This window comes from Kogia breviceps, chromosome 2 (genome assembly GCF_026419965.1).
Source record: "Kogia breviceps isolate mKogBre1 chromosome 2, mKogBre1 haplotype 1, whole genome shotgun sequence".
NCBI classification, from domain to species: domain Eukaryota; kingdom Metazoa; phylum Chordata; class Mammalia; order Artiodactyla; family Physeteridae; genus Kogia; species Kogia breviceps.
In genome coordinates, this window is record NC_081311.1 from 195,196,315 (window position 1) to 195,402,244 (window position 205,930).

The window sequence follows — 205,930 nt, forward strand, 5'->3', positions numbered from 1 at the left end:
AGAGGCAAAGAGCTGAGCATTCTGACAGGATCTGCATCTGGGTCCCAGTCCAGCCACATCCCTGCTCTCAGCCTGATGCAACACCCCATATCCATATAACCTCCCCTTTCCCTTAAGGAAGCTCGAATTGCACTTCTATTGCTTGCAATCAAAAGCATTCTGATACTCTATCTCATCCTAAAAAACAAAAACAACCCCAAAAAACAGCCAGAACCTTTATACCCTGATACACAGCAGAGGGACATATGGTTATATGGCTGGGTTCTGGCACCAGCCTTCTTCAACTGTATCCGAGTTCTGCCTCTTACGAACTCTGTGACATCAGACAAGCTACTTGACCTCTGCGTGTCAGTTTCCTCATCTGCAAAAGGACATACTGATAGTACCTACGTTGTAGTGTTTTGAGAATTAAATAAGTTAATCCATGTTGAGCAAAGTGCCTGGTGTGCAAAAATCACTCATTTAACATTAGGTATTATTCATAGTAGGAGAGGGCAGTAGTGTCTGGGAGAAATTTTATCATCTCTTTAAAGAGCAAAGAGGCAAACCAAGGGAGATAACTTCCCACAGAGACTCTCTCTCTCTCTCTAGCCATTGTCCCAGCTTGTTAGGTGTGCCATGTTGAATCCTCCAGCCACCATTCTAGACACTTGGCTGTCAATTTATAGAAGGGATAACAAGGACTTTCTCTAAGAAAGTTAAAGTTTACTATAATGCTTGTATTGGGGTACAGGGATAATACCCACGTCAGACAGTCATTTTTAAAATGTGAAATCTAAGTGTCAACATATATATATGGAGTGGGTGATGAGACCTGTGTGGGTTTGACTCCACGTGCACAGTCTTTATAAGGGAAATGTCAGGTGGTATTTATTCATATGTCTGCAAACACAATAACACTAAAGGGAACAAAGAAAAGCCAAGGGGTAAAAATGTCAAGCGCGGGCTTCCCTGGTGGCGCAGTGGTTGGGAGTCCGCCTGCCGATGCAGGGGACACGGGTTCGTGCCCTGGTCCGGGAGGATCCCACGTGCCGCGGAGCGGCTGGGCCATGGCCGCTGCGCCTGCGCGTCCGGAGCCTGTGCTCCGCATCGGGAGAGGCCACAGCAGTGAGAGGCCCGCGTACCGCAAAAAAAAAAAAAAAAGAAAGAAAAAAAAAAAAATTGTCGAGCGCCAGAAACGGTGACGTTTGGAGGGATCATCGGTGTGTCCGAAAATCCACGTCGGTTGGATTCTTGGCTGTCCTTTCATTTACTCCAGCGGTCACTAGGTTTACTAGGTTACAGCAGTTAACACAGGAACATGGTTAGCTTATCTTACTTTCATTTTTAGTGATCTAATTTTGAGAACAGCTGAAAAGGAGTGGAAATAAAGAATAAAGATCGAGCCATATTTTTTTAAAACAGGAAATTATATTTTTTAAAAAGAATAAAAGCAAGAGAAAAAAAATAACAGAAGAGAATTAAAACCCCTGGGCGCTGGCTGGATCTTTTTTACTTTATAATTCCTTAACATTCATAAATAATCACATTCAGATCTCCCTTCCTGAAGAGTGAGCTCCTTGAGGTCAGGATCCAAGTCTGGCCATCTCTGTCTCCAGGCAGTGCTCACCCTGTGCTTGACCTGCACCAGGACCCGGCTGTTTGACCACCTGCTGATTGAAAGATAAAGGAAAGCAGGGGGACCAAAAGGGAAAGGACAGGAGTAAATAGGACAATTCTTGGAAGTTTGCACTTGAGTTCCTCAGAACTGGAGCACCACTTCACATTTATCTTACATCCATTACAGGCAGTCAGAATCCATTTCATAGATATTGCTATCCAGCAAAGCATGCTGCATCCTTTAGACACTCAGTATTTACCAGAACGAATAAAAACGCTTCTTTTAAGATCCATAATTTGTCTCCAGAATATTCAGACAAGCTCATTTCCTCCTCCTTCCTATTTCTCATTACTCATCCTCCCCCAGCCATCCCCTCAGGGTCCCGGGAACACCCCTGAGGCTTCTGAACCACTGACTTTGTTGACTTTGCTCTTCGCAGGGATGCCCTCGCTATTGGCTAATTTAGGAATTGATTTCAAATCATTTCAAGTTATTCTTTGTTTTACGTATTCTAGTTTCGCCAAACTACAATGTCAGCAGAAACAGAAACTGCACAATGGAGTGGGGTAGTTAAGTCACAGACGCTACAGTCAAACTGCCTGTGTTTGAAGCCAGGTCTCGCCAATAAATAGCCAGGTGTGCTCAGGCCAGTGACTTACCCCTGCGGGCCTCAGATTCCTCATTTGTAAGTGAGGATAAAGATGCTAAGAGTAGCTAATAACCACCTTACTGAGTAGGGTTGTTGTGAGGATTAAGAGAGTGATGACACGTGAAATATTCAGAAGAGTTCATGGCCCATAATGTTGTTAGAAGCGTTCCCGCTTATTAGTTAATCTCCCACAGAACCTAGCACTCTGCCGAAGAAATGGTTTTATCAATAAATCTATGTTCATTTCCATAACTTTTTCTTGCATATATAGTACATATATAATGGATAACAATTAGAAAATGCATATAAGATATAGGAAATACATACAACAAAAGAACACCAGCAATGCTACTTCCCAGAGAAAATATTCTCATATATTCCATTCATTAATTAAACAACATTTACTGAGCACCTAATATATGAAAGACTTCACGCCCTTGATGGAGGTAAAATGATGAACAAAGACAGAAACGGTTCTTGCCGTGGAGGTTACAGTCTGTGGCGGGGAGACACGCCTTAAGCAAGAAATGATAAAAAACATGCGAAGCTGCAACTGTGATACACGCTAGAACGGAGAGGTAGGTCCACGTGTCATTGGGTGATCTGACCTAGTTGTGAAGGTCTGTTACTTGAAGGTTGTGAGGAAGTGACTACTGAGCTGAGAATTAACTCATAGGAATTAACTCAGAAAGGTCAGAAGGGAAGGTTTGCCCAACAGAAGTACAGTGAATCCAAAGGCCCTGCACTGGGAGGGAACTTGGAGAGCAGAAGAGAGGAGGAGGGCCCACGGAGGCTGCAGAGCTCACTGGACAAAGCTGGCTGGGTAGGGAGAGGGCAGACCTACAGAACTTAGAATTCTTAGTTTAGAAATTATATTCTCTATTCATTCAACAAACTTTGCCTATGAGGATCCAGGGACATACTAATTTTACATCAATTAGATTTATATCATATACTCCTTTTATTATGAACTTTTTTGAACAATAAATATACAGTAATTTAACTCTCATTGGTGGAAATCAATAGTTTTTTCCCAGCTCTCCATTATTACTAACAATGCTGTGACAGTTTTCTCTGGGCATTTGTCCAAATATTTGTTGACATACATTCCTGTAAGGGGAATTGCTGGTTCTTCAAATTTGTTAACATGTTTTCATCATTATCTTGTCTGGGAAATCAGCATAGTCAACTGTCAAGATTTGATTCTAGGTTCTTTTGCGGTTGGTACCACTGTTACATTTAGAGGCATTCTTCGTGACTTTCAGAACCTGCTTCTTCATTTGCTTCAGTGTGTGAGGAAGTCCCTTCTACTTCCGATCCCCATGGGTCTTTCCCACAAATTCAGATCACTCAGTACTGGCTGCTGAAAATATCTTTACAGCTCTAGAATCCTAACTGTCCTACTCCTGGACTCCACAGGAGAGGAAAGGTCGTCTTCTCTGTCTGTGAAGGATCTTCCTCTGGACTTGAGACACATTGAAAGAGAAGGCAGATTCTGGCATTCTTTTCCTCTCTTCTGCCTCCTATTTTGTCCGGCTCCATTTTCATGCAATAAATTTACTAACTTGTTAAATGCAGATGGAACTCAGATGATTCTACTACAGAACAAGGTTTCCCATTCTACTGAGTTGATAGATGTCATCTTCTCCCGAGTCTGTCTTTCATCTTCCACTTTCATCTACTGGCAAACTGTCCTTTTTCTCTTTCAAAATGCTGTTTGTATCCTAACCCTTAAATGACCTTCTAAGGACCCATCTACCTTTAGGTCGTAGATAATTTCTAGGCTTCTAATGATTTACATAGGTAATCTATTCGCATTTTCTTTAGCGGTTCTTTGCATTCCATTTCTTTATTGCAAAAAAACCTTTTCCCAAGGTCAATGGGTTGCTCTTACTTAAAGCAACCAATCTTTGGTTAGGACTTTGAAGGATACCAAGTGTTTAGGTAAGGTTAGGCTTACTATGTACAGGCACAGTGTGAATTGCATTATATAGGTTATTACTTTTAATCCTCACGACAATCCTGTGGGATAGGTTATCATTCCTTCCCGGTTTAGGGATCTACCCCATTTTACAGATTAGGAAACTGAGGCTTAGGGATGCTGTCCCTCATCTATAGTCACACAGCTACCATGTGCGGAGTTTACTTCTGCTTGTAAACTGACATGAAGAAAAGGGAGGCAGGCTAAGAAAGAAAATATAAAACGGGGAAAAGCAAGCAAAGGAAAACAGCAGGCGGGCGGAAGCCTTCCTTTTAAAAGCCTTTTCCTTCCTCCGCCTCCGACCCCGCAAGGCCGAGCCTCCAACGTGGCCCGCACGCCTCCTAGCGGCCGCATCTCTCCTGCCGGCACTTCCGGCCTCGGGATGCTGTCATCAGCCAGCGCCCTGAGTCGGCGCCGGATACGTGCGTGCGTGTGGCGTAAGACGTCGAATGAGGAGGCGGGCTTTCTGGCTCTGTCCAAAGCCATTTCTGTCAGGAGCCGGAAGTCCGTCCTGGATTGCGTCGGGGGAGGCCTGTTCGTGGACCTGAACCGTGGGGCTGCTGGTCCTGCCGCGCCCGCTGGTTGCCTCATGGTGCGGGCCGCGGCCGCCAGCCCCCGTGCGGATCGGCGGCGCTGAGGCGCCGGGGCAGCGCGCGACATGTCGTCGGGCCTCCGCGCCGCCGTCTTCCCCCGCTGGAAGCGCCACATCTCGGAGGAGTTGAGGCGCCGGGACCGGCTGCAGAGGCAGGCGTTCGAAGAGATCATCCTGCAGTGTGAGCGGCTGGCGGGCCCCAGGAGCGGGCGGGCGGGCCCAGCCGAGGCATGCGGGGCGCCAGCGGGAACCCGAGGCCGAGCCCCCCGCGCCGCCCGCGCGCCTTGAGGCCGCCCAGGGTACCCAGCGCCTTGGACCCCCCCCCCCCAAACGCCTTTTTAGATCTTTTCCTCTTTCACTTTATTCTTGGGTGTGACTGTGGTGGGTTTTCCTCCTCAACTGGGTTTTCTTCACGGGCAGGCACCGTTCACGTCTGTGTTTGTAAATCCCAGCAGCTCACACAATGCTCGTGTTACTTAAATAGGCCGGTTCCAGAAACATCCTGTTTTGGGCATCGTGTTCCTGAAACGGGCACTGACTTTAAGCAGTAACTCGCTCCGTTACCGTAGTCTTCAGAGTGTAGTGAAATGTTTGCCTTTCATTCCTGAAGATCTGTTGTTCTTCCTCCGCCTTGGTGTTCTTTGACTATTACATATTACACATCTCGAGTCTTAACGTACTTTTTAGTTGGGACATCACAATCTTTTACTGTTGTTGAAAACTTCAATGTGAGAGAGGTGGCCCGCACCCACCCCCGCTGCTGCAATTAGAATACAAAAATGTTTGTGTCTTTAGATGCCTTCTAAAGAGCATTTCTTTGCCCCCCGCCCCATTTTACCATAACTGACGACACATTTGGGGGAAGAAACGGGCACTCTTCGGACCTCTGGTTCCGTCTCCCCCTTGAAGTAAGCCTGCAAGTCTCAAATGCAGTTCAGTGATGATGATGCAGTTCAGTGTAATAGTAGGTGCCCTTTATTGAATTCTGATTGTGCTAAATTTATGGTTCCTGAACTTACCTGCACATTAGAATCAGGTGGGGATCTTTTAAAAATTATAAAGCCCAGGCCACATTCCAGACCAACGAAACCCCAGTAATAGAGGTGGGACACAGGTGTCAGTATTTCTTGATGATCCCCAAGTAATTCTAAGGTAGAGACAAGCTTGAGTGCTGTCGTAAATATTTGGCATGTGTCGTTTCACTTTATCTTTCCGAAAGTTCTATGAAGCAGGTCCTGTTGCCCTTTTTACAAATGAGGAGATTGAGACTGGGAGAGATTAGGTCATTTCTCTGGGGGAGGTACAGCAGATTAATGATAGGGCCTGGATTTGGACACAGGCTTGATGGCTCCTGCCTTTTTTGCACTTTTGCCTTTCTCATTGGGTCCCCCAAGAAACGGCCTTCCTTGCTTTCGCTGAGCCCATCCTCTTAACTAAAATGGGGAGAAAAGGGAGATGATTAATGTGCCACTCCTGTGCTCATTCCTTACACTCTAAAGAAGCTGGGAGCCCGGTGCTCTTTTAGAAAGCAAGAAGCACAGGAAACTCCTTGCTGAAACGACTCCTCATGGGTTACATAAATTCACGTCATCGGGTATTTCATCATATGCTTATTCTTTAAAAGCTAATACACACTGAAAGTCAAATTGGGTTGGAGGTCTGACTACACTCCCCTTATAGCCTCACTTACCTGAGTCTGGCTTGCTGCATCTATAAAATAGGGCTGAAGCTCGCCTTGCCTGCTTCATAAACACAGTGCCGTGCATATAAGTGCTTTGAAAGCCATTTACGTAACTGTCTATAAATGGAAGGTGCTTGTAATCACATTGACACAATTGAATGTTTTTCTGCACTTTGAAAATGGACATCTTGAAGGGGTGGAGGATGTTGGAGGAAAGTCAGAAAGACAGGTCAGTCCCGAAGAGGGAACACGTCTTAAAACAGCTATAGTGAGTAATGCATGCCCGGGAGCTAGGAGAGGAGGCTGAGAGGAGGGGCAAGAGGGCAAGACAACCTTGGCCTGTTAAAATCTGCAGTTGAGGCAGAGGATTGACATTTGGGAGATCACTTCTAGTTTGACTGTGGAACAGCCTCACTCTTCATTCCTTGCTTCCCAAAGCAGTCATCCAGAGTTTCCTGTTCAGTCCTGCCTCTGAGCCTGAAGAGAAAGATGAAAAGAGGCTGTGGGGACAGCAGGTGGCCTTTGAGTGAGAGGAACTTTTAAGAAGGATCCCTCTTGGATACCTCATGTCTTTGATATCACAGGGCACCTAGCTGTAACATTTTGCAGATCGTATTAGAGCCCTTTGACACTGGTGAACATTCAAGGTTGGAATCACTTTGCTGTTTTCTTGAGCTAATTCATTAAGTTAATATTGATGAAGTTAGTGTTTCTGTTTCTGCCCAGGATTTCCGTTTTTAGATACCAAGAAGTAGGACTCAACTCTTTAAGAGGAAAGATAAGCTACTCTAACAGGAATAGTCACCAGCATAAACCCTCCCCAGCTTTCGCTGTGAAGCAATGCTAATTCCAGATGTTTGGGATCTGTGAAAGCCCCCATCAGGTGTGGGTTTTCTGTAAGTTTCCCGTGGTCACTTTCTTGTTCTGCTTTGTGCACCCTCTTCCACTTCTGATCTCACCGGCCCCCAGCGTGCATGCCATTTCTTACCCTGACTTTTCTTCTGAATTTCTGCACTGTGTTCCCTGTCACATTTATTAAATTCCAAGGACTCATTTTCTTCCTTGAGCTCTCTGCTCCTCTGTTCTCTGGCATGTTAGGATCTTGCACCCAGTTGGACGAGCAGGGAACCTCAGAATAATCTTTGACTTCTTACTAATTGATATCTTTTCACGTCACTGCCTGCTTTTAAAATCTGTTGTTTCGCTATTGCCAGTAAGAAGAGGTCTGAATTTCTCATCCTGCCCTCTCATGTGTTGGTGCAAACTTTTATTTCTAGCCACTTACTGAACAGCTCTCTAGACCTTCTGCTTGGATTGTCTGTCGTCGTCACCTGTGAAACCATCTGAGAAAATGAGTAAAAGTTCACTCTTCCTCTTTATACTTGACCTCCACCCCACCCCACCCCCGCCCCCATTACACTTTTTTAGTCCTTGAGGTCAGGGACTCTGGTTTGTATTTGTATCCCTAGTGCCCTGATCTTAGATTAAATATTCCAGGGACTCCCTGGCAGTCCAGTGGTTAAGACTTGCTCTTCCAGTGCAGGGGGTGTGGATTCGATCCCTGGTCAGGGAGCTAAGATCCCACGTGCCTCACAGCCAAAAAACCAAAACATAAAGCAGAAGCAATATTGTAACAAATTCAATAAAGACTTTTTAAAAATGATCCACATTTTAAAAATCTTTTTAAAAAAAATTCCAAATATAATAAGGTAAAGCTTTCCTCTGTTACTTAGAGGTGCATAGCACTTCACTTTTCCATTGTGTTGTGGTATGTTTGTTGCCTCTTTCCCAGGTAGAAACAGGTAGCTGTGGGAGTAGAAAGCATGGGCACGGGGGCATTTTGGAGTGATTTTTCATAGGCTCCTTTGTCTGGGCTGCCTGTGCTTGAGCCAGGAAGCGTCTAAGGAGTGCATGTGCCTGGAGTTTGGACGATTGCTGTAATCAGTGGTAAAGTACAGTGCCTAGTACTTTGATACCTCATAAAAGTGAAACGTGCCCAGTCATCTTCTGGTTATTTCTTTGGTCCAAATCTTGATGTTAAGTAGCAATAAAGCATACCTGGGTTGTAATAACTTTTTTTTTCTTTGCTAGATAACAAGTTGCTGGAAAAGTCAGATCTTCATTCAGTGCTGGCCCATAAGCTACAAGCTGAAAAGCATGATATACCAAACAGGCATGAGATAAGGTATTCTGAAACTATCCTGTATTATTTATGTCTCCTTTTTAATTGAAATTTGTCTCAGTTCAGTTGTCACTTCCCTGATTTTGAAGCAAACCAAGTACTATGTTTGTGCTCCACTTTTTGTCAGTTCCTTTCAAATAAAAACTTCTGAAGCCAAATAACTAGCTATTTAACTTTTTTTTTTGAAGGTATGTTTCTACCCACCTAGAAGGCTCATTGTGAGTACGATGTGAGCTTGAGAAATTGCTTAAGGCGAGTAACCAGGCCAGTTCCTCCTGTAGCCTGCCAGGGTTCACTTTTTCTAAATAATCAGACAAGTAAGCATTCTTAAGCAGATTTACATAGATCTTGTCAGTACAGGATTGACTGGCCTGTAAAGATAAGCGCTACAGATCTATGTGATCCTTTTTAGTTCAGTGTTGTTTCCATGAATCTTAGTGTGCGGTCAAACCAGTGAGTTGCAGAAAGCTTTTTTTTTTTTTTTTAAGAAAGATTAGGCAGAAATCTGCATTTTATAGGAAGGGTAAGTATTGCTTCACTAAATATGTGAGTATGTGTTTATGGTGGGGAGTTCAGTATCTTTACTTGGGTCATTCATGTAAACTATCTCTTTTTGAGGGTCATGGTCCAAAAACACCTTAAAGCCATACTTCGTCAGAGCGGCTTAAATGGAATCATTCTAGAGGCTTACCGTCCTCCTTTTCCATTTGTTCATGACGTTTGCATGTTAAATTTTGTGGTTTGTATGGGAACAGTACCCATTGCTGCTCTAAAATCTACGAGCTTTTTTGCATATCAGCTAACATTTAGCAATTGTAAAAACACAGTTGATGGTTATTTAGGATTTTAGGGAAAAAACAAATGCTGGGTGTAGCTTATTTCATTTACTCCTATAGCCATATCTGCTAACTACTTGCCATCCGTGTTTCCTCATCTGGTGAGATGGTCTCCAGGCAGACCGGAGTAGAAAGGAACAGATGGCCCGGCCTAGGTTCCATTTTTGCTTAAGAACAATTCAGGAGATTGTGCCTAGCTGTGGTCCTGGGAGGCCTTCTGCAGGATTTAAAATGTTAGCTGCTGTGTTCTGGTCTTTAGGTGTAGAGAATCCATTTCACCCTTTTTCATCTAAATTCAGTCAACTGAAAACTTGAAACATTTTATTTCTCTCTGGTTAGCCTCTTGGTGACTATATTCCTGCATCCTTTATCTGTCAGCGAAATTCATTTGCTTGGAAAGGTACAGTAAATAAATATACAACATTCTTTTAACTGAGTGTCACTGGGGTGGTAATTTAACTGGAAGTCCGTCCTTCCTGCAAACTTGTGTTCACAGTCAGGCCTCTTCCTGACTGCCTCGTTTCTATTAATGGTATCCTTGTTTTCCACAAGTCAGCTATGATTCCTCTTTCCCTTGGTGTCCTGCCCCTTCCCCTTTGCAGTCACCCGGGCCTGTTGAGTCTTTGCCCACAGTGTCCTGTGCATCTGTCCCTTGGTTTGCATTTGTGTGCCACCAGCTGCGTTGCTTATCTATGCTTCCATTTCTAGGCTATGGCAGGGGGCTCACTCACTGAGTCATTTTGTGACTACCGTGTGGGCCAGGCGTTGGGATACAGAGATGAATAAGCCAAGAGTCCTTGTTCGCAAGGACCTGAGCCTCGTGGGGGAGAGGAGCTCAGTGAGTTGTGTGCTAGTAGGGTACAGTTATTCACAGAAGATGGGGATCTAATTAGCTGCTTTCTCTCTCTTCTGGGCTCTCAAGTCCTGCCCGTCCCATTCTAATTAATCTTAAAACACACTGTGCTTAAAAAGCTTTATCTCATCATTTATCTGATTCCTCTCTTAAGTGTTTTAATCCCTTTGCTTACTGAATAAATCAAAGTGAAACTCATCCTGGGAAATAGTTGATTCCAACAGTTTTCTAAGTATGCTTGCTAGACCGCAGCCTCAGAGATGTGTTAGAAATGCAGAATGTTGGGCCTCACCCCAGAGCTCCTGTTTCAGAAACTCTAGGGGTGGCGCCCAGTAGTCTTGTTTTAAGAACGCTTTAGGTGATTCTGATGACCTCTAACATATAAGAACCACTGCTTTAGTGGCTACTCAGTCCTTGTGAACTATCCGAGACACCCGGGAGCATGTTAGAAATGCAGATTATTGACCCTTTTCTTCATCGACCTGATGAATCGTTCTGGGATGGGGCCCAAGAATCTGTTAAAACCTACTCTCTAGGTGATTCTTTTTTTTTCTGCCTAGTGAAGCACTGTTATTGGGCTTTTGTAAGAAGTTTGACTTTTCTTGTGAATAAAATTGGAAGTGGTAAAAGGCTTGAGCAGAGGAATGGGTGCCCTGTACCCTTGCCTTTTCTCAGGATCCTCTTCAGCCCCTTGGAGGAACAGATGAGTTTTTTTGTTTTATTTCTTGGTACGCGGGCCTCTCACTGTTGTGGCCTCTCCCGTTGCGGAGCACAGGCTCCGGACGCGCAGGCTCAGCGGCCACGGCTCACGGGCCCAGCTGCTCCGCGGCACGTGGGATCCTCCCGGGCCGGGGCACGAACCCGCGTCCCCCGCATCGGCAGGCGGACTCCCAGCCACTGCGCCACCAGGGAAGCCCCAGACTAGTTTTATGTTTTGCATATTTCACATTGCTTTGCGTTAGAATAAGGGGATTTGATAAAAATTATTTCTTTTCCTTCTAATCCACATATGCAGTCAGTCACCCAGGCCTGTTGCTTCTTCTGCCTAATTTACGGTGGTTTCCTATAAGGTATGCGCCGCTTTCTAGTCTCTTGGCTTCTAGTTCATGGGCCCAGATTGGGGAAGCACTCGGTTGCCTCAAAGAATGCAACGTTAGTGTATCTTAGAACATGTAAGGAAAACGCTTGTAGGGACGGAGGGTAGACGTAGGAGGGAGCGTCATTCTGCCGCCTTTTCCCTCTTCATTTCTTATCGGCCACTGGGAAGAGATGTCCTGCCCCCGCTTCAGGTGGTGGCATTCTAGTGTGCCAGCCACCTTCCTTTTCTCCATCTGTGTGCTTTCTCTTGGCAGTGGTTTCAGCTACTCACTGTGGTCTGATAATTTACACCTGTAGCTCCAGCCAAGACCCCTCTCCTGAATTACAAATCCACAGTTCTGTTCACCTGCTGTTATTTCTGAGGTAGTATGCAAACACCTGCAAAGTTTTGCAAATTCCATTGACTCTCAAGGTGACCTGAGCTCCGTCCATGGCTTTAGATACATCTGTTTGCTGACAGCTTCTATATGTCAGCCTCCAGCTTGGACCTCTTTACTTGAAGTACAGACTCTTAACAATATGCAGTTTCCACTTGACGTGCCCACTTGGATGTCCACAGTGAAATCACTCTTCAGGCCTCCCCCATCCTCTTGCCCCAGTCCTTCTGCCTCAGTAGGTGACACCTACCTTTGATCAGCCACTCAGGCCAAAAGCCTTGGAGTCATCCTCGACTCCTGTCTTTCTCTCATTCCCCACAACCAATTCAAAGGCAAGTCCTGCAGTCTCTCCAGGGTGGATCTAGCTAGGATCTGACCACGTCTCACTGCCTCCGCTGCCGTCACCTTGTTCTGATCTGCACTTGCTGAGTCTGGAGTGTGTAATAGCTTGCTAACTGGTCTCTCTGTTTCGGCCCTTAACCCCTGCAGTGTGCTCTCCACCCAGCAACTGTAGCAATCCTTTCAAAATGTAAGTCATTCCTCAAAACACTCGGTGGCTTCCAGTCATGCATAGGAAAAGCCACAGTCCTCGGGGGCCTGCGAGGCTCTGCGTGGCCTCCCCGATCCTCCCTGCACCCCCTGCCCCGGGCACTGCGGTCACAGTTGCCTCCAGCTCTTGCTGTTCCCTCCACTCACAGGGCCCCGCCCCCGGGCCCACATGGCTTGTTCCTCACTCTTTCCAGTCTTCAGTCCAGCGTCACCTCTCGGGACGCCTTTGATTACCCCACGTGGAACAGGAGCCCTGTTGCTCTGTTCCCTTCTTTACACTGCTTAGTTTTTCTTCACAGCACATCTGACCACCTGACTCCATCCATCTACTTATTTGTTGTCTGTCTACTCTTAGCCGATTGTAGAGCTTCCTGTTCCCTGCCTTCTCCCCGCTAGGCACCAAAACAGTGCCTAGCACAGAGCCGGCACTCAGATGCTTGTCGGGTGAGTGGACCTCGTCTCCTCCCCGTTTACCTGAACTTTATTCCGGAACCCATCCTTTATTCCTGACGCAGCTGGTATGGGTTGTGGTTGGTTGGTTTTACCCTGTGTCTCACATCTCCTACTTTCTACTTTAGGTTTGTAGTGACGTATAACTCTGTTGGCCTGGAGAACTGAACCGCTCTCTTGGCTGTGTTGTCATGTACACGTTTGAAATCCTAGAGTTACTGTGCCAGTGCCTGATTGAAGGGGTCTGGGGTGTGATTTTCTTTTTTTCCTCTTGTTTGCACGTTCTCTTCATCTGCCTGGTTGGGGCATTTAGTCCTGGACATGATGGTGCATGGAATGATAGTCAGCTGCAAGAAATGGCCCAGCTGAGGATTAAACACCAAGAAGAGCTGACTGAATTACACAAGAAACGTGGGGAGGTAAAGATAGCTCTTCTCCTCGTCTGTCTTGGGGGTCGGGGGGTGGGGCAGGCACTCCCACTGGAGAATTTGCAGCCATCCTGGCTACATACGACATCACCAGCTCTATCTGTGGGAATGAAACAACAGAAAAGATGTGAGACCTCTGTCAGCAGGTGGGCAAGCCATTGAGATAACAACCAGGTTGTCATGCTCCAAGATGGCATGAAAGGTGCAAGTGGAGAAACATAAAAAGAAAGAAGCTTACTCCTTGATTGACTGAAAGTCTTAACTAATACCTTCATAAAGCGTGGAACCTGCAATTTCAGAAAAATTCATTAGGAAGAAGCAAGTCCTGGGCTGTGTTTATTTTATGCTGGGTGGTGGTCTAATGGCAAGTTATGAAGAAGTGCAACTTACCATCACTTCAGCTGAATTATCAGCTAAAGAGTTGGGAAAGGTAGCTGGGGTGGAGGGGTAGCCAGGCGTTCTCAGCAGGAACCTGGCAGTCACCTGGAGCGTTGCTCGTCTATCCAAGGCTGCCTTCAACAGGGAAAGTGCACACCGCGCCCCCGCGCAGCCCCTCTGGCCCTTCTCCTCTCGGCCACCCAGCTCGTTTCTTCTTGGTGCCTTGGCCCCACCGCACAGGCACCTGTTTTTTTCTTTAAAGTAACCCGCAATTATGAGTTTCCAACTGAGGTCCTAAGGTCTCTTGTTAATGAAAGTTTTCTTCTTTACCCCCAGTTAGCTCAGTTGGTGATTGACCTGAATAACCAAATGCAGCAGAAGGACAAGGAGATGCAGATGAATGAAGCCAAGTGAGTAGAGAGCACACTTCTTCAGGACTGGTCGTGGGATCTCACTGTCTGATTTACTGTATATGCTTGTGAGAGGGGCCAGTGGTGATCGGTGGCAAACAGTAGCCACACTGGGCTCAGCACAAGTTTCGTTTCTGTGCATACATAGCCTGGGGTCCTTTTCTACCCTCTGAGGATGGAAAAGGCAAGAAGAGTGCCCTCCGTCCTCCAGGGCCCCAGCGCACCCCTGAGAAGTCAGCTTCGCCCTTGGAAGTGTCCCTGAGGCATTCACAGTTCTCCCCCCGGCCATTGCCTGGGGGAGTGGGTGTCTTCTGTGGTGGGGATGGGACCAAGATAGCCCAGTGCCCGGCCTTTGGGGGGATGAATTTGTGGGCAGGGTTGTTCTTGATCTGGGAGAAGCCTACCGGACAAGATAAACAGGGACTCCAAATCCTAGGATCTTGGAGCTGGAGGGGAGCCTGGGTTTCATCTGTGCCTTTTCCCTTACTCTGCAGAGAGGGCTCTCTAGAGGCTTAGAAAGGTGGGGAGCCTGCTCAGGCGTTCACACTCAGTGAGTGATAGAGCCTGTGGAATGCCCAAGATACCTGCCTCCTTTTAATCTCCCATTACTGTGCTATTTCAGCATCAAAAGCTCCCTCTTTCTTCCCATCCTGCTTTTCTGAAAGGTACTTTAACTAGTCATTCCTAGTCTGGATGAATTTTGCCCTAGGTGTTTCCTCTCCATTAATGGGCTTGTCCTGTAAACCCCTGGGACTGGGCTGGGCCAAGTGAGGTGCCTGCTGTGATGGCTGAGGTCATTGATGGTGCCCAAGCTCACACAGCTCTTGTGCAGTGTCTGTCTCCCGTCGTGTTGTCAGAATTGCAGAATGCTTGCAGACCATCTCTGATCTCGAGACCGAGTGCCTGGAACTACGCACGAAGCTTCAGGACCTTGAAAGAGCCAACCAGACCCTGAAGGACGAATATGATGCCCTGCAGATCACTTTCACTGCCCTGGAGGAGAAGCTGAGGAAGACTACTGAGGAGAACCAGGAGCTGGTCACCAGATGGATGGCTGAGAAAGCCCAGGAGGCTAATCGCTTAAATGCGGAGAACGAGAAGGACTCGAGGTGGGAGATGAGTGGGCAGTCAGTGGTTTCCATCATTTAATAAAGTCGAACCTAGTTCTTAGCAAAGAAAGAAACCAACCTGGCAGCTCTGACCACAGGGTGGGGGCACCAGGAAGCACTAACAAAATTAGAAATAGTGGTGGTGGGTATAAAAGAGATTTGCATTTATAAGAACACTTCTACAGTTGAGCAAAGGATTACCTCCCCAAACCCGTTGTTGTTTTTGCCAGCGAATTCTTTCCATGTTTCAAGAAGAAAAGCTAGTTCTTGAACAGTGTAAATTAAACCAGAATTAGAAAAAGCTTATAATCCCCCCCACCCCGCCCCATTTTGTAAAACTATTCCAACCCATAGCAAAAATTCTGATCTGGCTAGTGTACAAGAAGACCATGAGCCAGCCTCACTAGTAATGAGTTCAAAAGATTAGAACATTTTATTTTAAATCCCCACATCAGTAGTTTAGAATTTGAAAAGATTATTGTAGTTTATCTAAAAGAATAAATACATGGAATAGGAAAGAGCCCTAATCCTACCAAATAATATATGCAAAAAGATTTCGAAATCTGTGTAAAAACGGAAACCAAAAGGTAGAAGTAAAAAATGTTACTCTCTGCTGTTTGTTTTATGAAAAATTCCTAAATAGGAGTATTAGAGGACTTTCTAAACATTAAAAGTAATGGTAGCTTTTCCAGTAAGCGGCCTGAGGTGGCCTCTAAAAATGGTTCACTGTTCACTTGACCCAGAAAACCCAACAAAATCATGCAAGTCAAGAGGCTCAAATCTTCGTGTTCACTTTAAGAACACTTGTGAAACTGCCTAGGCCATTAAGGGTATGCATATCCGAAAAACCACCAAGTATCTGAAGGATGTCACGTTAAAGAAGCAATGTGTGCTGTTTCGTCGTTAATAGTGGTGGAGTTGGTAGGTGTGCCCAGGCCAAACAGTGGGGCTGGACACAGGGTTTTGGGCCCAAAAAGATTTTGTGTTGAATTTTTACTGCACATGCTCAAAAATGCAGAGAGTAATGCTGAACTTAAGGGCTTAGAGGTAGATTCTCTGGTCATTGAGCACATCCAGGTGAACAAAGCCCACAAGATGCGGCGCAGGACTTACAGAGCTCATGGTCGGTTCAACCCATAGCACACATGAGCTCTCCCTGACACACTGAGATGATCCTTACTGAAAAAAAGCAGATTGTTCCTAAACCAGAAGGGGAGGTTGGCCCAGAAGAAACAGATATACCAGAAGAAACTGAAGAAACAAAAACTTATGGCCCGGGAATAAATGCTGCAAAAAATAAATGCAAATAAAATTAAAAAGAAAAAACAAAACCAAAAAAAAAAAAAGTAATGGTAATAAAGAATGGACTGTATAAAAATTGTAGGTTTCTTAACATCGAAGAACACTATAAAACAAGCAAATAGGCTATGCTATTATAAAATGTATGTCCTTAGTATAGAGTCAGTAAGGAACAGGTGAGCATTCTGACAGAGGGATGTAAAGCACAGATAGTTCATAAAAGAAGTGGACGAGCTCAGTGAATCTGATGAAAAGGATTGTTGGGAGGAAGATGGGACAGGCCCCTCACGTTGCTGATGTGGAGGCTGTTTCTCTAACCCCTGGAGGGCCCTGGGGATGGCAGGCACCTGAAAATGGTTCCCACTTGTTGGACTTCATCCTGAGTGATGAGGTTTGTTCACAAGTATGATTTTGTGATAGTCCATTATTCACAGTAGTGAAAAATTAGAAGCGGTATATCCCTTGGTGGGGGGAAGAAATTGTGATATTTCCGTACAGTGGGATTTTGCAGTCTTTTCGAAATATATATACATGTTAAGTTTGTATTAAGAAAAAGTGAGCTGTCCTTATATTCTTTCTGTCTCATGTTTAAGTAAAATTGCGTGGCTTATATGTGGAGCTCTTAGGCAGCTTAGGGGTGGTAGGGACACCGGGATTCCCCGGAGGTTGTTAGGCTTCGGGCTGGGAGCCTGCCGGAGGGAGAAATGGGCAGGCGTGTGCTTATGCAGAGGGCGAGCCCGTGATCATCACCGTGGTCAAGAACAACCCAAACTTTCTAGTGAAAATGGGGAGTGAGAAACATTACATATCTGCCCTTGTTCTGTCCTCTGGAATGTTTTCCTAGGAATATACCATCGCACGTATTCCCATCTGATAGCACGTGTGGGACCTGGGGATTCTTCTCCTTACTTGACTCAACTAGTTCCTCCTCCTTAGAAGACTTCCCCCTTCCTACCGGTTTCCCAGATGAGACGTCCTTCCTCTCCTAGCAGCTTTTGTTTACCTGGGTCACAGTGGAGCTCTGTTTTTTGAAATAGCTGCTTGTGTTCCGCCTCCCTCGCGAGGCTGGGGTGTGTCCCCACAGGCAGGCAGGGTGGCTGCTGTGTAAGAAGCTGTCAGCATTGCCAGCTGTTGTAATGAAGGCTGGGCTGCGGGTGTTTTCTTCTCCCCGCGACCCCAGCTCTGTCCTTTACCCACTCCTTGCAGACAAGTGCCTTTCCTTTAGAGGATTGTTACACACCCTGCACCGGGATTCTGCTTTCCCCTCAAAGACAGTTTATAGGTCATCTCTTCCAGCTAAGAAAAATTCGTTAACCTGTAATTTTTTCACTTGTCCTGTAAAACTGACTCTTCATCTTCCAGGTATAAGATTAAGTGTAAGACACTTTTTCAAGCTAGAGCCTCATCCCATCCCAGATTCTGATGTGCCACCTACAGGACTTTGCCCTATTTTGAGAATTATCACTATGGTAGAAACTTTTTTAAAAACTTAGAAAAGTTTTTTTTTAATTTAGAAAAATTTTAAATTCCAGCAGAACTCTTGACCTGAGCTCAGTAGCAGTGCTAGAGTTCTGGGTTGGGGGTCCTCCACAGCGAGGGCAAAAATGACAGATAGAGGTGAACTTGACATGGAAAAGAGGGAGGCCGAGGTTTAAAGGTTAGGAAGCTCCTGAATTGAGGACTTGGGAAGGAAAGACAAAAATGGTTCTGAGAGAGGAGAGAGTGGAAGCGACTGCTGACCACATTAAAATTTTGCTGCAGCCAGGACTTGCGTGTCCAGCCCTAGTAGACTGAAGCCTTGTACATTTTGATGACTCAAGAACCTCACTATACCTCAGTTTCCTCGTCTGTGAAATGGGAATCATAGTACTTAACCTCAAAAAGTTTGTTGTAAGAGTTAAATGAGTTAAATTCTGTAAAATAGTAACACCATGCCAGGTACAAGTAAATTTTTATTATTATTCATGCTCTTGATATGTTAGTGTGAGACTGTTTACTTCAGAAAACTAAGTCCCGACCATGACTAACCCTGGATAAACCTGATGCATGTTTGTGTCCTGAGAGGCCCTGGGTCCCCACAGGCAGGCTTCTCCCTTGCTGGTTCACTCCTCTCTCTCATCCCTCCTAGGGCTTTGCTCTGAAATCCATTATAATAGGACCCTTGCTGAAGTTACAGTTGTGGATTTGGGACTTTGGGTATCTTCGCCCGGGGTAGTTGTTACTTTAAGTTCATTGAATATTCAAATGTGTTACTAGTAGTTTTTTGAGAGCTAAAACCCCATGCTTTCTTTAAGTAGACATAAATAGTGGACTGTTTTTTTAAAACAGGAGGCGGCAAGCCAGGCTGCAGAAGGAGCTCGCAGAAGCAGCAAAGGAACCTCTCCCAGCTGAGCAGTGAGTAGAGATGTACAAATCAAAACTGTGCTCGTAGTAATTTGATTTGCTATTTTGAAATAGTCTTAGAATCTGTTTCTATAAAACCATTTTACAAAATGTAGAAGGAAAACGAAAAGACTTAGGGCAGAAAATAAAAAACACCCATTACCTTCCAGAAAGTTGTTCCAGTTTATACTCATTAGCTATGAGTGTGAATTCTGACTTCCTCCACCCTTAACCAGTGACAGCCTTGCTGTTTTCCTGTTGAGACCGACCTGTTTTCTGCCTCTGGTTGGAGCTGTTGCAGTGTGATGCTGGGCTGGGGTTCTGTCTCTTGCTCTCTTCTTGGTTTGTGGCTTCAGGTGGAGCTTGGGCAAACCTTTGAAGCCTAAGTAAAAACTAGGATCTCCTGGAACAAAAGCAATTGAGTCAATATGGAGTTTTTCCGAATCTGGAATTGGGTGGAGGGTCTTCCCTGAGATTTGAAGCTTTGTTTTCAGAGCAGTGGGTATTTTAGTGACTAAATTCCCTTTGCTCTGCTTCAGGATGTGGGGTCTTCTCCCTCATTGAAATAGACTCTGGAATATAGTATTAGAGTTATGATCTTCTATTTTTTTAAATGTTGCTTGCTTCCTTGTAAATGGAGGGGAGTGGTTTAAATTCACTCAGGAGTCATCTGCCAGACAGAGGTCTTGATTTATAAGAAAACAAATCTCATACCAAGCCTTTGCTTTATTTATTTTTTATTTTTTTGCAGTACGCGGGCCTCTCACTGTCGTGGCCTCTCCCGTTGCGGAGCAGAGGCTCTGCACGTGCAGGCTTAGCGGCCATGGCTCACGGGCCCAGCCGCTCTGTAGCACGTGGGATCTTCCTGGACCGGGGCATGAACCCGTATCCCCTGCATTGGCAGGCAGACTCTCAACCACTGCGCCAGCAGGGAAGCCCAAGCCTTTGCTTTAGATGTAGCATATGTGCATAATTTCTATACTCTTCACATGTAGAAAATGAATCTCAGGTGTATTTGCCCAAAGTTACAAAGTAGCTAAATAGTTGACCTGGAAATGAGATTTGGTTCCTTAAAAATAACAGCTTAGGGACTTCCCTGGTGGCGCAGTGGTTGAGAGTCTGCCTGCCGACTCAGGGGACACGGGTTCGTGCCCCGGTCCGGGAAGATCCCACATGCCGTGGGGCGGCTGGGCCCGTGAGCCATGGCCGCTGAGCCTGCGCGTCCGGAGCCTGTGCTCCGCAACGGGAGAGGCCACAACAGTGAGAGGCCCGCGTACCGCAAAAATAATAATAATAATAACAGCTTATAAAAGCATCATTTGTCTGCCTCTTATTGGCCAGCATAAACAGGTGACTAGGTGTAGAAAGGTCCAGCATCCTGCCCCAAATCACAAAGGAAATGGCAGAGACATGGTGGAAACCTAAGGATGTCTGACTGTAAAGGCCTGTTCTTAATCTCTGTTCTTCCCTAAAAGTATTTTCTCGTGGTCCTGGGCCTTTGCACTGTTCCAAGTACCTTTATAACTATACAACTCTATCTTAAACAAACCATTTACATAGGCTCAGCTCACGTTTGTTACTCTTGCCGTCTCTGCTGTTCTGTTGTTACCCTTTGCGGACACAAGTGACTGCAGACCACAACTGAGAAGAGAAGAAAGCCCAGCCTGTTCTCTGTCTTCAGGCCCGCCTTTGTTCTACTCTAATCCTGGCCAAGACTGGGTTCAGTTACACGGGACCTTAGAATCAATAGCCAAGGAAAATAAATTTACTTGAACTTGGTTTAACTTGCTTGGTAACAAGTTCTGAAGTATATATTTACATAATCCAGATAATTAATCATGGAAAAAATCTCTCAAGTTCTTATGAATCCAAACATTTGGTAATAAAGTCTTGGGTTATTAGATTTTAGTATTTTACTTCTCCATGAAGATCGCAACTCGGTAGGAGGTCATTAAGACCAAAATAATTACTTGCCTTCCCTGCAACCAGGAAAACAGGGAGGAAGGGGAATTCCAGAGGAGCTTTGCATCCGGTGGGATAAACACCAGCAAAGGAGCATGGTCCTGTGACTTGATTGTCTCATGTGTAACATAATGGACTCTCTAAAGTGTCAGAAACAGCAAATACCCAGAGTTAAGCGTAAACATAAGCTTCAAGTACCCAGAGTCAAAAATGAATTATGTTTAGATTTTGCTTTCCCGTCTTTTACTATTAAAGTAATATTTAGGGCTTCCCTGGTGGCGCAGTGGTTGAGAGTCCGCCTGCCGATGCAGCGGACACGGGTTCGTGCCCCGGTCTGGGAAGATCCCACATGCCGCAGAGCGGCTGGGCCCGTGAACCATGGCCGCTGAGCCTGCGCGTCCAGAGCCTGTGCTCTGCAACGGGAGAGGCCACAACAGTGAGAGGCCTGTGTACTGGAAAGAAAAAAAAAGTAATATTTAGAACTGGGTTGTTTATGTACCCGTTGACTTCCTTGCCCTTTCAGCAGTCCATTTTCTTATTGACTTGGATCTTCTCCCTATCCTGGCATTTTCTTGTACAGCATAGCTGCCCCTAGTTATCTTCTCTGTTATTCAGCCCATCTCACGGGAACTGTTTCTTAGTGAGTGCTGCAGTCCAGTTGTTGGCATGCGGGAGCTCTTTAGCTACAAACCAGACTTCTGATGAGAAAAATCTACCTTAGTACTGGTTATGTGATTATAGGCTTAATAAGCCATTATTTAATTGCTTTCCAGTGGGAGCTGTGTTTAGACCTAAAAAGAGCAAAAGCTCACTTCTAAAGTTATTTTCAGTTGGAATTCTGGATTTGACTTGAACAGATTGTTTCTTCGCTAGTGCTCAGATGGCAGCTCCTTTTTCTCCAGAGAAGCCTTGACTGCCTCTGTCCCAGCCAAGTCACATAGGCCGTGTGTGATTAGGAAATGGTGTTGGTGTCGGCCTTTGCAGAGCAGGCTCATCACAAGGCTCCTGTTCAGCAGAATCAAAGACTCAGCCTCCTTCCCTGCTTTCCAGGGATGATGACATTGAAGTCCTTGTGGACGAAACCTCCGATCACGCTGAGGAGGCCTCTCCGCTGCGGGCCGTCAGCAGAGCAGCCGCGTGAGTAGACGGGCTGTGCCGGGGCGGAGAGCTCGAGCAGCAGCCTGGCAGCATGCTTGTGGGCGGGGCCCGGGAACGGGGCGGCGCCCCCGGGCCCCCAGCTGGAACGTGCAGCCTCGCTCGCGCAGCTGTGGGGCTCGCGGGCTCCAGGGTGTCTCCGTCTTTCTCGGGTCACCTCTGCTTAATAGGAGGCTGGCTATCCCTTAGTGCCGCCACCAGCTGTGAAGAGAAGCAGAAAACAGTGTAGTGGCTTTCTGAAAGATGGGCCTTGTTAGGCAGGGTGATTGTTTAGATCATACTGCTTAATTCTTACTAGGGCTCCAGGATTTTTTTTCTTTTCTTTTTTTAATTTGCCAAAACAGGATGAAAAGAATGGGATTGGTCATTAACCACTAGAAGTTATTGTTAGGTCACTTAGACAGTTCATGGTCTAAAGCATTATTTCCAGGGAAGTTAATTTAGTGCTAGGGAACCGTATTTCTTTTGAAATTTCAAGGCTGGGTTTTCCCTTCTACCTTCCCGGTGCTTTCTGGTGGTTCAGTACTGTGAGGGGTTCTTGGCTGGGGTTTGGGAACTCGTTGGGAAACACACTCCCAGGTACTTTTGTGGACTGTTTTTGATTGATTATTTGGGCAAAATGTTTCTCAGGTTTAAACCTATCCTCCCCTCCTCTTTAGTAAGCGACTCTCGCAGCCTGCTGGAGGCCTTCTGGATTCTATCACTAATATCTTTGGGTAGGTTAGAAAACCTTCACCTTTCCTTGTTAATATGTGTATAAATATACCTAAGTACATGTACATGATTTGTTGTTTTTTAAACGTGCGCCAGAATTTCAGTGCAGAGTATACAGATGCCTTAATTTCAGCTTTTCATTTAGCTTCTTCCTTTTTTCCTCAACTTCCTTTTTCTTAATCTCGCTGCGTGCTGATCTCTGGCCTTACCCTTTAGTCTGTCCGAGTCTCCCCTTTTGGGACATCACTCTTCTGATGGTGCCAGGTGAAAATATTATCCTCTCTTAGCCCAGCATGCAAGTGTGGGTCGTTGATAATTACGCTCATCACCGCTTCACTACCCCAATCATCACGTGTACATGTGCTAATAACCAGGACGCTTTGCATGCTCCTAGGAACGCTGCCAGCCCTCTGAGATGGGCGAATAGGCTGAGCTCTGTACAGTAATCAAGCCTTGGTCGCTCTTTCTTTTGGCATGTGTTCAGCTCCACCTTGACCACAAGTGTACGCTGAGGATGATTGTAACCAGGCAGAGGAATCATCTTAAAATAGTTTTATGAAAATACCAATGAGCTCCCTCTGAGCTAGCGGTTACCTTAAGTTGAGAACGTTTGTAGCTGTTTATTGATGGGGGCAGCAGTTGTTCAGGATTGCTTTTCAGTGCTGAGTTTTGGAGCCCCTGAGTTAGCAAAAAGGAGAGTACAGGTAAGTGCTGGCTGTCTTTCCCGTTGTCAGTGAGTGAGGTTGCTTCTGACTTGGGGAATCGTTCTGTGGTTTGGAGGGCCTCGAAGGGAAAAGAAGCTGTTGATAAAAGATGTCTTTGAGTCCCTTCTCGGAGTTTGGTGGACAGTGAGCCCGTGCAATCCTGATGTCTTCCTTTATGTTACTTCTTTAGGAGGCGCTCTGTGTCTTCCTTCCCAGCTCCCCAGGATAACGTGGATGCTCACCCTGGCTCTACTAAAGAAGTGAGGGTGCCAACGACCGCCATGTGTGTCTTCGTAAGTATGATTTATCCCCAGAGCCCACCAAGCTGCATAAAGAAGCAGCCTGACAAAGGACCCTTTCTCCTCCTGCAGCTAAGCTTTCTATTATTGTTCTGTTCATATGGGACTTTTGCACCTGTTGGCTGTCTGATAGAAAGGATTGATTGTATTTTGATAAGCAAAGCAAAATTGCTTTGATAAGGTAAGTAAAATTAGTGTATCTTGCTTCTCTTCAGAGAACAGAATTTATTTGCAGCCACCCTGTAATGTAGGACTGGCTGAGAGGATGGGTAGCATGAGGAGGTGGGGCAAGGGGAGAGCTAATTTGGTATGGTGAGGAATTAGAGAATAATTCTTGCAATTGTTGTCACCAGTTGGCTCCAATTCAGTTTCTAGTCGGTCTGTTTTGGAAGGTCAGTAGGGCAGCTCTTGGCTTCACAAATTATACTCAGGTCTGTGTGACTTCTGACCATTGGGAGCACGTAGTTGGAAGCTGGAGACACTCCTGGGTAGAAGCCACTGTGACACCTTGACTGTCAGCTGGAGTGAGGAGCCGGGTCCTGGTACTAAAGGATAATCGCATCCTGGCTGGGGTAATTGAGCGGACATGCAGCCGGCCTGGGGAATTGCAGAGTCCCTGGCTCAGGGCTAGCAAGTGGCGTGGGGGTGGAAGAGTAGAGCAAAGCCCAAATAGTTGGGTTAACTCTTGGGTTGCGTGGGGTGAGTTGGAGGAGCTAACGTTCGGGGAGAGAAAGGCTTGCTGTAAAAATGGAATGGAGTTTATATGGGGGGAGCTTTCAGTTCCAGGCATAAAGAGGAACTTTAATGGTTATTTCCATACAGTGAACTGGCTGAGGGATTAGCCACCTTGGTTGTTGTAAAGAGAGTCCTGCTCTGGATGAGGAGTTGGACGGGGGCCCATTAAGGCCCCTTCCCACTCCACTCCTGTGATTCTCTAACAGGCCTGCGCACCTCGGAGGTCGATGATGATTGGTAAAAGGTCTGATTGCACTGAACGTCACATTCCCTTCCCTGCCCTCAGCTCCCAGCAGCCCATTTTTTCCCTCCTGTCACATTGAAGTCATGTGTATGGAGTAATGGAGCAGCTGATAGTTTGGGATTCTGTCAGTGTGTGTTTCTGAGAGTGAGCAGCGCACAGCTGACAAGCATCCAACAGAACCGGCCGCACAGGAGGTTGACGAGAGGCAGCCGTGGTTGTGATGGTGCATGATCTCAAGTTTTCAATCTGAGACCTCCGAAGTAGGAAGGTGTCATTAAAACGAAAACGGAATTGTATGGAGGTAAAAAGTTTGATCCCCTGTCACCTTTTCAGCACTGGGACACGAGAGGGTGGTGAGAAAGCAGATCAGGCAAAGTAATAATAAATCATGTTTGTATTCCAGTCAGTTCATGAGTCACACTCTCAATATTTCAGGCACCTTTTTCAGTCCCAAGCAAATGTGAAGATCAGGTTTTGTATTCCCAAAATGACCTTTCAGGCAAGTGATTGATGACAGGTTTAAGGATCTAGTATTTATAATTCATGTATTGCCGGGTCCCCAGCCCCTGGCTTTTGATGATGGAAATTTTCAAATATATGCAGAAGTGGGCTTCACTGGTGGCACAGTGGTTGGGAGTCCACCTGCCGATGCAGGGGGCGCGGGTTCGTGCCCCGGTCCGGGAAGATCCCACGTGCCGCGGGGCGGCTGGGCCCGTGAGCCGTGGCTGCTGAGCCTGCGCGTCCGGAGCCTGTGCTCCGCAACGGGAGAGGCCACAACAGTGAGAGGTCCGCGTACCACAAAAAAAAATATATATATATATATATGCAGAAGTAGAGAGTAAAACAACTTCCTAGACACCCTCCTGCCGGGCGGCTTCAGTCAGTCGCGTTTGCCAGTCTTATCTGCCCCCCACCCCACGCCCACACCTTCGCTGGAGCAGCTTAAAGCAAATCTCATAGTATTTCATTCATAAATATTTCGGTATCCATGGTCTTTTAAGAGAGGAGATCGTAGTCACGTCTAGTATTCTCTCATCCCATTCTGGGATGGGGGGGTGCTTTTTATTTGGTTTCTCATTTTGAACACAAATGCCACCACCTTTCCAGATCATGTGTTCCAATGTGGATGCCATTCTCAGACATCTCCCTACGAAGAATTTTAAGTTCTGCCAAAGTAACACCTGCTACTTTTGTCGAAGGCCAAGCCATGGTCGGGCACGTTCCTAGCTCACAAAACCTGCAGAAGTCCATTTTCATAGACGAGCAAGCTGAGGCTTTGGGAAGTGAAGGAACTTGGCAGAGGCCTCACTGCTAGTACATGTAGTGCCGTGTTGTTTCCAGAAAGAACTACCTGGGGTTCTGCTCTAACACTGATGGGTGGCAGGTAGGACCGGCATCTACTCTTATCAGGACGTATTCGTATTAGGGAGACCAGAAGGAAGGCTTTTTCAAAGAAGAAAAGGCTTTTTTTTTTTTTTTTTAAGTCATGAGAAGCCATGCTATACCTTAATTCGATACGTAGTTTAACATGTGGTGTTAATGCACTCTGGGCCAGAAGAGGCAGTTAACCATAGGCTTACTTTTAAGCTCTTAAGATCATAGTACAATATAGATTGAAATTACATTGTTCTTAGAAGGAAAGTTAATGCAAAGACGAACTTTAGGCAATTAGTTAACACAGATTTTGAATGCTTTTTAAGAAGGTTGCACTGTGTTTAAAAAAATAGAACTGTAACTATAAGAATTTAATTATAATAGAATCATAGGAGACCCTGGGCTAGGAACCCAAGTTTGTGATTGGGCCCCCTCTTTAATGACAGGTGTTTATCAACCTTTGGTTAGGGGTCCAGGGTGTTCATCAGTATTGGGCCCTTTCTTCTTGGGAATGACAGGGGTTGGGTTTGAAACAGGGCACTTGTCTTGCAGGACGCTCACGATGGGGAGGTCAATGCTGTGCAGTTCAGTCCGGGTTCCCGGCTCCTCGCCACGGGAGGCATGGATCGGAGGGTGAAGCTCTGGGAAGTGTTCGGAGGTGAGATCTCGCTGGGGTGAGAAACAGAAAGAAGCTGTGTTGGTGGCATCTGGTTGGCCTCGCTTTCACTCAGTCTTTGAATTGTTCATCTTGGAACATACAGTATTTTGTGTGAGGAATCATCTGACCAAAGCATTATTACCCTCTCAGTTATCCTTTACAGCTGATACAGCCAAGTAGATGTTTGCTCCGGGTTTCCAGGTGGACTAGAGAATGCTGTTGAGTTACAGATACGTTAGCGTTTTTGTTTTCTCAAATACGTACTGACCAGGGGATCTTCCAAGATAGTACAGGTTTTAGAAGGAAAATAAAAAATCTTACAGTCGTGGACTCTACAGTTAAATTACACATCAAGCTGTGGCTTATGCATTTAATAATGCCAGTGGCCATAGCCTAGCAAAAAGTGACTGACATCATATCTAAGCTTGAGAATAAACAGAGGGGCGTATCATCTAGGAAAATGTATTTAACAAATAGCTTATTGGACAAGGATTCTAAAATCAAGACTCAGTCTCTTTGATTAGACATTGTTTCAGGAATGACCTCAGAGTACTTAAAATAGGATGGCATTAAAACAGGAAATGAGAGTTAGTGAAACCCTTTCCCAGAATTCTGAACATGGGGATAGCCCACTTTCAACATTTTGATATTCAGTTAAATATACATGTATTTTTAGTAAGGCACAGTCAGGGAATTCCCCTGGAAGTCCAGGGGTTAGGACTCTCTGGGCTTTCACTGCCAAGGGCCCAAGTTCATTGCCTGGTCAGGGAACCAAGATCCCACAAGCCACACAGCACAGCCAAAAAATAATAATAAGGCAAGGTCAAAGAATAGACTGAAGGGTTTTATAGGAACCACTTTATCCGGTTTCCATACTTGCAGCACATACATGCTCACTCTCCAGCAATAAATAGCACCATCATACCTTTCTCTACTCTATTTCCTCTGATCCTCACAATAGCCCTGTGCCGTTAGGTGGGTATCACCCCTGTTTGACAGATGAAAACTCAGAGACACTACTTGATTTACATGGTTGATTTATGTGGACAGGGAGTCGTGGAACCTGGGACCTGAGCTTGAATGTTAAGATTGTAGATGCCTTGCTTTTTCCAAAACCGCCTCCTCTGAGCTATAGAACTGCTGAAGAAGCATGTGTGTTACTACTACATTTTTTATATATAAATTGATTGATTGATTTTTGGCTGCTTTGGGTCTTCGTTGCCGCACGCGGGTTTTCTCTAGTTGCGGCGAGCGGGGGCTACTCTTCCTTGCGGTGCGCGGGCTTCTCACTGCGGTGGCTTCTCTTGTTGCGGAGCACGGGCTTCCCAGGGAAGTCCCTGTGTTACTACTGCTGATGTATTTAGAGCGAGAGCGATCTACTGATCCCTTTGCTGGAACACGTCATATAAAGTAACCTATTTGTCTACCCTGGCCTTTGATTTTCATGAAAATGACTCAGTACTTAAATCCCTGGCAGTTAGAGCTATTTGAAACCCATCAAAATTTGTGCTGTTTTACTGAGAAACACCTTATGAATGGTAATTGCTGAAACTTACAGAACAATAATAAAACCATATCATAAGAGTATAGATATTTTGGGCTTCCCTGGTGGCACAGTGGTTAAGAGTCCGCCTGCCAGTGCCGGGGACACAGGTTCGAGCCCTGGTCCGGGAAGATCCCACATGCCGCTGAGCAACTAAGCCCGTGCGCCACAACTACTGAGCCCGCACGCCTAGAGCCCGTGCTCTGCATCAAGAGAAGCTACTGCAATGACAAGCCTGCACATCGCAACGAAGAGTAGCACCTGCTTGCCACAGCTAGAGAAGGCCCACATGCAGCAACGAAGACCCAATGCAGCCAAAAATAAATTAATTAATTAATTTTTAAAAGGTGGGGGGCTTCCCTGGTGGCGCAGTGGTTGAGAGTCTGCCTGCCGATGCAGAGGACACGGGTTCGTGACCTGGTCTGGGAGGATCCCACATGCTGCGGAGTGGCTGGGCCCGTGAGCCGTGGCCGCTGAGCCTGTGCGTCCGGAGCCTGTGCTCCGCGACGGGAGAGGCCGCAGCAGTGAGAGGCCCGCGTACCACAAAAAAAGAATATTGGTTTTGTGGTAAAAATCTACACAGATAGTCTGTTTTGATTATGCCTTGCAATTAAATACAGATAACACTAGAAATATTTTTGTTTTGCTCCTTGGTCAGTAAAAACACCTATAAGAAAATCAAAGATACCAGAGATTAGTAATAGTGTTACCTTTTTGCTGCTAAAGAGGAAGTAAACACTAACCAAAATTAATACTGACATAATTTGTGCCAGAACATAGTCTGTGTTAATAAAATGAAAAATTTCTAGTAGGTCTACAGAAATAACAGTATGGCAGCATTTTTTATAGTTTTCAGGAACAAATATCAGTCGTGTCCTAACTAATTATAGGATCTTTCCTCCACACATGGCTTACTTGGCCTATAATTTTTCCCCCTTGGCTAATATTTACTGAGTCTTGGAAAGAGACCAAGTCCAAGAGGCCTTTTATGAAGTAGTTCGGAGATCCTCTTTTTTTACCCTTCCACCACTTTGCATCCAGTAGGAGCACCTGTCTTCGCTCATCCTATCAAAAGCAGCAACTCTGCTGGGAGTTATAAAGGCTCTTAACATAGTCTCCCCAGTGCCTTCTAAATAAAAGATTTTAATAAGATCTTTGGTCTTTTCAGATCAATCTCTTGTGCAGACTAGCACTTACTGATCATTTCTTACATTTTGGCACTTTGTCACCTGCCAAACAAATAGACCAGTGTTTTAGGCATAAGCCAAAGAGATCTTTTAGAATTTGAAGTAATATTTTGGTCTATAAAGATCTAATCTAAATAAAGTCCTAAATTAGTAGGTGTTGGCCTTTTTTGACTTGTGAAAATCTAATGAAAGATAGGATCCAGGGAAAGGCTTTAAATGTGCCATATTTTGCAAATTAATTCAGGGGTTCATCCGCCAGGTTAATAGTCCTGGCTCTAAATGTATTTGACAGCTCCAAACCAGTATTTTTTTTATATATATGTTTATTTATTTGTTTGGTTGTGGTACGCGGGATCTTTGCTGTGGCATGCGAACTCTTAGCTGTGGCATGAGAGATCTAGTTCCCTGACCAGGGATCGAACCCGGGCCCCTGCATTGGGAGCGTGGAGTGTAAACCACTGGACCACCAGGGAAGTCTCCAAACCAGTATTTATATCATTATTATTAGCATCCAGAAGTCCTAAGAGAAAAGGCTGTTAATTGAAATGTATACTATTCTGTGCTCCTGTTTTATGAGTTTGATTGGAATGATTCCCTAATTGTTTTCCTGGCTTGTCTATATAGGTGATCCTTGAGATACGCTTTAAAAAGGAAACTGAATCACATCATCATTGAGACTCATACTCTCATCTTTAAAGTTTCCTTGCGGGTGGCCAAAGCTGTTTGAAAACAGACCCCGGGGGTCTATGGACGGGCCTCCTGGTGACGGAGACTGGGCAGAGGGAGCGGGGGGCACCGGCAGGCGCTTGGATTGCCGGAGCCTTAGGTTCATGTATGTAGAGCGAACAGATAGATTACCGAGACTCCAGACTAGCTTTACTGGAATTCTGAGGACTAGCCAGTTTATGTACGTAGAAATTTCTTTTCATACTTGGGTTCTGAAATTCTAATGGTCAGGTTCTCCGAAATTGATAGTTAAGTTGGCAAATATTGATCAAACCCAAAGATGTACTTATGGAAAGTAGAAAATTTTACTGAGAAATAACAAACTCAGTCTCTAGGATAAATTGACATGTTTTAAAATTCCTAGCACTTACCTTTTGTAAAGGAAATTGATGACACTGAATTTCTTGAACAGGGTAAGAACCCACAGGAAAATGCTGGGCTCTGCACCCACTTGCACATTCACTGCTTTTGGAACTGACCAGCCGGATATTTTGGTCTCATTATTCCATTTGTCCTGCTACTTGATTCTGTGAAGATGCAGGAAAGCTGTTTTTGACCATGTAATTGGCTTCCATTGTGTTTTAAGTGCCTCATTTTAATTGATCTGTTGGATTTGCCATCTTTTTTTTTTTAAACCTTCCTTGCTTAATCTTTGTTTTTATGCAGACAAATGTGAGTTCAAGGGTTCCCTGTCTGGCAGTAATGCAGGAATTACAAGCATTGAATTTGATAGTGCTGTAAGTACCTAATATCCACGGAAATGGGTGAGTTTAGAGGTTTTTAGAAACAATTTTAAACATCTGGTTCTTGAAATTTAAAAACTTATCTGGTTTCTCTGCTATTTTCTGTCTTAATGTTAGAGAAGGATGTAGGTAGATGATAAAGTCTGTGCTGATCACGACCGTGTTGAAGGCTGGGTAGGGGAGACAAGTCTGGGTTACCCCAGCAAGGCAGGCACCAGCCTTGACAAAGGCCCCGGTTGGGGCCAAGGCTGTGCAGGTGGAGAGGAGAGGGTCTAGCGAGAAGCGCCAGACAAGCAGGCCTCCAACGGGGGCAGTTGGGAGGTGTGGCTGGGGAGAGTCGGTGGTTCTGGGCTCTTGGACTTGGACAGGTGCAGGGAATTAGTACTTGCTGTTACTGAAGGTGGGAGGTGGTGGGGAGTGAACACAGGAGGAGGAAGTCCATTTTGAGCTGGAGGTGTCTACAGCCTACCGGTGAGGTCGAGCAGGCTTGGGAAAAAGGTCTGAACTTAACGGGGATTGGTAAATTAACAGAATACTGGTTATAGGGTGTTCAGCTCAGGTGTATGGTTATAGGCATCTAAACCTTCTTGGGCTTGATTATCAGGGAATTTGTATCATGTGAACTGAGTTCTTCCATTTTGGCTAACATTTCTTCTCCTCCCCTTTATTCCCGTAGGGATCTTACCTCTTAGCAGCGTCAAATGATTTTGCAAGCCGCATCTGGACTGTGGATGACTATCGGTTACGGGTAAGACCCAGTTAGGAAAGTTAATGTCATCTCCAAGCTTCATGTGGTTGCTTACCCGTCACAGGATGTAGGAAATGGCAGGTTGATTGATGAGGAGAATTGTGTGTTATCCTGAAAATCATACTTCATTGCCCCTGTCCTTTCCTTTCCTCCTTAGGAAAATTGATGTTTCCACTTTATATTCTTACTTTGTCCAGTATTCAGTTGTGGAATATTTGCAATAGGAAACCATCACACTTCCATGAAAGACTTGGGATACTCCTGTTCATAAGAACTAAAATTTTTTGGTAGGTGTCAGTTTTAGCTTATCTTCAGCTATTTTAGCACCAGAGTATAATTTGTGTTTCTTCAGCACCCCAAGACTAAATCGCCTCACAAAGTAGAACTGGAAAGTAGGCTATAGAAGTACATGTGGGTATACTTATGAGAGAGAGAAAACAACTCAAAGCCAGGAAACAGGTGTATGGGAAATCAAGAACAGTGGGATCAGATGGTGATGAAATATATGCATCTGAACCCAGACCTACCAAGAAGACTCTTGGGTTCCAAGACAAAGACAACAATTAGATGGTTATATCACTTCTGTTCTAATAGAAGACATAGCTTAATTTAGAGACATGTTTTTCTCCTTAAGCTTGAAGCAACCTTCACATGAGCTCATTAAATAAAGGCTACTGAAAGATAAGGTGGCGGATTTACTTGACATTGGTAGGCATTTTACCCACCAAAAAAAAGCTTGACACAAACTTGTGTGTCAACCCACATGAAAAACAGAGAGCATAATGTTAAGGTGAACTTCATAAAGGTAAATCTACAGGGAGGTGGGGAGCTGCAATAGAAGTGGTCCATTAGGTAGTTTCTGGTGGTCTGATTCAGTGGTGCAGGGATGCACCTAGAAGAATAGTTAGAAACACACAGTTCACTTATCACTTGGGCTTTCCATTTTCTTGAAGGAGCTGTGTGGAAAATGGCCAGTGTTAGATGCTAGCTAATACCGAAAGGGTGGTAATTCTTGATTCTTAGCTGAAAGAGGATCCATGTGCAAAGCATGAGATGTGAGGATGACAAAGATTACGTTCTCTTCTGAAAGCTAAAGGGCCTGCCTGGTGTTCTTGTTGCAAGGAACGAACAGGGAGGTGGATGCCTGAGGGCAGGGCTGGACTCCTCTTAAGCAACAGCGCACATCGGTTCAAATGCTCGAACGAGTTCTCAGTTGAAGCCCTATAGTCCTGCACCGTAAGCATGGAAAAGGTTCCATGTAACAGCCTAGACTGTTCTCCTGGCAGTGTTACAGTCCATCCTGTGGCATGCCTTCTCTTTGTAACCATCAGTTGCTTAGCAGAAATTTAAGACAGAGTTGAATACTTCTGCAGTCATTAATTTTTCCTAAAGGAAAGGGGCTTTTACCTGAGTGGTTTCTGTGTTTGACCCAGTAGTCGGGTATATTATATACGTTACTGCTTTTAATTCTCAGGGGGATGCAGGTGAGGTAAGTAGATGGGGAAACTGAGGCTCATCTAAGCCCACAGAATTGCCTGAGGTCACACAGTTAACAAATAGACAGATGAGACTTTGGATTGAGTCCTGTGTTCAGTTGGCCTATATTATTCTAGACTGAGATACAGGAAAACTGTAATTAGTGAAGAGTGACATACAGCCTTCCTTACATTTTAGGCCCTTAGAGAAGTAGAGCAAGGAGTTGAGTGTGGGATGATATATTTTTTTCTATTTTATTTTATTTATGTATTTATTTATTTTAATTTTTGAGTTTTATTTTATTTTTTATACAGCAGGTCCTTATTAGTCATCAGTTTTATACACATCAGTGTATACATGTCAATCCCAGTCTCCCAGTTCATCACACCACCTACCTCCTGACCCCACCGCTTTCCCCCCTTGGTGTCCATACGTTTGTTCTCTACATCTGTGTCTCAATTTCTGCCCTACAAACCAGTTCATCTGTACCATTCTTCCAGGTTCCATATATGTGCATTAATATACGATATTTGTTTTTCTCTTTCTGACTTACTTCACTCTGTATGACAGTCTCTAGATCCATCCATGTCTCTACAAATGACCCAAATTTCGTTCTTTTTTATGGCTGAGTAATATTCCTTTATATATATGTACCACATCTTCTTTATCCATTCGTCTGTTGATGGGTATTTAGGTTGCTTCCATGACCTGGCTATTGTAAATAGTGCTGCAGTGAACATTGGGGTGCATCATGTGTCTTTTGGAATTATGGTTTTCTCTGGGTATATGCCCAGTAGTGGGATTGCTGAGTCATATGGTAATTCTATTTTTAGTTTTTTAACGAACTTCCATACTGTTCTCCATAGTGGCTGTATCAATTTACATTCCCAACAGTACAAGAGGGTTCCCTTTTCTCCACACCCTCTCCAGCTTTTGTTGTTTGTAGATTTTCTGATGATGCCCATTTTAACTGGTGTGAGATGATACCTCATTGTAGTTTTGATGTGCATTTCTCTAATGATTAGTGATGTTGAGCAGCTTTTCATGTGCTTCTTGGCCATCTGTATGTCTTCTTTGGAGAAATGTCTATTTAGGTCGTCTTCTGTCCATTTTTGGATTGGGTTGTTTGTTTTTTTAATATTGAGCTGCATGAGCTGTTTACATATTTTGGAGATTAATTCTTTGTCCATTGATTCGTTTGCAAGTATTTTCTCCCATTCTGAGGGTTGTCTTTTCGTCTTGTTTATGATTTTCTTTGCTGTGCAAAAGCTTTGAAGTTTCATTAGGTCCCATTTGTTTATTTTTGTTTTTATTTCCATTACTCTAGGAGGTGGATCAAAAAAGATCTTGCTGTGATTTATGTCAAAGAGTGTTCTTCCTATGTTTTCCCCTAAGAGTTTTATAGTGACCGGTCTTACATTTAGGTCTCTAATCCATTTTGAGTTTACTTTTGTGTATGGTGTTAGGGAGTGTTCTAATTTCATTCTTTTAAATGTAGCTGTCCAGTTTTCCCAGCACCACTTATTGAAGAGACTGTCTTTTCTCCATTGCATATCTTTGCCTCCTTTGTCATAGATTAGTTGACCATAGGTGCATGGGTTTATCTCTGGGCTTTCTGTCTTGTTCCATTGATCTATATTTCTGTTTTTATGCAAGTACCATATTGTCTTGATTACTGTAGCTTTGTAGTGTAGTCTGAAGTCAGGAAGTCGGATTCCTCCAGCTCCGTTATTTTCCCTCAAGACTGCTTTGGCAGTTGGGGTCTTTTGTGTCTCCATACAAATTTTAAGATTTTTTTGTTGTAGTTCTGTAAAAAATGCCATTGGTAATTTGATACGGATTGAATCTGTAGATTGCTTTGGGTAGTATAGTCATTTTCACACTATTGATTCTTCCAATCCAAGAACATGATATATATCTCCATCTGTTGGTATCATCTTTAATTTCTTTCATCAGTGTCTTATAGTTTTCTGCATACAGGTCTTTTGTCTCCCTAGGTAGGTTTATTCCTAGGTATTTTATTCTTTTTGTTGCAGTGGTGAATGGTATTGTTTCCTTAATTTCTCTTTCAGATTTTTCATCATTATTGTATAGGAATGCAAGAGATGTCTGTACATTAATTTTGTATCCTGCAACTTTACCAAATTCATTGATTAGCTCTAGTAGTTTTCTGGTGGCATCTTTAGGATTCTCTATGTATAGTATCATGTCATCTGCAAACAGTGACAGTTTTACTTCTTCTTTTCCAACTTGTATTCCTTTTATTTCTTTTTCTTCTCTGATTGCTGTGGCTAGGACTTCCAAAACTATGTTGAATAATAGTGGTAAGAGTGGACATCCTTGTCTTGTTCCTGATCTTAGAGGAAATGCTTTCAGTTTTTTCACCATTGAGAATGATGTTTGCTGTGGATTTGTTGTATATGGCTGTTATTCTGTTAAAGTAGTTTCCCTCTATACCCACTTTCTGGAGAGTTTTTATCATAAATGGGTGTTGAATTTTGTCAAAAGCTTTTTCTGCATCTATTGAGTTGATCTTATGGTTTTTATCCTTCAGTTTGTTAATATGGTTTATCACATTGAATGATTTACATATATTGAAGAATCCTTGCATCCCTGGGATAAATCCCACTTGATCATGGTGTATGATACTTTTAATGTGTTGTTGGATTCTGTTTGCTAGTATTTTGTTGAGGATTTTTGCATCTCTATTCATCAGTGATATTGGTCTGCAATTTTCTTTTTTTGTAGTATCTTTGTCTGGTTTTGGTATCAGGGTGATGGTGGCCTCATAGAATGAGTTTGGGAGTGTTCCTTCCTCCGCAATTTTTTGGAAGAGTTTGAGAAGGATGGGTGTTAGCTCTTCTCTAAACGTTTGATAGAATTCACCTGTGAAGCCATCTGGCCCTGGAGTTTTGTTTTTTGGAAGATTTTTAATCACAGTTTCAATTTCATTACTTGTGATTGGTCTGTTCATATTTTCTATTTCTTCCTGGTTCAGCCTTGGAAGGTTATACCTTTCTAAGAATTTGTCCATTTCTTCCATGTTGTCCATTTTATTGGCATAGAGTTGCTTGTAGTAGTCTGTTAGGATGCTTTGTATTTCTGCGGTGTCTGCTGTAACTTCTCCTTTTTCATTTCTAATTTTATTGATTTGAGTCCTCCCTCTCTCTCTTTCTTGATGAGTCTGCCTAATGGTTTATCAATGTTGTTTATCTTCTCAAAGAATGAGCTTTTAGTTTTATTGATCTTTGCTACTGTTTTCTTTGTTTCTATTTCATTTATTTCTGCTCTGATCTTAATGATTTCTTTCCTTCTGCTAACTTTGGTTTTTGTTTGTTCTTCTTTCTCTAGTTCCTTTAGGTGTAAGGTTAGATTGTTTATTTGAGATTTTTCTTGTTTCTTGATGTAGGCTTGTACAGCTATAAACTTCCCTCTTAGAACTGCTTTTGCTGCATCTCATAGGTTTTGGATCGTCGTGTTTTCATTGTTATTTGTCTCTAAGTATGTTTTGATTTCCTCTTTGATTTCTTCAGTGATCTCTTGGTTATTTAATAATGTATTGTTTAGCCTCCATGTGTTTGTGTTTTTTACGTTTTTTTTCCCAGTAATTGATTTCTAATCTCATAGCGTTGTGGTCAGAAAAGATGCTTGATATGATTTCAATTTCCTTAAATTTACTGAGGCTTGATTTGTGACCCAAGATGTGATCTATCCTGGAGACTGTTCCGTGTGCACTTGAGAAGAAAGTGTAATCTGCTGTTTTTGGATGGAATGTCCTATAAATATCAATTAAATCTATCTGGTCTGTTATGTCATTTAAAGCTTGTGTTTCCTTTTTAATTTTCTGTTTGGATGATCTGTCCATTGGTGTAAGTGAGGTGTTAAAGTCCCCCACTATTATTGTGTTACTGTCAATTTCCTCTTTTATATCTGTTAGCAGTTGCCTTATGTATTGAGGCGCTCCTATGTTGGGTGCGTATATATTTATAATTGTTATATCTTCTTCTTGGATTGATCCCTTGATCATTATGTAGTGTCCTTCCTTGTCCTTTGTAACATTCTTTATTTTAAAGTCTATTTTATCTGATATGAGTATTGCTACTCCAGCTTTCTTTTCATTTCCAGTTGCATGGAATATCTTTTTCCATCCCCTCACTTTCAGTCTGTATGTGTCCCTAGGTCTGAAGTGGGTCTCTTGTAGACAGCATATAGATGGGTCTTGTTTTTGTATCCATTCGGCAAGCCTGTGTCTTTTGGTTGGAGCATTTAATCCATTCACATTTGAGGTAATTATTGATATGTATGTTCCTATTAACATTTTCGTAATTGTTTGGGGTTTGGTTTTGTAGGTCCTTTTCTTCTCTTGTGTTTCCCACTTAGAGAAGTTCCTTTTAGCATTTGTTGTAGAGCTGGTTTGCTGGTGCTGAATTCTCTTAGCTTTTGATTGTCTGTAAAGCTTTTGATTTCTCCATCGAATCTGAATGAGATCCTTGCCAGGTAGAGTAACCTTTGTTGTAGGTTCTTCCCTTTCATCACTTTAAGTATATCATGCCACTCCCTTCTGGCTTGTAGAGTTTCTGCTGAGAAATCAGCTGTTAGCCTTATGGGAGTTCCCTTGTATGTTATTTGTCATTTTTTCCTTTGCTGCTTTCAATAATTTTTTTTTTCTTTAATTTTTGCCAGTTTGATTACTATGTGTCTCTTGGTGTGTTTCTCCTTGGGTTTATCCTGCCTGGGACTCTGTGCTTCCTGGACTTGGGTGGCTATTTCCTTTCCCACGTTAGGGAAGTTTTCGACTATAATCTCTTCAAATATTTTCTCGGGTCCTTTCTCTCTCTCTTCTCCTTCTGGGATCTGTATAATGCTAATATTTTGCGTTTAATGTTGTCCCAGAAGTCTCTTAGGCTGTCTTCATTTCTTTTCATTCTTTTATCTTTATTCTGTTCTGCAGCAGTGAGTTCCACCATTCTGTCTTCCAGGTCACTTGTCCATTCTTCTGCCTCAGTTCTTCTGCTATTGATTCTTTCTAGTGTAGTTTTCATTTCAGTTATTGTATTGTTCATCTCTGTTTGTTCTTTAATTCTTCTAGGTGTTTGTTAAACATTTCTTGCATCTTCTCGATCTTTGCCTCCATTCTTTTTCAAGGTCCTGGATCATCTTCACTATCATTATTCTGAATTCTTTTTCTGGAAGATTGCCTATCTCCACTTCATTTAGTTGTTTTTCTGGGGTTTTATCTTGTTCCTTCATCTGGTACATAGCCCTCTGCCTTTTCATCTCGTCTGTCTTTCTGTGAATGGGGTTTTTGTTCCACAGGCTGCAGAATTGTAGTTCTTGCTTCTGCTGTCTGCCCTGTGGTGGATGAGGCTATCTAAGAGGCTTGTGCAAGTTTCCTGATGGGAGGGACTGGTGGTGGGTAGAGCTGGCTGTTGCTCTGGTGGGCAGAGCTCAGTAAAACTTTAATCCGCTTGACTGCTGATGGGTGGGGCTGGGTTCCCTCCCTTTTGGTTGTTTGGCCTGAGTCGACCCAACACTGGAGCCTACCTGGGCTCTTTGGTGGGGCTAATGGCAGACTCTGGGAGGGCTCACGCCAAGGAGTACTTCCCAGACCTTCTGCTGCCAGTGTCCTTGTCCCCACGGTGAGCCACAGCCACCCCCCACCTCTGCAGGAGACCCTCCAACACTAGCAGGTAGGTCTGGTTAAGTCTCCTATGGGGTCACTGCTTCTTCCCCTGGGGTCCCGATGCGCACACTACTTTGTGTGTGCCCTTCAAGAGTGACGTCTCTGTTTCCCCCAGTCCTGTCAAAGTCCTGCAATCAAATCCCGCTAGCCTTCAAAGTCTGATTCTCTAGGAATTCCTCCTCCCGTTGCCGGACACCCAGGTTGGGAACCTGACGTGGGGCTCAGAACCTTCACTCCAGTGGGTGGACTTCTGTGGTATAAGTGTTCTCCAGTCTGTGAGTCACCCACCCAGCAGTTATGGGATTTCATTTTACTGTGATTGTGCCCCTCCTACCGTCTCATTGTGGCTTCTCCTTGTCTTTGGATGTGGGGTACCTTGTTTGGTGAGTTCCAGTGTCTTCCTGTCGATAATTGTCCAGCAGCTAGTTGTGATTCTGGTGTTCTTGCAAGAGGGAGTGAGAGCACGTCCTTTTATTCTGCCATGGTGGTTCCTAACAGGATGATATTTTTAATTGGTAGAAGAGTTCTCAACAGGTAAGCGCCGGCTTTTAGGCCTGAAGTAAGAAGGCTCTGGAGGCGGAGATAGACCTGGATGACAGAGGTCATAATGTTGGTAACTGTCTTCAAGTGAGCTGGTTTGCAAAGGTGGGCTGAGTCTCACTGGAGAGGGTGCTGGAGCACCAAGCTGTGGGTGCTGACGAGCCAGGGGCTGGTGCCAGGGCTGTAGCCTCCTTTGCTGTACCAGCTGGCTCAGGGGGCCTCTGTTCTGCTCACAGCTGTGTGCTATCACTTGGTAAGTGTGTGAAGGAGGTCAGGAGGCCCTCTCAACAGGTTCTCCATTCCCACAGAAACTGCATGAACCCTTACCAGGGCCCAGGAAGTAAGTAGGCTCCCTGTCTAGGAGGCTCTGGCTTCTACCGAGACCCTCGTTTACAGAGGATGTTGGAGGGCATAGATGGGCATCCATGTTCTGAAACTCAAGATCCAAGCCCTGGTCATTGTCTCCTCAACTTGAGGTGGGTGGTGTTGGGGTGAGACCAGAATGTGGGAGTGGCTGGTCAAGCGCTTGCTTTAAATCTTTTCAGTAAAGGCGTCCTAGAAATAGTCTGGTGTTGAAAGGGGCCCATTCCAGAGGACTCCTTTCAATACAGGGTGTTTTCGACTCCCTTAAAAATGTAGGGCCTTCCCTGGTGGCGCAGTGGTTAAGAATACGCCTGCCAATGCAGGGGAGACAGGTTCAAGCCCTGGTCCAGGAAGATCCCACGTGCCGCAGAGCAACTAAGCCTGTGTGCCACAACTACTGAGCCTGCGCTCTAGAGCCTTCGAGCCACAACTGCTGAAGCCCATGTGCCACAACTACTGAAGCCCACTTGCCTAGAGCCCATGCTCTGCAACAAGAGAATCCACCGCGGTGAGAAGCCCTCGCACCGCAACAAAGAGTAGCCCCCGCTTTCCGCAACTAGAGAAAGCCTGTGCGCAGCAACGAAGACCCAACACAGCCAAAAATAAATAAATAAATTTTTTTTTAATTAAAAAAAAATCTAAACGATTACTGCAAAACTGAGGAACTGGGCTGAAGATCCCATCCTGCTCACTTCTGTAATGGTGTGGAGAAGTGGCCTCAGTGAGGACTTGCTTTCAGATGATGGTTTTTATTTCAGAAACCTCCTTATCAAGTTTTGCATTTTTCTGAGGTCACTTGTCTTTGGTTGGTGTTAATGGTAGCTGCTCCATGGTGGGTGGCCCTTAGGGTCTGCCCTGCAGCACCAGGGAGCCTGTGCAGAGCCTGAGGGAAGGGAGCTCTAAGCCTTCCCATTCAGAGATTCGGGCTGCTGTGACATCAAAACCCATGCCCCATCTCTTAAAGAGGAAGATAAAAGCCTTAAAGTAGTGTTAGAAGTTAAATGTTAACTACTAAGAATAAATTCAAAAAGGCCAAATGGGTAAAAGAATTTAAAATAAATCTGATCCCCTTAAAATGACTTAAAAATCCGTTTTTACATGATACAAGTGAGTGCTTGCAGGAGGCTGAATTCCATACCACTGAGAGCATGGAGATGAAACTAGTCAGCCTCAGGCAGGGCTGGTCAGTCTGGGTTCCCACCAAGAACAAAATAAGCAGAAATCCAGACTTTTTTAAAAGCAAGGTAACACATGTGAAAAGCCAGGAAATAAAAACATTCCTTTCCTTTATTCCAATAATCCAAGAGTTTCATTCCAGGAAGTAAGTCAGGAGAAAGCCGTGTACTCATAGATGTTCATTGCAGCATCATTTGTGATTGTGAAACTTTTAAAGGGATGTAGGTGTCTGCTAGCCAAGGAAATTTCTATTAGATTGTAATCTCATTGCTTGGCGACTGTTGAGCTATTATAGAGTAATTACAGAAACTCTTGAGGAGGATGGTGCAGCAAGGAAGAGAAAGAATGCAGTCAGCCATGGGCCTTGTGCATGGGCCACCCTCCTAAACAGCTGAGGAAGATGTTAGTCTTTTGCAGACGTTAGAGAGCCAGGGTGTTGAGGCACCAAACGGCGTGACGCCAAAGCCCATGTATTTTCCTGTCACATGAAAAACTGCTTGTGCTATGAAGTTAAAAGTGCAGTGGATAAATTTGTCGGGGTGTTTTCACATGAAATATATGAGAATATTAACGTGCATTTAGAGTAAGCAAAATGAGCGCATTTCCATTGCCCTTTGGCGAACAATGTCTTTTCCTCCCTGTGTTTGTGAAACATGATTTTACTTTTACATTAATAGTAAGAAAGAAAACGGTGCATGTACACAAAACTGAATTTTTTGATGAAATAGAAGTACCTACACAAGTTTTTGGTCTCTGCCCGTGGTTTGTGCAGATTGAATGACTTATACTGAGCATTATTCCGATACTGTATTTAGCATAAACTTTGTTGCTGGAACTTTTTTGATCTTTCCGGAAGGATCAGTGGGAGGTTGTCACACAGCCACAGCACAGCTGCCACCTGGCTGGCAGCGATTGTAAGATGCTGTTCCAGTTTCAGAGAGGTTTAAATGCGAGAAGAAGGAGTCTCGGAAGCCGTGCAGACTTCTTCTGAAAGGGGAAGTACGTGTGGCCCTGAGTTTTCTCTTAACTGTACTCAAGTGGAGTTGTTCTCCTGAGCAGAGAGGAAAGATTGGTTTCTAAAATGTTAACTCTAAACTGCAAGGTCTCAGCTTTGGGGGTCAGGGTTGAAATCCAGTAAGTTGACAGTTATAGTAAGTATATTAGGGTCTTTTAAAAGCTGCTCTTTTTTTGAGGGGTGGGGGGGACGGATTCCCTGGCGTTCCAGTGGTTAGGACCCTGCACTTTGGCTGCCGAGGGCCCAGGTTCAATTCCTGGTCAGGGAACTAAGATCCCACAAGCGGTGCAGCGCAGCCCAGAAAGAAAAAAGCCTTTTCTTTAAAAAAAAAAAAAAAATTGTAAAGAAATCATTAGTGAATACCTGAATATCTTCTGAGCCTTTGAAGTTTCCACACGTGAATACGTTGATCCATATTGAAAAGTAGGGAAAGTGCGGCACCCTCGCCATCCCCATTGGGCGCCAGTAGTGCTGTGGCGGCAACGGACGCTGACGTTCGGCTATAACCCAGTTCTGCGTTGCTTGGCAGCCCAGGAACGACGCCGCGGTTGGCATCTCACAGCTAGTCACGAACAGATTTGATTGTTGGGAATGCTGGTGTCTGTGGCTATGATCTAACATTTCAAGCTGAGACCTCTGATTGAAAAACCCCTACGAGTTTCAAGTGTCTCTTTAAAGAGTCCTGATGTTTCCTTTTATTTTTATTTTTTAATTTTTTAAAAATTTTTGGCTGCATTGGGTCTTCATTGCTGCATGTGGGCTTTCTCTACTTGCAGCGAACGGGGGCTACTCTTCGTTGCGGTGCGCGGGCTTCTCATTGTCACGGCCTCTCTTGTGGAGCACGGGCTCTAGGCGAGTGGACTTCAGTAGTTGTGGCACGTGGGCTCAGTAGTTGTGGCTCGTGAGCTCTAGAGCGCAGGCTCGGTGGTTGTGGCACACGGGCTTAGTTGCTCCGCGACATGTGGGATCTTCCCCGACCAGGGCTCAAACCCGTGTCCCTTGCATTGGCAGGCAGATTCTTAACCACTGCGCCACCAGGGACGCCCCTGATGTTTCCTTTTATATTGATAAATTATGCCTCTGGTGAACCTATCTATTCTGACTTTAAATAGGAGACTGACTTTCAGAGACATTGGTAAAATCCAAGATTTAAAGATTTTGTAATTTGATATAATTCAGACTTACAGAAAATCGCAAGAACAATACAGACCGGTATCTGTAATAGAGCTTATTTCAAGAAGGTCCTCTGGGGCTTCCCTGGTGGCGCAGTGGTTGAGAGTCCGCCTGCCGATGCAGGGGACACGGGTTCGTGCCCCGGTCTGGGAAGATCCCACATGCCGCAAAGTGGCTGGGCCCATGAGCCGTGGCCGCTGAGCCTGCGCGTCCGGAGCCTGTGCTCCACAACAGGAGAGGCCACAGCAGTGAGAGGCCTGCATATTGAAAAAAAAAAAAAAAAAAAAAGGTCCTCTGATTGCCCCCCGCCCCTTTTAAGTTGTGTAATTAACAGCTTAAAATGTGACTAGCCTTAATAAAGAATACAGATTCAGGAAATTTCTACACGTATTTTTTAAACATTTGGGAGAAGACAAACATATTATTTTTCTATAACATGTAAGATTAACGTGGCAGCACAAATCTAATAATAGTAAATAGATACCATTAGTATATACATTGTTCTTTTCCATTTCATTGGCTAATAAGACTAAATACAGATATCCTGTCTATTTGTATTCTGTATACTTTCTGTAGTGGAGCCTTTACTGAGTACTTTATTATACAGTTTTTGTATATACTTTTTTTTTAATTGCAGTAGAATTGACCTACAACAGTATGTTAGTTCCAGGTGCACAACATAGTGATTTGTTATTTCTATACATTACCAAATGATCACCGTGGTAAATCTAGTTATACCTATCACCAAAGTTACTACAGTATTAACTGTACTCCCCATGCTGTATACCTTTATCCCCGTGACCGTTTTGTAGCTGGTAGCTTGTACCTCTTCATCTCTCACCTTTTTCACTCAGACCCCCACTCCTACCCGCACACGGCCACCACCTTGTTCTCTGTGAGTCTCTTTCTGTTCTGTAAGGTGTTGATTTGGTTTTTAGATTCCATGTGTAAGTAAAATCATATGGTATTTGTGTTTCTCTGTCTGACTCATTTCACTTAGCATAATACCCTCTACGTTCATCCATGTTGTCACAGAGGGCAAGATTGCATTCTTTTTTATGATTTATATTCCACTGTCTATATGCACCGTGTCTTTCTCCATTCGTCTATCACTGGACGCTTAGGTTGCTTCCATATCTTGACTGTTGTGACTAATGCTACAGTGAAAATAGGGGGGCATATATCTTTTCAAATTAGTGGTATTGTTTTCTTTGGAAAAATACCCAGAAGTAGAATTGCTGGATCATACAGGGTTTCTATTTTTAATTTTTTGAGGACCCTTCATGTTGTTTTCTATAGTGACTTCACCAACTTACTTTTCCACCAGCAATGTACGAAGATTCCCTTTTCTCCATATCTTCACCAACGCTTGTTACTTGTTGTCTTTTTGATAATAGCCGTTCTGACAGGTGTGCATGATAATCTTCTTGTGGTTTTGATTTGCATCTCCTTGATGACCAGTGATGCTGAGCATCTTTTCATGTGTCCATTGGCCATCTGTATGTCTTCTTTGGAAAAATGTCTATTCAGGTCCTCTGCCTGCTCCTCCCTTATTTTGAGGGCGTGGTCATGTGAAGTGTGTGCTGTGGTGTTGGATCTTTCATTTATTTTTTCATTACTTTTTTTTTTTTTTTTTTTTTTAGTTTTATTCACGGTGGGAGGTTTATCCTCTTCCTCTTGATACCTCACCCCAGGCAATACCCAAAGATAGGCTTTCTGGGTGTTTCCCTGAGCTGCTCCTCCTTTTGTCTCTGAGTGTTCCTGACCAGATCTCGGGGTGTTTGGAGAAGCTGGCTCCCTGGCAGTTTGCCGCTGACTCTTCCAGTGTGGTGCCCGGGAGGTTTACCCTGGTTGTGTTCTCTCCCTTAGCACACACTCACGGGACACAGCGGCAAAGTGCTGTCTGCCAAGTTCCTGCTGGACAATGCGCGTATTGTTTCTGGAAGTCACGACCGGACCCTCAAACTCTGGGATCTACGCAGCAAAGTCTGTGAGGAAATTCAGTCTCTCTGTGTCTATGAACGATTAGATATTAACCTCAGAGGTGTTTGTTTCCACATTAAAGCCTTCATTTAGTGTGATAAACTTTGAAAGTCCAGTCTCATGTTGAGTGGCGCTGATGTAGTGGCTGTTTTTCAAGTTTGAAGCTTCATTTAAATAAGTAGTTCTGATTACTTAGGGTGAGAGTGCAGCAATGTTATGTGCACAGCCGCAGAGGGGCCTCTGCTTGATTATTCACGTTCGGTTTTCTTTCAGGCATAAAGACAGTATTTGCGGGATCCAGCTGCAATGATATTGTCTGCACAGAGCAGTGTGTGATGAGTGGACATTTTGACAAGAAAATTCGTTTCTGGGACATCCGGTAAAACACCCAGGAGCTTGGTGGGGAGGCAGATGGGAGGGTCTGTATGTGGCAGAATTGTGATGGTGTCTTGTGTGGGGGTTGTGTTTTTAAAGTCCCTGGAAATGGCAGAAATGAGCTCCAGTCCACATTATCTTCCCAGTTTGATATTCTTTACCCTGAAGTAGACGGTCACATTCAACAGTCACCTCTGAGCCTGCCCTATGTACTTACAAACAGATGAACAACTAGGTTGTTAGGTGGTTTCAAGTGTAATCGAGAAGGCAGACACACAAGTCTGCAGGGTCTGTTGAAGTAGGGCCAGGAGCCCTTGTCCAAGGATGTTAGAGACCGTCTCTCAAGATGAGTTTTGAGAAGTGAATAGGCTTCATGTTGCAGAAGAGCCACTGAGGGACATGCCAGGCCAGAACAGGGCAGTCTGGCGGGGCAAGTCAGGCGAGGGCAGATGAGACTAATGGGGTGGGTTGGGTTCAGATAGCTTCGGGCTTTGGACACCAATGGTAGATGACTTGATCTCATAAGCCGTTGGGTGTTTAGGGAAGGATTGCTTCGTGAGAGTGTGGTAGATTACATCGGTGGCAGTTTTAAAGGGTGTACTGGGGAGCGGGAAATCCGTAAAGCGTTGAAGGTCTGAGCTCAAGGCAGTGGAGGGGCGATTTGGACGGGGTTTGTTACAAGTTGGATGTGGAGGGTGAGGAAGGAGAGAAGTAAAGCAAGATGCAGAATAAGTGACAGATTTAGGAAGAGGATGCAGTGAACATGTTCAGAAAAGGACGTAAATTTGAGGTTTCTAATAGACATTTGGAAAAACAGAAGTTTTGAGAGGTTGGCTGGGAGAAAAAAATGAGATGTCCTCACAGGAGGACTTTGAAGACATAAGATTGGATTCGTTGGAGCCCACCTGTGAAGCCACAGGAGGGCAGTACTTCGGGAGCTGCCCGAGGAGGGAGAAGTGGCAGAAGGGGAGGAGAGCGGGAGTCCTGCTGCTGGGCTGCGGTGGGGGGCGCGGAAGGACAGGAGTCCTGTGAGGACAAGGACAGCTGGGTAGGAGGTAGGTAAGTGGTGATTAGCTTCAGGTGTACTGGTTGGCAGAAATTTGCACCGGGAGTAAGGAATTTTAGAGCTAAGCTGGATGTTAGAAGGCTCCTCCTGGTCTCCCCCTAATTTGACAGATGAAGACCCCAAGTCCCAGGGAGGTGGAGCAGCAACAGTCAGATACACTCTCCTACTTGGTTGTGGTTTGAGGTAGGAAATCGTTTCATCGAAAGTGTACGGCAGATTGAATGACTCCAGAAGGGTCTGTACCTCCTTTGGCTGTATCACCAACAGGGCCCAGCCCACGATTGCTGAGCACAGACCTGGGTGTGGACCGCGGCCCAGAGGAGAACTGGGAGAAGAAAAGGAAGGAGGAGGGGTTGCCAGGGTTCCCCACTTCCACATCTGGAGTCACCAGGATGAGTTGGAGGGTCCCCGAGCTTTACTTTGCATGACAGGAAGCCTGGAGCGTCCACACGTGTGTCCATATAAGGCAGCCCAGCCCTGCTAAAGTGGTTTACGTCCCTTTGGATAAGTTGAAATGATAAAATTGAAGTAATACTAATTAAACAGTAGCCCTGCTTAGTTCATGCTGATCAATCAGAAGCTCTGATTGGCAATTACTGTATCATTTCAGAAACAGGCAAGGAAATGAATCGTTACCAGTTTTAGAGTTCTAGTACAACTACTGATAGAATCTACTGATGGGAAAATAATAAAATAATATTGGTGTGCTGTTGGGAGCGCTTTCAGTGTCCTTGAAGAGTATTGCATTCTAGTTCAGCTGCCTTTTCTCCTTCGTGCAGGATTGGCGTGCCATCCTGGTTGAAATGGGGAAGTTCTGACCTCTCTGTGTTAGGTTTTCTCAGACTTTCCATCTTTTAAATAGATCAGAGAGTATTGTCCAAGAGATGGAGCTCTTGGGAAAGATTACTGCCCTGGACTTAAACCCAGAAAGAACTGAACTCCTCAGCTGCTCCCGAGACGACCTGCTAAAAATTATTGACCTACGAATAAATGCTGTCAGACAGACATTCAGGTAACTGAAGACACTCTGGTTGGGTTTCATTTGCGTCTTGGCTGATTTTTCTGAGGGTTGTGAGAAGGCCGGAAGCCTGACTTGCCCTCACACCCCAAGTTTGCATGGACTCTGGGGGTGACGGTGCCCTGTCGTCTGTTTCAGCGCGCCGGGCTTCAAGTGCGGCTCCGACTGGACGAGAGTTGTGTTCAGGTTAGTGGTGGTGCACCTCCTGCCCCCCACCCCGTGCCCGCAGCGCGGTTCACCTCAAAGGTTAGAGCAGAGGCGTCTTCCCGCTGGGGCAATGAGCTGCATGTGTGCGGAGTCTCCACATGCGCACGCGTCCGGGAACGAAGCTGCACGTTCAGTCCTAGAGGTCACTGTCACTGTTTCCTTCCTTTCGAAGGTGTCCCTTCTGTGATAGAATGAAAATGTGGCCCAATTCAAAAACTAATAATGGCTAGTTGGTTTGTTCTGGGTATATCGGGTTCACCTCTCTTTACTCATTTGCGTAAGAACCCTTTGAGAGCTTTTTGGGAAGGGTGGTGTCCCCTGGAACAGAGCAGAATAGGCTCTCTGGAGAGGGGGTGGTTTCCCTTTCCTGTCCTCCCTTCCACACATGGCTGTTCTCCCAAATACCTTGCCATGGTCAGTGCCAGTATCGTGGAGAAGCTTCTCTGCAGTCGACGCTTCCTTCCCTTTCTGCTTTCGCTGAACCATGTAACGAGGCAGTCCATCAACTGAAAGAAACCCTTCACCATTTCGGGGGTGACTTTGGCCTCCCTGTGTGCTGTGTTTGAGTCTGAGAGATGGTTAGGGACTTGTGGCCCCAGGAGGTAATGCAGCGGTACCATTTTTCATTAGCTGGTGAGGCCAGACGATAGGGTGAAGCGGCTTTGGCCAAAGCGGTTGTGAAGAGCATCATCTGGTTTCTGGGTACACGGGGATGGTCACGTGTTTGACTCGTAAGTGAAGAGTAAACATGACTTCCTGGGGAGGGGTCCGGGAAGACGCCGAGTGGGGGGCGGGTGGTAGACGCCGTTTCTTGTCTTGCGTGTCCTGCAGCCCCGACGGCGGTTACGTGGCGGCAGGCTCGGCCGAGGGCTCCCTCTACATCTGGAGCGTGCTCTCTGGGAAAGTGGAGAAGGTCCTTTCAAAGCATCACAGGTAAGATGTCAGCCCCTCTGAGGTAGTGAGCGGGCCTGTGACTTCATCCCAGGGGTCATGTCTCTTCGGGCGTGGACCCGAGTCGACCCCACGAGGGCAGTGTCCACTCACGTGCTCTACTGGGAGCCAGGTTAGTGGAGGGAAGCTGGGGCCCCCCTCCCCGGGCAGCAGGCGGCAGCGTCCTGCTTATTTATATTATAAACCGTTCCGGCTGGAGCAGTTAGGGTGTGGCCACTGGAGAAAGGTTAGAGCGCCACGTCCTGTCTCTCGCCGCGTGGCGCCTCCTGTCTTCCTCCTGCCCCTTCACCGCTCTCCTCCCTCTCTGGCTGCCCTTCTCCCCCTTCTAGGCCCCTTTCCTCGGGAAATCGGCTGCTAGTAAACACCGATTTTCACATGCTTTTCACTTTCATCCAGGCCCCTTTTCCTCTCGGCTTTGTTGTGTCGCCCAGGCCCCGGGCCCTCCGGGACCGCCCCTCACCGCCCCCCGCTGTGGCGCTGGCCCGCTCCTCAGCCAGTCGCCCTGAGGTGCTCGTCAGAGGCTCTTTTCTTAACTCAACTCAGAGCTTCTCCTTTAGCGTAGACTCGATAAGGCCTGGCTCCTCTCAAACTACCTCCTAGAATCAAGGCAGGGTTCCTCCGAGTTCCTTGGCTCTCCGAGCGCCCTGTGTGTGCGTGGGAGCCGCAGCGGCGAGTGAAACGGGCACGCGGGGACAGGCCTGACGCCCTGACGGCCGGGAGCCCGGCGCTCGGCCCACAGACATCTCACCCGTGTTCCACCCTCTCCCTTTGAAGCTCCGCGATCAACGCCGTGGCCTGGTCACCTGCCGGCTCCCACGTCGTCAGCGTGGACAAAGGAAGCAAAGCTGTGCTGTGGTCAGAGTACTGAGGGCACCTCGTCAGGAGAGAGCAGATCAGAAGCTGGAGGGGCACGCGGGCCCCACGGCTCTGTCCTGGCAGGTGGCGCCCGGGCTGCGGCTTTGACCTCCGGAGAAGCGCCCGAGCCGTGGGGCGCGGCAGCCCGCCTGTGAGCAGGGCTCCTGAGGGTCGTGGCCGAGGTCCCGTGGCCTGACAGAGTAACACTGAGGAAAACCTGACGCTGCGGTCGCTCCGCGGAGGTTCAGGTTGTTGCCTTGATTCTCGTGGGAAACACTACTGGCTCTGAGCGCGCGTACCTCAGCGGGGGGAGCGGGGGCACCTGCTGCGTCGCCCCTGGCCGGTGGAGCCGCAGAGCCCGCTGCACCGGGTGTTGCTTCTCGCCCTGTGCTCTCTCCCGGCCTCCGAAGTGGGTTCTGGCCCGGTGAATGTCCTGTCACCTTGGGGTCGTTTTCCCAGGGAACTTGCTTTTTTAATCATGGTTAGCAGAAACCCAGATGGGGTTACCCCTGCCCTCAGGTAGCCCACAGGGGCGGCGGGGCTGTGGTCCCCCCCGCTGGTCTGTGTCTTTATTATGAGGCTCTTACTCTGATCTCACCTGATCACTGTTGGAATTCCCTTAGGTCTCCTAAACTGTTCTTAGAAAGCAACTGTCCTTCAAAACTCCTTCCTCCCCACCCCACCCCCCAGTTCTACATATCTATCTCTTGGTCAAGAAATAAATCTCAATTTGGTTTAAAAAAAAAAAAATTGGCGGTGGGTAGGAGAAGTGCACAACCCTTTTTCCAGAGAAGCGGGTGAGCTGCAGGAATAAAGACTGTATTCCCGGATCATCTGTAGCTTCTCAGAAGGTGGGCCACCCCTTTCCTCCCGGCTGTGCTGGGGTTACAGTTGCTGGTGGTGTGGGATTGCAGGCCTCCAGTGTGTTACCCTGGAGCCAGTAGTTCCGGGTCGCTGCCCCTTTGCCAAGCCTATGTGCAATAGCCCCTCGGTGCTTTAGTGCAGGAAGCCCATTCCAGGAAGCGTGGGAATGCTGTCTTTCGATTTCGGGACTTGCGAGCAAGGCCGGGAAGAAACTAGCCTGTGCATTCTTTTTTTTTTTTTTTTAAACGCTTATCTTTACCATCTTACTCGTTTATAAAATTCTAGTTCCTTGAGTGACTGAAACACCAATATTTTTATCACTTACTCATTCGCACTTTAATTTTCTTCCTTCCAGACTTGCTCTCTGGACACATGTGGAGCGGGGCTCGTGCAGGGCGAGGATGGGCTGCGCGCTCCCTCTCGTGCTGCTGGCGGCTCCGTTCTCCCCTCTCCCTGCCCTCGCCTCCCCTTTGCGGTTTGCTGTTCAGAGAGCTCGTGCTGAGGGGAGTTGAAATTCACAGGCCAGGGCATGTCTTTTATTTATTTAATTATGTTGCCCAACAGAACTTGACTGTAAATAAAAAAGAAATCTGTTATGTACTTTTCACACTCCTTGCCTCTTGGTAGTTATTTTAATTCTTCTTTATCCTTAAGGGCAAAAAGCTGTTTTTCTTTGTTTGTTTTCCTGGGATTCATTCATTTGTAAATGACGGTTAATACTGTCCCCCGTGCCTTTCCTTATTGTTCATCATTTAAGCCCAAGGTATTACTGTCTGTAAACATCAGCGTGCCAGTTTCACGCCATTTGCAAATCTTAACTGAAACCAGAAAAGGGTCTCTTCGGAGGAATTCGAAGCTGTGCGGTCTGCTCCGCGCTGCAGCAGTACGAGCTCCCAGTCCCTGCGCTGCAGGCTTTGTTCACAGGATTGATAGTGAACCGGATGTGTCTCCCAGCCTCCAGGCCTCTTCTTTGCTGAAGGGGCATGAATTTCCTCATTGAAGAGTGATTTATTCGTGGCAGCTCAGATATCTAGCAAGCGGCCGTGAGCCATAACAAATTAGGGTCTCCCTGATATATCCCACCCCCACCCGCAAGGACCCCTGTCCAGCCCATTCCCAGACAGTAGCCCAGCAACTTGAGTCAGGATTCCATCATGATCTGGAGTCTCAGAGGCAGCCAGCAATCTGCAGAAAGCGGAAGGTGGGGATCCTGTTGCAGTCACTTCAAGGAGGTAAGTCTCGTTCTTCAGAAAGGCTGAAAGTAAGCATTGTCAGTAGCCACTGATTGCCCTGGGTTTGTTTTTTTTTTTTTTTTTTTTTTGACCTTGGAGGGAAGCACGACTGCTCCCTGTTCTTTTTTGTTTTGTTTATTTTTGGCTGTGTTGGGTCTTTGTTTCTGTGCGAGGGCGGAGAGCGGGGGCCACACTCTTCATCGCGGTGCGCGGGCCTCTCACTGTTGTGGCCTCTCCCGTTGCGGAGCGCAGGCTCCGGACGCGCAGGCTCAGTAGTCGCGGTGCACGGACCCAGTTGCTCTGCGGCACGTGGGATCTTCCCAGACCGGGGCTCGAACCCGTGTGCCCTGCGTCGGCAGGCAGATTCTTAACCACTGCGCCACCAGGGAAGCCCTGCTCTCTACTCTTAACAAAGATGTTTCAGTTTGAAATCCATACTGTAAAGCTCTCTTCGGGTCACCCGATTGCCAAGGCTGGGTTACAGGTGTGGCTTCCATTGGGTGCAGCATGCTTCCAGCCGGCTCGTGGTCTTCATCCTCTTTTTCTCAGGTCATCTGGGACCCTCCAAGGCTGCTGGTTTCATTGGTCAGGGTGGGAGGTGGGCATGGGGTTTTTTAACTTCCCAGATGAATCCCCGCTGGTTAGAGCTGGCGTGCTCCCCTGCAAGTATCGTGGGCTTTGATCCAGACATTAGCATATCTCGGGCTGAGAACTAAAGACTTAAAATTTATATTCCCTAGGTTGTTTCCTAAAACAGTGTGATATATCAAGTTCTGTGCCTTATTCTTATAGCACATACTGTGCACACATTCACTTTTATCTTGATCTTGTGAAGCCCCGATGCATCTTTCGTATCACAGCCCACAAGATATTTTGTGGGCACACTGGGGCAAACGGGTGAAGCTGCTCTCAGCTGGGAGGGGCCAGCCCGGGCCCCAGGGGCGTGTTTGTTGGGAAATTCCAGGGTTTGGAGTGCACCAAGGTGTGCAGAGCTACTGTGCGTCTTCACATCTGTGACACAGCCGTGATCAGTCGTGGTCTTGGGGAATCGGACAACTTGAAATACAGACCTGAAGCTCACCGCCTGGGTGGAGCACTGGGAGGGAAGGGTGGCGGTGATGAAACCTCGTGCCAGACTGCTTGCCAGGCTGCAGAAACCACAAATGTTTGTTTTTATGTGATGCCTTGGATAGTGATGAGGAAGCTGTGGCGCTCAAATTCTGTCAGATCTGAAGTGTATCCCATTTCACAGATGGGGGGAAGTTTCCCAGCGAAGCAGGAGGCTGTTCCGGAGTCCCGGCCCCCAGGTAGGCATTGGTGCCCGGGGGCACCCTCTCACCCGCTGCCCCATCCAGCCCTCCGTGTGAGCCAGCGGGAAGTGCCTCTTCGGGGGCGAGGATGAGCTGCCCGTGTTTGTCTTTACTCCGCTGCGTCTTTTCTCTTGTGTCTTAACTGTAAGGCTCATTCTCACTAGGAATCCCAGATTTTCAAGCCAATAAACTTTGGAAGTCTTGGATAAAGTGAAATATATCTGTATTTGCATAGATTGTGTAGAAGCACGTAGGACGTGTGGTACGTGCCGGTAAGAGATTGGACTCCGATCCAGAAAATGATTCTTGCCTCCCTCACCTCAGAGGAATTGGGTTCTCTCACCTCGGGGAGCTCTGGTTTCCATCTGTGCGGCTGAACTCTTCCCTGTGTTCACTGCAGACACTTCTCCATCCTCTCTGTGCTCCGGCCATGGTGGGCTCTCCCAGCGCTCCCTGCTCCTACCCATCTTGCTGGGGGCAGAGCTTCCCTCTTCTCACCCTGAGTGGCAGGCATGATGGGAACATCCACGTCTCTGGGGGTCCAGAACCCCAGGAGGCGAAGGAAACGCCAGTGTAGCAAGTCCCCGTGTACCTACCTGCCCCTGTGCTATTGCCAGAGTGCTTTACAGCAAGGTTCAAGCATGCCATTTTTCCCATGAGTCAGCACGCATCCCAACCTAATAAGGACGCCATGCCGTAATTACACCCCACAGAATTAACAGTGACTCTGTCATCCACTACCCAGTCTATATGCAAATTTTCCTGATTGTTTCAATGTTTTTTATGATTGGCTTGTTTATGATTACAACCTCTCAGAACCAGGTGATTCCAAGAAGTCGTAAGCCAGAAGTCTCGGGGTCAACCATATCCTTGACATCTTGACATTCACGTAGTGCTTGGCACAGAGTGGGTACTCAATAAAGTTTTTATTTAGTGGAACCGAATCAGCAAAAAACCCAAGGGAATCAGGATCCAGTGAGCTTTTTGCTGCATGACAAACTGCCGTAACATGGAATGGTTTAAAACAAGTACTGTTTCTCCTGATTCTGTGAGCTGGCATAGCCGGCTGGGTTTGGGGGAACTGGTAGAGGGTGGCCTCACTCGTATCTGGCCGTTAATGTGCCATCAGCAAGGGGAACAAGGATGACGCGACAAGAAAGCAAAGCGTCTGTGGGACCAACTGTCGCTCTGCCTGGTCACCTTCGTTACAGCCCATTGGCTAGAGCAGGTGGCACGCGCAGCCCTGCCTCTGAGGGGGGCTGCGGAGCAGCGTGGGGACAGGGGAGGGAATCAGTCGCCTTGGCGGTTCTGGCAACTGATGTGCCACGCTGGATTTGGTTGACTTTCCTCACGTCAGCTCTGTGTCCCACGTGGGAATGTAGCCCTGGAGATTGCTGTGCGCCAGGCTCTGGGGATTTGGTCCAACCCTAGGACCTGGAGAAGAGAGCAGGGGAATTCAGGCTTTGGGCTTCATTTTTCCAGAGAAATGGACTTCAGAGACAATGGGTGGGTATGCTTGTGAGCCAGGCCCGTAGGAAGACAGGCTGTACGAGGTCTAGTTTCTAGATAGAAAGCCACACCTTCCATTGCTCCCTGGAGTACGTGCCCAGGTGCTTCTAAGAGGTCGTAAGCCAGAAGTCTCAAGATCAGTCATATCCTTGACGTCTTGACATTCACATAGTACTTGGCACAAAGTCTTTATTTAGTAGAATTGAATCAGCAAAAACAAAGTGAATCGTAACCAGCTAAAAGGAAGAGTAAGAGGGAGAGTAGTTTAAAAAAAGAAAAATAAACCACTCAGCAAGGGTATATATTGTTTCATAGGAGTGTTGTATATATATGTGTGTATGTACTGGGTCACAATGTAAAAATTATTTTTTTCTACTATTTTTAAATATACTGAGTTGAAATTCAGATAACATAAAATTAGTCATTTTAAACTGAACAATGGCATTTAGCACGTTCACAGTGTTGTACGAGCACCACCTCTACCTAGTTCCAACAAAAAAGGGTTTTCCTGGGCTTCCCTGGTGGCGCAGTGGTTCAGAATCTGCCTGCTAATGCAGGGGACACGGGTTCGAGCCCTGGTCTGGGAAGATCCCACGTGCCGCGGAACAACTAGGCCCGTGAGCCACAACTACTGAGCCTGCCGTCCGGAGCCTGTGCTCCGCAACAGGAGATGCCGCGATAGTGAGAGGCACGCGCACCACGATGAAGAGTGGCCCCCGCTCGCCGCGACTGGAGAAAGCCCTCGCACAGGAACGGAGACCCAGCGCAGCCAAAAGTAAATACATAAATTAAGTATTTATTTTAAAAAAGCGTATTCCTTAAACTGGATTAGTGTCCATTTTTCTTCCAAACGTTTGATCGGTAGCAGTTGATCTGTCTGTAGAAAAGCGCGGGCCCCCGTCTTGCTCAGCTTGGGCTGCCATAATGAAATACCGTAGCCTGCGTGGGTAGATATCACAGACCTTGCATTTGTTCATGCTATTATTACTTCTTTAATAAACATCATTGAAATTTTTAAAAAAGAACAAAAAACCCGTAGCCTGAGTGGCTTAAACAACAGAAGTGTCTCACACTTGCGGAGCCTGAAGTCCGAGCGGCAGGCACTGGCGGGTAGACTTCATCCTGAGGCCTCGCTGCCACCAAGCTGTGTGCTCGTGAGACTAGTTCGTGCACAAGGAGAGTGGAGATCCTGTCAGATCAGGACCACACCGATGACCTCATTCAAAGGCCCCACCTCTAAATACCGTCACACCGGGCGGTAAACGGGCTTCAGCACGTGAATCTGAGGGGACACGTTGTGTGTAACAAACTTCTCCAGAAGGCTCTGCTCAACTTCAGGTGTAAGCTCAGTTTGTGGTCAACTCCAAGTTCATTACCATCGAAACCGCCTCTAGCGTCGGGGCCCATGTTGGCAGGACCAGAGGGTGAAGCAGCTCTCACCTCAAAGAGGACGAAGGAACGTCCATCAGTATCCTTTCCAAGGCCTTGTCTGCACATTTGATGCATTTCCCTGACCCTGCAAGCCAGGGCAGCTCGTGGGCTCCCCTTTTACAGATGGAGAAAAGGAAATAGCAGTGAGGCCAAGCCCGTTTCTCAGGATCGCAGTGGATTCGTCAGAGAGCGACGGATCCCAGGACTCCAGTCTGGGGCTGTTTGTACAACTTGCGCCTTCTGCACAGAAACCTGGAGCTTTGAGTACCGTGTCAGTGTGATGCTTCAAGATGGACATTTGAAATCTGTCTGGGTGTGAGAGGGTTCCAGTGCCCATGAGGCTTGAGCACCTGTGTTTTAATCATGAAAGACTGACGTGTGGAAGAGATTGGATTAACTTGGAGCAACGCAGAGAAGTAAAAGGGAGGCTGATTTCCATCCTCACAAAAAATTTTCTCACACTTTATGCTATTTCAAAGAAAGGTGGTAGTGATTTCCCCGTCCCTGGAAGCATTCAACAACTTCTGTGACTATTGTAGAAGAGATCAAAGCAAGGGATGGAGTGTAGACTAAATGTTTTTCAAGGGTCTCTGCCTGTTGGGTTGCATTTATGATTTCAGACATTAGCCAGCCCAGCCCATAACAACAGCCCTCTGTTCCTAAGGCCAATTGACTAAGAGGTACGTGTTGAAATGAGGGTGGATTTTTTTTTTTTTTTTTTTTTTTTTTTTTTTTTGCGGTACGCGGGCCTCTCACTGCTGCGGCCTCTCCCGTCGCGGACGCGCAGGCTCAGCGGCCACGGCTCACAGGCCCAGCCGCTCCGCGGCCTGTGGGATCTTCCCGGACTGGGGCACGAACCCGTGACCCCTGCATCAGCAGGCGGACCCTCAACCACTGCGCCACCAGGGAAGCCCCGTAGGGTGGCTTTGAAAAGCTCTGATTCCCTGGCCCTCTGCATAAATACAGTAGCCTCAAACTTGTCAAGTGCTCTCTGCTGCTTCAGTAAAACTAAGGCAAGGTTCTCATTTTGTAGTTGACGGTTAGCAGACAGAACCAGTTTTCCTCACGCATGTGCCCTAATAAGCCGCTAAGACGATAACCTAGCCCCAAACCCCTAAGCTTCTTAGCTGCATATCCCGACCCCCCACCCCCTCGAGCTGGTGCTGCGTTTGATGTTGGGAAATGAAACACAGGACTCGCAGCTGCTTCTCACTGGATGCCAACTCCAGAGAAACAAGTATGATATAGCCAGTGAGTGGTTCTTAGACTTTGAGAATTAATAGACCAGTAAGTTTCTAAAAGAATTGTAGAAAGAGGTGGATAACTTTTTATTTTGGCCAAGTAAGGATTTTTTTTTTCTAAATTGCCATCTACACTCATCTCTGTAAAAGGAAGGACACTTTGTCCTTATGCTTAGCAGCTGCATTCTGACATTTAGTGATTGTCATGATGTCTGCAATTTACTTTCAAATGGTTCAAAAGGAAAAAAGCAATAGAGACAGATGAGCACATGCAGCGAAATGTTCATTGTCGAATCTCCATGTTGACTATGTAGGTGTTTATTATACTATTCCAGCTTTTCTCTGTATGCTTAAATTCATAATCAATTGTAGGAAATGCAAAACTAATGGCAGAAGGCAAATCAGTGGTTACCTGGGACCAGGAGTTGACTGAAATGGGTGCCAGGGAACTTTTAGGGGTGACGGAAATGTGTCTTGATCATAGTGGTGGTTAAAATCATCAAACCACGCACTTAAAATGGGTAGATGTGGTTGGATGTGAAATATATCTCAATAAAGATTGAGAGGAAGAAGGACATTTTAATATTTAAAAGTCTAAAACTTCAAATTAAAAAAAAAGAAACATTTAGAACTTCATAACCTTAGAACAAAGAACAGTCCTTTATACTGAATACATTTTGTTCTATGAAAAAAACTGACAACAGTGTCCTTATTCTTCTCATTTCTCCACCAAGCAGAGAAAAATGCATTACAGACCAGGGGCTGCAAATGACTACCAGAGACTACCGTTTCCAAAAAGAGTGAGGTCTGGCATGCAGCCCACCCCAGATTTTCCTACCTGCCCAGCGTTGGCAGGTCAGTGACTGAGAGCTGCACCCTTGGGGGCCTGGCGCTAACACAGCTGCAGGAGAACGGGGGTCCCAGGAGCACCCACAGCTCAGGGCAGCCCTTCTGATGGGGACACTGGGTGAAGGGCCCCAGTCATTTTTCTTCCTTTTTTTTCTCTCTTAAGGGACAAGAAAAGATTTCTTCAAAACAAAACCTAACATTCCCTTCACACAGACCACCGGTGTCAGCTCTTTGGTGTCTGTCCTCGTAGATTATGCATATAGCGTGTACGATAACTCGTGTGCGCACATATATCCATACGTAGATTTGTGTGTTTGCAAAATGTGATCATACTGTACATACCATCCTATGACCTTCTTCAATCAGTCACAATCTCTACCTTCCTAGGCCAGTAATTTCCATCCTGCCTGTCAGAGCTCGTATGACATATTACTGATACATTATTAGACCATATTCAGATTTTCCCAGAAGGCCAGTAATGTACTGTACATCCTGTTTGTCCAATTGGGAACACACAGTACATCTGGATGTTGAGTCCCTTAAGTGTCTTAATCTAATGCATCTCTTTTCTGTGACATTGACTTATGAAAGAGATCAGCCACTTTCTACATTCATCTGGTAGCTCTCTTGTGGTCTCATTCAGCTATTCCTTGTACTTCCTATAAACCAGAAGTGATGTCTAAAGGCTTGATGGATTCCAGCTGCTGCAAGGTGACACATCACATTGGTTGACACCATTTGTGATGCTAAGATTGACATTGGACTGTGGCTGATCCCGTGTTGTATAGTTTGGCTTGCACCTTGTGAAGAGTCATGATCCATATGGCATCACTTTGGTGTCATAGGAATAACCATTTCCCCTTCAACTCTTCACCTAATGATTTTCGCACCAATAAAGAATCCTTGTCTGAGTCAATAATGTCATCAGTGTTTTAAAACGTTAAGTTTTACCATTATTCAGCTATGTCCGAGTTCAACAGATCTGGAGACAATTGCCATTGAAAAGATAGTTTGTTATAGTTACCAAAAAGAGGGGGCAGGCCATGCGGGGAAGCACCAGGGCCAGTCAGTAGGTAGAAGGATCAAGGAGGAAACATGGGCAAGAGTTCTTTCGTGGTTTCCATGGGAAAGAACCGGTGAGATAGGATAAGCAGACTTAAGATTAGCTATTTACTTCAGCAGGCCCTGGAGTGCAGGGGCTGTCTCCAGTTGTCTGATACCTGGCCCCAGGGTGACTAGGGCAGGGCAGTAGTGGCTCAGAGTGTGAGAGCCCAACAAAGGAGGAAAGGAGGCCTTTGGGGTGTATGGGCTCTGAGTTGGTTGGTTCGCATATGAAAAGCAGTCATTTATTCTCTCTAGGAAAGAGCTAGCCTTGGAATGGCAGTCTCTCCAGGGTCAGCAAAGCCTCAGATGTCAAAGCATCTGAATTACAGAAAATAAAAAGGCATCAGAGTGTGTCAAATGATGTTTTTCCAGTTCTGTCATTCCCTTTTTTTTTTTTTTTTTTGCGGTATGCGGGCCTCTCACTGTTGCGGCCTCTCCCGTTGCGGAGCACAGGCTCCGGACGCACAGGCCCAGCGGCCATGGCTCACGGGCCCAGCCGCTCCGCGGCATGTGGGATCCTCCCGGACCAGGGCACGAACCCGCGTCTCCTGCATCGGCAGGCGGATTCCCAACCACTGCGCCACCAGGGAAGCCCTGTCATTCCCTTTGCATTTATTAGCTGGCATTCCTCCGTTAAAAATTTTTAAAGTTTTCTCCCTTAGAAATTAGAATTTTTCCCAGCTTCAGCTATTGCCAGCCATTTTACTGTTGCAATGCAGTGACTCATCGATTTGCTCAAAATCCATTGAGTCCCTGTCCTAGATCCTGGAGGTGGGGTGGGAACAAAACAGGCATAAATCTCTACAGTCCTGGAACTTACGTTGGGGTGGGGGGACAGACAATGAACGAGATAAATTATCTTTTATGTCAGATGCTGGTAAGTGCTACAGGGAAAGGTAATGCAGAGAAGGAGGACAGAAGTGTTGGGTGAGATGGTACACAATAGGCTATAGATGGATAGGGTGGCATTGAAGTAAAGACCCAAAGGAATTAAGGAAGTGAGCCAAGTGACTGTCTGTGGGAAAAGTGTTCCAGAAGAGGAAACAGTAAATGCAAAGGCCCTGAGGCAGGTTTGAAGAAAAGCAAAGAGGCCAGTGAACTGGAGCAAAGTGGGCGAGGTGGGAAGAATGGGGACAGATCATGCAGGGCCTTGCAGACATTATCCAGACTTAGGTGGGAAGCCACCGGAGTGTTTCGATAGATGCTAACACCCCAAACGTCACTTTCTGCTTAGACTGGATTCACTCCCAGACACCAGCTCAAGTCCAGTACATATATGTGTTGGTGGCCGCACCATCCCATGCATCATTCCCTGAGTATGCTGTTCTGGGCACTGGAATACAAAGATGGCAAGGGAAACAAAACGGCATGGATCCCTGACGTCATGAAGCCTAGAGTCAAGTATGGGAAGAGAGACCGTAAAATCATCTCCTGTACAAGCATCGAATGCAATAGTGCCTCCAACCTAGTGGGAGAGGTTGGGGAAGGCTCTCCTGAGGAATTGACTCTTGAGCTGGAATCTGAAGGATGAAAAGAGTCAAGGAGGAAAGGAGAAGAGGATGGTTGCAGGCAAAAACAAACAGCGGGAGTGCGGTACAGGGAGGTGGGGAACGGCAGGCAGAGGCTCGAGCGTGTGGCTTTAAAGTTGTGTCCTGTAGCTGAGAGCAAGGCGAGATGCTGAGCAGGGGGGTGACTGCTCAGGGCTTGGAAGCCCCCTCTGCAGCATGGAGAAGGATGTAGTCAGACCAGGAAAACAAAGGGGCTGGTATGGACTCAAGAGGCAGTGCTGGGTATGGGAGGACTAAGATCCGGGAGACGCTGGGGGCAAATTGACAGGACTCGTGATGTAATCAATAGCACGTAGGGTGGAGGAGAGGGACGAGGGACGTGACTAGTTTGGCTTGCATAACACCAGGGTTTATCTTGAGGCTGACATTTCTCCTTGACCTTTTTGTTTATATCCCCACCCCCAAGGTTGCATTAGCTGCCTGCTGAGTTTAATCAATTTGGTTGAGCTCTTGAAAATCCCTTCTCCTGGTGATACCAGGAGTGAAGGGATAATCAGTCTATTTCCAGAACCCAAAGTGGGTTAAGATAAAATAGCTCTCGTTTAGCTGTCATCCCTCCCCCAAGCCTTCCCCACTCAAGCTTGACAGCCCTGCGCTGGGAGCCCCTCTGGCCCCTTGTCTAATGCTTTGAACTGCTGAAACTACCATTTCGCCCGTCTCAGCACTAATCCAGTTGCCACTCTATTCCTTAAGTGGGATTTGGCTTCTAGACATTGAGACCTGGGTGTGGGCACCCTCTCCAGATTCCCTACAAATTCCCCACACAGCCAGCCAGCGCCCAAGTGGGGTCATCTGGTTAGACGGAGCAAGGGCTGGCTGCCTGCTCACCCCGGAGGACACAGAGACCCTCTCCTCACCTCCTGGGACCGTCCCAGCTGGTTGCCCAAAGGTATGCGGTCACCCTCGAACAAGCCTTCTCGGAAACTCAGGGCAGGGCACAGGGAAGAGCCAGGGCCAGGAGGACTGGCATTTTCGTGTGTCAGTCTGTCCCAGTTTCACCTTTTCTGTGCAGTTCCCATGGAGGTCGCTTGTTAAGGAGCATGCTGAGCTCCAGACAGCTCAGATGGCCTCTTTGTTGTGGGTAAAGCTGGGGGGCGGTGAGAGACGGCAGGAAAGGGAAAGCACTGCTTAGTATGAATCGCTGAACAGAACTTTTGGGGATTTAACGTATTTTTTAAATGATATTCGTGAAGTGGTTATGCTGTGGTTTGCAGGGACTTTTTCTATTTTAATTGCTGTAATATATCATCAAGATAGAATTTTAAATTCAATCTGGCTTAGTGTGACGATACCAAGGCTTAGTCTCAAAGTAAACCCTTCTCATTGGAATCTATCTGGACGTCCTGGTGAGCTTTGCTGAGAAATGTCTGAGGCTTATCAGGAAAAATAAAACACCTTAAAAAAAAAAAAAAGGACACTGTAGTAAAATACAAACTAGTCGAAGGCCTTATTTAGTCAAATGTGGATATTGAGGCAGGTAGAAGGAAATGTCTGATGGATGTACAGCATCTCATGTATGGGTTTTATTCACAGAATGTTCTTGACTTTATATTTAAGATGATTTTACCTTTTCCTAGCCCTCTGAAACCTGACATAACACCCCAAGGGGAAGAAACTGCCAGGGACAGATAACATGGAGGCCAACGTGCAGGACAGTAAGTCTACACCAAACCACGTTATTTTCAAGAAGATCTCCCGGGACAAATCGGTAAGTAGTACAGAGGTGAGGGGCTTAGTAGTAATCATTTTTTTAAAAAAAGGAGCTTTTTCGAATAGACATAATCAACATCAAAATCTTGTGAGGTCGGGCTTCCCTGGTGGCGCAGTGGCTGAGAGTCCGCCTGCCGATGCAGGGGACGCGGGTTCGTGCCCCGGTCCAGGAGGATCCCACATGCCGCGGAGCAGCTGGGCCCGTGGGCCATGGCCACTGAGCCTGCACATCCAGAGCCTGTGCTCCGTGATGGGAGAGGCCACAACAGTGAGAGGCCCACGTACCGAAAAAAAAAAAAAAAAAAAGTAAGAAGAAACGGGGAATTCATTTTAATACTATATTTTATTTAACTCAATATATCAGAAAACTATCATTTCAACATGTAAATGATATACAAATTATTAACGACGTATTTTACTTTCGTCTTCTAAGTTGTTCAAACCTGATGTGTGTTCTACATTTATAGCACGTCAGCTTGGAGTGGCCATGTTCGAGTGCTGGTGGCCACCTGGCGCTAGCAGCTGTCGTATTGGACAATGTGGTTCTAGGTCATTCTTCTAGTTGACTTCTGAAGCCTATACATACTGCGCCCGAAAGAAACTCTCTGATGCTTTTGTGCCTCACGAGAGAATCAGGCTTTGCACAGGGACACTCCCTACCTCTCCCCTCCCTCGCTGAGGATCTTCACCATTTTCATCAAGTCCTCTGATTCTCTGGGGAGACAAGCTGGGTACCCCTCAAACTTTCATCCTCCCACCTCTCTTCCAACTTGTGTCTTTCCAGTGTACTTTATCTTAACTTCTGGAAAAAGAAGAAAGAAAGCACCCCTGCTGGGCCGTATCATTTTCTCACTTTTTTCTTCCTCACAAATAGATAGCCATCTCTGACCTGGGACATTTAGAACTTTTGTATATAGGAGGAAAACATAATTCATCAGTTACCATGTCACGTATTAGGATCATTTCAACGGCAAGTTTTGTCTGGCTGCAGGTGTGGTGTGCCGGGGCTCTGGGGGTGTTTCTCTGTGAGTCTCTCCACTCGGCCCTCTTTGGTGATTTTCATCCTCTGGCTGGTGGCAAGATGGCTGCCCCAGCTTCAGGTGCCTTACCCTCACTTTCTTCTAGCAGAAGGAAAAGGCTGTTGCTTCCTGGGGTCTCTTAAGGGTAAGGTGATATTTCTCTCCAGCAGACTTCTCTATCTCATTGGTCAAAACTGGGTCACATGCCCACCTTAAAGCCATCCCGAGCCAAAAGAATTGGATCTGGCCAATCAAGAGTCATCCTCTGTGATGGATGTTAACTAAATATATTGTGGTTATCGCTTCGCAATTTATACATACTTCGTTATGTTGTACACCTTAAACTTATACACTATGTCAATTATATCTCAATAAAACTGGGGAAAAAAAGGAAAAAGAATCGTCCTCTGGGGTGGTCTCCTCTTACTACACAACCACATGGGACCCTGGACACAATTGGTGACTTTTTTTCTTTTTTTTTTTTTGACCTCACCCTGTGGCTTGTGGGATCTCACTTCCCCGCCCCATCAGGGATTAAACCCAGGCGGCGGAAGTGAAAGCCCGGAATCCTAACCACTAGGCCACCAGGGGACTCCCTACACTTGATGATGTTTATCCAGGCAGATGGGGCTCGTATCTATGGGGTTTGCAAGCAGCAGGTGGGCTGCAGCCTCACATCATCCAGCCCCACTTCTCTACCTGCTCCTGTCTCTTCCCTCCCCTTCCAATTGCAGCAGAAGAGGTGCTGTTTCTTCCATTGAGGTTCATGCTGCTTACAGCCTGGGGCATGGTCCACCACCTTCTTAGGGTCCTCCGCCATCAGCCTCCCTCCGGGGCTATGTGCAGCCTCTCCCTCTCTACCAGTACTTGGCCTGAGCATGAAAACAAGTACCCACCTCATGCATCTTAAAAACAGCAACAACAGCAACAAGGACAACAAACTCCCTCTTGACCCCGTCCCCTTTCTAGCTCTCCATCCTTCACAGCCAAAGCTTGAAAAAGGAGACATGTGCTCTCCACCTACCTTCTCCCCTCCCGTTCACTCTCAGTCCTCCCTCCTCCTGACCACTACCAGCTTTCCCTTTGCCAATCCCTTCTCCACTTCGCTGCCAATGCAACCAAAGTCTCAGCGTTCTCCTCTATAAAATGGGCTTAATCCTTAGCTCAAAGAGTAGTTGTGAGGATTAAATGAAATGATGTAGTCACTGTACTTAGCTTGGTGCCCGATACATGACAAGCACTACAAGCTGTTTAATTGCAGGCCTTTCAATCCTGCTTCAAATGCTTCCACGTCCTCCTAGGTTCTTTAGGGTCCGGTCCTATAAGACCCTTTCTGGCATCAACTTGCATGCCCATTTGGAGGCCATTCACCCACAGACAAAACCATTGGCAGTTCCAGAAGCATCCTCTTGGCTCTGGGCTTTGTACACACTGAAGTTTTTTGCCCAGAAAGCAGCTTTCACCATCTAACTCCCTGCCCCCATCCCGATCACGTGGCTATGCTGTCCTTCAGGTGCTTCAGCCTCAATAACACAAATAACCGGGAAGCCATAGAGATCCACTCCAGGATACTGCTATGAGGGGGTAGATACAGGAGATGATACAATGCCAACAAAAATTATTTTGAGTGTTCTTGGAAATAAAAATATGAGTTTCAGAGGCTTAGGGAAGAAGGAGGCTAGCCAGGGTCCATGCACTCGCTCATTGGTGTACTTTGCAAATGTTGATTTAATTCCTGTATGTACCGGATACTACACTAGCTACTGTGATGGCTGAAAGGTGAATAAGATAATTCTTACCATCACGGTAGTCACAGTGCTGCGGGTTAAAGTGGTGAGTGGTGGTGAACCCAACCCATGCTCTCCCACAAAGGGGGTTGGTAAAGAGACCTTTGCTGCCAGGGGCATTGGAACAGATAGGACAAGGACTGAGACATGGTCATCTCTTCCCATCCAGGACCCCTTCCCCCCTTCTTCAGGGCATGGGTTCAGGTTTATCTGTATAGCTGCTCACCTGAGAGGATTTCAGGGACTCCAGAACATCTGCCTCTTAATCAGAAATTCTTCTAACAAGGAGGAGAAACCTTTCATTCACAGCTAGAAATAAAAGGCTTAACATGCAAATAGCTGACAGGGGCCTCGTATGCATAGGCATAACTTTCCACTAAAGTATCATCAATGAATTCAACAAGTTTACCTGGTTGATATCCGACCTGGGCTTGATGGGAAAAGGTGGGGAGAACAGGGAACTGTCCAAGGGGGTGGGAAGAATTCCTTGGAGCACTTTATGAGGTTGAGGAAGATCGCAGCTTGCCTGCAATCCACTGCGTCCGCCTACAGCCAAGCAGGGAGAGAGGAGGTGGTGGACAAGCTGGTTGCTACTGATTTTTAACATGAATACCTTAGTGTTCTTTGGCCATTTAGAATCCATACCTGTTCTTCCCACAGGTGACCATCTACTTGGGGAAGAGAGACTATATAGACCATGTTGACCAAGTAGAGCCTGTTGGTAAGTTGAGTTTGGGGTGAGGTTTTTTTTTTTAATTTATTTATTTATTTATTGGTCGTGTCGCGCGGCATGCGGGATCTTAGTTCCCCGACCAGGGATCGAACCCATGCCCCCTGCAGTGGATGCACAGAGTCTTAACCACTGGACTGCCGTGGAAGTCTCCTGGGGTGAGATTTTAATGCTAGTTTTCCTTTAAGTCATCAGACAACCACTAGTTTTGTGTTTTTTCAATTGGCTTCATTAATAATCTGATCAAAGAAATGCAAATTAAAACATCATCAAGGTGCCACTGGCTGATTGGAGACAATTTTAAATGAGACAAAGAACTCATTTCTAGATAAAGAACATTCAAAACTCACCAGTTTTTTTAAAAATCCAATTAGAAAATAAACAAACAACATGAAAAGGCATTTCATTAAAGAAAATATAAAGGTGGCAAATGAGCACATAGAAGAATGTTCAACAACAAAAAAAAAAAAAAGAAAAAGAAAAACGTTCAGGACTTCCCTGGTGGTGCAGTGGTTAAGAATCTGCCTGCCAATGCTGGGGACACGGGTTCAAGCCCTGGTCCGGGAAGATCCCACATGCCGCGGAGCAACTAAGCCCGTGCGCCACAACTACTGAGCCTGTGAACCACAACGACTGAAGCCTGCGTGCCTAGAGCCCGTGCTCCATAGCAAGAGAAGCCACAGCAATGAGAAGCCCGTGCACTGCAAGGAAGAGTAGCCCCCGCTCACCGCAACTAGAGAAAGCCCGCACGCAGCAATGAAGACCCAGCGCAGCCAAAGGAAAAAAAAAAGACCTGATTTCATTTCTAAAAAAAAAAAAAAAAGAAAAGAAAAGTGTTCAACAACATTAGTCGTTAGGGAAATGCAAATTAAAACCACAATGAAATATCATTATATGCCTGTCAGTATGGCTGAAATTAAAAATAGTGACCATACCAAATGCTGGCAAGGATGTAGAGAAACTGCATCACTCATACATTGCTGATGGTAATGGGAATGTAAAATGGAACAGCCACTCTGGAAAATAGTTTTGGCAGTTTCTTTAAAAGCTAAACATATACTTCTCATATGACCCAGCAGTTGCATTCCTGGACATTTATGCCAGAGAAATGAAAACTTTACGTCCACACAAAACTTGTACATGACTGTTCACAGCAGCTTTGTTTGTAATAGCTCCAAACTGGAAAGAACCTAAATGTCTCTCAATAGGTGAATAAGATTAAACAACCTGGGCCATATCCATGCCTTGGAACACTACTCAGCAGTGAAAAAGATTGAACTACCAATCCATGCAACAGCTTGTGGGTCTCAAGGACACCGTAATGAGTGGAAAAAGCCAACCTCAGGAGGCCATATACTGTATGATTCCATTTATATAACATCTTAGAGGTGACAACGTTATAGAAAAGGAAAACTGAATAGTGGTTGCTGAGGGCGAAGGATGGTGGGGAGAGGCAAGTGGGTGTGACTGCAAAGGGATAGCCCAAGAGGGAGATCTTTATGGTGAGGGAACAGTTCTGTATCCAGATTGCAGTGCTGGTTACACAAATCTCCATTTGATAATATGACTTAGAACCATACACACACTGTACCCATGTCAACCTCCTGGTTTTGAGATTGTACTGTGATTATCTAAGATGTAACCATTGGAAGAAACTGGATAAAGGATACCTGAGGACCTCTCTGTACTATCTTTGTAAATTCCTGTGAATCTATAATTACTTCAACTCAAATTGTCCTCTTTTTAAAAATAAGAGTGTAAAAGACTGGCATTTTTAGGCACTGGGATGAGCATGTCCTTCAGCAAAAAGCACTTTCTAGAAGGTCACTTGGCAGAGTCAGTATGTTATCGAAAGCCAAACTCAATTCTACCGTGGATAGAGATTTATCTGTAAGGATGTTCACTGCAATATTAATTATAACGGGCAAAATCAGAAACATCCTAAATGCCCTAACAAGAGGGGGTTGATTAAATAATTTATGGAACACCTGTTCAATGGAGCAAATGTGTGGCCATTAAAATGATTAGTACGTGGGACTTCCCTGGTGGCGCAGTGGTTTAGAATCCTCCTGCCAATGCAGGGGACACGGGTTCGATCCCCGGTTCGGGAAGATCCCACATGCCACAGAGCACGTAAGCCCGTGTTCCACAAACACTGAGCCCGCGCTCTAGAGCCCATGAGCCACAACTACTGAGCCCACGTGCTGCAACTACTGAAGCCCACGTGCCTAGAGCCCGTGCTCTGCAACAAGAGAAGCCACAGCAATAAGAAGCCCGTGCACCGCCACGAAGTATAGCCCCCGCTCGCCGCAACTAGAGAAAGCCCGCGCACAGCAATGAAGACCCAACGCAGCCAAAGATCAATCAATCAATCAAATTTTAAAAAAGATTAGTACATATTATATGTGTGTGTATGAATGAATAGTATGAATATGTGTTTGCAATATATAGTTGAATGTGGAAAGCAATTAACAATATGTATAGTAGGATCTCATTTTTTTAGCAAAACATATTCATATAAATGTGTCTACATCTGGAAAATCATTCTGTACCGATATGTTGACAATGGGTATCTCTGGGTATCTCAAGTGGAGGTGACTTTGTTTTCTCTTTGCTTAGCTTCCCTTTCTAGTTTTCCTGTCATGAACATGGATTACATGTGATCTATATATGTATACACACACACTTCCAGAAGCTTCCAGTCTCTTTCACGTCCTTCACCCTCACTCTTCTCTCTCTCTTGGTTTAGATGGTGTCGTGCTGGTGGATCCTGAGCTCGTGAAGGGAAAGAGAGGTGAGGCAGAGCTTCTTGTCCTCCGGGGAGCAGTGGTCTGGCTGCGGGAAGGGGGCACGTGTGTGCGAGGAGGGGCGGGGAAGCTCTTGCACACGCGTTCTCTCTGCCAGGCCCTTTCACCCACATTCCCTCGTACGATCCTCAAGACACGGGCCCCATTCCCACCAGAGCTCACCGTCCGCATCTTCCAGATGGAGGGGGAGACTCGGGGAAGCCACTTGTCCGAGGTGGCTGGATAAGGAACGGCAGACAGAGCCCGGAGCCCTGGTCTGCCGGCTCCACGGACTGCGGCTTGCCCCGTGTCCTGCCGTTCTGTGTCAGGGCAGACTCAAGAGGGCTCCTTTCTGGGTTTATCCGAAAAGCAGGACATTGAGGCTGCGGGAAGGCAGAGTCTTTATGCTGAGCCTGGTGTTCTGGACCACGGCAGCACAGCCCCCTCAAAGGTATCTGGCAGTTGCTACGTGTGGCAGGCAATTTGGTACTAACCACAGTCGTGTAGGGAGTTCCCTGGCGGTCGAGTGGTTAGGACTCGGCGCTCTCACTGCCGGGGCCCTGGGTTTGATCCCTCATCGGGGAACTAAAATCCCATCTGCTGTGCCACGTGGCGTGTCAAAAACAAACAAACAAAAACCAGTCGTGTAACGTCACTGGCTCAGTTCCATTCTAAACATGGCTTTTCGAGTGGTAGCTCCAGCAACTAGCAAGGACTTGTTCCTAGCCCTGCATGTGCCCATGGAGTATGTCAGATGTAGGGCCCACAGCATCCAGGGGACGTGGCAGAAACAGGCTGGAAATCGCCCCCCTCTGCTGTCTCCAGCTTCCTCCTGGGTGCCCTGCTCCTCTCTTACACCAGGCGGAGCCCAGTTCCAGCCCCCAAAGCCCACGCGCCCTTGGCCAGGAACGCGCTGCCTGGAGAGGGAGGCGTAAAACCAGGTCATCTCTGGGCACCTTCCTCTTACAAACTTTGAATGAGGGATAAGCAAGGGATCAGTGGCTCTTCTGGGCTTAGCGCCAAGGGGCAATTAATTACTCTTGAGGCAGACACAGACAAAATCCTCAACCAACAGCTACCGAGGACTTGGGGGGAGCACTTCGTGTGGTTTTATTTACCACATTAACGACAGTTGTAAGCAGTCCATCCTCAAAACATGTGTAGTTTCATATAATTCCTTTGGTCCACTGGGGGCACAATTTACATCTGTGTAACCACAGTGAATTTTCAGAAGCGCTGATTGATTTAGAGAAAGCTCAGTTAAGTTTCTGAGCGGTGTGAAAAGAAGACTTCCTCTCGGAGTTGGTGTCACCTCTCCACCTGGTCCCTGAGCCCCCGCTCAGTTCCCTCGAGGCCCCATCCAGCTCAGGCACTCATCTGTTTTGTTCCCTAGCACGGTTTCCCTCTGCTTTTCTGATTTTTTAATAAATTTATTTATTTATTTTGGGCTGCGTTGGGTCTTCGTTGCTGCGCGCGGGCTTTCTCTCTAGTTGCAGCAAACGGGGGCTGCTCTTTGTTGCAGTGCGTGGGCTTCTCACTGCAGTGGCTTCTCTTGTTTCAGGGCACAGGCTCTAGGTGCACAGGCTTCAGTAGTTGTGGCTCGTGGGCTCTAGAGCGCAGGCTCAGTAGTTGTGGCGCGCGGGCTTAGTTGCTCCGCGGCACGTGGGATCTTCCCGGACCAGGGCTCGAACCCGTGTCCCCTGCACTGGCAGGTGGATTCTTAACCACTGCGCCACCAGGGAAGCCCTTCCTCTGCTTCTTACCTTCGCTCTCAACTCCATCCAGACCTTCCGCCCTCAGAACCCAAGTGAACTCACGCTGTTTAAAAACCTCCTGAGCTCACTGAGCTGGTACATCAAGGGGAGGGGGTGGGAGGATGAGGGAAACCATAGAGACAGGAGGCTAAATAATGTGGCTCATGGGAGGAGCCTCCCAGCGCTCAGACACGGGCTCTTTCGAGTAACCAACGCAGGCCAGAGGGAAAGGCCAGCTGGGTAGTAAGGTTCTCAGGTCCTTACTGAGATGCTGAAGGTGGAATGTTGAGACCGGAAGGCAGTGTCAGCCCAGGCAGGGGCGCCAAGCCCGCCAACGGGGCAAGCCTACCCCTTCTTGTCTCCCTTCCAGTGTACGTCTCTCTGACCTGCGCCTTCCGGTACGGCCGGGAGGACATCGATGTGATCGGCCTGAAGTTCCGCAGGGACCTGTACTTCACCCAGGTCCAGCTGTTCCCTCCTGTGGAGGCCTTGGGAACCCTCACGAAGCTACAGGAGAGCCTGATCAAGAAGCTAGGGGACCACACGTACCCCTTCCTGCTCACGGTGGGTGCCGACTCGACCCTGCACTTCCTCGCACCGCTTCCTTCACCCACAGCACCTTATGATGGGACCAGCAGCGAAGGCCAGGGGCCAGAGTCACGACTTCACATCTGCGGGCCTGCAAATTGCACCCTTGGAGGAAATTCTAGATTTCATGGGCTGTGATTGTCTTTTTTTAAGTCCTTGAAAACAGCCTCCCGGCCTTTGAAGGCACCGTTTCAACCTACGGTTTAAATATTTCCCTGCATCCGACCACCTAATTATACGTGCATGTTATGCCTTCACTTGCTCGGCTATAAAAAGCAAGAAGTGCCCCTCGGTTGCCTCGAGGAGTTTCTAAGCAGGAAAGAGTTCCCTGCCAGACAGGAGATGTTAGTGAAATGAGTCGTCCTCCGTAGCCTTGACCAGAGAGCTTGGAGGGTCACTGTAGAGAAACCCCTTCGCCCCTCTCGTGGCCCGAGTCTCCCCTGATGGAACCTGGCTACCACGGGGCCAGTGTTCCTGCCTCTGAAGACTTGGGCCTGAGCTCACTGTCGGGGTAGCGGCTGTCACCCTCTTCACTCGCATGTTTACAGGTCTTGAGATTATATATTCCTCCAGAGTTATGTGGTTCAGGCTTAAAAAGGCAGGAAATTCTGACACAAGCTATAACATGAATGAACCTTGAAAATATTATGTTAAGTGAAATAAGCCAGCCACATAAGGACAAATACTCTGTGATTTCACTTATATGAGGGACCCAGAGGAGTTAAATTCGTAGAGACAGAAAGTAGCCCGGTGGTCTCCAGGGAATTGGGGGAGGATGGAATTGAGGGATTAATGTTTAATGGGTACAGAGCTTCAGTTTGGGATGATGAAACAGTTCTGGAAATGGGTGCTGGGGATCATTGCAGGACAATGCAAATGTGCTCAATGCCACTGAACTGTACACTTAAAATAGTAACTTTTACGTTAGGGATATATATATATATATATATATATATTTTTTTTTTTTTTTTGGCCATGCTATGCAACATGTGGGATGTGGGATCTTAGTTCCCTGACCAGGGATGGAACCTGGGCCCCCTGTATTGGGAGCGCAGAGTCTTTTTTTTTTTTTTTTTTTTTTTTTGCGGTATGCAGGCCTCTCACTGTTGTGGCCTCTAGACGCGCAGACCCAGTCCAGTGGCCGTGGCTCACAGCAGCCCAGCCGCTCCGCGGTATGTGGGATCTTCCCAGACAAGGGCCCGAACCCGTGTCCCCTGCATCGGCAGGTGGATTCTCAACCACTGCGCCACCAGGGAAGCCCGGGAGCGCAGAGTCTTAACCACTGGACCACCAGGGAAGTCCCTATGTTAGTTGTATTTTATAACAGCTTTAAAAAAAAATCACTTAAAGTTGTGTGGTCCTGGGCGCTCCCAGGCACTGGGACCGGGAGTTTGAAGCGATGGAACCTTTTGGAGATAACATGTCAACATATATCACAACCTTGAAAATATGATTTTGACCTGACCATTCCCTTTCTAATAGTGTAGCCTATGGAGCGAATGGACTAAAAGCGTGCTAAGGTGGCTGAAGGATGTTTATGCAGCCTTGGTGACAATGGCAACAGAGTAAAGACCACCTGACGGAGGGCAGCCAACAAAGGAAACTGGCTGGATTAAATGTGGGGGAATTCACGGGGGAATTCCCCGGCGGTCCAGTGTTTAGGACTCTGCGCTCTCACTGCCAAGGGCCCAGGTTCAGTCCCTGGTTGGGGAACTAAGATCCCGGCCAGCCATGTGGCAGTGGCCAAAAAAAATAAAAAGTGGTGTAACTGGAGCCTTAAAAATGGTGGCGCGGAACTACATCTCCCAGCATGGAAAACGGTCACACTCATCCTGAGCAGGGTTAGGGTCGGTGATGGGAGCAAACTAGACCGCAGGACACGAGCATCCCTTGTCTCACTTCTGTAAAACTACACAGGCACGTACGTGTCTGTGTGAGGGTGACGTGGGACACTCGGGAGGTTGTGCTCACGCCACTCCAGGTGTTGGGAACACACGTGAATATGTTTTCCTTTTTCTTGCTTCTCATCTTCATTTTTCAATTTGTGCACGATGATGGTAGAATACACGTGGAATGACATTCTCTGAAAGAAATGATCTGTTGTTTCTTTCCACAGTTTCCCGACTACTTACCCTGCTCGGTGATGCTGCAGCCAGCTCCACAAGATGTGGACAAGGTTGGTTCCAGAAGAAATGCCAGGGATTCATTCATTCCTTCAAAAGACTTTTTTTTTTTTTGGCTGCGTTGGGTCTTGGTTGCTGCGTGCAGGCTTTCTCTAGTCGTGGCGAGCGGGGGCTACTCTTCGTTGGAGTGTGCGGGCTTCCCGTTATGGTGGCTTCTCTTGTTGTGCATCATGGGATCTAGGCGCGCAGGCTTCAGTAGCTGTGGCACACAGGCTCAGTAGTTGTGGCACGTGGGCTCAGTAGTTGTGGCGCACGGGCTTTTCCTGTGGGAAATTGCAGACATGTGCAAAAGTAGAGAGACAGTATAATTGGCGTATCACTTGTCTTCAGCAATTCCTAACCAGGAGCAGCCCTGTGAGCGAAACAGTAGGTCTCTCCCCTCGTGGGTCTCACTTGGGGAGAGAAACAGGCGAAAGCCAAATAGCAAATCCCTATGCGGCCCATCCGTGGAGAACAAGAGGCTCAGAGAGCTGAGGGAGGACCTGGTGGTGCTTGTCCGGGCAGCTTAGGGAAGGGCTCTCTGACGGGGCAAAGGAGGAGCCCCTCCAGCCTTGGGAGAGCCACGGAGGCAGGGGGGAGCGTCATGCCCAGTGAGTGCTGCTTGTGAAGCAGGAGGAGCTGGGGTGAATGGTGGGGGCAGGTCTGAGAGGAGTGGGGCGGTGCGGCCAGGTCAGGAAGGGCCTCGTACACTATTGCAATGACTGGAACTTTCTCTGAGTGAGATGGGAGCCGCTGGCGGGCTCTGCACAGTAGGTTCTTTTTTTTTTTTTTTAATTTTTATTGGAATATCGCGAATTTACAATGTGTTAGTTTCTGCTGTGCTGCAAAGTGAATCAGTTATCCATATACATATATCCATTACAGGGCACTGAGTAGAGGTCCCTGTGCTGTACAGTAGGTCCTTATTAGTTATCTATTTTATATACAGGAGTGTGTATATGTCAGTCCCAATCTCCCGATTTATCCCTCCCCCCCCCCCCCCCCACACACAGAAGGCTCTGACTTGGGTCTGTAGAGGATCTCACTCTGGCCACTGAGCTGAGAGTGGGGTTGAGCTCTGAAAGGCGAGAAGCAAAGGGGCCGTGTGTGCAAGAGAGCTGTGACCCCGGTGCACTGGGGACTCTAGGCGAGGAGGGAGGGCAGTGCGGACGCAAGGAGAGAGGGAAAGGTGCTGGGACCCAGGGGCTACAGGCCTGAGGGAGTCACGAGGGAGGAAGCTGGAAAATAAAAAGACAGCCAATGAGGGCGGAGGCTGGCATATCCGTACCTGGATGACCGAGGGTCCGGGGCCATGATTTTCAACTTGGGGGTCCTACCCCATTAGTGGTTTGTGAAATCGGTGCGGTGGATCCGAGATGGCATTGAAGAAAGAAAATGGAATGGCATGAAGTGGAACAGCATGGGAGCTCAGAGCACATCGCACACAGCATAGATACGTGCTAGTTCACGAGCATGGCTTCACGCGTGAGCATCTGTTTACCGGGCCTCACAGTGAACTTTCCTTCTTACCGTGGGCGGTGGCCTGAAACCTTTGAAAGCCCCCGGGCCAGGAAAACAGGGATGTGGGCAGGAAGGTGGAGGAGGCCACTCGATCAGAGTGGGGGGACACTCTACCAGCCAGAGGGCCACCCTTCCCTCTGTCCCGGGGGAGGAGCCATCAGTGCAGCAGGGGCCCTGGGGGCCTCACAGCTGAGGAGGCCTGTGAGCTGGGCTAGTATAAAAGGAGAGAGAGGCGTCAAGCGTTTCAGAAGGAAGGAACAGCACGTGCCCAGGATAGACAGGTGGAAGGGCTTGGCGGGTGCAGGGAGCAGCAAGCGGTGGGAGCGGAGGGGGGCGAGCAGAGAGGAGGCGTGGCTAAGAGCTCCAGGTGCTGGAGGGTAACGGTGTGTATTTATTTTCAACCCAGGGTTTAGAGTTGTTGCGATTCCACAGTTTTGCAGAACCAGTAAGACCGTGGCTTACGTGCTACTGTCACTCTGTGGGCAGCTGGTGGAGGGCCCACCCCCGCCCACCTCGTGTTAACACAACAGAGGAGCGAGCTCACGGGGGGTTCACTCTGGGGCTGGGGGCCGAAGGGGCCCGCAGATGCATCTGCTCCACCCACGCCACATTTTTTAATCCAGTTAATTTAAAAACCAGGAGCCTTCATTCCAAATTCCATTTCCAGCTTCTTTTCAAAAGTTGGGAGAGCTGCCAGCACCGGGTCCCTGTGACAGCCTGGCCACGCCTGGCTGCAGCTGCACAGCAGCTGCCCGCTGGCGTAGGGCATTGGAGCCCCGGCACAGGCGTCCACGGACCCCCGCCAGCCCTGTGAGCGCTGCTCCTGCCTCCTGCTGTAGGCAGTGGACCGTCAGTAACTTGCACACAGGGTCACTTCTGAGAAGGACGGCTAAATGGGGGGTGGGCTGGCCGCCGTGTGAGGTGGTGAGAGGCTAGGAGCAGCCAGGATGCCTGAGTCATGCTCTGCAGCTACTGGCGGGACTCATCCTGCAGGCTGGGGGACCTTCACTGGGGCCTTGGAGCCCGTGGCGCTGTCCTCCAGCTAACGCCATTCTTTCTTCACTAGCACACTTCCAAAGCTAGTCATAATGGTGCAACTCGGAAAAGGATATGGCCAAGACAGAAAAAGAACTTGCCACGTAACATCCCCTGCGGGAGCTGTGACCCCCATCCTGGCTCCCGGAAGGGAGCTGCTGACCGCAGCCCTGTCTGTTCTCTTGCCCCTGCAGTGCTGTGGGGTCGACTTCGAGGTCAAAGCCTTTGCCACACCCAGCACAGATACGGAAGAGGACAAAATTCCCAAGAAGTAAGAGTGTAGCTGTGGGAATATGTGAGGGGTCTGGGGGGAAGGGCTGGGGATGAGAGACCGCCCCTCACTTTATGTCCGAGTGTCAGAGTCTCCCCGCAGGGCTACAGTGGCCGGGTGATGGAGCCTCCCCAGGTCAGGACCGTCCAGATGAACCATCTCCACAGGGGGTGGGGGACAATGGCTGACCATCTGGGGGGGGGAACAAAAGAAAATGACAGGGGAGTTGGCAACCTCAAGGACTCACGTAAGCCCTTAAGAGCCTCCAGGTCCCCCCTTTCTTTCCTTTTCTTCTTCTTTTGTAATTTCTTTGTTGCAGTAAAATATACATAACATGAAGTTTACCATTTTAACCATCGTCAAGTGTACAATTCAGTGGCATTAAGTACATTCGTTACGTCGTGTAATCAGTTACACCACTATCTGCTATCCACACCCCGAGGTATCTATACCCCCAATGCTGTCATCCCCCCAAACAGCAGCTCTCTCTGCGCATTAAGCTGTGACTCCCATGCCTCCTGTACTCCCAGGCTCACGTGCTCATTTTTCTTGTTCCTGAACGAGGTTTCTAGTTGTGCCCTCAATACTTTCTCTACACGCTCAACGTTCACACCTATGGACACTTACACCAAACAGCAATAACAGGGCATCGCATCTGTAGAGAGTTTTGAAGCCTGTCACATAGGCACACGTCCCCACGTCAGCTTCACCCGAGAGGAGGCCAAGCCGGGGTCCTACCAGAGGGTGAGAGGGACCCTTGGAGAGCTGACTGGTCCACGCCACCCACCAGGCCCCGCCCCCAGGCCTGATCCCCCTACCGGCCCATCCTGCATCCATCGGCAGCATCCCTGAGGGATCCCAGCCTGGGGATGGGGAGGGGGGCCTGGGAGGCCGTCCCGAGGAGGCCCAGGCTCTGATCCGGGGAACCGTCGGTGACCTTTCATCCACAGGAGCTCTGTGCGTTTGCTGATCCGGAAGGTACAGCATGCGCCGCAAGAGATGGGTCCCCAGCCCCAAGCGGAGGCCTCCTGGCAGTTCTTCATGTCCGACAAGCCCCTGCACCTCGCCGTCTCCCTCAGCAAAGAGGTGACTGTGGAGCCGGCCTGGGGACAGCCTGCCAGGCCCTCTGCGGGGGGTGTGCTGCAGGCAGTCTTGGGCGCAGCGATGGTTTAAGCACCAGCATTTGGGGACGACTGGCTTTTTTCATAATTTGGAGCCAGTAAACGTGACCCTTAGGGTAGGGCCAAACAGGATTGCATTCCACTCACTGCGGGTCCCGACCACTTGGAGGTGGCGGGTTTCCCATACCCCCAGCCCAGGCTGTCTTTTCCCCTGTCTGCCCCCAGGGGCCTCTTTACTAGTGTGTCGTCAGTGGGTGTGGTGTTAACAAATTGTTTACTTCTCTGCAAACTTAAGTTTGGCAGTAACGGTGAGGGGGTGACCATGTCATGTGTGAAAATCAGGGCGGAAAAAGATGAAGAAACACTGGCCAAGGCTGTCTCTGGTCCCTCTGGTCGACAAGAGTCGTGCACACACGTCGGCCAGCAGACTGTGTGTGTGTGTGTGGTGTGTGTGTGTGTGTGTGTGTGTGTGTGTGTGTGTGTGTGTGTGTGTGTGTGCGCGCGCGCACGCGCGAGCACCTGGGCTAGATCCCACAGAGTCACTGCTGGGCAAGCTCTGCCTCTGGGCTTCCCCGCTGATCTCCCCTCATTTCACTTATTCTGCCCCCAATAACCTCATGATTCCACTCAAGACCCCCGGGGCTAACTCTGCGTGACTCTCAGGACTCGGGCTTTGGGGCTGGAGCCCCCATCATCCGCCTCAGCCTCCCACAGATGGGGTAGAACCTGCTCCAGACCCTTCTGCACAGGAAACGTGATGCCATCACCTTGTCTTCCTTGGAAGTGTGGGCATTCAGCCGCTTTTATTCCAGTTAAAGGGCTGAGATGAATGTAACAAGATATGGCCACACCCTCTTCCCCTTTTCTGACTTATCTGTTGACTTCTTCAGATCTATTACCACGGGGAACCCATTCCTGTGACTGTGACCATTACCAATAATACAGAGAAGACGGTGAAGAAGATTAAAGCGCTAGGTAGGACCTCGGGGGGGGGGAAGGTGTCCTCTCCTGCAGCTCGCGCAACCCCAGCCTAGGGGTGTCTTCCGTCCTGGGACGGCATCCCTGACAGGGCGTCTTCCTGTCCTTCCTTGTCACGCCTTCCTGGAGGGGCCCCTGTGCCAGGTCTCGGGGTAGGTGCGGGAGGAGTTTTCTCTCTGCACAGTGTAGTGGGGAGCCTTGGCCTGGGAACCCTGGGCTCCCCTGTGGGCTTGAGCTGGGCACGTCCTCTTGGGATCTAGCGGGCAGCCACGGCTGTGTTCCCGGACTAGCTTCCCAGCTTTCGTTAGGTACTGATTGACCCCGCGGGCGTGCTTTGTAAGTGGTAATCCCTGCTGTTACTGCTATTGCTGAGGCACCACGATGTGATGGCCAAGCCTCCCGAATACTCAGGAGGTGCGCCTCCCGCTTGCTGGTCCTACACACTTCCTCATCTCAAAGGGCGTCAAAGTGCACGCGATGCTCCTAGATCTTGGTCTTATATGGGTGATGTAAAAAAAAGACATGATAAAATGACCTGGGAGGGAGACCTCTCTGTTCCCTTCTCCCTCAGACACTCAGTGACTGAGACGGAGTTAGACTCACGGTGTGTTAGGGTGGCCAAGCATCCCGGGTTGACCAGGACCAAGGATGCAGGACTTTCAGTGCTAAAATGGGGCCAGTCCCAGGCAGACCAGGATGCTTGGTCACCCTAAATGCCACATACCACGTTCCTCTTTCCCTCTTATCCATCATAGAGAAGGCTCGGGAATTTGATGCATACATACCAAAAAATTCTAGACTTTTCTTGATGCTAATATACATGCTTACTTTATGGCTTTGTTTTTACGTTGCTTTAGTTCTTATGCCCTTAAGTCTTTGTAGGACCTGGCATTATTTGTTTAGCGTTGTTGTATGTAGTGTCAATACAGTATTCCACCAAGAAGCAGGATTGAGAAAGTATCATTTGATACTTAGATTTTAAATTATTTCTCAAAGTTTTATGAATTCTAACATCAAAGCCCCTAATTTTTGAAAGAAGCTGTTGAATTTCTGCAGCAAGATGTTAAGAACTTTCTGTAGGCCGATCACTGTGCTGAGTGCTTCACACAAACTGATTTTCTGATTCTCAAATTTGATTTTAATGGAGATGAAAAATCATCTTTTTAATCATCACAACAACCATATAAGTTAGATGCAATTATCATTCTCGTTTTGCTGATGGGGAAACTGAGGCTTAGAGGAGCTCAGTAATTACCCCACAGCAGACGGCTAAGCTGGAATGTGAGCCCAAGTGGTCTGGCACCAGAGCCCACCTTCCTATCCGCCACGCTACACCCCCAAATCAACCCTGGGCTGCCTCCAGGTGGTTTGTAGCTTGGACACCCGAAGGAGATGCTCATTAAATAAGATAGAGAAGGTTGGAAGGGAGTGTATTTGGGGAAAGAGAGTAGCACATGGTGAGTTGTGGGACACTGGGAGGCTGTGGGCCTTGGAAGGATACCCACGGATGTGCCCTGAGCTCAGCAGGGAGGAGGAGTCTCCCAGGAGGTGCAGTTTTAGGAGACAGGCTCATGGGTAGGGCTGACACAGAGCAGGTTATTGGTGAATGGAAGTGGCCTGAGGACAGAACAGAAATCTCAGCCTTAATGCCGAGCCTGAGAGGTGCACTCAGATGGCCATTAGGGAAGACCAACCGTGTCCCCTGGAAGGCCCCACGCAGGACTCCGCACCAAGTCACCCTATCCTGTCCCCCCTTTGCAGTGGAACAAGTGGCCAACGTGGTTCTCTACTCGAGTGATTATTACACCAAGCCGGTGGCCATGGAGGAAACACAGTGAGTAGTGGGTTGGGTTTCTGTTTCCTGGGCGGCTCCAGCTTCTCTGTCAAGTTCCCGTTTTGGTCATTGCTGAAGAAGGAAGTAGAATATGGTCAGCTAGCTTCCCAGCTTTCCACTTCCTTCCCCTGTTCTCACTTCAAGGACTGCAGAGAAAGTTAGCATCTTGATCCTGTGCTCACTAACAAGAATTCCGAGAGCTGGGTCAAGCTGAGGAATGATGGAGAGGAGAGAAATAAAGGCTGAGACGTCACAGTGGGAATGTCTAGAACTTTCTATTGATCCTTGGATAAGTGGGTAGGAATTTGATACTGTTTCTGCCCCCAGAGCAGAAAATCAAATGACCTGTCAGCCCAGTCAAGCGTTCCCTATCTTTTGATCTTCTCCGCAACTTGAAAATCTGATACCAATGACAACTGGATTAGGATGATATATCAGTTCTCAGCCACTTGTTGTTAGTGACTTTCCTCCCTTCGTTAGAATAAAAAACAAATAGGAGGATTTCCCAGGTGGTCCAGTGGCTAAGACTCCGTGCTCCCAGTGCAGGGGGCCCGGGTTTGATCCCTGGTCAGGGAACTAGATGCCACGTGCTGCAACTAAAGATCCTGCGTGCCACAACTAAGTCCCAGCGCAGCCAAATAAATTTTTTTTAAAAAGATATTAAAAACAAATGGGAATCCTGTGATGGCTTCTTCATGGTGGAGTGAGAGATCTAACCAGTTTTGCTTTGTGCTAGGCAGTCAGGTTCATGAAGCACACAGGCTTCTGGGGGTTATGCCTTCCCCCAGAGAGGATTGCTTGGGAAGGTGTTTTTTCTAAGCCTTGTTGTATGCAAAAAATACTATCACGGTTAGAGGAATGGGGGTTCGGGGAGGGGGTTGAGAAAGGACAGCTGATTCAGCAAAGATAATATTGCGTGATATTTAAAAGGCGACTTTAGGATAAACTGTTACTTAAAGCAGATCCTGACCTACGTTTACTTATAGGTCTAGAGAGGAGAGAGGAAGGAAAGAGCCATAACTCACTGACTGTCTCCTTGGGGCCACGCCTGGGGTCTGCTCGACCTTTTAGGCGGTGTCCTTGAACGCCCTTGTGTCCTGGGCATCTTCCTGGCCCCCCTTTTGGCAGGTGCCCGACAATGATAGGGGAAACGGGCCCCCAGCTGAGTCTTCCCCTAATACACCCCATCACCTGGTCCTCTTTATGGCTCTTGGATACATTTTGCATCAAGGACTCCCAGAAAACCGGGAACCATCCTCTGATACACTCAGAAGGGTGGGAGGCAGGGAGATTGCAAGTGGGGCTTCGGGGGCCCCGGCGGGCAGGCCTCCTGGGAACCAGGTCGGACCTGACACCCAAGCTGCAGCCCACCATCCAGTCCCAATCCCCAAGGTGCCGGGAAGTGGCCGGGCGGGACTCTGGCCCCAGGCCTCGGCATAGGCCTCCGGCAAGGGCTGCCGCAGGAAAGGCCATCGTCCAAGCCCCATCCCGGGGCCCCTCACTGCTACAACTACCTTTCCAGTGTAACTTCTGCTCCTGTCACTCTGCTGCCAAGCTAAGTTCATTAAGAGAAGTTCTGCCAGGGCCCGGAGGCAGGGATGTGGGCCACCTTGGGCTCAAGCAGTGTTCTGTAAAGGGCATAGGCCCAGGAGCCCCCTGTGTGCACTTGGAGGCCAGAGAAGACACAGCGGCCTTCAACTCCCCAGGGAGATGGAGGAGGGGAGCCATGCCGACGGTGGCAGGCTGGGGAAAGGGCCCGAGGCTGCCTCCCGGACAGTGTTTTCAGGGCCCGGCCTTCTCCTGGCTGGGCACAAGGACAGAGGGTGTGCCAGGAGCACAGACACGGCTCGCCTGGGCTCTGGGGTCAGAGAGGGCAGGCGGCGGCATGGCGGCTGTTGGCCCAGGCCGGGGGTCAGCACGTGGGAGAGTGGCAGAGCCAACTCTCCAGCCTCAGGTGCTGTTCGGGGAGCCGGGCTTGCTGCCCGGCCTGGGGAGACCGCGCTGCTCTGCCCTAGCTGCCCCCGGGCCCCCGGAGCCGCCCCATCTGAACGGCTCACAGTGGAGGACCCGGGCCTTCTGGTGCCCCTGCTCCCCGGGCACACGTAGATCCCCGACAGTGCTGACTCCCGGCCTGGCCTTGTTGCTGGCACTGGCCGGTTGGCCCTGCAGCCCAGTGTGTGCTTCACGAAGTCTCAGGAGGAGACGGGGTGTGGTCCCTGACTCTTGGGCCAGTCTCACTTCACCCCACGAGACATTCTAGAAATTCAGCGATCAGAGCAGGCCGAGGGGCTCGAGAAACGTTCTAACGTTGCCGCCAGCCTGTTTTGAGACGTCACTAATGCTATTCTTCTCACAGGGCAAAGGCACAGCCACCTGGACTATCTTTCCCATTGAGTCGCAGGGAACGTGGGTTCTAGAAAATGCTCGATGGCACACAGGGTCCCGTGGGGGCGACGGCGGCTTCAAGGCTGTAAGAGCAGTCAGCTAGATCTGCTCTCTGTGTTCCTTCCTGCAGGGAAAAAGTGCCGCCAAACAGCACCTTGACCACGACGCTGACCCTGGTGCCCTTGCTGGCTAACAACCGCGAGAGAAGGGGCATCGCCCTGGACGGGAAAATCAAGCACGAGGACACGAACCTTGCCTCCAGCACCATGTGAGCCCCAGACTCAGTGCTGGGGCGGCGCCGGTCTACGCCCCCTCCCCGTCCCAGCCCTGGGCTCCCGGCGTGCACGCGCAGCCTGGTGGCAAAGCACGTGCTCGGGGCCTCAAGCAGGGACCCCCGCTCCCACCCCTGCTGTGACACAGTGGCTACAGCTCTGGGCCTTGTGCTGAGCCCCAGCTCCCCTGCTTGCTGTCTGGGCCACCCTGGGGAGATAACTGGAGCTGTCTTGAGAACCTCAGTTTTCCTGTCTCTAAAGTGTGGGACCGACAGCTCCTCAGAGAGAGGTTTTGAGGGTTATGTGAGACAGTCCATGTACAATGTGGTGCCTGGCACACAGTAAGTGCTCCAGAAATGTCAGCTATTACCTTCAAAAATATCATTAGCTAGGGTAGAGCCCTGAGCATATGAACTGAGTACCCCAGCTGGCTCCACGAATGATGGAAATGTCCTTTATGCGTTTCCGTCAGGAAAGGTAAAGAATAGGAGGTCCTGAGGGCTACAGAGGTCAGTTCAATTTAAATGAAAATAAGCACTGATACGCTGACCCTGCTCAGAGAACCATGCCGCACTGAGCCAGCAGATCCAGGAAAAACTCGAAGGAAGCTTCTGCGTCAAGCAGCCCTGTCATTCCTCACCATCCTCCGGGGCTTCCGTTCCCAGCAGCGTGTCTGCTGGTGAGCCCTGAGGGTTTGGGGTAGGAGCTGCCACCCAGGCTCGGGCCCTTCGCTGCCATCTCCCCCTCCACCCCTGTGTGTTCCAAGGCCCCAGCGATCAGTTCCAGGTGATGCCATCGGGAAGAGCTCTCACCTTTGCCCGCCCTGACCCCGTAGCTCCGGGAGGAACCGCAGGGTCAACGAACGTTGGGCCGAAAGCAGGATCTTGGGAGTCAAAGGATTTTCTGAGGATGATTTGCCAGTTGGTGTGTTAGATTCTAAAGCACATCTGTGATGCTCTGGCAGAGAGCCGAGTAGGGAGACTGGCGCCCTAGATCCGCAAGCTCGAGGGCGAAGGAATCACGACATCCACAGCGGCGCGCTGCGTTTGTAAAGATCTTTTGTGGTTCACGGAGTAGTTTATAAACATGCCAGTCTCTCCATGCTTTTGTGAGGAAGGTGAAGTTATACTCATTTCACAGATAAGGAAATTGAGGTTCCACCAGAATGAGAGCTTCAGCCAAGGTCGCCGGGTCAGTTAATGGCAGAGCAAAGCCCACCCCGAATCCCGAGCCCCCCTTTCACCCAGCGTCAGGGCTGCCTTCCAGCGCCCCCCACGGTAGAGGACACGGCGGAGCCTGGATGACGCAGTGGGGAGAGGTGGGGTTGACTCATCCGGTTTTTGCTTCCCGACTCTCCCCTCCCTGCATTCTTCTGTTTCTCTTTTCTGTTTGAGCAGCATAAAGGAGGGCATAGACAGAACCGTCATGGGGATCCTGGTGTCTTACCAGATCAAGGTGAAGCTCACGGTGTCAGGGTGAGTGTCCAACTCGAGTGCTCTGCCTGCTCTAGCTGGGCCATCAGTAGTCTGAACGGCTTCTTTCCTGAGTGACTGGGAGACAGAGAGCAAGAAAAGTCCACAAATTCTATCGATTACATAGCAGAGTTTTAGAGAGACTCTGTCTAGTTTCACAGTTCTACCTGATGTAACATTATGGGGGGAAAGGTAGAAAAGCAGACTGCGAAACACGTTCGCCGTTGGTACCACTTGGCAAAAAGGGTGGTGCCTGTCCTCACGTGTGGAAGCGGATGTAAAACAGGAGAATCAGTTGAGCGTTTGATTGTACTTTAGAAAAGACCGGCGGCTGTGAAAGGGACCCGCAGTGCATCCTGGTTCACCTGCCTCTCAGGAGGCATCCATCCATGACGGGAAGGGGCTGCCTTTCCTCCCCAGCGAGCAACCACAGGACTGGGGGGGTCTCCTCTTCATACAAGAGCACGACTATCTCAGAGTTCTGAAGAAATGGTGTCCTATCTTTTTTTTTTTTTTTTTTTTTTTGCGGTACGCGGGCCTCTCACTGTTGTGGCCTCTCCCGTTGTGGAGCACAGGCTCCGGACGCGCAGGCTCAGCGGCCACGGCTCACGGGCCCAGCCGCTCTGCGGCACATGGGATCTTCCCGGACCGGGGCACGAACCCGTGTCCCCTGCATCGGCAGGCGGACTCTAAACCACTGCGCCACCAGGGAAGCCCTCCCATCTTTTTTGAAATCAATTTCTTTCCATTTAAAACTCTTATCAGAAGGGAAAAACTCGACTTTTCATTTTCCTTTTCAAATTCCATTGCCAGAGGCTCTGGCCTTTTACCTTGATCAGCCTTCGGTAGTTCAGCCATCAAAGCAAATCCATGTGTATATTCCGTAGGGCTCCAGTAGGTGAAGAGTTCCCCAGATTTTGGTTGGGGCAACAAAGTAGAATGTGGGTTGATTCTGCAAATTTGGTTAACACAGTGTGTGTAGCTGTGTGTTTCAAAGCGTATAGTGTTTTCTTTCATCTTCGCTGAGAGGATCTAAAACAGGGTCGAGTGTAGCAGTCAAGGTAAGTGATTAGCAGGTAGTTCAGTGACCTCTGTGGCCCAGAGAGAAATTCTGGACCGAGGTTAATTCTTGAACATTAGGGCTTGAACCTACATAATTCCTCTTTTTAACTAACCCACTTGAGGAAGAGATGAACTCACAAGTAGAGAGGAATAGCTGAGTCGGCTGCTAGGGGGTGCGAAGATCCTGAAAGCTGGGAGGGAGGAACAGGCCGGGCACGTGTCCGGCCTCTGAATGACGGCAAGTAAGGTTGTGCTACCACCGTGGAGAGTCACCACGGCCCTGTTTGCTTTTGTGTTTCCTAGCCTTCTGGGAGAGCTCACCTCCAGGTAAACAACCTCCTCATCTTCCTTCTCTGCTTGGTTGCAAGATATCAAAGGGGACAGACGGGGGCTTCAGAGCAGCGACAGTGAAGTCTGGCTTACCGGCTGTCATGCTCAGAGGTCTTAGGAGACGGTGCCCCTAACACCCTGCAGAACTCGGCTGATAGGTGTGAGGTTGGTAGGTTCCTCTGAGGCCGTAGCTGGGCCTGCACCTGGGCGAGGACACACACGTAAACACACGCTCAGAAAACTGGCACACACCTCGCAGCTGCCCGTGTGGGGGGCTGGGGGGTAAAATATACATAACATGAAGTTTACCATTTTACCATTTTACCCCTTTAAAAGTGTACAGTTCAGTGGCATCAGGGACATTCGCGGTGTTGTGCCACTGTCACCACTCTCTAGCTCCCGTACACGTTTCCCATCCCCAAAGGAAACCCCTTACCTATCATGCCGTCTCTGCCATTCTCCCCTCTCCCTCATCCCTGGCAACCACGAATCTGCTTTCTAGCTCTGTAGATTTGCCTAACCTGGACATGTTATATGAATGGAATCAGGCAACATTTGTCCTTTTGTGGCTGGCTTCTTCCCTTGACATCATGTCTGCAAGGTCCATGTTGTAGCACGTGTCAGCACTTCATTCCTTCTTATGGCCGAGAAATACTCCATGGTATGGATGGACCACGTTTTGGTTGGTGGACGTTTGGGTTGTTTCCACCTCTGGGCGATTGTGATTAGTGACAGCAGCCATTAAAATCATGCACAAAGAGGCAGCAGGTAAGGCAAGTCTGAGGCAGGCACTGACCTTACATATTCCTTCACCAACTCTTATCACCTCCCCTCACATGGAGCCCAGGCTGTGCCTTCTCTCCTACACCCCGGCCACATTCGGGTCCACCAGGAGTGCCTTAGCAGCAGAAGTGCTTTGACAGAAGCAGTAACCCCAGGGCGGGAGGTGATGGGTCCTGGGTGAAACAAGGAGTAACCCTTGTTCCCCACACCCCTTTCCATTCTTCCTGTGCCTAGATTTCCCTTCCACCCCTTCCTGACTCCTTGCCTTCCTTTTTAAAATATTTATTTATTTACTTATTTATTTTCGGCTTCATTGGGTCTTTGTTGCGGTGCGCGGGCTTCTCATTGCGGTGGCTTCTCTTGTTGCAGAGCACCGGCTCTAGGCGTGTGGGCTTCAGTAGTTGTAGCGCGCGGGCTCAGTAGTTGTGGCGCATGGGCTTAGTTGATCCGTGGCATGTGGGTGCTTCCCAGACCAGGGCTCGAACCCGTGTCCCGTGCATTGGCAGGCGGATTCTTAACCACTGCGCCACCGGGGAAGCCCTGTTGCCTTCCTTTTTTAATATAAATTCCAAGTCGCCTCAAAGCCCTTTAGCCTCTGGAATTGGGTGGACCTTGCTCTCTGCAAAGGGACCGTGTGCCGCCTTACACAGATTTAACACGTAAAAAGTAGTTACATTTTTGCAGAGGATATTTTTCAAAACTCTCCTTATTTTCCAGGATTTCACCTCTTCTCTTTCCGTAATATCATGTCCCTGAAACTAATAACCAGCAGGAAGGGGGACCTAAAAATACTAGCTGCCTCAGCCTCTCGCAAGTGGAGTTTCCAGACCACATTCCAGGGAATACATTTAAAATTCCTTCTTGACCACTTCCTGATTTCTGGTTTGTTTTGTTTTGACTCTCACTGAGTCCTCTTTCAGCTGGGGCCCGGGGATCTTTCACGAAGCTCTGCAACCCCAGCTCCCAGCTCTTGGCTGTGCATTTACAATTGTGTGCGTGTTCTCACCGCTCTGCATCCTTTTTTTTCCTAGTGAAGTGGCCACTGAGGTGCCGTTCCGCCTCATGCACCCCCAGCTTGAGAACCCAGGTCAGTCTCACGTTATCTTGCCTTTCTCTAGTCCTTTACCACTCACAGATTTATTACGTACTCACTGCTAGTCTTCCTTGACCGCATCTCTGAGCACAGGCAGGGCCAGGTGGCCGAGGTTCCAGGCCACCTTCAAGTGCCTGGGTCCCCCCTCCCAGAAATGAGTGCTCGGCTACTAGCTCATGGGCCAGGTGTCTTGTCCACTTCCGGTGAGTGTGTGGAGGGCGTAGCATTCCTGCTTGGATGCGGGCTGTCTCGTTTGGTTTTATCAGGAATGATTTAAAAGCAGGAGCTTTGCTGTGAACAGACATGGATTCTTTTTCTTTTTTCTTTTTTTTTTTTTTAGTGTTTTTGTCCTTGTGATGAGAAGTCTTAAAAAAAAAATTATTCGTTTATCTGGCTGCGCCTGGTCTTCACTGCAGCATGTGGGGTCTTTTAGTTGCGGCATGCATGCGGGATCTAGTTCCCTGACCAGGTGATCGAACCCGGGCCACCTGCTTTGGGAGTGCGGAGTCTTAACCGCTGGACCCCCAGGGAAGTCCCCAGACCTGGATTTAGATTTAAAGAAAATTTGAGTGAAAAGTAAATTTGACAGCCTGAGGCTTTTGCATTTCATTTGGAAGCATTAATAGGAATTTAGAAAGATGATGAGTATTTCTGACAATGGCAGTTATGATGAGAATACAGAGAATACTAAAAAAGAGGGTCAGGCTGGGTTCCTAATACCTTGGCTCCTTTGAATTGTGAATCTGTTGGCTCCTGTATGGATGTTAAAAGTAAATTAAGTGATAGTTGCACAGCTCTGTGAGCGAACTAAAATCCATGGGCCTGTACATGTAAATAGGTAAATTGTAGGATAATTGAATTAGATCTTAATACAGCTCTTTTAAAAGGGATAAATGAAGCAGCAAAAATAACGTAGGTGCAATCTCAGAAATTCTGAGGAAAAATTCTCCGCTGTGTCTTAGGTGGCTTAGTTGACAGGAAAGAAAAATGGACCTGTGTCTGGATGAGAACCCCCCCGAGTTATAGGAACTAAGAACATTTTAAGTCAAAGTGGTGTAAACAAGCAGGGTTTTTTTTCTTATATTTTATAAAGAGCTTTTCTGTGTTGATAATGAAATGGCATTTAAACATTAGAATGAGCCCCATATCCATTTTGGCTTTGTCTCAAAACTAGTTTGTCTCAAAGTATCTCTTCCAAATATTTTAGATTCAAATACTCAAAACTTTTGGAAGTTTGCCAAAAACTTCCCTTGGGGGAAAAATACAGTCTAACCATATTTTTTAAGATTCATTTATGCTTGTATCATTAAAATGCTATTTTTAACTACGTGAGATTGAGACACATTCTGCTCCCTTTCAAGGACATTCTGAAAGGCTGTTTTAAAACTATGACCAGAGGAGATGTCATAGTTTGTGTCAGATCATTTTCTGGCCCCGTGAACAGACTTTCTGACTTCACTTGGGGGAAGTGGAGTTATTCCTTTTCTGGGTATGACATTTTCATGTTCCAGTCATTATGGCCCTCACACTGAACATATCATAACATCAAGGCTAAACCAATGATCTTTTACACTGTGAGATTTCGGGGAGAAAGGACAAATCACCCCGTGGCCTGGAAATTTTGATTTCCAGAGGTTTATGAGTCCCAAGTTTCATTCACAGATGCATGCTCACATCTTACCTGCCTGGTCCCTGGTGCCCCGAGTTGAGACAGGTAGATGCTAAGCAGAAAAAGCATAAGTTGGAGTTAAGAAGCCCTGCCAGGACCAGGGGCCAAGTAATTTGTATGCAATAAGTTCTGGAGAAATGCTACCAGAACTTATTACGTACAAGGGTTGGGGGGGGGGCGTCCAGGATGGTTCTTGCCCAGGGTCATTTTGATGAGTCAGCCTCTCTGTAGGTCCCCTGTGGTTAGCAGCCCACACAGACACTTCCCTCCTGGTACTGCCTTCCAGACAGGCACAAGAGATAAGGGCAGTGGCTCAGCCCCACCACAAGCTCCCCCAAACCCTCTGGAGCTGTGTAGCCTAACTTAGCTCTTCCTGGCTCACCATGGTGGGTGGTGAGGCGATTACACTAGGACTTTACTAGGTGGGCAGCAGAAAGCTAAAAACAAAAACAAGGGGCTTCCCTGGTGGCACAGTGGTTAGCAATCCGCCTGCCAGTGCAGGGGACACGGGTTTGATCCCTGGTCCGGGAAGATCCCACATGCCGCGGAGCAACAAAGCCCGTGCGCTACAACTACTGAGCCTGCGCTCTAGAGCCCATGCTCCGCAACAAAGACCCAACGCTGCCAAATAAATAAATAAGAAAAAATAATTTAAAAAAACAAAAACAAAAAACAGAATACTTCACAAAGAACTAGCAATAACCCTGGGTCTGCAAAATATATGTGAAAATCTAACCCACTCCCCATACCCGCCCCCCACCCCAAGATCGATGTGTTAAGAGAGAAATCAAACTCCCTGAGGGGCCAGGGAGTGGTTCTCAAGCTTTAGTCACCCCCTCCCCCCAGCCGCTGGAGTACTGGTTCAATGTCAAGTCCCAGGACTCACCCCTAGAGAGCCGGAGGACCGCGGAAGTCGGCCTGGAGTGTGGGTCGTAACAGCTCCTGGGGACTCTGATCTGGACAGGGTCCAAAAGGCACATAGGGGGAAAGGCTTAGAAAGGAGAAGCACAACATCAGAGGAGCTGAGGCTAATCAGGGGAAGGGTCATAGAGGCGAGGTTGTGGCTGATTCCGTCTGGGGAGGTGAGGGTTGTGGTGGCAACTTTTAGAGGGAGCGATGGTTAAAAATGCAGGGAGAAAGGCCCTCCGAGTGAGCGGGAAATGGCCAAAAAGCAGGAATTACACGCCATTCTCATGAAATGCGTATATCTAGGCCTTTAATTCCTCCACCTATAAAGTGACCTAACAAAGGAAGAAGATTTCCGGTAGACAGGATTTATGCTAATAGATCTCTTTCTCCTTTCTTCCATGCTCACAGATAAGACCAAGAAAAGGTGAGCACTGCTTGGCGTTATCCCGTTCTGTGACCTCGTCCTCCACAGCCCCAACGTGACCCCTCACAGTTTTTGTTTTTGCTTTTTTTGTAATGCAAGTGCCTGACTTAAGCTTTGACTGCCAACACATCCGCTTCAAAGAGGCATCCACTGCAGCGATGGCTCTCTTGAATAAACACATTGCCAGCCACCGCCTCGATCAGAGCCAGGCCGGCTCTCCCTCCCCTTTGTTTAGAGAGTTTGGTTGATTTCAACAGCAGATTATTTGAGCCACTTGTTTTTTCTTTCTGCGCTTTAAATTCCCGCTCTTCTGTTTTAAATTCACCAATAAAGAGTGAGCCCTCGAAACCCTAGGCCCCCACCTCCAACCCCAGTGAAGGCAGAACGCCAGGCCTGTGCGGTGTGCTCTCCCTCTCTACCCACAACCTCGCTGTGTGGCCCCAGGTATATGCTGTGTAATGTCCAGGTCCTGTAAGTAATAAACCTTGATTTTCTAAAAGTTTCCAGATGGTTATTACTGAAGGGCATCTTGCAGTCATAACAGGAACCACAAGGGCCAGTCCAGCCACAGCAGTGGTTATTGATAGGCTGAGATCTGCACAAGACAAGCGCAAACCCCTTTTTGGGTCTTTGCATACACGCCCCGTGCTCTCAATACCGGCGCAGGGCCTGACTTTCCTTTTGCTCCCTAGGACCAGGACATGCACACACGCACACACACATGCATACACGCGCACACATACACATACACACACGCAGTTATTCCGGGCATGTATGTCTGCTCTGTGGGTTCCTTCATTTTCTCTGATTTTTGTTTGTTCAAGAGATTTTACTTGAAAAACTATGAGGAGAACGGCATTGTCCCGTGTTCCATCACGTAGGAAAATCTTGATCGGTTCCTGTGTTGCAAAAGGGAGATCAAGGATCTTGTTTTCCTCAAGATCTCATTGAAAGCTTCAAAGAACATGCCACGATCAAAGTGTTCTTTGTTTTATTTTAGTTTTCAGGATGAAAATTTTGTTTTTGAGGAGTTTGCTCGCCAAAATCTGAAAGATGGAAGAGAAGTTAAGGAAGAGAAGACAGACCAGGAGGTGGCCGTGGATGAGTGAAGAGGCCGGCTCAGGACGCGGGAAATGGGGTCGTTAGCAGCACGGTAGCAGCGCCCCACAGTTAGCCCTTTAGTTTGCTAAATACCAAAGTGCGGGTCTTCTTCATAGAAATAAAGTTTGTCTCTTCTGTCCTGGGTGTGAGTCAGGCTGACTTGTTGGGGAAGCTGAGTGACGTCAACAGCACACAGGCTGCAGCCTTGAGGGCCCCTGAGTCTGGGCAGGGGGGAGGGCAGCATCTAGAAAGGAGACCCATCAAGGCGAGAAGGCATCCTGAAAGCCATGCGCTCACCCGAAGGGGCCTGGTGCGTCCAGGGCTTTCTCCAGGACCCCTGGGGTAAGCTGTTTCCCTGGAAACTTGGAGGGGGAGCAGTGTGTCTAATGACCTGACTAATCCTAGCTCCAGGGCACCCAAAGAGCCTCCCAAGAGAAACAGGGCAATGGACAAATGTGGGTAAAAACACTCTTCATCTCTGATTTAACTTTTGGGTCCAAGTCCTGTTTGACCTCTGGGCTGTTGGTTGTTTCCACTGAATGCAAACAACGAAATGCGAGTTGGCTGGTTTAAAGGGGAAAAAAAGGAATGCACTGGAAGGACCCCAGAGTGGCTCCGAGAACCGACCTAAAGGAAGACTCTCCAGTTGCCACACCTGAGCTGGGTGGAAATCAGAGAAGGCCCAGGGTCCCAGCCTCGGAGGTCAGGGTCCTGCCCTCCGGGGCGGCCATCCGGCTGGTGGTGACTCAGAACCGAATGCTCCTACCTCTCCGAGCCTCTGGTTCCAGTGTGCCATTTCTGGGCAGGAGAATCTGGCCCAGCATCGGTCAGGGGATCACTGCCCTGGAGCCAACGATGGCAGAGCCCAGCCCTGGGAATGGGTTGTCCCAGAAGAGGGGGTTCACTGTGAGTCAGACAGGCTTCTAGTTTAGACTGTCTTCATTGAGATTGGGCATAGAAGGGGTGGGGGAAAGGTTGCTCAGGTCCGGGAGGAAAGTGGAGCTGAAGAAGGAGGAGACGTAACGGAGGTGATGCCAGGGCCCTGTCCTTCGCAGAATCCCCTTCTTGGCCCGTGGTACCCCGGCCTTGGGGCCTGCTAATGATGGCAGAGAGGCTGAACGGCTCTCTTGGTGGCCACGGAGGGGCTTCGGGGATGTGTAGGCTCTGGTCCATGTCTCGAGGGAATAGGATGAAAGGGGGTTGGAGAGTTTTGCACAGTTTAACCTGCTCACAGGAGGTACGAGGGTGAATGGGAGGGGGCGTGTGTGGGCTGGACACTCGGGGTCAGGTCTCCAGGACTAAGAGCAGTGGTGGAGGGCCAGACACAGTGTGGGTTCCATGCATATGAAGGCTCCCACATCTGGGTTTGTTCAGCAGGATTCCAGGCTGGTTTGTGTCCTGGGGACTGGGATTTCGACCAGAGGCTCCACTTGGGAACCTTGGACAGGATCCCATACACACAAAGCAAGGTTTGAACTCGAGTGTTGGATATGAGGCATTCTGATATTGACAGGGATGAGGATTCATTTCTGGAGGAGGAATGCTAAGAATAACAATACAGGCATGGGACTTCCCTGGCCGTCCGGTGGTTAAGACTCTGCACTTCCACTGCAGGGGGCATGGGTTCGATCGCTGGTCAGGGAACTGAGATCCCGCGTGCTGCGTGGTGCGGCCAAAAAAAATTAAGAAGAAAATACAGGCAGAAAGCCGTGGGTTTGCAGGGTCAGACATGATTTCCCCATCGGCAGGCTTCCATTCCAGCCACAGCCCTCTCTCAGGATACTCAGGGAGGGCGGCATGCTCCTCTGGGAATCTGAGCCTGTCTGCTGCCCTCCTACCCCACAAGCCCACAGGTTGGCCGTGGTTGGCTCCTGCCCGAGATGCCGGGCAAGCCAGGGACTGGGGAGTCTGCCTGGCAGGGCCTGGCGAGAGGATCAGCCGGTTGGTTCCTGCATTGCTTGACCCCAGGATGTCCTAAGTCAGGGTGGGCAGCAATAGGTTGGACCTTTGTGTGGGTGTGAGAGCCAGAGAGAAGAGCTGGAAGGCCAGTCCCTGGAGAACAGAGGTCAGGACAGCCCTGGCCCCCCAGGTTATTCTGGTACCAAAACGCCTGACTTTCGTGTGCCGGCTAGTTTACGATCTGCAGCTGGCCGCCCCTACAAGGGCGTGAGGGTGGGAGCAGGAAGTGAGCAGCCGCTGCCCCGAACGGGACATGCAACCTTGCCTTGGCGGGGCCTGGGCACTAGAGGCGTTGTGTCGGCTCTGGCGTCGGAAGGCAGGATGTCCCGTGTGCAGGTTGGATGTGCAGCCCAGGGTTTTCTAGGTAGGTGCAGTGGGAGAAACAGGGTGCAGAGGAGCTGCGGGTGCTGCACGGAGAAAGCGGCAGCTGAGAACTTGGGGCAAAGTTCTGCAACCTGCAACCAAAGGAGAAGTAGGGGGCCCTGCTACTTATTGGGCACCTGCCTTGTGCTAGGCACTTCACCTGTTACATCTAATCATTCCAACCATGCTTCCCATTTGTTAGATGAGGAAACTGCAGTTCAGAGAGGTTATGTACCTTACCCAAGATCACACAGCTAGTGAGAGTTGGAGTCAAGACTTAAACTCTGGTTTCCCTGCGTCTATAACAACCAGAACTTTGCTCACCATTTTTTTTTTTTTTTTTTTTTTTTTTTTTGGCTACACCGTGTGGCATGCGGGATCTTGGTTCCCTGAGCAGGGATTGAACCCGTGCCCCCTGCAGTGGAAGCTCGGAGTCCTAACCACTGGGCCGCCAGGGAATTCCCTTTGCTCACCTTTTGATGCTGAATGTGTATATGAGAGTTTGGGTGTGGGGGGGGTCGGAGCATTTATGATTCAACAATGGCTGCCCTTAAAGTTTGTTTTTGTTTTTGTTTTTTTTGCGGTACGCGGGCGTCTCACTGTTGTGGCCTCTCCCGTTGCGGGGCACAAGCTCCGGACGCGCAGGCTCAGCGGCCATGGCTCACAGGCCTAGCCGCTCCGCGGCATGTGGGATTTTCCCGGACCGGGGCACGAACCCGTGTCCCCTGCATCGGCAGGCGGACTCTCAACCACTGCGCCACCAGGGAAGCCCTTAAGTTTGTTTTTAAGTTGAAAATATTATTGAGATAATTATAGATTCACATGTAGTTGTAATCCACCCATCTTTTCCAGATTCCCCCCTTTTTACTTGTATTCGTGTGTGTGTATTTAGTTCTCTACAATTTTATCACGTGTAGATAACTTCTTTTTAGAGTGTCTGTTTTCCTATTCCTTTAACATTTTTCACTGCTTGCCTCCCAGTCTAATATCACAACCCTAAGGGTTTAGTTTACTTATGCTTGGGGGGTGGGCAGGGAGGGGGCGGAAGCTGGGTGCACTTGGAAATGTGTGGGGGTGGTATTTGGTTGACACAGGTCCTGGGGGCCAGGGCAACTACATGTTGCACACAGTAAAGCAATGTCCTGCTCCAGATGTCAATCATAACCGCAATTCAGGGTAAAATAAGATAATTCCCATGTTTTCAAGTGCATCCTTTGTCTATGCTAACGTGAAGCGGTTCTTTTTGACAGGAGGTGCACGTCTACATTGACAGGTCGAGAAGAAAGATTAGCTTGGATGTGAAGTGTGTTATTACTGCCACCTTGATATGCCCTTATGGTGGGGTAAACTCGGGGAGCAGCATATTGTTAGAGATGATTCAGAGTGTGACTCATTGCATAAGGAGGTACGGGTGAATGTGCTCTTACAGGCGCGCCACCTTGGGGGTGGTCTCCAAGGGAACAGCACTCTGCAGCCACCAGAGAACACAAAGGCTTCTTTGCTCATCAGAGAAAATATGGCAGTTATGTTCCTTTGATTTAAGAACATAATTCTTACTAAGCCTAATACTCTTTTTAAAAATATACTTTTTATTTGCAAATAGTTTCAGATTTACAGAAAAGTTGCAAAGAAAGTGCAGTGAGTTCCCCCATACCCAGTTTCCTCTAAATTATTGACATCTTACATTAGGATGGTGCATTTGCCACACTGAATGAATCAATATTTACATATTATTATTAAACTAAAGCCCATTCTTTATTCAGATTTCCTTAGTTTTTACCTAATGTTCTTTTTCTGTTCCAAGATCCCACATGACATTTAGTCATCACATTTCCTGAGGCTCCTCTTGGCTGTGACAATTTCTTGTACTTTTTCATAATTGCAAATCGACTCCTATTCAGCCACCATCTCTACCTCCCAACTCTCCCTTGCGTTCACACTCACACCCTTGGCTTTTCACCTTTAAAAAATGATGGATTCTGGAACCCTGGTATCCCCTGAGCATCTAACGGGTATAGGCAACAGCACACCCAGGCACCTCAAGATCAGTTTGCTCTGAGCCAAGTTCATCTCCTCCTCTAGGCCTGCTGTGCTCAGTGGGGCGTTCTTCCCCCGGAAAGCGCCACGTCTGGGAGGCATTCCGACTTGCCCTGCTCCCTCATCTCCTGAGTAGGAGTGGCTGGTCCCCCTTCTTCCCTCTACTATGTCTTCTGTCTGTCACCTCCTCTCTCCACCTCCACAACTACCTCCTCACTTCTGGCCCAAATCAGCACTGCCTGGATTGGTAAGCCACTTTATTTATTTATTCTTAAATATTTATTTATTTATTTATTTTGGCTGCACCAGGTCTTAGGTGTGGCACATGGGATCTTTAGTTGTGGCATGTGGACTCTTAGTTGAGGCATGAGAACTCTTGCGGCATGCATGCAGAATCTAGTTCCCCGACCAGGGATAGAACCCTCCTCTGCTTTTCAAAAACCCTTCAGTGACTCTGGTGCCCAGAGGATAACGTCCTTGCTCCTGAGCCAAACAGAGGCTGCTTTGAGTCCTGGTGCAGCTCACCTTCCAGACTCCCCACAACCTGACCAGTGGCTCATCAGCAAATCCAAATCCCTTGTCATGCTCCCGACTTGCCTAGCAGTCTCCTGCCTTTTTGTGTTTTCCTGGAAAATCCCCTCCATCTCCTCGCCTTTCAGTTCAAATCTCCAAACCAGGCTGGAGTCACCCGTCCTCTGGAGAGGCTCCCCTGACACCTCCGGCAGAGTTATAACTCTTTCTCCTGCTGTACCGTCCCTCCCCCTATAACACCCTTAGATTTTTGCACTTACGTATCACACGACGTTGTAATTAATTGATACAAAAATCACCAATCTCCGTGGAGATGCAGGACACCGTCCCCTCTGTGCCCTTGCTATCATAACAAAGTACCACAGACCTGGGGGCCTAAACAACAGAAATTTATTTTCTCACAATTCTGGAGACCAGAAGTCTGAGATCAAGGCGTCGGCAGGGTCAGATTCTTCTGAGGCCTCTATCCTTTTCTTGCAGATGACTTCTCTGTGTGTCTTCGCATGGTTTTCCCTTGGAGCCTGTCTGCGTCCAAATGTCTTCTTATTGATGTAAGGACACCAGTTGTATTGGATTAGGGCCCATCCTAATGGCCTCATTTTAACTTGATTACCTCCTTAAAATTACCTCATTTTAACTTGATTACCTCCTTAACTTGATTACCCACCTATCTCCAAATACGGCCACGTTCTGAGGTACTAGAGGATTAGGACTTCAATGTATGAATGTTGGGAGGGGGGACACAAGTCAGCCCATAACAAGACCCTTCTCTCCTCTTTCTTCCTATGAGCTCCTTCGAGCCTCAGCTTCCTGGGAAGCCTAGCCCTGAAGGGTCAAGGACTTGGGAATCACATAGTCCAAGTTCAAATTCTGCCTCTCAAGCATTCCTTGGGAGACGTATCTCAACGTCAGGTGTTCATCTCTAGAATGAGACCATCAAGCTTCCTCTGGGGGACATGTGTGTGGACTAGAGTCACTGGTCAAGTGTCTGGTGTGTGGCCGGTGGGCAGTATACGGGAGCCATCACTGTCCTGCATTGCGGAGCTTCCTGTGACGATGGAAATGTTCTATATTTGTGCTGTCCCGTGTGGTAGCTGCTAAACCACATGCAGCTGAAATGTGGCTAGTGTGACCGAGGAACTGAAAATTTAATTTTAATTAATTGAACTTGAAATTGAAGTAGCCACATGTGGCTAGTGGCTGCAACACTGGGCAGCACAGCTGGGTTCACCAGGGGTCCCCAGCGAGTCCCAGAGTGTTCCTGCATTAGGCCCTGACATGCTCTGTCCTGGCGGTGAATGCTTTCCCCTGGCCATGATGTCCCCATGCCAGATGCTCCTCTGTGGCCCCTGCGGGGGTCTCACTTATTTTGCCTCTGGAAAGCATTGCCCAGTGCAGTGGGGGCCAGAGCGTGCTGACCCGCAGGCAGGACAGGAGCCACCGTGTCTCTAGGAGCAGCCCTTTGGAAGGGCAAGGAGAAAATTGTGCAGCCCCTTAGTACATCAGAATGTGGCTGTATTTGGAGATAGGGTCTTTAAAGAGGATTTGCCCTTCTCAGGTGGCACCAAACACTTCTCCACCTGCATATGTCCCATAGGGCAGCAAAAACTCAGCTGATCTCACCTCCAACTTCACTCCCACTCCTCCAGCTGTCTTAGCTGGGAAGGAGGGGCTTATACCAAATTGCCCCTGCCTCTCCTCCAGCTACCCTCCTAAGTCCACTTCTCTGTCTTCCCAGCCCCTCCCAGTAATCCAGGGTAGCCACCTGCCCCGATTGCTTCAAAGCCTGGATCACAGTCCTCAGCTTTGTGATTTAGCCCCGCCCAGGGTTAAGATGGCTCAAGGGCTTCCCGTTGCCTTAAGGACTCAGCCTAAAAGACCAACCCCTTTATCGGGTTTACAAAGGCCCAGTCTGACCTGCCTGCCCCCACGCTCATCTCTTCAAGTATTTTCCTTCCTTTAGGCTACAGTTTCCCTTTTTTACAGAGATGTGTTCTTTCTTGCCTACAGGTCTTTGCACAATCTCATCTCTTGGCCTGGAACAGGGGTCCCCGGTTAGGGATAACTCCTGCTCACATTTTCCGTCTCACTTTATCTTTTTCTCCAGGAAGCCTTCTCGGATGGAACTGTGTATCCCTGTTCCGGCATCCCAGAGGCCTGTCCAAGTACTTTCTTTCCTGCATTCATGCATGCATTCACCCACTTCTCGAACTGTTTGTCGTGCAACTAACTACTAAATGCCAGACGCTGCTTTAGATGCTGGAGACACGATGCAGGGCAAGAAAGACAGTCCCGGGACGCCTGGAGGTCACTTACATTCCTGAAAGGGAACATTAAAGATGAAAAAGAGTGAACACAGAAATTAAAAAAACCACACAAAGTGTGTCCCAGGAAGAAAAGAAACAGATGCTAAAACCTGTGGTTCTGACACCACCGGTGGGGGCGAAGAGACGCCCGGCAGGGGCGCCACCTCCGGCTGCGCGCGCGCGCGGCCGGCAGGGGGCGCGGAGGGGCGGAGCTGGAGACCAAGGTCCCGGCCCCGCCCCTCCAGGCCCCGCCCCCCCGCCCGCCTAGGCCCCGGCCCCGGCCCCGGCCCCGGCCCCGGCCCCGCCCCCGCCCGCTGTGCGCGCGCTGGCCCGGCAGCATGGCGGCGGCGGCGGGTGCCCCTCCGCCGGGTCCGCCGCAGCCGCCTCCGCCGCCGCCGCCTGAGGAGTCGTCAGACAGCGAGCCCGAGGCGGAGCCCGGCTCCCCGCAGAAGCTCATCCGCAAGGTGTCCACGTCGGGCCAGATCCGCCAGAAGGTGAGCCCGCGGCAGCGGCCCGGGCGCGCGCCCCTCACGCCGCGGCAGCCCCGTGAGGCCCGCAGTTCGGCCCGAGCAGCCGCCCAGGCCCGGCCCGGCCCGGCCTAGGGTCCCGCCGGGCGCCGCTGCCCGGACGGAGCGCGCTCCGCGGGGTAACGGACCAGGCGCCCGGGGCTGAGCGCGCCCCCCGGCGGGGCGGCGGCGGGGACCCCGGGCCGGGGAGCAGGTGGGCGCCGCGCGGGGCCGGGCGGGCGGGGCGCTTGGCGGGGCGGGCCGCGAAGAAGCCCCGCGCCGCGAGGACCGGGAGGGACAGGCCTGCAGGCTGGGGGGCGAGCGCACCAGAAATGGGGACTCCTGGCTGCGTCCGGCCGGCGAGCGCTCCCCGACCCGGGTTCTGCACATTTCTGAGGACGGATCGGGCTCTTTCCCGCTGGGTGCTCTGCACTCACCTGTGGCCCCTGAGAAGTCCGATTGGACCCAGCTGTGGGGCTCTTCCCTTCCCTCCCCTCGCGTGGATTTTCGTGCGAGAAAGGGCAGGGATGCGCGTCCCGTGACCGTCTCTCTCTCTCTCCTCGGGAAAGCGGGGAGAGGGGGCCGTCCCTGGCTGCGCACCCGCTTGGCATCTCACTCTCGGTGGAGAACTCCAGACGCGAAGTATTAGCTGCAGAAAGACGCATTTCCTTTCTGCAGGAGTAAAGTTGCACCCTTTGTTTTCCCATTGCGGTTTCTGTTGCAAACTGCTTTTGGGTTTTGCTGCAGGTGAGCCCTCTGTGTTAGCACACGGCTTCCTCAGGCAGGTGGTTGGACAGGTGGCTGAGGGCAGACTGGGTCTGTGGGCAGCCTGGGCAGATCCAGCTGGCACAGACTATCTCATCCCGCTGCAGTGCGCTTTTGCTCCAGGGCCAGTGAGTTCAGCTGGTACTTTTACCGTGGGAGCCATTTCTTAATCTTATGTCAGCCTCTGATACTTGGGGTGGGGTAATCTTTTGTCCTAATGTTACAGTTTTATTGTGAAGTGCTCCAGTTATTCAGCACATAGGTATTGAACACCTCCTTTGTTCCAGGTATAACAGTAATAGTAATAATTTTAACGCTAGCAATTCTCCAGTGCTTACTATGTGCCAGGCACTTTTCTTGGGTTAACTTTACAGAACTTTACATGGGTTAACTCATTAGCATTGGTGATAACCCGCCGTGTTGGGTGTTGTCTGTCATTCCCTTCTTATGGAATTGGAGGTTGAGAGGGTAAGTGGCTTGCCCAGGGTGTCACTGGTAGTAACTTGGATCTGGATCTGAGCTATGGTCAGTATCCCAAGATGGAAGGCAGTTTCTCCATTTCGGGGTTCCCAGCCTGTAGGAGATGGACATCTGTCCATGTGACAGTATGATGTAGTTAAGTGCTGTGGAAGCTTAGAGGACTGAGAATCCAGCTACCCTGGGAGGCAGGATCTTGTGGGAAAGAGTTTGTCAGGCTAAGTAAGGAAAGAAGGACTTTCTACCTAGTTGAATGTTGTATCTACAGGTTTAGGCACACCTGGGAATGGTCAGAAGGTGAGTGGGTCAGATTTGACAGGAATGAGGAAGAGGCTGGAAAGGTAGTTCAGGCTGGATTTTGAAAGGATAGCCCTGGAGTTGGGTTTGTGGCCTTGGGCAAGAGGGAGCCACTAAGGATTATTCAGAGCCTAAGAGTGATGGGTCAGAGGTGCTTTTAGAAAGATCTCCAAGTAGCCCTAAATGGTACTAATAGGAGTTGTTCTCACCTGTTGATTGGTCCTCAAGCATGGTGTGTGCCCAGTATGGGGTGGATCATGTGATTTACAACTGTTATTAAGATTTGATCTCTCAGAGATTCCAGTGTTTGTCCAGAATTCTGTTCTTAAGGAGGCTTTTTTTTCCCCTCTTAAAACAATAGCTGTTATACCAGCTGTTCTGGCTGAGGAGGAGTGATGGGTAGAGTGTTAAAAATACACCACGAGGACTTGAGTTTCTGAATACAGTCACATCTGCTGTACAAATAGCTTAAGGTTGAGTTTTCTTTTGGGTTGTTAGAGATTGATGGAATGTGAGGTTTACTGTGTGTGTGGTAGCTCCCAACCTCCCTTTCCCACTCCCCCTTTTAAAGCAGATAAGCCGGGCTTCCCTGGTGGCGCAGTGGTTGAGAATCCGCCTGCCGATGCAGGGGACACGGGTTCGTGCCCTGGTCTGGGAAGATTCCCACATGCCGCGGAGCAACTAAGCCCGTGAGCCATGGCCGCTAGGCCTGCGCGTTTGGAGCCTGTGCTCCGCAACGGGAGAGGCCACAACAGTGAGAGGCCCGCATACCGAAGGAAAAAAAAAAAAATAAAGCAGATAAGCCATTCAGAAAATTCCTCTGGTATATGTGGTGCACAGGGGAAATATCCAGAATGGTATGGGGTATCATTCTGAGTCCAAAAAGGAATGACCCACTTTAAGTATTTAAAACAGAGGGAGTTCAATGGGGAGTGGTCGCACAGGTGCTGAAGAATTGAGAATGCAAACAGAGGGCAGTGAGGTAGCCCTGCGGTGAGGCAGCAAACAGGAAGCCACTGCCACCCCGAAGCTGGAGGACAAGCCAGGAGGCAGCATAGCAGGAGCAACTACGACTCGCCAGAGGCTGGAACGCGGGGACTAGGCTTGGAAGGACACAGCTGCTCCTGAAGACTCACCCCATGCCCCCTCCTGCTTGGGAAACCCAGCCTGCAGGGATCAGCCCATCTGCAATCTGGAGTAGAGCAGAAGAGTGAGGGATGGAACTGAGGACAGGCTGGCCCAGGACCAGAGCTGTATGTATGTCAAGTTTTTGAAACATTAGGCCAGTGCAAGCTAGAGCTGTCTTAATGGAAAAAGAAAAGGAAGTATCTTATGACAGTGCTCTCGAATTTTCATGTGCAGACACGTCCCCTCGGGAGCTTGTTAAAATGCAGATTCTGGTTGAGTGGGTCTGGAGTGGGGCTAGAGGTTCTGCATTTATCACCTGCCAGGAGATGCTACTGCTGCTGGTCATGGACCAGACTTTGAGAAACAAGACCATAAGGACATGTGTAAAGAGAAGGCTTACCAAGAGCCAAAAAAATCTTTATTCGTGCGGTTCTTTTAAAACTTTTCCCCAAGTCTTTGGTGGGGAAAATCTTTGAAAATTTGATGTGTATAGATTTGAGATGGTCGTTTATTAGTTTAGCATTTCATGTACGTCTAATATTTTCATATGTTCCAACTGTCCCCAGCAAACACACTACTTCATTTCATTTCCTTACCATAGTACACAGTAGTGATTTTATAGGACCACATAGCTAGTGTGGAAAAAAGAAAATGGAACTAATACACTGGTAAGTTAGCTTATGAACACATTATAAGGTATTTTGAAATCTGAGTAGAGAACAGTGTGATTCTGTGAAGCCTTGTCAGTTAAGATGGAGCTTAATTTATTTAAAAGTTTTTTAAAAGTTAACATTTTTTTTGACTTTGTGCATTAAAGAGCTTATATTCTTAATTTCAAATTTAAACAAAGTATTTTTTCCATTGTGAAATGAAGACTAGTAGAAATTAAGTAAAATGTTTAAGTTGTAAAATACTTAAAAAACAGCTTTACTAAGGTAAAATTCACATACCATATAGCTCACTCATTTAAAGTGTACAGTTCAGTGGTTTTTAGTATATTCACGGTTGTGTAATCATCACCACAGTCAGTTTTAGAACATTGTCATCACCCCAAAAGGAAACCCATGGGACTTCCCTGGTGGCGCAGTGGTTAAGAATCCGCCTGCCAATACAGGGGACACAGGTTCGATCCCTGGTCCGGGAAGATCCCACATGCTGCAGAGCAACTAAGCCCGTGTGCCACAACTACTGAGCCTGCGCTCTAGAGCCTCGAGCCACAACTACTGAGCCCGCATGCCACAACTACTGAAGCCCACGCGCCTAGAGCCCGTGCTCCAAAACAAGCCACTGCAATGAGAAGCCTGCGCACCACAACTAGAGAAAGCCCATGTGCAGCAACGAAGACCCAACACAACCCAAAAAAAAAGAAACCCATAACCATTAGCATTTACTCCCCGTTTTCTCCCAACTCTCTCAACCCTAGGCAACTGCTAGTCTGCTTTCTATTTTGTGGATTTACTGATTCTGGACATCTCATATAAGTATAATATGCAGTATGTACCCTTTGTGTCTGGTTTCTTTCACTTAGTAAAATGTGTTCAAAATTCATCCATGTTGTGTAGCCTGTGCCAGTACTTCTTTTCGTTTTACTGCTGAGTAATATACCATTGTATGGATGTATTACGTCTTATTTACATTCATCTGCTGATGGGCATTTGGGTTATTTTCACTTTTTGGCTATTCTGGATAATGCTGCTATGAACATTCATGTACATATTTCTGTGTGTACATATGTTTCATTTCTGGTGGATATATACCTAGGAGTAGATTTGCTGGGTCACATGGTAACTCTATGCTTAGTCTTTGAGAAACTGCCAGACTGTTTTCCAAAGTGACTGCACTATTTTACATTTCCACCAGTAAGGTATGAGGGTTGCAGTTTCTCCATGTCCTCAGTTGTTTTATCTTTTTGATTATAGCTATCCTAATGGGTGTGAAGTGGTATAAAAGTTTTTGTTTTTTGTTTTTTTAAATATTTATTTATTTGTTTTTTGGCTTTGTCGGGTCTTAGTTGCAGCACGTAGGATCTTTCGTTGTGGCGTGTGGGCCTCTCTCTAGTTGTGGCTCGCGGGCTTAGTTGCCCCGAGGCATGTGGGATCTTAGTTCGCTAACCAGGGATCGAAGTGGCATCCCTTGCATTGCAAGATGGATTCTTAACCACTGGACCACCGGAGAAGTCCCTAAAAGGTTTTTTTAAAGCTAGTATGTAGCAGTATTTTTTTTTTTTTTTTTTTTTTGCGGTACGCGGGCCTCTCACTGCTGTGGCCTCTCCCGTTGCGGAGTACAGGCTCCGGACGCGCAGGCTCAGCGGCCATGGCTCACGGGCCCAGCCGCTCCGCGGCATGTGAGATCTCCGCGGACCGGGGCACGAACCCGTGTCCCCTGCATCAGCAGGCGGACTCTCAACCACTGCGCCACCAGGGAAGCCCGTAGCAGTATTTAAGAGTCTAAACTTTGGTGTCATGAACAAGTCTCCAAACCTCTCAAGACTTGGTTTCCTTATCTGTAAATAGGGAAAATACTAGTTCTTGGGTAACGAGTGGTGACAGTAAATGTTAGGTGTGTGTTCCTGAGCCTCAGTTTCTATCTCTGCAAAATAGAAATAATAATAATAGTTCTCAGATCTGTAAAATAAAAATGATGATGATAACGCATAGAATCAAGCAGAGTAGTCTTTGTGCAACGCTTATTTAGCGTCGAGCCTGGCATATTATGAGTATTCAATAAATGGTTGCTTTTATGATTATTTCTGTCTTTCTGATTGTTCACTTTTATTTTATTTTTTTCGGTATGCGGGCCTCTCACTGTTGTGGCCTCTCCCGTTGCGGAGCACAGGCTCCGAACGTGCAGGCCCAGCCGCTCCGCGGCACGTGGGATCCTCCCGGACCGGGGCACAAACCCGCGTCCCCTGCATCGGCAGGCGGACTCTCAACCACTGCGCCACCAGGGAAGCCCCTGTTCACTTTTTCTATCTTGACCAGTAGCCATCCCCCCGAACCCCTCTGCCCCCAGCTCAAGCTGATCTGGGTGAGTCTCCATCTCTAGCAGCCAGAATAGCAAATAAAAACAAATCTGGCAGACAATTAACAGTGAGTATCTTTTAAAAAATTTGTTAATTTATTGAATACTAGTGGGAATAGCATGGGCTAGGTGTTATTTTCTTTATTTCACAGATTGAGTTTAACTCAGCAAATAGTGGAGAGTTTAAAATTGTTCTGTGTGCTGGCACTTGGGGGGGCCTTCCTGAGCAACAAAGAACACCCCTAGAGCTAGTAGTCAGAAGAAGGCATTAATAGAATAACCACATAGGTACTGTAGGGTTGTTTTGGTGATGAAAGGACTCTAAATCTAATGTCTGGTGTCTTTGTAAAAGAAAGAGGAGCAAGATTTGGACACAAAGGAACACACAGAGAAAAAAGCCATGTGAAAACAGAGCCAGCGATTTAGATCTGTGCTGTCACAAACCAAGGACCAGGTGGGGCCACTAGAAGAGGTAATAGATAGAATCTCCCCTGGATCCTTTAGAGGGAGCGTGGCCCTGCTGACACCTTGATTTTGGACTCCTAGCTTCCTGGACTGTGGGACAACAAATTTCTGTTGTTTCAGCCTCCCAGTGTGTGGCCTTGGTTATAGGGCAGCCACAGGAAACTAACGGAGGGTGTATACTGACTCTGAAGGGGATGCCGAGGGGCTGAGCTCTGCGAAGCAGTCAGAAATGCCTGTGGGCCCTGAGGTATTGGGATCTGCCGAAGGGCAGCAGTCCTGGGTGAGCGCCCTCCATTTGGTTTAGGATCCCCAAAAGCTACTTCCAAGGCATGAGGAGCATTAGAAATAGGGCTTCCAAAGGCCTGCAGTCCTGCTTCATAGCATGTCAGGGCTCTGAAATTGAGGTAACCCCAGAGTGCTGTTGTTTTTAGGTGCTTAACAGAAGCAACTTCAGTCCTCTGTAGAGGGAGATGACATCATCCAGTCATCCAGTTATCTTCACAAGCCATGTTGTAAATTCACTGTTTTGTGTTCAGTGAAGAGCAGACACGTGGGGAGGCAAGGCCACGTGAATTAAAACCAATGGAAACAGCAGACTGTAAAGACAGATTAACAGGGGCTCTAGACCTCAGGCACAGGTTTTGAAACAACTATGCTTACAATGTTTAAGGAGATAAAAGACCAGACAGAATTCTGGCAGAGAAGTAGAAACTAAAAAAGAACCAAATGAAAATTCTAAAACTGGCAAATGTAGTAATCAAAGTTAAGTTCTCAAAGGAAGGGTAGAATAGACACGGCTGAAGAAAGAATTCAGTGGCCCAGAAGACAGCTCAAAAGAAAATTACCCATAAGGAAGCCTGGAGACATAAAAAAATGGAAATGGAGAAATTAACAGATAAGGCAGTGAAAAGATCTTTTATGAGAAAATTGGGCAGAAACAACATTTGTAAAGATAATGCCTGAGAACTTCCCACAACTATTAAAAGGCACCACCCACAGATTCAGTAGCCTGTGAACACAAAGAAAGCCTCACCCATTACTTCATAATAAAACTGCTGAAAACCACAGATGAAGACTAGACTTGAAAGCAACTGGAGACCATTACCCTCAAAAGAGCAACAGTGAGATTGACAGCTGTGTTCTTAACAGAAGCCATGGAAGCAGAAGTCAATCAAAATTTAAGTGCTGGAAGAAACTGCTAACCCTAATTCTTTACTCAGCCAAAAGATCCTTCAGAAATAAAGCTAAAATAAAGATGTTTTCAAATAAACAAAATTAATTTTTTGTGTGCAGACCCATAATGAAGAAAACATCAAGGGGTTTTGTTTGTGTCTGGCTAAAGGAAAATGATCTTAGGTGAAGGGTTAGTGGGGTTTTTTTTGTTTTTTTTTTTTTTTGCGGTATGCGGGCCTCTCTCTGTTGTGACCTCTCCTGTTGCGGAGCACGGGCTCTGGATGCGCAGGCTCAGCGGCCATGGCTCACGGGCCTAGATGCTCCGCAGCATGTGGTATCTTCCCGGACTGGGGCACAAACCCGCGTCCCCTGCATCGGCAGCAGGCGGACTCTCAACCACTGCACCACCAGGGAAGCCCTCCCTACCTGCTGATTTAAGGATTAATCACAGCCATTAATGTTGCAGGGCATAAAAGCCAGTCATAAAAGAGTACATTCTGTATGATTCCGTTTACATCCAGTGCAGAACAAGTAGGACACTAAGGAGTTTAGACTTGCCTGCTTCTTTGTTTAAGCTACGAGCAAGGAAGACGATTACCAGAGAAGTCGGGGTGGTGGGAAGTGGTGGGTAGTGACTGGATGGGCCTTGAGAGAGGGAGCTTCTGCAGGGCCGGTAGTGTTGTTTCTTCACCTAGGTGGTGGTTAATTGGGTTCTCACCTTGTGATAATTGTACATTTTTGTTTCGTGGACTTTATGTGTGCTATTTTGTAATGAAAAAGATTTTTAAAATTGAAGTATAGTCAATTTACAGCATTATATTAGTCTCCGGTGTACAACATGGTGATTCAATATTTTCATAGATTATATTCCATTTAAAGTCATTATATTCCCTGTGCTGTATTGAAAAAGATTTTTTTAAAAAAGGTAAATAAAAGAATGAGGAGGAGATAGTTGATCAGAGAGGTATGCAAAGGCCCTGTGGCCAGGAGGAGCTTAGGGAAATCAAGAGGCTGAAAGAAAGCTGGTGTGGATAGAGTTAGCAAGAGTTGAGGAGACCTTGATTGTGCCATGAGTCTGGGGAGCCGGGTAGAAGCTCTGTAACAGCGGGTACTATTGCTTTAAGATTTTAGGAGGGAGTGAGACATCTGATCCAGGTTGGAAAGATTGCTCTGGCTGTGTTGTGGCCGCCTGAGTGGGTGCTGGCTGACCCATGTGGTGAGAGATGATGGTAGCCTGGGCCAGGGTTGTGGTAGTGGTGATGGAGAGAATTAGTTGGATTTGACATTGTGAGAACTTGGTGATGGTTTGATGGGGGTGTTGGGGAGGAGGGGGAGGGGAAGGGGAGGAGGAGGGGGAGGAGGAGGAGGAGGCTTGTGGTTCATGTGACTGGCTGGCGAATGGAGCTCTATCCAGTGGGGAACTGTGGTTGCGGGCCAGTGAGGACCAGCTCTGTGGATTCTGCTCTCACGGAGCTCTGCTGCATGGTATCCAGGATCCTTTTCTTCTCAACTATGCCAACTTCACAGATGAGAGACACAGATGCAGTTAGGTGGCTTGTGGGTGTGCCCTGAAGCCACCTGGGTCTCATAGATCCCAGATTACACCTCTTCCTACTGTGTTCTGTCCAGCTCCATAACAGTCATGCAGAAACAGTAGGAATGGTTTCTCAGAGCCTGAGAGGGAGAGTAGCGGATAGTGGAAGGGGGTCTGGGCAGATCTGGGGCCATTGGCTTTTAGGAAGTGAGTAGAGGAGGAGGGCCAGTCTGAGAAGGAAGTAGGAGAGCTGGGCGAGGGCTGGGAAGACAGTCAAGCCTCTGATTGCAGCACCCGGAGGGCCACCGGCACTAGCTTTATTGTTACTTTGGTATTTCTTTCTGGACTATTTTTCTGGATATGTTTAATTTAGTTGAAATGAAACTATATGTAAGTTTTCACTTTAATGTTATGAGCATTTCTCCATGTTATTAAAATCTTTTTTCTTATCCTTTGTAATGGTTGTACCACATATTCTGTGAAGAATACCTTTGCAAGGAAAGCTCTTCAATTTTTTATTGTGAAAAATTTAAAAGGTACCCAATATACTTACTATCAAGATTCAGCAGTTGGTAGCATATTGCCAAATATGCTTTATCTATATGTATTAAATAGAAATAAATGATTTACTAAATCATTTGTAGGCATCATGACAGTCTTTCCCTAAAGAGCTCAATGTGTATCTTCCAAAAATGACATTCCCTATATGGTCCATTTTTACACCTAACCTCCTACAAATAAGTACTCCTAAAAATAAGGACCTTTTCCTATATACCATTATTACACCTAAGATATGAATTGTAATTTTCTAATATCTGTATCCTTTTTAGTTTTCCCCTGTTGAACCAAAAATGCCTTTTATAGCCTCCCTTTTGGGAACCATGTACCAATAAAAATTCATGCATTGGTGGTATCTCTTTAGTCTCTTAACCTAGGACAGCTGCCCTCAGCAACCGTCGCCCTCTCTCCCCTCCCCTCCCCTCCCCTCTCCGACATTGACTTTTTGAAGAGACAAGGGCAGTTGTCTTGTAAAATCTGTTTCTGGATTTGTCTGATTGTTTCCTCATGGTTTCTTTTGCATCGTTCTTTTATACTCTGTATTTGCTATAAACTGGAAGAGAGATTTGAAGACTCAGTTATATTCAGGTTGATGTTTTGGGCAAATCTCGTAGGTGTGGGATGTTCCATGTCCTGTCAAGCAGGCAGTCTCCTCTGCTGTGTCATCATTTGCTTTATGTGGAGATGCTAGATATTTTTACTGGAAATGTGGATTTCCTTCTTTGAGATTAGGAAGTAATCTGTGAGGTGATTCCTAGACACCCTGCAAATAATCCTTTTATCCAACAACTTTTTACCAAATGATTTTCAGCATTTATACGTAATTAACTGGCCCGAATCAGTTTTATTAAGAGAGCTTGAGAGAGTTTGAAAAATGGACCTACCCCCTCCCTCAGCTTTCTGTCGTTTCTTCCACAATTATCTGTTGGTATTTGGTAAATTTTTCCCAGTTCAGCTGGGGAATGACTATATTTCTTCCTACCAAAGGCAGGGTAATTGCTGGATTCTTTCTGTTTAATTACCAATTTTCAAAGTAAGGGTTTGGTAGAATAGTCAGCCCTAGTGGAGGCAAATGGTTTGGTTTTCTCTCTCTCTCTCTCTCTCTGCTGCGGGAGGGGGGGTTATCACTGTGGATTCTTGACTTTTTATTCAGTTTTGTAATCAGTTATAGTCATTCTTTTTCATGCTCAGATCGTCCTCGTTTTCCCAGGAGAGCCCCTTCAAGCTGGCTCTTTGGTCTTCGAGCGCTTGCTTGCTGTGTCACGATCTTTTAATCTTCAGGATGGAGCCCAGAGGTGGGGTTGCAGGGCAGAGGGGATGGCCCATGTGTGATGCTGTCCTTCTTTCTCCTGTGCCTGGGACAGACGGTGCCCAGTGATTTCAGCACATCAGGGTGGCAGCTCTTTGCTTTCCTTTTTGGGGCAGTATTAATAAATGAAGTGGAAAGCTTTTGTCTTCTCTACCTCTGGTTATTGCCTCTCCATTTATTTTGTGTTCCTTTTGGGTGGTTCTTATTATTTGTAGGTTAGATAATCTGTCCCTTCACCACTCTGTCCATGAGCTTTTCTCTCAGTCTTTTCTGCTCTCCACTGTATCCAGCAGCATTCTGTGGGCACCTCAGTTTTGTCCTGTGCACCATCAGTGACATTTTCTGCATTGTGCATTTCCCCTGTAGCCCCTTCCATGTGGATTTTAATTGTGCTGTAGCCTGATTATTTTTGCTTCCTGTCCTAATCATGGCCTGTATCTTAGCTTGTTGTCTCTTTTTGTTTGTTTTTTTGTGGTACGCAGACCTCTCACTGTTGTGGCCTCTCCCGTTGCGGCGCACAGGCTCAGCGGCCATGGCTCACGGGCCCAGCCGCTCCGCGGCACGTGGGATCCTCCCGGACCGGGGCACGAACCCGCATCCCCTGCATCGGCAGGCGGACTCTCAACCACTGCGCCACCGGGGAAGCCCAGCTTGTTGTCTTTTAATTTCATGTTGTTCACATTGGTGCTCCCTGTTCTTTAAAAAAAAAATTAACTTTAATTTTTTAGTAGAGGCAGTGTCCTCCTGTAATCTTTTACAGGAAGCACATATTTTCTAAAAAGGTCTTCTGTTTTCTGTAATAATTCATTTCAGATTTATGTATGTGCTTTATGGTATATCTTCAAACTCCCACTCCACTTTTTTTGTTTTTGTTTTGATTTATTGATCCTTGAATGGTATTTGCTGGTCTGTGGGTTTGAACTGCTGTTAGCTGTGTGCTTGGCTCTGGAAGAAACGTGAGTCCCATGTGAGACTGGGCCCAGGTCCAGTGACTCTCCCTGCCATCTCGGTCTGAGTAGTGTGAGGTTTTGGGTCACCTGCCACCCATTTCTGGCTGGCTCTGCTCTTCTGCATCTGAAGGTGAAGGGTGCCTGGTTTGTGGTGGTTTTCCTGGGCCTGGCTCCTCAGGCTCCAGGATGAGCAGTGCTTTGTCCTTGGGGCAAGATGGAAGAGGGTCACCCTTCCATCACCACTTTCACTTCCAGAACTTCTTTATTCCCCCACATTGAAACCCCTTCCGCATTAAGAAGTCATTCCCCACTCCTTCTTCGTCCTCAGCCCCTGGCAGCCACTACCCTGCTTTCCATCTCTGTGGGTTTGCCTATTCTGGATATTTCACGTAAATGGAATCATAAAATATGTGTGTGGCCTTTTGTGTCTGGCATCTTTCCCTTAGCATAATGTTTCAGGGTTCATCCGTGTTGTAGCGTGTGTCAGTACTTCATTCCTTTTTATGGCTGAGTAACATTCATTGTATGGAATAATACTCCATTTGTTTTATCTGTTTATCTGTTGATGTATATTTGAATTGCTTCCACCCTTTGACTATTGTGAGTAGAGCTGCTAGGAATACTGTTTGAATGTCTGTCTTCAATTCTTTTGGGAGTATACCTAGGGAGTGGAATTGCTGGGTGATTGCTGGATGTTCATGTTACTTAGGAATTTCCAAACTTTTCCACAATGGCTGCAGCATTGTACATTTCCAACAGTAATGTTTGAGGGTTCCAATTTCTTCACACTTGTCAACACTTGTTATTTTCTGCCCTTTCTTCCTTCCCTTCTCTCTCTCTCTCTCTCTCTTTTTTTTTTTTTTTTTGATTATAGCCATCCTGGAGGGTGTGAAGTGGTATCTCATGGTATTGATTTGCATTTCCTTAATGACTAATGGTGTTGAGCATCTTTTCATGTGCTTATTGGCCATTTATATATCTTATTTGGAGAAATGTCTATTCCAGTCCTTTGCCCATTTTAAAATTGGGGTTTTTTTTGTTGCTGAGTTGTAAGAGTTCTTTATATATTTTAGATAATAGACAGTTATCAGATATATGATTTGCAAATATTTTCTCCCATTCTGTGGGTTGTCTTTTCACTCTTTTTATTTTTAAAAAAATTTTATTGAAGTATAGTTGATTTAAAATGTTGTGTTAGTTTCTGGTATAAAGCAAAGTGATTCATATATATATATGTGTATATACACACATACACTTTCAGATTCTTTTCCATTATAGGTTATTACAAGGCATTGAATATAGTTCCCTGTGCTATGCAGTAGGTCCTTGTTGTTTATTTGTCTTTTTTTTTTTTTTTTTTTTCCGGTACGCGGACCTCTTACTGTTGTGGCCCCTCCCGTTGCGGAGCACAGGCTCCGGACGCGCAGGCTCAGCGGCCATGGCTCACGGGCCCAGCCGCTCCGCGGCATGTGGGATCCTCCCGGACCAGGGCACGAACCCACGTCCCCTGCATCGGCAGGCGGATTCTCAACCACTGCGCCACCAGGGAAGCCCTGTTTACCTGTCTTATATATAGCAGTGTATATCTGTTAATCCCAGGCTCCTAATTTATCCCTCCCCCCTTCCCCTTTGGTAACCATAAGTTTGTTGTAAGTCTGTTTCTGTTTTGTAAATAAGTTCATTTGTATCATTTTTTTAGATTCCACATATAAATTATATCATATGATATTTGTCGTTCTCTCTCTGACTTACTTCACTTAGTATGATACCCTCTAGGTCCACCCCTGTTGCTGGCTGCCAGTGACATTATTTCATTCTTTTTTATGACTGAGTAATATTCCAGTGTGTGTGTGTATGTGTGTGTATGTATATTACCACATCTTTTTTTTTCTTTTTTCATTTATTTATTTTGAATCTCTGAAGACTACAAATCATATTGACCACATTGAATTTCAGTGGAATTTGCCCTGACCTTCAAGAGTAGGCCTTTCAAAGTTATAGTTTTAAAGAGAGAAAAAAAATGTAGTGAAAGTATTTTTAAAAAAATTTTATTTTATTTTTTAAACAGCAGGTTCTTATTATCCATTTTATCCATTTATCTGCTGATGGACACTTAGGTTGCTTCCATGTCTTGGCTATTGTAAATAGTGCTGCTGTGAACATTGGGGTGCATGTATCTTTTCGAATTAGAGTTTTCTCTGGTTATTTGCCCAGGAATGGGATTGCTGAATCATATGGTAACTCTATTTTCAGTTTTTTAAGGAACCTCCATACTGTTCTCCATAGTGGCTGCACCAATTTGCATTCCCACCAACAGTGTAGGAGGGTTCCCTTTTCTGCACAGCCTCTCCAGCATTTATTATTTGTAGACTTTTTAATGATGGCCATTCTGATTGGTGTGAGGTGGTACCTCATTATAGCTTTGATTTGCATTTCTTTAATAATTAGCGATGTTTTATTTTATTTTACTTTTAATTTTTTTCCTTGGTCACACCACACAGCTTGTGGGATCTTAGTTCCCCAACCAGGGATTGAACCTGGGCCCTCAGCAGTGAAAGCATGGAGTCCAAACTGCTGGACCACCAGGGAATTCCTAGTAATTAGCGATGTTGAGCATCTTTTCATGTGCCTGTTGGCCATCTGTATGTCTTCTTTGGAGAAATGTCTCCTTAGGTCTTCTGCCCATTTTGGGGTTGTTTTTCTGATATTGAACTGTATGAGCTGTTTGTATATTTTGGAAATTAAGCCCTTTTCGGTCACACTGTTTTCAAATATTTTCTCCCATTCTGTAGGTCATCTTTTTGTTTTCTTTATGGTTTTGTTTGCTGTGCAAAACTTTATAAGTTTGATTGGGTCCCATTCATTTATTGTTGCTTTTATTTCTTTTGCCTTGGGAGACTGACCTAAGAAAACATTGCTATGATTTATGTCAGACAGTGTTTTACCTATGTTCTCTTCTAGGAGTTTTATGGTGTCTTGTCTTATATTTAAGTCTTTAAGCCATTTTGAGTTTATTTTTGTGTATGGTGTGAGGGAGTGTTCTAACTTCGTTGATTTACATGCAGCTGTCCAGCTTTCCCAGCACCACTTGGTGAAGAGACTGTCTTTTCCCCATGGTATATTCTTGCCTCCTTTATTGAAGATTAATTGACTGTGTGTGAGTTTATTTCTGGGCTCTCTGTTCTGTTCAGTTAATCCTTATGTCTGTTTTTGTGCCAGTACCATGCTGCTTTGATTAATGTAGCTTTGTAGTATTGTCTGAAGTCTGGGAGGTTTATGCCTCCAGCTTTGTTCTTTTTCCTTAGGATAGCTTTGGCAATTCTGGGTTTTTTGTGGTTCCACATACATTTTATGATTATTTGTTATAGTTCTGGGAAAAATGTCACAGGTAATTTGATAGGGCTCACATGAAATCTGTAGATTGCTTTGGGTAGTGTGGCCGTTTTAACAATATTAATTTTTCCAATCCATGAGCATGGGATACCTTTCCATTTCTTTGAATCATCTTCAGTTTCCTTTATCAGTGTTTTATAGTTCTCAGCATATGTGTCTTTCACCTCCTTAGTCAGGTTTATTCCTAAGTATTTTATTTATTTATTTTTTGATGTGATTTTAAAAGGGATTTTTTTTTTTTACTTTCTGATATTTCATTATTAGTGTAAAGAAATGCAGCTGATTTCTCTGTTTATTTTGTATACTGCTGCCTTTCTGAATTCATTTAATCAGTTCTAATAGTTTTTGTGTGGCGTCTTTAGGATTTTCTATATGTAGTATCATGTCATCTGCAAATGATGGCAATTTTACCTCCTCCCTTCCAATTAGATACCTTTTATTTCTTTTTCTTATCTGATTGCTGTGGCTAGGACTTCCAATACTATGTTCAATAGAAGTAGTGGGAAGACTCAGCTTTTCACCGTTGAGTACTGTGTTGGCTGTGGGTTTGTTGTAAATGGCTTTTATTACGTTGAGATATGTTCCCTCTGTGCCCACTTTGGTGAGAATTTTTTTTATCATGAATGGATGTTGAATTTTATCACATGCTTTTTCTGCATCTGTTGAGATGATCATGTGGTTTTTGTCTTTTCCTTTGTTGATGTGGTGTATCACATTGATTGATATGTGTATATTGAAGCATCCCTGTGAACCTGGGATGAATCCATCTTGGTCATGATGTAGGATCCTTTTTATGTGTTGTTGGATTCAGTTGCTAATATTTTTGTTAAGGATTTTGTCTTTTCACTCTTGGTGGTGTTCTTTTATGCATAAAAGTTTAATTTTGATGAAGTCTAATTTATTTTTTCCTATTTTGCTGGTGCTTTAGGTATCTTTTTTTTTTTTTTTTTTTTTTTTGTGGTACGCGGGCCTCTCACTGCTGTGGCCTCTCCTGTTGCAGAGCACAGGCTCCAGACGTGCAGGCCCAGCAGCCATGGCCCATGGGCCCAGCTGCTCCGCGGCACGCAGGATCCTCCCAGACCGGGGCACGAACCTGCGCCCCCTGCATCGGCAGGCGGACTCCCAACCACCGCACCACCAGGGAAGCCCCTGGTATCATATTTAAGAAACCATTGCCAAATCCAAGGTCAAGAATACGTACGCCTAAGTTTTCTTCTAGAAATTTTATAGTTTTAGCTCTTATGTTTAGCCTTTGATCCATTTTGAGTTAATTATTCCATATGGTGTGAGGTAGGGGTCCACCTTCATTCTTTTGCATGTGAGTATCCAATTGTCCCAGCACCACTGGTTGAAGAGGGCCTCTTTTTTTCAACTGGATTCTGCTCTGAAGCTCTATACCTTCTAATACATAAAACTAGCTAATGAACTTTTTAGGGTTGGTTGGTAGTCTTGACCATTTAAAAAAAAATTTAGTGCTTATTTATCTATTTTGGCTGTGCCGGATCTTCGTGTGGCATGCAGGATCTTTTAGTTGCGGCCTGCAGACTCCTAGTTGCAGCATGCATGTGGGATCTGGTTCCCCAGCTAGGGATTGAACCCTGGTCCCTGGCATTGGGAGTGCAGGGTCTTACCCACTGGACCACCAGGGAAGTCCCAGCCATTTTGGATTGGTCTCAGTAAAGTGGTTCTTAGTAGAATTATTGTTATGGATGATTATAATACATTTACACATTTAAAGGGTTTAAAAGGAAATATCTGCATTTCATAATTTTTACTGCCATAGAACTCTTCTCCATTTCACGTTTGAGAGTGAATTCAGTTCTTTCTGTGGTTTGGGAAGATGCGAAATAAATATTCACCTCCTTAAATCCAATCCCATTTGATAGTTTTTGTATTTGAACTCTTTGATAAAGATGGACTAGTACTCAGAAGCTGAGTGAAAAGGAAGCCTGGGAAATTGTTCTTTATCGCTATTCTCTCTGGTGGCTCAAAGTTTTCACGTACTTTAAGAGGACCCAGGTTTGTCAAGACTGAGGTGTGAGTCTAATCGTTTAAGTGTTTTTTTACAATCTACTTGTAGTATGTTCTGTGTGTCTTTTTGTATTTAACCAGTATTTTGTGTGAGCTGGGATTTTGCTGTTTATAGAAACCTTGTAGCTGCTTTGCCCTCTGGCAGCACATATGGGTATAACCACTTGGGAAAGCGATTTGGTGACACAGTGAAAAACTCCAAGAAACTGCAAATTCTTGCCCCAGTAATTCCACTGGTGGGACCCTACCTTGAAGAACTAATCTTAAATATGAAAAAGCATCATGGGCAACATGTTTATTGCACCATTAAATATAAAAAGTTGCAAACCCGGAAACACTTCAGTTTAACAACTCAGTGAGTTAATGACATTAGCTGACACCAGTTTGGTGCTGGTCCTACAATGAGTACCGTGCGTGGGTGGTCTTACGAACTTCACAACTGCGTGAAGGTTGCCATGGGGGGGCTGAGGCACCCAGCAGCACGAGGCCACACAGCTGGGAAGTGGCAGAGCAAGGAGCTGCCCTTGGCCTCATCAGCCGTTTAGGTGATGAAGGAAAGCAGTACTTTGGACAGTACTTTGTGATCTTGGGAAATCAGAGAGGCAGTGTGTATAGACATTCAGCTGTGTGCCAAGGAGGTGAGAGTTTCCAAACTGATGTCAGGGATCGTGCTGGTGGTGCAGTTGGGATTATTTTTATTTCTTTTCTGCATTTTCTAAAATGAGCGTTATTATTTTATACTAAAGAAAACAAAAAAGCAAAACATGTTACCCTTCAATTGAAGATTCCTTACAGTAAGAGCGTCTGTCTTGCCACGGATGCTGTGTGTTAGTAGAAGATGGAGATGAGTCTGCCCTCAGTTGCTTCTCTGGAATGTCCTAAGACACAGCTGAACAGTTTGAACTGTTGGGTCAAACAGATTAAATTTAAGGAGCCAGATTTGTGAAAACATAGGATTTAAATTTCACAGTATCCCAATAAATGTGTATATTATGTGGAACATTTTAGTTATGTTCCCATTTGTTTAAACTTTTAATTCCTGTGTTGAAAATAAATCGAAACTTATGTAAGCAGAGAGTTGAAGGTCTTGGTGTAAATAAGGTACAGTTTAGCTTGGTTGAGACTGTTTGATATATGAAGCACTCAGTTTCTTAGATTTGTTCATAATTACGTCAGCGTCCTTAAGCATCTAAATAAATGAAGTAGAAGTAGGCTGTAGAGAAACAAAACATAAAATAAAAGCAGATCTGGTCACAATGTATCGTTTGGAAAAGCAGGTTATTAAATAATCTGTACGTTATATAACCCCACTTTTCTGTTTTATTTATATACTGAAAACACACTGGAAGGCTATTATCTCGGATGTTAGTGGCAGGAGTTAGAAGTGGCTGGACTCTTGAGTGCTCTCAAATAAAGAAAAAGTAACCAGTAAGCCCGTCAGCCTCGAGTTGGGCTGTTTAACGCTGGACTTTATTTCCACCTAATGTCTGAAAATGGGCGAGGGGACAGCGGATTGAGCGTGTGCCCAAGGAAGAGGAATTTGAGTAATGATGGTTAGGGTACTGTTTTACATTTGTGTAGCCATTTGCAGTGTCTAAGCTGTTTTCTCAGGCATTTTCCACTCTGTATGGCACTTTCTGGGGTGGGGGGGATTGAACGATCAGGAAACTGCAGTAAGGCAGTGGCTGCCTTTAGCCTAAGAGGTAGCAGCTTCAGGCCTTGCGTTCAAGCCTCTGTTGTGTTTTATTCACATCTGAGTTTCCAGAGCACCCTGCCGGTACCCCTGTAATGGAAATTTCCAAACATACACAAAAGTAGGGAGAGGAGTTTAATCACCCGTCCAAACAGTTGTCAGCCTTGCGCCTTTCTTGTGTCATCTGTCCCCAGCCCTGAGCCCTGCTTTTTTCTGAGTATTTAAAAAGCAAATTCTCAGGGTCCCTTTTACTTTGTAAAAGTATCCCTCTACCAGCATGCAGTTTCCTTAAAGGTCAAGGGTCCTGTCTTTTTCATCATCATATTCCTAGCAGTGCTTGCACTAAGTGTTCAGTAAATATTTGTTGGAACAAAGAGTGCATTTCATTCCACAGGTCCGTGGGGAGATGGATTTTACTGTCTAGGCTCACAGAGGCCGAGTGAGTCTTTGGTGCCTTAACTGAGCCTCCGCGTGTTTTCGGAGGCCAACCGTGCGGGTAGGGGAGATGGCTGTGCCTTGAGACATGCACGTCTGTCCATGTGCTCACCCTGGAAGAGTGGATTCCTTTCACTCGATATGGAAGTGTGGAGAGAGTTGGAATCAGACACACCTGGGTTTGAAGTCCCGCCTCTGAACCTTCTCTGCAGACATAGGTCATCTCTGGACCTTAGTTTCTTCGTAAGTGAAAGGGGGTAGTAACTCTTCACAGGGTGGTGAAGACTGGATGAAATACTGATGAGAACTAAGTTCCTGGCACAGAGCAGGCACGGCACGGGTACCGACGCCGTCTCCTCCTTGCCTGTCCCTGTGAAGTGGGAGTGTGGGCAGTGCCCCCCTTAGTAGGTGGTTGTGCAGATGAAGGGGGGCCGGCCTCGGAAAGCCGTGGGCCTGGGCCAGCGTTAGCTCCTCTAGGTGCTGCTGCCCTGCAGGGGCTGCCCTCCCACGCGGGTCCTTTTTAAGATGATGTGCCTTCCTCCCCTGTCTGGTCTGCTCTGTCCTTCTCTTTCCCCATAGGTAACCATTTTTATTATTTTATTATTTTGGTTTATCCTTTCACTGTTTCTGTTTGAAAATTTAAAAATAATATATGCACATATTTGCTTTTAATTTTATCTCTGTCTATACACACACACACAAATATCCTTTTTACGCAAAAGGTAGCATACTCCGTACACGTTCTGAACCTTTCTTTTTTCACTTAATATAATCTGGAGATGATTCCATAGCTGTATAAAGATCTTCCCCATTCCTTTTACAATGGTGTAGTATTCTGTTTCCTGAACGTACCATGGTTTATTCAACCACTTGGATTATTTTCAGTCTTTTGCTATAATATTTTGTAGAAAATATCCTTGCACAAAACTCATTTTATATTTTTGCTAGAGTGTCTGTGGGATAGTTTCCTTGGAGTGGGCTTGCTGGGTCAGAGAGTAGATGCACGTCTGGTTTGCTGGGTTTTGCCAGATCCCTGTCCTCAAGGTGGGCCTCATCCTGCGGTGGGACCAGCCTGTTTGCTCACAGTCTCGCCCAGAGTGTGTTGCCTTTTCTTGTTGTCGTCAATCTGATAGTGAGAATAGTATTTTAGTTTAGTTTCAATTTGTTTTTCTCTTATTATGAGCTAGGTCGAGCATCTTTCCATGTATTTAAGGGCCATTTAAAGTTATTTTTTGTGAAATGTACTATTTTAATTTTTTTGTGAAATGGCTGTTCATATTTTTTGCCCATTTTTCTATCAGGTTGTTAGTTCTCAATTTTTAAGAACCTTTTTATACATTAGGGGTATTAGCCCTTTATGATATTTTGCAAAAAGTTTCCTCAGAATTCTCAGTGCTGGGCACTGGGTAATTTCAGATCAATAAGACAGCCATAGCCCTTGGGCCTCTCTTGATCTGTCGAGGGACACAGCCTCATGATGGAGGGTCACAGACTTGCCAACAGATATTTTTGGCCTGACTAGGTTCTAGGTTTGAATTTCAGGTCTTCCATTTACTAGCCATGTGGCCTTGAGTGAGTTACTTAATTCTTCTGACTCTCAGTTTCCTAGTCTATAAAATGGGAATATTACTACATGCCTCCAAAGTCGGCGTGAGGATTAAAAGGTGCAAATGGCTTGTATGTATGTGGTAGACACGGTGGGCACTCACTTAGTAAGCGTTTAAAATAATCTGTTGGTCTTGGGTATGCTGTACATGCCTGTGTTTTGTGAGCAAATTATTTTCTGGTTGTTTCCTGTTTATTTATTATGGTATTCCTAAGCCCTAGAAGGAGGTTTGAGATAAGAGTAAGGAGGCCTGACGTTTCTTTTGTGGTCTGTTGTTAGCTGTTTAATCTTGGAAATTACTCAGTGACCAGTTTTCTTATTTGTCACTCAGAATATTAGTGTCTGTCTCATAGACCATAAGTGTTTGTTCTCTTAAGAGGCAAATAGATATAAAAATGCTCATGAAAGTTTCAAGTGATGTGCAAATTTAAAGTAACACTTTTTAAAAAAAAATTTATTTTTCCTGCGTTGGGTCTTTGTTGCTGCACGTGGGCTTTCTCTAGTTCTGGTGAGTGGGGGCTACTCTTTGTTGCGGTGCGCTGGCTTCACGTCACGGTGGCTTCTCTTGTTGCGGAACACGGGCTTTAGGTGCTCGGGCTTCAGTAGTTGTGGCGCACGGGCTTCAGTAGTTGCAGCATGCGGGCTCTAGAGCGCAGGCTCAGTAGTTGTGGCGCACGGGCTTATTAGCTGCTCCGCAGCATGTGGGATCTTCCCGGACCAGGGCTTGAACCTGTGTCCTCTGCATTGGCAGGCGGATTCTTCACCACTGCGCCACCAGGGAAGCCCCTCTCTTCTGTTTCTTTATAAGGTGTCTGATGGCCAGAGTTTCTCAGTGGGAATAAAGTTGGTTTCAGCAATCTTATAGTTTATGTTTAGTATTTTTAAAATCCTATTTAAGAAATTTTTTCCAGTTCTAAGGTCATAAAGAAATTATCCTATATTGTCTACTGAAGCTTTTAAAGTGTCTCCTTTTGCACTGGATCTGTAGGCCACCCGGAAATGATTCCTGTGTGGCCTGTGAGGTACGGGACCAGTTGCGCGTTTCCCCTTAGGTGACCTGATGTTTCAGCTCCACTGGCTGGTCCCTCTCTCCCCAGCCTGCTGTCCCACATCATGCTTTCAAACTTGTGAGCATCTCTTTCTGGGCTTGGATCCCCAAGTTCTACTTCTAGTACTTTGCTCTAAGGAGTAGCTCAGGACATGTGGAGATATTCCATTATGGCAATAATCTTTGAAGCACTGTTGATAATATTGAGCAGGAAGCGTTCTAAATGTTCCAGCAGTTGGGAGTGTGTTGAATGATATGTGCACATCACTACAGTGAAATACTCTGTAGCAGACAAAAATATATTTACTAATACGGAAGGCTGTTGACAACACATTAGGACAGAAGGAGTAGGAAGTTCATGTACAGTACAATTCCAAGTTCATAAAAAGTTAAGAAACATACAAATTAAAAAAACAGCCTACCATCTTTGCTTCCTCCCATCGGGGTCACATTCATTGCACTTTGATCTGGCTTTGCCCTGGGTCAGGTCGAGAGCCCGCTCTGACGGCGGGTCCTCAGTGACTCCTCACGGACCTCTCCTCTGGCTCCTCCTGGGCCCCACTGACAACCTTGCCCGTGCACTCGACCTCAGCCCTTAGCAGGTGTCACGCACGACGCTGTCTCGGTGCTTTCTCATCTGCTCCCCTGGTTTTGCGCCGCTTCCTTCTTGTCTAATGTTTTGGACTCCCACCTCCTCTCTGTACCTGATGTCCGTGTCCTGGGGCTCCTATTCCTTGAGCCTCTTCTCATTCCCCTCCTTCCCCGTAAGGGACTTCCCTGAGGTGTCTCCCCCTTAAACTTCATCTTGTGCCCCTCGTCGGCTGCCGTCTAAGAGTTTCTGGAGTGTTCCGCCTGCCTCCTGGTTTCATCCCTACTCCCTCTCCTCCACATTGTGGCCCAAATCATCTTTCTTAAACAAAATGTACATCCTGAGATACCGCCCCCTGATTTGGGGCCCCTGTGACCGGGAGGTCTGGCTGTCAGTGACCTGGGCCCTCTGGGCTCTGCCTGCAGCCCGTAGGAGGCTGTGCACCTCCCTGCCTGGCCTGCTCAGACCCCTGCTCATCCTCTAAGACCTGTTCTGGGAAGCCGTCCCTTGTGGGGGGATTGCTCGCTCCCTGGCGTCCTGTGTCCTCTGTCCTCCTCTGGTCTGAGCTGTCCCTGGAGCCCTCTGAGCCACTGCTGCTGCATGTCTGGGGAGGGCACGAAGGGAGGGTGAGAGCAGGAGCTCCCACTGTCTTTGCGGAGAGGGCTTATCCTCCTCGGTGACGGGGTGAACAGGGCCCCGACAAGGCAGGCCTGACCTCGGCTTCTCTGCCCACTGGTTTGCGGGCTTTTGAAGGGCATTTCCGGAGCTGCCTTACTCTGTCCGTTCTTTGCTTCTGAACAGGTTGACTAGGACTCGAGCTTTGCCTGTGGCAGGTGCCTGGGCCGCCTCACCTGTGGGTTGGGCGTGTCTCTGTCAGTCAGTGGGCGGCTTTGGCTCGGGCTGAATACCCTGCCGGCTTCCACATCCCGCAGCCCAGCTTGGGATTTGCATCCTCTCCGTTTGGAGGTGGGCCAAATGCTCCACTTCCCACTAACTTGCCGCTCTGATTCTCAGTGCCTGTGTGTGTGCAAAGCTGTCCTTTGTCCCTGATGGTAATGAAGGCGCCCCCATGGCTTGAAGGACAGAGTGAGCCCTGTCGTTTGTGCAGAGAACTTGACGGAATGATTCTAAGAGCCTGGCTGACCAGCATAAGCGACCAGCCCCTCTTGGGTCTGGGTTTGGACTTCTGATTCTCTGCTCCGGTGGGCGAGAGGAGGAGCCCTGCCAGCTGAGCAGTTTCCTGTGGGTGCAGCTTACAGGCTGCCAAATGCAAAGCACAGCAGATTAGTCAGGGGTGTTCTTTTCTTGACGACTTTTAGTTCATTGCTTTTGACTGAGTGTTAAAAATATTCTGCAGCATATCTATAGTCTTCCACTAGCAGTGAATAGGAGAAGAGATGCAGTTTCTGAGAAAGCTTCAAAGAAATACTGGTCTTTATCTTTTCCCCAGCCTTTTCCGCTGAAACCCACCAGAGTCTTTTTCTGAGCACTGTTGTTCTATAAATAGAACAACAGCTCTCCTTGGGTAGCCCAAGATCGCAGCTCTCATCCGCTCTCTGAAAGATGTGTGTGTGTGTGTGTGTGTTGGAGTGGATTTTGGTTTAATTCTGCTTTTCTTTTATGTGTGACGTGTAGCGGGAGATGCAAGAAAAATACTCTAGCATTTATCCTTTAAAGATAACTTCTTATAACTTTTCTGGGTCTGGGCTTGTTGGTTTTGGTGCCTTTTTTTTCTTTTTTTCTTTAATTTGCATTTGGGAAAGAGATGGAAGCGATTACTTCCTCTGCAGAGGTAAGGAAGACGTTTGGGGGCGAGGAGAGGTGACTTGGTCTGTGAGCGGGTCCTGCGGGGTCCAGAGGAAAGGCTCTCCTGGAGAGTAGAGCAGGCGTCTTGTGTCTGCTCCGCTGGGCACAGTCAGCTGTCCTGTCTTTGAAGAGCACATTGAAATAGCATCACCATGTGCACTTGGGTCTGAAAAGAATCTTAGGAAACAACCTAGCAGTCCTTCCGTATTGCAGGAGCTCCTGGGACCGGAGGTTGGGACTTTCTCTCTGCCTTGGATCGGCACATGTCTCTTGCCTTGATCTTGGGTGATGTGTTCCTCCTTCCTTAATTACCTGGAAGAACAGTGGGTGGCCTCCTCAGAAGTAAAGGTGAAGGTGCATGCCACAGAATGAGTAGGGTGGTTCCTCAGTAGTGTCCACACCCCGCCCCCCCCCCCAGTTGATTTTCTAGGGAATTGGAAACGGTTGCTCTTTGTGCTGCTGGGCCAGCCCTGACAGCGCAAATTCCATCAGACCCCATGGGGTCGCCAGCTGGCGTGTGCAGCCCACTGTGCCCAGGAAGCTGCAAGAGGACGTCGTGTGGCGGGGATAAGGGGAGGAGCAGTGCTGCCGGCCTCCCAGGATACCTGGAGCGTGGGGCTCTCACAGGGGCTCCTGGTGCACAGCCGGGTGCTGGTGGTGTGTGCAGGGGGCGGTCTTCAGCGTTCTCCTATGGGGTGTATCAGTGCATCGCGGTTCCACTCCCTCCCTGTTAGGAGCGCGATGGTGGAGGGACCAGGCAGCACAGACATCTGCTCTTGCCTCTGACACATTGGGGTGACATAGGGTTTCTGTGTCTGGTTTCATCGTATGTCGTCTTAAGTGGCCACAGACGCCCGAGTGCTTTGTACAGCTACTTAAAAAGTTACCTAAAGTGCAGAGCTCTAGGGGGTTGGGTAATTCAAAGCTTCTCTGGATCCATGTTCTTGTCCTTGAGCAGAATTTTTATACATTCTGCTTCCATTGCATGGTGGGCCTCTGTGTAGAATGGACATTTGTTTAGGTGTGTGCAGATGCTGGAAGCCAGGCACTTGTTTCAGGGCCCCTTGTTTATTAGCTTTGACTGTGTTAGTGGCTCTGAGTAGTTCAACACATCTGATGATCAGGTAGGTCCTTGAACTTTTAACTTGTGAGTGGTGTGTAGGGCTCCCTCCTCCTGTTTGGTAAGTGCCCGGAAGCAACTTCAGGAGAAGCCATGCCCCATTCTTGGCTTTGATTGAGCTGAGCTGAGTGGACTGCTGTTCCCCTTGTGATTCTCTTTGAACTCCTGCTTGGTAGTGGGTTGGTCAGATTTTGGGGGTGGAGGAGTTTTAGTGACTTTGGTAGTGGCTCTTCTCTGTGTTACAGTGTGGGTAGACGCACATGCCCAGCCTGTGAACCGGGGTGAGGGCCCAAGGGGGCAGGCCTGGAACTGCACTGAACCCCATAGCAACCTACATCGACAGTTTTGGCAACAGGATCCTGAGAAATGGCAGGAGGCCAGAGAACACGGAGACGGGGCCAAGAATAGCTGAAAAATACCAAATACTGAAGTTGGAGAGAGCACTGGCCCCGGGGCCACTAACGGTGGTCCTGCACCCTGCTTCTGCTGACAGCCCCCCGCCGCCCCCGGGGCATATGCAGGGCACACCTTGGGCCTCTGACACACCCCTGTGCCCCTCCCCCCCGCCACTCTGGCACGCCATCGCCCCCTGGAGAATTGTGTCACCCTCCCCTGGCTGCGTACTCAGCCTGTCCGTAGGTCAGGGTTTGGGGAGAGTGTGAAATAGTTCTGTGAGGCCATCAGCCCATTAGAGACACAAATGCACCGGAGTCAGTGGACAAGCGCACGGCACCGCGAAAACACACGCTCATGAATCCATTTCTGTGCTTTCAGACCGTCATCAAAGAGGGGATGCTGACCAAACAGAACAATTCATTCCAGCGGTCAAAAAGGAGATACTTTAAGCTTCGAGGGCGAACGCTGTACTATGCAAAAACTGCCAAGGTGAGATGCAGTGGAGGAAACTTAACAAGAGAAAACTACCCGAGGAGCTGCAGGGAGAGACTGACTGGGTTCTGCGTCCTCATCTTGGGAAAAACCTTCGGTTCTAGATCTGTTATTTTGAGCGAGTTTGTAATACTCTAGGGTGCTGGGTTTTATTTGTCTCAAGCATGTTTTATTTCTTATGAACATTGTTTTTTTATTTTCTTTTTCTTTAATGTCATGTGTAACCAATGGGGAAAGGAGAAAAGGTCACAGAAATAACCACATTACCATTAGATATCTTTCAGAAAAATTGGGGGTAACTGGCTTAAAAATCTCTTATTACGGCTTAAATATCTTTTTTAAAAAAACACTTTATTAAGGTATAGTTGGCTTACAAAAAGCTGTACAGATACTTAATGTGTACAACTTGATGAGTTTGGAGTTGAGTGTATGTACCTGTGAACCTAACTAAAAGTATTTCTTTTTGGTGTGTGAACAGAAATTGCCTCTGGCTTTCTAGCCATGCTCCTTCTTCCAAAGCTAGAATCACCAGGCAGATGCCAGTGACAGAGGAGGAGCCACTGAGAGTCCCTGAGTCACTGCCCAGTTTAGACGACTGTGGTGTCATACACTTCAAACACTAGCGTGTCTGCAAACCTAGTTTTTGGTGTTCTGAATACCAGTCTTTTTCTATCAGTATTGCAGTCAATACTAATATTTTGGTATTAAAAAAAAATCTGGAATCTGAATGATTTACACTTTGAGATGTATCCCTAGTGAGTTAGTGCATTAAAATTCAAAATTGAACAGTTACTTGTTTAGATAGGGTTCTGACCACATCCTTCATTAAAAAAAGACAAACCCTTATAGTTATTTTAGTTGGAGGGGTGGGGGAGTTACTTAAAAGACTGAGTCTCTTTTCTAACATATTAGCGTTTCCTCCAGGGGTTCCTGATGGAGTCCTCCTAGAGGGGACGGAAAGGTAAACAGGAGGTGAGGGCTATGAATGGGGGCATTTGGGAGAGAGAGGAGAGGAAAATTGGGGGGGGGGGGCCTCTCAGGCCTGGTTCCCAGCCTTTCTTCTGGAGCCTGACTGTCTCTCTCTCCAGGACTAGATTCTCTCTGCTCTGCTCCCTTGTTTTCTTTCATGGCTGGGTCCCTTCTATTTGGGTCAGTCTCTCTTCCCCTAGAATTGTTTATTTTAGCCGGGACCTCTCCCCCCAAATGTGCGAGGTGGAGAAACTTTTAGTTTCTCCACCTCGCACATTTGGGGGGAGAGGAAAGAAGGACAGAGGACCTTCAGTCGGGAACCTGCCCTCTCAGGTGGACTCATGTGAGGACGTATTTTTGCTTCCATTAATGCAATCCGTGGGGAGCTCCCTGGACTAAAAAAAAGTCTTGAGCTATACCTGTGAGCTCGGTGCTTTGTCAGAAGCAGGTAGGGTGAACTCGCTCAGCGTTCATTCAGTTCTCAAGTGCTTGCCTGGGGACAAGGGAGAGTGGTGGGCAGCCCTGGGCCAGGGGCACCTTAGCCCCCGCTGACTGCAGTCCCTGTGTCTTTCCAGTCGATCATATTTGATGAGGTGGACCTGACAGATGCCAGCGTGGCTGAATCCAGCACCAAAAACGTCAACAACAGCTTTACAGTAAGTCTCTGGACGCACACCTCTCTTGATTCTTCACCACATTTGGTTTTCCTGTTTAATTTGAACACGTGTGTGTGAGCAGTTCAGACTTTTCATCCTTTGCTCTCTGATTGGAACAATTCCTGGTAAATTTTGAATTTAAGGTTCAAAATAATACTATGGTTGGAGAATAACTGGGAATTTCACACATTAAGCATAAAAGAACAAGAGGGACCAAATGAATTTTTAAAACATGTTGTAGTTTACATTTCTTTAACAGTTTTGCACAGAGGTTTGTTTTCCATGATTATTATAGAAAATTTGGAAAATTCAGAAAATGTTGAAGCAATTAAAAAACAGCCATCAGGGGACTTCCCTGGTGGTGCAGTGGCTGGGAATCCGCTGCCAATGCAGGGGACACGGGTTTGATCCCTGGACCGGGAGGATCCCACATTGGGCGGAGCAGCTAAGCCCGTGTGCCACAACTACTGAGCCTGCGCTCTAGAGCCCGCGAGCCACAACTGCAGAGGCCCGCGTGCTTAGAGCCCATGCTCCGCAACAAGAGAAGCCACCGCAGTGAGAAGCCCGCGCACCGCAACGCAGACTAGCCCCCGCTTGCTGCAACTAGAGAAAGCCCGCGCGCAGCAGCGAAGACGTGATGCCGCCAAAAACAAATAAAATAAATTAATTAATTTATATTTTAAAAAAACAGCCGTCATTTAGCCACCTCAAAACATAGAATGTTGATATTTCGGTGTACTTCTTTTCTTTTTAAAACTCCTCCCCCTACCACATTTATAGAAATTATGTTGTACTTTCTGCAAAAGTTCTAAATGCATAAAATCGTGTGACCTCAGTACCCAGAGGTAGCCAGCTGCTCACTTTAGAGTGATTAACTTTTTTTTTTTTTTTGTGGTACATGGGCCTCTCACTGTTGTGGCCTCTCCCACGGCGGAGTACAGACTCCGGACGCGCAGGCTCAGCAGCCATGGCTCACGGGCCCAGCCTCTCCGCGGCATGTGGGATCTTCCCAGACCGGGGCACGAGCCCGCGTCCGCTACATCGGCAGGCGGATTCTCAACCACTGCGCCACCAGAGAAGCCCTAGAGTGATTAATCTTTGTGTCTAAATATCTGTGTCTTTACCCACATATAACATGAGGTCGTAGTGATCCTTTTGTTTTACACGTTTGGTTTTATTTTTTTCTCTTGACAGTTTAAGGTGGACATTTCCCCATGTTGATTGATCTAAGTCTTCATCACATTTTTTAATAGCTGTACAGCATTTCTTGTATGACTTAACAGTTTTGGCTTTGGGGGCTGACTTTAGAACCTCATGTGTAAGGTATGACTCTAATAGCAGGAATGGAATATTTTAAAATGTTTTTCTCTGTGTTATTATTAAGTGATCTTATCTAGAAATACAGTATGTTCCCTATCTTTTTTCAATTCTTTTATAACTCAGTCAAGGTGTGTAATTTTCTTCATGTTTAGGATCTAACATTTTGGGTTAGTATTAGTTTTAGCTACTTTCAGGTTTTTTTTTTTTAATTTTAATTTTTTTTTTTTTTGCGGTACGCGGGCCTCTCACCGTTGTGGCCTCTCCCGTTGCGGAGCACAGGCTCCGGACGCGCAGGCTCAGCGGCCACGGCTCACGGGCCCAGCCGCTCCGCGGCGTGTGGGATCTTCCCAGACCGGGGTACGAATCTGTGTCCCCTGCATTGGCAGGCGGACTGTCAACCACTGCGCCACCAGGGAAGCCCTTCAGTTTTTTTTAACTTGTTTATTTTATGGATTGATTATGTTGCTGCTCCAAATGGGATTTTCCTTCCTTCATTTAAACTTCTACTTATTTTGTTTTGGTGTAATTAACTGCTCTTGGTTTTACTTTGTGGCTTATCGAATTAGTCAGACTTTCCTGACGGCCTCTTTTATTTTATTCCTCGTTTTATTTGGACTATTTTTACTTTTTCTTCATTAGTTTTATTGTTTACTTACTGGCTGGGGAGACAACTATGGAAGTGGATTATTCTTTGATTTATGGCTTTTAGAGTGTTTAATAGGAGTAGGTGTTGAATTTCACTGGAGTGTTTTGAACATTAATTTAGATGATCAATTTGGTTTTAGGTATTTGTACATTTCATAATAATAAATTGTTCCTGGTAATGTTGAATGTTATACCCTAATTTTGGATTTAGAATTTTCTGAAAGCATGTGTGTGCTTTTCTTTGGGTAGGAGGTAGCCTTTGTTGTGTTTTGATTTTGGAGTTAAACTAGCCCCATAAAATTCATTTAGTAACTGTCCATGATTTTTTGTGCTCTGGAACATTTTTATAGCTTTAGAGTTAATTAGTTCTTGAAAGTTTGAGAGAATTTACTTTTCAGGGAGGTAATAAGGCTCTGAATAAACCTAAAAGGTTTATTTCAATTTTTAAAAAATATTTATTTATTTTTGGCTGCATCTGGTCTTAGTTGTGGCACGTGGGATCTTTTGTTGTGGAGCATGGGCTCTTCCTTGCGGCACGCAGGCATCCTCTCTAGATGTGGCGTGTGAGTTTAGTTGCCCTGCAGCATGTGGGATCTTACTTCCCCGACCAGGGATCAAACCCACGTCTCCTGTATTGGAAGGTGTATTCTTAACCACTGGACCACCAGGGAAGTCCCTAAAAGGTTTGTTTTTGCTTTTTGATCATAGGAACTTTTTTACTTCTTGAGTCCATTTTTGTATTTACTTTCCCATTTATTCCACACCTTCAAATTTAGTAACATTTATTGTTTGCACTTTTTAAAAATTTATTTATTTTTGGCTGTGCCGTGTGGCATGCGGGATCCTAGTTCCCCGACCAGGGATCGAACCCACACCCCCTGCATTGGAAGCACGCAGTCTTAACCATTGGACCACCGGGGAAATTCTGCACTTTAAACATAAATGTCTCTGGTTAGATCCCCTTTCACATACCTAATTTTACTTGTTTAGCTTTTGTTTTTCTTATCATATTTCTCTCTTTTTAAAAATTTTATTGAAGTATAGTTGATTTACAATGTTGTGTTAATTTCTTCTGTACAGCAAAATGATTGTTATACATATATATATTCTTTTTTCATATTCTTTTACATTGTGATTTATCACAGGATATTGAATATAGTTCCCTGTTCCTATACAATAGGGCCTTGTTGTTTATTCATTCTATATATAATAGTTTGCATCTGCTAATCCGTATCTCCCAACCCTAACCTCCATCCCTCCCCTACCTACTCTCCCCCTTGGCAACCACAAATCTATTCGATAGCTGTGAATCTGTTTCTGTATCATAGATAGGTTCATTTGTGTTGTGTTTTAGACTCCACATATAAGTGATGTCATCTTGTATTTGTCTTTCTCCTTCTGACTTTCTGACTTAGTATGATAATCTCTCGGTCCATCCATGTTGCTGCAAATGGCATTATTTCATTCTTTTTTATGGCTGGGTAATATTCCATTGTATATACATATCACATCTTCTTTATCCATTCATCAGTTGATGGACGTTTAGGTTGTTTCCATGTCTTGGCTGTTGTAAATAATGCTGCTGTGAACACAGGGGTGCATGCATCTTTCAAGTTATAGTTTTACCGGGGTTGATGGATTATATGGCAACTCTATTTTTAGTTTTTTGAGGAACCTCTGTACTGTTTTCCATAGTGGCTGCACCAATTTATATTCCCACCAACAGTGTAGGAGGGTTCCTTTTTCTTCTCACCCTCTCCAGCATTTGTTATTAGTAGACTTTTTAATGATAGCCATTCTGAGTGGTGTGTGGTGGTACCTCATTGTGGTTTTGATTTGAATTTCTCTAGTAATTAGTGATGTTGAGCATCTTTTCATGTGCCTATTGGCCACCTGTATGTCTTCCTTGGAGAAATGTCTGTTTAGGTCTTCTGCCCATTTTTCGATTGGGTTGCTTGTTTTTTTGTTATTGAGTTGTATGAGCTGTTTATATATTTTGGAAATTAAGTCCTTGTCAGTTGTATCATTTGCAAATATTTTCTTCCAGTCAGTAGGTTGTCTTCTCATTTTGCTATGGTTTCCTTTGCTGTGAAAAAGCTTATAAGTTTGATTACATCCCATTTGTTTATTTTTGCTTTTATTTCTCTTGCCTTGGGAGACTGTCTTGTCATATTTCTTAAACTCTACCATTTTTGTTTTTTAAGAGATCCAGTTCTTAGATTATTGAACAATTACATTTTTCTATTACCTAATTCACTTTCTGCATTTATATTTATTGTCTTCTGTCTGCTTTTCATAACTTTTTAAAACAGCTTATTGATTGGCTCATTTTAATTTTCATATATATAAATAATTAAAAGACTTAGGGACACAGAATTTAACAGTGCATTTCTGTTCACATTCCAACATTCCAAAAGTTGTTTTTTCTCGCAGTAGAAAAACGTTAGTAAAGATAAATTACACTTCTGATAAAGTTATTGAAGAAAATTTTAAAGTGTATAAATAAAATAGGAAATTTAAAACCATCCACATTTCCTACTACCCTAAGATACCTAATAATATATGTTGATTTATGTCGTTACCACCAAATGTGTTTTATAAAGTATAGTTTTTAACCTTTCTTCACTTAACAATGAGCTTTTTTTCTTATAATATCCTTCAAAATCTTGTTTATTCGTGTGGCATAGTATTCCATCATATAAATGTATACGTTTAACCAGTCCCTATATTCCATTTTTTCATATAAAATGACACTGTGCTGTACACTTGTACACAGATACTTCTGTATATTTCTGATTATTTCCATAGCCTAAGTTCTTAGAAATGGAATCCCTTTTGAGGTAGAAAGTGTGAACTTTTAAAAGGCTTTTGAAAAATAAATGAGGTACTGATACGTGTTACAACTTGGATGGGCCTTGAAAACATGCTGAATGAAAGCCAGACACAAAAGACCACATATTTTATGATCACATTTATATGAAATGCACAATAGTCAAATCTGTAGAGACAGTAGATTAGTGGTTGCCAGAAGCTGTGGGAAGGAGGAGTACTAATGGGTACCGGATTTTAGCTGAGGGTTTGTGGCAGAATGTTCTAACATTAGATAGTGGTGATGGTTGCACAACTTTATGAATATGCTAAAAACCACTGAATTGTATACTGTAAAAGGATGAATTGTATGGGAATTATATCTCCATTAAAAATAGTATGCCACTGTGCTTTGGTACTATGTGAGTTATTATGGAGCTTTGTCAGTCTGATTTGAGAATGAACCCTGATTTATATACTGTCTCTATGGGAAAATGTGTGCCAAATAGTTAACATCCAGATGTTGAGCCAGTTGCTGTGGGGCAGTCATGGATGGTTTCCCAGCCCTTGGGGCAGAGGCACTGATTCTTTCACATTTATTTTAGATTTTGTTAGTGCTGTAAAAACTGCTTTTTCATCTGAGGATGTGCTGAAAGTACAAGAGAAAGATTAATAATGAGGTTCCCCGGAAATATTCCAAGATAAGGAGACCATTTCTGAGCAATACATGATGGCGTCTGGAATTTGGGGATACATGGGAAGTGTTTGGAGCCAGTTGACCGGTGCCCACTTCCCCAAGGCATGCTTCCACAGAGGGTCAGTAGGTTCTGGACTCTCCCATTTCTAACGCCCTGCAGTATTTACTGTCTGAACTCTGAACCTGTCACTTCCCATACAGCAAACTGCAGGAATCTGCATGCAGGCCCTAGGAGGCAGGGCCTGGCCCATGTGTTCAGGGAAGTGAGTGCAGAATGAATGAATGCATTTGCTCAGAAGCTACTACATTTCCTGGGACATCTCATTTGGTTTTCCAGCTATTCTGGTAGTAATTTCCAAATTCCACAATTTCTATTAAAATTGCATGCCTGATACAACAACGAGGCAGTGAAAGTTGCTGTTATCATGAATCAACCAACAGATGGGAACCTTTCGTAACTGGAAAAGAATGAGTAAATTTGCTCCACGTTAGAAAAGACTGCATTTTAATTTCTCCCTAAAATGGCCAAAGAACTGTATCATAAAGAAATAGGGATCCAAGGGACAAGAGACTTCCAAGGGAGATGGGAGGAAATATTTGGGGGAGAGGAGAGATTTTTATACAGGTTTGATGGAAGAAATGGTATGAAGGAGGCTTACGTAACTGGAGAGGGGTCTGCTTGTCTTCTGTTCTTTAAGAACAAAGTGAAGGTGGGATGCAGCTAAAGACATAGATATGCCTTCAGATGAGGTGGAGCTTTGGCCGTGGGAACTTTCAGAAGATGGGGAGTAGAGCAGACAGAGTCCTCTGCATGCTTACGTTCAAGTGGGGTCACCCCTTACAAGGCCAAAGAGCATAACAGCAGCATGAAGAGGAAAAGGGGATTTGCCAGCTTTGTGTCCCAGCCTCTGAAATCACATGAAATATGTTTTTGATAATTAAACATGTTTATATTAATCGATGAATACTAAAAGGCTTTTGGTATATTATTGCCAAATTGCCTTTAGAACTTGTATGAGTAGGACTTCATGAAGTGGTTTTTTTCTATCCTTTCACAAATACCATGTATTAAAATTTTAGAACATCTTTGCCACTTTGATAAAAATGGTAATTTGTTTTATTTCTTTGATTATCAAAGGGAGGTCAAACATTTCTCACAGTCTGTTGGCCATTTGTATTAATTTCTTTATGAATTGATTTTTCATGTGCTTTTGCATAGTCAGCTCTGTATTTGGGGGGTTTAGAATTACTCCTCTCTCTTATTCTATTTATCTACATAAGTTTGCCCCCATTGGCTATGCTTAGTGGTCCTTTTTTTTTGTTTTTTTTTAAAACTAGATTTCATACACTAATAATAGGCCAAAACTGTCAGGTTAAAATACTTCTCATTTTCCCCTTATATTTCTTTTCATGGGATATTTAAAAATTATTTTCAGCCTTATCAAAAAATTTACAGATTTACAGATTTGTTCTGAAGGTATATATATATATATATATATATATATATATATATATATATATATAGAGAGAGAGAGAGAGAGAGAGAGAGAGAGAGAGGGAGAGAGAGGGAGAGAGAGAGAGAGAGAGAGAGAGAGAGAGTGTGTGTGTGTGTGTGTGTGTGTGTGTGTGTGTGTGTGTGTGTGTGTGATATGTGGGCCTCTCACTGTTGTGGCCTCTCCCGTTGCGGAGCAAGGCTCCAGATGCGCAGCGGCCACGGCTCACGGGCCCAGCCGCTCCATGGCATGTGGGATCTTCCTGGACTGGGGCCAAACCCCTGTCCCCTGCATTGGCAGGCAGACTCTCAACCACTGCGCCACCAGGGAAGCCCCTGAAGGTATATTTTAACTACCATGACTCTTCAAAGGAGTTTGTCAAAGCATTTCTGCTCTACTGAAAGTTTGTATATTCTAAATAATTTTAAAAATCGAAATATGACTTCCAAACTGAAAAGCGCATAGATGTATGTACAGAACTTGATGTGTAACCGTCACCCAGCTCAAGCTGTGGAACACGTCTAGGCCCTGGGAAGCTCCCCTTGCGGTATAGCCCAGTTGTTCCCCCTCCCCCACCCCCGGCCACATGTAACCACCACCCTAACTTCTAATACTATACATTCGTGTTGACTGTTTTAGATATTTGATGTAAATGAGCTCATATTCTTCTGTGTATATTCTTTTGTATCTGCTTCTGATCTGAGTGTTTCCTAATTTCATGGCATTTGGGTGATTTCTCTAGTCTTTTTTTTTGGCTGCGTTTGGTTTTTGTCGCGCATGGGCTTTTCTCTAGTTGGGGCGAGTGGGGGCTACTCTTTGTTGCAGTGTGTGGGATTCTCACAGCAGTGGCTTCTCTTGTTGCAGAGCATGGGCTCTGGGCACATGGGCTTCAGTAGTTGTGGCATGTGGGCTCAGTAGTTGTGGCTCACGGGCTCTAGAGCGCAGGCTCAGTAGTTGTGGCACATGGGCTTAGTTGTTCCGCAGCATGTGGGAACTTCCCGACCAGGCCTCGAACCTGCGTCCCCTGCATTGGCAGGCGGATTCTTAACCACTGTACCACGAGGGAAGTCCGATTTTTCTAGTCTTAACTCAACTGTGATCAGAGAACATGCTTGGAATGATTTCAGTCCTTTAAAGTTGTTGAGACTTTCTTTATGACCCAGTAAATGGTCACTTTTCATAAATGTTCCCTTCATTTGAACAGAACTTGGATTCATTAGTTCTTGTAAGTTGATTAGGACAAAAGTTTAATCATTTTTCTCAAATCTTTTATAACCTTCTGCCTAGTTTTTATGTTTGTCCTATTAGTTATTGAGTGAGATTTATTGAAGTCTCCTACTGTGATTGTGGACTTACCTGTTTTTTGTTTTCATTCTGTTAATTTTTGCTTTATATATTTGAAGGCTTATTATTAAATGCATACAGATTTAGAATTATTTTATATTCTTACTAGATTGACCATTTTATTATGAAATAACCTTTTATTTCTCTTAATGTTTTTTGCCTTAAAGTTTACTTTGATGTTACTGTAGCTACAGTAGCTTTATTTTGGTTAGTAATTGTATTGTAAGTAGTGGTATATAATTTTCCATCCTTTTACTTTAAACCTTTTTGTTTATATTTAAGATGTGTCTCTTGTAAGCAGCATAAAGTTGTGTGGTTTTTTAAATTGTCTATTGGACTGTTTAATTGGATGGTGCCTTTAACTAGATTATGTTTAATCTATACTTAGTTTTAGATTTTCTTTGGGTACAAATCCAATACATTATTACTTGTTTTCTCTTTGTCTCACATTTTATATTTTTTCACATCTTTCTTTCTAAAATAGATGAATTATTTCATTTTCTCCTCTCTTTTAGCTTGTTTCATATACATTATTTTAATGGATATTTTTTAGATTGCAAAATATACCCTTGACTTATTGACTTCTACTACAGATTAGCACTTCCCAGACAATGCAGGGATCTTAGAGCATTTAAACTCTATATACTCTTCATTGCTATTGAAATTATAATTGAAATTTCAATTAATTCCTGCTACTTAAGAAGGAAACCTCTCAGGACTTCCCTGGTGGCGCAGTGGTTAAGATTCCTCCTGCCAATGCAGGGGACATGGGTTCGGTCCCTGATCTGGGAAGATCCTACATGCCGTGTAGCAACTAAGCCTGTACGCCACAACTACTGAGCCTGCGCTCTAGAGTCCGTGAGCCACAACTACTGAGCCTGTGTGCCACAACTACTGAAGCCCATGTGCCTAGAGCCCGTGCTCCACAAGAAGAGAAGCCACTGCAATGAGAAGCCCACGCCCCACGGCGAAGAGTAGCCCCCACTCACTGCAACTAGAGAAAGCCCGCGTGCAGCAACGAAGACCCAACACAGCCAAAAATAAATAAATAAAATAAATAATTTTTTTTTAAAAAAGGAAACCTCTCTATAGTCACCTCTCGCCTTTGTGATGGTTTGTTATTTACTTTAATTTTACATATATTTGAAACCTCAGGACATTATTATACAGTCAACAGTCATTTAGATTTCTAGTGAATATTTGCCTTTTCTGTTGCCCTTCGTTTCTTACTGTATTTCTGTGATCTATGTGGGGTAATATTCTTTCTGTGAAAAATTCTCTTTAATTTCTTTAGTGTTGGTTTCTACTTTTGTTTTATTTCATTTTTTTGAAGGTTATTCTTGCTTGTTACACAGTTCTAGCATGGCAGTCATTTTCTTTCAGCAATCTAAAAATGTCATTCCATTGTATTGTAGCTTCCATTATTTTTGTTAAAAGTAATTTATCAGTCCTATTGTTCCTTGGATGCCCCCGTCTGACTACTTTTGTTTTTCTTTTCCTTTGGCATTGTGCTGTTTTACTGTGATTTTTGCACTCATGGTTCTTTGTGTTTATCTTGCTTAGTGTTCCTAGCACTTCTGAAATCTGCAGCTATATGTCCCTTCTGTTGTCAGTTTGGGGGAAGTCTTGGTTATTATCTCTTCAAGTATTGCTTCTACCAGTTAATTTACTTTGTTTTTATCTTGGCTTATTCTCGTTTTGTAGAGAAAATATTTTTAAAATGCTTTATGTTTAACATTGTCATTTTCCTGCCTCAGGGAAAGATTGTCCTTTGAGCACATGCGTTTCCTCTTGGGTATCCAAATGTCTTCACTGACTTTGGACATCCCCCCTCCGTGATCTAGTCATCTCTGAGCTTTCTTTAGTGATTTTAGTTGTACTGAAGTCCTATGATGGCTTCTTTTATAATCTTCCCACAGCAGCCTAGAGCTATAGAGCTAGCTATAGCCTAGAGCTATAGCTATTCTTTTGTAATCTTCCACAGCAGCCCAGGAATTGTAGGGCCATTAGAGTTTAGTGCTTTCCTTTACTTATTTCTTCAAGTCAGTGTTCCATCATTTTAAACCTGTGTTCTATTTTGATAAATATTTGATGAAATGTCATCACACTCCTTTAAAGTTATTTGAAGTTTCAGAATGCAGCAGAAACAAATGAAAGCGGTGGGGCACAGCATAGCTCTGTTCTCACACTGCCCCCACCCCCACCATCCCCCCCTTGAGAGTCGATGCTCCAAGTGCATGCAGTTTTGTTTACTTTGTTCAGTGCTGTAACGTGCTGTGTGAGAGCAAGAATTTTTGTCTGTTTTGTTCACTGTTTTACCCAAGTGCCAGCATACAGTAGGTGCTCATAATTATATGTTGAAGAGTGACTTGATCCCCACTAGTTCCAGGATGATTTTGGCCCTGTTCCTCTCACTGATTTCACTCAGTAGAGCACTTTCAGTGGACAGGTGCTGGGTAGCAGTAAAAGAGCTCCCTTCATGTAGTGAACAATCCTGTGTGAGTGGCAGGTACTGAGCAGTTAGGAGCAGCCGGCCGAGAAGGAAATAGCTCGGCTGCAGTGGCGAGCGGACGTCAGGGCAGGCCTTCCCGTGGCTGGGACGTGGCCGGGAGAGACGTGTAGAAACCTGAGGCTGAGAGGGGCCGTGGCCAGCAATGCCAGGTGTCTGGGGTTGAAGTGGTTCCTGTCAGAGGGAGTGGAGCATGTGAGGGTGGCGAGATGGGCAGAGACCAGAGGTGAAGTGCTTTCCAGGCTGTGGGGAGTTTGGACCTTTTTGCCATGTGTATTGGGAAGATTTTTAAAGCCTGTGGGTTTTTGTTATGGCTGCTGCTGGAGAATCAATCTGCAGGGAAGAGGTGGCCAGAATGGGCATGAGGAGGTGGGACAGGTGGCCTTTTCTGTGGCAGGTGAGGGAGGTGGAGGGGGAACAGGGCCTTGCAGGCAGTTTGGTTAAACACTGTTCTCTTTGTTAGCAGCGCTGCTCTTTGTCCTGCGTGATTCAGGAACAGTACTGAAGAAAAACGGGTATTGAGCAATCAATGAAAGATGCTTCTAATTTTTTTTATTTTTTTATTTTATTTTTTTTGCGGTACGCGGGCCTCTCAGTGTTGTGGCCTCTCCCGTTGCGGAGCACAGGCTCCGGACGCGCAGGCTCAGCGGCCATGGCTCACGGGCCCAGCCGCTCCACGGCACGTGGGATCTTCCCGGACCAGGGCACGAACCCGTGTCCCCTGCATCGGCAGGCGGACTCTCAACCACTGCGCCACCAGGGAAGCCCGAAAGATGCTTCTAGACGCTTCCTAGAAAGCAGATCTGCACAGGGTATCACGGTCACATTGCACAGGGCGAGCCTCTGGCAGCTCTGTACTTTCTCCCTTGACCAGGGTGTGTTGCTGGCCGCTTCCATTTTTAGAAATTTCACCCCAGACACTGACCTCATGGTGGCTGGTGTCAGAGGCTCTGTCCCTTTTGAGGGAGGCAGAATCAGAGCCAAATTCAATTTAGTGAAGATTTTCTCATCGAGTAGGATGAAGGGATGCGTCATCTGAGGTGGACACGGGTGCTCTTGATGGACGTTGGGGGGCAGCTTGAGTGCTGAGCCCTGGCTGTGCCCTGAGAGGGCAAGGAGCTTGGAGCGTGTGGGGGTCACAGACTCCCAGCTTGCGTCGCCTCTTGGAGGGGATGGTGTGTTTCCCCAAGCCCCTCACCTCAGCCAGGGACGCCCCGGGCACCTGTGGCCATACCGGCACCACGTGCGGCTCGCTGGTTTGGCCGAGGCAACACCCCTGAATCCTGGGGCTGGTGGGAGCTCACGGCCCCCCTACATGGGGCTCTGGGTCCCCATACGGTCAGAGTTGGGCAGGGATGGAGGCTGCCCTCAGGGGAGAGCCAGGCCCAGCGCTGTGGAGAAGGAAGCAGGGAGCCTGGGGGTTCCATCTGTGTGTTTGCTGTGACATGGTCAGTTACATTTTGCTTCATTAATGGGGGGAGTTACGTGCTATGTGGAATCTCCAAATTTCGGGTTTCCCAGAGGAGTCAGGGACTCTGTCTTTGAATGTTCAGGATCTGTGTTTCCTCACTCAGGTGTAAGAGCCTAGACAGCAGGGCTGGGTTATGGTTCTTTCTTTATCTCTGGAAGTGCCCGCACAGGACCTTACACAGAAGCAGGGTGCACAGGCAAGGACTGGGAAGTCAGGGCGTGAGTCCCAGCTTGGCCTCTCACCGGCTGAGTGACCTTGGGCAAATCACACACGGCTCTGAGCCTCAGTTTCCTCGTCTGAGGAGTAGGGATAATAACAGTGCCTGCTTGTGGGCTGTTGGAAGGGTTAAATGAACTAATGTAATGTAGGCGTGATGAAAGTGGTTGCTATTAATGACAGTGCGATTATAGGCTCTTACGATAACAAGTGAGTATTCGATGAGTTAATGATGGAAGGCAGTGGACCAAATTAATTTACTGTGTCATTGGTCTTAACTAGAGAATTTTCTTTGCTTTGGTGTACTTGTGTTTCTTGAATGGATCGTCCTGCGATCACTCCAGATCTCACTGGACTGGAGCGGTCTGTTCACTCCTACCTGGGCCGCAGGAGCAGCTGCAGTGGAGTTGGACCTTGAAGAGGGAAGGCGAGTTTCACTGGGGTATACCCGAATATAAAACCATTAAAAAGGGGCATCTTATGCACATTTTTTTTTTTTTTTTGGCGGTACACGGGCCTCTCTGACTGTTGTGGCGTCTCCCATTGTGGAGCACAGGCTCCGGACGCGCAGGCTCAGCGGCCGTGGCTCACGGGCCCAGCTGCCCCGTGGCATGTGGGATCTTCCCGGACCGGGGCACGAACCCGTGTCCCCTGCATCGGCAGGCGGACCGCCAACCACTGTGCCACCAGGGAAACCCCTTCTGCCCATTTTTAAAAGCACTGTAAGTCCTCGAGTGTCTCCTTGTTTCTTATCTAATGCCATCCAGGGGATCTGGCGCTCCCCGACCCTCCCAGCCTCTCTCCGACACGGACCTGCTCTAGTCCAGCCTGCTCTTTTTGCAGGGAAGGAATGCCCTGTGCACGGTCACCTGCCGGCCGTGGTCTCTGCCAGGCCCCTCGGTCTGAGGCCCTCTCCCCAAACTCTCCCCGTCAACCCGGTCCATTCCTCAAAGGTAGGGTGAAAACATCCTGTTCCCTAAGACCTTCCTGTTCATGCTGTGTCAGAAGGGGACGAACTCTCTGCCGCCTTCCCCCTCAGGGCGGTGGCTCCCAGCCATGGCTATGCCTGATCACCCTTTAGAGCTTAAAGAAAGGGCTCCTGGCACCATCCCGAGAGATTCTGCTGCTGATTCACAAACGGGTGATTTTTCAAAGCTCTCCTCGATTTTGAGGTGCAGCCACATTTGGGACCCACACTCGTGCAATACTAAGTGCAGCCTCCTTAGTAATCTGGGCACGTGGTCACACCTTCTGCGTCTTGACTTGAGGTCAGGGGTTCTCTTTCACAGCTTGCCGTCCCGGTGCACGGCACATGCCAGCTGTGCGAGGGAGCTGGAGCCAGGAAGTCGGTTCTGTTGCCACTTTCTGTTCAGAGAATTGTTGCTCCTTTGTGAAGCCCAGTGGAACAGACGTTCGTTATTGCAGATGGTCCTGTGGGCCGGGCCCCTTTTGGTTACTGGGAGTGAGCAGGACCTCGGAGCTCCCTGGAGCTGTGTGCTTCTGGATGCTGGTGAGTAGCTTCGGGAGAGGCTGGCTTCTTTGCTCATTTCCACGTTTGACAACTTGAAAGCTTCTTGCTTACTGCTGGAGAATATAGGAATAATTTGACAAGTAAGACTTCACCCTGGCAACCTTATATCTGAAATCATATAGAGATCAGTTGGAAAAGTTGCATGTTTTAGAAAGACTCATCTTCCCTTCTTTCAAAGGGAAAGAAGTCCCTGTTGTGGCGAACTCCGTTAGGTGTCCAGAGGTGGACGGAGGTGGAGGATGTGTTCCCTGTGCCTAGAGACCTCTTACGGGCTGTTAGACGTGAACAGAAATCATGATTGGACCCTGTGACATGTGTAATGCAGAGGAAGGTTTAAAAGGCCGTGAGAGAGAGGAGAAAGAAGTGTCTCAGTCGGCCTGGGGAGTGGAAGCTTCTGCTGAGAAGGGGATGTGTGAGGGGGACCTGGGGGACGGGCCTCTTGCAGAGCCGGCATGGGCGAGCCCGCAGGTCAGATGCCTTCCAGGAACAGCACCCAGGAGCTCCCATTCACGGACCGACTAACAGACCAACAGTGTGCAGACAGCTCGTTAACGTAGTTCTGAAGTGTTTGAATCGTGATAATGATTTTAAAGGAAATTTAAAGTGGAAAAAAACGAAGATCCTGCAGTAGCTCAGCATCTGTTTTCTTTTTTCATGTTCCGTTCAGGCTTTTTCATAGGCAAACATTAAGTTTTGCATATGTTTTATGTACATCAACATATGTATAGTTTTACATTTTGGCTTTATTTATTATTTCGTCGTATAAATGTTCCCACATTGTGAGCCTCTATAATGACCACCTCTCTAGTTGTGGGTATATTTCGTCATGTAGATGAGTCAGAGCTGATCAACTGCAGGAGTAAATGAAGTTTAACTGAACTTCATTTACTCCTTCAGTATGAGGGACTTAGAATGTTTTCAGTTTTTCCTGTTGCAGATAACGCTAGCACAAGCGTCTTAGATCACAGGAGGGACATTTGGGAAAATGAGTGTGGTCTCTCCCTGCAGAGTAGCCCCTGTGCTGGGTTCCTTTGCTCAGGAGAGGGTGCAGGTTTGCCTGAGGGTGGCCTTTGCTAGGTTCCGGGGCCTTTCTCACCTCTGTCGCCTGACTTGAGGTTGAGAAGATAAAACTTCCTTCCGGTCTGCGTGGTTCTGGTCTGGTTCTGGTTTACAGCATCATTTCTGAGCATGAGGACGTCTGTATTTCAGCTCCTGCTTACTTCATATTATTTTAGATGGGTCACAACTGGCACTTTAACGTATCCTGTACCCCCAGAATCTCTGGTGAGTGTGTCATGTACCTGTAGTAAAGGAGAGGAGGAGCCTGGGCTGGGTTTCATGATGAGGAAGTAGACAGACAGCTCAAGGGACCCTGGGGTCAGTGACCGAGCTGGTGGAGGAAGAAACGTGAGCAGCAAGTTGGGAGCATCTGCCCTGCAGGCAGCGCAGCCTGGAGAAGGGCAGCGGAGAAGTCGAGAACGCGCTGGCGTGAGGGGTGAGCGGTGGTTGGGAGCGGGTGGAAGGAGCTTGGGCAGAGGGCAGAAAGCAAGAAGCGAACGCTTAGTGGCGTGATGTAAGAACAGAAGGAAGGCAAGGACGGGGCCTCGGTTTATTCTTAAATTTCAGGAAAATGGATCGGCCATTTTCAATGGGGATTGAAAATAGAGTTTTCAGTATACACTGAATGAGAATTAAATTTAGGATGTACGTGTTTAGAGAGCTGTTTCTGCATAATGCCATATGCAGCATTGCATACCTGAAAGGGAGTTTACATTTAATTTTTAGTATTTAATGTTTAGAAGATCATAAAGGTGTGTATTAGAAATAGGTTTGGCTGCTAAATTAGTTTCCTGGGGCTGCCATGACAAATACCATATGGCTTAGAACAACAGAAATGTATTCTCTCACATTTCTGGAGGCCAGAAGTCTGAAATCAAGGTGTTGGCAGGCCTGCGCTCCCAACCGAGGTCTTAGGGGAGATTCCATTCCATGCCTCTTCCAGCTTCTGGTGGCTCCAGGCACTCCTTGGCTTGTGGCTGCATCACCCCCACCTCTGCCTCCATCTTTGCAGGACTTTCTCCTCCTTCCCCTGTGTCCTTTCTTCTGTCTCTTATAAGGACACTTGCCATTGGATTTAGGGCCACCCAGATAATCCAGGATGATTGCATCCTAAGATCCTTAATTATGTTTACAAAGACTTTTTCCAAATAAGCTCATATTCACAGGTTCTGGGGATTAGAACACGGGTAAATTTTTTGGGAGGCCATCTTTCAACCCACTACATTTGCTTGTACAAAATAGTTGTCAAAATAAAAATGGTGTGAACACGTAAAGTTTTATTTTTCTATACAGAAGTAGGCAGTCCTTGATCAGTATGGCAGTTGTACAGGGTCATCTGGGTCCCTCCAGAATTTGATCCTCCTGGTCCAAGATGACTGCTACAGTGCCAGTCACCCCCTTGTCTCCTTTGGGGAGGTGGGGGAGAGGGAGGGGCAAAGAAAGGGTGTTGCCTGGCAGAGGTTTTTTTACCTAGGTTCATGGACGTTCTTCCCCACAAGGGGTCAGTGGGTTTGACTATATTTTATTAAAAGTGATTTTCACTTCAGTGGTGTTTCATTTTCTGCATTTAGAGACATTCTGAGAGGGTCCATAGGCTTCACCAGACTGCCAAAAGGGGTTCATGGCACAAAAAAGACATTCCAAGTTTCAGTATAATTTCAGTAGAAATTGAATGAGAATTACATTTAGGATATACATGTTTAGAGGGATGCTTTTCTGCAGAATTCCATAGTGAAATTTTGTGTGATTTCCTCAAAATATGACTTAGCACTTCTGTTAGTCAAATGACTAGGGCGTATGGCCATTGGCATAGGGATCTAGGAGCCTTCGCTCATAGCATCATCCTGATGGTTGCCCTGAAATGACCATGTCCGAATAACCATGCCATACATAGAGAGGAGTGATTTTTCATGTCTGTATTTATTACTTCCTTTCCTCCCAGTACTATTGTTGAAATGTTTTATGGTATCCAGAGGTTTTGTGAGGTATATAATAAAGGTGGTCTTCTTTTTTTAGCTGTATGACTTAGGGCAAGATACTTCGTCTAAGACTCATTTTTCTCGTCTGTGAAATGGGGATAATACTGCACTCCATCTCATTGGTCATTGGGTTGGCAAAAAAGTGCCCTCTGAATGTTTCCTAGTTTTTATCTCCACTACCAGTTATCACTACTAGTAGGAAAGTAATAGGGGTCAACTTGCTAACACTTAGCAGTTATTCTGATTTCTAGAAATTCCAAAGGATTTCAAATGAGATTAATTTTCTTGGCAGTGTTAAAAATAGCATCTGCAACTGAAGAGTAGGTATCAGGAAAGAATTATTATCCTTAAGAGTTATCAGGCAAATAACTAATAAAAACAGGAAAAATCAAATATAAAGGAAACACAGATGTAATTAAAAATATAAGGTATCTTTAATTTGCTTATTTTAAATCACATTTGGTTTTCCCTTATATTTTATTTTTCCTGTTTCTATTAGTTATAGCCTGATAACTCTAAATAAAAAAGAAGCTATAATATATGATGGATTTATGTAGTATTTTTAGTTGTTTTAAATCTTATCTATTTGGCATTCAAGTTTGTTGAATGAATGAGAGTCCCTTTGTAGGCCTGCATGAGGTGAAACCGTGGACCTGAGTTTCTCAGCTGTTTCCAGCAGATGTCAGCCTGTGGGGTGGTCAGGCGCCGCTCCTTTGGTGAGCAACCATGACCTTTATCCAGATTGCAACATCAGTTTTCCTTTTCAGCTTGTTTGGAGCTCAGATATTTCCTGGGCAAAACCCCTACACCAGTCACTTTGGCTCAGAGAGAGGAAAAGCTATATATATAATTGGCAAATTTCCTTGCATGGAAAAAACTCTTCCCAATTTCTGTGACTGCCGGCCTGGATCTGGGATGGGGAGGGTTGTACTTGTGGGTTGAGGCTGTCCTGTAAGTCCTCGTATAGAAGCTGTGCCAGACGGGAAGCCCCATGTTAGGACAGCGGCTCCTGCCACCAGAGTGCACCGCCTGGTCCCTCCCCAAGCGCAGAGCTCCAGGAGAGCCTGACCTCACGTCCTGGCTGTGTCAGCCGTCAGCTGTGGGATCTTAGCTTCTTATACCTGTAGCTTCATTCTCCTATTGGAAAAGTTGGGGCAGTACTATCTCACACCTGGGGAGGGGCGGGGCAAGCACCTGGCACATAGTAGGTGCTTAGTGAATTAAATGCTCTGATTGTTAACACACGCCTTGGGCTGTGGAGCAGGACTAGGAGAGCAGCTGCAGGAGGAAGTTAATCCGGTGAATTCCATGCTTTGGAATCCACTCTGTGTTCTCAGTTTCAAGAAGCGGGAAGAAGCAGGCTTTGAGCCAAATTGGTGGCTGTGTGTTTGCTAAGTGTGGGGTTTTGCTGAAGGCAGCACCTGCTCTGTGACACAGATTGTCCAAAGAGCTGCGTACTCCACGTGAGGGCTTAGCATTTGGTTCTTAACAGTCGTTCCAAGGAGGCAGAGAGAGAAAACACTGTCTTCTGGCAGCCTGGCTGGTGAGCGGTGGAACTAGTTGTGGTGTCTGTTAAGTATATTTAGAATTGGGGTGCGGGAGGACGCTGTTACTTGTCAGGGCTGTGTGTTATTTTTGAGTAGGCTGTTGCGTTTACAAACTCGAAGCCATTTTCACAATACTATTCGGGGGTGTGTGTGTATGTGTTGTGTGTTGTGTATGCATGTGTATATATGTGTGTTAATTGTTAACACTTCTGATTGTCTTTATTTACAAGTGATAGAGGAAACATAAAAGGACAGTTGAGAGACTGTAGTTTGACTATAGTAGTTTTGTAAAGTTCTTTGAGAGAAGAAACAGTGGAGAAGATACATAGATTTGATTCAGTTTTTCTTGGGGTGTCCAGGAAATGAATAATTTTAGCCTTTCTTTACCCAGTGTTCTTTGGTAAATGTTCAGATAAATGTCGAGGTTTCATAAATACTTGGTAAATGTCCGAGGATATGATTGAGCTGTGTCCTCTCTGTCTGGTTTTTTCCTTGAAAGTTAGGAAAATGGTGTCACTCTGTAGGGTATTATGTTTTTAAAAAAATCCTGCTTTTCTGTTCCAGAATAATCTGGTATTTCAGAGTGCATAGAGTGGTGGGATCTTTTTATTTTCTTGAAACAACTTGTTATCAAATTAAGATAATTCCCTGCTTGCTGGTGGGGAGACTGTGCTGTTTTTTGACTCAATAATCCATCCTCCTCCACAGCTGAAGCACTTGGTTTGAAATGTAGGCTCAAAAAGAAACATGTGATCCCGAGCTGTTGTACTAGTTCTTACAGGATGTTTAGCTAAACCTCAAGACTCAGCCAGGCGCAGAGGTGCTCAGGTAAGGCTGGGAGCTCCCCCGCGCCCAGCCGCTCTGGGTGCACCCAGGCTCACCTCCATCCAGAAAAGCTGGTTAGTGTCAGGGCACTGTCTTCTCTGTTTCCTAATTGTTCTCAGTCTGGAAAGGTCTAGTGATGGTGAATCAGAGTAATTAGACATTTGGAAAATAGGAGTGGGGGTGGCTCCCCCCTTATCCTTGGAGGGGCTGAAGGGACACTGACCTTGAGGCAGGAACCTTGGCGTCTGTCCTGTCCCTGACACTGAAAACCAGGGCTGCTGCTTCCTTGACTTGGGAAATAAGGGTCCAGGATAGCTGACCCTTAAGGCTGTTCCCAGCTTGGCTCTCTGTCTTCTGAGGAATGAATTTTATGGTTTGCTATGTGCAAGAGGTATCTAATCACACCAAGGAACAGATTAGGTATTTGTTGTTCCCAAAGCTGTAAGTACTGGCTTTCCCGGGCACTGCCAGTTTACACACCCTGTTGTAGATGAGTTAACACTTGTCAATTATTTTTAGCACCCACTTGCAGAAATTTCCTGGCTTGGATGATAAACTGTATGGTCATCTAGTCATTCAGGGAAACGCTCAACCCTGTAATTTAAAGAATATTATAGTGCACTAAGATATATTACATTAAAAATATTTTATAGCTTACTTGAGGCCTTATTGCTGTACAATGAACTGCACTGTTACAGCTTTATGAGCTTCTCTCTCTCTCACACACACACACACATGCACGTGCGTGCGCGCGCGCGCACACACACACACACACACACACACACACACACCTGTTGAAACTGTCACCGCAGTCAGGATAACAAACATTTCCATCTCCCTGAAAATTTCCTTGTAATCCATTCTCTCTCCATATCCCTCCTCAGGCAAACAAGGATCTCTTTTCTGTCTTTCCAGATTAGTTTGCATGTTTTAGAATTCTATATAAATTGAATAATGGTAGTGTGTCCTTTTCTTTCTTTTTTTTTTTTTTTAATGTCTGGCTTCTTTGGCTTAGCATAATGATTTTGAAGTTTTCCATTTTGGGTGTATCAGTAATTTGTTTTTTTCCCCCAATTTGTTGATCCATTTACCTGTGGTGGCCATTCAAGCAGTTCCCAGTTTGGAGCTAATGTAGGCAAAGCTGCCGTGAACATTTGTATACAAGTCTTTGTGTGGACATATGTTTTCATTTCCCTTGGGTAAATAAAAACAGCAGAATTGCTGGGTCATATAGTAGGTGTTATGTTTAACTTTTCAAGAAACTGCTCAGCTGTTTTGCAGAGTGCTTCAAAGTTTACATTCTCACCAGTAGTACATGAGAGTTCCAGTTTTCCACATCCTCACCAGCACTTGGTGTGGTCAGTCTTTTTATTTTATCTTTTTGTTTTACATATCCTAATAGATATATAGTAGTGTCTCATTGTGGTTTTAATTTCCATTCCCCGATGACAAATGATGTGTATTGACTTGTTTGTCTTATTATTGAGTTGTAAGAGCTCTTTATATATTCTGGATATTGGTCTATGATATATGTGTTGTGAATGTTTTTCCTGGTCTGGCTTGCCTTTTTCTTAATGGCATTTGTAGAAGAATGGAGTCTTTGGTGAAATTGAGTTTATCAATTTTTTTTCTTTATGGTTCATGCTTGTGTTCTATCCAAGAAACCCTTTCTACCTCAGCATTGAAGATTTTTCTTCTAGAAGTTTTGCAGTTTTAGGTTTTATAGTTAGGATTATGGTTAAATTTTATGTATAATGTGAGGTAAGAGTTGATGTTCATTTTTTTTTTTTTCCATATGGAGGTTCAGTTGTTCCAGCAGCATTTATTGAAGAGACTTTCCTTTCCACATTGAATTACTTTGACACCTTTGTCACAAGTCAGTTGACCATATATTTGTAAATCTATCTCCAGGCTTTCTATTCTGTTCCATTGATCTATGTCTGCCCCTATCCTAACTCCACACTTTGTTGATTACTGTTACTTTCTAGTAAGTGTTGAAATCAGACAGGGCAAGCCCTCTTAACTCTGTTTTTCTTTCTTAAAATTGCTTTGGTTATTCAAAACCCTTTGCATTTTTATGTAAATAAAAATTAACTGGTCAGTTTCTATTTAAAAAGGGCCTGCTGGAATCTTGACTGAGGTTGCATTGAATCTATAAATCAGTTTGGAGAGAATTGATGTGTTAATAACATTGGGTTTTCCCATGAACATGATATATCTCTGTATTTATTTAGGTCTTCTTTAATTTCTCCCAGCAAAGTTTTGTAGTTTTTCAGTAGTAGTTTTGTAGTTTTCAGATATCTTTAATGTCTTTTCTTAGATTAATTTCTGTGTAGTTTGTTTTTTGTGCCTATTAAATAAATGAAATAGAAATATTTTCCAATTGTTTGCTGCAAACAATGGCTTTTGTGGTCTTGGAAAACAACTTGATAGTTCTAGTAGTTGTTATAGATTCCCCAGAAATTTCTATGTAAACAGTCATATCATCTGCAAAGTAGGGGCAGCTTTATGTCTTTCTGACCCAAATGCCTTATATTTCTTTTTCTTGTCTCATTGCAAAAGCTTGGACTGCCAGTGCAATGTTGAACAGAAGGAGTGAAGGCAGAAATCCTTTCATTTCTTTGAGTCTTAGCAGGAAACAGTTAAGCTCTTCACTGTTAAGAATGATGTTAGCTGTAGGCTTTTTGTACAGTAGCCTCTATCAGTTTGAGGATTTTCCTGTTTGTTGAGAATACTTACGAATGGGTGTCAAATTTCATCAGATGCTTTTTTGGTATCTGTTGAAGTGATCATATGGATTTTCTCCTTTATTTTGTTAAAAGGAGAAATGAAATTGATTTTCCAGTGTTAAACCAACCTCTCATACCTGGGATAAACTCTATTTCCTCATGATGTATTATCCTTTTACTTATTATTTGATTCAGTTTGCTGTTATTTTGTTAAGGGTTTTTGCATCTCTATCCATGAGAGATACTGATCTGTAATCTTTGTTTTTGTCAGGTTTTGGCACTTAGAGTAAGCTGGCTTTATAATACATGTAAGCTAGCATTATAAAACTAGGAGGTTCGTTGTTCCTCCCTCTATTTTCTGATACAGTTTGGTGTTACTTCTTTCTTAAATTTTTGCTAAACTTACCAGTGAAACTAGGTGTGGATCTTTCTATTTGGGAAGGTTTTCGATAATACCTTTTGAAATTTTTTTTTTTTTTTTTTTTTTTTTTTTTTTTTTTTTTTTGCGGTATGCGGGCCTCTCACTGTTGTGGCCTCTCCCGTTGCGGAGCACAGGCTCCGGACGCACAGGCTCTGCGGCCATGGCTCACGGGCTTAGTTGCTCCGCGGCATGTGGGATCTTCCCAGACCAGGGCACGAACCCGTGTCTCCTGCATCGGCAGGCGGATTCTCAACCACTGCGCCACCAGGGAAGCCCACCTTTTGAAATTTTTGATAATAAATTAAAATTTTAAGTGGATATAGGCTCCTCAGGTTTTTTGTTTCTTGTCTACATTGACATTTTACATACTCCTTTTCCCCTCCAGTTTCTCTCTATTGGAGGGAGAGGTATCAACTTCTCTAGAGAAGGGATGTCCTGGCTTGCTGACTCTCTCTCCATTCTAGCACCCTGAGACATGCTGGCACAAAGTAGGCGTTCTAGAAATATTTGTTGGGTTGATTGGTTTGTTGTTGCTGTGTCTCCATCCCTCTGCATCTCTGTGAAACTTCTCTCTCCTCCTTCCACATGGGACTGTGTCATAGCTGTGTTATGACAAGGGCAGGTGGCTCCTGAGTCAGGCCAGCTGGCCTCGGCTGACCACATGCCTTGCCCTTCCACTGCAGCTGTCCATATACATGGGGATGTGTCCACAGCTCTGGTAGACAGACCCTCTGAGTCAGGGCTTGCCGAGGGAAGAAATATCTTCAACCTTTTTCTGTCTTGGCTTTTTTTTTTTTTTTTAAATGTTAAATCCTGTGGTTGGAATTACTTCTTTTCATTTTTGAAATATACTTGAAATACCAGAGGAATATAGGAAGCTTGGTCATAGGAAAGGGGTAAACTGTCTGAAGTTGAGGGGCAGTGGTTATAGGTGACGGGGGATTATTCTGAAAGTCACCTTTCCTGTGACCTACCTGCCCGACTGGGATGGGTCTGAGATGCCCTTTCCTGGACTGCTTACTAGTGACAGCCCCTGGTCTGAGTACATGAGTCAGGGAGTGAGAGAGAGCAGGTGCTTTGGACCGGGCATCTCTGAGAGGACATGAGCGCTGTGGCTATACACTCCCTTCAGGTCCTTGGCATCTAGAAGGGGTCTAATCTCACTCCCCCATTTGCATCTTAGGGTCTGGGTCTCTGTGTGCCTACAGCGCAGCTACAGAGGTTGGGTGTGGGAACCAGGGCTCCCTTGGCACAACTGGGAGCTGAGAGCAAGGGCTGTGCTTCTCAGGGCCCTGTCTCCGTCCTGGGTCTAGATTTGAAGGACGCAGCCTGCCGTGTTAGTTAGAGTGCCGCGTCCACGTGCCAGCCTGCACAGCTCCCCTAAGCCCCAAGGTCGGTGGGCACTGCATCCCTCCAGGAGGGAGCTCCACAGGCCACGGTGTGCCCTGGACACGTGTTGACCATCTTCTTCTGGTTCTGGCACTGGCTCTGCCTCCTACAAGCCGTGTGGCCTTGGGGAGCCACCTTCCCTCTCTGGGCATCCATCCCCTAGTGTGTGACGTGGGGTTAGAACAGATGGTTGTCCAGTCACGGGCACTGGGGCAAGTCTGTGACCTCACCTTCCGGCTGAACCCCAGCAGGACCACGTGATGACTGTGAGCTGTGCGCGAAGCAGCTCAGGTCCAGCCGTCCTTGCCTCGTCTCCTCCTCCAGCTTTGCTTCACACCATCAAATTGGAAACCTTCACGTTGTGGCGTTTACTTTTTTAATGCAGTGGTAACCTGTCTGAAGACATTTTCCTTAGAATCAGTTCCGAAAGGAGAACTTACCACCCCTTTCATTGCCTGGGGGCGGGTGGTGAGGCCATCTCACTGCCAGGGTCCCCACCCAAGGGGACTGGGGAGGGGCTGAAAGGACCCACACCTCGGTTTCTTCTCCTGCTGGCCTAGTCCTTTGCTGGGAGCCAAACTTGAGAGCATCCTCACGTATGTAGCAGTGTGACCTCAGCGTGGGATGTGGTCATTTTCCCAGACCTTTTATCTCCCAGACTGAGTCACAGTCAAGGTCAGAGAACCTGGGAATCCTCAAGCCACTGGGTAAACTACATTGAAACAGTCCACATAAAACGGGGGAGGGGGTGTTAGGGGAGATTTGCAGAAGTATACATCGTTGTGGTAGTTTTCACTTTGTAAGGTGTTTCATCCTACATTGCTTAGTAAGTGTGAGCATATATACACAGTTTTCAGAGATGACCCTTCATGTTAAGGGCAAGTGTTCCATTCTGTCATTATTTATTGAGTGCATACTGTCTGCCAGGCACTTGGGTTCCTCTGGGAACAGAGCAGAGACCCCCTCCTTAGAGGAACCAGAGTCAGCAAAGGGACAAGGTGCCAATTCCATCTTTTATGCAGCAAATTGCATTTAACACCTTCACATCAGAATCTTTTTTTTTTTTTTTTTTTTTTTTTACCAGTTTTGATTTGAAGTATAGTTGACTTACAGTGTTGTGTTAGTTTCAGGTGTACAGCAAAGTGATTCAGTTATACATATCTACATATATCCATTCTTTTTCAGATTCTTTTCCATTGTAGGTTGTTACAAGATATTGAATATTGTCCCCTGTGCTATACAGTAGGTCCTTGTTATTTATCTCTCTTACATATAGCAAATTCTCTTTATGTTCCTACTAAGATGTATGGAATGACGTATATCAGAGGTCAACAGCAAAGTTCTCTGAAGGGCCAGGCATTTCAGGCCTTGGCGGCTGTTGGGTCTCTGTGGCTGTCTGTAAATGAACAGGTGTGACTGTGTTCTAATAAAACTTTATTTCGGGCTTCCCTGGTGGCGCAGTGGTTGAGAATCCGCCTGCCGATGCAGGGGTCACGGGTTCGTGCCCTGGTCCGGGAAGATCCCACATGCCGCGGAGCAACTAAGCCCGTGAGCCATGGCCGCTAGGCCTGCGCGTCCGGAGCCTGTGCTCCGCAACGGGAGAGGCCACAGCAGTGAGAGGCCCGCATACCACAAAAAAAAAAAAAAAAAAAAAAAAAAAACTTTATTTCAAGAACAGGTGGCAGGCCGAAGTTTGCCCAGCCCTGATGGAAGTCGTCAGATTTGATCTGTGGTGTTATTATTTCAGCCTTACTGTTACTCTGTTAAATCAGGCTCCCTTGGTGCTGCTGCCATTTGAGTGGAGAGTTTTCAGTTCTCATGTAATGAAGTAAATCAAGTTCTTTACCTGGAGTGTGAAGAAGGCTCAGTCTCTGTGCCACGGTTTTCTTCTCTGTGTGATGATGGAGACGGTGTCTTAATTCAGTTTAGGTCTGGGGTGTTTAACAGACAACCCAGGTGACAGTGGTTTAAATAAAGCAGAGGTTTGTTTTTTTTCTTCTTGAAAAGACTAAGGCCCAGCAGGCTTAGCCAGTCTGGAGCCCCACAGTTGGCAGGGTCTCAGGGCCCCTCCCGGGGGCCAAATGCCAGGAGCAGGGGCCGCAGGGAGTGGGTGGGCAGAGGCTGCCACTGTGTCATCCTCTCAAAGAGCTTTCCTGGGAGGTCCCCCCACCAGCCCCAGCACATCAGTTTGTGTACCTCTTTTGCGTCCCTAGCTCAGGGGCGGTGGAACGTGCTCTGTGAGCTAGGCCGAGCTAGGGGCCATCGGGAACAGCAAGGTCAGTGTGTAAGGAGGAAGGGAAAATGCTAGTTGTGTAGGCAACTAGTAGTTTTTGTCCCAGATGTTGATTTTGTAGGAAAAAAAGAAACATAGATAATTTAAAAATACCCCTTACTGTAGACATTTTGGAAGATACAGAAAACCAGAAGGAAAAGGAAAAAACCTGAGGCATCAACTTCCAGTTTTCCAGCCTATGTGTGTCCCTTCCTTTAAATATATATTTTTAAACACAGAAGTGTTAATATAAATATGCCCTTTAACAAATTCTTTGTAAACCTTGTTTTTTCCTTCGGTGTTTTGTTTGTTTCTGGTGGCAAGGCATGCTGCCTGGTAGCTAGTCCGTGGTTTACTTAACAAACAGACAGCCTGAGATCAGCTTATCAGTCAAGATGTGCACAAGACTTTGTCCCAGGGACGGACACCTGGCGAGTCAGCAGATGCAGGTGTTCTTACCTCAGGCCACTTTGCTCTTGGAAGTCTGACTGCCTAATCTGCTTGACCTTCAGTGATCAGAAAAGTGCATGGCAGGCAGACCTTGGACTATAGAGGTTGCTTATTCATCTCCTCCCCTCCCCTCCCCTTGATAGTTGCTAATTGTAAGGTTACTGTGGATACACCTGGGTATATGCAGATTTATCATCAAATAATCCTAGAGGAAAACAGATGAATTGTGATAGCATGGTGGCCTCCAGATTAGATTGCCAAGGCACTCCCATTCCACTCCCTCCGTCCTCACGTCCCTTCAGGACCCACTGCCAGGGTACTTTGGTTTAGAGTTTCATTATCACTGGGATAATAATAATTCTAGGTGTTTGAGCTAATCGTTCCTTTTGTGCAGTAGCCAAGAGGGAGATGCAATTAAAGCCCTTTCTGCTGTGGTGTGTTTCCGTAACAAAAAGTGTACTGACCCAGCCAGGGAGGAGCACAGCCCTGCCCTTGAGGCCTGCAGGCTCTGCCTGCAACTTGCTTATTGAATCTTGGTCTCTGTGCGCTTTGCCTGTCTCTTATCTGTAGCTCAGCTGCAGCAGCTTCCATCCATGAAGCTCCTTCATTTTTTTCTAAGGTAAAGTTCTATATTTACTGTAGTATTTCCTTATGTACTTTAAAGTGTGTACAGTGCTAGTGTTTTTGTTAAGACTCTTGTTCGGTTAATGCTTGGCGACAGCATTGCCTCGGTTTTGAGTGGTCTGTCTGCTCCAGCTCGTCCTTTTCCACGAGACTTAACATTTTTATTGTGCACTTTTGTAGAATGTGAGGATTTTCAGCAACTCAAATTTTACATTATAGCAAAAACACCTGTAATGTTTTACCAGTGCTCAGATTGTTCTTTTATTAGGTTTTTTATACAAATAGCCCGTTCCTTAGAAACAATTAAGCACACATAACCAAAATGAACAATAAACCCTCAGTAGTCTTATCACTGAGATCACAGATGCAAACACTATTATAGAGCCCTGTGGTTCTCAAACATGGGCGGGTTTAAGGAGTGGGGAGGTGAGATTCGCCCACAGAAGGACATTTGGCAGTTGGAGACGTTGTGGCGTGTGACACCTAGGCGAGGGGGTTGCTGAGGGCATGCTGCTGGCATGTTCAAGGGTGCTGTGCAGCATCCTCCGGCGCTGTGGGGGACACTCCCTGCAACAAAGAATTATTGGGCCCGGAGAACCCTGATATAGACATAGATTTAGGCATTTTCCTGTGAATATCAGTACATACGCTTCAGTTTTTACAAAAAATCGGACCAATTATGCATACTAATTTGAAGCCTGCTTTTAAAATTTATTATCTTATGAACATCTCTGTACATAAATATGCACTGTCATCGATCGCCCTTTTTAAAATTGGCTAAATGGTATCCCATCGTATGAAACATGTCATTATTTATGTATGTCACCGCTCCCCAGTTTTTGGAGATTTGGGCTATTTCTAGCGTTTTGCTATTGGAAGCCTGTTAGATTTTGTTTGTTTGTATTTTGCCTTCTGCTTGCCGTCTCCTGTTTCCCGCCTCTGGGGCACCACCCCCATACCTGGGTGCCCTTTGTGGGCAATGGTACCCCTCCCCCCAGGGGCTCTCTGCCTCTGCCACCCTGCTCAGGGCCGCCTCTCATCTCCCAGGTTTCCCTCCCATTGAACACATTTCAAAGCTAATGAAGCACCGTTGAAATATTGAATAAAATACTTTCGTCCCATTTCAGTTGTAGGCACAACTTTTACTTTTTGCTTCAACTTACTTTTTGTTCCTTTTTTTTTTTTTTTTTTTTTTTTTTTTTTTTTTTTTTTTTTTGCGGTACGCGGGCCTCTCACTGTTGTGGCCCCTCCCGTTGCGGAGCACAGGCTCTGGACGCGCAGGCCCGGCGGCCACGGCTCACGGGCCCAGCCGCTCTGTGGCACGTGGGATCTTCCCGGACCGGGGCACGAACCCGCGTCCCCTGCATCGGCAGGCGGACTCTCAACCACTGCGCCACCAGGGAAGCCCACTTTTTGTTCCTTTTGAAAAATCTGTCTTCTGATAAGTTACATGTGAGTTTGACCTGTGGCCTAGTTGGCTTTGCTCCCTGCCTGGGCGTCCTGCAGTCCCTGTGGCCAGTGTCCTCGGGAGGGCTGGGAGGTGGGCAGGGAAGAGGGTGCTTGGCTTTGACTGGGTGCTTCGGGCCCCCGGGTAGGTCGAGTAGCAGTGGTGGTGGGGACCCCTCTTTGCCCCCAAAGCGGCCCTGTGACTGGAGGTGAGGTGCAGCTTCAGAGAGGAGGGTGTCCCGTCAGCCGTCAAGGCCTGGTTCCTCTCTGGAGGGCAGATGCGGGGCCGGGAGCCTGGGTGTCTGGGCCAGCATCCCGGGCTGCTTTCCCACAGGGCCCTCCAGGAGCTTGTTTGCGTGGTGGTTTCGTATGATACCGTGTGAGGAAGTCCTGTGTCTACGCACATCCCAGCTGTCGTGAATAGTGTGTATATCGGGGCTTCCAGGTGGGGATTGTGTGTGGCGAACCCAGTGTTTCGGGCAGCATCGGAACGGCAGGATGTGAGTAACAGGAAGTGACAGGAGTGACTGAGCATGCCAGATGCTTGTTCTTGGCCACCTTTCCAAGCCCCGCGGACTGGGGAGCTATATTTAGCTGAGTATTTCCAGGTTCCTGATCCTGCGCGGACACGGCCCCTTTGCTCCTCTTTGGGTCGGTGGCTAAACTGCGCCGTGCTGATGGGCTTCTCTGCGTCTCTGGTCAACTTCGGTGACCCACAGGTTCTTGCCCATCGGCTTTAAAACTTGAGTTTTTGTTTTTGCTGGGCCACTTCAATTCTGATCCATTTTGAGCAGTTGGAAAACGTTCTGAAAGAGGGAAGAGTGGAAGGTAAGAGTTCCAGGTGATGGTGGGTGATGAGGCCGTGGGAAGCTGCGTGGGGAAGAAGTTAAAATTATAAGGATTTAGAATGAATTAAGTGGAGTGAATTGTAGGTTATCGTAAGTACCTCTAGAGGGCTGATTTATGTCTTCTGTTTCTTACAAGCCCAAGGCTGGGATTTTTAAAGCCATGGGCTTGGTGGTGTGACTTCACCCACATGCTAGAACCGCTCTTTGGTCACCACCTGGCCGAGTAGAAAGCCTGCAGGTCGGACATGCTTCTCAGTGATAAATTCCCGTTGTCTGAGCTTTGTCACAGGAGAAGTTTCACCCAGATCCCCAAGTACCACGGAGCCTCAAGTAGTCTCCCTGTAGGTGCAGGTGATTTTTGCCCAGTGGTGTCAGACGGCGCCTCAGGCACGTGTTGACCAGATGCCCACATGGGCTGCTGGGTGTCTCTTGTACCCAGGTGTCTGCTGTCACTGCCGTCTCACTGTGGGAGCAGCTGGGGAGCCAGCCTTTTGCTCTCATCGTCGCCTCACGTGCCCTGAGCTGTGCTGGCCTTCGGACCGATGCCTTCCTGCTGGAGGACAGCAGGTGACAGCTCCAGGCACGAACAGCAATAACGGCCTCTCTCATTCATCGGGGCTGTGACCCTGAGGTTAAGAAGCTGAGGACTAGAGGGACAAGGCATCTGTCCCAGTGGCCCTCTGAGGGCTCAGTCTGCTGTAGCTGCTGTGCTGTACTGTCCTCTCTCCACACCTCTCATCCATCACTGGGCGCTTACTGAGCTCGCTTGTCCTTTTAGCAGCAGGACATGTATCTCTGTGCGCATGGAGAACCCTCAGAAAGGGAGTTTCTGGGGTTTGATGTCGGCTTCTGGTGACTGCCACCCTAATGGTTGACCAGGGGCTGTGTTGGGAGAGAAGGTTCTTTGTTGGTTTCTAAAAGCTTTCTTCTGAGCCGTCCAGCCAGCGCCTCCCCCTTTCTCCCTTCAGAAAGCATCAACTTCATTTTCACACACTCAGCCAGCTCTTTTAGGATTCAGAAATCTACTTTGAGATAAGAAATTTGAGAGGCAAATTCGGAACCGTGGTGTCTGCCACGAAGTGCATGGCAGCCAGCAGAAGCGGGCGGGGAGTGTGACTGCAACGCGGGTGCCCAGAGGAGGGCGCTCTGTGTGGTGAATGGATGGACGCATGACCGCCAAGTTCAGGCTGCTGGAGATTCCCCGCTTTTACCAGCAGAATATGTCTGCAGGCATGGTTTCAGGCTGACACGGTTCCCTTCTGTGGGGCTAAGCTAGAACCACAAGGCAAACTATAAATTTATACTGTAAATCATAAGTACAGTAAATTGTATGTGCTCTGTATGTGTGTGTGTTTGTGTGCAAATACTATAAACTATAAGTACAAAACATGGTGTATGTCTAGCCCTAGCTTGGATATTTTAGTGCCAAAACACTTAACATTTGTAAAAATTATTAAATATTTCAGGCATTCAAAAAGTAACATAATGAACAACTCTGTACACTTCCGAGCCCGAGAAAGAAACATTATGGATGTACTTGGAGTCCTTTATATTCCCTTTCTTATCCTGTTCCCTTCCTGCCCTCCCTCCCCTGAGGTCACTCCCATTCTGAGTTTGCAGTTTATCATTTGTTTGCATCCTTTTTTATACTTTCTCTACTCATATATGTAGGTATAAACAATACATAGTATTGTTTAATCAGTTTAAAAACATAATAAATGGTGTCACACTACACATCTCCTGCAGCTTCCTTTTTTCTCACCCAGTATTGCGTTTCTGAGTTTTATCCATGTGGATACATTCATCTTTAGTTAAGTGGTTCAAGGTTTAAAATGACAGATTCCTGATTTCTAGAATTAAATCAGAATTTCCAGGGAGTGGGACATGAGCCTCAGAACTTTGCACAGGTACGGTGAGTTGAGGCTCACAGCGCTCCAGGGTTAGTTTTGTGGCTTACATTGGGGTCCAGTGTATGATGCGTCCCACTGTCGACGTTCTCCCAGATTGCAGCCTCACCAACAGCGCTGCAGGGAGCAGTCTCATACTGGCCTTCCTGGGCACACGGCACGAGTTTCTCTAGAGCGCGCTTCTAGGGTGGAATTGCCAGGGGTGCGCGTCTTCAGCTTGATGAGATATTGTCAGATTGCTCTGCAAAACTTTAAATTGTTTAAGCGACCCACCAACAGTGGTAACTTGTGAGCGATGTTATTTCCGTTTATAATGTAGCCAGGCTGATGGCAAGGTGATGAAGTCTCATGAATGAGATAAAATCTTGGCCATGCCCAGCATCTGGATAGACACCCCAAGCCCAGCACGGCCAGAATTGCACTGCTGCCCCCCGGCTCCCAGCTGCCAAGCCGGCTCAGAGCCTTCCCCTCCCAGCAGGGTGGCGGCCTCTCCCCCGCTGCTCCAGGGGTCTTTGTGGCTCCTGTCTGTACGTTCTGTCAGGAAACCCCTTGTCTTCAGGAGGCGTCAGAGTCCCGCTCTCCCCTCCCCTTCCTCTCTCCATGGGGTTGCTGAGCACGCACGCTCCCACAAGGTTTCCCGACTTCTGCCCTACCCCCTACGCCCGGTTTTCAATAATGCAGCCGGAGCGATGCCCTTTAAACCCAAGTCAGACGTCAGCCTTCTGCTGGAAAGCTCCCCGGCCCCCATTTCACTGGGCCTGAAGGCCAGAGCTCTTACAGGTGCCCCCGGGCACTCTGGGCCCTGTCGCTTCTCCAGGCTGCCTGGCCCCTCTCCCCGGCTCGCTCGCTGCAGCCACTGGCTGTGCCCCTGCTTCAGGCTCTTCTCTTCCACATCCGTCCAGTCCTTTCCAGTGAGGCCTAGCTCAGTCTCTTGACCTCCTCCTTCTGGTCTCTCCTCTCCCCACAGACTTTATCACCAGTACTACTCTCTGTGCTATATAATTTACTTCTTTATTACAGTATTTATTTCCTGTCTGAATTTGAACGTAAGCTCCAGGGAACAGGCATCTTGTCTGTTTGTTGGAATGGAAGACTGACTGAATTTATTTCTGAGAAGAAAGGAAGAATTGGGAGCCTCCAGATGAGGGTTGAGCGTGGGAGAGGAGGTGAGGGTGAGGCCTCCGGGGGCGGTGGGCAGTTGGCGGGAGGACGTGTCTCGGTGTGTGCGTGGGCCTGTCCGCAGGGCAGGGCGATCTGCGAGGGGGCAGCTTGTCTCGGGGGTGTTTCTGGTGCTCCCGGAGAGCACCTGCTGTCTGTGGGCGCTGGGGCCGGCCCGCCCCGGAAGTACAGAGCTGTTTGAAGGCAGGACCGAGGTTCACAGCTGACGTAAGATGTGGCCTCACTGATTTCTCAAGCACTGTTGTGTGCAGAAGCGAGCCCTGCCGTTTCCGGTGCTCTGTCTTGTGCAGGTGTGACCACCAGCCCACGTGTCACCGCCGGCAAACAGCGGGCACCGTGACCCTCACGTCACGTGGGGAGGACCCAATTTCGTTTTCTTTGAGATTATGTACCCAGGGTGTGTCCGCACAATATTTCCTCGGCAAATCAGATGTGGATTTCATGAGTTTGTGCCACCTACAAATAAAGGGCTTTAGCAAGGTAAGATTATACTTTTAATCTGTGCTGAGTGAGACCACGCGTGCCCCTGTTCTTAAGAAATACAGCATTGTTCTGAATGTTTAACATTTAATTTAAACATATTCGTTATTAGGAAATGTTGATTGTGGTTACTTATTTTTAATTAAACCTTTTAGTTAGAGATCATTGTAGATTCACATGGAATTGAAATAATACAGAGATCCTTTGTGTCCTTTACCCAGTTCTGTCCGTTGGTAACATCTTGGAAAACCAAAGTAAACTGTCACAACCAGGAAGATGATATTGGTACTGTTAAGATCCAGGTTTCCATCTCCACAAGGATCTCCTGGTTGTCCGTTTATAGCCACACCCACTCCCATTCGTATCCCCTGGCAACCACCAATCTGTTCTGATATCTGTAATTTTGTTATCTCAAGAATGTGCTGTAAATGGGATCTGGTAGTATGTAACCTTTCGGGATTGGCTTTTTCATGCAGCAGAGCTCTTTGGAGATGCCTCCAGGTTGCTGTGTGTGTGAGATAGTTTCTTTTTTTACAGAGTGGTGCTCCATGGAATGGGTGTACCACTGTGAGTTTAATCATTTACCACTGAAGGACATCTGGGTTGTTTCCAGGTTTTGGTGATTATCAATAAAGCTGCTATAAACATTCATGGACAGGTTTTTTGTGTGAACATAGGTCTTCATTTCTTGGGATAAATGCCCAAGAGTGTAATCCCTGGGTTGTCTTGTAGTTTCATGTCTGGTTTTTAAAGTAACTCTGCCAAACTGTTTTGCAGAGTGGCTGTACATTCCCCCCAGCATGCGCCAGTTTCTCTGACATCTTCTCTAGCATTTGGTGTTGTCACTTTTTTCTTTTAGCCGTTCTTGTAGGTGTATAGTCATCCTGTGATTTTAATCAGCACTTCCTGAATGGCTGTTGATGTTGAATACCTTTTCTTGTGCCAGTTTGCCTCTGTGTATACACCCTCTGACACTGTGGGGGTATGGCTGGCAGGAGTGAGAGTCCCCACCTGGTGTTCTCTGGGCGACACGTGGCCTGTGCTGGAGCCTCATTGCTGCCTGCGTGGTGGGCGTGGGGGCCACAGTTGTCTCCGTTTGGCTGGAGTAGAGTGGCTATTGGCTGCTCTCCCGCTGTGGATTCTGCCTCGTTAGGCTCCCCTTTCCTGGAGCCGTGGCCAGAGAGGGCAGGCTTTTGGTGAGCTTTTTAAAATTCTTTCCGTACTCCTTGGTGTTTCTGGCTGGGCTTCTTCAGCTCCATGTTCAGGGTGTCAGGGGCAAACAGAGGCCCGAGAGAGCTCAGCGCCTTGTCATTCCTCAGGCCCTCTTCTCTCCGCCCTTCAGAGCCTTTGCATATTTTTTTTATATCTAAGTCCAGGATTTTAGCTGTAGTTAGCCAGAGGAGAAAGGAAAAGTATGTCTAACTGTCTTCCCGGAATCTGAAGTCGGCTGGTTACTCTTATTATTTTTGGATCTGTGAAACCTGACGACCCAGGCTGCGTGTCTGCGGTGCCTGCTTGCCCTGCTTGTCGTGGCCTTTAGCCCATCCCGGGCTCAGGGCCTCACGTTCATTACTGCTAAGATGGTTTGGCTTGGCCTGTAGTCCCAGCGTGACAAAGTTTGCAGGATCTCGGTCTTTTTGTCATTTAAGGTCTCATTTACAAATGAGAGGCACATCCAAATCCGTGGTGAGGAATTGCTGGGCAGGACTTTGGTGGTGAATCATGGACCGCCCTTATCGTGTCCCCCAGATCCTATTTCTCCACCCTCTATTTTGAACTCCTGGGAAACCTGGTTGGAGTGGGAGGGGCAGCGGTCAGCTGACTCAGCGAGATGTCCGTGTCACCCTTGCACTGATCCTCCAGGCACCAGACACTGCCTGTTCCGAGTGAGCCTAGGAGAGCTCTTGGCGACTGCCGGTTCCTTCCCTACATTCAGCCCCTCCCCATTCCTGGCATCGCTCACGTGGCAGTCTTTCCTGGAATCCAAGTGGGGACCCGCTGTTGGGTAGAGGTCAGGAGCCAGGCCTGAGCCAGCCTGCCCAGCGTCCTGGCCCCCTGCTTCGTTACTTGTGGGACTTGGGGCAAGTCACTCGGCAGAGGCCTCAGTTTCCTCTCCTGATAACCTCCTCCATCACGTGGTGGGAAGCTGGGACAAGGAGACACCTGTCAACACCTAGCAGATTCCCCAGCATTGCCGAGTGCCCGGCCAGGGGAGCCGCTGCTGACATCCTCTTGGTTGCTTCCCTGTCCTGTCCGCTCCTGTGTGTGTAACTCAAGCGTCCACCTTCTCCATTGAGACGTCATATCTGTGTGTTTCCAGCATGTCTCCTTTTTCTCCTTGATTTCTCAAAGATCACTGCCCGGGGTTTAGTAACCTCCCCGGCTAATTCTTCCCAGGATATTGGAAGATATCTGTCTGACTTGGGTGTCTTAGACTCATTTAGAGCATCTAGCATTTTCTCATATTTCCAGGAAGATTATTTCTATGAAAGGGTGGGGAAAAAATTAATAAGGAAAAAATATAGAACTTAAAAAGTTCTTTTTTTTGTTTTTAGTATCTATCATAAACTTAAGGCTTTTTTTTTTTTTTTTTTTTTTGCGGTACGCAGGCCTCTCACTGTTGTGGCCTCTCCCGTTGCGGAGCACAGGCTCCGGACGCGCAGGCTCAGCGGCCACGGCTCACGGGCCCAGCCGCTCCGCGGCACGTGGGATCTTCCCGGACCAGGGCACGAACCCGTGTCTCCTGCATCGGCAGGCGGATTCTCAACCACTGCGCCACCAGGGAAGCCCAGTGTGATGTTTTGATATACACATACTTGTGAAATGATCACCACAATCAAGCTGGATAATAGATCCATCACCCCACATAGTTACCTTTTTTTCATCGCGGTGCGCGGGCCTCTCACTGTTGCGGCCTCTCCCGTTGCAGAGCACAGGCTCCGGACGTGCAGGCTCAGCGGCCACGGCTCACGGGCCCAACCGCTCCGCGGCGTGTGGGATCTTCCCGGACCGGGGCACGAACCCATGTCTTCTGCATTGGCAGGCAGACTCTCAACCACTGCACCACCAGGGAAGCCCAGGCTTTATTTTAAAAATAATTAGAGTGAATACATGCACATGGTAAAGAGCTCAAAAGGATGAAAGGTATAAAGTAAGTTTCCCAATCCCTCAGAAGCCCCCTCGCAGAGGTGACTGAGTTACTTTTTCCTGTACACCCAGACTATTCCTGCAGTTTGTTGTGAGCACTTAACAATATACCTTAGAGGCTGTTCCCTGTGCGCGCCTGAAGAGCAAGTAGCTTCAGCGTGTTTAAGGCTGTGTGGCTCCCGGCGCGTGAAGGTGCCGTGATTTACGTTGCCCGCGTCCTGCCAGGCTTACCTTGATCAGTATTTCCGTTGTTCCTTTTGTCTTTACAGTGAACTTCCATGAATTACCTCGTATACACTCTGTGTCAGTGCTCCGGAAGACATATTTGTAGAAGCATTATTGCTAAGACAAAGATGTATGTTTTAAAGTTTGCTAGATTTCACCAAATGTTCTCAGTAGGAGTTTATTTATTTACACCTCGATGTATGAGACTCAACAGAGCAGGTTATCAAACTTGTGTAGGTAAAAGATAGGTATCTTGTAATTTTAATTTGCATTTATCTTATGAGTAAGACTGACCACTTTTCCTGTGTGTAAGATCTGTCCACTATTTTAATGGCAGAGCTATCTCTGCCAGTCTCTCATGTTCATGTATACACTTCTGTCTTCTTTTGCCTCTCTTGCACATTTAGTTTTCTAAACAGACTTTATCCAAGGGTCTGGGTAGCCGTACCGTTTGTCTTTTTTTTTTTTTTGGTGCGGGGTGCTGCCTTGGGTCTTCGTTGCCGCTCGCGGCTTCCTCTAGTTGCAGCGGGCGGGGGCTGCTCTTTGTCGCGGTGCGTGGGCTTCGCATCGTGGTGGCTTCTCTTGTGGAGCACGGGCTCTAGGTGCGCGGGCTTCAGTAGCAGCACGCAGGCTCAGTAGTTGTGGCACCTGGGCCCTGAAGTGCATGGGCTTCAGTAGTTGCGGCAGCTGGGCTCAGTGGTTGTGGTGAGCGGGCTCTAGGGTGCATGGGCTTCAGTAGTTGTGACGCACGGCCTCAGTAGTTGTGGCTCGTGGACTCTAGAGCGCAGGCTCTGTAGTTGTGGCACACGGGCTTAGTCGCTCCGTGGCATGTGGGATCTTCCCGGACCAGGGCTTGAACCCGTGTCCCCTGCATTGGCAGGTGGATTCTTAACCGCTGCACCACCAGGGAAGTCCCTGCCATTTTTCTTTTGATTCAGTTGCATTGTTAGTTTTATTCCAAGTTCTATATTCTTTTTACTGAAGTATAGCACACATATGGAAAAGTGTATCGATTATAGCATCTACAGGTTGATGAATGTTCTGGATCAAGGAACAGAACGTTAGCAGCCTCCAGTAGCTCTCTTTTGTACCCTTCTCCCCCAAAGCAACTCCTGGAAGCAGCTAGCTTCTAACCCTATAGATTAGTTTTACATTTTTTTTTTAACTTTGTATGTGCATAATGAACTTATATGAGTAGTATATATATATTTTTGTGTCTGGCTTCTTTCAGCATTGTGAAACTCATCACATTATTGCATGTAGCAGCACGTGGTTCATTCTCATTGCTCTGCAGTATTCCATTATACTAATACAGTATAGGTTATTTATCCACTTTACCCATGCAGGGCATTTGGGTTGCGTCTAGTACGGGCCTCTTAAGAGTACTGATGCCATGAAGTCCTTTTCTGTGTCTCGACGAGAAGGAGATATGTTTGTATTTTGGTTGGGCCAATGGGTGGAATTGCTGAGCCACAGGGTGACGGTACCGAATCGCACTCCCACCAGAACCGCTCGAGGGTTCTGCTTGCTCTGCCTCTTCGCCAGCGCTCCATACTGTCTTTTGACACTGAGCACTTCTTTTTAGCTCAGCCACCGTGAAAGGTGTACCACATGGGGGTTTTAATTTCTACTTCCCAGATGACTAATCAAGTTGGGCGGGCACCTTTTCGTGTCCCTTATTGGTCACTTGTGAAATAACTGTTGTGAGATAGCTGTTGAAGTCTTTTGTCCGTTTTCCTGTTAGTTGGTCTGCTTCTCTTCTTACTGATTTTTAAGTTTTTCTATCTCAGGAGAATTCCAGCAAGGGTCTAAGAAATTCAGATCTGTTTATTGTGCTTCTGGCCTCCTCAGAGGATTATGTGAGAAGTACTTCCACTGTTTTCTCGGCTCTTCCTCTGGGATATCCTTTCTGTTTCATTCATGTTCTGACTTCAGGGTGTGTGGTGTGCTTTCACTCTTGAGTTGGTGGGGTTCCACATGGCTGTCTGTCTTCTCGCCCCATCGTATTCCTCTGCTCTGTCCCTTAATACCACGTCTGCTTATTCCAGTCGTGGACCTAGCCTGCTGAATCTCTGTGCTGTCGCTGATTTGTTCTAAGTTCACGTTATTACCCTACTTTTAAGTTGCAGTTACCTTCTAAGTTCATTTAGTTGTGTGAACTGTTTCTTACCATACAAATTTGTTTGAAAAATTTAGAGTATCTTTTAGTCTCTAAAGTCTTTTCTGTGTGAAGGCTAGGTTTTGGAGATAGTTCTAGCTTTTTCACACCATTCCTTGGTTTCTAGGAGTTACAGTATTGGCTGCAGCCCAAACAGAGGGACACTCTTATTATTCCTTAGGGCATCTCCTCTGAATCCTGCCTTCTTCCTGCCTTGGACTCATCCAACACCTGCTTCTCTCCTGGGTCCTGTCCTGCCCGCTGTGTCTCCAAAACCAAGGGGTTCATTCAGTAGGAAGTCCCGTCCAAGGCTTCCCTCTCAGAAACAGCCTCTCATTTCCCTTCCTCCTGAGGAGGCCCTCCCAACCTCACCTCTCCCATGAAGCTCCCCAAGGGCTGGAAGGCTCTTGAGGAGCTTGCGGGCCACCAAAGGGAGGAGGAGCCTCCAAGGGAATGGAGTGATGACCCGTCTTGCGGGCAACTAAGAAATACGGATTCTGTCTCAAGGTGGCAGGGCGTGGTCGGAGAGAAGCAGAGATTGATTTTTATTTGACGGACGTCCTCTGTGATGATTCTCATGATCGGGAGGTGGACTCTTGGCACCAGAATGGTCTCAGGGAGATTTGTCCACATGCAGAGCCATCTTTTAGTTCCATCAAAGAGAAAATACCCCAATCTCAGGACCTAGAGCCTGAAGTAGCACCAAGAGTAATGGTGGTGGGGTGTTTACATACGAGGCGCTGTTCTCAGCACCTTACATGGTCCCTGGCCCACACCTCACAGCACCGCTAGGATGTGACAGCACCATTGAGAGCCCCGGTTTTCAGGTGAGCAAGTGGAGGCACAGGCAGCTGCTCCAAGTTACACATCTCGCAGGGCTTCAGACCAGGGGTGTGTTTGGGCCCCCTGCTGGGTCCTGTGCACATTTGGCCCCGTTCAGTCCCATGACAAGCCTGGCAGGTGACTTCTAACACCTCTCCTTTGCCAGAAGGGAAGCGTTTCCCAAACAGTCAGTGGCCAGGTGGGATTCTGTCTGAGGTACCGTCAAACAGGCACAAGAGTTTAAAAAAAGAAGGCTGAAAACCAGGTTCTTGGACATCCATCTGTTGGTCAAGACCGAAAATAGGATGGGCATAAAAAATCTCATCGTTCTCTTCTGTAGATATCATAGTAACTCCTAATAAATCCCTGAGTTATGCAAAATGAATGTACTGTCTTTCTGTAACTGTATTTATTATGCTCATAAACATGTTCAAGTATGAAAACTCACCCTGGAGTGAATAATAAAGAAGTGTTTGCTGAGATCTTAAAGACATACAGTTGCTGATGAAAATTCCTTATGCACCGACCCCAGGCCATTGGCGGTTGCCAGGCTGCCACGGCCTTCCCTGAACACCCGGTCCAGAGCACCCACCAGCCCCCTTGCACACGACCCGCTTCCTGTCAGTGTCTGAAATTGTTTTGTGGTTTGTCTGTCTCTCCCCGGTGCGAGTTCTGTGTGAGTAGGAACCTTGCCTGTCATGGCCTTGGGAGCCCACGTCCAGAGCAGACACTCAGCTGGCGTCTGCTGGGAGGGTGGGGTACAGCTGCCTGCCGTGCTCTCCAGGAGTGAAAGAGCAGCTCCCACCACCCGACCCCAGGAGGGCGCGGCCGCTCCAGGCCTCTGTGTTCCGTCTTTCCGTCTCCCCGCACTCTCTCCTAGGCTTACCTCTTCTACACCCAGCCTGGTCCCCACGTGGCGTTATTGTGGTTACCCCGGTCGTGGAAGAGTGAACAGCACCGTGCATTTGTAGCCCAGTTCTGTTTACCCCCTTCGGTGATTAAGCTTTGTAGGTAGTTTGTGGAAATCACGGAAGAGATCATCTATAAAATACTATTTCTAAACTTTCTGAGCCAGAAACATGATCATCTAATAACTTAAGTTGGATATTCCTAAATTGGATTTTTCTAATATAAATTAAAGCTCTAAAATGGGCAAACGTCCAAAAAGTTAAATAACGTATTTTTTAAAAAAATTTATTTATTTATTTTTGGCTGTGTTGGGTCTTCATTTCTGTGCGAGGGCTTTCTCTAGTTGTGGCAAGCGGGGCCACTCTACATCGCGGTGCGTGGGCCTCTCTTGTTGCGGAGCAAGGCTCCAGATGTGCAGGCTCAGTAGCCGTGGCTCACGGGCCCAGCTGCTCCACGGCATGTGGGATCTTCCCGGACCAGGGCTCGAACCCTGTCCCCTGCATTGGCAGGCGGATTCTCAACCACTGCGCCACCAGGGAAGCCCTAAATAACATATTTTATTGGTGAATCCATGAGGAAGCAGACATTTTCCTAACACTGCTGGTGGGAATGCAAAATGGTACAAACCCCCTGGAGGGAAACTTGGCAATAGCAGCAAAATTACGTATGCATTTACTCTTTGTCAGGGCAGTTCTACTTCTAGGAATTTATTCCAAAAATACCCCAGTAAAAAAATGAAAAGATCCACATAAAGACTGCTCATTGTGCCGCTGTTTGAAATAGCAAAGGATTTTCAGTAACATAGACCTTCCGTGAATAGGGACTGGTTGAACAGACTCTGGTGCTTCTATGCAGTGGAGCACCGGGCAGCTGTTGGAAGAATAAGGAATCGCGGTCTTTTGCTAAGGAGTGATGGCCAGGATGTGTGCAGCTGACCCTTGAACAGCGCAGAGGTCAGCGACCCTGACCTTCCACGCGGTTGGAAATCCAGGTATAATTTATAATCGGTCCTCCTTTGCCGCGGTTCTTCCCTAGCCATGGTTCACATCTGTGGATTTAGCCAACCACGTGTCATGGAGTATTTGCCGTTGGAAAAAACCTGCGTGTAAGTGGACCCTTGTAGTTCAAACCTGTGCTGTTCAAGGGCCAACTGTGATTAAATTAAAAAAGCAGAGAGGGCTTCCCTGGTGGCACAGTGGTTGAGAGTCCGCCTGCCGATGCAGGGGACACGGGTTCGTGCCCCGGTCCGGGAAGATCCCACATGCAGTGGAGCGGCTGGGCCCGTGAGCCGTGGCCGCTGAGCCTGCGCGTCCGGAGCCTGTGCTCCGCAACAGGAGAGGCCACAACAGTGAGAGGCCTGCATACCGAAAAAAAAAAAAAAGAGAAAAAAGAAAAAGCAGAGAGTGGACAGAAGGATCTGTGGTATGCTACTGTTTTGAAAAGAGAGAATATGAATATATACATGTATTTGCATGTATCTTACAAATGGGAGGATAAACCATACTTCTATTTATTTTTAAAGCTGCCTTTCGGGAAGGGAGGGAACTAGGATGAGGGGACACACATAAAATCAGTGCCTTATTTTGTCAATTTGACTTTGCGACCATGTAGCTATATTAAAGCATTATAAAAATAATTAGGTAAAAGGTTTTGACTTTAAAAAATTTTGATAGACATTGTCAAATTTTTCTCTAAAAGGTTTATACTCTGTTTCCCTCCTATGAGTACTTGAGGAGAACTCTCTTCTCTCACACCTTTTCCAACACTGGATTATTGTCTCTAAGAACTGTGCCAATCTGATAGGTGAAAAATAGTTTGCTCTTTTCATTTGTGTTCCCCAGTGATGAGAGTGATTAAGCATCTTTTCATTCCTTTATTAGCCATTTTGTATTTCTTTCGTGAAATGCAAGTTCATAGCCTTTTTTTCTATTGATTTATAAAAGACTCTATATGTTGTAGATAACAGTTTTTATTTGTTGATTATTACTGGGTTCATGACCTCATTTCTAGTTAAATTGTTCAGACCTGACTGTAGTAGCAGGTTGTTGTTCCATTTTCATACAGTAAAAGGTTTTTTTAAAAGAACATTTATGTATGATATGCTTGAAATGCACAGGAAATTCCTACAGGAACTGTGAATCAGACTTCCCCAAACTGTTGAAGTGCTAGGTGTCAGCTTGTGAGTTCTTTGGAGCAATGGAAACTGTGTTTTCTTTTCCTTTAAAAAAAATTGCCGGTACTTTCTTGGTGGCGTAGTGGTTAAGAATCTGCCTGCCAATGCAGGGGACACGGGTTCAAGCCCTGGTCCGGGAAGATCCCACATGCCGTGGAGCATCTAAGCCCATGTGCCACAACTACTGAGCCTGTGCTCTAGAGCCTGCGAGCCACAACTACTGAGCCCATGCACCACAACTACTGAAGCCCATGCGCCTAGAACCCATGCTCCACAACAAAGAGAAGCCACCACAATGAGAAGCCTGTGCACTGCAAGGAAGAGTAGCCCCTGCTTGATGCAACTAGAGAAAGCCCACATGCAGCAGTGAAGAGCCAACGCGGCAATAAATAAATAAATAAAATTGCCTACGGCTGATTACCATGTCTCAGTAGTAGATAGTTGGTAAATGTCCACTTGAGTTGATTTTGGTGAATCTGTAATCTAAATTTGATTGTCCTTTTGGTTTGAGATTGTTCTTGACTTTTAATGACCCATGATAACCATCTTTATGTTCTGTTCAATTGAATACCTGAATGAAACAGTGCTTTTTCATGAAAAAAGAAAGTATATAGTGAAGGTAGGTTTTTTAAAAGTTTTCGTAGTTGCTAGCGTTTGTCTTCTGCTCGTGGACATGTTGCATGTTTCTTGTTTCTTTCCCCAGGTCATCACTCCATGTAGGAAACTCATCCTGTGTGCAGATAACAGAAAAGAGATGGAAGACTGGATTGCAGCGCTGAAGACTGTCCAGAGCAGGGAGCACTTTGAGGTTAGGGGCGGAAGCCCTCCCTTTCTGTCGCCCTCCCCCTTGTATTCTGCCGTCTGAATGTCCCCCATGCTGGGCTGTTACCGTCCGGAGCTCACTTTCTCAGCATGCTCCTTGCAGACTGAAGGCTTGTTGCTCATCTTTGGGCCACGGGGCAGTGACCCTGTCTGATTTCTTACTGAATCTCGTCCAAGTTACCATGTTCAGGGAGGTCAGAGGGGTGCCTCATCTTTGCCATCTTTGCTCTTTGTTTGCAGCCTACCCAGTACAGCATGGACCACTTCTCAGGGACGCACAACTGGTACGCCTGCTCGCACGCGAGGCCCGCCTACTGCAACGTGTGCCGAGAGGCTCTGTCTGGGGTCACGTCCCACGGGCTGTCCTGTGAAGGTACGAACGATGTGTTTCCCGCTGGGAAAAGTGGCCTGGGGTTTGACATGACAAAACTGTAGGAATCCAAGCACAGTCACCTCAGGTCAGTCAGGGGTAGAGTGGCTTGTATGACTCCACCCTTGTTTACTTTGCCTACTCAGGGATCTTTGATAAATGACCATTTGTAGTAACGGAACAAAGTAAAAAGAAGGGAATTGGTAGTCATGAGACACAAAGAGGAAACATAGAGGACACAGGGAAGAAGGAGTTAAAGTATCTCTCAGCCCCTCTTTGGGTAAATGGTCCTCCAGATCTAGAGGACAGGGGCACTGGGCTTGGGCAGAAGCAGAGAGGTGAACCTTGGCCCCAGGCCCAGTTCCCACCTGCCGCCTGATGTCGTACAGCCTGTGAGCTTAAGAATGGTTTCTACCATTTTAAAAGGTTGAAAAATATCAAAAGAAGGCAACTGTTTTGTGATGCAGAAAATCCCGTGAAACTTAAATTTCAGTGTCCGTATGTGAAGTGTGGCCACGGCGGCCCTTGTGCTGTGGGGACAGAGCCAAATGGTTGGCCTGCGGAGCCTGTGTTGCTTTGTCTGCGGCCCTTCACAGAAAGCCTGCTGCCCCCTGGCCAGGCTGGACGCCTGGTCTCCCCGTAAGCGGTCTCTGCGCGCATCCTGTGGTTTCGTTTATGAGTAAACTAACCATATATGTTGATTCCCAACTTTCCCAGGCGAGCAGGGCAGTTCACCCCCAGACCATGGCCGCAGCTTCGAGGGTTAACGTGTTCATTCTCTCACAGTGTGTAAGTTTAAGGCCCACAAACGCTGTGCTGTGCGTGCGACCAGTAACTGCAAGTGGACCACGCTGGCCTCCATCGGGAAGGACATCATCGAGGACGAGGACGGGGTATGCCCGGGGACCCTGCACGGCCCTCCTAGCACCAGGTCGAGAGGCACTCCCGCCACCTCCCACCTGTGTTCAGATCTCTTTCTTGAGGAGAGTGAGGGCAGGGTTGGTTACGCTGGTGTCTGGGGGCCCCGAGCTCTGGCCAGTCCCTGTGAGTTGTGGATGCTGGCAGGGGAGCAGTGGGGTGGACAGGGCTCTGCAGACCCCGCCCCACCCCCTCGTGGAGTTCATTTTGGAGCATTTTTGCCTGAGGGTCCCCTTGGCCCGCGTGGAGGCTGTGAGGATGCCCCCGGTGCATGTCTCTGCGTGGCTTGCAGATCGCCATGCCTCACCAGTGGCTGGAGGGGAACCTGCCCGTGAGCGCCAAGTGCACGGTGTGCGACAAGACCTGCGGCAGCGTGCTGCGTCTGCAGGACTGGCGCTGCCTCTGGTGCAAGGCCATGGTGAGCGAGCGCAGCCTCTGGGCAAATGCCAGATGGGCACAGGCCGGCCGGGTCTGAGAGCACGGCTCCTGCTTCGGCAGGCCTGGGGAGAGCTCTGGGGTGTGGGCGGGAGGCCGGCGCCGCCTGTGACGAGCGGGCCCGTGTTGCAGGTGCACGCGGCGTGTAGAGAGTCCCTCCTGCCCAAGTGCCCGCTGGGCCTGTGCAAGGTGTCGGTCATACCGCCCACCGCCCTCAACAGCGTCGATTCCGATGGTGGGTACCACGCACTCTCCCGTCTCAGCCGTTTCCCCGTACTTCCTTCTCCAGGCCTTCTCCCCTCCCCGCTCTGGAATTGGGTATGTCAGTGACTTTGAGTTGTGGTCGGGAAGAGGTCAGGCCCAGCCGCTGTGGGGAGAGGAGAGGAGGTGATGAACAGTGTCCCGACAGCCTTGGCTTCTGGCCGGGACCATACTTGAAGGTGGCGGGTCCATTGGCTGTTGAGTAGAAACCGAGTCTAAGATGCTTCTCCGTCTTTGACGTGGGCTGTCCATCAACTAGGCTCGTCTAGTAGCTGACGTTAATTACACGCTCTTCCGCCTCTGCGCTCGCTTGTCCAGATGGTACACGATGATGCATGTTAACAAGTGTTGGTGGGAACTTGGAAACCGGGGCACGTGTTTCAGGAAGTCACCTCTGCTAGATTGAGAGCAGTGTCTGACATTTAGCGTCCTGCAGAGGGGAGGTCAGACCAGATGAGGACTCGCTTCCCTCTACACGGGGGATGGCGTTGTGGAAACGTGGATTAATCTCTTGCTGGTTTCCTGGGCGTGTACGTGTAAGTTGTAGGTCCCACGGGGGGTGTCTACTTGGTACACAGTTGGGGGCGCCCTGATGTCTTTCGTGGCTTTCAGATTTTCTTGTGTCCTTTTCCGTCCTCACGCCCAGGCTTCTGGAAGGCCACGTGTCCCCCATCCTGCACAAGTCCATTGCTGGTCTTCGTCAATTCAAAAAGTGGGGACAACCAGGGTGTGAAGTTCCTCAGAAGATTCAAGCAGCTGCTGAACCCTGCCCAGGTCTTTGACCTCATGAATGGAGGACCACACCTTGGGTAGGAAGCTTGTAAAATGTATCTTTCTTGGAGTTTAAAAGCCGTTTGAAGGGGCTTCCCTGGTGGCGCAGTGGTTGAGAGTCCGCCCGCCGATGCAGGGGACACGGGTTCGTGCCCCGGTCTGGGAAGATCCCACGTGCCGCGGAGCGGCTGGGCCCGTGAGCCGTGGCCGCTGAGCCTGCGCGTCCGGAGCCTGTGCTCCGCAACGGGAGAGGCCGCGACGGTGAGAGGCCCGTGTACTGCAAAAAAAAAAAAAACAAAAACCAAAACCACTTGAAGAAAGTGCATGCTTATTTAAAGATTCAAAGATACAGAAAATTTTAAATAGGAAATAAAAGTTACCCTTCCCAAATTCCACTGGCAGAGGTGTCCACTCTGAATGCTTCATGGAGTTGTGTGTCCTTCCAGCTTTCCAGTGCGTGTTTCAGTCATGTGCACACGCAGGCTTTGAAACCCGGTGGGGGCGTAGGTTACCTGCCCTTGTGCGGTGTGCTTTTTACAGGTGTCCGCTGACAGCAGTGTGGATGTGTTCTGATGTCAGTAGTTACAGATCTGCCTCATTTTTTTGAATGGCTGCTCAGTATCGAGTAGGAAGCTTTTCTCCAGTGAGGCCAAAAGGGAGATTTTTCATTTTAGAGGGCACTTGAGTTTACTTAAGTTTCAGGTGCCATGACACGCAGATATGCAAGGCCCCATGTATCTGGCAAAGTAAAAGACCTGACGTGTGCTTTCTCGTTTTATACGATCCAGAGGTTTGTGGAAAACGTTTGCTTTTGTAAATTCTGGTATTTGGACCAACTCCTTCCTCGTTGGGAAGCACCGGCTCCAGGGGGGAGCTCTGTGGGCCCCCCGGCACGTGCGGGAGGTGGTGCAGGCTGTTTGCGGCCGGTGGTGCAGGCTGTTTGCGGCCGACAGTGCCCTCAGAGCCTGCTCTCTCGGCGGGGGGGCGCTCCTGGGAGGCTGCGGGGAGGGTGTTGGTTTTGAGCTGGGTGCTCCTGTGATCTGAGCCTGGGTCTGGTTGGAGAGACCTGCTGTTGGAGAATGGTCGCCGGCGGCAGCTCTCTAGCCTGTTTCCTTGGTGACAGCACCCCCTTCCCTGGAGGGACCTTGGAGGTGCCCTGCAGGGATGCACCGGACGGGTGCAGGCCGCTGCTCCCCGAGGCGCCAGGGATGTTGGAGGAACGCCCCGAAGGGCTGTTGGCCAGGGCGGGCTGCACAGCAGGACCGCGGAATGAGCACGTGTTCATTTGGAGAAGCATATGCAAGCCCCCCGGCTCGCAGTAGGCGTTACGGACGAGACGGGGCGATTCGGGTGCAGACCTGCAGAGGTGCGGTTGCGTTTGCCGTAGACAGGTCCCGTTTCTGGGAAGCAGCCTTGCTCTCACACTGTTCCTAAGAAAACGTAGAGATTCGGCTTCGTCTTCCTGATTCCTGGCCGTGACGTGTCCCCTCTTCTCCAGAGAGCGGGAGGCCTGAGGGAGGTCAGTGTTCGTAAAGGACATGTGTGGCTGCTTCTCTCCCAGCCTGAAGGTCAGGTGCAGCCTCGCCCCTCTGTTACGTCCCGAGTTCCCTGTCACCTGGTCCTGTTTGTCGTCTGAGGCCTTCCCCCCGCTAGGACTGTGCTGGATGCAAAGCTCGGCCAAGGGGACGCCCTGCCTGCCAGGGACGGGCGCGGACGGACAGTCCAGGCCCAAGACAGGCGATCTGTCTCGTTGGCAGTGTGGTGTGCAGGTTCTTTGGGAACCAAGAGAAGGGGCTTATGAGTCAGATGGGGGTCTCAGTTTCCCCGCCAAGCTAGTGTTTGAAGAGAGTTCGTGGTAATGGGGAGGGAGGCAGGAAGCCCTCTAGGCAGAGGGTGGGCTGTGTGCAGAGGTGCGGACACGTGGTGGCAGCTCCTGGCCAGGGAGGGCCGTGGGGGCCGCTGAGAGGTTTGAACCTCTCCTGGAAGCAAGTGGCCCCTTCCAAAGCCGGACACCCGACGACACTGGTTTTGGGAAGATGAGGCTGGTAGCACGAATTGGAGGCATCTTGAAGGAGACAGGAGGCAGGTAGGAGGCTCCTGGAGGGGTTGCGAGAGGCGACGACAGGGCCTGCCCGGTAACTGGGGTGGTGGTGGCGCTGCCTTTCTCTGAGGAAGGAAGCTCGGTCGAGGAAGCGCCCGTGCGACACCGAGCGGCACGTTCTGGTAGACGAGGGCAGGTGGTGTCCTTCAGGGGAGTGGGGGGAATCATCGTCAGGGTCATTCGGGTCATCAGCCTCTGTGTCGTCCCTGAAGCCAAGACGCGGATAAGACCACCCAGGAAGCGGCTGGGGAGTGAACGGAAGGCTGCCGGGTGTCCTGGGAGGGAAGCTGCGAGCGAGGGGCAGGGCCACCAAGAGGAGCACAGGAAGGAGACAGAGCTGGAGTCACGAGGGGTGCAGGGTGGGTCGGTCACCTGGGTGGGCGGAGTGGCCCAGAGGACAGGGACAGCGTGGGCGGGATCCTGCAGCCCTGGGCTCCTGAAGACGCGTGCGGGGCTGGCCGCGCGTGCGGGGACCATGGCCGGCCCGGGGCTGAGGGGGGCCGGCCTTTGCTCCCAGGTGCTTGCGGGGGCCCCCAGTGGGCGGAGCCTGAGCACAGCAGGGCTCCGGCCTCGAGGCGTTTTCGCGGGAGGGGCCGCAGGGTCGGCCTTGAGGAACACAGAGGGGGTCCCCCAGCCCCAGACTGACTGGCTGCCAGCTATCTGTCCCTTAGTATGGACCGCATTTCATTGACGTTCTGTTTTCTCTGCAGCCTACGCTTATTCCAGAAGTTTGATACGTTCCGGATTCTGGTTTGTGGTGGAGATGGCAGTGTTGGTTGGGTCCTCTCTGAAATCGACAGCCTCAACCTTCACAAACAGGTACCTGGGTGTGGAGGGGCCGGCCCCACGGGAGAGCGACGCCAGCGTTACAGAGAGGCTGTGTCATCTTGGGGGCCGCTCCTCGTCCCCTTGGGGTGGTCTTGGAGGGAAGAGCAGGTAGCTTGATGGCGTCATGGGCCCAGGGACCCAACAAAAGAACACTTCCATCCCTGCAGGTCCCGGGCACGGGCAGATCTGGGTGCTGCTCCTTATTGGGTAGTGATGTCGTCTACTGCCTGATGCCTCCTGCTGGTGAGCAGGGGTCAGAAGTATACTTGAACTTCAGAAGGTCAGAGTAGGGTTGTTTTTTAAGTGTTGATTTATTTTCTGCTCCAGCTCCCTCACACCCCCGCCCCCAATAATTAACCACTGCTAACATTTCAGTCACTATCCTTCAGACCTCTCTCTCAAAATGTATATATATAGTACAGTGTGCAATGCAGTTTTAATTTAAATGGACTCATGGTACCCTTGCAGTATATTGTGTAGTGTCAGTTTTTGATCAACACATTGAGGGCACCTCTCGATCTATCAGTTTAAACGGAGGCCTACGTGATGGTTTTCCGCTGGGTGGGGCTGCGCCAGCCCTGCGTTTAGCTCATCTCCTCCCGTGGGTGGACACTCAACTCAGGTTGCTTCATAATGACAGTGCAGGTGAAAACCATGCACACAATGTCCCAGTTATGCTCTCTTTTGAAGAGCACCCAAGTTTAAATTCTGGTGATACTGCCAGACCGCTCTGCAGTTTACATCCCTCATGCTCGTAGAGCTGTCTTTTCGCATGTGCTGTCCGTGATACATCTTAGGGCTTCTGCCCAACTTAGTAGACAAAAGAGGTATGTTTCATTTTTATTTCTTTAATACTGGTGAAGTCAAGCATATCCTCAATTAACTATGAATTTTTAAATGAATCATCTGTTCATGTTTTTTTTTAACCTAATATTCTATTGGGGTATTTACCTTTTAAAAAATTGATTTCTAAGGATTATTGTTATATTAGGGATGTAAGCTTCTTGTTGCCCGTATTTTTCCTCATTTGTCACTTGTCCTTCTACACGTTGGTGGTCTTTGTAGGCGGGGTGGACCTTTTGCTGTCAGCCTTTAGCTCCTGGAATGACGTTGGAGAGGGGACCTCAGGTGTGCAAGTAACCGCTCAGCACTAGGGAGGAGAGTTGCTCAGGAAAGAGAGCACTGCCCCCTAGTGGTGAAGTTAGAGCAGTACACTTAGGTCCAATTTTAGGTTTTGTTCACCTCCAGGATTGTTACCAAGTTCATTATCACAAGTCAGGAAGAGAGGTTTTCATGCATTCAGACGAGTTCAGGGAGCATTCGTGTCCTTTGGCTTCTCTGTGGCCCATGATCCTACCCGATATCCAAGCCGGAGATCTGACAATAGTTCTTGAGCCTTCCCTCGCCCTCCCTCCTCGTCTCCGGTTAACCTGCCACCCTGGAGTGTCCAGCACAGCAGTGTGTGCTGCTGAGCACGTCTGGCTGGCCCCGGGCTCCATCTGTCCACTCCTCGAGGGGGCCTTCCCCTCGGGCAGTTCTGCTCATGCACCTCCTTGAGCCTCTCGGGCCACGCCGGGCCACGCCGGGCCACGCCGGGCCACACCGGTCCCCGCCGGTCCCCACCTGCTCGAGGACCTTCCTTGGGGCGGCTCTGCTCCTGCCCCCTTGCTGAGCGCTCCCCGGCGGCTCCTTGGCTTAGGAGAAGGTCCGGACTCAGATTGAGGCCCCAGTTTGGCTCCTTCATCCTCCTCCGCTTCTCTGACTGCTCTCTCCTCACTGCCCTCCCCGTCTGAGCTCTGACTTGGCGGGGGGGGGGGGGGGTCACCTCTCCCGGAATGCCACTGTCCCTTCACCGTGCTGCCTGCTCCTTTAAGGCTCCGGGAAGCCGGTGCCGGGTCCCCTCCCCCCGGTGCTGGGGCTTCCTGTCCTCACCTGCTCTGTCCAGCTTGCTGTCCCTGGCAAGGTGGAGGGCCTTCCTCAGTGGCCGCGGCAGGTGACCACGGGCTGTGCCGTGCTTAGGGGGGACCAGGGACCCTCCCCTACCCTGCGTGTCGGGCTCGGAGGTCGAAGGCTCTTGGGCAGCTTGTGTCCGGGGAGCTTCCTAAGCACTGAACTGGCGAGGTGGGGTTTCCACAGGGGGCTCTGGGTGGGAATTCCAGGTGGAGGACGGAGCCTGAGCAGTGCAGGGGGTCTCTGGGAAGTGACAGGCGGAGGGGTGCTGGCCGAGTGCCGAGGTGCGCTCCAGTTTGACAGCCAGACTGGAAGTCCTGGCGCCTGTCTTGATAGGACTTAAAGCCGTGGAAGGTGCTGTGAGGGGAAGGAAGGTGTTAGTGTGGTGCTGTAGAGGGCAGAGAAGCAGGTGGAGGGGAGTCATATAGACTGATTCTTCAGGGGTCCAGATACTCAGCAGTCAGCACTGTGGCCATAGCTGTGAAGGTGGGAATGTAGGTCAGGGCGGTTGTAGAGGATTGATTGTCAGATGTGGCAGCAGATGAGAAGCTGGCCTGTGGGTGGGAGAGGAATTTTCTGTCGGATTAGAGAGACATCTGTCCTGCCTAGCGGCTCTGCCTGGAATGTGAGCACCACACCGTGTGAGATCAGACCTCACACCTTGTAGGTGAAAAGGAGGGTCTTTGACGCCGTGTCTTCCCCCCGTGTCTCAGTGTCAGCTGGGGGTGCTGCCCCTCGGCACAGGGAATGACCTGGCTCGCGTGTTAGGCTGGGGCTCGGCCTGTGACGATGACACCCAGCTCCCACAGATCTTGGAGAAGCTGGAAAGAGCCAGCACCAAGATGCTGGACAGGTGAGTGGACCGCACGAGTCCCCTTGACTAGGTGTTCTCAACCCAGGGTCCCTGGAAACCATCGGCCCTCTGCAGTTACTTGTAAAAATTCGGCCTGAGCAGGAATCCTTGTTTCTGGTGGGCTTTATCTGGCAGTCAGATGATGAAAGAGCTGACAGGCAGAACAGGTTGGCACTGTGCCCTCGAGTGGTCAGGTCGCACCAGCCAGGCCCGATCCTCTGTGCTGTTAGAGAAGGTGGCCCTGTCCCCTTTGGCCTTTGCAGCCTCGTCTGATACCTGTCAGCAGAGTCTTGCAATAAGGAAGACGTGTTGCACAGTTGAGCAATCCCGTGTTCCCAGAAGAATCTTAAGTTTTGGACAACTCTCCTCTGTGTGTTTAGAAATAACTTGGGCGTGCTTCTCGAGCGAGCTGCTCTTAGCCCTGAGCTCACAAATGAAAGCCCCTGAGCACAGCCTGCGGGACTTGGTATTGCTGAAACGCTCGTATTCTCGCTTAGGGCTCCTGCGCTGCAACGAGCAGGTGTGGTCTTGAACCCTCTCCAGCTGCCTCTACCGTTTCTTCTCTATTGAAGGGAGGCCTGTGTGCCTTTGGAGGCTGTGAAATGCTCAGCCCCTGCGGGAGAGCTGGCTGCTGGCTGAGTGATTTTAGCTCTGCAGAGGGGAAGCCCGTTTTCCCAGAAGCAGCATTATGGGATGCCTTTCACCTCCTTCAGTGGAGCTGCAGTGTCCAACGGGTTGTGACATTTGTTCTCAGCTACGTGAAGAGCCAGGTTAGGGACACGGGAGTCAAGATAAAGGCTTACAAATGAAGTTAGGGTTGTCATAAGATCAAGCCCCCAGGACACGAGTGAGTCGGGGAGGTGGGAGAGGCACGGGGCCTGCCTGGGGGCTCGAGCCGACCTGCTGAGAGCTCCTTTGTGTGTGCAGATGGAGCGTCATGGCCTACGAGACCAAACTCCCCCGGCCGGCCTCCTCTTCCACCGGCACCGAAGACTTGAGCGAGGGCTCCGAGGTATTTCCAGTTGCCCTACCGCGTGCTCACGCCATCCTCACCACCTTGGGGCCCTCCTTCCACCCTTAGACGTCCTCCCCTAGGTTAGACCCGCGCAGGTGCAGGGCCCGCCGCCCGTGGCCTCTGCCCCACAGGATGGGTGGTCGTCTGGGGGCTTCCTGGGGTGTCGCCGGATTTGGGGTCCTCTGTGACGATGGTCCCCTAGGACTTGCCGCCCCCCGGCTGCCAGTGCCCCTGCCCGGCCCAGGCTCCCACGCTGGTCCCGCCTCCTGCACGTCCCACCCTTGCCGTTGGTCTGTGCTAGTTCAGTGTGTAGCTCTTCTTTTCACTTTGCGGTGGTTTTTGTGATCAGTGGTTCCCTCGGCCCAGACGGGCGCAGTGCTGGGCGCCCAGCTGTGCTCACCCCACTGGACGAGCTGGCTGCTGGCTGAGCAGGAGAGGGGGCTCTGCCAGGGCCCGTCTGCCCCTCAGGAGGGTCAAGGGCAGCAGCTGGCAAACTACAGCCCCCCAGGCCACACCTGTCTGGGCTGCTGTGACCTGGCCTGTGAGCAGAGTGGTTTGCGCGTTTTAAGAGAGGGAGCCTACGTACGTGTACAAAGCCTAAGTATTTACTCTCTGGCCAGTAGTAAAGTCGGCCAACCCTGGGCCAAGGTCTAAAGAGAGGGCTCGTCACACAGGGTGAGGGACCCCAGTTCTGCAGGCAGGGTTGAGCGGTGAAGGGGGTGATTTGTATCGAGAGGTGGAGAGGGGCCTGGGCCGAGTTCCAGCCAGACAGAAAAATGCGAGTGGAGCCTCAGCTGAGGACCCTGCCTGCCGCCGGTGCTGCTGAGGGGGACGCAGGATGCAGGACTCCAGCCCAGCGCAGGCTGGCGGTGTTGAATCTCCGACGAAAGCGGCATGAGCCCTTCACGAGGTTTTATCACCGCGTTCTTTTCTGTTAAGATCCCTTCGTCCACAGCTCCGTGACGCTTTTGAAATTTGTCAGAGCGTGAAGTGAGCTGGGGCTGGCCGGCAGGGGGGGCGGTTAGCGTGGAGCTCACCGGGCTCCGTCGTGGGGCTGACAGTCGCCCGCCCTGTTTGGGGGCAATGGCAGGTGCAGCAGATCCTCTTCTATGAAGACTCGGTCGCAGCCCATCTCTCTAAGATCCTGACCTCCGACCAGCACTCGGTGGTGATCTCATCAGCCAAGTGAGTGCCCGGCGGCCTCAGGGGAGCCAGGGCCCCAGCCAGGACCGTCTCTCTAGAAGCCCCTTCCCGCGTTCCCCCCACAGAGTGCTCTGCGAGACCGTGAAGGACTTCGTGGCTCGGGTGGGGAAGGCCTACGAGAAGACCACCGAGAGCTCGGAGGAGTCGGAGGTCATGGCCAAGAAGGTGTGTCCTGGGCACCTGGGGTGGGTGTCAGGGCAGAGCAGCAGCCCCTCCACTCCCTCCTCTGTTCCCCGCCCAGTGCTCTGTCCTGAAAGAGAAGCTGGATTCTCTCCTCAAGACCCTGGATGACGAGTCCCAGGCCTCGTCCTCTCTGCCTACGCCGCCCCCCACCATCGCCGAGGAGGCGGAAGACGGGGAGGGGGCGGGCGGCAGCTGTGGCTCCAGCTCCACCGGGGACCGCGCTGTGGGGTCAGCCTGCCCAGCCCGGCCGCAGATATTCCGTCCTCGGGAGCAGCTCATGCTGAGAGCCAACAGCCTGAAGAAGGCGATTCGCCAGATCATAGAGCACACAGAGAAAGGTAGCCGGGCTCTGGATGCCGCGGGGCTTTCTGCTGGCCAGCACCGGGCGCTCCCAGTCTCCCCCCCGAACGTGGCGCGAGACGCAGAGGGACCCACCGTGTAGGCCAGAGCCACTCTGGACCGCCTGACGCAGGCCAGCGCCTCCTTCCTCAGGGCCTGTGCCCGATGGAAAGACACTGAGTGGACGGCAGGGCCGAGAGGGCACCCCCAGCTGGTGGAAAGGTGCCTCGCACGGGCACACGCGGGGAGCGTGTTGGGGGACCCACTCCCTGGAAGCGTCCTCACCTGCGGCAGCTCTGCCAGACCTCGGGCGCAGCCTGGCCACGTCCGCTTAGAGGTGGGACTGTCCCTGAAGGTGGGGGGGCCGAGGAGAGCCTCGGTGCTGAGACCTGAGGTGCTCTGAGGACACCCGCAGAGGACGGCCCCGTGCCCAGGAGGGAGGTGGGCCCGGGCCAGAGGTGGGGGATGAGGCTGTAGGACGATGTGAGGGACGGAGAGGTGAGGGTGGGGTCGGAGGCTGGGCGGGCTGGGGCGGTGCTCAGAGACGGGTGCCACCTGACCGCAGGAGCGTGGGCGGCTGCCCTCCGCCCCCATTCTGCCAGCGCGTGGGCGGGCGGGCGCGTCAGCGGCCCCGCTGCGAGGCTCTTTCTGCCTCAGGTATGACTTCTGATAACAGAACCCCCGCCCGGCCGCCCGCCCCCACCAGCCCCCAGCTCAGGGTCCCACCCCCGCGCGTCCTGTTGAGCATCCGCTGGTGTCTGGGGGAGCGGGTGTCCCGCAGGGGAGGCGACTTCCCCCGGGTCTAACTCGGGGTGTGCCTGCGGTGCGAGGCGACGCTGATGATTCTAGGGGACGGGGCGGGGGGAGTCCACCGGCCGTGGAAACGCAAGGGGGGCCTGGGGCCAGCGGGCGCTCTGCCCCCAGGGGCCCTGCCTCTGCCTGGTGAGCCGCCCAGCCCCGCTGCTGCCTGTCGGGGGGGTTTCCGGGGTGCCACTCGGCACCCCTTATGCAAACCGGGATGTAAGGGGATGGGGGCTGAGTGCTGTCCACTCCAGAACAGGCGGGGCTCAGCAGCACGCTGAGGGTGGGGACCCCCAAACCCAGGGTGGAGAGGGGCTCCAGGGGCCCCCCCGCTCTGGAGGTGCTTGTGGATGGGCTGCTTCTAGAGGCTTCCTTGTGACTTCCAAACCGGCCACAGGGCTGTAGCTGTCCGGCTGGGGGGTGGGCTGGGGGCGGGATGAGGCCTGGCAGGGTGGGTTGGCTTGTAACAGTTGTGCGTTTGTACAGCCCCTTTTCTCACTGGTAGCATTTTTGCCCACTACCATCCTTTCTTCCCCGCCTTAATTTTGCTTCTGCCTTTTTTGTTGGCAAACACGACTTCAACCTTTCATTCCTGACATGTGAAATTTCAGTTTCTCTGGGGTTTGTCAGAGGGCGTGGGGACCGCGCCTGAACTCGGGTTACAGGGAAGAAAACTTCCAATAAAAAGATGTAAAACTACCCTCTACCTCTGGCCGGGCCCAGCCTGTCGTGCCCTGGCCGCGGCCGGGCAGCCTGTGATGATTTATTTCCGTTTTTGCAGGACATTCAGGTATTGAAAGGGAGGGGGAAAAGAAAAGACCAAAAAAAGAGAAAAAAAAGGTGTGATTTTGAAATTGAAAAGAACACTGAAAGTTTACATTTTATAACATTATATGCAGATTGTATTTAAACCAGAAACGTTTAGGACAGTTGTAACCCTGTACAGCTGATGAAGTATTAAAACAAGACAAAATAGTTTTAACGGAGAGAAAAAAAAAAAAAGGCGGGGGCAGCGTCTGCGCTGTGGTGTCTGAGGCAGGCGCCGGCTGCAGTGGTCGAGGGGCCCGGGGCCTGGACAGGTCACCGGCCCTGGTGTCCAGGATGCCACTGCTGACTGTCCTTAGTCGGCCTGGGGGAGAGAGGCACCCCCTGCACAGGATTAAAGACTCGCCCAGTTGATCGCTCCCTTTTCCTAGACTCTTTGCTAAGCTTTGAAGAGAACGCTGTAAAACCACAGTAACCTGTGAACTTCATTACCTCCACCCTCACCCAGACCCTGAGATCCTCCCCATCAAGTTTTCTTCTGTCTTCTCTCTCGGTACCTTCAGAAACCATCTCATACCTTTTCCGCTCTCATCAGACCCCTGTCTCTCTGAGCAGATCGACCTGCTGCTTCTGACATTGAGAACAGTGAGGTCGTGACCTGCCCCCGCGCACTGGCGTGTGCCCTGTTCCCCCCGGGCTGTGTGTGCTCTCGCTCGTTACTCTCCTCCCCTCCGTCTCTCCCAGCCCTCGGCCCTCCTCCCCAGCCTGCTGGCACGAGTGTCCCAGTGCCCCGTGTGCCGGGGCCGGGGAGAAAGTGGGACGGGCGGAGCTTCGGGTCTAAGCCTTCAGCCGAGACGACGTTTGAAGGGAGATGAGTGAGATGAGGCGGGGGGTCTGCGTGCAGTGGAGCCCCGCCAGCCTGGTGGTGCCTGCGGGGTAACGTCCGTGCGCTCAGCCGCAAATACCCTTGCCTTGCACAGCTGTGGACGAGCAGAACGCCCAGACCCAAGAGCAGGAGGGGTTCATCTTAGGTCTCTCCGAGTCGGAGGAGAAGAAGGACCTGAAGTCGGACGACAGAGCGTGCCACGGCGAGGGCCACGGCGCCGCCAAGGGCAGGAGCCTCCGCAGAGGTATGGCGGCCCTGGTGACCTGTGGTGCCGCCATCGGGCCTTTTTGTCTGCGATGCTCAGAAGCTTGCCTTGGGAAGCTTACGGGTGCTTTCTCACGGTGTCTGTGGCCGCTTGGAAGTGTAAAAAGTCTCAAACTCGCAACCTGTCTCACATACCACCTGCTGTGTGCAGTTTGCCTGGTGCAGGCCCGGCAGGACCCTGGGCGGGGAGGGACCTTGCTGCTGGGGACGGTGCTGCCCTCTGAGCCTCCCTGCGCACCCCGACCCAGCGGGCCCTCCCTGCGCACCCGGGGTCCTCACCCAGGGCTCGGGGCCTCCTGGCTGCGGCCGGCCACATGCCACCTTTGCTCCAGGTGGTTCGGGACCACCCACCTGTACGGGCCACCACCTGGGGACGCCTGGTCCTCCTGGAACAGCCCCAGCTCTGTGCGGCCCCCTCGCTCGTGGCCTTTACGAGCCACTGGGAGAGCCTGCCCCGGAGTTTCCTCCACCACGTTCCTGTGCAGGACTCCCCTCTGCCCACGCACAGACCCCGCGGCCTGACTGCGGTTGCAGGCCGCCCCTCCTCCTCCCCGGCGGGGGAGGCTTCACCGTCACCGAGGCCCCAGCCCCTCAGGGGCCTGTGTCTCTCTGGCGGGTGTCCGAGCCCGCTCGCCTCTGCGTCCCCTTTCTCGTTTCCCCTCCTTGCTGCCTGCCTCCTTCCTCGTTCCTCGTCTTGCACACTCCGCGGGGCTGGTGGTGCCTGTAACCAACCACTCCTCACTTCCCTCGGCCCCTCCTCCGCTGCCCCTTTCTCCGATGAACCCCGCCAGTAGCTCACTCGCATCGCCTTCTATCTTCTGTTCTGTTCTCTTAGTGTCCAAATCCCCGTGCGAAAAGCTGATAAGCAAAGGAAGCTTGTCCCTGGGTGGTTCTGCCTCCCTTCCTTCGCACTCAGGAAACCGGGACAGCCTGCCAGCACTGAACACGAAGATCCTGTTCCCGAGTGAGTGTTCCCCCGGGTGGGCTGGGGTCGCCGGCACCGCACAGAGGCCTGTGTGTCTGGGGGAGGGGCGCGGGCAGGGCGCTGAGCCTTCCAGCTCGGCGCCAGCTCTCGCTCTGCCTGGCAGTGGTCTTGTTTGTTACAAAGAGCAGACGGCATTCACATCGTCGCCCCGGGGTCCCAGGAAGATGTCACTGAGGAGGTGATAGTCGAGCTGGGTGCTGATAGGTAAATAGGAGTTGGGCTGAGTGAAAAGGGAAGGGCCGGCAGGTCGTGACGGGGAGCCGGTGGATCACCCCTTTGTTTCCAGCATGACTGCGGAAGGAACACAGCTGGCCGCCAGGGGAGTCGGGCCCAGTGCCCTTGCCTGGCCTTCATTTTGCCCAGGATCATGTCAAGGCAGCCCCTGTTGCATCTTCCCTCAGGGGGAGTCATGGTGACACTTCGTGTCCGCGGTAGGAAGGAATGGCACGAGGGGTCGAAATTGCCGATAAGCCTCCCTTAACCAGCTTCGTGAGGCCGCTTCGTGGGGCCTCCTGGGCAAAGCTAGAGCACGCGCTGCCCTGTAAGTGATTCGGCAATTTCTAGGTGAATCTCAGTTGAATAGAAAGAAAATTGTGGAAGCTCTAGGGAAAAGAGGCTGAGACAGATTTGGTTAATACGCAGCAAAGATGTTCCTGGCAGGGATGGGTTGGCAGAATGTTCAAAAGCAGGGCTCCGTCTCAGCCTTACTGTTGATCATTTAAATTTTTAAAATCGGTGCAGGTATCTTGAGGGTTCCTTGATGTTTAACCTTTTCTCATGAATTTAGCCTCGTAAAGTTGTATGCCTAGACCCTACGATTAGTTGTAGTAGGGATCACTTTGGTGGAGTTTCTTAAATTGAGTGAGAGCTATCTTTGTGAGCTCTCTTCTGATGTGTCTCGTAGGTGTTGGTTACCACCCGGTGTTCATTTTTGTTCTGTGACTGTGCATTTATGATAGGGATTTTTGCCCTGAGGCTATTAATTGTCAAAGTTTGGACATTTTTATGCAATATTTTAGAAACATCTTATTATAATAACCTTCTGAAGAACACGTGGACCATCAGTCTCAAAGACACGAGGGCCTCGTCGTTTGGGAGCCCCCAGGCAGTGCTGTCTCCTGTTTTCTCCCTTACAGGTGTTCGCGCCGGGATGTCCGGTTCCCTGCCTGGAGGTTCAGTCATCAGTCGATTATTAATTAATGCCGATCCCTTTAACTCCGAACCAGAAAACCTGTGAGTGTGGGGTAAACCAAGGGGGCGTGTTGTTAGCTGAATGCTGGAGCGTAGAAAACCGGCTTGGAATTAACGAGAGAAATTCGGGAGCAGCTGCCCGGGTGATCCTTTTCCGGCTGGCGTTGGCCGATAAGGGAGACCTAGAAGGTGTGAGGCGTCCGGGGCAGAGGGTGGGTTGAGAACGTCTGGGAAGGGAGGCGCCGCCCTGGTGCGCCCGACCTTCTGGGGCCTCGGCAGGCTTGGAGGGTCTGCCCGCGTCCTCGGCCACCCTCCCCGCCGTCCTGGCTGGCCCCGCGTTGGCGCCGCCTCCTCACCGCCTGCCTGCCGCTTCCGTTGGTGTAGCTCCCGGGCTGGAAGCGCCTCCTCGCCGTCCCCGGGGAGTTGCTGTCCTGGGCTTGGACTCTGGGGAATGAAGTCCCGGCGCTGCTCTGCGCACCACGTGCCGTGTCCGCTGCCCCAGTGTCAGAGGCAGTGAGGGCTTTCGCGCGGCTTGTTCTCGTGTGTGTGGAGACCGTTGCGGGGACAAATGGTATTTTGGAAGCCCAGCCTTCTGGATTTCCCTTTCTGCTGGCTGATAGCAAGTTCTGGGCAGCTAGCGGCAGTTGGTTAAAAGTTGTCCAGTATGTGTGTCCGGCGTGGAGGGGTGAGTAACAGTGAGAAATGTGCGGTGCGGAGACTCTGGCTCTCGTGAAGCAGAGCTGCAAGCTTGCACAGCGGCAGCCGGTTTTCCCGCAGGGCGGCCTGGCTTCCCATGCCTGCGCCAGGGCCGGCCCGCGTCCTTGTCCCCAGCCTGGCACCCCCCTCCTGCCTGCTCCTCGCGCCGGGGCCTGGCGGGGGCTCCGGTCCTGACCCTCCCTGAGTTGTACTCCCCGGCAAGGCCAGAGCTGTAGCCTTCCGCGAGCAGAGCCCACAGAGGCCTCTGGAGCCAGATGTGCCGTCTCTTTCCCTCACGCGAGGTCCCTGCGTTCCCACGCCCGGCAGCGAGGGCTGCGGCCTCTTCCCTCAGGGAGAGACGTCTCCTTCCCCTGGGGAGGCGCCGGCTGCTCTCCTCTCCTCCCTCCCCAGCGTGGTGTACCGGGCCCCGCCCACGGGGCTCAGGGGCCGCAAGGGGTCTTAGCCGCAGTGGGCCTGGGACGTGGGGCCGGGCCGGACATTTTCACATTGGGGACTTTGCTTTGGTTGCGTCTAGGGACGTTTGAGGGACGCTTTGGGATCCAGGGTGTAAGCACATGTGAGCGTGTGTGCCACGATGTCATCAGGTTTAGCGTTGCTGATGGGAACGTGAGGTGGTGCGGCCGCTTTTAAGACAGTCTGGCGGTTCCTCAAAAGCCAGGGTTGCCACGTGGTCCAGCAGGTCCCTTCCTAGGGTCACCCCCAAGAGAAGCGAAAACACGCCCCCACTGAAGCGTGTGTACGAGTGTTCACAAATCATAGCTCAAAAGTGAAGCAGCCCAAAGGTCCATCAGCCGAGGATCCCTGCAGTGGGTCGGCGCTGTTCGCCATTAACCGGGCTGAAGCATCGAACTCAGATGAACCCGGTGCTCGTGGCGTGAAAACGTGCTCAGTGATGGGAGCCAGACGCAAAGGGCCACACGCTGTGTGACTTCATTTCTAGGAACCATCCGGAATCTGCAAGTCCCAGAGGACAGAAAGCAGATTAGTGGTTGCTGGTGCTGGGGAGGGGTTGGGGCTCATGGTTGAAGGATGTGGACTTTCTTTTTGGGGTGATGAGCTGTTTTAAAATTGATTGTCGTGACTCTGAATACATGAACAATCACTATGGAGTTGGACGTTTTAAATGGGTAAATTGTATGGTATGTGAGTTACCTCTCAGTAATGCTGTTACCTCCCCACCCCCTCCCCAAACCAAAACAAACAAACAAAAAAACTGAGTTTTGCCCTCAGGAAGAACTGCTTAGAGGCTGGCATGCAGGGTTGTTGTAAATGGCCTGAAACGCCCCTTTGCAGAGAGTATTACACAGAGAAGTGCGTCATGAACAATTACTTTGGCATTGGCCTGGATGCGAAGATCTCCCTGGACTTCAACAACAAGCGTGACGAGCACCCAGAGAAGTGCAGGTGGGTGCCGGCTCCTGCGCACGCCCGTCCTCCGGGCCTCGTGGTGGTTTCTCCTTCCGGCCGTGGGGTAATCTCCGGGGCGCGCAGAGCCCTCAGGCAGAGTACAGACACAGAGCCCGAACGAACGCCTTGTCAGAAAGCGGGGCGTGTCTGTGTGTCGTGGCCACGGCAGTGGCATCTCCATGTCACCCTCAGGTGGGGTCAGGGCTTGCTCCCCCGCAAGGCCCTCGAGCAGGCAAATGCCATAAGAGAGGCCCCGGGGGGTGTTTCCCTGGGGTGTTCAGGTTCTCCCCTAAATCACCACGTACTCTCTCCCCCTGGCCGGGGAGAGGACGGAGAGAAGTGGGAAGGTTTCCTCCTGGCTGAAGTAGAAAGTCCTCTCCTCTGGGGAGACATGACAAGGGAAGAAGGGAGTTGATGTCTCCTGCCCCACCCCACGGTGACCATCACCTGGAGGGCAGATGTTCAGCTGTGACTTTCTAGAACTAGAGACAGGGAAGCTGGTGTGGAGTTTGGGCGGAGAACAGCCATTGACGCAGGAGGAGGGGGCCCCTTGCTGGAGAGCCTGCAGGCCTGACCCCGCCAGGTGCCCTTGTCACTCGGAGGGAGGGGGTCACAGTGACGCCCGAGGAGCTGCCCGGCAATGCCCCAACTCCTGTGTGGTTGGACCTTTCTCGGAAAACAAAATCAAGCATAAGAACTCAAAAACCTCGGAGCTCTGGGGCTCGAGTGTCGGAAGAGGCTCAGAGGTCCCCAGCGGGCATCCCTGTTACACAGCACATGATGGGAGCCCAGGTCATTTGAAGATGCCCCTGTTAGTCTGAATACAACTGAAAAGGCATCGAAATGCATGTGATTTATCAGAGCAGAATAGGCGAGGAGCAAGGCCACATGTGATATGTTTTTAGAAACTTGGGATCCTGGCATATAATCTTCCCTGAGTTTGTATCTTTGAGAAGGTCTACTTAGAAAAGGCCACTTCTACAAATCTACCCTTAAAAAGTAATTGGGAACTTCGGCAAAGAGAAGTTTACCAAGGGCCACTGTCACGTACGTTATAGAGCTCAGGCGTGGGAACAAGTAGAGACCCGTCAAAGGGGTTAATTCAGCGAGTCTAGTGGGAAGTGCCCTGCTGTGGTCCTTCCTGCTCAGGACACAGGGCGGTGCTCTCCGTGCAGGGCAGAGTGCACAGTTACTGCTATTTCAGCTGTCAATCAAGTTCCTAAGGAAATACACTGAAGCGTTTATCATCAGTACTTACAGATGTGGGGATTGTGAATTCTCCTTTGTGCTTCTCTGCCCTTTCCAAATTTTCTGTGGTAAGCATGATTTTATAGCTGGAAAAAAATTGTGATTTATACGTTTTTTTGTGAGATTCTGTAATGTCTTACCTTTTTTACCTCTCAAGGTATGATTATTTCTCGGCAGTGTTACTCTTTGGCAGAGTTTCTGGTCAGTGAATATATGTCTTTAGCCCACCTCACGTGGACGTGTGACCAGGGCGTGTCCTCCTAATCTTAACCGTGTCGCCACTGGGAGGGATTGTCCAGCGTGACCCGCTTGTGATGAGGTGGCAGCAGGGGCCGCAGGTAGCTGTGTAGAGCAAGCTGAGACCCACGTCAGCCCTTTGATTTCCACCCCTAGGAGTCGGACCAAGAACATGATGTGGTACGGAGTCCTCGGCACCAGAGAGCTGCTGCACAGAACCTACAAGAACCTGGAGCAGAAGGTCCTGCTGGAGGTGAGTGGGCGGCCGGCCCCTCTGCTGACCCAGCGGCCCCTCGGCCCTAGCCCGGGGAGGGAGCCCTCGGAAGCCTGGGTCTCTCTTCTCTCCTTTTACGTGTCGTTTCTGCCGCTTAGTGTGACGGGCGACCCATCCCGCTGCCCAGTCTCCAGGGAATTGCTGTCCTCAACATTCCCAGCTACGCTGGAGGGACCAACTTCTGGGGGGGCACCAAGGAGGACGACGTACGTACCGGGGTGTGGGCGGCCTGGGCCCGAGCTCAGGGAAGGGGATGGGGGCGGGGTCACCAGAGAGGCGGCCCCTTCGGGAGCCATGGTGGAGCCCCCCGCTCTGGGGGTGCTCTGTCAGTGAGGCCGGCGGTGGGGGCGCAGCAGAGAGCAAGACAGGCAGGCCCACTCCCGCGGCCTCGAAAAAGCGATGCCAGGCAGGACAGGTGTGGTCGCAGGTGTGGCTTGGAATCCGGGCCCAGGTCTGGGAAGGCTCCTAGGGGGAGGGACACCTGCACTGAGAGCTGAGGGTGACTCGGGCTTGGACGGGTCCGGTGGTGTGGGGCAGGAGGAGACCAGGGAGGCCGTTCCCATCAGAAGGAACAGCGGCTGTGAAGCCTTGGCGGCCAGGCGGGGCTGGGTGCGGGAAGGAGGTTCTCTGGCCGCGCGTGTGCTGGGCGGAGCACGGAGAGGTCAGAGCTCCCGCGGGTCGTGGGTCGCGGGTCGCGCGCGTAAGCCAGGGAGGAGTTTGGAATTTATGCCGAGAGCTCTGGGGGCATTGATAGGTTTTAACCAGGGGCCTGACTTCCTTCCTACGTAGTAGCTCATAAAAATAGTTCACACCAGCTGCACACTGAGCGCGTGCGGTCGCTCTTCTCAGCACTGTGCCCGTCGGCGGCCCTCCCCTGTGAGGAACGTACCTGTGTTAGCGCCATTTTACAGATGAGGGAACCCAGGTAGAGAGACAGTAACTTGCCCAAGCCCCCACGCCAGTAAGTGGCAGGTCTGGGCGTTGATCTCAGGCAGCTGCTCTCAGGATCTGAGTGGAGACCCGTCAGCAAGTGTTCACCCTGTAGCTTCTCCTAGCGGTGGGCCTGTCTGGCTCTCGCCAGTGCGGCGGCCCCCAGAGTGAGAAGGACGCGCGTGGCGGCGGGGCATGTTCAGGGAAGCTGGGAGCAGAGGTCAGCTCTAACGCCGGCCCTTCCAGACCTTTGCAGCCCCGTCGTTCGATGACAAGATCCTGGAGGTGGTTGCGGTATTCGGCAGCATGCAGATGGCCGTGTCCCGCGTCATAAAGCTGCAGCATCACCGAATCGCTCAGGTACCCGCCGTGGTCCCGGAGGCGGGAGGGGCTCACACACGTCTGGAGCGGCAGGCCTGGCCCAGAGCCGTGCTCTCGAGATAAATGGGCCCCCCCGGGTGCAGAGCTCAGGGGAGTGGGCGCTTTCCCAGGATCGCCCTGGCCACCTCCTGGTCCAGAGCCCGTTCTCACCTGCCGTGTTTTGACAATTAAAAAGGACTTTCGAAACTGGGGCCGGCTTGTACCCTCCCTGACTCACTCTGTGGGTACCACCTGTGTCCTGCCCACTCCTGCTGAGGTGGGGTGAGATGAGACGGGCCTGGCTGACCTTGGCCCCTGGGCCTGCAGCTCTGAGTAGCCACAGCCTGAGTCTGGGAACAGAGGCCGAGTGCGTGGCCTCGCCCGGCTGCTCGGAGGCCCGGCCGGCGGGTGGCGGTGTGGGTTCCCTATCCGGTACTTCTGGTAGTGGGTTGGGAAGGGTGTGTCTGTCGGCGGGCTTGGGGAGGGCGATGTTTTCATGCACACGGATGGGGAGCTCGTGCTCCCCGAACCCCAGTCCTTTCTGTCCCCATCATGGGCTGCTTGGATTTCACAACTTTAATTCCTTGGCAGTATTTTTTGTTGGGTGTTTGCTCTGTCCTGGGAGTGTCTGCACGTGCCCAGGGACCCAGCAGCTCTTGGTGGTCACGTGTCCCCGCCCTGGGCCTGGTGCTGGTGTCTGAGCACCAAGTTCCCTGCGCTGCGATCACAGATGGTGGTGCTGGGTGCAGCACAGTGGGAGTGCTCCATGAGCTGCACCCCAGGCGGGGATGCTCTGACCCCAGAGGCTGGGGGGGCAGGGTATGGCGTCACCCCAGGGGTCAACTGGCCGCCGCAGAGGTGTGTAGGGCAGGACGTTGTCCGTGGTGCTGACAGCACTTGGAGGCTCCCGGGTGCAGCTCGGTGATGGCTGTGATGTTTGCTCAGTGTCGCACAGTGAAGATCTCCATCCTGGGGGATGAGGGCGTACCTGTGCAGGTGGACGGAGAGGCCTGGGTCCAGCCGCCAGGGTACATTCGGATTATCCACAAGAACCGGGCACAGACGCTCACCAGGGATCGGGTAAGACAGACTGCCTGCCTGCGGCGCACACGTGCCCCTTCTAGGAGAAGACCTGGAGTTTTTAACGTTTTGTTCCAGGAATTTATTTGTTTTTATTGAAGATTAAGTGAACGGGGCTCTAATTTCTAGGCCCGCGCCCTCTCCCCGCAGCGTTAAAAAGAATGTCTCCCTTTCTAGCCGGTTATCCCGCTGTAGGGTCCCAGCAGTGCCTGTTAGGTGTGCGCTCGCAGGAGAGAGTGTAACCCTGGCTCCGGTGCCCTAGGCCTTTGAGAACACCCTGAAGTCCTGGGAGGACAAGCAGAAAGGCGGGCTGCCCCGCCCCCCGTCTTTCTCTCTGCACCCGGAGATCCTGTCCGAGGAGGAAGCCAACCAGATGGACCGGTTTGGGCAGGCAGCGGGGGCCCTCATCCACAGGTGGGCGCCACCCTCCCTCCGTGGCCCACTCCCCCGCGAGAGCGCCCGGGCCCCCTGGCGTCACTGGGACGGCCCTGGTCCGTGGCTGGGCCGCAGGCGCTGAGATGCCCCTGCCGGGTCTTAGGTGCCGCCTGCCTCCTTCACGAGGGCCGGGCCCGGCTGTCTGCTAACCCCGGGCTTGGGCATTTTCACTAGCGCTCTTCCAGGGATTACCCGGGGTTTATGCAGGCGGAAGCTTCACACCACAGGCGTTCTCAGAGGCAGCTCATAGCATTTATTGTACAGCCTATCCCGGCTCTCTGAGAATGGTACCCCTCCTGCCTCCTTTACCCCCCAGAGTGCGGGTTTGCTCTTAAGAAGCAGACCTTGTGGTTATTTTGAAAAAACAAAAGCCAGCAGCCAAAGGCGTTTCCTTCTCCTACTCAGCCTCCCAGAGCCGCCGCGGACCTCCCAGCCTGGGGGTCTCCGCTCTGCCCGCCGTCCGCTCTCCCCAGCCCCCGCTGCGTCCACCCGCCTCACGCCAGCATGGCCCTCCCTCCTGGTGACCTGTGCCCTCCCGGTGGCCACGTCCGCTGACCCCCTCCAGCCGCTGTCTGGCTGTGTCTCTGCATTGAACCTCCCCTCCGTGCCTCACCTCTCCCTGCTGGGAGCCGCCTGCAGGCCTGGTGCCCCTGCACGGTGCTGTGGCTGCTTCCTGGCTCTCTCCTCCTCTGCCTCCTGCTACTTACCCGCTTGCTGTTTTACAAGGTGTAGGTCTCATTTGGGGCATTTACCGCCTTGGTTGAGTTTCTAGAAACGTTTGGGATTTTGTTGTCAGATTTCCCACTTAAGGCCTCCTCTGCCACCGGTCAGGAAATGATCGGCCGTCACGGGCCACGGTGGTCGAGTCGTGGTCTTGTCGCCCCTTCTGGGCCGAACCTGGGCTTGTGCGACTCGCAGGCTGCCGCTCTTCGGTCTCACGAGCGCCGTGTCTCCCTCTAGTATCCGGGAAATAGCGCAGTCCCAGCGAGACGTGGAGCAGGAGCTCGCCCACGCCGTCAACGCCAGCGCCAAGTCCATGGACCGAGTGTACGGCAAGCCCAGGACCGCAGAGGTGCCTGCGCTTCTCCGGTCTTTCTCCCGGGGACCCCTCTCGCCCACGGGCCGTCTCCACGGTGTCTGTTCTGGTTCCTCCCAGGGGCTGAGCTGCAGCTTCGTGCTGGAGATGGTGAATAACGTCAGAGCTCTGCGCAGCGAGACGGAGCTGTTGCTGGCGGGGAAGCTGGCCCTGGTGAGCTGCGGGGCTGCTTGCTGTGCGCACAGAGGGCAGCCCGTCTCAGCCCAGTATCCCCGGCCTTGGGAATTCTAGGCCCCCCGTCGGAGGGGCCTCAGAGGCCATCTGAGCTGACAGTGTGGTGATGCTCAAACCCTCTGGCCGCGTCTCACCACGTCAGCTCCAGGGTGTCCGAGACTGGTGGACGGGACCTCCTGTGTCGTAGATGGCGCTCTGCCCCAGACGCCACCAGGTGTGCGGCCACTGCCGCGGCCGGGCTGGCTGGCCTTTTCCCCGCGCCCAGAGTCGGCCGCCTTCCTCGCTCAGCCCTGCAACCCAGCTGATGAGTCAGCCCCGCGGAGGCGTGCGGCTGGAGTTGGACTGAATCGCAGAAGCTAGCACAGGGCAGACCCGAGAGAGCGCCCGGCCAACCTCCTTGTTTTAAAAAACGAGGAGGTGGAAAAAGGTCAAGGAGGCGAAGTCACTGGAGAACCGCCCTAAGAGTCCGGTTCCACACCCTCTGCTCATTCCAAAATGCCGCGCTGTCCTGACACGTTCCAGCTGCTGCCCCCGCGGCCCCACCGTGCTTCCTGTGCTCTGGTGCAGGCGGGCTGCTCCCCCGCCTCTGAGAGAGGGTCCCGAGGAAACCAGAGCAGGTGACCCGTCAGCCCTGCTGATGCGAGTTTAGACAAGCTGGGTCTGCCCCGTCATTTACGAGAGGAGAGTTGAATTCTCTCACCCGACACTACTTACGAGGGGAGGTTCTGAGTCTGGCCCTTAAGTGGCGTTCTGGGACTCAGTTTCCTTGCAGGTTTTTAGAAAACTCTGAGAGCAGCCCAGCCCCTGGGGCAGACCTCACATCTGTGTGGGTCTCTGCCACGGCCCCATCTCCTCCCTGCCAGTAACCAGCTGTGTCTCTTCCCTCCCTGCCTGGAGCAGCAGTTGGATCCCCCTCAGAAGGAACGGCTCACGGCTGCCCTCGTGGAGATGGACCAGCAGCTCAGGAAGCTGGTGGACACCCCCTGGCTGTGCCAGCCCGTGGATCCTGGTGACGAAGAGGTATGTGGGTCACGGGGCTTCAGCGTCGTGTCCCTGGACACAGGGGCGCTCCCTTCAGTGCCTGAACTCACGTGCTCTGTGCAGCGTTGGGATTAAGATAGTGTTGGTCCTGCAGCCCCTGATCTGGCCTCCCACACTTCTCTTTTAAGATGCGTTCAAGGCACAGAGGTGAACTTCGGCAGGTAGGAAGGAATTGGGAATTGCTGTTAAGAATGACCCTTGGTGACTGGGGCACAAGTTGCCCTCGGCAACAGAACTGCGGGGCTGTCCAGGACGTAGGTGGAAAGAAGGCTGAGCCCAGCCCCACTCTTTACCCCCAGTGTGGAGGCACATCGGTTGGCTAAACAGCAACCTCCTGGGAGTTTGTTGTCGACAGGGGCAGAGTTGCTGTGTTCAACTCACAGTCACGCTTTTCTGTTGTGTGTATTTAGAGACCCCAGCTTGCGCAGGTCTTATAGCTGGGACAGCAGATGGGACCCTGGGCGTATGCGCCCTGGCGGTAGTGTCTCCTGAAGCAGGAGAGGCAGGAAGAAGGCCCTGGAGAGGCGCTTGTTGTTGGGTTTTGCGAGCAGCACCTGGAGAGAGGCAAACCCTAGATGGCCTTCCTCTCAAGGGGGGAACAGAGGTGGGCCAGGAGGAAGGTTCACCAGGTAAAGAACTGCTAGACACATTAGGCGCCCCTGCTGCCGGCTCGATCGTTAGGACCCATGGGCAGCAATAGGGCGAGGGGACAGGGGGCCGGCAGTCCAGAGCTCTTCTTGAACATGCAGGCGTTTGTTGACAAATGTGAACCCCGCCTGGAAAACTGAGTCAGAGGCCTTCCAGCCAAGAAACAAAACTCAGCAACTGAAGAATGAGGACATTTTGGTTCAGAGGGCCAGGCCAAGCTCGTCAAAATTTGTAGTTAATTATAAATATAAACATTTTATTTAAAGATAATTACTAAAAGAATATGTAAAATATTCAATAAATGTAGCAGTAACCTAGGCCTGTGATTCCAGATTATGTTGTCAGAGCCTGTGAAGTGTGGGCAGTGCACTGGGGGAGACGGGAGAGGACGTGGACGGGAGTGAGGGCACGTTAAATCCGTCCTCTGACGGTGGTGGAAGGTTAATGGAAGTTCTTGACTTTGATACTGAGAGAAAGGTAGAGTCAATGATGTTTTTAAAACTTAAACGTAGTTTTAAAGGTAGCTTTTAGTAAAATTGAAAAGGTGTGTGTCTTTTTGAATCACCACAGAAGACACAAGCAAAATGTAGTCTGTATCGTAAAAGAAAATAAAAGAAGTAGTGAAGATGGAGCTAACAGCATAAAACTAAGAAAATAGAAAATAATATAACTGCTCCTCTTAAAAGCAAATTATTCTTAGATTGTGTTAAAAAAAAGAAATCTAACCAAATACTAGTCACAGGAGCCCAGTTTTCTCTTCCATACCCTCAATAAAAAATTGTGACCCAGAAAGATTAAAAATAAAACAATTTCAAGAAAACACAATAAAAAAATCCAAAGTAACAATGTAAAAACAGTATTGCACACCTAAGGCAGTAAATGATAGAGGATCACTTTGTATGGGTAAAAGATAGTAACCACATCATTATGCTGTATATTGCATAATTCTGAGATAAACTTATGACGGTTACAATAATGATAAACTCTTGTCCTAATATAGCATTTAAATGAGTTAAAGTATGTATTTCCCAATATGTGAGATTTTTTTCTGGTAAGTTTTTTGTTATTGATTTTTAACTTCATTTCACTGTGTTCAAAGGCAGTTGTTTGTATGTTCCCAGTCCTTTGAAATCTGTTGAAACTTACTTTATGGCCCAAAAGGTGGTCGGTTTTTATAAATGTACCTTATATCCAGTTGTAATTATTTACATCATTAAGTCCTTACTTTGTTTTTTATTTTTGTGTCTTCTTGATCTGTCAGTTACTGTTGAACTCTCTGATCGTGAATGTAGATGTCTCAATTTATCCTTCTGGTTTTGTGTATATTTGCTATATGTATTTTGAGGTTATGTTATTGGATGCATACAAGTTTCATCATTATATAAAGACCTTTATTAATTCTTTTTGTTTTCAAGTCCACTTGTTCGGTATATTCTTTTCCATACTTTTTCATACTTTCACTTTCACGCTTTATTTGGAGTGTTGCTCTTATAAATAGCATTGCTAAACTTTGAGTTTTTATTCAGTATAGTACTCAGTGTTTTGATTGGAGAGTTCAGTCTATTTACATTTATTATGATTATGATATGTAGATATATTTTTACCATATTTTGTGCTTTCTGTTTGTCCCATTTTTTTCTCTTCGTTTCTCCTTTTTGATTGATGAGTCTCTCCTTCTTGCCACACAATTCTGTTTGTCCCCTCTACTAGTTTGGAAATATGTACTCTTCTGTCTGTTCTTTTAGTGATGACCCCCAAAATTTTAATCTTAATTTACATGCATAAGATATGTAAAGCTACAACTTCTTGAAATGATAGGAAGTGTCAGAAACCCAATTTTGTAGTGTGAGCTATCCCTATCACTCCATGATTAATCACGTGAAACAAACTGTCACAACATCTGAACAAAGCAAGTTGATAGAATACGTATATGTAGAATATATATACAAGTATATATCATGCTTCTCTATAGAGAGAATTTTATGCTCTGCAAAGAGGGAAAGTGCTCTCTTTTCTGTTGCCCATAGGACATTTTGAAAACCTGATCATTTTCTAAACTGGGACTTACTACTGATGGTATGAAGCTCTTTGTTATCATTGTAGAAATTGAGAGGAAGCGTTTAGAAACTTCGAAGCACTTGAGAGGGAAACTTTATTTATGTTGAAAATAATAAATTTTTAAAAATAAATTTATTTATTCATTTATTTTTGGCCACGTTGCGTCTTTGTTGCTGCACTTGGGCTTTCTCTGGTTGCAGCGAGCGGGGGCTGCTCTTTGTTGCAGTGCACGGGCTTCTCATTGCAGTGGCTTCTCTTGGTGCGGAGCACGGGCCCTAGGCACGCGCGAGCTTCCGTAGTTGTGGCACGCTGGCTCAGTAGTTGTGGCTTGTGGGCTCTAGAGTCGCAGGCTCAGTAGTTGTGGCACACGGGCTTAGTTGCTCCGCAGCATGTGGGATCTTCCCGGACCAGGGCTCGAACCTGTGTCCCCTGCGTTGGCAGGCGGACTCTCAACCACTGCGCCACCAGGGAAGCCCCCATCTTTGTCATTTTTAAGTGTATAGTTCAAGTAGTGTTGAGTATATTCACATTGTTAGGAAACAGATCTCCAGAACTTTAAACATTTCATTTTTAAAAAGCAGGACATTGGATTCCAGACTTCAATATTATCAGTAGATCCCCTGAAGTTATTTCTTTAAGTCAAATAGTTGATGAAAGAAGTTCTTTGTAACAGAATTCTAGCTGGAGCGTGTAGGATTAAAGCGCCATTTTGCGTCCCTGGGGACACGAGATGGATGGAGTCAGCAGCTCTGGGCCACACGGGGAGTGGGGGGGCAGGGACATGCCCGTCAGAGCCAGAGCGCGAGTTGCCCTGCAGGGCAGGCGCCTGGTCTCTCTACAGGTGGCCCCGAGGAGAAGAGACTGAGCCACGAGAGCTGGGTGTCCCCTGTGAACCCCGTCAGGGTCCTGATGCAAAGGTTTGCTCCAAAGGTTTATCCACACATATCCAGCTGTGAGGATAAGCCTTTGGAGCAGTCGGGGAGATGTGATACAAATGGATTCCCGAGAGCCAGATGAATTCTTGTTAGTGGTATCAGGTGTGATAATGGTGCCATGAGTATGTTTTGAAAAGAGTATTCTCAGAGTTGCATACTGAAGTACTCATGGGTGGAGTGATTTGATGTCTGAAATCTGCTTTTAAAAGGCCGAGGAGATTAAATTAGATAACAGGTTGATAAATCAGCCACATTCTACTTAGTCTCCTCGTCTTACCGGTGGAAGAAAATATGCACATTGAAAAAGTTAGAAGTACACTTAAAGCTCATGTTTGCATTGAAGAAAGAAATTGTAGAGTCAGGAATGGGGTTTTGTGTGGATTCTGGAGAGCACCTGCCTCACACGTGGCCGCCCCCCCTGCAGGCGGCGCTGAGGAGTGAGGGGGCGGCTCGTCTTGGGGCGCCGACCGCCCGGGAGCCGGAGTTCTTGCGCGGAGCGGCGGTGCGAGAACGGGCGCTGGGTAGTTTCGCCAAGAATAAGACACCTGTAAAAACAAGTTTCTGCAATACTCACAGTCACTGACTAGAAAATGTCATTGTAAGAGGTCTCTTTCCACGAGGATGACCGCACAGGGGCGTGATGAAGACGCAGGGCCACGACAGTCTGGGTGTGGAGACAATCAGTATCTCCAGGCTCTGGGTTGGGTGCAGTCGCAGTGAAAATGCCGCTGGAGTTTTTTCAGTGCGACCCGATGTCCCCGGCAGGTCTGAAAGTGTGTCATAAAGCTGGGCCGTCCTAGCTGTGCCGTTCGTTTGCTGTGGAGATGTAGGTAGACAGGGCCCAGGGGCAGAATCCAGGCCGGTGGGGCCAGGAAGAAGGTGGCACACCTGAAAATAAGGAAATTACGCTTTCTTTCTTTGTGAGTAGGTTTATACACGTTATCAGAACAGGGTACGAGTTTGTGCACAAAGTGCTTTACTGGCGGAGACCCCTGCCCAAGCTTCCGTGAGAATCGGCAGAGAAGGTCCACAGGCCCGTGGGGAAGGGGCCGCGATGGCTGCGCCGTGCCCTGGACTGCTCTGTGGGGAGGTGGCCACCGAGCAGGGACCCCGTCCCCGTGTCCCTCTTACTCCCTCCCCTCCTTGATTCTGCCTCAGGGAGCAGATCGCAAGGAAACAGTGCCAAGTGCAGGAAAAGCTTTATTTAGAAAGATACTCGTGATACCGATAGTCAAAGCCCGCCAGTGCAACGCTGGAAGAGTGGCTAATAACTTACCAATCTTGATGTAATGGTCCTGATATATAAATAATATAGAGAGAGCTTTCCAGTCACGTGAGAAATAAACACTGTAACGTGAAAAAAGAAATATGAAAATAGATACTTATCACTGTGAAACCGCTCTTTAAAGGCATTAAAAATCAGCAATAAATACAAGCCTGAAAGCCAAGAAGAAGCCCGGGACTGAGTATCACGAACGGCGTGTCTTCCTAGCTCCGTGCCTGTCTGGTCGAGGGGCGGCTGAGGTCTTGGTGAACCGGGGTCTGACTCTTGCCGTTTCTCGTTTGCCACACAGAACGTGATGCTGGATCTTTCCAAGCGCGGCCGCAGCGGCAAATTCCGCCTGGTGACCAAGTTTAAGAAGGAGAAGAATAACAAGAACAGAGAAGCTCGCAGCAGCCTGGGAGCCCCGGGTACCTGCCCTCTGCAGCTCTCCTGGCCGCCCGGGCTGTGCGGGGCCCAGGCTCTGCTTTCTCCCTGGCCTCGTGCTTGTCCCCGTCGTCCGGGGGCCAAGGCCTCTGGTCATGCCCTGCGCCCACTCGTCTGTGGCTACGGAACCGCACCCCGGCTTTCCCGCTCCACGTGGGAGGCTCACCGGTGTCACGCCCTGCCCTGAACTTGCTCCCGGTGCAGATTCTGGGTGACAGACAGGCCACCGAGCTGCCTGCCTGCACTAGATTGGGGCGCAAGGTGGGGAGGAGACAGCAGAGGTGACAAGACAGAGACACAGCTCACACTCTGGCCACACGTTGGCCCCCTGTGCCTGCTTCCTCTGTGGGGCTGCTCGTCCCCCATTAATCAGTTCACTGATCAAGGCCCCTGCGCTGGGAACCTGGGCTGCCAGTGGCCCTGGGCCGTGAAATCAATAGAAAATGGCACTAAAGGATGTTTCTCCTCCGGGTCAGTAAACTGGGGCTTTAGAATCTCCATTCAAAGTGTCGGCCCTGAGCACAGCTGCCCCCAGGCTCTCAGGTGCTGGGCGGCCCCAAGCCTGGAGTTGGGGGTGGCATTTGCTGCCAGTAAGGGTAGCTCCCTTTGATTTTTCTTCTTCGCATGTTTGTCCAGAAATTGGGTTTCTTTGAATGATGGTGGCTCTGACTCCATGGAATCTCTGCATATGTTTCCCTTCCCGCTGTGGGCTGGAAGTGAAATGGACCCCTCTAGAAGGGAGAGGGAAGCTGACCTCGGCCGCAGTCAGACCCATGTGTCCCTCCTGGGACAGAAGGCTGCTGGTGACCTGGCAGGAACAGGCACCAGCTTCTGCAGCAGCTCACGCCCCCGAGGGCGGGCAGCTCCCCTCCTTTCTGCACAGCCTGGGGCGGCACCTGGGGCTGGGTGGTGGGTGCCTGCTGCTGGGGTGTCTCGGGTGCTTGCTTGCTGGGGTGTCTCGGGTGCCTGCTTGCTGGGGCGTCTCGGGCGCGGGCCGCTGCCTGCTTCGCGCTGGGCTCTGGGCACTCACTGCACTCGTGCTTTTCCGTCTCCGACAGTTCACCTCTGGGGCACAGAGGAGGTTGCTGCCTGGCTGGAGCACCTCAGTCTCTGTGAGTATAAGGACATCTTCACGCGGCACGACATCCGGGGCTCAGAGCTCCTGCACCTGGAGCGGAGGGACCTCAAGGTACTTCCACAGCGTCTCCTGGGAAGGCGCACCTGCGCTCCCCGCGGCTCCCCTGTCCCCTCCCTCTGACCCGGCGTCAGCAGTCTCTTCACCGTTCTTCTCAGGCCTTTGTGCGCGACCCGGGGTGACGCGCGGCGGCTCCCCGATGTGACGTCGCACCTGCTGCGACCAAAGCCCGAGCGGACCCCGTGGGGAGCCTCGCTCTCTTAGCCTAATTGGACAGTGAGCCACGTTAGCCTTAAAAACCCTTTGGGGAATGCAGCCCTCCGCTGGTCAAGCTGAAGCGCTCTCTGTGATGACAGCCACCCGGGTGAAGGGGACCCAGCGGACGGGGTTCCGTCTCCCTCGCCTCGGGAGGACGCGGGGCGGTCCGGCCGGGGCTCCCGGAGCCTGGCTCTCTGTGCCGCTCAGGCCGCGTCCCGCCCCGAGAGCTGAGAGGCCGCCGAGGGCGTCGGACGGTGGCGCCTTCGGGTCGCCCGCCTCGCTCGTCAGTGTCTTGCTCCCTGTGCGCTCGCTTGACGACTCCGTCAGGGACCGGGACGTGGCGGGCGGCCGCGGCCCCCCGTTGTCGCTTTCTCCCTCACTCGCGCTCGGACGCGGGCGGCGGCGCGCCGGGGCCTGAGCGCTGTCCTCTCCCTGCAGGACCTCGGCGTGACCAAGGTGGGCCACATGAAGAGGATCCTGTGTGGCATCAAGGAGCTGAGCCGCAGCACCCCTGCCGCCGAGGCCTAGCCTCCGCCCTCCGGGCCTGCGTCCCCCGCGCCTCCCGAGACTGAGCCGGCTCGGCGCCGCTCATGGTGCTACTCCCGCCGCTCCGGCCCGGCGGCCCGGCGCCCCGGGTCCCGGGCCCGGCCCGCAACACAGCTACCTTCCAGCCGCCGCCGCCCCGCCCGCCCGGGGCTCCTCGGCCCCGCCCCGCCCGGGCTCCTCGGCCTGCCCTCAGCGGGGGGTGGGGGGCACCGTCCCCGCCCCCGCCAGGCCCGCGCCGTCCCCGCGCGTCTGAGTGCCCTGCTGCGAGCGCGGCCTGGCCGCCTTCCGTCCCGCCGCTTCAGTTTGACACGAAGGCGACGCTGGGTCCCCCTTAAGTCGAGCAGACGGTAGTTAGGGTCCGGGGCTGACGAGCTCGCGCCCCGTCCGTCTCGGCCCCTGGGCTGCGGGCGCGGGGTCCCCTCTGTGCCCAGGACGCCTGGCCTGGCGTCTCCCCGCGGACAGATGCCGGTTCGTGTTTTCTGTGTGGAGGAGGCTTCCCGGGCCGCCCCGAGTTTCTCACCCCGGGGTGACTTCTCGTCTCGAGCCGCCAGGTCGGCGTCCCTCCGCGGGGAGGAAGCTGAGCCGGCACCCCGGTCCTCACCGCCTGGGACTTGGCCCTTTTCTCCCCTTCCGCCTCCAGGGGCTGTGCGCCGGGGCCCGGGAGCGGGGGCGCTGTCGTTCCGAGGGGCCCATGGGGCGCGCGGCGGAGCAGCACTGACCTGCCGCTCGCTTCGCACACGCTCTGCCGGCTCCCCGCCCGCCGCGCAGTCGGCCGCTGCCTCCGGCCGGCAGGGGCTCCCACTGGCGGGCCTCCCGGCGCTGAGCTCGGCCGAGGCCCCGCCCCAGGCCAGCGTGTCCCCGCGGAGCGGGGTGGCCGCGCTCTGCAGTGCGCTCAGCCGCCCGCCCCTCGGAGGTGAGACCCACCTGGCCGCCGCTGCCGGTGGAGGAAACCCAGTCGCCACAGGTCCCTGGGTTTCAAAGTAGAACAGGCTGGCCCGGCCCGCGGTGCCAGGCGCTGTCTGCTCTGTTGCTTTGGGCGGCGGGGCTCCCCGGGCTCTGAGGCCCTCGGGGCCGACGCACAGGCGGGGACTGGGCAGAGGAGGGTGCACGAACGCGGGACTTGGTGGCCTGGGCCACCGTGGCCCTCAGCGCCCTCCGGTGGGAAAGCCTTAGGCTTAGGCGTGGTGTGTAAAGGTGACATCGTCAGTGATTAGAGCAACACTGTTTACGTGAAACCACTTCCTGAGGGTAGCGAGTGAGAGCGAGAGTGAGAGCGAGTGGGGTAAACACGAGCGAGTGGGGTAAACACGAGCGTTGCGCGAAGCCGCGTCTGCAGGGCGGCGTCCCACGCGCGCTGTAGTGCGTGTTGCTGCGCGTGGGGCTGCCCTCCGGGCCCCCGCCCCCGCCGTGCTGCTGGACTGCTGTCCCTCGGGGGCCCCCGGGGTCTCACGGTCCTGTCAGTGTAGAGGGAGGGAGGAGGGATCCCTGGAGCCTTGGAGAAAAAGTTTTGTGCCCTCTGGTGGGGCTTCCCCCATATTTATGATTTTAATTTATACAGCGCCCACCGTGGAAGCAAACGCCTCCTGTATCGCTATGTACATATCCACATCTGGAGTTGTAAATACGTTGTTCTGTGTATAAATAAAACGAGCCTGTTTTTGATCTTTCGCTGTCGGGTTTCTTGTTATCCTTCCTTGCTCTTGGACGTAAGATGCCGTTGCCAAAAACCTTCCCGAACTGGGTTCAGAATTACGTTTTTCAGCCGCTCTAAAAACAGGTTGAATTGGCGGTGGCTGAAAAACAAAGTGGGATGAATGCCATTGTATTATTTAGGGTGTAGGTTCTAGGATCTGTTGAATTAAAAATTCAGCAACCTTGGGGCCAGGTAGCACCAAGGTTCTCAGGCTTAATCACTGAGGGCCGGCCTGGTCATTTTAGCCAATATCCTAACCTCCGAAGTCTTTTACATGTAACTGCAAGCCGGAGCTCGCCTACTTACCGCTCTGTTTAATCACAGTACCTTTATTACAAGGGAGCTGCCTCTCCAAGCTCAAGGTCACTTTAATCATCCCCCCGTTTCCTGGGGTGAAGGTTGGGGGCTGGGATCACGTTGTCGAAAACCAGGCTGGCAGGGTACCGTAGGGCTGTGTGGGTTTGGATGTGTAGGTTGCCTCCCCAGCAGCTCTCCTCTCTCCTCCTGTGCTTAGTAGAGCCCCATTTTTGTCCTGGGGTGCATGCTCCTCCCACCTGGCCCTCCAGGATCAGGGATCACATCCAAACATGACCATGTCCAGGCTAAGGTGTGGGTGTATAGCGGGTGTTGTCTCCTCTGCGTCTCTTTTTAAGGTAAAAGGAAACCTTTCAGAAAGTCTGGCTTCCACTGACCTCCCCTAATGTCTCACTGTCTAGAACTGTATCACACACTCATGGCTAAACCGGCGGGTGCAGAGGGAATGGGGCTATGCCAGTGATGGCTGATCACCGTGCTGCTGGCCTAACACGTTTCTGTTATCTTATTCCAGGTGCCGGCTTCAGGACTTCACGCATCCCAACTCATCTGTTCCTTAGCAATCCTACGAGGTGGGTATCTGCATTTTACAGATGAGGACACAGGCTCAGAGAGCTTCACGACTTGTCCCAGCAGCACGTGGCAGGGATGGGGGTCACGGGGCAGCTGGGTACCGGAGACCACACCTCGAGGGCCGTGCTGGTCCTGGGTCCCAGGCCTGACACCGACGCCAGCCCACGCTGACAGGTGAGGGAACGGCCTGCGTCACACGCAGGCATCCTGGCCTGGGAGCCTGTGGTCCCTGTCACACTGGGATGGCAACTGTGACCGGCTGCCCAGCCCAGGTGCCGGCCTCGCAGCAGCGTCTGTTGCCAGTTTTGATCACAAAAGCCTAATAAGCAGATTGTAAAACTCGCAGAGGAAAACCCGCCAGCTGGGGACCTGAAGGCTTTCTCGCTCGCGCCGTGGACAAAGCAGATCGACCCAAAGCCTGAGCTGCGCCTTCCGGGAAGTCACGTTGCCGGCC

At 48.7% G+C, this 205,930-nt stretch overlaps 3 protein-coding genes and 1 non-coding gene across 17 annotated transcripts; all 4 read left to right on the plus strand.

Moving 5' to 3' along the window:
• Positions 1–4,635: 4,635 nt before the first annotated feature.
• On the plus strand, positions 4,636–51,000 carry ATG16L1 (autophagy related 16 like 1). Of its 5 annotated transcripts, XM_059054389.2 has the most exons (19): positions 4,676–5,003; positions 8,595–8,688; positions 13,162–13,267; positions 13,991–14,064; positions 14,922–15,173; positions 18,801–18,866; positions 21,867–21,953; positions 22,631–22,687; positions 22,902–22,949; positions 23,580–23,682; positions 26,594–26,699; positions 30,822–30,892; positions 31,575–31,646; positions 44,942–45,062; positions 45,329–45,434; positions 47,359–47,508; positions 47,653–47,700; positions 48,553–48,654; positions 49,447–51,000. In XM_059054389.2, exons 1-19 carry the CDS (start codon positions 4,889–4,891, stop codon positions 49,538–49,540), a joined length of 1,872 nt encoding a protein of 623 aa, XP_058910372.1. In that variant the 5' UTR covers positions 4,676–4,888; the 3' UTR covers positions 49,541–51,000. The 5 variants fall into 5 exon arrangements, with proteins under 5 accessions (XP_058910373.1, XP_058910372.1, XP_058910375.1 ...); XM_059054390.2 differs by lacking the exon at positions 22,902–22,949 and having other exon boundaries at positions 4,636–5,003; XM_059054392.2 differs by lacking the exons at positions 22,631–22,687; positions 22,902–22,949 and having other exon boundaries at positions 4,713–5,003.
• On the plus strand, positions 24,646–24,921 carry LOC131751721 (small Cajal body-specific RNA 6). The gene has a single exon (XR_009334284.1). It is a non-coding gene; the product is annotated as a small Cajal body-specific RNA 6 (non-coding RNA).
• Positions 51,001–62,249: 11,249 nt separating the features above from the next.
• SAG (S-antigen visual arrestin) lies at positions 62,250–91,555 on the plus strand. The gene is made up of 15 exons (XM_059054393.2): positions 62,250–62,343; positions 65,812–65,872; positions 68,631–68,675; positions 70,792–70,985; positions 73,126–73,185; positions 75,922–75,998; positions 76,949–77,084; positions 78,010–78,094; positions 79,859–79,931; positions 82,447–82,584; positions 83,986–84,063; positions 85,426–85,449; positions 87,267–87,322; positions 90,315–90,330; positions 91,331–91,555. The coding sequence occupies exons 1-15, from the start codon at positions 62,269–62,271 to the stop codon at positions 91,437–91,439; spliced, it is 1,227 nt and encodes a 408-aa protein (XP_058910376.1). The 5' UTR covers positions 62,250–62,268; the 3' UTR covers positions 91,440–91,555.
• Positions 91,556–98,946: 7,391 nt separating this feature from the next.
• Positions 98,947–204,557, plus strand: DGKD (diacylglycerol kinase delta). Of its 10 annotated transcripts, none has more exons than XM_059054381.2 (30): positions 98,947–99,121; positions 125,306–125,416; positions 126,964–127,044; positions 170,371–170,475; positions 170,730–170,862; positions 171,646–171,752; positions 172,070–172,195; positions 172,345–172,447; positions 173,120–173,282; positions 176,056–176,164; positions 178,837–178,976; positions 179,904–179,988; positions 181,082–181,176; positions 181,233–181,359; positions 181,436–181,715; positions 184,263–184,412; positions 185,268–185,396; positions 186,554–186,650; positions 188,556–188,729; positions 190,374–190,470; positions 190,590–190,697; positions 191,668–191,781; positions 192,727–192,861; positions 193,124–193,275; positions 194,257–194,368; positions 194,453–194,545; positions 195,467–195,586; positions 200,823–200,940; positions 202,015–202,145; positions 202,788–204,557. In XM_059054381.2, the coding sequence occupies exons 1-30, from the start codon at positions 98,966–98,968 to the stop codon at positions 202,875–202,877; spliced, it is 3,741 nt and encodes a 1,246-aa protein (XP_058910364.1). In that variant the 5' UTR covers positions 98,947–98,965; the 3' UTR covers positions 202,878–204,557. The 10 variants fall into 10 exon arrangements, with proteins under 10 accessions (XP_058910364.1, XP_058910366.1, XP_058910365.1 ...); XM_059054383.2 differs by having other exon boundaries at positions 188,619–188,729; XM_059054382.2 differs by having other exon boundaries at positions 181,260–181,359.
• Positions 204,558–205,930: the final 1,373 nt, after the last annotated feature.

Coding starts and splice junctions, on each gene's coding strand:
- ATG16L1 (XM_059054389.2), top strand. CDS start 4,889: ATGTCGTCGGGCCTCCGCGCCGCCGTCTTCCCCCGCTGGAAGCGCCAC. Junction 13,268..13,990: donor TACACAAGAAACGTGGGGAG/GTAAAGATAGCT, acceptor CTTTACCCCCAG/TTAGCTCAGTTGGTGATTGA. Junction 15,174..18,800: donor GAGAACGAGAAGGACTCGAG/GTGGGAGATGAG, acceptor TTTTTAAAACAG/GAGGCGGCAAGCCAGGCTGC.
- SAG (XM_059054393.2), top strand. CDS start 62,269: ATGGAGGCCAACGTGCAGGACAGTAAGTCTACACCAAACCACGTTATT. Junction 65,873..68,630: donor TGACCAAGTAGAGCCTGTTG/GTAAGTTGAGTT, acceptor CTCTTGGTTTAG/ATGGTGTCGTGCTGGTGGAT. Junction 85,450..87,266: donor CTGGGAGAGCTCACCTCCAG/GTAAACAACCTC, acceptor TTTTTTTCCTAG/TGAAGTGGCCACTGAGGTGC.
- DGKD (XM_059054381.2), top strand. CDS start 98,966: ATGGCGGCGGCGGCGGGTGCCCCTCCGCCGGGTCCGCCGCAGCCGCCT. Junction 178,977..179,903: donor AGCACCAAGATGCTGGACAG/GTGAGTGGACCG, acceptor TTGTGTGTGCAG/ATGGAGCGTCATGGCCTACG. Junction 181,360..181,435: donor CGGAGGTCATGGCCAAGAAG/GTGTGTCCTGGG, acceptor TTCCCCGCCCAG/TGCTCTGTCCTGAAAGAGAA.